The 288,358-nt window shown below is 44.3% G+C and overlaps 1 protein-coding gene and 2 long non-coding RNA genes across 4 annotated transcripts; 1 reads left to right on the top strand and 2 right to left on the bottom strand.

Annotated features, from left to right (window-relative positions):
- Nucleotides 1-76,248: 76,248 nt before the first annotated feature.
- Nucleotides 76,249-145,742, bottom strand: LOC139277993 (uncharacterized). 2 transcript variants are annotated; one of them, XR_011596194.1, is made up of 3 exons: nt 145,667-145,742; nt 135,522-135,707; nt 76,249-76,539 (listed from the first exon to the last, which is right to left on the bottom strand). It is a non-coding gene; the product is annotated as an uncharacterized lncRNA (long non-coding RNA). The 2 variants fall into 2 exon arrangements; XR_011596195.1 differs by having other exon boundaries at nt 135,615-135,707.
- LOC139277992 (nuclear apoptosis-inducing factor 1-like) lies at nt 144,651-145,599 on the bottom strand. The gene is made up of 3 exons (XM_070896638.1): nt 145,245-145,599; nt 144,971-145,133; nt 144,651-144,836 (listed from the first exon to the last, which is right to left on the bottom strand). Exons 1-3 carry the CDS (start codon nt 145,485-145,487, stop codon nt 144,667-144,669), a joined length of 576 nt encoding a protein of 191 aa, XP_070752739.1. The 5' UTR covers nt 145,488-145,599; the 3' UTR covers nt 144,651-144,666.
- A 124-nt stretch (nt 145,743-145,866) lies between the features above and the next one.
- On the top strand, nt 145,867-279,909 carry LOC139277991 (uncharacterized). Its single transcript, XR_011596193.1, has 3 exons — nt 145,867-145,928; nt 150,569-150,993; nt 279,835-279,909. It is a non-coding gene; the product is annotated as an uncharacterized lncRNA (long non-coding RNA).
- The last annotated feature ends 8,449 nt before the right edge of the window (nt 279,910-288,358 follow it).

The raw sequence follows: 288,358 nt of genomic DNA, 5'->3' as shown, positions 1-288,358 counted from the left end.
ACTAGACATTACTGCAATGGGTTGTATCTTGCTGGAGTGTGACATCACATGGCCTGCCCTGTTAGTTACATTGTTTCCTGCACCCTTCAACTCAAAGATTTTTGAGCCGTAACTTGCTGGAAATGCAAGCTGATAACGTAGTGGTGAGGACAACAGGGCATCGAGGACCTCAGTGAAAACTGGGACCAAGAGTGTATCTACTTAATCAATGAGATTTAAGGATTGAGAAATAAACAGAGGAATGACGGAGAAGGAAATAGAGTGAATTCTAGTCAAATCAGGTACAAAAAGAAGAGGGAAAGAAAGATTAGATTAAGAGAAAGAGAAAAGAGACATAAAGGAAAAGTAAGACAAAAATTAAAGAAGTGAAACAGAAAAGGCTCAAAAAGGGAAGTACAGAATTATTTCTGTGGGACCAGGATAAGCAATTGTATTCCTTTGGGCTCCATAAGAATGCCTTGACTGGTACCACACTGGACTTTGCCCCACCCTGCCACCCACCACCTGATTGGTCCACCTTTCCTGAAGCCCTGAACTGTTTGCATAGCAGAGTGAGGCTTCCTCCTTCAGGGAGTTTCACTCAAATGTCAGATCAGTTCCTGACTCTGAATTCAGGCTTCATTAACACTGTAATGTCAGTGCCAGTGTGAAGTAAAACTGGTTCACCCCGAGGCTGCAAGCATAGTGTAAATGTACTCTCAGTTACCCTTTGTATATACATTCCTGACATTGACAGCTATAGAGCCATTATGAAAACTCAGGGAGATTTTCCAGTCTGGTGCTGCTGGGATCGGCAGGGAGCGCATATCAGAAAATCGCACATGAATGTCCAGCATTAAAATGAATGGATGGAAAGCGCGGGCTGGAGGTGCAGTATTTCCTGATATGTGCGTTCCAAATGTGCCAGGAAAGCTGAAGGATAAAATCTCCCTCATTATTTCTGCTAGCTTCTTCGTTTGTCTCATATTTTCTCTGATATTTGTTTTTGTTTTAATTTTATTTGGTTTGTTGCAAGGGCCTGTTTGTTCATTTATGCTTAGTTCATTAATTCCAGTCCTCTGTTAATGATTTCTTTGTTTCTTTTCAATTGCAGCAGGGCGATTTCATCTTACAACAATCTTTATGACTGGTAACTTGAAATGACACTCTAAAAAATATAATAGGCACGGTAGTTTAGGACATTAACTCCAGAACTTGAGTTCAAATTAAGACAAGACAGATGGGTTGGAAGTCTTTTCCCTTTGATGGCGATTAAGGGTCTTCAGTGAAATTAATTTCCAGTCTCTACCCAGATCTCAGTGGATATTAGACTACTGAACAAAACTGCACAAAATTCAGTACTAATTGGCTCTAATTAGACTCTCTCACTCAGCGAGGCCAGAAGGACAGATGGTGTGGGAATTGGAGACATCAGGCTGGTATTGTTAGAGGTGAAGTTCTGAGGTTGGGTTGAAACTCATCGTTTGGGGCTAATTTTCTAGGTTCTTTTCAAACTTGTACCCTACCTGACCATAGAGTACCCAGTACTATCATAGAGTGAAAAGGAACAACTGATTGAGTCTTCAGTCTTCTCTTTAATAAACACCAAATCCACATACTTACACCCGACCACCTACCCAAAAACCAAACTCACTCACATACAAATCTTTATGAATGCTGGTGTGTATAACTACAGGGCTAAAGGCTATTCTACGGTAATCTAAAAATAGAAATGTATCCATCAATTTATATTTTCAATGATAAAGCATTGTTTAACTGCAGATGAAAAGAGAACATTGAAAATGTTGAAAATCTGAACCACATCTAGAAAGACAAAAGGTGGCTTAGAGTTTTGGGTCTAGACCCCTCTTTAGAACTGATATACCTGCTGTGTTTGTCCAGTACTTCATAGTTTTTATTTCTGAAGCCCATTAATTCTTCAAGCCAGAGGAATTGGGTAGTATCAGCAAACTCAGGAGGGAAGTTGCTGTGTATGCAATAACTCAATAGACTGAATACTGTAAACTCCGAACAGGTACAAACCTGGCTCTACTTTATTAGGGCCCAAAGTGATTACATTACAAGATGGCTTGTCTTTTATACCTGGGCTGCACACACGTGTGCACAGCCCAATGACCTCCGACAGTGGCGCCACCTGGTGGCTAGTAAATCCAAGCATACATACATGACAATATCCCCCTTTAAGATATTAGTAACGGTCTTTTTACAAATTGAGACAGTCCGTGTCTTTCCGCTCCTAAGTTGAACGCCTCAGTTCAACACCAACCTTGGGCGAGCATTCTGTTATGACTGGGGGCTGGGTAGCTGATCTGATGGGAATGGCAATGACCACGTCAGGGATTGAAAGTGCAGATTCATTGATGACAGCGGAGTCCTCTGATGACTGAGGGCAGGTTGGTTGGTCACTGATTGTGTCTTCCTCAGACTGTTCTGGTTCATCCATGTGCCGCAGCTTTATCTGATCAACATCTGATCAGGACATGATTCCTGCATGTCTGCCCATTCCTGAGCTTAACTATAAACATTCTGTTACCCTCCTTGGCTGTAACAGTACTGGCGATCCATTTGGGACCTTGACCATAATTCAGTACATACACAGGTACATTGATAGAAATGTCGCGTGACACAGTAGCATGATGATGATACCCTTACTGATTTTGACGTCTGTATTCGACACAAGAATTCAAGTCAGGGTTAACAAGAGAGAGCCTGGTCTTGAGATCTCTCTTCATTAATAGTTTAGCAGGGGAGACCCCCATAAGCATATGGGATCTTGCTAGTCAGAGTAAGAATAGCAGGATAGTTCAGATGAGGAATGGTGCAAGAGGGAGAGATTCAAATTCCTGGGACATTGGAACCAGTTCTGGGGGAGGTGGGACCAGTACAAACCAGATGGTCTGCACCTGGGCAGGACCGGAACTGATGTCCTGGGGGAGTGTTTGCTAGTGCTATGAGGGAGGATTTAAACTAATATGGCAGGGGGATGGGAATCTATGCAGGAAGACAGAGGGAAGTAAAATGGGGGAAGAAGCAAAAGGTAGAAAGAGTTAAGTAAAAATGGAGGGCAGAGAAATCAAAGGCAAAAATCAAAAAGGGCCATATTACAACATAATTCTAAAAAGACAAAGAGTGTTAAAAAAAACAAGCCTGAAGGGTCTGTGTCTCAATGCGAGGAGCATTCATAATAAGGTAGATGAATTAACTGTGCAGACAGCTGTTAACAGATATGATGTAATTGGGATTACGGAGACAAGGCTCCAGGGTGACCAAGGCCAGGAACTCAACATCCAGGGGTATTCAATATTCAGGATGGATAGACAGAAAGGAAAAGGAGGTGGGGTAGTGTTGCTGGTTAAAGAGGAGATTAACGCAATAGTAAGGAAGGACATTAGCTTGGATGATGTGGAATCTGTATGGGTAGAGCTGCGGAATATCAAAGGGCAGAAAACGCTAGTGGGAGTTGTGTACAGACCACCAAACAGTAGTAGTGAGGTTGGGGATGGCATCAAACAGGAAATTAGGAATGCGTGCAATAAAGGTACAGCAGTTATCATGGGTGACTTTAATCTACATATTGATTGGGCTCACCAAACTGGTAGCAATATGGTGGAGGAGGATTTCCTGGAGTGTATAAGGGATGGTTTTCTAGACCAATATGTCGAGGAACCCAACTAGAGAGCTGGCCATCCTAGACTGGGTGTTATGTAATGAGAGAGGATTAATTAGCAATCAAAAATTAGCCAGGACCCTTGGGAAAGAGTGACCATAATATGGTAGAATTCTTCATTATGATGGAGAGTGACACAGTTAATTCAAAGACTAGGGTCGTGAACTTCAAGAAAGGTAACTTCGCTAGTATAAGACGTGAATTGGCTAGGATAGACTGGCAAATGATACTTAAAGGGTTGACAGTGGATAGGCAATGGCAGACATTTAAAGATCACATGGATGATCTTCAACAATTGTACATCCCTGTCTGGCGTAAAAATAAACCGGGGAAGGTGGCTCAACCGTGGCTTAGAAGGGAAATTAGGGATATATTAAATCCAAAGAAGAGACATATAAATTGGCCAGAAAAAGCAGCAAACCTGAGGACTGGGAGAAATTTAGAATTCAGCAGAGGAGTACAAAGGGTTTAATTAGGAGGGGGAAAATAAAGTATGAGAATAAGCTTGCAGGGAACATAAAAACTGACTGCAAAAGCTTCCATAGATATGTGAAGAGGAAAAGATCAGTGAAGAAAAATGTAGGTCCCTTGCAGTCAGAATCAGGGGAATTTATAATGGGGAAGAAAGAAATGGCATACCAATTGAACAAATACTTTGGTTCTGTCTTCACTAAGGAAGACACAAATAACCTTCCGGAAATACTAGGGGACCAAGGATCTAGCGAGAAGGAGGAACTGAAGGAAATCCTTATTAATCAGGAAATTGTGTTAGGGAAAATGATAGGATTGAAGGCCGATAAATCCCCAGAGCCTGATAGTCTGCATCCCAGAGTACTTAAGGAAGTGGCCTTAGAAATAGTGGATGCATTGGTAGTCATTTTACAACATTCTATGGACTCTGGTTCAGTTCCTATGGATTGGAGGGTAGCTAATGAAACCCCACTTTTTAAAAAAGGAGGGAGAGAAAAACAGGGAATTATTGACTGGTTAGCCTGATAACGGTAGTGGGGAAAATGCTGGAAACAATTATTAAAGATGTAATAGCAGCGTATTTGGAAAGCAGTGACAGTATCGGTCCAAGTCAGCATCGATTTATGAAAGGGAAATCATGCTTGGCAAATCTTCTAGAATATTTTGAGGATGTAACTAGTAGAGTGGACAAGGGAGAACCAGTGGATGAGGTGTATTTGGACTTTCAAAAGGCTTTTGACGAGGTCCCACACAAGAGATTAGTGTGCAAAATTAAAGCACATGGTATTGGGGGTAATGTACTGACGTGGATAGAGAACTGGTTGGCAGACAGGAAGCAAAGAGTAGGAATAAACGGGTCCTTTTCAGAATGGCAGGCAGTGACTAGTGGGGTATCGCAAGGTGGTAAAAACAGAGAGATTTGGTGGTAAAAACAGAGAGACAGACTATTATCTGAATGGTGACAGATTAGGAAAAGGGAAGGTGCAACGAGACCTGGGTGTCATGGTACATCAGTCATTGAAGGTTAGCATGCAGGTACAGCAGGCGGTTAAGAAAGCAAATGGCATGTTGGCCTTCATAGCGAGGGGATTTGAATACAGGGGCAGGGAGGTGTTGCTACAGTTGTACAGGGCCTTGGTGAGGCCACACCTGGAGTATTGTGTACAGTTTTGGTCTCCTAACTTGAGGAAGGACATTCTTGCTATTGAGGGAGTGCAGCGAAGGTTCACCAGACTGATTCCCGGGATGGCGGGACTGACCTATCAAGAAAGATTGGATCAACTGGGCTTGTATTCACTGGAGTTCAGAAGAATGAGAGGGGACCTCATAGAAACGTTTAAAATTCTGACGGGTTTAGACAGGTTAGATGCAGATAGAATGTTCCCAATGTTGGGGAAGTCCAGAACCAGGGGTCACAGTCTGAGGATAAGGGGTAAGCCATTTAGGACCGAGATGAGGAGAAACTTCTTCACCCAGAGAGTGGTGAACCTGTGGAATTCTCTACCACAGAAAGTAGTTGAGGCCAATTCACTAAATATATTCAAAAGGGAGTTAGATGAAGTCCTTACTACTCGGGGGATCAAGGGTTATGGCGAGAAAGCAGGAAGGGGGTACTGAAGTTTCATGTTCAGCCATGAACTCATTGAATGGCGGTGCAGGCTAGAAGGGCTGAATGGCCTGCTCCTGCACCTATTTTCTATGTTTCTATGTTTCTATGTTCAGTGCTGGGACCCCAGCTATTTACAATATACATTAATGATTTAGAAGAAGGAATTAAATGTAATATCTCCAAGTTTGCAGATGACACTAAGCTGAGTGGCAGTGTGAGCTGTGAGGAGGATGCTAAGAGGCTGCAGGGTGACTTGGACAGGTTAGGTGAGTGGGAAAATGCATGGTATATGCAGTATAATGTAGATAAATGTGAGGTTATCCACTTTGGTGGCAAAAACAGGAAGGCAGAATATTATCTGAATGGTGACAGATTGGGAAAAGGGGCAGTGCAACGAGACCTGGGTGTCATGGTATATCAGTCATTGAAAGTTGACATGCAGGTACAGTAGGCGGTGAAGAAGGCAAATGGCACGTTGGCCTACATAGCGAGAGGAATTGAGTATAGGAACAGGGAGGTCTTGCTGCAGTTATATAGGGCCTGGTGAGGCCTCACCTTGAATATTGTATACAGTTTTAGTCTCCTAATCTGAGGAAGGACATTTTTGCTATTGAAGGAGTGCAGCGAAGATTCACCAGACTGATTCCCGGGATGGCAGGACTGACATTTGAAGAAAGACTGGATCGACTAGGCTTATATTCACAGGAATTTAGAAGAATGAGAGGGGATCTCATAGAAACATATAAAATTCTGACAGGATTGGACAGGTTCGATGCAGGAAGAATGTTCCCGATTTTGAGGAAGCCAGAACCAGGGGTCACAGTCTCGGGATAAGGGATAAGCCATTTAGGACCGAGATGAGGAGAAACTTCTTCACTCAGAGAGTTGTGAACCTGTGGAATTCTGTACCACAGAAAGTTGTTGAGGCCAGTTCGTTAGATATATTCAAAAGGGAGTTAGATGTGGCCCTTATGGCTAAATGGATCAAGGGGTATGGAGAGAAAGCAGGAATGGGGTACTGAAGTTGCATGATCAGCCATGATCATATTGAATGATGGTGCAGGCTCGAAGGGTGGAATGGCCTACTCCTGCACCTATTTTCTATGTTTCTATCGAGTCTTGTCCTGTAACTAAGCAATATACGTGACAAGTGAGTTTGCAGTGAACCTTGAGTGACACATTTCATTCTCTACTTGAAGGTTTGGACCGCATGCTCTACTTGTCCATTGGATGCGGGTTTGAATGGTGCTGACCTCACATGTTTGATACCATTGAGTTTCATGAACTCTTGAAACTCCATACTGGTGAAGCAAGATCCGAAGTCGCTTACAACGATGTCCAGCAGACCATGCTTAGCAAACATGACACGAAGGCTCTCAATGTTAGCTGTGGATGTGCTGGATGACATGATTGTACACTCTATCCACTTGGAATGAGCATCCACCACAAATAAGAACATCTTTATCAGGAAGGGACCTGCAAAGTCGATGTGGATCCTAGACCATGATTAGGTGGCCACGACCACAGACTCAGCGGCGATTCCGCTGGTGCTTTACTATACTGCATACAAGTGTTGCACTGATGCACACATAATTCCAGATCAGAGTCAATTCCAGGCCACCATTCATGAGACCTGGCAATGGCTTTCATCATGACAATACTGGGATGCGTGCTATCTAGATCATGCACAGATTTCTCTCTGCCTTTCTTGGGCATAACAACACGATTACTCCACAGTATACAATCTGATTGAATGGATAGTTCGTCTTTGCAACAGATGTAAGGTTTGGTATCCTCACACATTTGCTTGGGTATGGCAGACCAATCACCACTAAGGATACAATGTTTCACAACCGATAATATCGGATCCTGGCTGCTCCAGATCTTAACTTGTTGGGCCGTGACAAGGATTCCTTCACTTTCAAAAGCATCCATGACTAACAGTAGGTTTGCTGGTTGTAGCGTTTCCACCTCCGGTGTGGGCAACGGCAGACGGCTCAATGCATCGGCACAATTCTCAGTTCCAGGTCTATGGCGAATGATATAATCATAGGCAGATAATGTCAGCGCCCACCTCTAGATGCGGGACGATGCATTGGTATTGATACCTTTGTTTTCCGAAAACAATGAAATGAGTGGCTTGTGATCTGTTTCCAGTTCAAACCGAAAACCAAACAGGTACTTTTTAACCCAATACACACAAGCTAGTGCTTCTTTCTCGACAATGCTGTAGGCTTTTTCCACCTTTGACAAACTTTTTGAAGCATATGCAACAGGTTGTAATTTGCCCGACTCATTAGTTTGTTGGAGCACGCAACCAACTCCAGATGACGAAGCATCACAGGTCAATACTAGACGCTTACACGGGTCATAATGTATCAGCAGCTTGTTAGAGCAAAGCAGATTAGTAGCTTTCTCAAAAGCTCTATCTTGAGACGCACCCAAACCCAGTTGTCGCCTTTTCTTAGCAGCATGTGCAGTGGCTCTAATACAGTGCTCAATCTAGGTAAGAAGTTTCCGAAATAGTTGAGTAGACCAAGGAACGAACGCAGCTCCATCACATTCTGAGGCTTGGGTGCATTTTTGGTGGCCTTGGTTTTCGAGTCAGTAGGCCTGATGACGTCAGCAGCAATTTCCCTCCCCAGGAATTCGACTTCCGGTGCCATGAACATGCACTTCGAGCATTTCAGTCTGTGTCCCACTTTGTCCAGACGATGCAGAATCTCTTCCAGGTTGTTCAGATGTTCAGTGGAGTCACGACCTGTGACTAGTATGTCATCTTGGAACACGACAGTTCTGGGGACAGACTTCAGTAGACTCTCCATGTTCCTCTGAAAAATGGCTGCAGCCGAGGGAATTCCAAAAGGGCACCTGTTGTAGATAAACAGTCCTTTACGAGTGTTGATGCACATATGTTTCTTTGACGTGTCGACCAGCTCCTATGTCATGTAGGCCGACGCCAGATCCAGTTTTGTGAAGGACTCTCCCCCAGCTAGCGTTGCAAACAGGTCATCAGCCTTCGGTAACTGGTATTGATCCTGTTTCGAAACTTGGTTGATCGTAACCTTGTAGTCTCCACAAATCCTGACAGTGCCATCACTTTTCAACACGGGAACAATGGGGCTGGCCCATTCGTTAAATTCAACAAGTGATATGATCCCTTCACGCTGGAGTCTGTCCAGTTTGATTTCGACCTTCTCCCTCATCATGTACGGAACCGCTCGAGCTTTATGATGGACGGGTCTTGCATCTGAGTTCACGTGGATCTGTACCACCTTGGCTCCTGTGAAATTGCCCGTGCCTGGTTCAAACAACAAGGGGAACTTGCTCAGCACTTGAGCACATGGAGTATCCTCCTCCAACGACAATGCTTTGATCTCGTTCCAGATTTATTTGATTTTTTGCAACCAGTTCCTGTCCAACAGAATTGGACTATTGTCTGGAACATTCCACAATGGTAAATTGTGATCCACACCATCATACAACACCTTGATTACTGCACTGCCAATCACCGTTATGAGTTCTTTAGTGTACGTACGCAACTTGGCATTGATTGGACTCAGCTTAGGCCTCACAGCCTTAGTATCCCACAGCATGCCGAATGTCCTCTGGCTCATTATTGATTGACTCACACCCGTGGCCAATTCCATCGATACCGGCGCACTGTTAAGCTTTACATTAATCATTATCGGTTGGCTCTTTGTTAGGAACGAATACATACACTTCCTCCTCTGGTATCTTGGATTGCATATCCAGATCCGCACTAGAATGATCATCACCCTCCACATGGTGTGTCGCAGCACGCTTGCTCAGTAGCGGACACATGCGCTGGAGATGCCCCACTCTCAAATAGCCTTTACAAATATACTGTTTAAACTGACACTGATGATACCGATGATTTCCCCCACAACGCCAACACGTGATATCGGATTCATTCCCGTTGGCAGACTTTGAGCAGCCACAGGTTTCGCGTACGCAGTCTGGTAGGCCCTGCCATATGCAGCTCTGCCAAACGACGATACTATCTTGTTTACAGTACTTGCTGAGTTCCAATTTTTCAATGATATCTGCTTTAAGCTTTTGTCCGTCGTCATGCATGATTGGGCAATCGTGATGGCCTTGTTCAAATCCAGCGTCTCCGCCATCAGTAGCTTATGCAGGATCACCTTGTGGTTGATGCCGATTATAAAAAAAGTCCCGCATCATGTCTGCCAACGCAGTTTCGAACTTACACGGTCCAGCTAGACGACTTAGGTCGGCAACAAATTCCGACACATGCTGGCCCTCAGAATTAACGTGCGTATAGAATCGATATTGTGAGATGATGGTGCCTTCATCTGGTTTGAGATTGTCACGTACCAGAGCACACAATGTTTCATAGTCCTTGTCCATTGGATTTAAGGGCAAGAGGAGATTCTTTATGAGTTCATAGATTTTCGGACCACGAACCGTGAGGAGGACCGCCCGACGCCAAACTGCGTCTGCCTCTTTCTCCATTTTGTTGACCACGAAGTATTAGTTCAAGCGGGCTACAAAGTCGACCCAATCTTCTCCCTCCACAAATCGCTCCAGAATTCCAATTTTGCTCATTTTTGCATGCAAAGGTTCTTGTTACCTTGTCGCCAAATGTTGTGTATGCAATAACTCAATAGACTGAATACTGTAAACTCCGAACAGGTACAAACCTGGCTCTACTTTATTCAGACCCAAAGTGATTACATTACAAGATGGCTGGCCTTTTATACCTGGGCCGCACACACGTGCGCACAGCCCAATGACCTCCGACAGTGGCACCACCTGGTGGCTAGTAAACCCAAGCATACAAACATGACAGAAGTGGATAGTTTTTTTAGTAAAAGAACAATTTTGGTAAGAGAGATAAGAACTTGATTATATTGGGGTATTTTTGAACTTCAGGGTTCAATGGCTGGCTCACAATGGTCTTTTCCAGTTCTGTACATTCCTATGTCCTTAAGTCAATTAGCAGTAACAGTGAATACAGAAGTGTGTGGATAATAAAACATGGTGCACTATTAATGGTTAACAATATAATCTAAAACATACTCTACAGTTGAGTGCAGCACGATTTTATTCAAAGATTCATAGAGACATAGATTTTGTACAGTTTACATCAACAATATGAAAAAAAAAATTTACATTTTGCAAAATAATATAATTAAATCTAACTTTTGGTTATTTGATAGCAACCACTTTAAGCCCTAAATATTTGCAATCTCATTTTCTACCATCCTCTATGGTGTAACCATCATTTGTTCAAATCACCTCCACTTTTAATTTTATTTGGGAATTTATTCCTGTCAGGGAATCAGCAACATTTCCTTGATCCTTGCATTTCCTCTGTAAGAACTTTTGGTACATATCGGCAAACACCAGTCACATTAAATGTGCATGTTGACGTACTCTTTGGATTCAGTTTAGTTGTTTGTTCATTTACTTATAAGTGCTAAGAGAAACATTGAAGATGCGATATTAGTGTGCAACTTCCTCAACCTCCAACGTCAGAATACAATCTGCTTGATACAAAAGGTGACAAATATGTGGTGAATTCAGTAACAGGAACCATATCTTACAAAAATTTAATCTGACCATAAATATATGAAAATATAGTCATGCAGTTAGATAGTTAGAATCATAGAATCATAGAATGGTTACAGCACAGAAGGAGGACATTCGATCCGTCAAGCCTGTGCTGGCTCTCTGCAAGAGCACTTCAGCTATTCCCATTCCCCCGCTTTACCTGTAGTCCTACAAATTTTTTTCCTTCAGGTAGTTATCCAATTTCCTTTGAAAGCCATGTTTGAATCAGCCACCACCAACCTTTCAGGCAGTGCAATCCAGATTCTAACAAATTGCTGAGTAAAAATGTTTTCCTCATGTCGCCTTTGGTTCTTCTGCCAATCACCTGAAATCTGTGTCCTCTGGTTTTCGACCATTTCGCCAATGGGAACAGTTTCTCTCTATCCTCTCAACCTTCTCTGTTCTAAGGAGAACAGCTTCTCCAGTCTATCCACATAACTGATGTCCCTCATTCCTGGAGCCATTCTTGTAAATCTTTTCTTCACATCCTTCTTAAAGTGCGGTGCACAGAATTGGACACAATACACCAGTTGAGGCCGAACCAATGTTTTATACAGGTTCATCATAACTTCCTTGCTTTTGTACTCTATGCCTCTATTTATAAAGCCCAGGATCCCCTATGTTTTCTTAACCACTTTCTCAACCTGCCCGGCCACCTTCAACGATTGTTGCACATATACCCCTAATTCTCTCTGTTCCTGCACCCCCTCAGATCAGCCATGATCTTGTTGAATGGCGGAGCAGGCTCGAGGGGCTTTATGGCCTACTCCTGTTCCTAATTCTTATGTTCTTATGTTCTTATGTTTAGCATTGCACCCTTTAGTTTATATTGCCTCTCTTCGTTCTTCCTACCAAAATGTATCACTTCGCACTTTTCTGTGTTTAATTTCATCTGCCACATGTCCGCCCATTCCACCAGCCTGTCTATGCCCTCTTGAAGTCTACCGCTATCCTCCTCATTGTTCACTATACTTCCAAGTTTTGTGTCATCTGAAAATTTTGAAATTGTGCCCTGTACACTCAAGTCCATGGGCTGGAACCTCCACTTTTGAGCTTATCGCCCCAAAATGGACGTTATTTTCGGCATGGGCGGTAAAAAAGGATTTTCAAATCACCGGCTTCCTGTCCATTCTCAAAACACCTAGTTTACATTTTTGAAAATGGGCGTTACAGTGAGCGATATCAAATGGGCGGTAACGTTAAATTTTTTTGACCTTCTGCTGTAAAGTGTGGCTGTCCTTAGCGACGGCATGGCAATGCTCAATTCCCGCGATTCAGGAGGTCAAGAGTCATCATGACATGCGCAGAAGAGGAGACACAGAGAGAGGGAGCTCAGAGGCACTGAAAGCATGCGTGGCTGTGGTGGTGCTTATCTGGCTGTTGTGGGAGGCACGACGGAGATTCACCAGTAGCAAAAAGCCTACTAAGCACCAAGAACATATTTGGCACCAAGTTTTTGTCCAACAAATAAGATATAACATGGAAGGGATGGAAGAGGCCCTGGAGCTGGTAGCCAGGAACAGTGGTGACAGAGGGCTCCCAGTGGTCCCTGAGCATGGCACTCCAGCCCCAGGTTCTGCACCACCACTGCGAATGATAGATGAGAGCAAGGACCAAGATCCTGCTTCTGCATCAGAGAATGTTGCCCCCTTGGCATCCCCGCTCCTGTACCCGTGCAACCAATGCATCTGCCTTCATCCCCCCCCAATGAGGCACTGCCTGAGGAGTTCCTCGGCCAGGCACCGTGAAATGAGGAGGGGAAGGGATAGAGGTGAGGAGAAGAAAGAGAGGGGGGAAGGAAAGTGAGGTGCATGTGCACAGGTGATGGCTGTGTTATACCTCCATCTGGGTGTATGCAATTTGTTGCAATGTATGGGGGCTGGGGACCACACTCCTGCTTTGCCTTTGTATTCTGTGCTGCTGGACATGTTGACCATGTGATTTATGAAAAAGTGGGATGTGGGTGGGGGTTAGGTGTTATTGGCTGTGTTACTTATGATTTCAGACCAATGTTGGTATTAAACTTTTGTGGTTGAACATAACCTTGTTGCGTATTGTCTCAGTTAGCTGGACCGTTACACACTGGTGATTCCTTACCGAGAAAGGGTTAAATACAACTTTACATCAATCAACGTAAACTTTAACTGGCACCAAGATGATGGGCACCATCGATGTCTGAGCTGCACACACACAGCAGTGTGTCAGCGTTGTCACTCACATCAACGCTTTTTCAGGCAAATCTTTCCGATATCAACTCCTCACATAAGAGCGGGATTTAACAAATGCCAGCCACACCGCTGGTGTCCGTCCCGGTTAGTTCCACTTTTTGTGGTCGGTTTTTTGAGCTGCCGATATTTTGGCCGATTTGTGTGCGAGATGATGAAATTGACGGTGGGCGATCTCCATGGCTGCTAGTTTGGGTAAATATGCTCTTTACGACAAAAAACAGTCGCCGGGCGTTATTATTGAATCTCGGTGTTAAATCTGTGAGGAAAGTAGCACTGGGCGATAATATGGGTGTTGAAATTGCCCATTCTGCTGATACCGCCTAAAAAAAGTGGGCGGGCAGTAATATTTTTTCTCTGCATTAAGCACATTGGGAAAATTACGTTCGGTGACAAGTCTCCTAAAAAAACCCCATCAGTTTCCATTTTGTGCCAAAATGGGCGATATCTGAGGGTTTTACGTCATTTCAGCAGTTAAATGGGCGTTAAGTGGGCGTTAAGCAGGCAAAAAAAGTGCAGGTTCTAGCCCCAGGTCATAAATATATATCAAGAAAAGCAGTGGTCCTAGAACAGATCCCTGGAGATCACGACTGTATATCTTCCTCCAGTCTGATAAACAACCGTTCACTGGCAAGCCTATTATGTGGCACTTTATCGCACATCTTTGGAAATCCATGTACATCACGTCAACCACATTGCTCTCATCAACCCTCTCTGTTACCTCATCAAAAAACTCAATCAAGTTAATTAAACATGATTTACCTTTAACAAATCCGTGCTGGCTTTCCTTCGTTAATCCATACTTGTCCAAGTGACCATTAATTTTTCCCAGATTATTGTTTCTAAAAGCTTCCCTGCTATCGAGGTTAAACTGACTGGCCTGTAGTTACTGGGTTTATCCTTACTCACTTTTTTGAACAAGGGTGTAACATTTGAAATTGTCCGTCCTCTGGCACCAGCCCCATATCCAAGAAGAATTGGAAGATTATGGCCAGTACCTCCGCAATTTTCACCATTATTTCCCTCAGCATCCTAGGATGCATCCAATCCAGTCTTGATGACTTATCTACTTTAAGTACAGCCATCCTTTCTATTTCCTCTTCTTTATCAACTTTTATTCCATCCAGTATCTCAACTACCTCCTCTTTCACTATGACTTTGGCAGCATCTTCTTCCCTAGTAAAGACAGATGCAAAGTACTCATTTAGTACCTCAGCTATACCCTCTGCCTCCATGCGTAGGTCTCCATTTTGGTTCCTAATTGGCCCAACCCCTCCTCTTACTACCCATTTACTATTTAATGCCTATAGAAGACTTTTGGATTCCCTTTTATGTTAGCTGCCAGTCTATTCTCATACCCTCTCTTAGCCCCTCTTATTTCTTTTTTCACTTCCCCTCTGAACTTTCTATAGTCAGCCTGGTTCTCACTTGTATTCTCAACCTGACATCAGTCACACACACCCTTTTTCTGCTTCATCCTACTCTCTATCTCTTTCATCATCCAGGGAGCTCTGGCTTTGGTTGCCCTACCTGTCCCCCTCATGCGAATGTACCTCGATTGTACCCAAACCATCTCCTCTTTAAAGGCAGTCCATTGTTTGATTACAGTTTTGTCTGCCAATCTTTGATTCCAATTTACCCAGGCCAGATCCATTCTCAATCCACTGAAATTGACCTTCCTCCAATTAAATATTTTTACCCTAGATTGCTCCCTTCCCTGTCCTTTTCCATAGCTCGTCTAAACCTTACGATACTGTGATCACTGTTCCCTAAATGTTCCCACTCTGACACTTGCTCTACTTGACCTACCTCATTCCCCAAAACCAGATCCAGCAATGCCTCCTTCCTCATTAATTACCTAGTCAAGACCACACATTGAATTGATAGAACATTTAAAATCTACAAAGGAGGCTGTTTGTTATTTGGTTAAACTGTCAACAGAATATTACTTGTAGTTTATCAACCATTGTGTTTACTGACTCTGTGTATAACTAGGGCTTAAATATTCTCCATTTTGTTGTATTGTTCATCTATTGTCTGCTTGACTCTATAAACAATAACAAAATAGAGCACAGGCTAGTTAATTGGCTGAAACATTTTGCCTGACCTGAGAGGATCAAACACAAACTGAATATAGTTAGTGGCAATTCAGTGGGTTGCATTTGGCCTGTGAACTTCATAAAAATTGTCAGATTTACAGGGACTATATATTCAACAAGAAACCCTAGTGCAATAATGATAATGAAAGAACAACACACTTTAATTCTGCTATTTTATGGCCGCCTTTTCAATATAGCCATCAAGATATTGACCATTCATGATTGAAATTTCTCTCAGTTCCTCCTCCAGCAAGCACTGACTAGGAAGAGTGCAACATGAAGCAAGGCAAATGAAGCAAGTCAGAAAAGCACCGAACCAGAAAGAAAATGAGCATACATATACATTAAAATCATTCCTCTGTCTGCTGTAAATATTTAATACTGTAGATCATTTCAATTGTATTATGTTTTCTTAGTGTACATTTAAATTTATTCCTTACAGTTTGTTATAAAAATGACCTTTACCATAAAGGTGATTTTAATTTATAAAAGAGTACAGAATTGTGAATGCATTTCTTCAGTGCAAAGTAAATACATCATCATTTATCATTCTGAACTGCCATGGTTAATATTCTTTTCTGGATTAAGTATATAAACTAGCTAAACGTGTTCTAAACCATTGGCACAATATGTGAGTAAATTGCTTGTGTCACTTAATTGGAGATCAGGCGGTATCTTTGGTCAGCCATATTAAGGTCTTCCTTCTTTGGTTCTGATAAGGGGATCATCTCATTAATAGAATGACATAGAATTTACAGCATCTGAAAGATTACACATTTCTTCTTCTAAATGCTGGGAGGTTTGCTGTGAATGTCCAACATTTTCTATTATTGAAGCATGGTGCATTCATGTGTAATATGGATATGATATTTTTAATTGTTGTTCCCAAGATATGGGTGACGTTGGCAAGGCTGCTTTTCTTGCCGATCCCTAGTTGCTCTGAGCAGGAGGTGGAGAGCCTTATCCTTGAATTGCTGTATGATGGTGTGTGGTATAAAATTCCAAGATACTGACTCAGCAACAATGAAGAAACAGTGATAGATGTCTAAATCAGGATGGTAAATGGCTTGTAGAAGGACCGAGGGTGATAGTAAAACTAAAGCAAAATACTGTAAATACTAGAAATCTGAAATAAAAACAGAAATACTAGAAAGACCCAGCAGGTCAGGCAGAATCTGTGGAGAGAGAAACAGAGTTAATGTTTCAGGTGACCTGAACCTTTCATCAGGACTGGAAGATGTTCGAGATGAACAGCTTTTCAGCAAATACAGAGCCAGGGCAAAGGGGGGTAGGGAAAGAGCAAAAGGGAAAGGTCTGTGATAGGGTGGAGAGCAAGAGTGATTAAATGACAAAAGTGATGATAGTGCAAGGCAAAAGGGGTGATAATGGGACAAGGATAGAAACATAAGATGGGTCCAGCAGAGGTGTATTGGAGATTGCTGCAACATGTTACATTCCTAATGTAATAGAGAAGACAAAATGACAAATGTGATTTTGTGTAACAGATTCTGGTAATTATATAAATACAAGCTGTTGTTGCTGTTGTTGTTGTAATTAGGTATTCATGCATTAGGCTCATTTCTCATGTATGGACAAATAAACAACATTAAGAAAGGAACAAAATCAGCTGGGACACAAACCAAAAAAATGGTGACTTCCAATGAAATAGTTTTGGCTTTGCGACAGCAATTAAATTAAAGGCCCCAAATTTCCCCAGCCACTTAGAGCGGTGTATTTAGATGTAGTGCGCCGACTTCGTAGGGAACAAAACGCGCCGTTAACTTACTGGGATAACTTGGCCGTTCCTGGATCCCTGTGGGCCCATGGCATGGCGTTGAGAAACCTGCGGGGGAGCGGAGCTTGGGCCGCGCTTGTTCAGCGCAGCTGGCAGGGAGGCAGGGCTTGGGCAGGGGGACGCATGACCATTTGTGCACATGCGCAATGCGTGTTAAAGCGTGTGCGCATGCGCAATGGGGCAAAAACCTTGGCAATCGGCTATTTAAAGGGAGAGCGTCCTCAGTGCCTCAGCAGCATTGGCAGTGGGCCGTATTAGAAGGTAAGGTGTGAATTGTGATTTTTGGTTGGATGATGGAGTGGAAAGGAGTGCTGCATAGATGCATGAAAGGTGAGAACTGTGTGTTTTCAAGATCACCTGAGTGTAAATCAATGATGCAAGAGCGTGCAACAAGGACGAAGAACTTCTTGCATGAGGAGGTGGAGAAACTAGTCACTGTCATTGAGGTCAGATAGCAGGAGCTGGGTATCAGTAAGAGTGGCCCCACAAAAGTTCCACCCAAAGAAATGAGGAGACACTGGAGCCTAGTTGCAGAAGATTGTCCGTAGGGGTGAAGATCACAAGACTGGAAGCCAGTGTAAAGTAGGACATTGGTCAAGTAGTGAGTGTAAGTATTATCTTGAGTTTTAAATGGAATTGCAATTGTTACTGTGATCATATGTATATGTCCCATCCATCAGAAGCTCACCATGTGGCAAAAATTATATTTTCACCTTTGCAGAAAAAATTGGCCCACAACAAAAGGGAGAGAACTAGAACAGAAGGAGGGCTGCCAAATCTGCACCAACTATCATTACTGGAACAGAGGGTTGCTGCCTTGCTGAGTCGCATCTACAGAAAAAGAATCAGCTCTGCATAAGCTGGGCCCACCTGCGAGGGTGAGGGTCAATCATGAAAATGCATCATCGCCCTCCAAATCAACCTGCTGACTGGCCTGCTACGTGTGAGACGACTCATTCCACCTATCCTGCCCCCTCCTTTCCTGCTAACCATTTGACCGATCTGTTGTATTTTGCAGAACAAGAAGATAATCCTGAACATCCTGAAGATCAACAAGAAGATCCAGATGCGTCCGCTCCAGACCAAGGAGGATGGGGGGAGGAGGGGTCCATGGATCTGTGTTCACGGGAGAATACTGATCGTGATATGGATCAGTCCATGGTACAGGGCATCACTTTACCAGAAACCTCCATGAGCTCTGCCACGACATTCCTTGGTTTCACACTTTACGAGGTTGCGGGTCCCAGTGGCGGTGGTCGAATGCAGGTTGTAACATCCAGGGCCCCACCATCCCAGCCTGCAGCTTGCACTGGAGGGGTGCCGCTATGCAGATCCATGGTGAGGGGAAGGAGAAGCGGACCAGTCTCTCCTGAGATGCAGCCTTCATCAGATGTACATCAGATTATGTCATTGGGTGAGGAGACCAATGCTCTTACCCAATCACTCGTGGGCACCATCAGTGGGGTGCGTGATAAGGACACTGTTAGGAGAAATATCAGCATTGAGACAGGAACTGAGGGCAGGCATGTCAGAGGGAGTACAAATTATGACAGAGGCCATGACGGAGCTAGCTGCTGCAATAAGGGCACACAGGCCTGACAATCAAATGCCACTCCCACTGCAATCCCTACACCAGCCTCTGTTGAGACCCAAACTGGGCCCCCAGCACCCCCCCCCCCCACACCAGCACCATCACTGCCCCTATGAGGAAGTGCACATTCCCTAATTTGTGGGTGAGAAATGGGTGCAGCCTTTCTTTGTTGTTGTTGTTGTTGTTGTTGTTGAAGTGCATTGTAAACTTTCCAATAAAAGATTTTTTGCATTAAAACTGAATCATGTTCCATTATCACCACATAACATTTAGGAACAACTGTAAAAAAAAACATTCCTCACCCCTACAGTCATGTATGCCTGCTGCCCCTAGCTCTGGCGGGAGGGCTAGCCGGTACGTTCTGCAGTCGGCAAGGTAGGACTGCTCTATTTTCAGTAGCTGATTTATCTTTCATTTATTTTTGATGATGTCGTGAAGATGTTGTGCTGAAGTTGTTTTGATGTTGTGCTGATGCTGTGAAGATGTTTCGTGCTTTAGAATCCTCTAACTCACCTTCCCCCTCCCTATCTATGGCTACCTACGCTGATTTCTTAATTGTAGGTAAGATTTTTCTGTGCCGACAAAAGTGGCCACATACACTGGCCTAAGTTAGTTTGGAGTAACTTTTAGCTATTCAAATTTGCTTCCATGGCCAAAACAGGTGTAAGTGGCTGGTCACGTCCCCTTTTGGAGAAAAAGAACTAAACTAAATAAAACCTAACTAACTGACTTACACTGGAACAAGTTAACTGGGGAAATTTGTGATTTTTAAGTTACTCCAAAAAAGCTACTTCCTCCAAAAAAAGCGGGGCAACTCCTGGGGAAATTTGAGCCCATAGAAAGGCAGATGCAGTCCAGTATTTGGCACATCTGTCTATCTTTGGTTGTTTGAGTGGTGAAAGTTATTCAGCTTTCCACAACCCCAGGTGTGACAGATAGTTTCAGTTGTTAGCACAGTTATTTATTTTTGTGGAGAAGCTTAAATTTTGCGCAGCCAACCCATTATAGAGAATGTAAATTATTAATTCAACCTGATTTGAAATATATATATATTTCTCCATCCTTAATGTCTCCGAACACCAAGAAGGTTATCCAGCAAAATGGCCAGCAGGGTCCAAGACATATTGGGCTAGAGTTTTGTCCAGGACTATTTTCTAGCCCAGACTCGATGCCATGGAGGCACCAATCCCCCAAAGATGGAGACCCGAGGATCACTAGAAATTGGCCCTCATCTACATATTTGGGATAGGCTGTTGACTCCTGTCACGCCTCCACAGGCAGCCCCTCCATTTTGGGCCACTGGCCTTGTCGCATTAACAATGCATTAGAACAGTGCAAACATTACACTTAGTGCATTAAACATTGTGCACAGAAGGAATTACACTCCAAATGGAGAATTGTGGGTGCTCTGTGGCACACTATTAGATCATCCTACCATCTAAATTTACTGATACAATCTTTTTCAAATGGTTACTACCTTTCTAGTAATGGGGGTTACAGTGCCGGTACACGATTAAAGACTCAGGCTCCTTTATTCAGATTGTTAGGCACCAAAGGCACTTTCGGAAAGCTTGCAGCAGTAATCTTTTACAGTTACTGCCAACTTCATTGTGCCGCATTTTTAGTAGCAGTGATTTTAACTTACTCCCAATTGTAAGTTAAAAGATTGATGTGAGGTTAATTGCAGTTATTCTAATTTACTACCTTCACAGTTGGAAATGAGTCACTTGACCTTCAAATATATGACTTGTGAAGATGAAAATTGTAAAATTGCAATCAAGATAAAACATAGAGGACCTGTTATTTAATGACGACACAATACAAAAAAACAAAAGCAGGGATTCTTTTTGCAGGGAAACAACTTACTGATGGTACAAAAGGCCAATAGGGGCATGGGCCACCTCGACCAACAAATACATTCAATATTCAAGAGGGCATTGACTGTGAAGGAATGTCATAAGAAAATATATAATCTGAAAAGAGTTGCTGAAGTGAAACTACAACATAATAAAGAACAAAAATAATAATGCTCTAGAAAGTCAAAAGCCACTGAGAAAATATCTTTCACAATCATGGAAGATGATTGCAAAACTTTTCAATCTAAGAGATGAGGGCAGCTCATCATCAGCCTGCTGATAAATTTGGTAGATAATAAATCAGTGTTTGCTGCCCCTTGTCAATAAGTTAATTGGCGACTTTCTGTTCTTCAATTGTCTTATTGCACATATAACAACATTTCTTTCATAGTTTAAAATCTAATATTATAAACTGCTTCTTATAGTATACATTTCCACTTCCACAAAGGAATTCTTGTCACATCACTCTCTTCTTTATCTTTTGCCCTCCCAAAGCAATTTCAATTTTCCAAGACTCTTCGCTTTACCCATTACAGCAGTTCCAATATTTTGATGGAATAATATAGTCAGTATTAATAAGTCAATTCATTGTTCTTACAAAAGCAAAATACTGCCGATGCTGGAATCTGGAATAAAAACAGAAAATGTTGGAATTCTCAGCGGGTCAGGCAGCTTCTGTGGAGAGAAAGCAGAGTTAACGTTTCGAATCGACGACCCTTGCAATTTATTGTTCTTGCTCCCTTAGTTTCCAAGTATAATGAAATCCTTCTTTAAGTACAGGTATCTTTATCCAAGTTTTTCAAAAATACATCTACTTCCCTGTATGTATTAGTAACTTCAGCACACTTGCACTCCATGGCAAGGCACCACACCCAAAACGGGCATAGACTCGGGAAAGGGCTATGGCACAGTAATACAGATTCTCTGACTGCACTCAATTGAAGCACAGCTCCCTGCTCGGAGCTTGGGCAGGCTGAATTTACCCTGTAGTTTATGCATATCATCAATACAGTGTGCCTGCCTGACCATATCTTTAAAATATTTTCACATCATGCATTATTAGTAGTAACTATTGCTTCTTACATTTCTATAATAATTATGTATTTAACAAAATTGACAATTTAAAAAATCTCCTGAGGGAAGCAAAAACTATGTAAACCTGTTTAAACTGTTAGGATGGAAAATTGTTACATGTCTTAATGACTCCTGAGGGCAATGCAAGAAACTGCAGGAAACTTATATTTGCCAAGATAGAATTATACTGTAATTCTATAATTAAGAATGGCACTAAATATAAGTTATTTGATAAGAACCTGCTGTGCAATAGTAATGTAGCAATAGATAGAGAGAATTACTCACCTCTTTCTGCTTTCTCCTATAAGTTTCTACAAAGAACAGTTACTTCAGGCAATTGCTACTCTCTTTCTCGTATATTCTGACAGTGTCCTATCAATACTACCTTTGATAGTCATAAAAACATATTAATATACGAAAAGGTCGAGAATCAGATCCATCTATGCTTGCCTATCAGTTAGTGCATCTTTGAGCACCACTCATCCAGTTGCAATTAATGCTAACTGCTGGGGAAGGCAATAAAACATTGTGGGTATTTTCAGGGAAAAAACTTGGAAAATTCTTTCCCGACTGGCAAAATCCAATGTGCCTTTTTTTTTAATCATCACTGTCCATTTGACTGTCGATTTAAGGGTGTTTTCTACTAGAAACTTCAGAATGCTCTCATGTTGTTTCCTAAAGACTTTTTCCATTTATTTTGTACTTTCACTTGCTTCCCTTCCCAGATTATGTATTCATTTTTCTACATTAAACCACATTTCTTATTAATTTATCCAACCTCTCAACCTGTTCTGTTACTTCTATAACTTTCCTCTTGCCCACTGCTATTTAAGAACCGTCCAAATTTGGTATCAGTGATAAACATGAAGAGTTTTGTTACCATTCCTTCATTCAAATTGTTAATATGAATCAAAAAGAACAATTGCCCCAAAACGAATCCCTATGGTAGCCAGCCAATCACCTTTTTCTATGTTAGAAGCTGTTCTCTTAGAAATTAATCCTTGCCTCCCCTGACTTAGCTAGTTATTTAGTCAGTCGTGCACTCCTAAAATCTCCCCCTATCCTTGCCTTTCTCCTATTTGGTACTATCAACGACTTTTCCAAAATCTAGGTTCATTGGCCCGGAATTTGCAGTGGGTAATAACTGCGAACGAACAGCTGTTATTAACCCTTTGAAACTGACTGCAAGTTCAGGATATAGCACATGCGGATCCTAATGTGCAAATCCTGAAGTTGCGCTCAGTCATTCACTGCTCTGACACTGGCAATGCTGTGGAGACAGCCCCCCTCCCCCCACCCCCCCCAACATAGCCGGCAATCAGTGTAATCAGGGAAATCAGAGAAACTGATGAAAACACCGGCTTTTCCGTGCTAATATCGCTGTTAAAAAGTTAGACCTTGCTGAATGAAGTATAACTGGGGTTTAACAACATATTGATTGCTGAACAAATGTTATGGCATAAAAATGAATTTTAATTTTGTGGAGTGTCAAATTTATCCATTATAATACCAATTAAATTTTTTTTTTAATTTGTTCCTATTTATTTCAGGTTTACCTTTTTGCCCATGTGAGAGCTCCAATCTTGGTTTTGCTCTGTATAACATTTTTTAAAAGTCAGATTAAAAACAACTTGTTCACTTCCCGGGCCCCTGTCTCTGAGAATTCTGCATTGTGATTGGCTGCTTAGACAGCTTGTTTACATCACAGCAGGATCGCACGATGGAATTCCGCACTATACTGCCCTGATCTCAGATCGGAAAAGCTTCTCGCCACAGAGATATCGCGAGATCTTTGTGAGCAGCTTTCTTCCAGGCCAGTGGCGAATGCCTTTGCTTCACCGCCATTATGGGCCATTAATTCCACTGAGTTCCCCTTGTCAACTAACTCTGTTATATCCTCAAAGAACTCACGTAGCTTTGTGAATCTCGATATCCCACCTGTAAAGCCATGATGACTACTTCTTACCATGTTATGATTGCCACTATTATTGCCAACTTCACAAGTCTATAGATCTCTGGTTATTCTACAATTCATTTTTATGATTTAATACCCCATTCCGCTCTCTCTAGTGCCTTGGCACAATGTGTTTATTTAGTAATTTCCTTAAAATTGTTGTCAGGTGAACAATTTCATTTAGCATCTCCTTTAATATTCTGTTATGAAATCCATTGGGCCGGTTGATGAGTTCTCTTTTAATCTCCATAGTCTGTTTATATTCCCTTTTGTCGGTAATTTCTATGAAAATCGGTGGTTTTTTTTGTTCTTCTTGCCCTTAGCATTCTGAGCCTATATGGGGAAGGCAATCCTCTGATTTTTATGTAAACACTGACACAAAAAAATTATTAAGGACTGCCTTTCCTTGGTCATTTATTATTATGTTCCCGCCTGTAACTTATTCTATACCCATCCCTCTCTAATCGAACCTGCAGTTTTATATTTAAAGTAAACTCTTTGTGGAGCAAAATTGCCTCTTTTTATAGCCCCATTAGTGCATCCAAGGGGCGCTCACGGGGTACAAGACACTATTCGCCCGGGGTAGGGTGGGACTCTACCACCTCCTGGGTAAGTGCGGTTAGCGTCCCGGGCAGCCGCACAACTGGCGATGACATCTTCGCCATGCGCACGACCCCACAGCGACCCGTGCTGACCCCTTAAAGCTCCACGGGAAAATTGCCCCGCGGGTCTCAAGGCTGGCACGAGCGGATGGCGAAACTGGGGGATATCCGCTCTCGAGGCGCTCTATAAAGGGGAGGGCACCAGCTCCCCGGGCTGCCATCTGACAAAGGTTCATCGACCTGAAACAGTAACTCTTTGTTTCTCTCTCCACAGATGCTGCCTGACCTGCTGAATATTTCCAGCATTTTCTGTTTTTATTTCAGATCCCAGCATCCACAGTATTTTGCTTTAGTAATTTTTGTACTTATTTCCTTCACAGACACAAATCTAATTTTAAACTCCATCAAATTTTTGTCACTGTTCTCTTACTTTGATCATTTCCACCATTCCTTAGTTGTTGCATCTTAGCTCATCCAGTAGTGCTTCCCCTTTGTAGATTCTATGATATTTGAGTAACATAGCTGACCATAACCACGCCTAGATATAATAATTAACTGTTCTTATTCCCACAGTGCTCTCCCCAATTAATTCTAGGCAAATAGAAATCCCTCACCACAATTGTCTTAGGTTCACTGGGGGTAATGTTACCTTTTGGCCATGGTAAAACAGGCGATATCGGATCCACCTCCTGCTCTATACCCTGCCCGATTTTCCTTTCTATTGAAGTAAAGTCAGGCGTTGTGTATAATGGGCGGCCAATCTGATACCGCTTGTTGTACACTATCATTGAAAGTTAAGATTAACCTCATTGCATGTTTCCCTAGTTTAAGTTTAAAGTGCAAAATCACTGTCTAAATGTTTGGCCTACAATAAACTCCTCAAACTAATTTTTGTCTTTTTTCTCTTTCAGTCTAACTTACCAAATTTCCAGATCATCTATATCTGAGCCCAAGCTGTCCATTTCAGTTGCTTTTAAGTCAGCTTTAACATATGTAGCTACTGCACCTCTCGTTTTTTTCCTTTTGGAACAATCAATAACCTTTTAAATTTAGCCCCCAGTCGACATCAATACAACTCTCTGTAATTTCATATTATATCACAGATTTCTTCCTCAGCATTGACCTCCAGACCCCTACGTTCTTCCTCAGGCTGCTAACATTTGTGTATAGAACTCTGAGGCAATCACCTTTGCCTTCTTTTCCAATGATCTTATCATCTTTTTCTTTTTACAATTGCTGCCTGATGGTTCTTCCCTTCAGTTATTCTGCCTTCTTTCTTCTGTTAAAATTCCATCTTGTTGAAACTCCGCTAAATTCTCTAGAGGGCTAGATATTCACTAAAATAGCAGCTAACGCATTTCGCCAGCTGCTGGCGGGGCCCACGGCAGCTGCCGTTTTCATCCTTTGCACTGCAGGTAACTGGCAGCGCCGTGCTGGACAAAATGGCAACGTTGTGACATCAATCGGCATGCAATGCCGACATTACGTCACAAGCACGAACTTCGACCCTAGTGGGTCCTAAGCACAGCAGGTTAATCTGGCGTGAAAGCAGGCTGACAGTGGTGATGTCTGCATCTCTTAAAGAGACACACACATTGTTCAGGTAACTTCGGATTTTATCGGCAGGATTTTCGGGTGGTTTGTGACCGGGTTTTCGCCACGTTTTGACCCTCTGTGTCAAAAGCCCGGTCGGGATCCTCGGTTACCTGTTTGTGGCAGCGCTTGGAAGCACTGTCAGGGAGAACTGCGCCGGACGTGTAACGATTCGGATTGCGTTACTGTCCGAGTTTTGGCACTCCCCGACCCATATGCCATGCCCAGAAGTCCGCCAGGTCAAACCTAGCAGTGCAGCCCTGCCAGCAGTGGTAAGTTGGAAAACCTGAAAAAAGATAAGTTAATTATTTTTTTTTTTGGCAGCGATTTGTAAGGTAAGGGTCTTGGTAACAGTTTCTGAATGTTTTTTAAAATGTTTTTTTTCCCTTTCCCAAGGTTTGTCTTGCAGTGTTCCCGGTCCCGCACTAAAGTTGGTGAGTATCGTGTTTTTGTGCCCCGAATTATAGTGCCACGCCTCCCTTTGTGCCTGGCGCAGACCCCAAGTGCCGAAAGTTAGGCCTTAAGGGGGCTAGACTTTCCACTTTGCTGGCTATCGCCCAAAAAATGCCTTGCTCGATGTGTCAGCCTTACTAATCGCTGGAACATCGCCCAGTTTTTGGTCTGTGATTTTCGCCTCGGCTATAGGCCAGCGATGTGAAATGGATGAAGTTAAAGGCCAGTGATGTTACATGGCCCCAGCGATAGGCCAGCAATGTGGAAGGCAAAAGCTTCCTTAGCAACCGGCTTCTGCGCATGCGATTTTTTTTTCGGGGAACAGCTTTTCCCATATTTCGGGAGGTCAGGGGTCATCCACAAATGCGCAGAAGGCCGTTGCGGAGGGGGAGAGAGAGAGGAAGAGAGCGAAGAGAGGGAAAGGAGAAGAAGAAAGCATGTTCTAGAGAGAAGCAAATAGAGAAAAAAGAGATAGAAGAAGTTCGAGAGAGTGAGATATTGGAAGAAAATAGAGAAAAAAGAGATAAAAGCAGTTCAAGAAAGTGAGAGATTGTGAGAGATTTCGAGATAAAAGAGAAAAAGAGAAGAGAATAATGTCATCATCGGACAGTGTGGAGGAGGTTAGGAAGAGGGCAAAGCCCGTTTCCGACGAGGCCAATGAGGCCCTCGTCCAGGAAGTGCACTCGAGGTGGCAGTGGTAGTGCCAGAAGCGCTGGAACAGCCTTGTGGCGTCAGCAAGATTAAGTACAGATTTCATATTGTATTGATGAACATTGTAATTATAATTATAATAGTAAATCTCCTGGATTGAATTAAATGTTGTAAATTCTTACATACATACATATATATATATTCCCTGCTGAGGTCTGGACAGGGCTATGAACCTGTGCCCTTTTAAAGTCTGTCTGGCTGCTGCAGTATAGAGAGATATATGTGTCAAGCTTTAGCTCCTAAACAATAATCGGGCATCAACTGTTGATCCTATTTGCATGTAACATTTGAAACTGTTTTGTTTCCATGATACAATTAGCTAATGCCACGCTATTTTCACATTTGCAGAAGAAGATATCTAACAACTGCTCTGAGCAGAGTTGCACCAGAGGGGGCCCTGCTCAGTTGCAGCCACTGACCAACCTCGAGGAGCATGCAGCGGCACTTGTGGGGACCCACAGTTGCTCGGCCACCACCCGTGGTGTTGCAGAACCCTCCCATGTGTCACGTGAGTAATGTGTCAAGCATTGTTAAAGTAATGTAACGTCATTTAATTATAATGCAATATGCGAATTATGTCATGTCATTCATGCATGCAGCCTTTGTGCTACTCTCAGGTTGACAACATAAGAACATAAGCAATAAGAGCAGGGGAGGTCATCGGGCCATCTATCCCCTTCTCTGTACGCTCCCCATAAACTCTCACTCCCTTATTCTGTCCATCTGCGACTGATGTAACCGCGACAGCTTTTTGGGGCAGTGAAATCCACATGATGCATTGATATGTAACATCACTCGGTACCTTATGTTCTATTAAGCTAAATAAGCTCAAATGTACTTTGAAGGTCAACTAGAGTCTGCACCTACGGGTGGTGAAGTGGAACAGCAGGAGGAGGAGGAGGAGTACTGCACCACCACTGAATCAGAGGAGGAGGAGGAACAATTTATGGAGGGGGATGAACCTGTGGCCACCTTGGATTTCTCAATTGAGACAGAAGGGGATCCGGGACCGAGCGGCGTGCAGCCGGCAATGCCAAGGTGCATTATAGTGCGCACACCGAACCCACGGAGGTCGGGTCAGCAAGTTCAGTACACGCCTCCTAGAGACGATCAGTTGGAGGACTTGATCTCCCTATGCGAGGAGACAGTCGCAATACGTCGCGAGCATCTCCAGTCTTTTCACCAGTTCACACGGGACTTTGCACAGATGTCTGCTAAGCATATGGAGATAGTGAGGCAGACACTTGCAGAGTTGCGTGCACAGACTGCCGCCACCAATGCCTTGCGGCAGGTGCTGTTGGCTGCGCACGGCGCTGCACCCCAAGGTGTCGTACTCGGTCCGAGTACCAGCTTCTTCTGGAAGTGGACCAGCAGCCCCATCTGGCATTTGTTGTCCTCTCCTTAAAGCTAGGTTATGCAACATGCAACACACCACAATAAACTCAATGACCTGGTCAGGGTGGTACTGTAGGCTGCCACCAGAGTGGTCCAGGCATCTGAAGCGCTGCTTGAACACTCCAATTGTCTTTTCGACGATGTTGCATGTAGCTATGTGGCTTTTGTTGTATTGCTTCTCGGCTTCTGTCAGGGGATTACGCAGAGGGATCATGAGCCACCTGGCAAGGCCACATCCTTTATCCCCCAGCATTCAACCATGACCTTCTGGCTGATGGACCAACAAGTCAAGGATAGCACTCTCACGCAGGATGTTGCCTGGAAATGTAGCATTTACTGCCATGATTATTTGGTTGTGGTCGACAACGAGCTGCACATTCAAAGAGTGGAATCCCTTTCGGTTACGGAACATCTCCGGGTTCTGTAAAAGGGCTTTCAGAGCGATGTGCATGCAGTCTATTACTCCCTGCACCTTGGGGAAGTTTGCTATTCTTGAGAAACTCAAAGCTCTCCTGGTTTGTGCCTCTCTGGTCATAGGGAAGCTTATAAAGTCCATCCTGCGAGCGTAAAGGGCTTCAGTCACCTGTCAAATGGAGCAGTGTGTGGCATGCTGAGAGATACTACAGATGTCGTCAGCTGAAGCCTGAAAGAATCCAGATGCGTAGAAGAAAAGTGCCGGAGTAACCTTTACCTCAATGGGCAGTGCGGTCTTGATGGTGCTGGTAGGCTGCAGATCCCTATTGATGAGCTGGCATATCTCATCGATGACCTTCTCTGGAAGCGCAGCCTCCTAAGACATGTGTTTTCAGACAAGTTGTGATAAGATTGCTTTTCCCTGTATGTTCGTCAGCTGTACGCTCACCTCCTCTGTCTCCTCTGTCTCCGTATTACCCTGCCATGTCTTCGATTGACCCTTTCGGACGCCAGCGTGTGAGCAGTTACAAGTAATGGCAGAGAAGCTATAGGCCCTAATCACTATCACTATCACTAATATTATTATAGAAACATAGAAATATAGAAAATAGGTGCAGGAGTAGGCCATTCGGCCCTTCGAGACTGCACCACCATTCAATAAGATCATGGTTGATTATCCACCTCAGTACCTCTTTCCTGCTTTCTCTCCATACCCCTTGATCCTCTTAGCCGTAAGGGCTATATCTAACTCCCTCTTGAATATATCCAATGAACTGGAATCAACAACTCTCTGCGGTCGGAAATTCCACAGGTAACAGCTCTCTGAGTGAAGAAGTTTCTCCTCATCTCAGTCCTAAATGGCTTACCCCTTATCCTTAGACGATGTCTCCTGGTTCTGGACTTCCCCAACATCGGGAACATTCTTCCTGTATCTAACCTGTCCAGTCCCATCAGAATTTTATATGTTTCTATGAGATCCCTCCTCATCCTTCTAAACTCCAGTGAATACAGGCCCAGTCGATCCAGTCTCTCCTCATATGTCAGTCCAGCCATCCCGGGAATCAGTCTAGTGAACCTTCGCTACACTCCCTCAATAGCAAGAACGTCCTTCTTCAGATTAGGAGACCAAAATTGAACACAATATTCCAGGTGAGGCCTCACTAAGGCCCTGTACAACTGTAGTAAGACCTCCCTGCTCCTATACTGAAATCCCCTAGCTATGATGGCCAACATACCTTTTGCCTTCTTAACTGCCTGCTGTACCTGTATGCCAACTTTCAATGACTGATGAACCATGACACCCAGGTCTCGTTGCACTTACCCTTTTCCTAATCTGCCGCCATTCAGATAATATTCTGTCTTCGTGTTTTTGCCACCAAAGTGGATAACCTCACATTTATCCACATTATACTGCATCTGCCATGCCTTTGCCCACTCACCTAACCTGTCCAAGTCACCCTGCAGCCTCTCAGCATCCTCCTCACAGCTCACACTGCCACCCAGTTTAGTGTCGTCTGCAAACTTGGAGATATTACACTCAATTCCCTCATCCAAATCATTAATATATATTGTAAATTGCTGGGGATACAGCACTGAGCCCTGTGGCACCCCATTAGTCACTGTTTGCCATTCTGAAAAGGACACGTTTATCCCGACTCTCTGCTTCCTGTCTGCCAACCAGTTCTCTATCCATGTTAGTACATTACCCCCAATACCACGTGCTTTACTTTTGCACACCAATCTCTTGTATGGGACCTTGTAAAAAGCCTTTTGAAAGTCCAAATACACCACATTCACTAGTTCTCCTTTGTCCACTCTACCAGTTACATTGTCAAAAAATTCTAGAAGATTTGTCAAGCATGATTTCCCTTTCATAAATCCATGCTGACTTGGACCAATCCGCCACTGCTTTCCAAATGTGCTGCTATTTCATCTTTAATAATTGATTCCAACATTTTCCCCACTACTGATGTCAGGCTAACCGGTCTATAATTACCCGTTTTCTCTCCCCCCCTCCTTTCTTAAAAAGTGGTGTTACATTAGCTACCCTCCAATCGATAGGAACTGATCCAGAGTCGATAAATTGTTGGAAAATGATCACCAATGCATTCACTATTTCGAGGGCTACTTTCTTAATTACTCTGGGATGCAGGCTATCAGGCCATGGGGATTTATCGGCCTTCAATCCCATCAATTTCGCTAACACAATTTCCCGCTAATAAAGATTTCCTTCTGTTCCTCCTTCTCATTAGACCCTCGGTCCCCTAGTATGTCCGGAAGGTTATTCGTGTATTCCTTCGTGAAGACAGAACCAATGTATTTGTTTAACAGGTCCACTATTTCTTTGTTCCCCATTATAAATTCACCTGAATCTGACTGCAAGGGACCTACGTTTGTTTTCACTAATCTTTTTCTCTTCACATATCTACAGAAGCTTTTGCAGTCAGTTTTTATGTTGCCAACAACCTTCCCCTCATACTCTATTTTCCCCCTCCTAATTAAACCCTTTGTCCTCCTCTGCTTTATTACAAAATTCTCCCAGTCCTCAGGTTTGCTGCTTTTTTTGGCCAATTTATATGCCTCTTCCTTGGATTTAACACTATCCTTAATTTCCCTTGTTAGCCACGGTTGAGCCACCTTCCCCGTTTTATTTTTACTTGAGACAGGGATGTACAATTGTTGAAGTTCATCCATGTAATCTTTCAATGTTTGCCATTGCCTATCCACCATCAACCCTTTAAGTATCACTCGCCAGTCTATTCTAGACAATTCACGTCTCATAGCATCAAAGTTACCTTTCCTTAAGTTCAGGACCCTAGTCTCTGAATTAACTGTGTCACTCTCCATCTTAATAAAGAATTCTACCATCTTAATGTCATTCTTCCCCAAGGGGCCTCGCACAACAATATTGCTAATTAATCCTCTCTCATTACAGAACACCCAGTCTAGGTTGGTTCCTTGACATATTGGTCCAGAAAACCATCCCTTATACACTCTTGGAAATCCTCCTCCACCGTATTGCTACCAGTTTGGTTTGCCCAATCTATATGTAGATTAAAATCGCCCATGATAACTGCTGTACCTTTATTGCACGTATCCCTAATTTCTTGTTTGACGCTGTCCCCAACTTCACTACTACTATTTGGTGGTCTGTACACAACTCCCACTCATGTTTTCTGCCCTTTGGTATTCCACAGCTCTACCCATACAGATTCCACATCATCCAACATAATGTCCTTCCTTACTATTGCGTTAATTTCCTCTTTAACCAGCAACGCTATCCCACCTCTTTTTCCTTTCTGTCTATCCTTCCTGAATGTTGAATACCCCTGGATGTTGAGTTCCCAGCTTTGGTCACCCTGGAGCTATGTCTCCATGATACCAATTATATCATATTCATTAATTGCTGCCTGTGCAGTTAATTCATCCACCTTATTACGAATACTCCTCGCATTGAGGCACAGAGCCTTCAGGCTTGTCTTTTTAACACACTTTGCCCTTTTAGAATTTTGCTGCAATGTGGCCCTTTTTGATTTTTGCCTTGGGTTTCTCTGCTTTTACTTTTACTTTTCTTCTTTCTATCTTTTGCTTCTGCTCCCATTCTACTTCCCTTTGTCTCCATGCATAGGTTCCCATCCATCTGCCATATTAGTTTAACCCCTCCCCAACAGCACTAGCAAACACTCCCCTTAGGACATTGGTTCCGGTCCTGCCCAGGTGCAGACCGTCCAGTTTGTACTCGTCCTACCTCCCCCAGAACCGGTTCCAATGTCCCAGGAATTTGAATCCCTCCCTTTTGCATCACTCCTCAAGCCACGTATTCATCTGAGCTATACTGCGATTCCTACTCTGACTAGTACGTGGCACTGATAGCAATCCTGAGATTACTACATTTGAGGTCCTACTTTTTAATTTAACTCCTAGCTCCCTAAATTCAGCTTTTAGGACCTCATCCCATTTTTTACCTATATAGTTGGTACCTATATGCACCATGACAACTGGCGGTTCACCCTCCCCCTTCAAAATGTCTTGCAACCGCTCCAAGATATCATTGACCCTTTCACCAGGGAGGCAATATGCCATCCGGGAGTCTCGATTGTGGCTGTATAAACGTCTTTCTATTCCCCTTACAATAGAATCCCCTACCATATAACTCTCCCACTCTTCTTCCTGCCCTCCGGTGCAGCAGAGCCATCCACAGTGCCATGGACTTGGCAGCTGCTGCCCTGCCCTGATGAGTCATCCACCCAACAATACCCAAAGCGGTGTATCTGTTTTGGAAGGGGATGACTGCAAGGGACCTCTGCACCACCTTCCTTCCACTGCTCTTCCTGTTGGTCATCCATTCCCTGTCTGTCTGTGTAACCTTTACCTGCGGTAAGACCAACTCACTAAACGTGCTATTCACGGCATCCTCAGCATCGCGCATGCTCCAGAGTGAATCCACCCGCAGCTCCAGTGCCACAATGCAGTCTGTCAGGAGCTGGAGCATGGTACACTTCCCGCACATGTAGTCATCAGGGACACTGGAAGTGTCCCTGAGTTCCCACATAGCACAGGAGGAGCATGACACGTGTCCGAGCTCTCCTGCCATGACTTAACACTTAGATTAACTTAATTTGGCAACAACAATGATAAAGGTTACCTACCGATAGGGAAAAGAAAAAGAAAAACTACTCACCAATCACCAGCCAATCAGTTACCCCCTTGGCTGTGAGGTCACCTTTTGATTTCTTTCTGCTTCTTTGTTTACCTTCTGCCCTGCAGTTGCACCGGCTGGCCTCCTCGACTCCTGGGCCTTAAATAGGCCTCTCTGACGCTGCCCCGTTATCACTTGCTATAAATGCCCTTTTTAGTAATAAAATGCCTAATCTACTAAAATAAAATCTAATATTATCATAATTATTAAATATAAGTATTAATTTGAGTGGATCTATCTGTAAAAGACCCTTAAAAACTCACAAATTATAAACCCTCTCATTTTAGCAGCCTACTCCCTTCCTCCGACATTCAAAATGGTGTCCGTAGTGCCCAGTTCTGTGAGGATGGCCCAGGAAAAGCAACTATTCTCCAGCGATGTTCTCGGCGAGCTATCAGCCCAGTGATGTGCCGAAAGTTGGGCTGGGCAATGTGCGGGAGATCACTTCGATGATGTGAGCCGAAAGTTGCAGCGAAAATTTTCCAGTGATGTTCCAGCCGAACTTTACACTTTTCAGTCAAAATGAGTGATAGCTGACCACTTTGGGCGATATATGGGCACTAGGCCAGTGATGTGAAGTGAAAAGTCTAGCCCATCGTTCACGTCTCAAGTCGAGATGCTGCCAGACTAGTTGAGTATTTCCAGCATTTTATGCTGTCAGTTCGCAGAAGGAAGAGTAAAACACAGAAGAGGAGGAATCAGATGGAAGGATGCATCCAAGTCAGCCCCTTTGTGGTCGGCATATCCGGAATGGAATTATCCACATGCGGTCCTTGTCACCGCGACCCAAATTCGCCTTTCATCATTAGTCCCAGACCTTATCTTCCCTCTGTTACTGACCATCACAACGTCCTCTTGACCACGATGCTGAAATAAAAGCCACCACAAAGCAAACTTTCCAATCTATCTATACACATCTATCCATCCAATATGACATCAAGAAAGCATCTCATCACGCGCATGCATTCTCTTGGTGAGTGTCTTGTGTGTGCCTTTGTCTATCCTATTGATACCACACAGTGTTACCCCAGTGGCTGTAACATGGTTGGTGGAAGGCCGCTGACTTTCAGTGAGGAACACTGCAAATGTCCTTGTTCGTTGACCTTAAGGAGCTCGTGGCTGGGAGTGTCAAATCAATCATCTTCTGCTTGTTCTTCTTCATGCTTCTACCCCTCTTCTTGGTCACCCATTGACTGGGCAGGCTGGAGTTGTAGTGAGGGGAGGATGGGAAAGCAAGGTGTATGCTAGAAGGAAGATAACACATGAGGATACCAGCATCTTGTATCCTTTCAACGCTGCTTCTGGCCAAGGGCTTAGCCATGCGCCTGCCAAGAATTGGCTGCACCGCCTCCTCCAAGGGGGTGAGGTGAGGCTAGGATTGGGAGGTGTGCCTCATCATTGATAGATTGTTGTTGGTGAGTGATTGAAGGTGGGGTTTGTGCATTGAACAGTGTGTGAGGCTAGTGGTACAGTTGTTAGGAGCCGGCTTTTGAAGATGCATTCACTCACCCTGACCAGTGGTCTGAGGTCATGAAGCTTCTTTCGGCACTGGAGCTCGATGATGGGGGCGACACTGCTGGCAGAGATGACCTCAGTGATGTACTCCCACATTGCTCTTTCTGAAGGGCCTCCTGGCCCCTGTGGGTAGAGGGCCTGTCTTGCAGTATTGATCCCCTGCACAAAGCTGGAGTGCTGCATGCGAGACCCTGAGTTTCCGTTTCCCTGGCTTGCTGAGCCATTTGTGTTTCTGCCGAGGCATTGATCGCATTTTTTGAGGTTAGGAAGGGAATTCTTTTTAATGTTCAATATTTTTTAAAAGGCAGAAAGCGTGCATGGCCCCTTTAATTCTCAAACATCTTTATTGCCCAAAATTCCTCCACAGCCTTGCTTCCAGAGGCTGTGGGAAGCTGTAATGCCGCACCTGGACACGAACTTCACCTCGGATGCCTCCAGTAATGCCAGGACGGCTTTGCAAGCATTGCACGGAAAGTAAGCGCTGTGCCAACAATCTCCATTTTGCTCCATTAGTGTTGTGGCCATTAACTCCAGTTGCCGATGACACCACAATTATCTGCTGGATCTCCCTTTAGCTGCTGGGTTTCCCGAGCTCTGTGAAAGCCGGCCGGCCAGCGTTACATTTAACTGGCTGCAAAAATCTGAGGAACAGAGCCTCATTAACATATTATAATCACGGACCCGCCTCTCCAAAGGGGAATCTCACATGCGTCCAAACCCGCTAGTAGGCATGTTCGCGGCAGGATGTGGTCGATTTGCATACGTGTCAATTTAACCGCGACCCTACACCCTGACCCTCTCACAACCATCAGAAGAGATTTAAAATTGTCCCCCCAAACAATGACTCTTGTGCTGTTGGGACTTTGAAAATATCATCTTCACTCAGTTATCTTTTTATGTAAATGGGAAGTTAAAAAAAATGTAATTTACTTTCAAGTACGTTTTTAGGGAATGTACATTATTGTTAAAAGAAACACCATTGCTCATTATAGGTTTAGGAGCAAATTACTGCTTGGGATTGTGGCCATTAGTGAAAAGCTGATGAGTACCCCTCGGTTGTCCTCACCTGTGAGCAATGGCTGCTTGGTGAATGTCTATAGGGTCCTGGTGCCTGCGATTCCCATCCCCAGTGCCTTCAGGAGACCACAATGCTGGGAGAAAATTTATGAATGAAAATAATATGTTCAATTAGTCTAAGGACAAAGGGCATAGAAGGGCTGGGAAATAGAATTAGAACAGAGAGTGTCGACTGAATAGATAGATCTGCACAGGCATAATGAGCTGAAGGGCCGCCTTTTGTGTTGTATTTTCTATAATTCCATGTACTTTGTATCAATTTATTTTGATGTATGTTTTATTTTTACACTTTATCTAAAATGATGCATTAAAATGATTTTAGCATTGAAAACGGCGAATATAAACAACAACAATAACAAATGCTGCAAGCAGCACAAATTACACCATAACCTGAGGGGTTCTTTAGCAAGGAAAGAAATATATAAAAGGTTACTTTAGTAAAGAGAGTTCTTGCTTGATGTAAGCCTACAAGGTTTAATTTAAATGGAAGATGCCTCGGGCTATTTGAGAAAGACATTTATTAGTTCTCTGAGCTATATAAATAAGAAATCTATCATGCTGAAATATTGTACACATAAATCCACATTTCAAAAATGATTTTTCCAGCTAGTATGAGAACGCACTCAATGAAAGTCTTCTCATATTAAGGTTGCAATTTTGAATTGTTTGCAAGGACAAACTTACATGCTCATCACGTTTGTTCAGGTTTACTTGTATTTCATGCTGGTCTGTGTCACAATATACTTATCAAAACTATTCACACATCATCTGGAGAAGCATGATTCTTTTAGTAATAATATAAAAAAAATTTGTCTCCCAAGACAATCCTCACAGCGAGTCAGACTGTTTTTTTGTAACATGGACCCACAAAGCCCTGGCAGCAACCATCATTCCCAATCCTATGTGTAATGTATTTGCTTCATGGGTTCTTTGCTTAAGAATTCATAGCAACACATTGCTATTAAGAACTAGTTTGTTTATTAGCAAAGGTTTAACAATCAGACTACACATTACCAGTTCATCCACCAGGCTCACAACCATCTGCCTCATGGTGGATCCCCTGAACCCAACTGGCTGGGGTTTTATTGAGTCTTGTGAACATCACATGACTGACTAAGCCACTTGAATCGCAACAGCTGTAAATCAAATGCCCCCTTATTAAAGGGGTAAATTTGATGGCAGACTTTAATACAAATGCCCCTTTATTAAAGTGGGGGGGGGGGCACTAAAACCGACACAATAAACAAAGTAAGCTTATTTCAAATCAAAATTTGGTTGCCAGGGGAAGGCCGTGAGCGTACCAGTGGACACCGCGTGCTCCATCTCCAGGGACACCCTGGCTCAGATGTAACCGCGGAAGAGAGGCAGGCAGTCGGGCTGAACGATCCCCTCGACCGCCCGCTGCCTGGACCGGGTGATGGCCGCGCCCAGGAGTAGTCCTACGAGGAAGCATTCCGACCTGCCCATTCCCCTCCGCACAGGTTGCTCAACGATCAGGAGTGTGGGACTGAAGTGCAACCAGAATTTGAGGAGCAGCCCCTTTAAATATTGGCAGAGGGGCTGCAACCTCGCACATTCTAAGGGTTAAGTCATGGCAGGAGAGCTCGGTCGGGTGTTATGCTCCTCCTGTACCATGTGGGAACTCAGGGACAGTTCCGGTGTCCCTGACGACTACGTGTGCGGGAGGTGTATCCGCCTCGAGCTCCTGACAATCTGCATTGCGGAGTTGGAGCTGAGGGTGGATTCACTCTGGAGCATCCACAATGCTGAGAATGACGTGAGTAGCACGTGTAGCGAGTTGGTCTTACCGCAGGAGAAGGGTCCACAGCCAGCTAGGGAATGGAAGACCAGCAGGAAGAGCAGTGTAAGGAAGGTAATGCAGGGGTCCCCTGTGGTCATCCCCCTGCAAAACAGATACACCGCTTTGAGTACTGTTGGGGGGATGACTCATCAGGGGAGGGCAACAGCAGCCAAGTTCATGGCACCGTGGCTGGCTCTGCTGCACAGGAGAGCAGGAAAAAGAGTGGGAGTGTGATAGTGATAGGGGATTCAATTGTGAGGGGAATAGATAGGCGTTTCTGCGGCCGCAACCGAGACTCCAGGGTGGTATGTTGCCTCCCTGGTGCAAGGGTCAAGGATGTCTCGGAGCGGGTGCAGGACATTCTGAAAAGGGAGGGAGAACAGCCAGTTGTCGTGGTGCACATTGGTACCAACGACATAGGTAACAAAAGGGATGAGGTCCTACGAAACGAATTTAAGGAGCTAGGAGCTAAATTAAAAAGTAGGACCATAAAAGTAGTAATCTCGGGATTGCTACCAGTGCCACGTGCTAGTCAGAGTAGGAATCGCAGGATAGCACAGATGAATACGTGGCTTGAGCAGTGGTGCAGCACGGAGGGATTCAAATTCCTGGGGCATTGGAACCAGTTCTGGGGGAGGTGGGACCAGTACAAACTGGATGGTCTGCACCTGGGCAGGACCGGAACCAATGTCCTAGGGGGAGTGTTTGCTAGTGCTGTTGGGGAGGAGTTAAACTAATATGGCAGGGGGATGGGAACCAATGCAGGGAGACAGAGGGAGACAAAAAGAAGGCAAAAGCAAAAGATAGAAAGAAGAAAAGTAAAAGTGGAGGGCAGAGAAACCCAAGGCAAAGAACAAAAAGGGCCACTGTACAGCAAAATTCTAAAAGGACAAAGGGTGTTAAAAAAACAAGCCTGAAGGCTTTGTGTCTTAATGCAAGGAGTATCCGCAATAAGGTGGATGAATTAACTGTGCAAATAGATGTTAACAAATATGATGTGATTGGGATTACGGAGACGTGGCTCCAGGATGATCAGGGCTGGGAACTCAACATCCAGGGGTATTCAACATTCAGGAAGGATAGAATAAAAGGAAAAGGAGGTGGGGTAGCATTGCTGGTTAAAGAGGAGATTAATGCAATAGTTAGGAAAGACATTAGCTTGGATGATGTGGAATCTATATGGGTAGAGCTGCAGAACACCAAAGAGCAAAAAACGTTAGTGGGAGTTGTGTACAGACCTCCAAACAGTAGTAGTGATGTTGGGGAGGGCATCAAACAGGAAATTAGGGTTGCATGCAATAAAGGTGCAGCAGTTATAATGGGTGACTTTAATATGCACATAGATTGGGCTAGCCAAACTGGAAGCAATACGGTGGAGGAGGATTTCCTGGAGTGCATAAGGGATGGTTTTCTCGACCAATATGTCGAGGAACCAACTAGGGGGAGGCCATCTTAGACTGGGTGTTGTGTAATGAGAGAGGATTAATTAGCAATCTCATTGTGTGAGGCCCCTTGGGGAAGAGTGACCATAATATGGTGGAATTCTGCATTAGGATGGAGAATGAAACAGTAAATTCAGAGACCATGGTCCAGAACTTAAAGAAGGGTAACTTTGAAGGTATGAGGCGTGAATTGGCTAGGATAGATTGGCGAATGATACTTAAGGGGTTGACTGTGGATGGGCAATGGCAGACATTTAGAGACCGCATGGATGAACGACAACAATTGTACATTCCTGTCTGGCGTAAAAATAAAAAAGGGAAGGTGGCTCAACCGTGGCTATCAAGGGAAATCAGGGATAGTATTAAAGCCAAGGAAGTAGCATACAAATTGGCCAGAAATAGCAGCGAACCCGGGGACTGAGAGAAATTTAGAACTCAGCAGAGGAGGACAAAGGGTTTGATTAGGGCAGGGAAAATGGAGTACGAGAAGAAGCTTGCAGGGAACATTAAGGCGGATTGCAAAAGTTTCTATAGGTATGTAAAGAGAAAAAGGTTAGTAAAGACAAACGTAGGTCCCCTCTGCAGTCAGAATCAGGGGAAGTCATAACGGGGAACAAAGAAATGGCAGACCAATTGAACAAGTACTTTGGTTCGGTATTCACGAAGGAGGACACAAACAACCTTCCGGATATAAAAGGGGTCAGAGGGTCTAGTAAGGAGGAGGAACTGAGGGAAATCTTTATTAGTCAGGAAATTGTGTTGGGGAAATTGATGGGATTGAAGGCCGATAAATCCCCAGGGCCTGATGGACTGCATCCCAGAGTACTTAAGGAGGTGGCCTTGGAAATAGCGGATGCATTGACAGTCATTTTCCAACATTCCATTGACTCTGGATCAGTTCCTATCGAGTGGAGGGTAGCCAATGTAGCCCCACTTTTTAAAAAAGGAGGGAGAGAGAAAACAGGGAATTACAGACCGGTCAGCCTGACCTCAGTAGTGCGTAAAATTATGGAATCAATTATTAAGGATGTCATAGCAGCGCATTTGGAAAATGGTGACATGATAGGTCCAAGTCAGCATGGATTTGTGAAAGGGAAATCATGCTTGACAAATCTTCTGGAATTTTTTGAGGATGTTTCCAGTAAAGTGGACAAAGGAGAACCCGTTGATGTGGTATATTTGGACTTTCAGAAGGCTTTCGACAAGGTCCCACACAAGAGATTAATGTGCAAAGTTAAAGCACATGGGATTGGGGGTAGTGTGCTGACGTGGATTGAGAACTGGTTGTCAGACAGGAAGCAAAGAGTAGGAGTAAATGGGTACTTTTCAGAATGGCAGGCAGTGACTAGTGGGGTATCGCAAGGTTCTGTGCTGGGGCCCCAGCTGTTTACATTGTACATTAATGATTTAGATGAGGGGATTAAATATAGTATCTCCAAATTTGCGGATGACACTAAGTTGGGTGGCAGTGTGAGCTGCGAGGAGGATGCTATGAGGCTGCAGAGTGACTTGGATAGGTTAGGTGAGTGGGCAAATGCATGGCAGATGAAGTATAATGTGGATAAATGTGAGGTTATCCACTTTGGTGGTAAAAACAGAGAGACAGACTATTATCTGAATGGTGACAGATTAGGAAAAGGGGAGGTGCAACGAGACCTGGGTGTCATGGTACATCAGTCATTGAAGGTTGGCATGCAGGTACAGCAGGCGGTTAAGAAAGCAAATGGCATGTTGGCCTTCATAGCGAGGGGATTTGAGTACAGGGGCAGGGAGGTGTTGCCACAGTTGTACAGGGCCTTGGTGAGGCCACACCTGGAGTATTGTGTACAGTTTTGGTCTCCTAACTTGAGGAAGGACATTCTTGCTATTGAGGGAGTGCAGCGAAGATTCACCAGACTGATTCCCGGGATGGTGGGACTGACCTATCAAGAAAGACTGGATCAACTGGGCTTGTATTCACTGGAGTTCAGAAGAATGAGAGGGGACCTCATAGAAACGTTTAAAATTCTGATGGGTTCGGACAGGTTAGATGCAGGAAGAATGTTCCCAATGTTGGGGAAGTCCAGAACCAGGGGTCACATTCTAAGGATAAGGTGTAAGCCATTTAGGACCGAGATGAGGAGAAACTTCTTCACCCAGAGAGTGGTGAACCTGTGGAATTCTCTACCACAGAAAGTAGTTGAGGCCAATTCACTAAATATATTCAAAAGGGAGTTAGATGAAGTCCTTACTACTCGGGGGATCAAGGGGTATGGCGAGAAAGCAGGAAGGGGGTACTGAAGTTTAATGTTCAGCCATGAACTCATTGAATGGCGGTGCAGGCTAGAAGGGCAGAATGGCCTGCTCCTGCACCTATTTTCTATGTTTCTATGTTTCTATTCAACATACACATGGAACACGGACTCCTCTAGACCGCAGAAATTACAGGTGGCCTGGGAGCCCGTGAACCGACTTAAAAACTTATTGCATGGAACTGCTCCGTGCAACACCTTCCAGGCCAAGTCCCCAATAAATAGAGGGAGGACTCCCACGTAGCATGCACTCTATCGGGGACCCCTGCCTCCTCCGGACGGCAAGATGGTGCGCCATGGCGTGTATGGACGGCAGACAAGGATGGCGACGTGGAGAGTGTGCAGGAGCAGCCCGTACAGGAATCCCCTCTGCGCAAAACTGAAAGGTATGGAGGGGATTTCCCCAAGGCGGCTCAAGTTGTGAGGCGCCGGCTCCCGAGGGAGGTTTCGGGGCCTGGCACCGATGAGGAATTCCATCCGGATGGGGGTCAGTTTGGACAGGACCTCCCCACGTGCTTGAGCCTCCTCGACACATCTAACGGAGTCAGAGCCCAGCGCTGTTTTTAGCGACTCAATGGCATTGGCCGTGCGCAGGACATTGGCCCAGGATAGGCACCATGCCACCATGTCTGGCGCCATCCAGCCCGCTCTTCTGCCATTGCGCAGGTCCCTGACCTGGTCACCTCACCAGCCACAGCCGTCTCATTTGCCTGCCACCTAAAACCGCGGTCGTGGAGGTACGAATTCAACAGTTCTACAAACCTGTGAGCATACTAACAAGTGCATCCATTTCACCATGAGAGAGAGAGGCCTTCCATCTCCCTGGACCAGGATTCTTACGTCTAATTCTGCTGAAAGGTCATCAACTTGAAACGTTAACTCTGTTTCTCTCTCCACTGATGCTGCCTGACCTGCTGAGTATTTCCAGCATTTTCTGTTTCAGATTTTAATTTCAGATTTCCAGCATCCACAGTATTTTGTTCTTCTGTTTATCTCTTCCTCTACCTTTCCTGGTACCTCTGTCTCTCTCTTCCCACTCCATTTAACAGAGATTTTCAATCTTCTTCTCTACCCTTACCCCAGAACAAGATATTGATCTTTCTTTCTCCTCTCCCCATTCACTGTCCCACAACATTGTTAAAATGCATCAAGCCAGGAGTTTGTTCAATGAAATGATTGTATTGTTTTTCCTCACCTTTTCTTCCCCTTTCCTTGCCCTCCCCATTTTATTTATCTTTTCCTCACCCTCCCTTCCTTCATTTATCTCATTGCAATTTGTGGGTCCTTCAGCATAAATTCATTGCTGCATTTGCCTACGTACCCACAGTGACTGCACTTCAAAAATAATGAATTGTTTGTAAAGCACTTTGGAACATTCTGAGGATATGAAAGGTGAGATTTAAATCTAAGTTTTTTTTCTTCAACAGGTCTTCCTTCGGTGACCATTATTTTCAAAATTTAAATGAATCTGTCCCAGTTAAATGAAAATTGCACACTGCACAAATTGAGCAGGAACTCACAATATGCATCTCGACCCAATTTCGAGGCCATCACTTGCCCATTCCACACCGGCACCACTGGCCATGTAGAACGGGGAATGCACCACACGAAGAACGGTTCAAGTCCAGGTGGATGACAGGAGATTAGAGAGATCAGCGAGCTGTGTTACAAGAGTCAAAGTGGCTGTGCTTCTATTAACTACTCCAAAATCAATATAAATGAGCACTTGCATTTTGATTTCATTAATATGGTCCCCATTGTATATCTGCAGTGTCCAGAATAATTCTTCGAGTTTGAACCATGATTGGGAAATCCACGATTGTCCAATGATTAAGGCTCCTTGCTGGCAGCGCAAACACAACAAATTGCTTTCCAAAAGCTTTTTCTCTTTTATGTGCGCATGGATCATAATTTCACATTTTAGGCAAATAATGCACTTCACCTGTGTTACGCTCAAAATAAGGAGGAAACTGAGTACTGTATGCAATGAGTAAGTGTGACCTTAGTTCCTTTAATTAAACTCCAGAGTGTTGGTATAGCATAGGAGGCCTGCTTATATACAGTGCTCCCAAGGGATGCTGGGATCCCTTGGGACTCCAACAGGTAGGTCCTCTTGTGGTGGTGTGATACAGGTTGCCAAGGGTTACATACATAACATCACTCCCTCGTAAAGTCAATATTACACTTATTTACAGGGTGAGATGATCTAGAGCTTTTCGCTCCCTTGTCGATCATCTCGGTACAAATGCAGGTGCGGATGAGTTGGTTGGTTCTTCACTGGGTTGTGGGGTTGCTGGGCAGCTGGTCTTGCCGGGCTGCTGGGGATGGTGAGTTCGGCTTCATGGTCAACCGTGATGTAGGTTGCAACTTGTGTGTGTGTTGGAAGGTCGAAGTTGGTGGTGTCCTCTTCGAGTTGCTCGTGGCTGTAGGTGAACCGCAATTTGGTTTGGTCCAAATACTTTCTGCACGTTAGTCCTTTGGCCAATTTGACCTGAAACACTCTACTCCCTTCTTTGGCTATGACTGTGCCAGCAAACCATTTGAGACCATGTCCATAATTGAGTACAAACACAGGGTCATTGACCTCAATATCGCGTGACAAGTTTGTGCAATCATGGTACATGCTTTGTTAATGCCGCCTGCCCTCGACGTAATCATGGAGATCAGAGTGGACAAGAGAGAGCCTTGTTTTGAGCGCCCTTTTCATGAGCAGCTCGGCTGGGGAACCCTGGTGAGTGAGTGGGGTCTGGAGCGGTAGCTGAGTAGGGCACGGGACAGTCGGGTCTGCAGGGAGCCTTCCAACACGCGTTTCAAGCTTTACTTGATGGTTTGAACTGCCCGTTCTGCCTAGCTGTTGGATGCAGGCTTGAACGGAGCAGATGTGACGTGCTTGATCCCATTGCAGGTCATGAATTCCTTGAATTCAGCACTGGTGAAACACGGCCCATTGTCACTGACAAGGACATCAGGCAGGCCGTGTGTGGCAAACATGGCTCATAGGCTTTCGATGGTGGCGGTGGACATGCTTACAGACATTATTACACATTCAATCCATTTTGAATAAGCATCCACAACAACCAAGAACATTTTGCCTAGAAATGGGCCCGCAAAGTCAACGTGGATCCTAGACCACGGTTTGGAGGGCCATGACCAGAAACTTAGTGGTGCCGATTGCTCAGTTGAGAACAAGCGTTGTACTGGCGCATGCATGACTCTAAATCTGAGTCGATGCCGGGCCACCACACATGGGATCTGGCTATGGCTTTCATCATTTCAATGCCTGGGTGGGTGCTGTGTAGTTTGCGTAAGAACGTCTCTCTGCCTTTCTTGGGCAAGGCCACGCGATTACCCCACAGACAGTCCGCCTGTAAAGACATTTTGTTTTTGCGCCTGTGGAACGGCTTAATATCTTCCTACATCTCCGCTGGGACGCTGGACCAGCTCCCATGGAGGACATAGTTTATGACCAGGGACAGTAAAGGATCCTAGCTGCTCCAGGTCCTCATCTGACGAGCCGTAACGGGTGATTTTTCGTTTTCGAATGCATCCATCACCATGAGCAAGTCTGCAGGCTGTGCCATTTCCACCCCGGTGGTGGGCAATGGTAGCCGACTGAGAGCATTAGCGCAGTTCTCTGTGCCCGGTCTGTGGCGGATTACATAGTTGCGTGTCGACAGCGTGAGTGCCCATCTTTGGATGCGGGCAGAGGCATTGGTGTTAATCCCTTTGCTCTCTGAAAATAGCGATATTAGCGGCTTATGGTCGATTTCTAGCTCAAGCTTGAGACCAAACAAATACTGGTGCATTTTTTTCACCCTGTAAATGCACGCCAGAGCTTCTTTTTCAATCATGCTGTAGGCCCTTTCAGCCTTGGACAGTCTCCTGGATGCATAGGCGACCAGTTACAAAATCCCCAATTCGTTAGCCTGTTGTAACACACACTCGACCCCGTGTGATGACGAATCGAAGCACTAATTGTTTACATGGGTTAGACAGAACAAGCAGTTTGTTTGAACATAACAGATTTCTGGCTTTCTCAAAAGCAGCCTCTTGTGAATTCCCCCATACCCAGTTGTCTCCCTTGCGCAGTAGCACATGTAGGGATTCTTTCAAGGTGCTTAACCTGGGTAGGAAATTACTGAAATAATTGAGGAGTCCCAGGAATGAATGCAGCTCTGTCACGTTCTGTGGTCTTGGCGCATTCTTGATGGCCTCCGTCTTGGCGTCAGTGGGTCTGATGCCGTCTGCTGCGATTCTTCTTCCTAAGAACTCGACCTCTGGCACCAGAAAAACACACTTCGAGCATTTCATCCTGAGTCCCATGCAATCTAGCCTACTTAGAACTTCTTCCAGGTTCTTCAAGTGTTCGATGGTGTCCCGACCTATGACCAGTATGTCGTCCTGGAAAACCACGGTGTGTGGAACTGACTTTAGCAGGCTCTCCATGTTCCATTGGAAAATTGCCATGGCCGAACGAATCCCAAACAGGCATCTGTTATAGATGAACAGACCTTTGTGCGTGTTGATGCAGGTGAGGCCTTTCGAAGATTCCTCTAGCTCCTGCGTCATGTAGGCCAAGGTCAGGTCCAACTTGGTGAATGTCTTTTTTCACCAAGCCAGCTTCTGCCGAACAGTGTGGGGCCATCCCCTGGCATGATCCATAGTGGGAGTTCGTGCACTGCTCCATCATAGGAGACTTTTACTGCTGCGCTGCCAATTACAGGGATCAGCTCTTTGGTGTAAGTTCTTAGCTTGGTGTGAATGGGACTAAGCTTGGGCCTGTGTGCCTTGTTGCTCCACAGCCTGTCAAAGGCCTTTTTGCTCATTACAGACTGACTCGCACCTGTGTCCAGTTCCATGGATACTAGAATTCCGTTCAGTTCAACTTTTAACATAATCGATGGACATTTCGTGATGAAGGTGTGTACTCCGTACACTTCTGCCTCCTCGGTTCAAGTATCTAATTCAGCTTGATCCACCATGGACCAATCATCCTCTGCAACGTGGTGATTTGCAGGGTTTGCAGGGTTTGCAGCTCGCCTGCACATTCGCTGGATGTGTCCCATTGTTCTGCAACCTTTGCACGCAAAATATTTGAAGCAGCATTGATGGGCCCAATGATCACCTCCACAACGCCAACAGGGTGTTAACTGCCTCGCATTAATGATTGATGGCAGACCCTGGGTTATCTGAGGTCATGTAGCAACCGGAGTGTACGTTCTGCCATATGCATACCTGCTTGAAAACGACGTTACTTTGTGCACAGTACTTGCCGAAACCTCTTTTTGCTGCGAAATTTGTTTGGTGTTATCGTTGGTGAACATAAATGCCTGGGCTATCGTTATGGCTTTGCTCAGATTCGGTGTTTCAACAGTCAATAATTTGCGGAGGATAACCTCATGGCCAATGCTAAGCACAAAAAAGTCTCTCAGCATTTGTTCAAGGAATCCATCGAATTCGCAATGTCTTGCAAGGCGCCTTAGTTCGGCGACGTAGCTCGCCACTTCCTGGCCCTCCAACCGTTGACATGTGTAGAACCAATACCTCGCCATCAAAACGCTTTCCTTTGGATTTAGATGCTCCCGGACCCGCGTACACAATTCTTCATAGGATTTGGTTGTTGGTTTCACCGGAGCTAGGAGATTCTTCATGAGGCCATAGGTTGTTGCCCCACAGACGGTAAGGAGGATTGCCCTTTATTTGGCAGCATTCCAGTCCCCTTCCAGCTCGTTGGCCACGAAGTATCGGTCGAGTCTCTCCACGAAGGCCTCCCAATCGTCCCCTTCTGAGAATTTCTCCAGGATACCAACAGTTCTTTGCATTTTCGCACAGTTGTTCATTACCTCGTCGCCAATCATAATAAAGGATGAAACTGAGTATTGCATGCAAAGAGTAAGTATGACCTTAGCTCCTTTAATTAAATTCCAGAGTGCTGGTACAGCGTGGGAGGCCTGCTTATATACAGTGCTCCCAAGAGATGCTAGGATCCCTTGGGACTCCAACAGGTAGGCCCTCTGGTGGTGGCGTGATACAGGTTGCCAAGGGTTACATAACAACCTGCACAGATCCTTTTTTAACATAATAAATAAATTGTTTAATAACATTTGCAAAAGAGTCTTGTATCTTCAAATAATGCCCACTGGGAGTTGTATGACCACACAAAAGCAAAGGTGATATACTCTGTTAGCAAACAATGTACCAATTAGAAAAGAAAACACTACATAAATTACTTTTTGACAGGGTTACCTACATACACAGCCTGCTATCAGTACCACTTGCCGCATGCTTGATGCAGTATGATAATATCCTTGGAGACTTTAAAATTCTAACACTCCTCCTTAGTTTTGTTGACTGCCATGTGCAGCAAAGTATTCAGGGACTTGCTTTCAGCCAACTCCTAGCTGAGAAATTAGCTCTTTCTGGCACCTGATGTCCCCCAGAAGTCACTGGCTGGCAAATTGAAAGGCAGAACTTCCAAGTGTGCAGGGCGCTTGACTGAAACAATTGTTTGGTACCTTGACTATGCAAATCAGGGTCCTAATGCCAATTTTAAGAGCAGAATGCAAAATTGGTCATTCACTGGGCTGTGCATGGACACCGCCTGCTCTGTCCAGTTGCTTTGGGTTTTGAGCGGCCCAACCAGTGCTCCTTCAAGGGAAGTTCGTTTTTTTACAGCTTCATTTCAGGAGGGGCGGGTGTGTTCTACGGAAATACTGCAGGTTGCTGCCTGCCTGGGCTTCTCCCCCCAACTCCCACGCCCCCTCCTCCGGTTCGTCTCCCTCCCCCTCCCCCTGCAGGTCGGATCCGTGTTAGAGCTGGCCGAATTTCCTAAGGCCCCTACCGGCGAGTTGCATTGAAATGTCCAATTGGCATCTGCAGCCTTCTGGTAGAACTGGCGCTACCCAAATTTCTCCATTCTTGTCTCTCTTTTTGATCGATTCACTGAGCAGTCATTCACATCAGCCCCTAAGTATGATGGAGCATACAACCCTGAAGTTTGTTTCAACAATGACGTAGATTAGTCTCAATACAATTAGATAAAAATCAAATTGCAATGACTGACAAGGTTTCAAGAGCTTGGTAAAAGGCTTGCTTCTTGCAGATCTAGAAGACACATGCACAAATGTGGAAGCTTAATGAAAAAAGAGAAAGATAATAAGAGATGTTTTCTTGTTTGTCTCCTCAAACATAGCAGCCAGAAACCGTCTTGCTATAGATGAAGGGAAAATATTGTAATTATTAATAGAACTGGAAGAAAAAATAACCCCGGTTCCCTTTGTGATTGGAAATGCTCACAAGGTAGAAGGACTGAGATGTGACCTAACAGATGTCCAGCCAGTTTAGCACTTGGGTGCACCTGAGTTATGCCTGGAAATCAGGTGAAGCTGAGCAGAAAATCTATGGCACTGCTCCAAATCTTATCCATAAGTTTTGTTTATTCTGATCGTTCCACCCAACTTGTCAAATTTGATCTGCAGAGATTCAAGCAACTATAGACAGGGAGGCATCATCCACTCAACATGGAGGTGTTCTGAAGCTACTAACTGACAGTTAGAGAATGTCACCAGCTCACAATCAGCAAGCTCATAATACGCTTCAGCATGGAGAATCGCTGTTATAATCTCGAGAAAGAATAATGAGAAAGTACCTGGGGATATTTTGTTGTGGCATAAATAAAAGGAACATTTCTTATTTATATTCCTGTGTCCTCTATCCATCAGTCATTGTTTTGAAAAGTAAATTTCCATTTTAAAATGTTCTAATATGATAGAGAGGACAGCAAATTCAAACTTTATTCAGTTATGCATGTAATGCAACAAATGTAACCAAGATTTTTTTTAAATTGTCAAATGAACACATTCAGAAAATCCAATTATGTAAGGTTACTGAACTGCTTGATTGAGGGTGATGTGCACTCTCACTGCTCAAAGAAGGATTGATGGTATCAGAAGTAATTTGCTGAACATTTTGTCTTCTTTCCCTGGCAACCGATGTGATATATATGACCATGTAGTTCTCAACTGTCCTCAGTAATCAGTTATGAATGTTCACTCTTCTGCTGTTATGCAGCCTCACTTCACGGTGATTATTGCAGTACTACAGTGTGTTCAATTATTTATTGGCTGACCACTTTCAATTGGCATTCAGTAGCAAGATGGATATGAAGCCCACTAAATGATTCCAGCACTAATGTGAATCAAATCAAAGGGTCTTCACCTGAACTGACATGACGAGTCCCTGTGGTTATATATGCATATTTGAAAAGGACATTTTTTCTCACATTTCCAATTAAGTAGTTTTTAGGCAAGTTTGGAAGTTTTAATTTCCAATTAAGAATAAGTATAGAGCATTATAAGTACTTCCACTTAAAATATAATTATCCTTTAACTTCAGATTTCCATAAATTCTAAGCTAGTTCGCTTGAGCATTATTATTCTCAGAATGGGACTAATGCTGGCAAAGCCACAATTATTGCCCATCACTTGTAGCCCTGAGAAGATAATGGTGGGCCTTCTTCTTGAATCGCCTCAGTCCTCGTGGTGACAGTGCTCACAGAATGGTGTTAGAATTCTGCTTCGTGACTTGTGGAGATGGATCGAAGTGAATGCTTATCAGCGTTCTCTATTTTGAATCTGTGGAGAGTTGGTTGTGGAACATTCACCAGACCTGTATGTATTGCCCCTCTCAGGTACCCTCACATTTGGTAAGGAAAGCCAAACCAAGACTAGATGATCTGATTAAAAACAGTGCACCTTGACCAAGCATGACTTAATATTCAAAATGTTTACATTTTCCCCATTTGCCATAGGGAACAACCTATTCACTGAGGTGAGTTGAATAGCAGACATACATGAATGCATCTGCATCACTTTGCAGTCACTTTCAGTTGTGCACATAGTAAAAAAAAATGAGGCCTGAACACTGAAAATTTAATGTGAGACTAATTGACTCTTTTTGAGGCCGATAATGGCCTGCATTGAATTTTCCATTGACTAATTTCCAGGTTCTGATTGTTATTTTTGCAGACTATCAAACATTTAAGTTGTTTTTCTGTAACAAATGATCGTGACTTAAAAATAGTAATCCTGGAATATAAGTTGTATGATATTATTATGGAAATACCAAGATGCAATTATATTGTATTCATATTAAATTCCTATGTGTGCTATTTTAGCAGATTCATTACCCGTTTAAAATAAGAGGGAATTGATATGTTCATATGATAATATTCCACAGCACCTTTCCGGGCTATAAAGACTGATTGAATCTTTACCCTTCAGAGAGAAAAGATCACAGATAAACACACACACAGACAAATCTAGAAAGTTAAAAGTACACATTGACACACACAAGGTTGTATCGAGTGAGTTAAATTGAGAAGAAATGAGTGACGGTGAGAGTTAGAAATAGTAAGAGTTCCAGAATTGGAGACAGAAAAAAATACAGAGAGGGTGATTTTAACCCTACGTGCCCGGTAGTTAAAATTGCCCATCTTACTTACCTGAGAGGGGCAATACATACAGGTCAGGTGAATGTTCCACCACCAACTCCCCACAGATTAAAAGTGGAACCGCCGGGAGCCACCTGTTTGGAATTTTAACTTGCTCTACTGAGCAAATGGCAAGATTACCAGTGGGGTCCTTCGTCAGCGGGGACATCATCAGAACCCAACTGCAATTTTGAATGGGCAGGCTGAGCAGGAAGCCACTTGTGGTTTTCCTGCCAGGTGATCACAATGGGGGAAAACAGCTCGGACCAGAAGAGACCCAAGTAGGTAAGAATATTTTACTTTCGTTGTCGGTCAAGGAAGAACAGAAGTGATTCGCTCGGCTGCACAAGGAAAGCTAAGGCCTTCCTTGCAGAGGATTCTTGCCCCGCCCAAGTTTCCGAATGCGAGACCTCTGCCAAGACAGCCCCCCAAGTCAGTTCCGGCATGTACCTAGTGAGAGTGGGCAGCCACAGGGCCATGGCGATCTTCCACTGCTTCCTTCCGATCAGGTAGAAACCCACTGGCAGTTAAAATCTAGGCCAGAATACATGTGTGATCTGTGTTTCTGCATGCACATGCGTGCGGGTGAGAAAGATAACTGTCTGGATTGATCAAGCTATTTAAATGCCAACATTTTAATGATAGAGGTAAAACTGATTTAATTAGGTAGATTTTGATCTTTGATGGAATAGAAATCAGGCAGGTTCTATAATGGCCAAGTGGGAGATGATAACACATATCTGCTTTTGGTTTCCCCAACATTATCTCAACCATCTTTCACTATCATGTGCTAGGTAAGGAAGTGACTCCATAATGGTCTGGAGGCTATACCATCTTCCATTTTACCACTAGGTCTATTAGGGGGCAGTCTGTATCCTCATGCAACTTAATATGGTCACCAGGCGTGTTAGACCTCTTTCCTGCATCTTGCCTCTCATTAATCACCATCACTTCTGCCCCCTCATCACTGATGACTGATTCAAGTGTGGTTGGCGATGGAGATGCCAGGTTCAGTTCTGCAGTTCGGCTTTGAATGATGTGGAACAGAATACCAATAGGAGTGGCAGGTTCGAGAAAAGAGTCGGATGGAGAGTAATATTGGGTGGGGCGTAAATTCAGCATTTCACCGATCCCGTGGGTTTTCAGTTGGGAGGATTATCTTAAAATTACCCCCATTGTCTTTTGGAATTAATTTCAGATTTAGTAGTAATGTCCAGTGCCATTCTCAGCTCCATGTTAAGTTTTTTTTCATGAAAGTAAAAGTTAATCAGATATGATGACTAAATTCATGGGATTATAATTAGCTGATCTGAGTGACTGAACATCAGTAATTAAATGTCATTTCCCTTCAGCTCACTTAGCTCTGAACCTTTGCCTTAAAATGTCAAAATCATGCCATTCAACCATGTCTAAGAGGTTATTGCCTGGAAAAGGGATTTACCAGGAAATTCTAATTTGGGCCTGACAATAATTAGATACTTTGCATGCTCTGTATCGAACAATTTTACTTTGAAATTATAATTTGCAACTTTAAAAACAGAATTTTTTCAAATGTATCGCATGCATATGTTAGTCATAGATTACGATGTAGAACGTAACTCTTGCAATAAAATTTGAATCTACAATCTCTGATTTCTGTGTTCTCTTCTTGCTAAGCACATCATGATATTTGTTAACTCAATGATTAAAAACATGACTGATTGCTACTGATTGTGTAGGAATACACCAGATATATGAATGGGTACTATGGAACAGGAGAAACCATTTAGAACATACAGGCACATTTGTTTCTGATCCACTGTTTTTGGAGATTAATAAATAATTGCTGTACAACCTGGATGACAAGTTAACAAAGGGATTTGGGATTTGCTCACACCAACTATGTGCTGCGGACACCAGTAAATGTGATTCCTGTACTGTCCATCCGTAGTACTACTTTAAGATCCTATCAGAGCAATTGTGGAAATAAATCAGCCAGCGGTGTCCAATGGCCAAGAAATTGCAGTCGGAGGCGTACCTCCAGAGTATGCCTCCAACCCATGAAACATTTACAAAATTACCTCCTGGCGGCCCAGGTTGCGAAGAGTTCCAGTCTCAGACCTCCAGGCGTACGGCAGCGTAATGGCCCAAGCATCCCAGGGACGGAGGTGGTTCGGAAGTGTCCCTGGGATCAATCAGGAAAGGCGGAATTAAGGGAGAGACCAAGCACACCATTGAAGAGAAATGCTTTTAGCATGGTTTGAAGGCAGGAAGAAAGATAATGAGGGAAAGGGGTTTTGGGGAATGATTGAAAGATCAGCCTCCAATGGTGGGAGTTGAGGAAACAGAAAACATACAGCAATCCAAAATCAGAGGAGGGAAGTGCAGTCTGGGGCATATGTAATAGTACTGCTGGGAAATATGTAGAATGCTCTTATTGGTGAAAATGACATAAATACATTTATAATATCCACATTTCATTTGATTTATCTTGTGTGACTTGCCTCATCCCTTGATATGCCAACTTTCATGATTCCTTTCACTGCAGGTTTTTCTCAATTGACTGCGTTTTGCTCTTAATGCCAAGGTTCCACCTCTAAAATGATAACTCCGAGAGAGGAAAATGGTTCATTACAGCGGTTGATGATAATAATCACTTTTATTTATATAGCACCTTTAAAGTAGTAAAGTATCCCAAGATCTCCAATAGCTCCGGAGAACTATTATTGGTTCTATATTTATCAGTGGCTGTGGATTATTTAGGAATTAGTTAAAATTGGTGATCATTGCCCTGTGGCATGTGCAGTAAAACAGTGTTCATTTAAGTACACATATACAAACAAGACATTCAGGTATGTGGAACTTCAGCAGACATTCAGCTTGAAACAATGGTTGAACTTAAGATGTATTGTAATGTATAGATCATTAACTTAATTGAAGGCTTGTGCTGTATAGGGGTATTGTGGTCCTGTTGGTTTTGAAGCTAATTTCATGGCCATTGTGTCAGGACTGGTTGTTACATCTCTCCTGTTTGCTCCTTGTTCTGTTCTGTAGCAGAGGGGTGAAGTGGTGATGATGCTTGTTTCACTGGTTCTGGGTCTGCAGATATAAGAAAGGCAAGTAGGGAGATGATCTGTTGTTCCTCAGGAATAAAATTGTCAGTAGATTCTGAACCCTCAGCAGTTCATGCAGCCTGCTTGCTATTTTGATAAGCGTCTACTTCCTCTACTTCAAAAGTGTACTTTCATTCCTTTACTCTGCTTTAGAGTAGGTCTTCATACAGTAAGCAATCTATACCCTTATTTTTGAAGACATTATACTTTTTCAATATTAGCTGAGAGTGCTGAAATCAATGCTATTCACCGATGTGAGCTGGAGTTGCTACATCTTCTTTCAATTATTTTTGTTGCTTAGCATCGTATTCTGTAGGCCACAGCCTCAATGTTGCTAGTTTATAGCTCCAGTAGCTCATTTATTGCTCTATAATCTCATTTGCAGCCTTAGTAAACAATGCAAACATGTCTTTCTCAGATAGTACTGACCCAGGGAATAGGATATCAATAATGTATTATGATGCAGATGGAAAATGTGTTGACACATATGTTGTGCTTACATAAACAATAGTGTACAAAATTTAGATCTTCTCACTTTCTATTTGTCGATCCAAAAATTGATGTGTTTAGGAAGTATTTGTCTTCACTCAAACAAATTAAAATTGTGCTGTGTGATATTAGTAACAAACGCATTGAAGTACTTACACAAACTTACAATGCCAGCTAAACAAAATCAATAACTCATTTAAAATAAATAGCCTGGTTAAAATAGCAAAGGAATTTCACACTATCATATTCATATATTTGTTACTGATTTCGCACAACGTGATTCCAACCATAAAATGTCCCACTTGTCAGTTTACATGTTCATACTTCTCAAATCCAAGTACATGGTTAGGTTTCAGGCTAAACATATACAGGAAAATTTATTCATGCCACATTATGTCTTAATTAAATAAGGTTGCAACCACAAAGTGTAGAAATATTTAGATTGTTGTGCATTATATTAGCAGAGTTAAGATAATTTTGCAACTGTAGTGCATTAGCTCCCTTGAGCTTACTTATCCGTGAATAATAAATGATAGTCAGTCAACCGTAAGTAAATATTTTATAGATGCTGTTCATATCAGTCTCACTATAAAGGATCTGGTATGAAGTGATAGGCAGTGTACTTTGTCAAAAGTAATAATGCAACACAATATAAAATTGATAAAGTTCACACTAATCATAACAGTCCTATTAATTGGATCAACAGTATTAACAGTAAAACATACTAACAGTGATTCTATGTAAGATTTTTGCAATATCTGGGACGAAGAGCAGAATTTACAATCCAGCTTAGAGCTTTTTGCTTCAGGCACCAGAACTTTGGTGGGTCTGGATGCTGACTATCCCATGAAGTTGGTATTGCTCCTGGCAAATTTTCTGGGGCGGGCTAATTTAAATAATTTGGGGTGGTTTCCCTGCAGGAGAACTGCCGCTGATTCAGTGCAGCAGACTAAGGGCCGAAATTCAGTAGCGCCTCATTTGGGGCATTAACATTTAAAAGTTTGAAAAGTTAGCGTCAGGCGCAGACGATTGCTAACTTCAGCTACATTGGGCTTTAGATTACCTAGGCGGTAAATGTGTCGCTAATGACTTCAGTGGGGCGCTACCGCAGCGTTAATTGCAGAGTGCTACCTAATTTCAACTGACTTGTATTCAGCAATCATCCTTCAATCCTTCACACTGGTTGATTCAAGCTCTTAAAGGGTAGATAATATCAAGCTGCACATGCTCATTTTCAGCATTGCTGCACTTGAGTGAGACTTGTTATCTACTGAAAGAACTTTGTGGGATGGCTGCTGGAAATCCTGCTGGGAGGGAGAGGGCAAGGCGATTCAATGATGTGGCATTGGAAACATTTGTGGAGGCAGTGGAGAGAAGGAGGAATTTGCTGTTTCCCGCATCTGGAAGGAGGCCATCGCCACAGGTCTTCAGGACCATGTGGAGAGAAGTGGCGGAGAAGGTGGTTGATCGAACCCTGACACAGTGCCACAAGAAGCTCAACGATCTCAGTGGGTAGTCATGGTGAGTGTGTGCTTCCACGTCTCCAACATACCAGCCTCAGATCCTCTGTCTGTGCACACTGAACAAACCACCAGTCAACCACCAAACATGTACAGCTATTCAGACTGACATCCTTATCTCACGCTTTGCCTACATTCACAGCTATTTAACCATGGCAGGCATATCTCCCACATACATAGCTGGACTCTAACTCACACAAGTTCCTTTCTTTTGCAGGCCAAGGTGGCACATAATCGGAGGGAGTAACAGAGGACTGGTGGGGGTGAACCTCAACTGCAGGAGCTCACTGAGCTGGAGGAGCGAGTGCTGCGGCTCATTGGCCAGAGGTGATGGGCGCCGTGGCCAGCAGAGACATCGACCCTACTAGTGGCAACAATGGTATCTTTATCCCCTCGTTTTTTCATCCTGCTTCCCCCTCACACCAGAGGCTTTATCACTTTCCAGCTCCTCATTCTGTCTGTCTTCATTGTTCCATTGTCCCCTGCCCTCACCTTAACGTGACTATTGTGCCATTTATGCTTTGAGCTAATCAGCAAGCAGATGTGCAGCCTGTACCTGAGCCCCTCCCCCGCACCCCCCAGCATACTCATGAGAGAGAAGAGGAGGAGGAAGAGGAGGAGGACCCAAGCACTCACCTGCAGCCACCAGCTCAGAGACTGGCACTACGTGGTCCTTAGAGTCTAGCTTAGCAGAGGGGTCTGCACTGGATGATGGACTAGGGGCTAGTGGGCTGAAGCAAGGTCAAGTTGAAAGGGTACCTCGGGAGCCAGCTCCTGGGAGGGAGAGTTCGCGTACGAGTTCTGCTGATCAGGACTCCGATGAGAACCTCGATGGGAAGGCATTCACAAGAAGGGTGATGGCTATGCACTCCAACATGCTAGGTGCAATGGCAAGGGTACTCAAGAGCTTCTCCCCATTGTAAGGAGCGTGGAGCAGTCAGCCTCCAGCATTGCAGAGAGCTCTGCGCACACCATGCAGCCCATCGTTGCCAGTCTGCAGACGATGATGGACTCCCAGAGAGACTTTGCAGATCCAGACCTCATGACGCATGTCATGGGTGATGTGGCAGCTTCTTGCAGCACAACGTAAGAGCTTGGTGCTATAATGCAGACAATGGTTGGTGGTATCGAATCTCACACTTCTCTCGTGCAGTCTCAGCTGGATACCACGTGTAGTCTGACTGCTGACATGCAATCAACGACTGCTGGCATCAAGTCTCAGACTGCTCTCATGTTCCCCCGTTTCTCAGGTGTGTTGCTGCAGGAGCTGTGACTGGGGTGGGCTGGGGAGGAGGTCAACTAGAGGGGGGAGATGGCTTTGGCTGTTAGTGCCACTTCCATGATTCCTGCACAGCTACACAGTGTCACAAGAACTTTAATAAGCTGACTAAGTGAACCAAAGTAAGGAGATTCAAAAGCACCTTCCAAGAATGCACTTTCCGAAGCATGTATGCTTACAACCACTGTGCATTCGTACATCGCTAAGTGTTCCTGCTCTCCCTATCTTTGATACATAAGAACATAAGAACATAAGAAATAGGAGCAGGAGTAGGCCTTACGGCCCCTCGAGACTGCTCCGCCATTTAATATGATCATGGCTGATCCGATCATGGACTCAGGTCCACTTCCCTGCCCGCTCCCCATAACTCCTTATCCCCTTATCGGTTAAGAAACTGCCTATCTCTGTCTTAAATTTATTCAATGTTCCAGCTTCCACAGTTTTCTGAGGCAGCGAATTCCACAGATTTACAACCCTCAGAGAAGAAATTCCTCCTCATCTCAGTTTTAAATTGGCGGCCCCTTATTCTAAGATTATTCCCCCTAGTTCTAGTCTCCCCTATCAGTGGAAACATCCTCTCTGCAACCACCTTGTCAAACCCCCTCATAATCTTATACATTTCGATAAGATCACCTCTCATTCTTCTGAATTCCAATGAGTAGAGGCCCAACCTACTCAACCTTTTCTCATTAGTCAACCCCCTCATCTCCGGAATCAACCACTGTGAACTTTCTCTGAACTGCCTCCAAAGCAAGTATATCCTTTTTAAAATATGGAAACCAAAACTGTACGCAGTATTCGAGGTATGACCTCATCAATAGAAAGCAAATCTGTAAGACAGAGGAAACAGGGTTTAGTATGCAGTAAGCAAGGAGGTCTTCCTGTGCTGAATGGTATATACTTTAATGCAAGGAGTATAGCAAATAAGGCGGATGAGCGAAGGTAGATACTTGGGAGTATGACATTATAGCCATTACAGAAACATGGCTGAAAGAGGGGCAGGTTTGGTAGATCAATATTCCTGGCTACAGGATTTTTGACAAGATAGAGAGAGGGATAAAAAGGGGGGTGGGGGTTGCGGTACTGATTAAAAAAACTATTACAGCGGTGAGGAGGGATGATATGTTAGAGGGATCATCAAATGAGGCCATATGGGTCGAATTGAAAAATAAAAAAGGGGTGATCACACTGCTGGGCTTGGATTTAGTTTTGGGGAATGAAGCTGGGCAGATTGAAGGGATATAGTGGGAGAGCACTTGGGTGCCAGTGAGATTTTCCAGTCCTCTTTGGATCTGTGCATGGTGCCGGAGGATTGGAGGACTGCTAATGTAGTACCCTTGTTTAAAAAGGGAGAAAGGGATAGGCCGAGTAATTACAGGCCTGTCAGCCTAACCTCAGTGGTGGGAAAATTATTGGAAAAAATCCTGAAAGACAGTGGGAGGGAGATAGAGGAGCAAATATGTAGGCAAATTGCTGTGAAGTCCAAAAACCATAGGGTAGTAATAGTACGGAAGTTTAACTATCCAAATATTGATTGGGACAAATTTAGTGTGCAGGTTTTAGAGGGTGCGGAATTCTTGAAATGCATTCAAGAGAACTTTTTTAGTCAGTATGTAGCAAGACCAACATGAGAGGGGGCGGTCTTGGATTTAGTTTTGGGGAATGAAGCTGGGCAGATTGAAGGAGTATAGTGGGAGAGCACTTGGGTGCCAGTGAGATTCAGCCAGATTCAAGTTGGTTATGGATAAGGACAAGAATAGGCCTGTAATAAAAGTTCCGAATTGGGGAAAAGCCAATTTTGGTAAGTTAAGCAGTGATTTGGCCATAGTGGCCTGGAAACAGCTACTTGTGGGTAAATCAGTGTCGAAACAGTGGGAGGCATTCAAAGAGGAAATCTGTAAGTCTCAGGCCAAACATGTGCCCTTAAAGAAAAAGGCTCGGAAAAATTATTCTAGAGCCCCCTGGATGTCTAGGGACTTACGGGGAGGATTAAAAAAAAAAGAGACACATATGTCATATACCAATGGCTAAATATTTTAAATCTTTAGAGGAATATAGAAAATTAAAAAGGATATTAGGAATGCTAAGAGAGAGCACAAGAAATTCTTGGCCAGTAAAATTAAGGAAAACCCTAAGATGTTTTATACATATATTAAGAGTAAGAGGGTAACTAAAGAAAGGGTAGGGCCGATTAGAGACCATGAGGGTAATCTTTGTGTGGAGGCGGAAGATGTTGGGAGGGTTCTTAACGAATACTTTGCATCTGTTTTCACAAAGGAAAGGGGTAATGCAGATACTGCTATTGAGGAGGAGTGTGATATTCTGGATGAAATAAATATAGGGAGAGAGGAAGTATTAAGGGGGTTAGCAGTTTTGAAAGTAGAGAAGTCCCCAGGCCTGGATGAATTGCATCCCAGGCTGTTGAGCAAAGTAAAAGAGGAAATAGCAGAGGCCTTGACCATCATTTTCCAGTCCTCTTTGGATCTGTGCATGGTGTAGGAGGATTGGAGGACTGCTAATGTAGTACCCTTGTTTAAAAAGGGAGAAAGGGCTAGGCCGAGTAATTACAGGCCTGTCAGCCTAACCTCAGTGGTGGGAAAATTATTGGAAAAAATCCTGAAAGACAGGATAAATCTGCATTTGGAAAGGCAAGGATTAATTCGAGACAGTCAGCATGGATTTATTAAGGGAAGATTGTTTGACTAACCTGATTGAATTTTTTGAGGAGGTAACCAATAGGATTGATGAGGGTCGTGTGTATGATGTAGTATATATGGACTTTACCAAGGCTTTTGATAAGATCCCATATGGTAGACTAGTCATGAAGGTTAAAGCCCATGGGATACAGGACAAAGTGGCAAGTTGGATCCAAAATTGGCTTGGTGGTAGCAAGCAAAGGGTAATGATTGATGGATGTTTTTGTGACTGAAAGGATGTTTCCAGTGGGGTTCCGCAGGGCTCAGTACTGGGTCCCTTGCTTTTTGTGATATATATCAACGATTTAGGTTTGAATATAGGGAGTATGATTAAGAAGTTTGTAGATGATACTAAAATTGGCTGTGTGGTTGATAATGAAGAGGAAAGTCATGGGCTGCAGAAGGCTATCAATCTACTGGTCAGGTGGGCAGAGCAGTGGCAAATGGAATTTAATTCAGAGAAGTGTGAGGTGATGCACTTTGGAAGGTCTAATAAGGAAAGGGTATACACATTAAGCGGTAAGCCACTTAATAGTTTAGATGAACAAAGGGACCTTGGAGTGTTTGTCCACAGATCCCTGAAAGTAGCAGGCCAGGTGGATAAGGTGGTTAAGAAGGCTTGCCTTTATTGACTGAGGCATAGAATATAAGAGCGGGGAGGTTATGCTTAAATTGTATAATACTTTGGTTAGGACACAGCTGGAGTACTGCGTGCAGTTCTGGTCACCATATTATAGGAAGGACGTGATTGCACTGGTGAGGGTGCAGAGGAGATTTACTAGGATGCTGCCTGGAATGGAGAATCTTAGTTATGAGGACAGATTGGATAGGCTGGGTTTGTTCTCATTGGAACAGAGAAGGTTGAGAGAAGACATAGAAACAGAAACATAGAAAATAGGTGTAGGAGTAGGCCATTCGGCCCTTCGAGCCTGCATCACCATTCAATAAGATCATGGCTGATCATTCACCTCAGTACCCCTTTCTCTCCATACCCCTTGATCCCTTTAGCAATAAGGGCCATAGCTAACTCCCGCTTGAATATATCCAATGAACTGGCATCAACAATTCTCTGCGGTAGACCTCACTGAAGTGTACAAAATATTGAGGGGCTTGGACATAGTGGATAATAAGGGTCTATTTCCATTGGTGGAGGGGTCTATTATGAGGGGGCATAGTTTTAAGGTGGTTGGTGGAAGGTTTAGAGGGGATTTGAGGGGGGGGCTTCTTTACGCAGTGGGTTGTGGGGATCTGGAACTCGCTGCCTGGAAGAATGGTGGATGCTGAAACCCTCACTGCTTTTAAGAGATTGTTGGATGTGCACTTAAAGTACAGTAACCTGCAGGGTTACGGACCTAGAGCTGGTAATTGGGATGAGCCTGGATGACCTTTTGTTGGACGGCACTGATATAATGGTAATACTGCAGGGAATAGAATATGGCCAGGCTGATCTCCTGGACTAGTTTTGGTTGCCTGGATGGGTCGGAGAGGAATTTTCCCAGAATTTTTCTCCCTAATTTGGCCTGGGTTTTTATCTGTTTTTTGCCTCTCCTAGGAGATCACATGGCTCGAGTTGGGTGGAGGGTAGAATGTTTCAATGTAAGGGGTGTTGCAGTTGTGTGAGGCAGACTGGTTGGGCTGGGTGCTCTTTGCTTTTCCATCATTGTTCATAGGTTTATAGGTAACCTTTAGGGCGCAGACACGATGGGCCGAAATGGCCTCCTTCTGCGTTGTAAGTTTCTATGTTTCTATGTTAATACCCTGTATAACTGTAGCAAGACTGCCCTGCTTTTATACTCCATCCCCCTTGCAATAAAGGCCAAGATTCCATTGGCCTTCCAATTCACTGCTGTACCTGTATACTATCTTTTTGTGTTTCATGCACCAGGACCTCCAGGTCCTGCTATACTGCAGCACTTTGCAATATTTCTCCATTTAAATGATACCTGTCGATATATGGGATATAATATTTTTATTGAAGCACCTGTGCTCACTTTATTCTCCACTGCTTGCTTCATCTTGCTTAGAGGGCATTGCATTCTACACTCAGGCCAATTATACTGTCTGCAATGTTCTTGCAGGGAAAGACAATCAGCAATGAAAGGGACTGATTGATCCTGGGCGATGACCTCTGATCTTAGGCTTTTCATTTCCTATGAAGAGGAAGCTCTCGAACTGCTGGCCACTGCATTAATACCTCTTTGCCTTTACTTACAGTGCCTTACTGACAGTGCCGTACATCTTATAGATAACTCACAAATATCACACTCCTGCCACTTTATGAAACATGCTAGCAAATCATGGCAACAACACTCTTTGCACACAGCTTCAGTGCAACCAGATTTTTTAGCGGCAAATGGTGCTGTGTGTAACAGATGTGCTCATCACCATAGCTTTGTGCTTTGCCTAGGTGCTACCTCAGTGCAGGAGTGTGTGACACTGCCTGCTATGTGCGCATAGCAGCCTCTAGGGTTTGAGGTGACATTTGCACACCAGCATCTGAGTCCTGAGGTGAACCTGTTGCCGGCTCCAGTTTTGTTCCTTTCCCTCCTCCCCTGAAAGCCTTAGTTTCTTGTGGGCTGCCAATCAGTCCCAGTATCTTATCCAAGTGGTTGTAATTCATATGTGATCATGGTGAGTGAGTTAACCATAGACCATTCAGTCCTGTCTTCACCTTGTGTCCATAATTGTGGTGTGCAATATATACCCAATAATATTTAATCATAATTGATACTTTTTACACACACACATCATACAGCAACAAAGTGGAATCAAAAATCTTGCTGCCTCGCTACAATTGTGTAAAAGCTAACATTGATACAAGTATTATATACATTTTTATCTGGCCAATGATGGACAAGAAAATCAGTTTGATGGAAGAGTGGCATGTGTAAACTGTTAATAGATGCAGTTATTATCAGATGGAGATTATGGGGTGCTTCTATGATTCCACATTCCCAGTGGAGAGCTGCACTTGCAGAGAGTGTGGGTCAAAGAATCAGGATTACAATGCAGTAGCTCTATCTCTGACTCACGCTCCCATTGTCGAGAGATATAATAGCCACTCTATGTATTCTCCAGTATGCAACTTACAGTGATCAGGGCTTGTTAGGCCAGGATTGCATGAACTCAACTATGCCAGGGGATAAAGACACAGGCTTCAGTTTGTAGAAACCTTATCCTGCTTATGGAAACTGTCATCAAGCTGTTGTCACAAGGAAAGGATTTGGAGATAATTCCAAACTGCAACAGGAGCATCAACGCCTTTCTCCATCCTGTCCTCGTTCAATGTCAGTCAATATGCACTTCTGGCAGGGGTTGTGGATAATAATCAGGAACACTGGCTGATTTCCCTTCTCAGTCTCACACAGTGAGGTTAAGTGTAATTCTACTATTGCTATAACTGAGATCAATTAGCCCAGCACATATCAACGAAAAAGCCTGTGACATTCCTGGTGTGTACGAGCACTGCCTTCATCAGGCAGTGGCTTTATAGAATTATAGAATGATAGAATGATACAGTACAGAAGGAGGCCATTTGCCCCATCACACCTATGCCACCTCTGTAACTTTTTTTCCCTTCAAGAATTTATCCAAATCCCATTTGAAAGTTACTTTTGAATCTGCTTCCATAGCCCTTTCAAGCAGTGCATTCAATCACAACTCATTGCCTAAAAATATAATCCACATTTTGCCTCTAACTCTTTTGTCTAGCACCTTGAATCTGTGTCCTCTGGTTACAAACCCTTCTGCCACTGGAAACAGTTTCTCCTTATTTACTCTATCAAAAGCAGCCTTGGTGTATTGGGTTTAGTTACTCACTGCTTTAGCCAATTGAATGACCAGCGAGCCTTTTCTCTTCACTTCTATGTTTTATGATGGGGAAACATTAGTAATTGGTTTTCAATTAATGTTTTCCATCAGGAAAGCAAACACCAGAGTTTAATCCATTATTCCATCTCCTTATCTTATAGCCTGTGTGTGAGTTTAGGGTTGGGAAAATAGCAACCTTAATTTTACATACATGTCACATATTTTATACAAGAGATGCTTCAATGTTATGTGGTTGCTATATGTGTGATGTATGAGATAAATCAATATTGACTCTTCCATCACCAATATAACTTGCCCTATTCTCAGTTGTGCATGCAAATTCCCTGGTAGAGATACATCTATCTACTTACAGTACATATGTATGAGTAGTTTCTAAGCTTTGTATCAATTTTTATTTGGTGTATAGTATACAGGCGCACTGTAACCTAGGGATGTGGCATACTGAAAATAAGCCAGTAGTTGAAAGCAAGACAGGTTTTGTTGGTGATGGAGAAGTTGGTAAGGTACTCCTCCAGGTGAGCCTAGAGAATGATTATAACTGAATTATTCCTATTTTCATGACATTTCAAACAAATTTATTCTTAAACACTTCTCATAATTTTACATAAATATAAATGCAAAATGCTGGAAATACTCAGGCCTGACCTGCTCAGTATTTCCAGCATTTTCTGTTTATATTTCCGATTTCCAGCATCCACAGTATTTTGCCTTTTGTTTTCATAATTTTACCTTTTGTATACATTACGCTTGTTTTAAAACATTTGCAGCACCACAAAAAATTTATTTGTATCTATGCATAAATTATTTGTGGAAAGATATATATATATATATATATATAAATGTAAAATTTGCATCTAGCGCAGGTCTGCCACATTCAGTTTTCCAATGTAAAAAACTATTAACAAAAGAAAATGCAGTCATGATGCCATTTACAGGTTAATTTCTGTTAATGAAGGAAGGTGGCAGATTGACCTAGAGCTGGAAATTTGCAAGCAGCTGGTGAGACAAATTTCCCTCACTCACACCAGTTCACCTGAGATGGACCTCAGAGCCTATTAAGACCACTTTCCTGTATGGAGCACCTAAGGAATTGTGTTAAAAGTTAGCAGCTAAAAATCACAACTGTACCTCATACCCAGGCTGAGCAACATCACGGGAGATTAGCTAATAGTATTCAAAATGTCTTCAGCGTGAAACTAATCTCACTGCTTCGAAGTTTCTATTAACTTCTGGAAATGGTCTGGTGGGAGTGCCAAATTGAAATAAAACATTCATCAAAACTCATAAAAGTTTTTTCACTTTTATGCATTATGTCAAACAAAATTGTAAACTTTTAAGAATACAACTCAAAATTCAGACAGATGCCTTGTCCACTCTAGCTCAAATTCCAGAAATGGGTTCATTTTTATAATTAATTAATATAATTGCATGTGAAAAGCAACTGAACTGTAATATAAAAATGCTTTTTCAGTTTGATTTTAGAGTATTTCTTTATGTATCATAAAGGTAATTGCAGTTCCGATCAAAGTCAAACCAAAACATTTATATGCACTGGACCGGACATATTCCTTCAATTGTTTATACAACAAGAATGAAGATTCTGGTTTATTGCAAGTGGCAATATCATTGTTACTGAAGAGCAAAAATCATGTTCTTTTTTGTCATATTTTACACAAATGAACATTTTCTTAATGCTATGCCACAATGTAATCAAAAACAATTTGTACATTTTTATACAAAAGAAAAATACTGCTGGAATCTGAAATAAGAACAGAAAATGCTAGAAATTTCAGCGGGTCAGGCAGCACCTGTGGAGGGAAACAGCGTTAACGTTTCAGGTCGATGACCTTTCGTTAGAAGGGTCTGACGAAAGGTCATCGACCTGAAACATTAACTCCGTTTCTCTCCATAGATGCTGTCTTACCCGCTAAGATTTCCAGCATTTTCTGTTCTTATTGTACATTTTCATCTCTGGTTTACTGACTTTTGACCATTAGCTGTTAGCTTAGCTCTTCTGAAAAGAAACTCTGCATTCGAGGGAAAATTAAAGTGTCTTACTTTTACGCGGTGATTTGTTAGAAGCCATTGATACAGATCCTGCCATTGTGTTTCCCTGCTTCCATAAGTGATAACCTTGTGCTACATCTAAGTGCTGGATGGGAAATGTCAGGTTGCTGTTATTCAGTGAGGGTCATGAGGTGAAGGTGGCATCAGACCTCTGGGTGCTAGCTTATGCAATGGCTTCGCCATGCGTAAAAACAAACCAAACGATCGTACTGGGGAGAGTGTGACCCGCCGACAGGAATCTCTCAAGCTGATTCCCCAGCTTGTCCAATCTGGCATTGGCAGACCATTATCAGCTGGAGCCCGAGGTCTCAATAGTTGCAGTCGTAGCATTCCTGAGAGAAACTCGGGCCAATTTGAACTCCGTCTGCCGACTGAGCACTGGATGATAATGGCCCTAAAATTGTAGTTTCGTGTTTACTTCCCCATTCCTATGCTGATTCCACCTGGTGCCATTTTGTTCAGAGGCCTTTACAAGGGACCCAATTAAATTAGGTTGTTGTTATGTTCAGAATAAATCCACAGGACTATATCGCAAGCTCAAACGGTTGTGACCTTGGTCTCTTTATTCAGACTTCAGAGTGAGTAAGCAGCATGGTGAATCACCTTTTATACCTGCTTGCCCCAGGGTGCACAGGTGACCCTTAGGTCTCCCACAGCTATGCCCCCTGGTGGCAAGTCTTACATTTTGGTAAGGTTTACATACATACATAACATCACTCCCTCCCAAAGTCTTATGTGCAAGATATTTGCAAGTTGAGGCGATCTGGCGCCCTGCGTTCCCGGGTCGATCGCCTGGGTTGAAGTCCTGAGGTGGTGGGTTCATCCTCGTGGTTGACGGCGAAGTTGATTGTGTTAGTGGATCGCTGGGGGTCAGGTCCTTTCACAGTGGTCCCTGGTTATCTGTAGAAGCAGTTTGGTCTGGTCCAAATGCTTTACTCGTTAGCCCGGTACATGGTTTCACAATCAAACACTCCGTTTTCATCACATACACTCCATTCCCCCCCTTGACTAATGCGGTGCTAGCGGCCCAACTGGGGCCCTGAACATGGTCTACATCACTTATTCTGATGTCACGTGGAGGGGCCATGCAATTATGGTGCATTCTCTGCTGATGGCATATGGAAGGCTCGGTTCTGAGTGATTCTGTCTGGTGATGGCATAGCACCCAGGATAGCCGGGTCTGTAGGGAGTCTACCGTGACACGCGTGGTGCCAGGTTTAGTAATTTGGGCTACCTGTTCCAGGCTACTGTCGCTGACCCTGAGGTCTGGCAGGTCCAGGATGGCCGCAATGGCCTTGAGACTTTCGGTAGTGGCGGGAGGCCTAGTGGTCTCCGTGGACCTTGGCCCGTGATATGGGGGCTCCGGACCACTGACTGTGTGTAGCCGCCCTGCTTTACTTTGCAACATTACGATGGGTCTTTCATCTCTGCGACTGTAGGTTGCCACATCCCGTCTAGCAGTTCACCTTTGGCAGGTGGTAATGTGGGATCCTGGCTGGTCCAGGTTCTAAGCTGGGGGGCTGTTATGGTTGACCCCTTGCTTTCTAGCACTTCCACGGCCACGAGTGGGTCTGCAGGCTGCAACATTTCCACCCCGGTGGTGGGCAACTGTAGCCAACTGAGGGCATTAGTGCCGATCTCAGTGCCTGGCCCGCGGTGGATCATGTTACAGTGCACAGACAATGTTAGACATTCTCGAAACAACACATCGATAATGGTGCCTCTGCTCGCCCAAGCTTGTGGGATGGGCAGCTTGTCTGACTTGAGCACGTATTGGAACACTCTTTGGTATGTCTCTTTAGTCCTGTGAATACAGGCTGCTGCTTTGTTTAACTTATTGGATACATGTTCAATCGTTTGGGGCTCGCCCGCTACTTTTGCTTGCTGCACAACGCTCCCGACCCCATGCGGTAACATCTCACTTGCTATGAATACTTTGTTAGATACATATACAACTGGTTGGGGTTCGCCCGGTACTTTGGCTTGCTGCACAACACTCCCGACCCCGTGCGGTAACATCTCACTTGTTACAAGTACTTTGTCAGATAGATATACGACCGGTTCGCCTGCTACTTTGGCTTGTTGTAAGGTCCCCCCGACCCCATACAATGGTACATCATTGGCCGCAAAAGACCGCTCACAAGGGTTACATAGTGCACACAATTTACTGGAGCGTAGTGGGTTCCTGGCCTTCACAACGGCTGCCCCTTTACCTTTGCCCCAAACCCAGTCATCTTCCTTGCTGGACGACGCATTCCTCCGTTCCGTTGCGGCGACCTCCTGTGGTCTGGACGCTCTCTCGTCCCGTGGTCTGGATGCTCTCTTGTCTCGTGGTCTGGACGCACCTTTGTCCCGTGGTCTGGATGCCTTCTCACCCCGTGATCTGGACGCCTTCTCGTCTGTGTCCGTGATGCCAACTGCCGTGATCTTCCTCCCCAGGTATTTTGCCTCTGGCGTTGGGAAGACGCATTCGGATCATTTCAGCTGGAGTCCCACTCCGCATGGTCGACCTGGAGCCTCTTCCACCGTCGTGAAGAGGTCGTCGGCTTCGGGTGGTGGGTACCACGCCTGTACCACTGCTCGGTTGAACGTTACCTTCTCGTGGTTGTGATGAGCGGCCTGTGCCTCAGCGGTGGCGATATTCCAGAGAAACATTGAAAACTTACTGAAGTCGGTCCCGCACACCGTGGTCTTCCAGGACGGCATCTTGGTCACAGGTCAGAACACAGTCGAGCATCTGCAGCACCTGGAGGTGGTTCTTTGTCGACTCAACTGCATGGGGCTCAGGTTAAAACGCTCAAAGTGCATTTTCCTGGCACCTGAAGTGGAGTTTTTGGGAAGGAGGATTGCGGCGGACGGCATCAGGTCCACCAATGCTAAGACGGAGGCAATCGAGAATGCACTAAGGCCACAGAACGTGATGGAGCTGCGGTCGTTTCTGGGCTCCTGAACTACTTTGGTAATTTCTTACTGGGTCTTAGCCCACTGTTAGAACCAGTGCATGTCTTACTACGAAAAGGGGATGAATGGGTTTGGGGCAAAAACCAAGAAAATGCCTTTGTAAAAGCGAGAAAATTGTTATGCTCAAACAAATTGCTTGTGTTGTATGATCCATGTAAGCGTTTGGTACTAGCATGTGATGCGTCGTCATATGGTGTTGGGTGTGTATTGCAACAAGCTAATGATTTCGGGAAACTGCAACCGGTTGCTTATGCATCCAGGAGTCTGTCTAAGGTTGAGGGAGCCTGGCACTTGATTGAGAAAGAAACGTTAGCGTGTGTCTATGGGGTAAAGAAAATGCATCAATACCTGTTTGGGCTAAAATTCGAATTGGAAACTGATCATAAGCCACTTATATCCCTGTTTTCAAAGAGTAAAGAGATAAATACCAACGCATCGGCCCGCATCCAGAGATGGGCGCTCACGTTGTCCGCATACAACTATGTCATCCGCCACAGGCCAGGCACAGAAAACTGCGCCGATGCTCTCAGTAGGCTGCCATTGCCCACCACGGGGGTGGATATGGCGCAGCCTACAGATCTAGCCATGGTTATGGAAGCATTTGAGAATGAGCAATCACCCGTTACTGCCCGGCAGATCAAAACCTGGACAAGCCAGAACCCCTTATTATCTCTAGTCAAAAATTGTGTGCTTCACGGTCCAGTGTCCCAGTGGAAATGCAGGAAGAGATAAAGCCGTTCCAGTGGCGCAAAGATGAAATGTCTATACAAGCAGACTGCCTTCTGTGGGGCAATCGAGTAGTGGTCCCCAAGAAGGGCAGAGACACCTTCATCAATGACCTCCACAGTACCCACCCAGGCATCGTAATGATGAAAGCGATAGCCAGATCTCACATGTGGTGGCCCCGTATCGATGCGAACTTAGGGCCCTGCGTTCACAGATGTAATACATGCTTGCAGTTAAGCAATGTACCCAGGGAGGCACCACTAAGTTTATGATCTTGGCCCTCCAAATCGTAGTCTAGGGTACACGTTGACTATGCAGGCCCGTTCTTGGGTAAAATGTTCCTTGTGGTTGTAGACGCGTATTCCAAGTAGATTGAATGTGAGATAATGTCGGCTAGCACGTCCGCTGCCACTACTGAAAGCCCGCAGGCCATGTTTGTCACTCACAGCTTACCCGATGTCCTGGTGAGCGCCAACGGGCCATGTTTTACCAGTGCTGAGTTGAAAGAATTCATGACCCGTAACGGGATCAAACATGTCACATCTGCCCCGTTTAAACCAGCGTCCAATGGTCAGGCAGAGAGAGCAGTACAAACCATCAAGTAAGACTTGAAGAGGGTAACCGAAGGCTCGCTGCAGACTCGCCTATCCCAAGTCCTGCTTAGCTACCGCACAAGACCCCACTCGCTCACTGGGATCCCACCCGCTGAACTGCTCATGAAAAGAGCACTTAAGACAAGGCTCTCATTAGTTCACCCTGATCTACATGAACAGGTAGAGAGCAGGCGGCTTCAACAAAGTACATACCATGATAGCGCAAATGTGTCACGCGAAATTGAAATCAATGATCCTGTATTTGTATTGAATTATGGACAAGGTCCCAAGTGGCTTCCTGGCACTGTCGTGACCAAAGAGGGGAGCAGGATGTTTCGGGTCAAACTTTCAAATGGACTCATTCACCGGAAACACTTGGACCAAATCAAACTCAGATTTACGGACTATCCTGAGCAACCCACCTTGGACCCTACCTTTTTTGATCCCCCAACATACACACCAGTGGCAACCGGCACCACAGTTGACCATGAAGCAGAACCCATCATCCAAAACAACCCAGCAAGACCCAACACACCAGGCAGCCCAGCAAGGCCAGCTGCACAGCAGCCCAGCGAGGGCCCAACAAATGATTCAACAATACCAGCTTTCACACCGAGACGATCAATCAGGGCAAGAAGGGCCCCAGATCGACTCACATTTTAAATAGTTAGACTGTTGACTTTGCGGAGGGAGTGCTGTTATATACGTGAACTTGTATTTACTCTGTACAGCCACCAGAGGGCTCATCCCCTGGAGTCCCAAGGGATCCCATAATCCCTTGCAAGCACAGGTATTTAAGGAGGCCTCTCAGGTTGGAGAAGCACTCTGGAGACCTGCAATAAAAGACTAAGGTCACACTTTACTTTGAGCTCACAGTGTTCAGTCTGGCTCTTTCTCCATACATAACACCGAGATTTTTGACTTAATGGAGGGCCTTGTCATTCTTCCCACCAGTGTCAACCTGCTTCAGTGGCTTTCCCACTTAGACCCAGATTAAAACGCTATCAAGGTCCTAATGAATTTATAGGATCCCGATTTGCATAAATTCATGAGGCTTCCACTTGCTATAGACGGGCGCTTCATCCACCTGCAGATTGATATCGGAGGGACAGGAAAGGGTCGATATTTGAGCAGGTAAGTAACCTGCTTGTTTTTAATTGCCTACTGCCCAGTATTGGCCAGGAACCCTCAGCCTTGTATAAGCTGCAATTTTTCCCAGGTAAACATTGAGAAGACTGTACCCATCTTCTTTGGTCCCCGCCACAAACTCTGTACCCTTGCCACTGATTCTGTCCTCATCCCCACCCACTGTTTCATGTTAAACCAGACTGATCGTAATATTGGTTTGCCTATTCGACACTGGCTCCCAGTCCCCCAATGCTTCCAATATTAAATCCTCATTCTTGCATTTAAATCCTTTCATGTATTCACCCCTCTGTAACCGCCTAAAACTCCCTCCACCCCCCCAACCCCAGAGCCCTCCGTTTCTCTAGCTCAAGCCTTTTGTGTATCAACGCCTCTCTTTACCCCACTAGTGCAGGCTATGCCTCCTTTAGCTGTCTAGGCCTCATGCTTTGGAATTCCTTTCCTAAACCACTTCACCTGCTTCTCAAAACCCACCCCTTTGTCAAATCTTTTGGCACCCCTCCTTTTTGACCACATCTCTTCTTTGGCTTGGTGTTTAATGTTTCTCTTGGTCCTACAAAAATAAAAACTGAGAATTTCTTGGGCTGTTTTCTGAGCTGTCTCCTGTAGTCCCTTAAAGGATCACTGGTTAAGCTGCTCAATACCTGGTCCAACTCATCAGAGTGTGCGCCCACTTGGGGTCCTACAACTGGTGATTTGCATAATAAAGGACCTTAACGCCTGCTTCAGGTGGGTTCTCAGGACAAATATGAGTTGCCCGAACTAATATGACATCTGGCACGCTTCTGGTGCAGTTCGAATGTGGCAGATCACATGCGACAGAAATTCAGAGGTCTAATGCCAATTTTACACCCCCAAAAAACAGACAGTTGTGAGTTGAATGTCTCACTCAATGTCTGCTTCTTGGATCTGATACAGAAGCACTTCAGATCTGATTTATTCTGCAATAGCCGCAAAATACTTTAGAGGATAAGCAGTTTACAATGAGTGTGTTCCTGCCTGTTAAACTAGTTTCTTTGACTGCTGAGCAAACTTTGCAAAACTAGTCCCCTTTGCTGATGCTTTGCCATATGCCTATACATCAAAATCAGATGCCATTCCTATCTAGCAATGTCATGCACAGAGATGGAGCGATGCATCATTCAGACACACCGGTGAGTAGAAAATCCATTTATTTGGCATCTGATATGGGAGCACTGAAAAAGGCAGAATGCTACTAGTTAAGACCTGTAGGAGAATAGCATAGCATTTTCTGATCCTAAAACCAGCCAGATGGACCACAGTGGCCTTCTCCAGTTCTGCCTATTCCTATGTTCCTAATAATCATGCGGCAGAAATTCAGAGATCTGATGCCAATTTTACACCGCCAAAAACAGACTGTTGTGAGTTGAATGTCTCACCCAATGTATTTAGTCATTTTTTTTTTCAGTCAAAGCACATTAGCACTTAAAAAGATGGAATAAGAAAAGAATATTCAGACTATCAAATCTGCTCTTTACAGAGACAGTGTACAATCTACCTCATCATAGAGTCTGCTTCACCCATTTATTTTACTGAGAGAATATGCTCCCCTGCCAAATTTAAGTATTATAATACAAAAGCAAAATACTGCGAATGCTGGAATCTGAAATAAAAACAGAAAATGTTGGAAATCTCAGCAGGTCAGGCAGTGGAGCGAGAAACAGAGTTAACGTTTCAGGTCGATGACCCTTCAGGTTATACGTATTATAATACATTTACTTCAAGCCTAGCATGATTATCTGCTGGCTTAGGCCAGAATTAAGCTGTGTTCTCCCTTTGCCCACTTGGTGTGCGCCCAAAGATAGCTCCCTGAGTGGTGAAGCTCTTAAATGTTAAGGCTTTTTGAATTTGTGTTTGTTTTGGAGTGCATTTTTGGTACAGATACCTGCTAATCTCTTTTGCCATTCTTATGGAAATATTTTCATAATTTTCTGTTCTTTCTCCTAACAGTAGGGTAGGTTTTACAAAATTGCACTCTCAGTATGAAGTTTCCCACACCGGGAGTGTACATCAGAAATGAGTGTGCACAGTTCAGCAGAACCCACACGATTTCCCATTCCATCTCTTTAATTTTTGCATGTTATTTTCCGTCCCTCCTTTAGCGAGTTCCCAGCGCCAGGCTAGAAATGCGCTGGGAGCTCAGCATGAATAGTTAATTAGGTTTTGACCCTGGGAAATCCCTGTTACATTCGTTGTCTTGTGGGATTGTCGGATTTATTTGACTTGTGCAGATGTGACAATATGGAGAGTGGACAGCAAAGCTGCTATAGTGACAACAATCTTCAAACAAGATCAAACCAGAGCTTTTAACATTTGAAGCATTACACTTCGACTAATATTTGGATATGCTGAAGCTGCTGTGATTCTTGAGTCCTAAGTGACTATATGTAATTGGCTGATAACATAAGATCTGACAAAAATTGACAGAGTAAATAAAACATACTTGTTGTTCTCAGGCTTCTTATCGACAATTATGGTAAGTAAATCCCAGGCAGAAAAATGGACAAGAAAATCAAGCAAATTATGTCAAAACTGAAACTCATTAACATGTTTTTCTTCAAGGCCACTTATTCACTCGGTGAGCTACTTATTTTGTTCCTTCCATAGGTGCGCAGGGGCAGTGAAAGCAGCAGCAGAGATAACAAGCTCCTAGTTAATGATCACTGCTGATATTCAGTGAAAATAGGCCGCTTACTTTGCAATCATTCTATTTCTGGATAATGAAAACACTTGAATTTCAAGACTAATTGAAAGGATGGCACCATGGGAACATCAAACTTTCATTGATGAAAATGCAATATTTTTACCAGTCGTACCTTGGTGAAAGCACAATTGAACACAATGGATTTGATTCTCTAAGCAAGAATGTAAATTTTACTCTGAGGGATTTTCGCAGGAAAGAGTGTACATTAACAAATTGCATTATAATTAATGTCCTTTCCCGAGGTCAACAGTTTGAGCCTATCAGGTGGAAATGTTACTAAGACAATTGTTTTTTTTGTGGATGCTCTTGCATTTAAAGTTATTCAGCAGAAATAGGTTCTTTCAGTTCCAAAAATGACAACATTAGGAACAATGAAACTGCTAACATAATTTACAAGCGGGCTTTACTTGCTCGACGAATAATAGTTGATAAATTATTTTGCGTTCTAACATTGTTTAAAATAGTATGCTCTATTTCACTGGGGAAAGTGTTCATCCAGAAAAAAGTGAAATGTTTTCATGACTGCTATACTGCTGAGAATTATCAGTTCAAGATTAAGAAAAATAACTGTACAGAAGGAGGCCAACTTCTCTGGTGGGGAGAAAGAGACCATTGTAAAAGTGTAAATGTTAGTGAAACTTGTAAATTAAAATCCAGGTGGAAGATGGTCTTATAAGCATACTTAGACATCTGCAAGGCAGTGACAATTTATTTAGAAACACTACATGTTAAAGTTACCTAAAACAAAGGAAGCCTATTTAAAGGAATTTTTTAAGTGATATTCCATTATATCTATATTGTCCCTCTGGTGGATACAATGATCTAGCTGCACACATCCCTGTGGGGCAACTGATCTGGCTATCCATTGCAAAATATAGTTCCACCAACTTAAATTCTACCAGTGCTTCTTTTCTTCACACTAATCTGAAAACATCCTGACCCCTTGTGAATCCATCCACTTCCTTTCCATTCTTAACGGGTTTGGCAGGATAGATGGTGGGAGGATGTTTCCCCTGGCTAGGGTGTCTAGAAATAGGGGTCTCAGGATAAGGAGTCAGCTGTTTAGGACTGAAATGAGTAGAAATGTCGTCACTCAAAAGGTTGTGAATCTTTGGAATTCTCTATCCTAGAAAGCTGTGGATGCTCAGTTGTTGAGTATATTCAAGACTGAGATCGATAGATTTTTTGGATACTAGGGGAATTAAGGGATAGGGAGGGAAAGTGGAGTTGAGGTAAAACATCAGACATAATGTTATTGAATGGGGGAACAGGCTTGAAGGGCTAAATGGCCTACTTCTGCTCCTAATGTTCTTCCCACCATTGGTGGCTGTGCCTTCAACTACCTCGGTCCTAAGATCTGGAATTTCCTACCTAATCTCCACCCTCTCTCCACTTTCCAGTCCTCCTTCAAGAATCTCCTTGAATCCCACCTTTTCACCAAGCATTTGGTCACCCATCTTAATATCTCCATTGTGTTGGCTTCATTTTTTTAAATTATTTCTCTGTAAAGTGCTTTTGGGTGATTTTCTATGTTAAAGGCGCTATATAAATGCAAGTTGTTGTTGTGGTTGTTAAAAAGAACTCCTATTTTACTCAAATGAGATTTACCTCAGTGTGTCATTGAAAAATGAAGCATGTAGCCATTTCCATTTTTCACTTTATAACTTTGCAGCAATCTCAGAAATTATAACAACACTCCTGGTATGCACTAAATTCAAATCAAGTGGTTGGGCTGAATTTTCACCGACTTTGCGACTGGGTTTTCGCCGCGATTTGACCCTCCGCGGCGAAAACCTGATCAGCGGGATCTTCGGGCACCTTTTTGCGGTGGCGCTTCCATGTACCACCGGGGAGAGGGTGCGCCAACGTGCAACGCCGCGGATTGCCGTACCGTCATACTTTCGGCTCTCTCAGGACCCGTATTCTGCTCCCAGAATACCGACAGGGTCAAACCTGCTTTGTTGCCCTGCCAGCAGCGGTAAGTATGAAGACCTGTAAAAAAAGTAAGCTAACATTATTATTTTTAAATTCTTTTTCAGCGATTTAGTAGGTAAGGGTTTTGTGAATGCTCTTTGCTATTTTTTTTCCCCCCTCCCAACGCCTCTCTCGCAGCACTACTGGCCCCAGACTAAAGTTGCCGAAACTCGCAGTTTGCGCCGCGAATCCTCATGCAACATCAACTTTACCGTGCAGACATAAAGGCCCAAAGTTAGGCCTAAAAACGGATAGTGCAGTGAGAATGGTAATTTTGTCAAAAAACTATCGTTTTTGCCGAAATCCGAAAATCTAGCCCATAATCTGCTAATGCCTATAATACTGTACTCCAATGCGGAAGGTTTGAGTTTCATTCCAAGCCCCGACTGATTTTCAAACTAATTTACTATCACTGGCTAAGTTTTGCTAGTTCTTGATTGGACTGATAGATGGAGCACTTGTGCTGCCGAGGCAACAGAGAGATTAGGAGTGAAGGGAAGAAAGTAACTGTAATTTACAAAATAGAAAAAAAGTAATTAATTTTTTATTAATTTTGTTGATATTATCACATGGTTCTTCGTGAACTAGAAAACCTTAAAAACAATGTGCACTTGAAATTATGCAAGAATTATTACAGAGGTTATGTGGAAGATACTTTATCCATTTTCCTTGGATCAATCAAGGTGACCTCAGGTCAAATTGTAACCCTTTAAAGTATAACTATCCTTCTAATGACATAAAAAATGGAACAGAAAAAGGCCATTCAGACCACCAAAGCTCTTATTTCCACAGACCAATAAAAGTTGGCCTATCATGGACTCTATCTCATTTAAAAGTCTGAATATATCTCTCCAACACCTCCTCGTTACTTATTAATAATAAAAAAAACTCCAACGTATTTATCTTGCCGAGCACTTCTAATAATCAAACCTGAGCATTGCTTCCGACAAGTTACATTTCTACGGTCCAACCAGCACAGGATCATTGCCTTCCATGAAATATTGGATCTGACCCGTTTATACTTATCCAACACCCTTCAATCCCAATCCTGGTCCAGATTAGTTATTATCCATCTTATCTTTGAAGAAAACAAAACTTACCATCTTTAACCTTGCTTGAAACTTGTTGATTTTGTACTTGCAAGTTAAGCAGCTTACTTACGCATGCATGAATACACACTATATATTATATACACATCTGCCGTTATTTGAAAGATCAGAATGATGTTCCTTATTGATGTTCTTTAATCCAATAAAAATAAATTTGTCTCTCAGATTCATTCTTCATAATATGGAGCCCCAAATCCTGAATAACCACTGTTACTCTTGTCTGAACCTTCTCCAATATAATGATCATTTTGAAGGTAGGATACCATGGGGGTAAAATTGCCCCGCACCCCAATTGGGGCCAGTAACCTTCTGGGGCCGGGACATTCTGCACCTGGAGAATCCTTTGCGGAGCACAATCCTCAAGGAAGCACTACGCTGATACTCCATATAGCACAGACATGCTTCAATGCCCCTCTCCTTCAATTAAAGGGGAGGACCGCTGCACACTCTGCAAGGCCTCTGATGGCCTCCACTGGGCCTGCGCGATGGCGGCCCAGATCTCGCTAGGGCCACCATCATTGAGCCGCCCCGAGAATTGGCAGACAAAAAAAGATGGTGGCGTGAAGCGCTGGCGCCCTTCCCTTTAAGGAGCGCCCCGAGAGCGGATGTCCACCAGCTTCGCGACCTGCCTTTGTCACGTACATTAATTTTGTATTTCCTGCTCCAATGTGCATTACTTCATATTTAATTTGTTCAGATATATATGGGTTGGCTGCCACACAGATTATAATTATTCACTGCAGAACATATTGAGGGTTATTTTTATGTCCCGACCATTTTGTTTGTACCTAAAATTGGGGCGGTGGCGGGAACAAAATTTGTGGGAAAATGAAGTGCCAATTTACTGCTTGTTGGCCGCTTGTTCTGATTTTCGTGTCAATCTCGATCCTGGTGACTGGAGCTAATGTCAGAAACAGGTGAGAACGTCATGAATAAACACAAATTGAGATCGGATAACGTAATTCTGACCACTAAAGCCATTTTCGTCTCTGCTCGCATTGCTACTCCTGATTCCTGATTCTGCCCACCAAACATGAACAGTATGAGTCAGAAGGCAGTCATTTTGAGCTTACTTTAAATACGTTCTGAGCTGTCCCACTGGTGTTCTTGCTCTCGGATTGGTGAGCTGCTTCGAAGGAGCACGTTTTGTGAGATAACTCAATGGATTCATTGAAATAGCAAAATGGTTTGGGGTCTATGCTGACTCCATCGGGCAGGCAAAGCACATGCCCACCCACTGCACACCCCACCCACCACACACCCCACCCAACACACACCCCACCCACCTCACACCCCATCCATTGCACACCCCACCCACCGCATGTCCCACCCGACACACACCCCACCTGACACACACCCCACCCAACACACACCCCACCCACCTCACACCCCACCCCACCCGACACACACCCCACCCACCTCACACCCCACCCCACCTGACACACACCCCACCCACTGCACACCCCACCCACCTTACACCCTATCCATCGCACGTCCCACAAACACACACCCCACCCAACACACACCCCACCCACCTCACACCCCACCCCACCCGACACACACCCCACCCACCTCACACCCCACCCCACCTGACACACACCCCACCCACTGCACACCCCACCCACCTTACACCCTATCCATCGCACGTCCCACAAACACACACCCCACCCAACACACACCCCACCCACCTCACACCCCACCCACCCCACCCGACACACCCCACCTACTACACACCCCACCCACCTCACACCCCATCCACTGCACGCCCCACCCACCGCACACCCCACCCACCTCACATCCCACCCACCTCACCCGACACATCCCACCCACCACACACCCCATTCACCTCACACCCCACCCGACAAACACCTCACCCGACACACACCCCACCCACCACTCACCCCACCCACCTCACACCCCACCCACTGCATAGCCATCCACCTCACACCTCACCCGACACACACCCCACCCACCACACACCCCACCCACCTCACACCCAACCCACTGCATAGCCATCCACCTTACACCCCATTCACCTCACACCCCACCCGACACACCCCATCCACCACACGCCCACCAAACACCCATCTACCACATCCCCCACCCACTACATGCCCCAGGCACCGCACGCCCACCATAAAGTCCACCCACCATACGACCACAAAACACCCACCAGATTAACATCATATTCAAAAATTGATTCCATTGGACCATAACAGATGTTCTTCCCCAAATAATACTCATAGAAATGAATTTGACTATTGGTATTTTTTAATGATTTTGTTATCTGTAATCCATGATGATGTGATGGTATTGAGCTTCCAATCAGAGAATGTTGTTTATTTGATAGATTGCAATGCCCTTTTAATATTTAATCATCTGATGCAGTGCATGGCATTATTACAACATGCTGTATTGACAGTCCTTGATAAACCTTGTCCAGATTATGCATAATCAGATCAATCCATAGTTGTGGACAAAATGTAGTCTGGAACTACTTTATGACTGATGTGACCTTGTTCTGATTCTTAAAACGATAAAGAGAAGCCCACCCCCACAAACCCCCCCCCCCACCACCCACCCAAGTGGTGGTGTACTGTGCTGAAACAGCATTTCCAAACATGCACCTTTACAAGAATAGTTTATTTTACATTAAATGCAATGTTTTTGATGTTTACTTAGTTACATCATTTCAGTGTGTAGTGGCTTTTGGTAAATGAGCGGAGTAGATATATTTTTTATTGTGCTTGTTTTGGGTATGATGCATGTTTGGATGTTATACACAGGATAATGCTTATGCTACAGAAAACTACAAAACACCTCAAGAGTTCAAATTCTGCCCAAAAACCATAAATAAAACAGAAACACTTTTTTTTAGCATCAGCTGCTTATGCATTCGTGAGATACACCCAACTTTATTTGTGTATACAGTACAACAAATGCGGACTGGAAATTGTGAGGGTATTTTGATTTGCTCTGTTTCTTTTGACAACAACTGATGTTAAGACATGCAGTGGTTCAGTGGGTAATGTAAGGTTTCTGGGATCAAATCAAAGAAATTACTGAAACAAAAATGCTGTTAATTTATTTCACTACCTGCTATAGAAGATGACAAGCTCTAGATATTTCATTTATTATGTTGATAAAATATTAATAATTTCTCACACATGCTATTTATTATGGTTTTGGTCTTTCTGGTGTATTATATTTTGTCTTTCAGATGAGACGTTAATGTCATGTATCTTACATTATTATATATAACTGTATCCTAACATGCTATACATGACTGTAATAAGATATGACCTGTAACCACCAGCATACCTTACCACCAGGGGTGCACTTGCAAGAGACAGGTATATAAGGACAGGTCTCAGGCAAGTGCAGCATTCCAGAGCTGTGAAATAAAGGTGCAGGTCCAGAGTGACCTTGACTTCACTACATACCTCGTGTGAATCTGTACTGAGGGGACAGGACTTTACAGTTAAACCAAGGCCCTATCTGCTCTCTCAGGTACACGTAAAGGATTCCATGGCACTATTTCGAAGAAGAGCAGGGAAGTTATCCCCAGTGTCCTGGCCAATATTTATCCCTCAATCAACATCGTTAAAAAAAGATTATCTGGTCATTGTCACGTTGCTGTTTGTGGGAGCTTGTTTGTGCGCAAATTGGCTGCTGTGTTTCCTACATTACAACAGTGACTACAATCCAGAAGTACTTCATTGGCTCCTCAACCGTCTTCTCCCTGTGGCTGAGGAGCTCCTCCCGGAGTCACAGTGCAGATTTCGTCCCTTACTGGGCACAAGACAACTATCAATCGCGAGGGTCTATGGAGCGTCCTCCTCGGTTTCCGATGCCCCTAAAAGTTTGTCAACATTCTCTGCCTGCTCCACGACGACATGCAGGCCATGATCCTTACCAACGGATCCATTACAGACTCAATCCAAGTCTGGACTGGGGTCGAATAGGGCTGCATCATCACCCCAACCCTCTTCTCAATCTTCCTCGCTGTCATGTTCCACCTCACAGTCAACAAGCTCCCCGCTGGAGTGGAACTAAACTACAGAACCAGTGGGAACCTGTTCAAACTTCGCCGTCCCCAGGCCAAGTCCAAGATCACCCCAACCTCTGTCGTCGAGCTACAGTACGCGGACAACGCCTGCGTCTGCGCACATACAAACACTGAACTCCAGGGCATAGTCGATGTATTTACTGAGGTGTACAAAAGCATGGGCCTTACGCTAAACATCTGTAAGACAAAGGTCCTCCACCAGCCTGTCCTCGCCGCACAGCACAGCTCCCCAGCCATCAAGATCCACGGCACGGCCCTGAATAACATGGACCATTTCCCATACCTTGGGAGCCTCTTATCAACAAGAGCAGACATTGATGACGAGATTCAACACCGCCTCCAGTGCATCAATGTAGCCTTCGGCCTCCTGAGGAAAAGAGTGTTTGAAGACCAGGCCCTCATATCCACCACCAAGCTCATGGTCTACAGGGCTGTAGTAATACCCGCCCTCCTGTATGGCTCAGAGACATGGACCATGTACAGTAGACACCTCAAGTTGCTGGAGAAATACCACCAACGATGTCTCCGCAAAATCCTGCAAATCCCCTGGGAGGACAGACGCACCAACATTAGCATCCTCGATCAGCCAACATCCCCAGCATTGAAGCACTGACCACACTTGATCAACTCCGCTGGGCAGGCCACATAGTTCGCATGTCAGACCCAAGACTCCCAATGCAAGTGCTCGACTCAGAATTCCTTCATGGCAAACAAACCAAAGGTGGCAGAGGAAACGTTACAAGGACACCCTCAAAGCCTCCCTGATAAAAGTGCAACATCCCCACCGACACCTGGGAGTCCCTGCCAAAGACTGCCTTAAGTGGAGGAAGTGCATCCGGGAAGGCACATCGCTGATAGCATGCAGAAATCAAGCGCAGGCAGCGGAAAGAGCATGCGCCAAATCTGTCCCACCCTCCCTTACCCTCAATGACTATCTGTCCCACCTGTGACACGGAATGTGGCTCTTGTATTGGACTATTCAGCCACCTCAGAACTCATTTTAAGAGTGAAAGCAAGTCTTCCTCAATTCTGAGGGACTGCCTATGGTGATGACACTCCAAAAGTACTTCATTGTCTGTAAAGCGCTTTGGAATGGATGTCCTGAGATTCCAAAGGCACTATATAAATGCAAGTCTTTCTTAGTATATGTTTGAAATGTTGAATAAATTGTGTCTTTACAGCTTGTCTTTAGTTATCCACTAAAGTTGTCTGTTATTTAGATTTTCTGCAACAGGTACACTTCTTCATGCCTTCTCTGTATAATTGGCGAATGGTGTTAAGCTACAAGTATTGAACATTTATGGTACTTTAGTTCACTTTAAGTAGTAAAAAATACACTGAAAACCCAAACAATCAGAGAAAAGGCAGCTTGTATTTTATTATGTAAAATGTACTAAGTTTGGGTCACTGACATATGAAAACAACTGGAGGTAGAGATTCCATTGGGTCTCTCCTGATCTCCTGGCATCACTTCAGCGAAAACTCCAGAGAAACGGTGCAATGACTTTTCATCCCATTCCTCCAGTGTTTCCGCCACTCTTTCACTGAAGTAACTGCATGAGATCGCGAGAACCCCCATGGAAGTGTTATCTCTAAGTGTATCTTAACTTAATTTTCATGCAAATTGATTAAACAACTAAAGGGTTATACGAATGCCAATAATCAGAATACATGAATCATCATAATTGTAGTGTATGTAGGCACCTTTAGTAATGACTCCACGAGGCAGGGTATGGTTTTTAAACTGTGCAGACCTGCAGTCCTTTATTAGCAGCTCCTGAGTGCTGACAACAAGCTGTGTGTTCTTTTTTATACTGGGTTATCTGCTATGTGCAGGCAACCCCTGGGTCTCCAGCAACAGCACCCTCCAGTGTACCGGTAAGATGTGTACAGTACAAGGGTACATTCAATGTTGCATGACAGTGTTACAGACATCACACAGTGAACAGGCATACCTACACAACAATACTCCCCCCTGAGCATTTTTCATATTCTAGTTGTCATGACCAGGGGAGGTGATCAGTGGTGGGCTATGGGAGGTTGTGGTGAGGGTTGTGTGGTTGCCAGGTGTGACCCCTATGCTTGAGGCTGGCCTCGTATGTTCCCCCTCCCTCACACACAAACCAAGTGGGTGTCACTGTTGTAGGATCTCTCGGGGAGATAGCCACGGCAGCAGTGGGTGGTGTGTAAACACTGTGATATGGGTAGTTGTGGGGTGATGGGCAGGGCCACAAGACTGGGTGGGCTCCTTGTCCACCAATGGGGATGAGGGTCAGGTCATCCCAGGATTTGCCAGGGAAGCTGGAGGGTATTGGCCTCATGCTTCTGGTGTTGGCCCTGGTGGCCAGGGGCTCTCGGGCTGGTCTGGTGCCAGTTGCTATTGGTGGTGGCTGGGCTGTCCATTGACCACTGTCCCTGTAGTGGGTCTGCTCCCACTGCCTGTGTGTGTGTCCTGCAAGGGGCATCACATTTGTTCCAAAGGTCCAGGCTACATGGTCAGGTAGCCTGCTGGATCTGGGGGTCTCTCACAGGGGGATTCCATTGGCATTAGCATGGTTCCTGCAGGACCCAATGTCCTTTGGCAGTGTCCTACCGATATACATGACACCTTGGCTCTGATCACACATAGTCGAGCCTGCATTATACATTCTCGCACTTGCATCACTTTTGGGTGTCCTGGTTTCAACAGACATGGTTACATTAGGCATTTCACAATCATAATAAACTTGTTCTTAACCTTACTGACAGCTACATTCATCTCATTAGTCACATTAGTTAAATCAGCATCACAATTCATGTTTACATTGCATACATTTTCATACTTGCACACTTTAATTGCATCTTTAGCTTTAAAGTCCGTGTACACAAATAGTTGGAACTTCCCCTTTCAATATTTTTGCTTACTGGTCTCCTTTAAGGGAGCTTTCAAATCCGATTGGCCGCTCGATGTCACATGATGCTCCTCCATGTTGACTCGTGGCATGGAGGAGGCCATTTTGAATGCAGGTCTGCTGCTTGGTGTGCTGCAGCCATTTTGTGGTGCTCTTTTCTTCCACGTTCTTGTTGTGCTGCAGCCATTTTGTGGTCTTGTTGCAGGCAGGCCGTGGTGCTCTTTTCTTCCACATGCTTGTGGTGCTGCAGTCATTTTGTGGTCTTGCTGCAGGCAGGCTGTGGTGCTCTTTTCTTCCATAGCACCACTTTGCCTGATGTGGACCCGGTTCATCCAATTCCTGCCCAGTAGTGTGGGACCGTCACCAGCTACAATCCACAGGGGGAGTTTGTGCATCACGCCACCCTGGGAGACCTGGACGTCTACACTGGCAACGATTTGGATTTTACCTTTGGTATAGGTGAGCAGCTTTGCCTGGACAGGAGACAGTTTTGGTCAAGTGGCAGGATTCCTCCAAATTTTGCAAAGGTCCTTTGGCTCATCACAGACTGGCTCGCCCCTGTGTCGATCTCCATGGAGACTGGGACCACGTCGATGTCCACTTCCTTCATCCACAGAGAACTTCCGGTGGAGCAGGTAAAGATTCCATACTCCTCTCCCAGGGTTAGAGTAGCTTCATCTTCATCTGTGTCGGAACCCCGGTGATTAGCCAACTCATCAGAGACACAGTGAGTACAGCCTTTTCTGCACATTCTCTGAAGGTGCCGTTTTTCTTTGCAGCCTTTGCATGTATAGTCTTTGTAACGGTACTGGTGGGCCCTGTGGTTTCCTCCACAGCGCCAGCACGGGGCCATCCAGTTTGCCCCATGTGACGGACTCAGGGTTGCGCGACTCGCGGCAACATTTCTGCCTTTAGAAGTATCCATGTGATGCATTGCACTCATCGGTTTAGAGTCCTGGGTCAGTATTCGCCTGGAGTCGCTGGCTGAAACTATGTAGGCCTGGCTCATTTGAATTGCTTTCTGCAGGGTGACCGTGATGTCAGCTGAGAGCAATTTATGTAGGAGGCCTTCGTGGCTGATTCCGATGATAAATATGTCCCTTAGTGCTTCATTAAGGTGGTCGCAAAACTCACACGGTGCAGATAGTCTTCTTAAGTGTGCAGCATACTTAGCAATTTCTTGGCCCTCAGGTCGCCGGTAAGTGTAGAACCGGTGCCTGGCTGTGAGGATGCTCTCTGTCGATTTTAGTTGTTCCTGTATGATTGTTACAAGTTCCTCATAGCTCTTGGTGGTTGTCTTCTCCGGGGCTAGTAAGTCCCTGATGAGACCGTAGATGGTGGGCCCACAACTGCTAAGTAGGATGGACCTGCGTTTGTTCGGTAGTGTGGCCGGTGTGTCCCTGCCCAGGTCGTTGGCTATAAAGAAGTGTTCCAATCTTTCCACAAAAGCATCCCAATCTTCCCCCTCTGTAAATTGCTGAAAGTTGCTGAGGTTAGACATGTTGAGCGTGTAGTTCGTGATCCCGTATTCTCGTCGCCAGTTGTAGTGTGTGTAGGCACCTTTAGTAATGACTCCACGAGGCAGGGTATGATACTTAAACTGTGTAGACCTGCAGTCCTTTATTAGCAGCTCCTGAGTGCTGACAACAAGCTGTGTGTTCCTTTTTATACTGGGTTACCTGCCGTGTGCAGGCAACCCCTGGGTCTCCAGCATCAACAGCCTCTAGTGTACCAGTAAGGTGTGTACAGTACAAGGGTACATACAATGTTGCATGACAGTGTTACAGACATCACACAGTGAACAGGCATGCCTACACAACAAACATCTTAGGCAGTCCCTTGGAATCAAGAAAGACTTGCTTCCACTCGTGAAGTGATTTCTTTGGTGGCTGAATAGCCCAATGCAAGAGTGACAGACTCTGTCACAGGTGGGACAGATAGTCATTGAGGGAAGGGGTGGGTGGGACTGGTTTGCCGTACGCTCTTTCCACTGCCTGCGCTTGATTTCTGCATGCTCTCGGCGTTGAGACTCGAGATGCTCAGCGCCCTCTCGGAGACACTTCCTCCACTTAAGGCGGTCTTGGGCCAGGTACTCACAGGTGTCAGTGGGGATGTCGCACTTTATCAGGGAGGCTTTGAGGGTGTCCTTGTAGCATTTCCGCTGCCCACCTTTGACTCGTTTGCCGTGAAGGAGCTCCGAGTAGAGCACTTGCTTTGGGAGTCTCGTGTCTGGCATGAGAATGATGTGGCCTGCCCAGCAGAGCTGATCGCGTGTGGTCAGTGCTTCAATGCTGGGGATGTCAGCCTGGATGAGGACGCTGATGTAGGTGCGCCTGTCCTCCCAGGGGATTTGTAAGATCTTGCGGAGATATCGTTGGTGATATTTCTCCAGCAACTTGAGGTGTCTGCTGTACATGGTCCATGTCTCTGAGCCATACAGGAGGGTGGGTATTACTACAGCCCTGCAGACCATGAGCTTGGTGGCAGTTTTGAGGGCCTCGTTCTCAAACACTCTTTTCCTCAGGCAGCCGAAGGCTGCACTGGCGCACTGGAGGGGGTGTTGGATCTCGTCGTCATTGCCTGCTCTTGTTGATAGGAGGCTCCCGAGATATGGGAAGTGGTCCACGGAGTCCAGGGCCGCGCCGTGGATCTTGATGACTGGGGGGTATTGCTGTGCGGTGAGGACAGGCTGGTGGAGGACCTTTGTCTTATGGATGTTTAGCGTAAGGCCCATGATTTTGTACACCTCAGTAAATACGTCGACTATGTCCTGGAGGTCAGCCTCTGTATGTGCGCAGACACAGGTGTCATCCGTGTACTGTAGCTCGACGACAGAGGTTGGGGTGGTCTTGGATCTGGTCTGGAGACGGTGCAGGTTGAACAGGTTCCCACTGGTTCTGTAGTTTAGTTCCACTCCAGCAGAGAGCTTGTTGATTATACATGAATAAAGATAGAGCAGATAGCACTTTATTTTTCAGTGTCATTGGGATAGATCTTTGTCTTTACTGTGTCGGGATTAAGCATTGCCTGGGCAGAATGCTGTAATGTCTGTAAGCTTGTAATGTTTGTAGCGCCACAGTGTGGATGTGGGCGTATTGTGTACTGCAACTGCAGAGTTAATAATAAACAGAACCAGGCAGATTCCTGAGGCTTCCGAGAGAGCTGCCTTCTATGTAGGAAGCTGTTAGTGCTGTGCTCTGGAAATATATATCACATTTGGCAATGAGATAGGATTTTTTGAATGATTTAATGCTTAAATTTTGTTGGTAAAGGATTCAGCCAGCCGACAGAGAGACTTTGGAAGTTTCTGTCTTTGGAAAAAGCTACAAAAATCCGAGGTAAAATACAGCTCACAGTGTGAACAGTTAGAGATTTAAATGACAGGTGTAATCGGACATTTGGGGGAATATAGACATGACTGGGAACGTTTTAAAGTGTATGTGGATCGGCTAGAAATATATTTCATTGCAAATAACATAATCGAAGTTCCAGACAATGCAGTCCAGAACCGGGCTGTGTTGGAACGTAAGAAAGTGATCTTCTTATCGGAGGCGGGTCCAGCATTGTACGAAACCCTTGTAAATCTGCTTGTGCCTGACGAGCCAAAGGACACAACGCTTAAAGAGATTTTAACAAAACTGGAGCAGCACTATAACTCCAAACCATTAGAAATTGCTGAAAGCTATCGTTTTGGGATTTGGAATCAAAAGGATGATGAAAGTATCAGTGATTACATCGTAGCATTAAAAAAGGTATCGATGCACTGTAATTTTGGAAACTTTCAAAACCGAGCATTACGGGATCGTTTTGTTTGTGGGGTGAAAAATGATGCGATCAGAAGGAAGTTATTGACGATGGATGACTTGACTTTTGAGATTGCTTGTCAGACAGAGGTCGATGGGCATGGCCGAACAATATTCCCGAGAATTAAATAATGATTACAGTTGTCAGTCAATCGAGGTAAATCACCTGCAGGTTGTAAGTAAAAGATGGTGGGGGCCCAAAGTCTCAGAAACTGGAAATTCTAACAGAGCATCGAAGTCGTGTTGTAGGTGCCTGGAACAACACATTGCTCAAAGTTGTCCATACGTGAAGGCAGAGAGTTTCTTCTGCAGAAGACTGGGCATCTTGCAAAGGCATGCCGACTGAAGGGTAAACCAACTTCCAAAGCTATCAGTCCAGCATTCAAAGCTATGAGTAGAAATCCCAAGAGACTATATAGCATGGAAGAACAACAACAGACAAGGAGATGTTAGAGTTACACGTCATCAGGAGCATGAGGTTAACGGACAGCGATTCGGAAAGCATCAAAATCCACATAGATGTTGCGGGATTCAAGATACCAATGGAAATTGACATGGGTGCAGCCGTGAGTGTAGTATCGGAGTCGCTGTCCCTCGACAAATTGCGTGATTTCCAACTGGAGAAATCCAAGATAGAGCTGCGAGGCTACTCGGGAGAGAAGATTCCTGTGGTAGGTCATATCATCGTACCGGTGAAATATAAAGATCAATTTCAGAACATGCCTCTAACAGTAGTGAAAGGAGACAAGTCTGCCTTACCAGGAAGAAATTGGTTGAGCTCACTGAAGCTGGATTGGTGTAAGATTTTCTGTGTGGAAGCGAGATTTTCATCAACGGATGAGGTTATCAAGAAGTATCCGAAGGTGTTCTGCGAAATGGGCAGTCCAATCCAAGGCTTCAAGGCGAGTGTCAGGGTATAGAAGGACGCTAGATCAGTTTACTACAAGCCATGTTCCGTACCATATGCACTCAAGGAAAAAGTTGAGCAAGAACTCAAAAGACTAGAGACTGAGAACATCATTTGTAAGATAGATCAATGTAATTGGGCTACACCCATTGTTGTTGTACCTAAGTCTGATGGTAAGCTAAGATTGTGTGGTGATTATAAAGTAACCGTAAACCAGGTTCTAGAGGGTAATGTCCCCAATGCATTGCCAAATATAGAAGATTTGTTAACAACACTGACAGGTGGTCAGATCTTCTCAAAACTGGATCTTATGAATGCCTACTTACAGCTTGAACTAGATGAGGAGTCCAAATCATGTTTGACTATAAATACTCATCTAGGCCTATGTCAATTTAATAGGCGACCGTTTGGAGTGTCTCCCACCTCTGCCATATTCCAAGGGGTGATGAACCAGATTTTGCAAGGTATTGAAGGAGTAGTATGTTATTTGGATGACATATTAATTTCAGCACCAAATAGGCAAATTCATAATAACATATTGAATGAAGTCCTCAACAGCTCGAGAAGCACAGAGGCCAAGTGTCTGCTCGTAAGTCTGAGTTATTTCAAAACTCAGTGGAGTACTCAAAGATGGTTCACATCCAACCATGAAAAAATTGGATGCAATTAGAAATGCACCTACTCCCAGGAATATCACTGAACTTCGTTCATTCTTGGGTCTTTTGAACTATTATGGAAAGTTCCTACCAAATGTGGCTACAGTATTACATCCACTGAATGAACTATTGAAAAAACAGGTCCATTGGAAGTGGTCAAAAGAATGCGACACAACATTCAAGGAGTGTAAAAGCAAATTGGTAGAGAGCACCATGTTAGTTCACTATGACATATCTAAGGAGATTAAGCCAGCATGTGATGCCTCTCCATATGGAGTTGGGGCACTGATCTCTAATGTATCACGTAGTGGGGAGGAGAGACCAATTGCTTTTGCTTCACGCACTCTCAGTGCCAGTGAGAGTAATTATGCGCAAATTGAAAGGGAAGCTTTGGCATTAATTTTTGGGGTCAAGAAGTTTCACAAATACTTGTATGGTCATAAGTTTACCATCGTTACGGACCATAAGCCCCTAACAGCAATCCTCCATCCAAAGACCCCAGTTCCAACATTAGCTGCAGCCCGAATGCAGAGATGGGCTTTGATTTTGTCAGCATATACATATGACATTGAATACAGACGATCAGCTGATCACAGTAATGCTGATGCAATGTCTAGATTGCCTTCCCCATCACAAGTTACACCCGATAGGGAAAAAGTGTTTTATTTTTCATACATTGATGAACTGCCAGTCACAGCTGAAGAGATTGGTAGAGCAACCAAACATGACCCAGTGATGTCAAAGGTGTATGAGTATATTGCAAATGGATGGCCAAACCAGGTAACAGACAAAGATGCACATCCATTCTTCATTCATAGGAATGAATTATCAGTCGATAAAGATTGTATCTTGTGGGGTGCAAGAGTGGTTATACCAAATAAATTCAGGTCTAAATTATTAGGAGACCTCCATGACCAGCACCTGGGAATGTGCTTGACCAAGAGTTTTGTACGCAGTTATTTATGGTGACCAGGCCTTGATAAAGATATAGAGTACATCGTGAGTCAGTGTACGACATGTCAATCGGTAAGCAAGCAACCACCACCAGTACCATTACAGCCATGGAAATGGCCTCCCAGGGTGTGGCATATTGATTTTGCTGAGTTAGAAGGACAACAATTATTTATTGTGATTGATAGCCATTCGAAGTGGGTTGAGGTGTTTCCAATGTGGAAAATAACAACAATAAAACATTGGACACTTTACGAAAATTATTTTCTTCATTTGGCCTCCCTGAAGAAATTGTTTTGGATAATGGACCACAATTTTGTTCAGAAGAATTTGCACAATTCACGAGCAAAAATGGTGTGAAACATACCAAGGTTCCACCATACCATCCTGCTTCGAATGGTGCAACAGAGCGCACTGTACAAATTGTAAAACGTGCCCTCATAAATCAAATGTTAAATCTAAATCCAAGGAAACGACAGTTGTCATTGGATCACAAATTGACTAATTTTTTGATTACATATCGAAATACTCCTCATACAACTACTGGTAGAACACCAGCAGAGTTGTTTCTCAAACGACAGCCATGAACCAGATTCTCGTTGTTAAAACCAAATTTGGCATAGTCCGTAGAAGAGACACAATTAAGACAGAAAGAGAATCATGATAAAGGTAGAATAAAAGAGAGAAGTGTGAAATTAAACCAGAAGGTGAGAGTGAAGAACCATCACCATAAATGATTGAAGTGGTTACCAGGAAGAGTGGTGAAGATATGTGGTCCTCGCACATATTTGGCAAAGATGTTTGATAATGGACAAGTGGGGTTTATTCATATTGATCATATTTTACCTACAGACATGGGAGGAGTTGAAGGTGGGAATGATTCAATTATTTCTGACTCATCAGATAGTTTTGATACACCAGTAGCAAATCCTAAATCCAATGTACTGGAAACAAATCCAGGAGAGAATCAGAATGAAAGTCTGAATCCGAGTCAGGAAAACAAGGAGCCTGAAGTGAGAGTGAGTTCAAATGAAAATCAAGGAAATTCCGTGGAGGAAAACGTTCCTCAGGATGAGCCTCGAATGAGTTTAAATTCAACACCATGTTTGGAAGGTTCTGTTCGAGAGCGAAGGTATCCTCTTCGAAACAGAAAACAAGTGGCAAAGTTAAATTTGTAAATATGGAAAAAAGATAAGTTTATATCCTGTGTTATGTATAAACATGAAAGTTATGTATGATGTTTGTTATAATAACTTCTTCATTAAGGAGGGACAAATGTAACATCTGTAAGCTTGTAATGTTTGTAGCTCCACACTGTGGATGTGGACGTATTGTGTACTGCAACTGAGGAATTAATAATAAGCAGAACCAGGCAGATTCCGGAGGCTTCCGAGGGAGCTGCCTGCCATGTAGAAAGCTGTGTGTGCTTGCTCTGTGAATATATCACAAGTGCGTAAATGAATTTCTGGTGGAGAGGATCGCATGCTTGTAATAGAACCCGCCTAATTTTCCTTTCATTGCAATTAATGGATTCTGCAATAGACACATTTAATTGAAATAATGGCATGGAAATTCCGACGTCCCGGGCCCGTACAAAGTTTCTACGGACCCAGGAAGGCATCTGAAAAGCGCATTTTCAGCACGCAAAGCACATGCCAGAGCTTGACAGATCATCCGCAGATTGGGAGCGAGGACATTTGCACGGGCAAGATTGTAGGATTTACGCATATCTTGCCCAGCAGATGTCCTCAAAAGTCTTGCACCTGAAAAAGCAGGCACACAGTCTACTTTTGCAGGCGCAAGTGTTTAAAAACACACATATATGTAATAAAATTAAATAAAATAAACACATTGGCCCAGAAATTCCTCTCGAGGTCTTCCCGCGGGCAATTGCCTCCCGACCGGATAATTTTTACGAAAGTTACGAAGTGGTCTAGGAGGCGCCCTGGATTCCGTCGGGGAGGCCTTCTCTTCCCGCGCTGCGAAGTGCGCTTCCGTCCGCATGGTTCCCATGCAGAAGGTGCAGTCACATGTGACTGCTCAGCCAATCAGGTAGGTAGTTCACAGGTTTCCATTAATAGCACTGAGACTCACGTATCTACGAGTTCTCAGTGCTATTAATGGGGACAAAACCAAACACACAAAATAATAAAAAAAATAAAAAACAGACCACGCATATTTAAAATTAATTGAAATTAAAGTTATTATGTCTTATAAAAATAAAATATTTGCCCGATTTTTAAAAAAGTTTTTTAATTATGGTTAAAAATAAACTTACCGTAGTGGGGAGGATTTTTCATAATAAAATATGTGTTTATAATTTTATTTGATCATGTTTTTGTATGTCTTAAAACACTTGCGCCTGTAAAAGTAGGCTATGGGCCTGCTTTTATCAGGCGCAAGACTTTTGAGGACATTTGCTGGGCAAGATATACGTGAATACTGCAATCTTGCCCAAGCAAATGTCCTTGCTCCTGATATGCATGAGATCTGCCAAGCTCCAGCTTGACAGATCGGAAAAGCCGGTTTTCAGCGCATGTGTATTGCGCGTTGAAAACCGGCTTTTCCGATGCTTTCCCGTGTATGTAGAATCTCCGTACGGGCCCAGGACATCGGAATTTCTGGGCCATTGTATTGTTAAAAACTCTGCCCACTAAGGTAAGTTTATTTTTAACCGGAATTACAAAACTTTAAAAAAATCAGTAATATATATTTTTTTTCTAAGGCATTTAATTTCAATTAATTTTAATTATGTGAGGTCTGTTTTTTATTTTTTACTAGTGTGTGTTTGTTTTTTTTTCCCCCATTAATAGTACTGAGAACTCATAGATACGCAAGTCTCAGTGCTATTAATGGGAATCTGTGAACTACCTACCTGATTGGTTGAGCAGTGACACGTGATTGCATCTCCTGCGTGGGAACCCTCCGAATGGGAGTGCGCTTCGCAGCGCAGGAAGAGAAGGCCTCCCCAACGGAATCCAGAGCACCTCCTAGACCACCAGGTACTTTCGTAAAAAATCTCCGGTCGGAGGCAATTGCCTGCGGGAAGCCTCCAACCGGAATTTTCAGGCCAATGTATTTACACAATAAAGTAGGTAACACTCTCACCTCTGAGTCAGAAAATTGTGGGTTCAAGTCAAACTCAAGAGCACAAAAATCTAGGCTGAAACTCTAGTGTAGTGCTGAGGGAGTGCTGCACTGTTGGAGGTGCCACCTTTCAGATGAGGCATTAAGCCATGGCCCAATCTGCTCTCGCAGGTGGACATAAAAGATCTTATGGCATTATTTCTGGACAATATTTATCCTTCAATCAACAGAACAAAAACAGATTATCTGGTCATTATCACATTGCTGTTTGTTGGAGTACAAGTTGCTGTGTACAAATTGGCTGCTACGGTTCCTACATTACAACAGTGACTACATGTCACAAAGTACTTCATTGGCTGTAAAGCACTTTGGGATGTCCTGAGATCATGAAAGGCAGTATGTAAATGCAAGTCTTTCTTATTCTAGTGTCTGAGCATTAATTAGGACTGGAGTGAAACAGAGTTACAAAATAAAGCATTTCATATGTGTGCTTCCCTGTGCCGAAAGTAGACATAGCACCTTATCCAGGGTTATTGGGGATGGTAATTTAATCAGATCTCTTCTACACTCAATGCATCCTTCACATGCTTACATAATGAGATAGCCCTTTGCACATTAACATCCCGTTTATTTTAATTAGGTGTTCTGCAAATAATGTGCCCTCCTATATGCTTCAGAGACACGGACAACATACAGTAGACACCTAAAAGCACTGGAGATGTACAAATAACACTGCCTCTGCAAAATCCTGCCAATCCATTGGCAGGATAGGTGCACCAACATCAGTGTTCTCTCTCAGGCCAACATCCCCATCATTGAGGCATTGATCATGCTCAAATCAGCTCCAATGGACGGGTCACATTGTCCGCCTGCCTGATACAAGACTCCCGAAACAAGCACTCTACTCTGAGCTCCGACATGGCAAGCGAGTCCCAGGAGAGCAGAGAAAACACTTCAAGGGCACCCTCAAAATCTCCTTGAAAAATGTAACATCCCCACCAATTCTTGGGAATCCCTGGCCCAAGACCGCTCAAAGTGGACGAGTAGAATTCGAGAAGGCACCAAATACTTTGAGTTTCTTCGTCGGGAGCACACGGAAGCCAAGTGCAAACAGCGGAAGCAGCGTACAACAAACCAAGCACCCCACCCACCCGTCCCTTCAACCACCTGTGACAGAGCCTGTAGATCCCACATAGCACTCATTAGTCACCATAGAACTCATATATAAGTGTGGAAGCAAGTCATCCTCGACTCCGGGGGGTGGCCTAAGAAGAAAAAGGAGTCTGCAGCATCTGAACAACACCCCAAAGGCTCAGCAATCACTAGCAATTAATGGTTGTAAGTGCATGGAACTTTTTTCTCCTGGATGTTCATTCTCAAAATAGGACCACCCTTCTTTCCTAGCACTTGAGTTCCTTGGCCTCCAGAGGTTGATACAACATCAGGTCTGTTCTGGTCTTCGCCATTTTTCCACTGCAAAATGTACCTCATTTTTAAGTCAGTTAGCAGTCCTTTAATAGCTACTCACAGCTTAATCTGATCTGATATGCCAAACTCTGGGAGCTCCACAAAAACTAGTTAAATAAATGAGGTGATCTTGAATTTGGGCCCCATTGCATATCAAACAATATGTGAGGGACCCTAGTTTTTAACACTGTTTATACCATAGTAAGAAAGAACGAGGCCAACGCCATAACATATCATGGACAAAAATGTTTCATACTTGCTACAAAACTATTTCAGCTTTCCAATTACACTCAGTATTCGAAGACAGACTTTCGCCATATTTTTTACAGTAAATTTCCCAAACTAACAATAGAATTCATACAATCTGGCTACGCACGTCATTATAGGAGATGAAATAAGATAGAATTCTTCCAAAGAACAGTATGTTTCTGATTGTAGAGGTAGCTGTTGATGAAGAATGTGTTTGGTTCAGAGTTAAGGGATTAAGGGGTTATGGGGAGCGGGCAGGGAAGTGGACCCGAGTCCATGATCGGATCAGCCATGATCGTATTAAATAGCGGAGCAGGCTTGAGGAGCCATGTGGCCTACTCCTGCTCCTATTTCTTATGTTCTTATGTTCTTACGGAATAGAATGAAACATCTGAAGCAATGTGGATTCTAGATGCAACTCAGCAGACAGAATCAATTATGTAGAATTATACAGAGGTCTCACTTAACCTTGAGAAGTGAGAGAAAACTTTCATCCCATCCGTTTGTGCTGATTTCAATCTTATGTTCTGAGCATTAAAGCATTGTGCTCTTGCCAATTTGTTAAATATGCACTTATTTATTGAAGGGGGATAGCGGAAAGGCTTCTTTTTCCATGAGCGGACTCCCTGAGATAAGGGGTCGATACTCGTCCCAATCCATGTAGCAACCCTCGAAGTTAATAGACGGAGAAGGAAGGCAAGGTTCAATGATCTTTAATCACGAACAGTCCGGGAATAATTTCTCAACACAGCCACCTGTGAGTGGAAACGCTCTGCAAACAGAAATTCATACAGATTTTATACAATTTCAAAAACCCTTTTATTTCCCCAATACAACCTCCCACGACTCCTGATTGGTTACCTTATCAGTAATACCTTGGATTGACAGATCAATGTCTTAAGGCAGTTTCAGGCCTTCTCTAGGGTGACCTCATCTTGTTAGAATGTGCTGACCTGGCGACCTTCGGCTCGGGTTGGTTATTGGGGCTATTGAGCTCTGTTATAATTACAGGGTTAGGAATGAACCTCGGACATAGGCCTTTGTAATGGTCACTTTTATAAGAATGTGTAAAGGAAATAACATATCAGAATGATTAATTACAGGAGGCCCCATCACAAGCAACCCAGAGGGGCAGATAAACAGGGCAAGGGGTCAAAAGTGAAAATGGAAAAACTCCACCTGGTCAAGGCAAAAGAGATAAGATAACATTCTAATGTGCTAATAAACCGTTGAGACACAGTGAGGTTTATGGAGTGGATTTCAGCTATACACCTTTTCTGGCGAACTAACTTAAAACATTTCGTACATACCCCTAATGCCAAATCTATTTTTCCTCTTACAATTATAAAGCTTATTCTCCTCCTCTTTACATTCAATCTTTGCAGTATGCAGCATTTCCTGACCATGAGGGAAGACAACCTATTCATATATCACTGCTAATGTTGTTATTGAACCACTGTAATTCACAACAGTACAGATTGATTTGGTCACTTGATTTTGTTTCATTCCACTAATAACACATAACCAGACTGCCTTTCTGAAGTTGGTAATTTAATGTGCAGGGAAACAAGGGATTGCTTCAGACTACTGCACCATCGTGCACTAATGCATTCCACTGCTTCTATCTTTGTTTTACAATGTAAACTATTCTGCCAGCAGAAATAAATGCAAGCTTTATGTTCTAATTTATTTAAGAGAAAAAAAATCTTAATTAAAAGAAAATAATTCACACATATTGTTGAACTATCATCCTGGTTTAACACAACATGTAGAGTTTTTTTCGGTGGACCGGAAGTCGCTCAAAATGGGGGCGGCAGTGCAGCGGTGAGCACACTTGAGGGGTGGAAGTTGGGTGGTGTGTGTGGTGTCCACCACTGTCAGTCATCAGTGTAGCGCTGATGACATCATCACAGCACCACATCACCATGGCTCTCCCCTTCACTAAATGGGAGAGCCTGCGCGATTTTTAAAGTTCTGTCCACTGAGCCACCAGGGAGGGTTTCGGCCGGGTCAGCGAGAGAGAGACTGGGAGAGGGAGAGAGGCTGGGCGGGGAGAGAGAGAGAGAGAGAGAGACTGGGGGAGAGAGAGAGAGAAAAAGAGACTGGAGGGGGAGCAAGAGAGAGGCTGGAGGAGGGAGAGAGACACTGGGGGAGAGAGAGAGAGAGACGGGTGTGGGGCGGAGCGAGGGAACTCAGGGAAGACAGATCATGTTGTTCCAACCCCCTACAAGGAGTGGATGAAATCCAGAAGTCATGACACTGTCACTATTCACTTCATACCCAATAAACCTGTTAAGAATCTGTACACAATGCCCCATCTATGGTATGGTGGGGAGGGGGGTGCGGGTAAGGTCATGCACTTGCGCTGGTGTAAGAAGGGACTTTGGCTGGGTATAAGGCATGTTGGCTGGCCATTGCTGTCTTCTGGGGAGCTCTGTCCTCTGTCGCTTCAGGAAATCAAAGTAGATTGAGTTACAATTTGCAAAGCCAGTGAGACCTTGGGATGGATGGTTCCAGTTACACATTCCAGTGAAACTTCAGGGTGTGGCTTATCTTTCAAGGGGACCAATCATAGACAAAGGGTGGAGCATGCTGGCCATTTTGGCAGTACAAATAAGCGTGTCCTTATATTTATCAGGATATAGTAAAATCTCTATTTTTGGGGTCCTGCACCAAATTCTTTCCACCTTGATCATGTGCTGCAGATCACAAACTCCCAGGGGCAAAATTGTCCCTTATTATAGCCCCGTTAGCACCTTTGGGGGGCACTAACTGGGTGCAAGACACATTTCACCCAGGGGAGGGGGGGTCGCTACCACCTCCCAGGAAATTGCCTGGGAGTTTGCGGAGGTGCGCGGTTAGCACCCCGGGTCGCCGCGCATTTGGCGATGATGTAATCGCCGTGTGCAGAGACCCCTCATCTTTCCGCGTCGATCCCTTACGGCCCCACGGGGAAAATTTCCCCCCAGGCCGCAATGCTAGCACAAGCGGATGGCAACGCAAATAGTTCCCTGGTTACTGCCCCCAAAGGAAGTGGAGCATGGAGGATTGCGCACCGCTTCCTTTGAGGGGCAGTAATGGCAATTCCAGATGGTTACCACCCCCAATCGGGATGCGGAGCAATTTCGCCCCCATCACCGTATGTCGGACAGGTACGAATAGCTGGACAGCTCTCCAATTATTGGGAATGTCAATACAGGGAATGCTGAATATGTCCCAGCTGAAATTCCCAATCAAATTCCTCACCGCATTGCAGAGAATCATCTTGTCTCAACTCAGCACCTTCGCACTGAATGTTTGGCAGTTTTGTCCTGTAAACACATAACCACTGGGTTAAGACTATGATCAAGGTGGAAAGAATTTGGTGCAGGACCCCAAAAATAGGGTTAAGACTATAAATGCTCAAATCATATCAGATAAATAGAGAGAAAAGATTTTGATCCCTTTAATCTGGCTTGGATTCAAATGCAGGTCACAGAGTTGAAAACATGTCTATTTATTGCACTAACACGTCTCAGTTTAGTGGAGCTTTTGCTTATTTATTGTCAGCTTAAAGAAATAAAATAAATGGAACAGCGCTGTTTCCAAATAATTCACTGCAGCACTAATTCAGTAATCCTGTAGTGATTATATTGTGAATATAACCTTCCATCAATCTTCAGCTGATTGGAGTATTCAGGCTGTTGATGTCAACTTTGATAGCCAAGGTTGAAAATAAACTTAAAACCTTTCTCACAACAGTACACAGCATTTAATTATTATGGTTAACAACAATGCTATTGTATTATTGAAAATCAGTGGGTGTCTGAATTTAAAAGACAGCATTCTCATCCCAGCAGTTACAGTAAATTATTTTATTGCAATTATCCCAGACCTCAAATATTCTCCTTAGAATCCATATTTAATATATTGTTTGCTGCACAATAATTGGTAACCCTTCATTGCTTTAGACACAATAAATGGGGATAATATCAAATTAAACCTGAACATATTTATTTTGGGCTGATTTTCATCAAGGCCTCCGCCCGCCCAAGTGCCACCCGAAGTGCCGCGGATGGCCGTCAAGCTACCGGACGGTACTTTGGGCGGGATATTCATCGCCGAGATCCCTCATAGGTCGGCGGGTGGCAAATGGACGCGTACGCTGCCAATTTGAGCGGCAGTGGGTGGGAGCCGGCGGCAGCCGGCGGTGAGTTGATGAATTTCGGACCCCGTGGAGTTTGATGGAATAGTTTACATTACTAGTGAGAATGAAGGCCAAATAGCCAATGTATTAAGATTTACATACCACAGGTAAATATCAACTCAAAATGACCAATTTTGAAGTGATTTACAATAGATGTAAATATTGGACAGTAATTAAGATAATTAATTATTGGACAGTAATTAAGATAATTAGTTCAATCTATTTTGAAAAGAATAGCGACATTTTATTTTGTAGTCTCAGATATTTAGAGTGAATCGATTTACTTGAAATTGCACTGGTTATATTTCAAGTTTCCCCCAAAATGTATTTGCATATTCACAATTTTATATTGGTGCAGATTTATTAATACAGCTGAAAATGACTTTATCACAAAAAAATAAGCATTTTTAACAGAGTGTCTAACCCTCCACCTGTGAGTAACCTGATTTAAAATCATTGAAAATATTTTTTTTAACTATAATGAACCATTTACTAGTTTCTTTGGTGTACACTAGTCAGTTTCTTAGGCCACGATCATGCCGACCATGGCGGGACCGGGAGGCATGGGTCGGTGGTGGGTGGAAACCCCGCTCCTGGCTCCATCGCGCTCTGTGTGAAGAACCTTCCATTGATGGGGCTTGTTAAATGGTGGGTGGAGATCTCGCTGCTAGCTGCAGCCCACTCTATGAAATGATTTTAAGCTAATTGGGATTGTTAAGCCCGCCCAGCGCATTTCCTGGACCAAGTGAAGGAATCGGGTCTGATGACGCCATTTGATGACACATCTTCAGCTAGTTTCCTTAAAGGGACCATGTTCACATTGATTTTGACAGTTGTTCCATCAGTGTTCTGCAGCATTAAGGTGCTGCAAACCACTGACAAGCAGTGCAGCAAGGAGAACATCCATACCCAGGCTCTGCCATAAGCATATGGAGGGAGTCACAGCATGCAGAGAGTTTCTCTTCCCTTCCAATGGGCAGAAGAGACCTTCCTAGGAGACCAACACAGCCTGGTTCCACATTGCACAAGATGGCATAATCAGGGATGCCGTCAAGTGGACCTGGGACCTGGCTGTAGTGGCGCAAACCTTTCAATGATCTCAGTAGATCACAAAACGTTACTGCAAAACCACACTCAACCTTATCCTGCTCTGCCACTCATCACATCCCCATCACTCTGCCTTCCTTACTCTGCTCCTGCGCACCCTTACTCACACCAACTTACCTTGCACCTCCACCCATCTCTCTCTCTCTATCTATATTATCACATTCCCATCTCACTAACCACCCCTCACACTCACCCTCATCCTTGTCCAATCAGACCAACTAACAACACACAAGGATGCTTGGGTCGTATAGCCAATGTTCATGTGAGTTTCTGCAAATGTGTTGTCAAACATTTAAATCTTTATTTTCAACACTTCGTTTTCTTGGACAGATTTGTGTGCACCTATGGAAGTGGCTTAATGATTTGTAGTGAATGGTGAGTCATAAGGGTACCGCCCACAATGGTGATGACTGTGAAAGGAATGGCTTGGGCATTGCAGGGATGCTTTATGGTGCTGGTGTGGGGTGGTGCCAACCTGCTACATCATGTGGCAGCCAGGATGTACAGTGTCAAGTGAAGTAAATGTGGCCATGGTGAGGCCATCCCTGGTGTCCCAGGCAGCAATGTGGCCGGGTGCTGATGCCCTGTGTCTTGATGCGGTGATTGTGGAGATGTTTGGTGTTGTTGGTGCTGATGCTGGTGTGTTAAGTGATGTTAGTGTTGGGGCTGATCGTGGTGGGATTCTGAGGACCAAGTGAGATTTTTTCAAGGTAACCAAAGTTGATGGAATAGATGGCAGGTGAAGTTGAGATGACAGAAGCGATCTGTCAATGGTGAGAGAGGTTGCTCCAAGGAGGTGGCATTGGAAAGAGAGTTCACTGCAAAAACTTGCAAATGGTATACAGCTCAAAAGTGTCTTCTAAATCCTGAAGGCTTTAGCTTCAAAGATTGGAAAGTAAACAGCCGTGAAATGATAGCTTTTATACCACTTCTGCAGCTGTCAACTAGTCAAAGCGATGGAGAGTCATTGAGAATCAGACATACTTACCTGACGTGAAGCCTGAGCAATGGGAAGCTCCTGAAAAAGTTGGAAAAATGGTAAATAGCTGGTAAAATTATTTTTAAATACCTTTAAAGTATCTCTTGATGATGTTAATTGGCCGGCCCACCGCTTGGTGCTGAATCTGTGAACCGCAGCCAGACCCGGCACTTTGTAAACCGACAAGGATTCGGGTTCAGAGCGGGATCCTGCCCCCCTATCAATCACCGCCATTTTGACAGCAGACCCACTTTGCAATTGTAAAGTGCCTTTAACATTACCACTACATGGATAAGCACAAGGAAAACAGACGCTGAACCAGGAAGGGAGAGATTTAAGACCATAATCATAAATGGCAGTAATTTCGGTGACGGTTTTCTTGATCTCCGGCCGTAACTTTGGTGAGAGTTTGGGGAGCACCCGCAGAAATTATACCCCAAAATATTTACAGTTATGAGGCTTTAGTGACCACAGTAACTTAAGGTTCATTGGGCTAGACTTTCCAATTTTGTGCAGCTCGGCCAAAAGTGGGCATTATTTCCAGCACGGGTGGTAAAAATGGGTTTTGAGATTGCTGGAGTATCACCCATTTTCAAAACTCTAACTTTCCATTTTTGAAAATGGCCATTATCGCGAGCGATCTGAAATGGGCGTTTTCACCTTCTGCCATAAAGTGTTGCTGACCATAGCAACGGCATGGCAGTGCTCGTTTCCCGCGATTCAGGAGGTCAGGGGTCATCATTACATGCGCATAAGAGGAGACAGAGAGAGAAAGAGCAGAGAAGGACTAAACACGTGTGTGGGTGTGGTGTGTGCTTCTTTGGCTGTTGTGGGGGGCATGAGGGAGATTCACCAGCAGCAAAAAGCCTACTAAGCACAAAGAAGGTAGTTGGCACCGAGGTTTTGTGGAAAAAATAAAACTTAACATGAAAGGGTATAATTACGCTTAACTTCAATCAACTTAAATTTTAACTGTCATCAAGGTGATGTACACCATTGATGTACGTCCTGCACACCCAGCAGTGTTGCAGCTTTGTAAATAACAACAACGTTCTTTCAAGCAAAGCGCTCATTTATGAGCTCCTGACGCAAGAGTTTTGCAGCTATGTAGCCAACATGGGCCCTTTCCTGCGATCTAGAGGAGGGAGAGGGCTTAGGTTTAGTGTCAGCCTGATTGTCTAGCCCAAGGTCAGCGTCCACCTCCTCGTCCTCCTCTTCCTCTCTCTCCTGAGGTAGACCGGCAGTCCCTTCTGGCAATTCTTGTCCCTTCCTAATAGTCAATTTATGCGGCATTGAGCACACCACCACGAATTGAGCTACCTGCTCAGGGTAGTATTGGAGCTCTCCTCCTGAGTGGTCCAGGCATCTAAAGCGCTGCTTAGGCACTCCAATGGTTTTCTTTACGATACTGCAAGTGGCTCTGTGGCTCTCGTTGTATCGTTTCTTGGCTTTGGTGTGGGTGTCACGCAGGGGGGTCATCAGCCAGGCGGTGAGGCCATATCCTTTGTCACCAAGCATCCAGCATTGACCTTGTGGCTGACTGGTAAACATGTCAGATACAGCGCTCTCATGCAGGATGTGAGCATCATGGATGCTGCCCGGAAATTTGGCATTCACTGCCATAATAATTTGCTGGTGGCCGACAATGAGTTGGGCATTCAGGGAGTGGAATCCCTTGCAGTTCCTGAAAAGGTGCCAGCATCACAATGTGTGTACAGTCTATTGCTCCCTGCACGTTGGGGAAGTTAGCAATTTGGTAGAATCCTAAAGCCCTCTCAGTCTGAGCCTCCCTGGTCATGGGGAAGCTGATAAAGTCCACCCTGTATGCGTAAAGGGCTCCAGTGACCTATCCAATACAGCAATGTGTGGCATGCTGCGATTTAGTGCAAATGTCGCCAGCTGAGGCCTGACAGGAATCTGACGCGTAGAACGAAAGTGCCATGGTGACCTTGACCTCGACAGACAGTGCGGCCCTGATGGTGCTGGCAAGCTGCAGATCTATCCTGATGAGCTGGCATATCTCACTGATAGCCTCCTTGTGGAAGTGCAGTCTCCTAATGCAGATGTTATTGGACAAGTTGAGGTAAGACCACTTCTCCCTGTAAGTGCGGGGGGGTGTAAGGTCTGGTCCTCCTCATCAGTCTGGCACGTCTTAGACTGTGCACATAATGCTGTTGAATATACCTTCTGCCATCTCTAGTCTGCAGCATGTGCGTACTCATCAAGACAGGCTGCAAAATGACAGGCCCTATTCCAATAACTATCAGTATTACATCAATTGTTCACAAACAATAAAGATCCCCACTAAAACACCTAAATAAATTCCAATCGTCCACAGTATGATAAGATGTTTGTTCAGATGTTCACTTAAAAGACCTCTAGAGTACATCTAAATTCCCCCGAAGTTGAAGCAGAGCAGCCTTTTAAATGAAGCGACCTGAAATGTAGAAAATGCCATCCATATCGCTGTGATTAGTTCAGGTCAAGGCAACTTTTTCACAGCGTTTTTTTCGGCGAGTGATATTGTCGGTGAGATGTGTGCGAAGTGCCGAAAGTAACGCTGGGTGATTTTCTGGGCACTAGTTTTGGCAAATGTGATCTTTACAACAAGAAACAGTGGCCGGGCAGAATTATTAAATCTCGGCGTTAATTATGTGCCAAAAGTGACGCTGGGCGATATTATGGGTGTTGATTTCGCCCATTCTGATCTTTCCACCCAAAAAAAATGGGCGGGCGGTATTATTTTATATCGGCATTACGTACATGCTGAAAGTAATGCTCGGCGATAAGTGACCGAGAAATGGGCGTTACTTTCCAGTTTATGGCTAAATGGGCGATATATGGACGTTATACCTCATTTCAGCATTAAAATGGGCGTTAAGTGGGCGGTATGCATGCAAAAATAATGGAAAATCTAGCCCATTATCTTTGTCACAAAATGAAATTGTCAAGATTGCAAAGGAGGCATGAAAAAATTCAGCTTCTTGAGATAAGGAGATGTAAATAGGAGTGCTGTCCTCCAGTTACCTGGAGTGACGATGATATACTTCATCCTGTATTGTTAGCTTGAATAATATGGTTGTGCCTGATTCACATACTGATTTTAATATCTTCTGTGGATTATGCATTGCTAACTCTCCTCATGACTATTTTACAGGCTCGAGGGCTGTAGGGCTTACTCCTGCTCCTATTTCTTATGTTCTTAAAGGAAACCCTAACATTTTGAAGGACAGAGCATTATATTCCAATTGTTCAGGGCAATGTTAAGAGATCTTTGCAGTATTTTTAATAAACAACAATTTACTTGAAGTGTACACAGGTGATATCTAGCAGCATCTTAAAATTACTTGAACTAGGATAAGGACAGAGAGAGAAGGCAGCTGTCTTTCAGATGTGCTCGAAACATAAGGAAAATATCTATAACAGATGGAAAGTCTTGCATTGGATCTTGTCCAAACATTAGCACTGTGCAGCTTTTGCACCTGCACCAACAGTTACAAGGTTATCTTAGAGTGAAGCAACCATATGCCTCATGCTAACAAAAGTCTCAAAGCGTAAGTGTTTCATTACATAGAAATAATCAAATTTAGGGTTCTGTACAGGATACTGTTCTCTATTACAAGAATAGAAGTTGAGTCATAGACATGATTTATAACAAAAATGAGATACAGAGCAAGTAATTCGAGTCATTAATTGACAGCTTGTACATAGGAATCATTGAGTTTGTTGTGCATATGGCTGATAGGTAGCACACAAATATAATGGACAGAGTCATACATACTGTCACTGCTATAATACCTTCTGTGTAATTTGCACAGCTACACATTCCCCATTCAAGCTACTATGTTGATGGCATGCTCTCATCTCCAACTCCCATCCCAGTTTGTCCCTTTACTACGTTAGCACATAATTCTCCATCAGCCCTTGCCCTTAAGTTCCCAGTCATTTCCTTGCTCAAATCTCTTCTCAGTTTTCCTCATTTATCCTTTGCATTGTGACTCCTCATCCTCTGTGATTACCTTCTGTGTTAAATCTCCCCCAACACGTCAGACTTATATTGACCCTCTCTGAACCCAGTTCAACTACCTCTCCATGGCTCAATGCTTGCTGGCTTCATGAACTTCTTTCCTTTCTTCAGGCATTGTTTTCAGTCTTGAAAGCTGCTGGCATAACCTTTTCCTTTAAAAGCTTTGAACTTTCAACGACAGCCCCATTCCCCTCCACGCTATGGTCCTCAACACATCATGCCACCCAACTCCATGACTACCTTGTCCACTCTAATATATTTGCTTCATGGTTCTATGCTTAAGAATTCATAGCAACACATGGCTATTAAGAACTAGTTTGTTTATTAACAAAGATTTAACAATCATACTACACACTGCCAGTTCATCCACTAGGCTCATAACTGCATACCTCATCGTGGATGACCTAGACCCAACTGACTGCGGTTTTATTGAGTCTTCTGAACATCACATGACTGGCTAAGCCACTCTCAATGCAACAGCTCTACACTATTTTAAGCAGAACATAAAATCAAATGCCCCCTTTTGGCACTAGGACCCACAAATTTCAAAATAAAACTTTAACTGCAACTTAAATCAAATTAAAATTTGGTTGCTGGGGATGATGATGTACTTCAGTCCCTCTGGCGCCCGCCCACCTCTCATGGAAGGCCGCGAGCATACCAGTGGACACCACCTGCTCCATCTCCAGGGGTACCCTGGCACCAACATAACCGCGGAAGAGAGGCAGGCAGTCAGGCTGAATGACCCCCTCGACCGCCCACTGCCTGGGCTTAATGGCCATATTGGCCAGGCCCAGGAGCAGTCCTACAAGGAGGCCCTCCGACCTGCTCACTCCCCTCCACACAGGGTGCCCAAAGATCAGGAGTGTGGGACTGAAGTGCAACCAGAATAAAAACATGGAACACGGACTCCTCCAGACCGCAGAAACTGCAGGCGGCCTGGGTGTAAGATTCCAAAATTCGTGGAAACTCCCCAGTGTTTGGACTCACTGAAAAGGAAATTCGATTTGGGCCTATTAAACAGAACGTTTGGGATCCTAAAATGCATATGGAAGAAATCTACGTGTTTTAAGCAAGTTTGGGATTTTAAAAAGCATGTTTTGGCCTTTGGAGAAAAGCTGCAGGGACAGAGGGGTGGGATCAATCTTTACCTTTACAATTTGGATATTGTAGCTAATCAGTTTGTCTGGGCGAGCTGTTTAACCATAGTCAGGCTCCCAGAAAACATTAGCATTTAAACAATCGACCATGGAAGAAACATTATCCACTCCTCCCACAGGACCCAAATATCACATATATATTTCAACACCTTTTTCAACATGCTTGAAATATCTGGCTCAGCCCAGACTTCCCAAAGCCAAAGCAGTGCAATTACAATGGACAAGAGTTCATCAGCTCATAAATAAGGAGTATTGCGATCCCAAAGTCTATCAACGCCAGATTAAAACATTTAATCAAATTTCAGTTAGCTAGCCCGCCAAGTGGGAGGTGGGAGATATTTCTGTTGTATTTTTCCCCATTGTTTGGAACCTTTTTGTAACATTTTCCAGTTTTATTGGATAAAACCCAAAACCTTCTTTGTACAAGACAGTTGTCTGCTGCACTTTATCATACCCTGATTAATAAATCCAAGGTCGCGAACCAGGCAGTGGGAGCGACTCGCAACCACTCTGGACAGGAAGGCAAGCTGACAGACCCACTACCCGCTTCATGGGAGCCCATGAATCGACTTAAAATCTTATTGCATGGGACTGCTCCGTGCATCACCCTCCAGGCCCCAATAAATAGGGAGAGGACTCCCACATAGAGTGCACTCCATTGGGGATCCCCGCCCCCACGGATGGCAAGATGGTGCGCCATGGCGTGTCCGGACATCAGATGAGGATGGAAAAATGGAGAGTATGCAAGAACAGCCCGTACAGGAATCTCCACCACGCAGAAACAGCCCTACAATTCTTTTTGTAGAAAAACAATAAATAAATCAAGTGCGCTTTGATTAAAGGGGGGGGGCACACCAAACATTTTCAAACAAGTGCCCGTTGTTTTTTTTTTGTTTGTTTTTTCCGAAGGCACCGAGAGGCAAATTATACAAGTGCCCCCTGGCTAAAACCGGCAATTAAACAAATTAAACTTTAAACAAAGGTAATCAAATTAAAATTTGGTTGTCGCGGGTGATGATGCACTCCAGTCCCTCCGGCACCCACCTCTCGCAGAAGGCCGCGAGCGTACCGGTGGACACCGTGTGCTCCATCTCCAGAGACACCCTGGCTCAGATGTAACTGCGGAAGAGAGGCAGGCAGTCGGGCTGAACGACCCCCTCGACCGCCCGTTACCTGGACCAGCTGATGGCCCCCTTGGCCATGCCCAGGAGCAGTCCTACGAGGAGTCCCTCGGACCTACCCATTCCCCTCCGCACAGGGTGTCCAAAGATCAGGAATGTGGGACTGAAGTGCAACCAAAAGTTGAGGAGCAGCCCCTTCAAATAATGGAACAGGGGCTGTAACCTCGCACATTCCCTAAAAACGTGGAACACGGACTCCTCCAGAACGCAGATTGCAGGCGGCCTGGGAGCCCGTGAACCGACTTAAAAATTTATTGTACGGGATTGCTCCGTGCACCACCCTCCAGGCCAAGTCCCCGATAAATAGGGGGAGGATTCCCGCATAGAGTGCACTCCATTGGGGACCCCCGCCTCCTCCGGACAGCAAGATGGTGTGCCATGGCATGTCCAGACAGCAGACGAGGATGGCAAAATGGAGAGTGTGCAAGAGCAGCCCATAGAGGAATCCCCGCCGCGTAGCAACAGCTCTACAAACTTGTGAGCATACTCAGATGTGCATACATTAAACCCATCACACTCTGTTCAAATCCCTTCAGTTTGGTTTCTCTAACTGCTGGTAAACAATTTTGAAGGAGATTGTTTTCTTAGAGGCTGATAGTGTCTGACATATCAACAAAATAAGACAGCTGTTAGATACTGTAAAATTGTTTTTCACACAAATAAAGCACAGCAGTATAGAGGTTTAAGTAAACAAAAAAGAACATTCAGAATGTTAAAGCGTCTCCATGACTAGTTCCTTGCAGCAGTTCCCTGGTTCAATTAACCCCTGTCTCAGCAAGGAATTTCTAACCAGATATCAGAGCCGTTCCCTACCTTCAGTCTTACTTCCCTAGCTTGTGTGAAGCATCTTCATGTGATAATTAGTTTGACATTGCGCATTTCATAGAGATTTTAACTGAAAACACCAAAGGTAGTTGTAATGTTTTCAGTCTCAGTAGAGAATACAAACAGATCAGATAATGAAATGAATCAGAGCCAAAAACCTGCTGCAAAAAATAATTGCGAATATTAGAAGTCTGAAATAAAATCAGGAACCGCTGCAAACTTAGAGCAGAGCTGTCAGCACTTTTAACCAAATTACCTTTTGATGGCAATCTGCAGTGGCCCCTTTAAGGAGACTGTTAGGCCGCATGTCGGCCTGGTTTTCCTGAATGCAGCCTCAGGACAAACCAGTATTACAGAGGAGGCCTCGAAGAGGTGTTAGGCCTCTTTTTTGCATATGCGGAAGAACTAACGCCTGCTTCAGGCCCAGGCCCTGGACAGCTATTTTTCTGCTATGTCAATATGGCAGGCGGTGCACTTCCAAGTTCTAATAAGCGTGAACTTCCTGCCTGCCATATTGGAAGCTTAAGCACCCAGTTAGCAGCTGAAAAGTGTATGCAGCGCCATCAAACTTTTAGGCCTTTATATCTACATTTGTAACATCAATGCACAATAATTGATAGAAACATAGAAACATAGAAACTAGGTGCAGGAGCAGGCCATTCGACCCTTCGAGCCTGCACCGCCATTCAATAAGATCATGGCTGATCATTCACCCTCAGTAGCCCTTTCCTGCTTTCTCTTCATACCCCTTGATCCCTTTGGCCGTAAGGGTCATATCTAACTCCCTTTGAATATATCTAATGAACTGGCCTCAACAACTTTCGGCGGTAGAGAATTCCACAGGTTAACCACTCTCTGAGTGAAGAAGTTTCTCCTCATCTCGGTCCTAACTGGCTTACCTCTTATTATTAGACTGTGACCCCTGGTTCTGGAACTCCCCAGCAACGGGAACATTCTTCCTGCATCTAACCTGTCCAATCCCGTCAGAATTTTATATTTTTCTATGAGATCCCCTCTCATTCTTCTAAACTCCAGTGGATACAAGCCCAGTTGATCCAATCTCTCCTCATATGTCAGTCCTGTCATCCCGGAAATCAATCTGGTGAACCTTCGCTGTACTCCCTCAATAGCAAGAATGTCCTTCCTCAGATTAGGAGACCAAAACTGAACGCAATATTTCAGGTGTGGCCGCACCAAGGCTCTGCACAACTGCAGTAAGACCTCCTTGCTCCTATACTCAAATTCTCTAGCTATGAAGGCCAAAATGCTATTTGCCTTCTTCACCGCCTGCTGTACCTGCATGCCAAACTTCAAAGACTGATGGACCATGACACCCAGGTCTCGTTACACCTCCCCTTTTCCTAATCTGTCACCATACTGATAATATTCTGTCTTCCTGTTTTGCCACCAAAGTGGATAACCTCACATTTATCCACATTATACTGCATCTGCCATGCATTTGCCCACTCACCTAACCTGTCCAAGTCACCCTGCAGTCTCGTAGCATCCTACTCATAGCTCACACCACCACCTAGCTTAGTGTCATCTGAAAACTTGGAGATATTACATTCAATTCCTTCATCTAAATCATTGATGTATATTGCAAATAGCTGGGGTCCCAGCACTGAACCCTGCGACACCCCACTGGTCACTGTCTGCCATTCTGAAAAGGACCTGTTTATTCCAACTCTCTGCTTCCTGTCTGCCAACCAGTTCTCTATCCACATCAGTACATTACCCCCAATACATGTGCCTTAATTTTGCACACTAATCTCTTGTATGGCACCTTGTCAAAAGCCTTTTGAAAGTCTAAATGCACCACATCCACTGGTTCTCCCTTGTCCACTCTACTAGTCACATTCTGAAAAAATTCCAGAAGATTTGTCAAGCATGATTTTCCTTTCATAAATCCATGCTGACTTGGACCGATCCTGTCACTGCTGTCCAAATGCGCTGCTATTTCATCTTTAATAATTGATTCCAACATTTTCCCCACCACCGATGTCAGGCTAACCAGTCTATAATTCCCTGTTTTCTCTCTCCCTCCTTTTTTAAAAAGTGGTGTGGCATTAGCCACCCTCCAGTCCATAGGAACTGATCCAGAGTCAATAGAATGTTGGAAAATGATCACCATTCCATCCACTATTTCTCGGGCCACTTCCTTAAGTACTCTGGGATGCAGCCTATGAGGCCCTGGGGATTTATCGGCCTTCAATCTTATCAATTTCCCTAACACAATTTCCTGATTAATAAGGATTTCCTTCAGTTCCTCCTTTTCGCTAGATGGTACAATTTGTAGTGCATTTGTGATTTTATGATAGTTTTCAGCGTAATTTGTGTGTTCATGTGATCCAGAATATTCGGGGTGACTAACTTTTAAATTGTAAACTTGGAATATATCTGTACCATAACTTTGACAGCCTTTATGCTAACATTGGTGGTTTATACTGCAGCTTAAACTCAGTGTTTAGAAGCAACCTTGCAGATTACTGCACATTAGCAATCAAAATTAAGTTGCTTGCTAAGAACTATTAGTTGCCCAGTAATCTGCCTATTTTACGCAGAGGAGATGGACAGCCATTAATTGCGTATCTTTTGTGATTTTGTGGTGGTATTTCACATGAATGAAATACATTGGATCCTCATTTATATTTTTATGTAGGACTGCCAGCAAGGGGTTGACTCCTGGAAGCAACTCCTTAAACAGATCCTTGTGGTTTCAAAACAATGAAATTGCCCCACTCAATGTGAGGATGAGAACACATGAGTACCTACAACAGTGATGCACAATGTGCAGGTTACTCTTTGAATCTGACCCACCAATCATTTTAGAAGAATGTGCTACCAATATGCTTATCATTTTGACAAATAACATTGCATCTTGTATCATTTGCCATATATTTTCAGCACAGAAACAGACCATTTGGCCCAACAGGTCCATGCCCCACATGAGTCTCCTCCCATCCTTCTTCCTCTAACCTCATCAACATATCCTTCTCTTCCCTCTTCCATTCTCCCTCATGTGTTTATCTGGCATCTCCTTAAATGCATCTATGCTAAGTCGTCTTAACTAACCCTTGTGGTAGTGAGTTCCACATTCTAATGCCCCCTGAAGCTAACACTGACCCAGATTTTCCGTTCCTCATGAAGGCAACGCATAGCATACGCCATCGTAAGCCTTGTAAAAGCCCCCGCAAGTTACAGGTTTCTGCGTGCACTGCGCAAAAATCTGGAACTTGCGATCTGTCAAAGTTCGCCTTGACAGATTGACCACATCGACCCAAAAATCACTTTCGTGGGGCAGAGTTGCACTATTTGCCCAACTACTGCTCAGCAATTGCCCACTAAACCCTTTCCCTGGTAAAATCAGGCATAGGGCCTGTTTTCACCAGCGTAAAGGGTAATATAAATGTTAAATTAAAAAATTAAAAATAAGTAAAATCATACACAAATATTTAAAATTAGTTGATGTAAATTTTGGCCGAATTAAAAAGTTTAAAATTATTTTTCCAAAAGATTAAATTTTTATTTTAAATGAGTCATGAAAGGGATTTTTAATTACATTTGAAAATAGGAACATTTATTTTTATTTCAGTAGTGTAAATTATTTTAATTATTTGGGGATTCCTCATATGCTTTTGGGGAATCTGTTCATAAATGGAGTCCCTGTAAGCATATGAGGAATTCTGATAGTAGGACCTGGCCCATGTAATCCCAGGGACACATCCGAACTGCCTGCAAAGCACCAGCCTCGTGTGCCGTGGGGCAAATTTCCCGCAGTAAGGGGTCGGCACGCTGAAGGGATGTCGTGCATTAGTGCCACCCCACCCCCACCCCCCTCCCCACCTTGGATAAAAAGTCTCTTGTCGCCCGGAGGCATTAAGGGGCCTCTGAAGAAGAGGCATTTTCACCCTTAAGTACAGGTGCAAGGTCCCGAAACCGGAACTTCGAAAACCGGAATTTTCCAAAAAATGGACATTTTGCATGCAGCTGATGGAGTTGTCTAGAATCTAGAATTATTGTTGGAAAACTGGACATTTTTGAGGCAAAACCCAAAATCCAGCACGGATTCGGTCGAGGATTCCGATTTGAGACAAGAAAATCAAGTCTGAAATCCGGAATCCTCGACCGAATCCATGCCGGATTTTGGGTTTTGCCAGATTTCGGACCTCGGACCTTGGTGTCCCCACCTCCAAACTCCTCCGGGACTCCATCTACCATGACTCTATTTCCTCCATCAACTTGCTGTGTCAGCATTGGCTCAGTGGTAACACCATTGCCTCTTTTGGGTGCAACATTATACTGAAGCTCCATCTGCCCTTGCAGGTGGATGTCAACGTTCCCATGGTACTATCTGAACAACATGTTGCTGGCTAACATTTATTCCACAACCAATACCATTTAGCATCTGCTCATTGATCCCATTGCAAGGTTTGCTGTATGCAAGTTGGCCACTGCGTTTGCGCACATTACAAGAGTGCTGTGCTGTGCTGTTCTGGGAGGGACTTTCAGGATTTTGACCCAGCGACAATGAAGGAACGGCGATATATTTAAAAGTCAGAATGGTGTGTAACTTGGAGGGGAACTTGCAGGTGATGGTGCTCCCATGTACCTGCTGCCCTTGTCCTTATAGGTGGTAGAGTTCACGGGTTTGGGAGGTGCTGCCGAAGAAGCCATGGCAAGTTGCTGCAGTTAATTTTATCGATGGTACACATTGCAGCCACGGTGGGTTGCTGGTGGAGGGAGTGAATGCTGAAGGCGGGTGGATGGGGTGTCGATCAAGTGGGCTGCTTTGTTCTGGATGGTGTTGAGCTTCTTGAGTGTTGTTGAAGCTGCACTCATCCAGGCAAGTGGAGATTATTCCATCTTACTCCTGACTTGTGCCTTGTAGATGGTGGAAAGGCTTTGGGGAGTCAGGAGGTGAGACACTTGTCGCAGAATACCCAGCCTCTGACCCGCTCTTGTTGACATAGTATGTGGTCCAGTGAAGTTTTTGGTCAATGGGAACCCCAGGATGTTGATGGTGGGGGATTCAGTGATGGTAATGCCGTTGAATATCAAGGGGAGGTGGTTAGCTCTGGCTTGTTGGAGATGGTCATTGCCTAGCACTTATGGCACAAATGTAACTTACCACTTATCAGCCCAAACCTGAATGTCATCCAGGTCTTGCTGCATGCGAGCATGAACTGCTTCATTTTCTGAAGAGTTGTGAATGGAATTGAACACTGCGCAGTCATCAGTGAATGTCCCCACTTCTGACCTTATAATGGAGGGAAAGTCATTGATGAAGCAACTGAAGATGGTTGGGCCTAGGACACTGCCCTGAGAAACTCTTGCAGTGATGTACTGGAGCTGGAATGATTGACCTCCAACAATCACAACCATAACCATCTTCTTTTGTGCTAGGTATGACTCCAGCCAGTGTGGAGTTTTCCCCCTGATTCTCATCGACTTCTATTTTACTATGGCTCCTTGATGACACACTCGGTCAAATACTGCTTTGATGTCAAGGGCAGTCACTCTCACCTCACCTCTGTAATTCAGCTCTTTTGTCTATGTTGTCCAAGGCTGTAATGAGGTCTGGAGCCGAGTGGTCCTGGCAGAACCAAAACTGAACATCAGTGAGCAGGTTATTGGTGAGTAAGTGCTGTTTGATAGCACTGTCAATGACACCTTCCATCACTTTGTTCATGATTGAGAGCAGAGTGATGGGGCAATAATTGGCTGGATTGGATTTGTCCTGCTTTTTGTGGACAGGATATGCCTGGGCAATTTTCCACATTGTCAGGTAGAGGCCAGGGTTGTAACTGTACTGGAACAGCTTGGCTGGAGGGGCAGCTAGTTCTGGAGCACAAGTCATCAGCACAACTGCCGGGAACTTCTCATGGTCCAAAGCCTTTGCTGTATCCAGTGCACTCAGCTGCTTCCTGATGTCATGTTGAGTGAATCGAATTGGCTGAAGACTGGCTTCTGTGATGGTGGAGTCCTCAGGAGGACCCGAATATGGATCATCCACTCGGCACTTCTGGACGAAGAGAGGTAGGGACAATGATGCCAAAGAAGCTTTGGGGTAGATTTATCTCAGAGTGGAAGATAAACATAAAGGGATTGATGGTGATTAGACAGATGTGAATTGTGAATGAAATGATGAAATGTTTGGCAATAAGTTTGTTGATTATTTGAGGTGACATGACCTCATGATGGCAAGGTCAAGATTATGGCTATGTGTCTGATTGCAAACGTTGCAGCCTTGTCTTTTGCACGTGTGCTGGGCTCTGCCATCATTGAGGATGGGGATATTCATGGAGCCTTCTCCTCCTGTTAGTTGTTTAATGGTCCACCACAATTCATGACTGGATGTGACAGGACTACAGAGTGTTGATCTGATCCGTTGATTGTGGGATTACATAGCTCTGTTTATAACATGCTGCTTCTGCTGCTTAGCATGCATGTAGTTCTGTGTTGCAGCTTTCCCATGTTGGTACCTCATTTTTAGGTAGGCCTGGTGCTGCTCCTGACATGCTCTTCTGTATTCCTCATTGAACCAGGGCTGGTCCCCTGGCTTGACGGTAATGGTAGAGTGAAGGATATGCCAGGCCATGATGTTACAAATTGTGGTTGAATAGAATTCTGCTGCTGCAGATGGCCCACAGCGCCTCATGGATGGCCAGGTTTGAGCTGCTAGATTTGTTCGGAATCTATCCCATTTATCATGGTGGTAGTGCCACACAACACAATGGAGGGTGTCTTCAGTGTGATAACGGGATTTCCTCTCCACAATGACAGTGTGGTGATCACTGCTACCAATGCTGTCATGGACAGATGCATCTGTGACAGGTAGATTGGTGAGGACGAAGTCAAATAGGTTTTTCCCTCGTATTGGTTCTCTCACCACCTGGTGCAGGCCTAGTCTGGCAGCTGTATCCTTCAGGACTCAGCCAGCTCGGTTACTTGTGGTGCTACCGAGCCTCTCTTGGTGATGGACATTGAAGTCCCCACCCAGAGTACATTCTGTGCCCTTGCTACCCCTGTGCTTCTTCCAAGTGGTGTTTAACATGGAGGAGTTCTGATTCATGTGCTGAGGGAGGGCGGTTGGTGGCAATAAGCAGGAGGTAACCTTGCTCGTGCTTGACCTGAAGCCATGGACTTCATGGGATCTGGAGTCAATGTTGAAGACTCCCAGGGCTCTCTCTCTCGACGGTATACCACTATGCCACTACCTCGGGTAGCTCTGTCCTACCAGTGGGACAGGACGTACCCAGGGATTGTGATGGAAAAATAGAAACATAGAAAATAGGTGCAGGAGTAAGCCATTCGGCCCTTCGAGCCTGCACCACCATTCAATAAGATCATGGCTGATCATCCACCTCAGTACCCCTTTCCTGCCTTCTCTCCATACCCCTTGATCCCTTTAGCCGTAAGGGCCATATCCAACTCCCTTTTGAATATATCTAACGAACTGACATCAACAACTTTCTGTGATAGAGAATTCCAACGGTTCACAATTCTCTGAGTGAAGAAGTTTCTCCTCATTTCAGTCTAAATGACTTAACCCTTATCCTTAGACTGTGACCCCTGGTTCTGGACTCCATCAACATCGGGAACATTCTTCCTGCATCTAATCTGTCCAGTCCCATCAGAATATTATATGTTTCTATGAGATCCCCTCTCATTCTTCTAAATTCCAGTGAATACAGACCCAGTCGATCCAGTCTCTCCTCATATATCAGTCCTGCCATCCCAGGCATCAGTCTGGTGAACCTTCGCTGCACTCCCTCAATAGCAAGAATGTCCTTCCTCAGATTAGGAGATTAAACTGAACACAATATTCCAGGTGAGGCCTCACCAAGGCCCTGTACAGCTGCAGCAAGACCTCCCTGCTCTTATACTCAAATGCCCTAGCTATGAAGGCCAAGATGCCTTTTGCCTTCTTCACCGTCTGCTGCACCTGCATGCCAATCTTCAATGACTGATGTAGCATGACACCCAGGTCTCATTGCACCTCCCCTTTTCCTAATTTGCCGCCATTCAAGTAATATTCTGCCTTCATGTTTTTGCCCCCAAAGTGGATAACCTCACATTTATCCACATTATACTGCATCTGCCATGCATTTGCCCACTCACCTAACCTGTCCAAGTCACCCTGCAGCCTCTTAGCATCCTCCTCATAGCTCACACCACCACCCAGCTTAGTGTCATCTGCAAACTTGAAGATATTACATTCAATTCCTTCATTTAAATCATTGATGTATATTGTAAATAGCTGGGGTTCCAGCACTGAGCCCTGCGGCACCCCACTAGTCACTGCCTGCCATTCTGAAAAGGACCCATTTATCCCAACCCTCTGCTTCCTGTCTGCCGACCAGTACTCTATCCACGTCACTACATTATCCCCAATACCACGTGCTTTGATATTGCACACCAATCTCTTGTGTGGGACCTTGTCAAAAGCCTTTCAAAAGTCCAAATACACCACATCCACTGGTTCTCCCTTGTCCACTCTACTAGTTACATCCTCAAAAAATTCCAGAAGATTTGTCAAGCATGATTTCCCTTTCATAAATCCATGCTGACTTGGACCGATCCTGTCGCTGCTTTCCAAATGCGCTGCTATTTCATCTTTAATAATTGATTCCAACATTTTCCCCATTACTGATGTCAGGCTAACTGATCTATAATTTCCCATTTTAAAAAAGTGGTGTTACATTAGCTACCCTCCAGTCCATAGGAACTGATCCAGAGTCGATAGACTGTTGGAAAATGATCACCAATGCATCCACTATTTCTAGGGCCACTTCCTGAAGTACTCTGGGATGCAGACTATAAAGGCTCTGGGGATTTATCAGCCTTCAATCCATCAATTTCCTTAACACAATTTCCTGACTAATAAGGATTTCCTTCAGTTTCTCCTTCAAGATAGACCCTCGGTCCCCTAGTATTTCCAGAATGTTATTTGTCTCTTCTTTAGTGAAGACAGAATCAAAGCATTTGTTCAATTGGTCTGCCATTTCTTTCTTCCCCATTATAAAATCACCTGATTCTGACTGCACGGCACCTACATTTGTCTTCACTAATCTTTTCCTCCTCACATATCTATGGAAGCTTTTGCAGTCAGTTTTTATGTTCCCAGCAAGCTTCCTCTCATGCTCTATTTTCCCCCTTCTAAATAAACCCTTTGTTCTCCTCAGCTGAATCCTAAATATCTCCCAGTCCTCAGGTTTGCTGCTTTTTCTGGCCAATTTATATGCCTCTTCCTTGGATTTAACACTATTCCTTATTTCCCTTGTTAGCCATGGCTAAGCCACCTTCCCCAATTTATTTTTACTCCAGACAGAGATGTACAATTGTTGAAATTCATCGATGTGATCTTTAATTGTTTGCCATTGCCTAACCCTTTAAGTATCTTTCGCCAGTCTATTCTAGCGAATTGACGTCTCATACCATCAAAGATACCTTTCCTTAAGTTCAGGACCCTCACCTCTGAATTAACTGTGTCACTCTCCATCTTAATAAAGAATTCTACCATATTATGGTCGCTCTTCCCCAAGGTGCCTCGCACAACAAGATTGCTAATTAGTCCTTTCTCATTGCACATCACCCAATCTAGGATGGCCAGTCCTCTAGTTGGTTCCTTGACATACTGGTCTAGAAAACCATCCCTAATTCACTCCAGGAAATCCTCCTCCACCCGTACTGCTACCAGTTTGGTTAGCCCAATCTATATGTAGATTAAAGTCGCCCATGATAACTGCTGTACCTTTATTGCACGCTTCGCTAATTTCTTGTTTGATGCTGTCCCCAACCTCACTACTACTCTTTGGTGGTATGTACACAACTCCCACTAGCGTTTTCTGCCCTTTGGTATTCCGCAGCTCTACCCATACAGATTCCAGATCATCCAAGCTAATGTCCTTCCTTACTATTGTGTTAATTTCTTCTTTACCCAGCAACACTACCCCACCTCCTTTTCCTTTCTGTCTATCCTTCCTGAATATTGAATACCCCTGGATGTTGAGTTCCCAGCATTGGTTACTCTGGAGCCATGTCTCCGTAATCCAATTATATCATATTCGTTAATAGCTGCCTGCACAGTTAATTCGTTCACCATATTCCGAATACTCTCCGCAATGAGGCACAGAACCTTCAAGCTTGTCTTTTTAACACACTTTGTCCCTTTAGACTTTTGCTGTAATGTGACCCTTTTTGATTTTTGCCTTGGGTTTCTCTGCCCACCAATTTTACTTTTCTTCTTTCTATCTTTTGCTTCTGCCCCCATTTTACTTCCCTCTTTCTCCCTGCATAGGTTCCCATCCTCCTGCCATATTAGTTTAACCCCTCCCCAAAAGCAATAGCAAACACTCCCCCTAGGACATTGGTTCCAGTCCTGCCCAGGCGCAGACTGTCTGATTTGTACTGGTCCCACCTCCCCCAGAACCGGTTCCAATTTCCCAGGAATTTGAATCACTCCCTCCTGCACCACTCCTCAAGCCACGTATTCATCTTAGCTATCCTGCGATTCCTACTCTGACTAGTACGTGGCACTGGTAGCAATCCTGAGGTTACTGCCTTTGAGGTCCTGTTTTTTAATTTAACTCCTAACTCCCTAAATTCAGCTTATAGAACCTCATCCCACTTTTTACCTATATCGTTGGTACCTATATGCACCATGACAACTGGCTGTTCACCCACCCCCTCCAATATATCCTGCAGCTTCTCCGAGACATCCTTGACCCTTGCACCAGGAAGGCAATATACCATCCTGGAGTCTCGATTGCGGCCGCAGAAACGCCTATCTATTCCCTTTACAATAGAAGCCCCTACCACTATGGCTCTCCCACTCTGCCTCCTGCCCTCCTGTGCAGCAGAGTCACCCATGGTGCCATGAACTTGGCTGCTGCTGCCTTCCCCTGATGAGTCATCCCCCCCACCAGTACCCAAACCTTCTTCCACTGTTCTGCCTGATGGTCACTCATTCCTTATCTGCCTGAGTAAGCTTTGCCTGCGGTGTGACAAACTCACTAAATGTGCTATTCATGACATCCTCAGCATCGCGGATGCTCCAGAGTGAATCCACATAGCACAGGAGGAGCATGACACGTGTCTGGGCTCTCCTGCCATGACTTAACCCTTAGATTAACTTAATTTGGCAACAATGTCAAAGGTTACCTACTGATCAGGAAATAAAAAGAAGAATAAAAGAGCAAATACTCACCAACCAGCCAATCACTTAACCCTTGGCTGTAACGTCACCCTTCGATTTCTTTCTACTTCTTTGTTTATCTCCTGCCCCTGCCCCTGCACCAGCTGGCCTCCTCCGACTGCTGGGCCTTTATAGGCCGCGCGATTGCCCAAACTCCCACTCCTGTGGCCGCCTCCTCTGACTGCCGGGCCTTTATAGGCCGCTCGATTGCCCAAACTCCCGCTCCTGTGGCCACCTCCTTCGACTGCTGGGCCTTCATAGGCCGCTCGACTGCCCGAACCCCACTCCTGTGGCCGCCTCCTTCGATTGCTGGGCCTTTATAGACCGCTCGATTGCCCGAACTCCCACTCCTGTGGCCGCCTCCTTCGACTGCTGGGCCTTTATAGGCCGCTCGATTGCCCGAACTCCCGCTCCTGTGGCCGCCTCCTTCGACTGCTGGGCCTTTATAGGCCGCTCGACTCCCTGAATTTCCGCTCCTGTGGCCACCTCCTCCGACTGGAGGATTCTGGGACATTGGCTGGGACATTTGTTAGATATACCTCTTTGGTTTGACATTAATTACTACTCCCCGATGGGGCAGAATGTGTCTTTAACTGCCCAATATCTGGATAAATGTAGCGTGACACGAAGATTGAACAGAGAACCCTTGCAACTGTCTGGAATGTGCCACATGTCACCGTGTGATCTCCTTGTCTTTGGTAGGCGGGTGAATATTCACTCTCTCAGATTGAGGTTTTAGATATAAATCAACAGGCAAATTTACTTACCATTAACAGCTAAATGAACACTACATAGTGCAAACAGCAAACAGTATTTACAGTAAATTACAAATGTTACTATCTGTCTCAAATAAAAAGATAACAAAGGTGTTTCTGCTATGCTATCTCCTAACATAAAATCAATTCTTCAAACACAGTCACTCAATTCTTACTTAGCAAACAATCTTCCTACATTGTAAATTAAAGGGCACTGACATCGAAACAAGCTCACTTTAAAATGTGTAACACATCCAAGTACAAAGAATTTCTAAGTCCAAGACCAACTTATTGCCTGGACACCTTATTCTCCCACTATTCCATATTAAGGTTAATAATTTATTCTTAATAAATCTGACCCTTTGGTAAAGTTCAGACGCTTCAGTCTGCTTCAAATTTCGTGTTTCAAATTTATTAACTGGGTTTTGTTGCTTAATCTTATTGCCATCTAAATTTTCACCAGGTAATTTACATAAATCAAAGTAAATTAACACTAACCTTATTATCTTCTCAGTCAAGCTTCTGCATGAATATACTTTATGCACACTTTGTTCTACAGAAAGGCATGTTTTATTAATGAATGGCAACAGTAAGTATAAGTTTGGAAAGAAAAAAAAGATTCAATGTTCAACCCTTGAATACCAAACATTCTTTGTTGTCTTCTATAATATAAAACTTTGATTTTTCTTGTACATTTTTAACCATATTTAGGTTGTTGGAGTAAGAGAACTACATAGAGCCTAATAAAAGGTAAAAATGTAATCCGTTAGATTTAAGAAAATATATTATTATGCAGCAGCTCAGCAATTCTTGTATTCTCAGAGAATATTCAACAGTCAGCCAGCATATTAGTATTTCTGATAAAACATGCCCAGTTTTTGACCTCATTAGTTTATTGTTAATATTAAATGAATAGCTGTTTTTAATTAACATGTCCTGTTGCCTATAGTTCACTGCAGGGAGGACAGTGATATGATGGAGCATCTCAGGAGTTTACAGCTTTTCTTTCTCCCTTTTCCAGAGGGAAATAAGCATTCATTTTAATAGAGGGGAAAATCATGCAGCATGCTGACATTTCTGCCCACATACCTGATACATGCTTTTGCCATTTGAGGCTCTATACCATGAGTGCTAATTTGTAAAATCCCACTCCAAAAAGTCAAATCCCAGAAAGAAAGACTTGGATATATAGCGCTTTTCCCGACCACCGGACGTCTCAAAGCACTTTACAGCCAATGAAGTACTTTTGAAGTGTAGTCACTGTTGTAATGTAGGAGCAAATTTGCGCTCAGCAAGCTCCTACAAACAGTAATGTGATAATGACCAGGTAATCTGTTTTTGTTATGTCGATTGAGGGATAAATATTGGCCAGGATACTGGAGATAACTCCCCTGCTCTTCTTCGAAATAGTGCCATGGGATCTTTTCCGTTCACCTGAGATCTTTTAGGATGAGACGTTAAAGCTTTAACGTCTCATCCTAAAAGATCAGAATTTGTTTTAATCCGTCCACTGCAATTCAACTACTATTTCCACCCCCACCCCCACACACAGGGCGAGACTTTCCACTTCCCATCGCCCATATATCGCCCAAAACGGACTGCTATCGCCCATTTTGACCAAAAAGTGGAAACTGGGCCAGAAACATCGCCGGAAAATTAAGCCCCCAAGTTTCGGCTCACTTCGCCGAACTGATCGTTGTGGTGATCGCCCGCACATCGCCCATCCCAACTTTCAGCATATCGCCAGCACTTCGCCAGGCTGATCGCTCGCCGAGAACATCACTGGGTAATAGTTGCTTTTCCCGGGCTTTACTGAAGGAAATGGGCACTAAAGACGCCATTTTGAAGATTGGAGGAAGGGTGGAGGCAGCTAAAAAAAATCGTGCTTACAGAGTTGTGAGCTATTTAAGGGTCCTGTATAGATAGACCTACTCAGATTATTATTTATATTTAATTTTACTAATAGTAGCCGAGTGGATTAGGCATTTTTTTGTGAAAAGTGCATTTATACCAAGTGAAAATAATTATTGAATGTGATGGGGTCTAGTGTTAGACTGGGCCTGGAATAGAGAGAGTATTAGTCTGAGATTGGTATAGTGTTAGACTGGGGCTTTTATAGAGAGAGTAGTTTAATAGATTACATTTTTTAGTGAAAATGCATTTATAATAAGTGAAAATAATTATTGATAGTGATGGGGCCTATGCTTTCTGCGTCATTACTCGTAACTGCTCACAAGTTGGTTTCTGAAAGGATCAATCGAAGAGGTGGCAGAGTAATGTGTAGACAGAGACAGAGGAGACAGATGAGATGAGCTTACAGCCAATGAAGGTACAAAGAAACGCAAGGTTACCTCAACTTGTCTGAAAACGCATGTCTTAGGAGGCTGCGCTTACGGAAAGAGGTCATCGCTGAGATTTGCCAGCTCATCAAGGGAGATCTGCAGCCTTCTAGCACCATCAGAACCGCACTGTCCATTGAGGTGAAGGTTACTGCAGCCCTAGCCTTCTACGCTTCGGGATCCTTGACATCTGTCGTATCTCTCAGCACGTCACACACTGCTCCATTCAACAGGTGACTGAAGCCCTTTACACTCGCAGGATGGACTTTATAAGCTTCTCTATGACCAAGGAGGCACAGACCGGGAGGGCTTTGGGTTTCTCGAGAACAGCAGACTTCCCCAAGGTGCAGGGAGAAATAGACTGCACGCACATTGCCCTGAAAGTCCCTTTAAAGAACGCGGAGGTGTTTCGTAACAGAATGGGATTCCACTCCCTGAATGTACAGCTTGTTGTTGACCACAAGCAAATAATCATGACAGTAAATGCTACATTTCCTGGCAGCATCCATGATGGACACATCCTATGTGAGAGTGCTACCCGTGACCTGTTTGTCAATCAGCCAGAAGGTCACGGTTGGATGCTGGGGGATAAGGGATATGGTCTTGCCAGTTGGTTGATGACCCCACTGTGTAATCCCATCACTGAAGCAGAGAAGCATTGCAATGAAAGCCATACAGCGACACGTAACATCATCGAAAAGACAATTGGAGTCCTAAAGCAGCGCTTCAGATACCTGGACCATTCTGGTGGCAATCTACAGTACCACCCTGACCAGGTCACTGAGTTTACTGTGGTGTGTTGCATGCTGCATAACCTAGCTATAAGGAGAGGACAACTAATGCCAGATGGGGCTGCAGGTCCACCTCCAGAAGGAGGGGAGACGGAAGAGCCAGCCAGCGAGGAGCAAGAGGAGGAAGAGGCGAAAGAGGCAGCAGTGGAGGCTGGTGAGGATCTAAGGGAGGCCAATCAGCCTGGCGATGTAGCCATGGTCCCATCCTGCATCTCCCCCGCCCCCCCACCCCCCCCCACCGAAGACCAGTACCCAGTGACAGTTATGTGGCTGCTAAGCTGTTGTGTCAGCAATTCATTTATGAACACTTTTTATGAACTTACATTGGGGGTAGTCACATTTACATTTACAGTTACGATTAAACAAAAGTTGCATTTACATTGAGTTACACCTTTGCCTTGCCTGCACTGGCCTGGCATTTGCATTAATGCTTAACTTAAGTAAACTTTTGTTACAATAATAGAATGCACAACAAATGCAGAACAATTGTAAAAATGTCATGCTTAACGTAACTATAAGAGAATGCACAACAATTGTTAAACTCAATAAATGTTTTTATTTAACACAACCAATTTTTAAAATTATTTTATCAACACCCCCCACCGCCCCCCCCCCCCCGCCCCACCCCCGACCCCAAACAACAATGAACATAGAAACTTTAAAAAATGTAACATTTATATTGAAAAAACCACCCCACTCCCTACCTGCGGCCACATTTCCCTACAGGTCCTTTACCACCCAGTGTTTTAAAATCACCCGTCTGTTTTGGTCCCCGCAGACCGAGACGAAGTTGGCATGCAGCGGGCAACGGAAGACTTCTTGCTGTGGTGGAGGTGTCGGAGTGGAAGACGAATGATGCTGTTCGTCTTCCGAGTCAAGGGGAACTGTATCCTCCGTACTCGCTTGAGTGCTTGGGGTTGTACTTTGAACCAACACCACACCTTGGGGTGCAGCGCCGAAGGGCATTAGTTGCGGCGGTCTGCTCTCTGATCCCCTCCAAGGTCTGCTGTGCTAACTCCGTTGACACGACAGACCAGTTGGAGAGGTTCGTGGAGAGCTGGCTCAACATCGGGGAGAACTGATGGAACTCCTGGATAAGCTTGCGACCTATCGCGACCGTTTCTCTGCACGTGGAGATCAAGCACTCCGTCTGTGCCTCCGAGGTAGGTGATTGCTCACTTCGCTGGGGTCGGTGTGTGCAATATGACGCGCCTTGGCGCCGCTGACTGCACACTGCTTGGTCCCAGTGCCTCTGTATCCTCTCCCCTCTCCATGGAGATGACCGTAGGTTCATCACCCCCCACAACAATGAACGGCTCGTGCAGGACCTCCAGCTTGTCATCGTACCTCTCCTCCTCCTCGAGGTGAGGAAAGTGCTCCTGTTCCTCCTATTGCAACTGTTCCTCCTGCCCCTCTTCCGCCTCCGAGGGTGTCGGTGATACTGCTGGTGCCGGCTGGATGTGTACCAGCATATCAGGTTGACTTTAAAAACACATATGATGACATTTGTACAGAGCTTATTAGAACATAGCGGTGAACATTACCAAGGGACATTACATATCAATACTTTTCACTACCTCAGAAAGCTGCAGCAGCTGCAGCCCCTGTTTCTTATGCTCAAAGGGCTGCATACATGCATGCTGCATGACATAACATGACATCATTAGTATAGAAACATAGAAACATAGAAACTAGGTGCAGGAGTAGGCCATTCGGCCCTTCTAGCCTGCACCGCCATTCAATGTGTTCATGGCTGAACATGCAACTTCAGTACCCCATTGCTGCTTTCTCACCATACCCCTTGATCCCCCTAGTAGTAAGGACTTCATCTAACTCCTTTTTGAATATATTTAGTGAATTGGCCTCAACAACTTTCTGTGGTAGAGAATTCCACAGGTTCACCACTCTCTGGGTGAAGAAATTCCTCCTCATCTCGGTCCTAAATGGCTTCCCCCTTATCCTTAGACTGTGTCCCCTGGTTCTGGACTTCCCCAACATTGGGAACATTCTTCCTGCCTCTAACCTGTCTAACCCCGTCAGAATTTTAAACGTTTCTATGAGGTCCCCTCTCATTCTTCTGAACTCCAGTGAATACAAGCCCAGTTGATCCAGTCTTTCTTGATAGGTCAGTCCCGCCATCCCGGGAATCAGTCTGGTGAACCTTCGCTGCACTCCCTCAATAGCAAGAATGTCCTTCCTCAGGTTAGGAGACCAAAACTGTACACAATACTCCAAGTATATCATAAGTACATTACAAGTATATTGCATATTGCATTATAACTACAGGACATTAGGTCAGTTACTTATTTGAGTTTTTAATACTGTTTGACACGTTACACTTTACTCACGAGACGCATGTCTGGGTTCGACCAGCCCACGGGTGGTGGCCGAACGGCTCTCATAGCCAACCAGTGCGGCCGCATGTTCCTCAATTTCGATTAGTGGCTGCAGCTGAGCAGAGCCGCCCCCCTGTCTGTCTTTGCTCGGCACGGTTGTTAGATATCTTCTTCTGCAAATGAGAAAAGAGCATAGCATTGCATAAGCTAATTGACTAGGTCATATCCTGAGGTCACAACAGTTTAAAATGTTACATGCTGATAGTTCAGAGCACTCTCCGGATCTTAACATGGTTTACGGAATACATTTATGAATGACAAACTTAAATTCAATGCAGGAGATTCATTGTTCTAATAAAAATTTGCATGCATCAGTAAAATATAAAATATAAAATATAAAATATAAAATGCAACTTACTCGCTGCGGCGACCAAGCTATTCCATCTTTTTCTGCACTGGTCTGCCCCCCTCGCCTCATGGGAGGCAGACGAAACAACATCTGCAATCGCTCGCCATTTTCTTCGGTATGCACGGGGTGGAGGTTTCCCATGCACACCCCGAGTCACGACTGCCCTCCTGGACGGCACCTCGTTAAAGAGGCCTCATTGGCTTGGCCATTTTCCTCTCCGAATTGCCTTCTAATGATATTTTTGCTATTATTTTTAAGTTAGGTATTCCCTCTGATCTCATGCTTCCTCTTCTCTCTCTATCTCCTCTCTCTCTTTATCTCTCTGCCCCTCCCTGTGCCTTCTGCGCATGTGTGATGACCCCTGACCTCCCGAAACATGGGAAAGCGAGTTGGCCGAAGAAAAAAAAATTTCACACATGCGCAGAAGCCCGTTGCTAGGGAAGCTTTTTTCTCCCATGTTCGGTGGGCGAACGTGACATCGGCGAACTTTAAGATGGCCTATTCCACATCACCGGCCTAAGGCCGAGTGGAAAACCACCCCCCCAAAAATGGGCCATGTTCCAGCGATCACGAAGGCTGAGATGTCCTACATCGCTGAAACAAGGCCCATTTTTTGGGGCGATGGCCACCTGGTGGAAAGTCTAGTCCACAACCTTTTGCTCGGCCGCTAGCAGTTCCTTACAAAAGGGGCAAATAAAGGCTGATGCAGGAGAACAATTCCACAGGTGCGAGCAGCCCTCTTTTACTGCATCCTAGTGGGCTTCCTTAATATACGAGTCTAGACAGTGAGCAGCAACAAACTATTCAATACGGAAGGCAAACAGGACAGAACGAAACATTCCTCTCAGTGGCTCCAGTAGGCTATTACTCCAATTTTCTAGCACTATGGTATTTAATCAAACTCACAGCTATATCTTTTAACCAACATCCCAGAATCCTCTATCACCATAAAAGCAAAGTAATGCAGCTGCTGAAGATCTGAAACAAAAATAGAAAAAGCTAGAAAAGCACAGCTGGTCATTCAGCCTATTTGGAGAGAAGAGATACGTTTACATTTTGTGTAGTGTATGGAGAAAGAGTCAGACTGAACACTGTGAGCTCAAAATAAAGTTGACATTAGTCTTTCCTTGCAGGTGTCCAGAGTGCCTCTCCAACCTGTGAAGCCTTCTTAAATACCTGTGCTTCCAAGGGATTATGGGATCCCTTGGGACTCCGGGGAATGAGCCCTCTAGTGGTTGTACAGAGTAAATACAAGTCCACATATATAACAACAATCCCCCCCCCCCCAAAGTCAATAGTGTAACTATTTACAATGTGAATCGATCTGGGGCCCTTCTTGATCTGGTTGATCGTCTTGGTGTGAAAGCTGATGTTGAATCATTTGTTGGGCCCTCGCTGGGCTGCCGTGCAGCTGGTCTTGCTGGGATGCCTGGTGTGTTGGGCCCTGCAGGGCTGCTGTGGATGATGGGTTCTGCTTCGTGGTCAACCGTGGTGCCGGTTGTCACAGGTATGTGTGTTGGGGGATCAAAAAAGGTAGGGTCCAGGTGGGTTGCTCAGGATAGTCCATAACTCTGAGTTTGATTTGGTCCAAGTGTTTCCGGTGAATGAGTCCATTTGAAAGTTTGACCTGAAACACCCTGCTCCCCTCTTTGGCCATGACAGTGCCGGGAAGCCACATGGGACCTTGTCCATAATTTAATACAAATACAGGATCATTGACTTCAATCTCACATGACACATTTGCGCTATCATGGTATGTACTTTGTTGAAGCCGCCTGCTCTCTACCTGTTCATGTAGATCAGGGTGAACTAACGAGAGCCTTGTCTTAAGTGCTCTTTTCATGAGCAGTTCAGCAGGTGGGATCATAGTGAGTGAGTGGGGTCTCGTGCGGTAGCTAAGCAGGACTCAGGCTAGGCGAGTCTGCAGTCAGCCTTGAGTTACCCTCTTCAAGCCTTGCTTGATGGTTTGCACTGCTCTCTCTGGCTGACCATTGGACGCTGGTTTAAATGGGGCAGATGTGACATGTTTGATCCCATTACAGGTCATGAATTCTTTGAACTCAGCACTGATAAAACATGGCCCGTTGTCACTCACCAGGACATCGGGTAAGCTGTGAGTGGCAAACATGGCCCGCAGGCTTTCAGTAGTGGCAGCGGATGTGCCAGCCGACATTATCTCATATTCAATCCACTTGGAATATGCGTCTACAGCCACAAGGAACATTTTACCCAAGAACGGGCCTGCATAGTCGACGTGTACATTAGACCACGGTTTGGAGGGCCAAGACCATAAGCTTAGCGGTGCCTCCCTGGGTACATTGCTTAACTGCGAGCATGTATTACATCTGTGAATGCAGGACTGTAAGTCTGCATCGATACCGGGCCATCACACGTGGGATCTGGCTATCGCTTTCATTATTACGATGCCTGGGTGAGTATTGTGAAGGTCATTGATGAAGGTGTCTCTGCCCTTCTCGGGGACCACTACTTGATTGCCCCACAGAAGGCAGTCTGCCTGGATATACATTTCATCGTTGCGCTGCTGGAATGGCTTTATCTCTTCCTGCATTTTCACTGGGACATAGAAACATAGAAACTAGGTGCAGGAGTAGGCCATTCGGCCCTTCAAGCCTGCACCGCCATTCAATGAGTTCATGGCTGAACATGCAACTTCAGTGCCCCATTCCTGCTTTCTCGCCATATCCCTTGATCCCCCGAATAGTAAGAACTACATCTAACTCCTTTTTGAATATATTTAGTGAATTGGCCTCAACTGGACCAGCTCCCGTGAAGCACACAGCTTTTGACTAGAGATAATAAGGGGTTCTGGCTTGTCCAGGTTTTGATCTGCCGGGCAGTGACGGGTGATTGCTCACTCTCAAATGCTTCCATAACCATGGCTAGATCTGCGGGCAGCGCCATTTCCACCCCCGTGGTAGGCAATGGCAGCCTACTGAGAGCATCAGCGCAGTTTTCTGTGCCTGGTCGGTGGCGGATGGCGTAGTTGTATGCGGACAATGTGAGCGCTCATCTCTAGATGCGGGCCGATGCATTAGTATTTATCCCTTTACTCTTGCAAAACAGGGATATAAGTGGCTTATGGTCAGTTTGCAATTCGAATTTTAGCCCAAACAGGTATTGATGCATTTTCTTTACCTCATAGTCACACGCTAATGCTTTTTTTTCAATCATGCTGTAGGCTCTCTCAGCCTTTGACAGACTCCTGGATGCATAAACAACCGGTTGCAGCTTCCCGAAATCATTAGCTTTTGCAATACACACCTGACGCCATTTGACGATGCATCACATGCTAGTACCAAATGCTTACATGGATCATACAACACAAGCAATTTGTTTGAGCATAACAATTTTCTCGCTTTTACAAAGGCATTTTCTTGGCTTTTGCTCCAAACCCATTTGCCCCCTTTTGGTAGTAAGACATGTAGTGGTTCTAGCAGGGTGCTGAGACCAGGTAAGAAGTTACCAAAGTAGTTCAAGAGTTCCGGAAACGACCGCAGCTCTGTCACACTCTGTGACCTCGATGCGTTCTCGATTGCTTCCATCTTCGCGTTGGTGAGCCTGATGCCGTCCTTCCCAGGAACTCGACTTCAGGCGCCAGGAAAACACACTTTGAGCATTTTAACCTGAGCCCCACACAGTTGAGTCGACTAAGAACCTTCTCCAGCATCTGCAGATGCTCGACTGTGTTCCGACCTGTGACCAAGATGTCGTCCTGGAAGACCACGGTGTGCGGTACCGACTTCATTAAACTTTCCATGTTTCTTTGGAATATCGCTGTCGCTGATCGGATTCGAAACGGGCATCTATTATAAACAAAAAAGACCATTGTGCGTGTAAATGCAGGTGAGGGCCTTCGATGATTCCTCCAGTTCCTGCGTCATGCAGGCTGAAGTCAGATCCAGCTTTGTGAACATCTTTCCTCCTGCCAGCGTTGCAAAGAGGTCGTCAGCTTTTGGTAGTGGGTATTGGTCCTGCAGGGAAAAACGATTGATAGTTACTTTGTAATCATCACAGATTCTGACGGTGCTGTCTCTCTTGAGGACTGGGATAATAGGACTGGCCCACTCGCTGAACTTGATCTGTGAGACGATGCCCTCTCTTTGTAGCCAGTCTAGCTTGATCTCTACCCTTTCTCTCATCATGTACAGTACTGCTCTCGCCTTGTGATGGATGGGTCACGCCCCCGGAATTAGGTGGATCTGCACTTTTGCTCCTTGGACTTTCCCAATGCCTGGTTCAACAACGAAAGAAATTTGTTTAAGACCTGGGCACACGAAGTGTCGTCAGCGGGCGATAGCGCTCGTCCCAGTTCCAGTGTATCTTTCCCAGCCAGCTCCTGCCATGCAGCGTGGGACCATCGCCCGGTACCACCCAGAGTGGTAGCTTGTGCGCTGCTCCATCTTAGGAGACCTTTACGGTAGCACTGCCAATTACAGGAATCAGTTCTTTTGTGTACGTTCTTAGTTTCGTGCGAATTGAAGTTAAGACTGGCCTTGAGGCCTTGTTGCACCACAACCTTTCCAAAGTCTTTTTGCCCATGATGGACTGGCTTGCACCATGTCCAGCTCCATTGACACCGGGAGTCCATTTAGTTCAACATTCAACAATATCGGGGGACAATTCGTGGTGAATGTGTGTACACCATGTACCTCTGTCTCCTCTATCTGAGGCTCTGGTTCGTCGTGATCCTCCTCTGCAACATGGTGGTTTGCATGTTTAACAGGCTTAGCATCTCGCCTGCACACTCGTTGGAGGTGTCCCATTATTCCATAGCCCTTGCAAACGTGCCCTTTGAATCAGCATGAATGGAAACGATGATCACACCCGCAGCGCCAACAAGGTGTTAATGGCCTTGCATTCATCACCCTTGATGGTGGACTCTGAGGCATCTGCGGACATGCAGCTGCAGGTATGTGTGACCTGCCCTGTACGTTACGATTCGAAAACAACATCACTTTGTTCACAGTACTTTTAGCAGCACTTGTGTGCTGAGAGATTTGCTTCGTATTGTCACTGGTGACTATGAACGCCTGGGTTATCACTATGGCCTTACTCAAGGTTGGGGTCGCTACAGTCAAAAGTTTGCGAAGTATGGTTTTGTGGCCAATGTCAAGTACGAAAAAGTCTCTGAGCATGTGCTCCAAATGTCCTTCAAATTCGCAATGTCCTGCAAGGCGTCTTAGCTCGGCGACATAACTCGCCACTTCCTGGCCTTCAGATCTTTTGTAAGTGTCGAACCAGTACCTCGCCATCAGAACGCTTTCCTTCGGGTTCAAATGCTCTCGGACCAGTATGCATAAATCGTCATACAATTTCTCTGTGGGTTTCGCTGGAGTGAGCAGATTCTTCATGAGGCCATATGTTGGTGCCCCACAGACGGTGAGGAGGATCGCCCTTCGTTTGACAGCGCTTTCTTCCCCATCTAGCTCGTTGGCCACGAAGTATTGGTCGAATTGTTCCACAAAAGTTTTCCAATCATCTCCCTCTGAAAATTTCTCCAGGATGCCCACTGTTCTCTGCATCTTTGGGTTCGCTATCTGGATCTCGTCGCCAGTTGTAGTGTATGGAGAAAGAGTCAGACGGAACACTGTGAGCTCAAAGTAAAGTGTGACCTTAGTCTTTTATTGCAAGTCTCCAGAGTACCTCTCCAACCTGCCTTCTTAAATACCTGTTTCCCAAGGAATTATGGGATCCCTTGGGACTCCGGGGAATGAGCCCTCTGGTGGCTGTACAGAGTAAATACAAGTCCATATATATAACATTTTGGGCCAAAGTCGGGAAGGTTCTTTTTAGAATCCATCCCTTCCAAGGTTATTTTCAACTGGGTCCTTCAGCCTTCTGATCTCATCAACAGCCAAAAGGCCCCTTTGGGAAGGCCTGACACATGGCTGCAGGTCTAATGTGCTGGGGAGAGGGTGGATCAGGGATTTATATGACCCAAAAAGGGAATAACGACATTGTTGAGCCTGGACAGCTGTGCTGCTTCTGTCGAGTGTCGGGGCAGAGGAAGCCAACAACATTCGCTATTTAAATGATCACTCTCTCTCCTGACTCCCATGACTTCCAGGCTCAGCTTGCTGATTTCAGATCAAAGACAGTACAGCAGGATCAATATAGAGAAAGAGAAGCTACCGGAGCCAGAATTGAGGTTAGATGGGTAAGATCCATTTAAATATCACAACCTTGGAGGAGCAGAAGAAAAGATCAACTGATAAGAATTCTCCAGTTGAAATGAAAAAGAACAGAGAAAAAATGTATTCACGAACATGAAAGTGAAAGTTTTGATGGGCAGAAGGTTTGTATTGTTGAATTTCATTTTATACAAGGGTTTTTTGGGAGGTGGGTGGGGGTCGGATGGGGTGGAGGTGGGTGGGGTGGGGGTGAGTGGGGGTTGGGGTGAGTGAAGTGGGTGTGGGGTTGGTTGGGGGATGAGGTGGGGGATGGGTGGGCTGGGTGGATGTGGGGTGGGGGGTGGGTGGGGTGAACGTGGGGTGGGTGGGATTGAGTGAGGTGGGAGGGAGGTGGGTGTGGGGTGAGTGGTTTGGAGGTGGGTGGGTATGGGGGAAGTAGGGGATGTTGAGTGGAATTGGGGTGGATTGACTTATTGGTATACATGGTAACTTTTGAACTTTCCAGGCTCTCTGTATGAGATTGCCAATTTTATTTAATTTTTTGCCAAATTGTTTTTCAATTAAGTAAATCCATGAAAAAAAACATTTTCTTTTGAATTTACGGATACTTGTAACATTTGCACATAACATTAAATCAAACTGGTGGGTCTTTTGAAGAATACACGAATAGTAATACTGCTACTGAAAAATACCATTTTAAAAGCAGATCGATCTCTTTAAGTAATAACAACACAGCATGGTTTCTGATTTAACATTTTGAGAACACAGAATACTGTTTTGACACGGGAATAGCAAAAGACAAGTAAATTACATGCTAAATTAATGAGGGTCGATAGCAACACTTGAATTAATTCATTTCCACATTCTCTCTTGCTGCTCATCCCTCCTATTCTTCCCACCCCTTAGTTGCTAACTTCCTAATTCCCTTGTATCATTTACGTATTCCACATTGCTGTCATTTACACTTCTCTGCATCCCCATTGTAACACAAGCAGCCCCTGGCTCCCCTGGATATATTTCTACGGCAGTTTATCATTTTAAACATAATTTATACTGCTTCTTGAATAGTTGTAATACTGAAAATTAAAAATCAGACTTTTGTCATTCCATTATATATTTGCTGTTATCCAGCACAGAAATAGCATGACACAGATGAAAAGGTGCATTTCAGCAAAATTTAAGGAAGCATTCCTTAAATCAAAAGTATCGACAATATTCCTTGTTCTGTTTTGCATTTTCCTATATTGCAATCACACAAGGGTCTCGAGTAAAAAAAGACACCTACTAAATAAACTTGCTTAGAGCCTTGAGAAGAATTCTCAGGAGACAAATCCTGCTGTTGCTGCATATGTTTTTAGGTTTGACTGACAGATCAACGGCAAAATGTCTATTATATTTCTTCTAACAGAATGGCCAGGGAGCTTGTTACAGGCCATAACTTTGAATACTGTACTGTTTAGCTTGAGGGTTTTTCTGCTTCTGCTTATGGGTAGATATGATATGAGGAAGCTCATACATGCCATCTATGGCGCTGCCTGGCAATTTCACTGACCATTGGCTTGTAACTTTATTTAGTTGTCAACATGTCTGCAGTTGAAGTCCAGCTGTACAAAAACAGATGGTGTGATACTATGGAGCTCTTTCAGTGACTTCAAAGCCTTAAATTTGATTTTTGAATGAACTATCAATTAAGTTTTAAGGGCCTATTTTCCAAATGTCAGTCATGTTTATACCAACATAGTACTAGATTAAAAAAAAGCACTATTGGCAGTGTTAATGCTTACATGACATTTTTTTGGTGACTCAGTGACAAACAATTACCACCAATAGAACAAAAAGACCAATTGATCCCATTTTTGAAGGACATTATCTTAAGTAACGCTCAACTGGCTAAATTTTCAGGTGTTGCAGCAGTTGATTGAAATGTTCCACTGACAATGCATAGAATGGATCTTATTGCATAATGCGAAGCACACTCTTAGCATATTAGTGCTGGGTTCCCTAAACAAATAAGGTACCATATGGTGAATGTATTTGCTGCAATGATGGGGCATTCAAACACAGCAGCTGATTTGAGGAACTCGTATGTTACAGGGGAACTGACCAGCTTTTATCTAGAGTGCTCTGATTTTGGTTCCCCAGAACCCCCCACACCACACCCCTACTGCTTCAGCATCATTATCTGTAAAGTGAACAGAAGGAACATTTCTGAGTGCATTAGTACATTTAACCAATTCCCCACTGCCTTCATGGTGTGAAAACTCATTCAGCTCCACAAATCAGGAAAGGGTAGGAAGCTGTTGGATCATAACAACTGGTGGGCATCTCCTCCCACTTAGACAGGTATTGTTACTGTGCACTTACCGATGTAAGCCAGTATTTGCTCAAAGGCAGTAAGTGGCTTCATTGCTTTGCTACCTCCATCAATAAAACTGTAGACTTTCTTGTTTTAATTACCTTCCCCACAGACTTTCTGTGGGCTTGTGCACTGTGATTTGCAGTTATTAGATATCCATTTCAGCGACGCACCCTCTATCGGAGATCTGGGACCTATGTGAACAGGAAAAACAACAATGTGTCTCCTCAGCCAAATAGACTGAAGAATTCTTACTGAAATACGCAGGAGGCTAAATTGGGCTCTGTCCCGTCAGCTTTTGAGGTGCTAGGCATCCACCTAATGCTGAAATGGTGTCCAAGATCCGTATACACTTTCAACAGGAAGTGCGCAGGAAGCCATTTTGGTAAAGGGGTTTGTGCATGCGCCAACAACTGCCAGCAGTCATTTTATAACATCAATCAGTGTGCAATGCTGATTTGACACCAGCGCTACCATTTTCCAACTGCACAACACATTAAATGGAATGAAGGACCACTCACTAACACTACTTGAAGTGATTATGAACTACTTATAAGAAAATTGCTGCATTATTTATTTTTGCTGCTGGTACAATTATATATATTTTTGGAACTTTCCTATGCTTGGCTAATGTTTGAATAGTCTACAGAGAGTGGTCTGGCTGGTGCTGAAGTACACTTCTACTCATTTAAAAGCTTGTGCTGAAACAAGTTGCTTCGAGACATGGGTGGCCTGTTAAGCCTTCCTCTGGGAATTGATCATGACTGGGAGAGTGAAGAGATGCCACACAGAGCAGGACAAGCTGCTATCTGCCATATCTGCTGTGGATCTTTAGGGAGCAATTCTCTTACCTCAACATCAGCAAGAACCAATGCATGATACATCTTCGTTTCACAAAGGAGGTCATGACTGAAATCTGCCAACTGCTGCAGCCACAACTGCAACCTCAAAGCAGGGCAAGTACAGCATTGCCTGTGGAAGTCAAGGTGACCGTGGCTCTTAACTTTTATGTATCAGGCTCCTTCCAGTTTGTTGCTGGAGATACAAGTAATATCTCATAGCTTACAGTAACCTGCTGCATAAGGGATGTCACTCTATATACAGAGAGACAGTTTAATCTCATTCCCTCTTGCCAGAGACAAGCAGATAGAGTGAGCACAAAAGTAAAATACTGTGAATGCTGGAATCTGGAATAAAAACAGAAAATGCTGGAAATCTCAGCAGGTCAGGCAGCATCTGTGGAGAGGAAGCAGAGTTAACGGGGCTGAAATTGCGGTCGGAGGCTTCCCGCGGGAAATTGCCTCCGACCTGAAACATTTCTACGAAAGTACCTGGTGGTCCGGGAGGAGCGTGGGATTCCGGTAGGAAGACTTTCTCTTCCCGCGCTGCGAAGCGCGCTCCCGTCCTCCAGGTTCCAACGCAGAAGGTGCAGTCATGTGTGACTGCTCAGCCAATCAGGTACAGTATTCCACAGCTTTCTCATTAATTGCAATGAGAACTCCGTATCTATGAGTTCTCATTGCTATTAATGAAAAAAAAACAAAGACACTAAACACATGTAATAAAAAATAAAAAACACACCTGACATAATTAAAATTAATTGAAATTAAAGTTAATAAATATTTGAGAGAACATTTTTTTTGCCAAGTTTTTAAAAAGTTTTTTTAATTGTGGTTAAAAATAAATGTAACAAAGTGGGCAGGGTTTTTTAAAATAATATGTGTTTTTTAATTTAATTTAATTATGTTTGCAGGCGCAAGAATTTTGAGGACATTTGCTGGACAAGATATGGGTAAATACTGCAATCTTGCCTGTGCAAATGCCCTCGCTCCCGATCTGGGGATCATCTGTCAGCTTGAGCTTGACAGATTGGAAAAGCCGGTTTTCCGATGCCTTCCCGGATCCATAGAAACTTCATCCGAACCCGGGGAAGCCAGGATTTCTAGGAACATTTTGGATCGATAGAGTGAGCACAAGGGTTTACACAGATTACAGACTTCCTCATGGTGCAGGATGCCATTGACTGCACGCACATTGCCTTGCATGCGTCTCATGTGAACTCGGCCATTTTCATGAAACAAAAGGCATTTCTCTCGCTCAATGTGCAGCTGGTGTATGACCACAGGCAGCACAGGTAAATGCCCGTTACTTCCAGTAGTCATGATTCCTTCATTCTGTGGCAGTCCTCTGTGCCACCTGTATTTGACCCACCACAACAAATCAAAGGCTGGCTGCTGGGTGACAAGGTTTATCCACTCATGACATGACTCATGACTGGTCCGTAACCCACACACATGTGCACAGCACACCTACAATGAAAGCTATGCTGCCACAAGGAATGTTATCGAATACACCATCGGTGTCCTCAAACAACGCATCTGATGCCTGGGAGTACTCAGCTGAACAGGTATCAAAATTTGTAGTAGAATGCTGCATGATGCACAACCTGGCTATTCTGAGGGACTAGCACTTGGCAACACCTATCAGGTGAGAAGCTAAGGAACATGAGGAAGTGGAGAAAGAGGAAAGGCAACATGAAGTGGGGGAACAGGAAGAGGATGGGAGGCTACAACATAAACACCTCTTTTCTGCCCGGCTCTACATTATCAAATAATTCATGAGCAATATCAGTAACCTCAACCACAACTCCCCATTCACCAACAGTCCCATCTTCCTTACTGTTCCTCTATCATTGACCATTACATTGTTCTCTATCTGACAACACAAAAATAAAAACCACAAGAAAATTCACATTCCAATCCAATTTTATAAATTCAATCATTACAGAATACAGGTTGAACCTCCCTTATCCGGAACCCTCAGGGCCTGGCCTGTTCCAAATGAGGGATATTTCCAGATAAGGGAAGGTCACATGTTTTCAGTGGGTATGTGTGCGTGCCGATTGGCTGGAACGACTGTCAGTCAGACAGTCAGTCAGTCAGTCAGTGTGGTGTCGATGGGTTGTCGGGCCCCGAGGTGTCGGTGGGTTGTCGGGCCCCGAGGTGTCGGCGGGTTGTCGGGCCCCGAGGTGTCGGCAGGCCCCTAAGGTGTTGGTGGGCCAGCGGGCCCCGAGTGGTCGGCGGGCCAGCGGCCCCATGGTGTCGGTGGGCTGTCAGGCCCCGAGGTGTCTTAGCACTATCTCAGCCTGGGCTGCAGCAGTTTGGGATGGCTGTCTGACAGGCAACAACAAGAGCACTGACAGAGTGGCAGGGGTGAGAGCAGGAATGCTATCATCCTGAGAGAGGACAGCAGGTTCTTGTACCATGGAGCCACTGCCACTCTCCAGGGGTGGTGCTTGATGGGCTGCTGGGACACCATGGAAGCCCCTTTGAACAATGGTACCCAGAGCCATGATGGCAACAGTCTGAGCTGGCAAGGCAGTATCTGAGCTTCCAATACAGCACTCAGGACATTGATGGAGCTGCCTGTGCTGCAATGGAAGTCATTTGTGCTGTAATGCAAACTGTGACATCGGCCAACAGATGTTGCATCATGGTGGGTTCCACAAGTGTGCTGATGGAGGTGACCACGCATTCAATGTTGGAAAGGATGGGCTGGAAGTTCTGCGCAAAGCCGTGCCAAGTTGGTGCTGGAGTTCTCCATGTTTCTTGACATTGTGCGCAGGTCTTCTGGCAGATTATCCAGTGCACCAAGCATTTGGTTATGTATACCCGTCAGCCTTCTTCTGCAGTCTGGCCTATTGACGTCACCATCTGATTCCTCTACAGCAGAACTAGTGGGCGACCTCGCCCTCCAGCGGGCTGGCCCCTGCGCTACCCTTTCACCCCCCCCCCCACGCTGGCTCCTGTGTACTTCTGCCCCTTATCTCATCCTATGCAAATTCCTCCTCTATCCTAGCCTCTAAAATACACACAGTGTCAATCTCTGAGCTGGTGGCTGTGAGTGTAAGATCCATCAACAGTGTCTCTTCATCTTCATTGTCTTCTTCCTTTTCCTCCTCTGACTGGAAAAGAATATCAAAGGGTATGATGAGTGAGCAGGAGGGTGGGATTAGACACATTTGGTGGGCTCATTTTATGTAGAAATATTCTATAATTCTACACTAATTTCTGCAGTTCTTAATTTGGCCAACCTGGACCTGAAGTTGCTGTAGTGGACTCCACTCTGGTCTCAAATTTTGTTTTCATGCATACCAAAAGAAATGGTAAGATCTTGGTTGAAAAACCAAGATTTCGTACTGTTGTGAGCAGCTATTGTTTGTACATTCTGTGCTCCTTGGCTGTACTTATGGGCTGTTTGCCAGTGCTGGGATTAACCAGCTCGTTAACTGCCTGAAAATGATGAAAGTAAGCATCAGTGCAGAATGTGCTGATTAACCGATTTCTACTAGGTGAGATGATTGAATTTATGAGGCACAAATTCAACAGGAGGAAATCCAGGTGCACCTGCCAGTTTGATTGATAAAAGATGAGCATAATCAGAAACATAAAATAATTGTTTCTAAAGAAGGAAAATAAGGTCAAATGATCTTATCTGAACAAACATGTGTAGTTTGATTTGTGTTTTTATAATATGAATTATAAAACCAGACTGTATGTGACCTATTGTGCCTTTTCTTATTAGGCCATATGACTACTGATCTGTTGTTCACCAGAAAATTGACAGGTGCACTATAAAATTCATTTTTCTGTAGAAGTGTGCTCTCTTGACCATGTGTAACTCCAATCTGTTTAAGTGCAGTCTCTCTCCCTGAGCTTCTAAGAGCCCTAAAGGTCTTTCCATTTCAAATAGCCTCTTTGAACAGGTTCCAGTGCATCTGTTTTCAACAGTATAACTAGAACTGGATGAATGGACATATTGGCCCAGAATTTGCAGTCGGAGGCTTCCCACGGGGCCGATGCTTCCAAACGCAAAATTTTCTTCGAAGGTACCTGGTGGTCCCGGAGGTTTGGAGACTTGCGGTCCTGGGCCTCTACGTGAAGGCCTTCGTAGAGGCCCGCGTATCCCAGGAACATATGGGTTTCGTACGTATCACTGGGATCATGTGGGCTGACCCAACTTATCAGAGTAGGGGATCCTTATGGTAATTCATACTTATGGTAATTCCATCTATATGGAGCTGCCATAAGTATGAATGCGAATACCCCCCAAAACACAGAAACACTGAAAATAACTTTTTTTTTAAAACCATCATGTATTTCAAATGAATAAAAATGGAATTTAATTAATTATTTAAAACAAAAATGTAATTTTTTGAAAATAAATTTACATATTTTAAAGGGTCTAAAAATAAACTTACCTTATTTAACAGAATTTTAAATGTTTACATTATTTTTTTTAATGTATTTTTCTGTACTTTAAAAGTCTTCAGCTGATAAAAGCAGGCCTTATTCCAGCTTTCATCAGTCATAAGAATTTGAAGGACATTCACTGGGCAGGAGTTAGCCCAACTCTCTGCCCGCAGAGGCCCTTTAGTTTCAGATGCGGTGGATCTGTCAAGAGAATTCTTGACAAATCGCAAGTTCCGGGTTTAGGCGTATGGGATACCTAAACCCAGAATTTGCGGGGACCCCACGGGCGCGTGTGCACCTCATACCTGCCCGTGAAGCGCAAATTCAAGCCCAATGTAATTGACATATTTAAAAGAGGAAAGATTGAAGCAGCATTTTTGAAAGGCAGCCAACTTTAGCAGCCAACCACTATAACATCATCTAAAACATAACATTTTGATGCAACTTACATTACCAGATTTGCTAAGCACCACTGGCACTAATTCAAAACAAGGAACCTACCTTTAGGCATGAGTCCAGGATTCATGCACTCCAAGGTGAATGTTCCAGTCCTAAATAGATCTCCCACTCTTTGGGGTCAAGTTTCGGCCTGAGTTGCTCCTATTTTTTTGGAGCAACTGGTTGAGAATGGAGTATCTTAGAAATTGCAATTCTCGGCATTTAGTTTGCTCCAGTTCAAGTCAGTTAGAACAGTTACATTTTGGAACAGATTTTTCTTTTCAAAAGGGGGCGTGTCCGGCCACTTACGCCCATTTTGAAAATTTAGGCAGTGAAAACTTACTCCAAACTAACTTAGAATGGAGTAAGTGTAGATTTTTTTACGCTCAGAAAAACCTTGCCTACACTTCAGAAATCAGGCGTAGGTTACAAATCAGGCATAGGGAATGGTGGGGGGGCGGTGGGGAGGAGGGGAGGGGGGGGGGGAGGGAAGTAATTAAATTCTACAAGCATTCAACAGTCTTATGTATACAAATAAAGAGCCATCCTGAATAAAAAATTATAAACAAAGCAAATACAAAATATTGAATATTTCTACCTGTGTGAAGCAGCAAGCAGCCTTCAAGCTGCGGTGCTTCAGGCAGGCCTTCCTTCCACGTAGGTGACAGGGGCGGTGTCAGTGGCTCGACGGTGGCCGAAGACACAGCAAGCAGTCTTCGAGCTGCGAGGGAGGCTGAGGTCATTCAGCCACGGGATGGGGCGGTGGCAGTGGCTGACGGCAGCCAAAGACACAGCAAGCAGCCTTCGAGCTGTGGTGCTTCAGGCAGGCCTTCCTTCCACGTAGGTGACAGGGGCGGCGTCAGTGGCTCGACGGCAGCCGAAGAAACAGGAAGCAACCTTCGAGCTGCGAGGGAGGCTGAGGCCATTTGGCCAGGGACAGGGAGAGGCAGCTAGATAGCCAGTTTGAAACTTACATTTGTAATTGCAGAATGGGTGCTGCATTGTCAACACCACGGATTATGCAATGGTTCGCCAGCAATTCACTGCATAGGAGAGAATTGATTAGAGCTCACCACACCAGGAACGTCATAGCCCGTAGGCTGATAGGTAGGAGACCTTACCCACGTCGGCAATATTGAGCCAGGCGCTCGTATTTGGACATGAGCGAGGCTGATTGTGTCAAAAGGCTGCGTTTCCGCAGAGAAGTTGTCGTTGAGATCTGTGATATGCTGAGAGCAGATTTGCAGCCCAGAAGCAGAATGCCAACTGCCTTGTCTGTTGAAGTGAAGGTAACAGCTGCACTTGCCTTCTATGCCTCGGTATCATTTCAGGCTACAACTGGATATGTGTGCGCCATCTCTCAACGTGCAATACATGCCTGCGTTTACCAGGTCACGGCTGCACTGTATGCGCGGAGGAATGACTTCATCAATTTCCCAATGACCGCACAAGCGATCTATGAGAGGGCTGTGGGCTTCTTCAGGATTGCTGGCTTCCCAAAGGTACAGGGCTGCATTGATTGTACCCACATAGCCTTGCAAGCATCTGTGGAGGATTCCAAGCAGTACAGTAATAGAAAAGGTTTCCACTCCATCAGTGTGCAGCTCGTGTGTGGCGACAAGCAGCGTATCATATTAGTCGATGCGAGATACCCTGGCAGCACCCATGATGCGACTGCGTTATATCTGACATGTTTCAGCAGCAGCCAGAAGGGCAGAGCTGGCTACTGGGAGACAAAGGGTATGGCCTGACCACCTGGCTCATGACGCCCCTATGCGTGACACGGACGGAAGCTGACCGTCAATGGCGCACATTGCGACGCGCAGCATCATTGAGAGAACCATTGGCATATTGAAACAGCGTTTTCGATGCCTGGACCATTCCGGAGGCCACTTGCAATACTCTCCTCAGATTGTCGGTCACTTCACTGTTGTGTGCTGCATGCTCCATAATTTAGCCATCATGAGGCAGCAGGAGCTGGTAGTGGAACCAGAAGACCCCCGTGAGGGTCCAGTGCCTGATGATATTATTTTGGAAGAGCAGGATGAGGATGATGACGACGATCAGAAAAGCATGCAAGTGCCTGATGCCGGAGCACGAGGTTGGAGGAGGGCCGTCCATCGTGCTCCTTTAATGATTTCTCGAGCCCTGCGCCAGCAACTCATCCGTGAACGCTTCAATTACTGATGCCTGAGGGCTCTGCGACCACTGTTGCGCATGGACATGTTTATTCTTTGCAATTGTTCCTACGTTGTGTTGTGTTAATGGAACATGATTCAGTTTTAATGAAAAAATATTTTATTGAAAAGTTAACATCACTGTAAGAAAATATTTGTTGTATCAAACTTTACTTTTTAATATGACTCTTGAAGATCACTTATAAACTTGTAAAGTTAAAAACAATTTCATTGTGAAAAATCTTACACTCTTAAGATCACTTATACTTCAAAATCACTTTTTAGGTGCAAAATTAAATAAGTTACAAAAAGTGAGAGCATTTACACTATAAGATCACTTAAAAACCCTAAGATCACTTATAAATTGTAAAGTTACAAAAATTACAAAACAATTTCAATTTGAAAAACGCTACTACAGCTACATCAAGAACAAGAACAAAAGCAGCAAAGAAAGGCTGCAACCATCTCTCATCCACATCTCAGTGAATGTTCACTTCTTCCTGGCGGTGTCATTTGATTGGCCGGGCTGTGTGCCCTTATTGCAGCAGCTACCTCCATGAGGGCCTGTGCCGTCGCATGCATGCCCTCCCTCACGGCCTGTGCCGTCGATTGCACTCCCTCGGACATTCCCTCCCTAAGTTCCCGTGTCATTACTGCTATTTCTCCAGTCAGGACCTTCACCTCTTCACCCACTGCACTGACGCCACCGATGTGTGATCGGGTAAGCTCATTGGTCTCCATACCCAATGCCACAACCTGAGCCGCATCTGTTGCACGCAGCATCTCAGGAGAGCGTGTCTCCAATCTCCTTCTCCTTTGCTTGGGTCTGCCTCGGGGCACCACTACACTGGGAGGCACGGGCAGGGACGGTGGGACACTCAGTGTTCCAAATGGCACCACTACACAGGAAGGCGCGGGCTGGGACGGAGGGACGTTCGGTGTTGCAGATGGCAGTACTAGAGAGAGAGGCGCGGGCTGGGACGGTGGGGCACTCAGTCTTCCAGACAGCAGCACTCGACTGCGAGCTGTGGGCTGGGATGATGGGTGAATGGGTGTAAACTGCTCCATTATATCACCAGCACCACTGGGACCCACAACGTCGGAATCAAAACCATGGAAGGTGGAACCAGAACCTATGCGAGTGGGAGGCGCAGGCTCGGACGGTCGTGCACTGAGTGTAAACTGCTGCATTACACCAGCAGCACCACTGGGACCTGCAACATCAGAATCAAAACCATGGAAGGTGGAACCAGAACCTATGCAAGGGGTTGAAACTCTGATACCCCTTAATGGGGGCTCATAAACATTAATTTGGAAGCTCTCCCCGTAGACATTTCAGTCATCGCCGCCATCATCCAGTCTGGATCGTCCATATCTGGTTGTACTGGATCTTGTTCTGTATCTTCAGGATCCTCAGGGTTGGCAGCAGCAGCATCGTCATCATCATCATCATGTTCTGCAAAATACATCAGAACAGTCAAATGTTTAACAGCAAGGGAGGGGGCAGGATGGGTGGCATGAGTATTCTCACACATAGTAGACCAGGCAGCAAGTTGATTTGAAGTGCCACGATGCATTTTCAGGACTTACCCTCTTCCTCACGTGCGAGCCCAGCCTTTGCTGTACTGATTGCTTTTCTCCATGTACGACTCATCATAGCAGCTACCCTCTGTTCCAAGGGTGTCAGTGGATGCAGATTGGGCGTGCCTCCTCCTGTTCGAGTTGCTTCCGTTTTGTTGTGGGCCAATTTCTTCTGCAAAGAGTGAAATATAACTTTTTACAGAGTGCATCTTTCTGCAGGGTGGGACATACAGATAGTCACGTTACAATTACGATTACATTAAAAAATAAAAATATTACTTACACTAACTACTTGACCAAGATCGTGCCATTTCTTTTTACACTGGCTTCCAGATCTCATGGTATGCACCACTGCGCAGTAATCTTCTGCAACTTGGTTCCAGCGTTTCTTCATTTCTTTAGGTGGCACTTTTATGCGACCTCTGTTGCTGGTATCTAACTCCTGCCAACTCTGCTCAATGACATTGACTAATATCTCCACATCCTCATGCAAGAAATTTTTTGTTCTTGGTGGACGTTGTTTCATTGCTGTATTGAATTGACACTCTTATTTTTCAAAACACACAGTCCTTAATTTGCATGCACCTATGCAGCACCTGTTCTGGAAGTTTAGCACTCATTGATTTCAGCAGGTGATTTCTTCAACAGTGTTGCTAAAAGCACTCCTTCAGACACAAAAAAAATCACCAAAATTCAATCCCAAACCTTTCCAGAGGTCCACGATACAAATCAGCACTTTTCTTCAAGTTCCTTTAAAAATGGCCGAGTGCCAATGTTTATGGGCTACTGCGCATGTGCGCGCTCCAACACGCACGCGCAGGGCTGTCGGCACGACGTTCTCTCATCTGACTTAGCCCCGCCCGCCTGCGCTTGCAGAATCGGAGCGACTCTGTGGCTCCGCCCCCCGCTGATGTCTGCGCGCCACACCGAGCTCCGAGGGACCTACAGGGAGCCCAAGAATTGCAAGGTACATTTTTGTCGAGCTTTTAGGCGCCAAAAACGGGCGTCCATGTAAGGGCTGCGCTGTTCTAGGCGCGGCCCGAAACTTAACCCCATCGACTCTTTGACAACACTTCTTCCTTCTTCCAATAGCTCCTTTGATCAGACACCTTAATTTCTTCACAATACAAATCTATTTTAACCTCCACTACTCCATTTGGAAGATGATTCCAAGTATTAATCACTCTTCGCATGAAGAAATTCTTGCTAATATCAATCCTGAACTTCGCTTCTACTAGTTTATATCAATATCCACTGTCCTGCAGTCATGGTTTAATTTGAAATAGTGCATATGATTAATCTTTTCCATTGCACTTGGGATGAATTCCTGCAGGAGTTCTCTGACTTGTCCACCATAACTTCGGCAGAAAAGCCACGTAATTGTCATTTACGCTGGTATTCTGGGGTTTCCTCAGCACTTCCACTGAAGTTACGGCAGACGACAGGAACTCTCCTGTGGAAATTCACCCCCTTAGTATCTTGCATATATCAATAAAGCACCTTCTTATTTCCCTCCCTTTCAAGGTTAGAGTCTGAGTTGTTCTAAGCTTTCCTTATAACTCCATCCCATGACATTAAAGATTAACCTCAATGCTTTTCTTCACACTGCTTCCAGAGCTTGAATGTTTCCTTTGTGTCTTAAGGTGCTACCTGACCAGAGCACTACACAGCCTCATATGACTGGCTCAAACTTTTGCTCTACTGATTTGGCAAATAGTTCAGTATTCTGATTGCTTTATTTTTTGATGTTACAAGTCACTCTGCCAACTCTCTATTCGTGTTCACAGAAAAATGCAGTTTCCATAGACAGTCCCATGCCTCCAATCAAAAGTTGACTCCCTTCTGCATGCCATGAGTAGGATGGATTAACAATTATCCTTTTCCTGTACTGGAGGTTGGATGGGCTGCCCATTATGCACTCCTTTCTCTTCAAAAAGCAAAAGACCATATTGTTCAGACTAAAACTAATATCATTAATTTCTTGATTTATGTCTCTACTGTTGCAAAAGCGATATAGCAAAATAAGCAGCAATACAAGAACTTAACTTACATAATACTTTAAACTGTCGTAAAAAACCCCAGAATCCCAAATCTTAAAGTTCTTTCCAGAATCTATAACCAAGCCTTTAATAATTGTAATATGGGAATGTCACTGCTTTATGCAGTTCTGTCTCATGGCTACAATGTGCACATAAAGAGTTGAAACAAAGGGCAGACACCATCATTCTGGGTCTCCAGGGCAGATAGAATACAACACCAAATGAGTTTAGACCCACTCAGCAGGTCATTTGTTTAAAAAATCAATTTTCCTTTTCATTTTGGCAACTGAATTGCAGTCTTCAAACTCTGATGGATTTCATATTTCATTTTTATACCCAACTTGCATATCAAATAATTTGATCTCAAGAACAGCCTTTAGTGATTGTTATGCATCTGCAGTCTTTGCCTGCTACCCACGCTTCAAAAGCAGGAGAGAATCCCTGATGCAATTAATATGTAATCACTTCTCTTCAGGAGACTGGATAGGTAGAAAATCCCACAGAAATGTATATATCCTTACACAATATTAATATTGACTTAACTTACTTCTCCCTCCAAAAGGTCGACAGAATTTGTTTCAGAAGACAGCTAATAGAGTTTCACTTCAAATTTACAAAATACTGCCGAGCTACAATTTAATGTGAAAATGTCCTAATACTAGTCACATCTCTTGTGCCATTGCATAATTTGCAGAGTCAAGACCAAGTGCAATAATTCAGGTCAAGGGTTAGAAGGGGGATGGAATAATTGGACCCAGGTGAGGGAGGGGGAAGAAGGAGACATCAAATGGAAGGGGAGAGGGAGAGAGGGAAGGAAGGAAACTCTCTTTGGGCCTGGGGGCTTGTGATATGACTTTAATTCACTCTAGGGTCTTCATTTTAGTTAGGGGGGCATCCTGAGACACAAATTCTAGTCTCAGGATCGGTCCAAGTCAGCATGGATTTATGAAAGGGAAATCATGCTTGACAAATCTTCTAGATTTTTTGAGGATGTAAATAGTAGAGTGGATAAGGGAGAACCAGTGGATGTGGTGTATTTGGACTTTCAAAGGGCTTTTGACAAGGTCCCACACAAGAGATTAGTGTGCAAAATTAAGGCACATGGTATTGGGAGTAATGTATTGACGTGGATAGAGAACTGGTTGGCAGACAGGAAGCAAAGAGTGGGAATAAACGGATCCTTTTCAGAATGGCAGATAGTGACTAGTGGGGTGCCGCAAGGTTCAGTGCTGGGACCCCAGCTATTTACAATAAACATTAATAATTTAGACGAAGGAATTTAATGTAATATCTCCAAGTTTGCAGATGACACTAAGCTGGTTGGCAGTGCGAAATGCGAGGTGGATGCTAGGAGGCTGCAGGGGGACTTGGACAGGTTAGGTGAATGGGCAAATGCATGGCAGATGCAGTATAATGTGGATAAGTGTGAGTTTATCCACTTTGGTGGTAAAAACAGGAAGGTAGATTATTATCTGAATGGTGACAGATTAGTAAAAGGGAAGTGCAACATAAAAACATAGAAACATAAAAAATAGGTGCAGGAATAGGCCATTCGGCCCTTCGAGCCTGCACCACCATTCAATAAGATCATGGCTGATCATTCACCTCAGTACCCCTTGATCCCTTTAGCCATAACAGCCATATCTAACTCCCTCTTGAATATATCCAATGAACTGGCATCAACAACTCTCTGCGGTAGGGAATTCCACAGGTTAACAACTCTCTGAGTGAAGAAGTTTCTCCTCATCTCAGTCCTAAATGGCTTACTCCTTATACTTAGACTATGTCTCCTGGTTCTGGACTTCCCCAACATCAGGAACATTCTTCCTGCATCTATCCTGTCCAGTCCCGTCAGAATTTTATATGTTTCTATGAGATCCCCTCTCATCCTTCTAAACTCCAGTGAATACAGGCCCAGTCGATCCAGTCTCTCCTCTAATGTCAGTCCTGCCATCCCGGGAATCAGTCTGGTGAACCTTTGCCACACTCTCTCAATAGCAAGAATGTCCTTTCTCAGGTTAGGAGACCAAAACTGAACACGATATTCCAGCTGAGGCCTCACTAAGGCCCTGTACAACTGCAGTAAGACCTCCCTACTCCTGTAATCAAATCCTCTAGCTATAAAGGCCAACATACTGTGGTGTATGTAGGCACCTTTAGTAATGACCCCACGAGGCAGGGTATGATACTTAAACTGTGTAGACCTGTAGTCCTTTATTTGCAGCTCCTGAGTGAGGACAACAAGCTGTGAGTTCCTTTTTTTATACTGGGTTACCTGCAGTGTGCAGGTAACCCTTAGGTCTCCAGCAGCAGCACCCTCTGCTGTACAGGTAAGGTGTTTACCGTATAAGGGTACATTCAGTGTGGTATAACAGTGTTACAGACATCACACAGTAAACAGGCATGCATACACAACAATACTCCCCCTAAGCATTTTTCATATCCTTATTGTCATGACCAGGGGAGGTGATCAGGGGTGGGCAATGGGAGGTTGTGGTGAAGGTTGTGTGGTTGTCAGGTGTGACCCCTGTGCTTGAGGCTGGCCTCGTACGTTTCCCTTCCCTCACACACAGACCAAGTGGGTGTCACTGTTGTGGGATCCCTCGGGGGGGGGGGGTAGCCATGGCAGCAGTGGGTGGTGTGTATACACTGTGATGTGGGTAGTTGTGGGGTGGTGGGCAGGGGTGGTGGGCAGGGCCACAAGACTGGGTGGACTCCTTGTCCACCAATTGGGATGAGAGTCAGGTCATCCCAGGGTTTGCCAGAGAAGCTGGAGGGTATTGGCCTCATGCTCCTGGTGTTGGCCCTGGTGGCCAGAGGTTGTAGGGCTAGTGCAGGTTGCCATTGGTGGTGGCTGGGCTGCCCATTGACCACTATCCCTGTAGTGGGTCTGCTCCCACTGGCTGTGTGTGTCCTGCAAGTGGCATCACATTCATTCCAAAGGTCCAGGCTACATGGTCAGGTAGCCTGCTGGACCTGGGGGTTTCCCACAGAGGGATTCCATTCGCATCGGCATGGTCCCTGTAGGACCCAATGTCCTTTGGCAGTGTCCTACCGGTATACATGACACCTTGGCTCTGATCACACATAGTCGAGCCTGCATTATACATTCTAGCATTTGCATCACTTTTGGGTGTCCTGGTTTCAACAGACATAGTTACATTAGGCATTTCACATTCTCTATCACTATTGTTAAGCTCAATAAACTTTTTCCTAACCTTACTGACACCTGCATTCATCTCATTAGTCACATTAGTTAAACCAGCATCACAATTCATTGTTACATTGCATACATTTTCATACTTGCACCCTTTAATCGCATCTTTAGCTTTAAAGTTCGTGTACTCAAATAGTTGAAACTTCCCCTTTAAATTTCTTTGGCTACTGGTCTCCTTTAAGGGAGCCTTCAAATCCGATTGGCCGCTCGGTGTCACGTGATGCTCCTCCAATGCTCCTTGTGGCATGGCTGTGGCCATTTTGATTACAAGTGTTTCTCCTTATGATGCTGGTGCTGCAGCCATTTCCTGGCTTTCCTGCAGGTGAGCTGTGGTGATCTTTTCTTCCACAGCGCCACTTCGCCTGATTTGGATCAGGTTATCCAATTCCTACCCAGCAGCATGGGACTATCGCTGACTACAATCCACAGGGGGAGTTTGTTCAACATGCCGCCCTGGGAGACCTGGACGTTTACGCTGCCAACAATTTGGATTTTACCTTTGGTATAGGTGAGCAGCTTCACCTGGACAGGAGACAGTTTTGGTCGAGTGGCGGGAATAATCCAAATTCTTTCAAAGATCATTTGGCTCATCACAGACTGGCTCGCTCCTATGTCGATTTCCATGGAGACTGGGACCCCGTCGATGTCCACTTCCATCGTCCACGGAGAACTTTTGGTGGAGCAGATAAAGATTCCATACTCTTCTTCCAGGTTTTGAGTAACTTCCTCTTCATCTGTGTTGGAGCCCGGTGATCAGCCAGCTCATCAGAGACACGGTGAGTAAAGCGTTTTCTGCACATTCTCTGAAGGTGCCCTTTCTCTTTGCAGCCTTTGCATGTGTAGTCTTTGTAGCAGCACTGGTGGGCCCTGTGGTTTCCTCCACAGCGCCAGCACGGGGCCATCTGGTTTGACCCATGTGGTGGACTCAGGGTTGTGGGACTCGGGTAGAATTTCTGCCTTTGGAAGTATCCATGCGGTGCACTGCGCTCGCCGGTTTAGAGTCCTGGGTCAGTATTCGTCTGGTGTCGCCGGCTGAAACCATGTAGGCCTGGCTCACTTGAATTGTTTTCTGCAGGGTGACCGTGATGTCAGCCGAGAGCAATTTGTGTAGGAGGCCTTCGTGGCCGATTCCGATGACAAATATGTCCCTTAGTGCTTCATTGAGGTGGTCGCCAAAATCACACGGAGCAGCTCGTCTTCTTAAGTGTGCAGCATACTTAGCAATTTCTTGGCCCTCAGGTCGCCGGTAAGTGTAGAACCGGTGCCTGGCTGTGAGGATGCTTTCTTTCGGTTTTAGTTGTTCCTGTACGATTGTTACAAGTTGCTCATAGCTCTTGGTGGTTGTCTTCTCCGGGGCTAGTAAGTCCCTGATGAGGCAATAGATGGTGGACCCACAACTGCTAAGCAGGATGGCCCTGCATTTGTTCGGTAGTGTGGCCGGTGTGTCCCTGTCCAGGTCGCTGGCTATAAATAAGTGTTCCAATCTTTCCACAAAAGCATCCCAATCTTCCCCCTCTGTAAATTGCTGGAAGTTGCGGAGGTTAAACATGTTGAGCGTGTAGTTAGTGACCTCGTATTCCCGTCGCCAGTTGTGGTGTATGTTGGCACCTTTAGTAATGACTCCACGAGACAGGGTGTGATACTTAAACTGTGTAGACCTGCAGTCCTTTATTAGCAGCTCCTGAGTGGGGACAACAAGCTGTGAGTTCAAACAGTGTGCAGGTAACCCTTAGGTCTCCAGCAGCAGCACCCTCTGGTGTACAGGTAAGGTGTGTACAGTATAAGGGTACATTCAGTGTGGCATAACAATGTTACAGACATCACACAGTAAACAGGCATGCATACACAACACATACGCATACGATTTGCCTTCTTTGTCGCCTGCTGTACCTGCATGCCAACTTTCAATGACTGATGTACCATGACACCCAGGTCTCATTGCACCTCCCCTTTTCGTAATCTGCCACCATTCAGATAATATTCTGCCTTCGTGTTTTTGCCATCCAAGTGGATAACATCACATTTATCCACATTATACTGCATCTGCCATGCGTTTGCCCGCTCACCTAACCTGGCCTTAGCATCCTCCTCACAGTTCACACCACCACCCAGCTTAGTGTCATCTGCAAACCTGGAGATATTACACTTAATTCCTTCATCTAAATCACTAATGTATATTGTAAATAGCTGGGGTCCCAGCACTGAGCCCTGCGGCACCCCACTAGTCACTGTCTGCCATTCTGAAAAGGACCCGTTTATCCCGACTCTTTGCTTCCTGTTGGCCAACCAGTTCTCTATCCACGTCAGTACATTACCCCCAATACCATGTGCTTTAATTTTGCACAACAATCTCTTGTGCAGGACCTTGTCAAAAGCCTTTTGAAAGTCCAAATACACCACATCCACTGGTTCTCCCTTATCCACTCTACTAGTTACATCCTCAAAAAATTCTAGAACATTTGTCAAGTAGGATTTCCCTTTCATAAATCCATGCAGACTTGGACCGATCCTGTCACTGCTTTCCAAATGCGTTGCTATTTCATCTTTAATAATTGATTCCAACATTTTCCCCACTATTGATGTCAGGCTAACCGGTCTATAATTATCCGTTTTCTCTCTCCCTCCTTTCTTAAAAAGTGGTGTTACATTAGCCACCCTCCAGTACATAGGAACTGATCCAGAGTCGATAGACTGTTGGAAAATGATCACCAATGCATCCACTATTTCTAGGGCTACTTCCTTCAGTACTCTGGGATGGAGACTATCAGGCCCTGGGGATTTATTGGCCTTCAGTCCCATCAATTTCCATAACACAATTTCCTGCCTAATAAGGATTTCCTTCAGTTCCTCCTTCTCACTAGACCCTCGGTCCCCTAATATTTCCGGAAGATTACTTGTGTCTTCCTTTGTGAAGACAGAACAAAAGTATTTGTTTAACTGGTCTGCCATTTCTTTGTTCGCCATTATAAATTCACCTGAAATCTGACTGCAAGGGACCTACGTTTGTTTTCACTAATCTTTTTCTCTTCACACATCTATAGAAGATTTTGCAGTCAGTTTTTATGTTCCCAGCAAGCTTCCCCTCATACTCTATTTCCTCCCTCCTAATTAAACCCTTTGTCCTCCTCTGCTGTATTATAAAATTCTCCCAGTCCTCAGGTTTGCTGCTTTTCCTGGCAACGAGACCTGGGTGTCATGGTACATCAGTCATTGAAGGTAGGCATGCAAGTACAGCAGGCAGTAAAGAAAGCATAGCTAGGGGATTGGAGTATAGGAGCAGGGAGGTCTTACTGTAGTTGTACAAGGCCTTGGTGTGACTACACCTTGAGTATTGTGTGGCAGTTTTCGTCTCCTAATCTGGAGAAGGACATTCTTGCTATTGAGGGACTGCAGCAAAGGTTGATCAGACTGATTTCTGGGATGGCAGAACTGACATATGAAGAAAGACTGGATTAACTAGGCTTATATGCACTGGAATTCAGAAGAATGAGAGGGGATCTCATAGAAACACATAAAATTCTGACGGGATTGGACAGATTAGATGCAGGAAAAATGTTCCCGATGTTGGGGAAGTCCAGAACCAGGGGGTCACAGTCTAAGGATAAGGGGTAAGCCATTTAGGACCGAGATGAAGAGAAACTTCTTCACTCAGAGAATCGTGAACCTGTGGAATTCTCTACCACAGAATTGTTGAGGCCAGTTCGTTAGATATATTCAAAAGGGAGTTAGATGTGGCCCTTACGGCTAAAGTGATCAAGGGGTATGGAGAGAAAGCAGGAATGGGGTACTGAAGTTGCATGATCAGCCATGATCATATTGAATGGTGGTGTAGGCTTGAAGGGCAGAATAGCCTACTCCTGCACCTACTTTCTATGTTCTTTTCCTTATTGGCTCCAAATTCTGTATCAAAGTAGGATAAGGTGTGTTTTGTTAATCGGTCTTGCCCCACAGTTTCTAATTTAGTTCCATTTGGGGCAAGATCCACAAGGAGATATACAGCATAGTGAATGTTGGGGTGGAGGGGGAGGGTGGGGGGGCAGGGACTGGACACAAGAGCTGAATGGTGGTAGCGGGGGATGGTGCGGAGTTGTAGCAAGGCTATTGGACCAAGGTGCATCATAGATATCTACCAGAAATGTAATGGGGAGTTCTGGTCCTTGTACAACGTGGTCTTTGGGGAGGGGGGGGGGGGCATATGGCGGTACGAGGATGATAGGGGTGGGGAGAATGCAGCACAGGCATTGTTAAATGGAATGTTGTGAACCCCCCACTCAGCACTTTCAATGTAGAACAGATGAACCAGGATGGGTCTCTGCTCCAATTGCTGCACTGCAATCACTAGACATGATGGGACAATTTTCCTGTCCATAACACCCAGTGTGCAGCAGTTCCGAGAGCGTTGCAGACAGCAACAAGAAGCAACATGGCTTCATCTTTACCTCCAACGGACAGCAAATTCAACTTTTAGACTAAAGCAGTGATTTTACAAATTTTGCCGGTAATTGTTTATGGGTGGATGGGATTTTGCAGCTGACAGAAACAACAGTCACCAATGAAAAATTCAACTTCCTTTTTAAGCTGCTGCGCACAAATTCCAACCCCTTGTTTTAAGCCAGCGCTGACATTGTGTTGTTATTCTTAGCTGACATTTACCCTCTTATACTGGATTATTCTAGGGGGGTGTGGGGGACAACAGAAAATAAGCCATGGTAAGTTTAGAATCTCATATTATTCCCAGTCTCTCCCACAACCGGATCATCACCATTCATTATATAAGTATGTTGCCCATTTTTATTTCATTGTATTGCACCACAATGTGCCTGAAGGGATCAGTCCATGTGAGTCTGGACTGAATACAGCCATTATAGTCAAGTCAGAAAGATAAACGTGAGCTCTACTTTTTTCTCAAAAGCAGTGAAAAATAATGAAAATATTGAAATCAGAAATTAGCCAAAACAACAAAAAACTATCAAAGACACTGCAAACTGGAAAGACGAAGTAGATTGATAAAATATGGATTGCGCATTCTGTTAGTTGGATAAAACACATAAAAGATCTGACACCAATCATTAAGTCACCTACAAAGTTTCCTGCAGATGGCCTACTTGTTGATTATCGTGTACTTATCGTGCATACTTTTTTTCAAGCTGAACTGCTATTTTCTGCAGTCTTACTAGATTTCCATTGCATATGGAATCTAATCAATTTATGTATCTATTATATAAAAACAGTATGACTTTTTGTTCTGTCACACTGTCTGTATCTCATTTTGCTATTGCAGTTTTTGATTCACTCACACTTCATTTCTGGATTTTTGTTTCTCTCCGCACTGAGCATCACACTTTTTGATTTTTACAATATACATATTCAAAAAGAATCACTCTCAGTAGCTACAGAGTGTAACTGAAGTTGTTAAAGAAAGCAAAGTAGAACCTGAGCCAATCAAACCCAGTACTGCAAAGGACCAGAGGTGCACTGAACACCTGGTTGCAGTGAATATCAGAAAATAACGTGGGTTGTGGAGCGCATATTTGTAAAGGAACCCACTTAATTTTCCTTCCATTTAAACTAATAGGTGCAGGCGTGGAAAATCTCCCTCGCATGGTTTAACACTCATGTTGTTATGAAACAGCAATACTACCTTAGATCTGCTAACAGATACAGTAACAAATCAGAATACATTAGGTAGAGAATATATGAACACAATGTAAGCTAAGTGGTAAAAATATACAGATGAAGCATGACTGAACACATATGAAAGTATTGAGTTGATGTTAATTAGTAAGAAAAATGTAGCAGAACCAATCAGATTTCTCCACAAAATTTGTGAAGTTGATTTCAGCCACTATCTTCAATTTTGTATCACTTCAAAATTTACAGGTAAAACATATTTAGGATGTTAGTCGCCAGACCCCCCTCAAAATGAACCACCCTGCATAAGATACCTATTCCCACTTACAGGCCAGGATTTTGCCGGCGCTTGGAGGGTGGCTTTGGATATGGGTTCACTGTCAAAATCTAAAGGATTTACAGCGGGGTGATATCCCACTCGGCAACCGCCTCCATGTAAGTTTCTCAAGTGCCGACTCTGCCTGTGCTTTACAGACCCAACACTAAGCAATGGGTCAGGCAATTGAAATACTTAAGAAGAAGTTTAAAGGTATTTCAACAACATTTTACCAGCTACTATCCATTTTTCCAAATTTTTCAGGAGGTTCCCGTTGCTCAGGGATCACGTCAGGTAAGTACATCGGGTTTTCAGTGACTCCCCATTGCTTTGAATAGATGACGGCTGCAAAAGGGTTATAAAGCTACCATTTCACAGCTGTTCACTTTCCAAGGATTTGGAATACACTTTTCAGCTTTAGGAAGGGTGGAAGTATTTGGAGTATACTCTCTATCCACTGTCACCTCTTTGGAACAACCTGTTTAAACATTGGCAGATCGTTTCTGTCATCTCAACTTCAGCTGCCATCTATTCCAGCTGCACGGTGCCCTTGAAAAAATCTCACCTTGGTCCTCAGAATCCCACCCTGATCAGCCCCAACACCAACATCACCAGGCACACCAGCAACACCAAGAACAAGACCAACATTCTCCGCAATCACCTGATGCTACACAGGACACAGGGCATCAGCACCTGAGTACTTTGCAGCCCGGGAGGCCAGGAATGGCCTCACCATGACCAGGTTTACTTCACTTGACGCTGTACACATGATGCACCAGGTTGGCACCACCCCACACCAACATCATAAAGCATCCCTACACTGCCCAAGACGTGCCTTTCAGACTCATCACCATTATGGAGGGTATTGTTATGTCTCACCATTCACTACAACTAACCAAGCCATTTCCAAGGGAGCACATAAATCTGTCCAAGAAGGTAAAGTGTTGAAAATAAAGATTCCAATGTTTGACAACACTTGATCAGAAACTTTACATGAACATTGGCTAAAAGACCCAAGTGCCTACCCTTGTGTGTTGTTAGTTGGTATGATTGGACAAGGACGAGGGTGAGTATGAGGAGTGGCTAGTGAGATGGGGAAGTGATAATATAGATAGAGAGAGAGGGATGGGTGGAAGTGCAAAATAAGTTAGTGTGAGTAAGGATGTGCAGGAGTAGGGTAGGGAAGGCAGAGTAATGGGGATGTGATGAGTGACACAGAGGATGAAGTTGAGTGTGGCTTTGCAGTAACACTTTGTGATCTACTGAGATAATTGAAAGGTTTTCACCACTGTAGCCAGTTCCTCCTGACAACATCTCTGCATCTGTCCTCCTGTCCTCCTTTTGAATGATAAGGAAGTCAAGGGTTTTTAGGGAGTGAGCAGGGAAGTGGAGCTGAGGCCAGGATCAGATCAGCCATGATCTTATTGAATGGTGGAGCAGGTTTGAGAGGCCAAGTAGCCTACTCCTGCTCCTATTTCTTATGTTCTTATGTTCATAAGCATATGGAGGGAGTCATGGGAGGGCCTGGGTGCAGCCATGCACTTTTGTGCAGTGCTTGTCAGGTTTGCAGCACCTCAATGCTGTCGAACACTGACAGCACAATTGTCAAAATGAAAGTGGGCATGGTCTCTTTAAGGAAACCGACTGATGATGCTTCCTTTTAATTGGCCAGGAACCTCGCAGGGCGGGCTTAACATGCGGGTTTCCAATCTGCACCTGAAATCTCAGTTAAGGTTAGAGCTGGAATTATTGAATTGAGCTTTGCTGATATTTTTCTGTAAATGCCTTGGTTTCTCCTGATTAATAACTGCCTGTGTTTGTCATGGCAACCAACCCTTCCCCCTCCCCCTCCCTTTTTTTTTGGCACCGGGGCAGTCAGATGTAGCAGAACTTACTCTTTAATAGCCCCACACTGTTGCAATCCAGTGAAGAAATCTGAAAGCCAGATAGATAACTGATTTTGTTTTCTAAAAAGCTTGACATAAATTATGGAAGTTTAGACTTTTTTCTGAGTTCAATTATAAAAATAATTATATTTCAGGGTTATTTGTTTATGCAGCTTGTATTCATCATAAATGTCATGTGTATATCTTCTCTTCCTTATCCAGTACATTTATTCAAGTTAATGTACCATGCCAGCAGGGAGCAGAGGCAGCACTGTGCTGAATCTCCTTCACCAGAGGTTGATTGCAACTTGCAGGACAGCCTATGCAATATAATTAGACAGCAATTTGGAAAGCTCGCCTTTTTTTTTTACTTCAGATCTTTCTCTCATGTTTGTTCCCTAACTGAATATGAAGAAAATGTGGGGTTTTTTTTGGAATGAAGACTGGCATTGCTAACAGGTTTTAGTGATGCATAGTCGACGTATTTACTGAGGTGTACGAAAGCATGGGCCTTATGTTAAACATCAGCAAGACAAAGGTCCTCCACCAGCCTGTCCTTATCGCACAGCACTGTCCCCCATTCATCAAGACCCACGACGCAGACCTGGACCACTTCCCAAATCTCGGGAGCCTCCTATCAACAAGAGCAGGCATTGACAACGAGAACCAACACTGCCTCCAGTGCACCAGTGCAGCCTTCGGCCTCCTGAGGAAAAGAGTGTTTGAAGACCAGGCCCTCAAAACTGCCATCAAGCTCATGGTCTACAGGGCTGTAGTAATACCCGCCCTCCTGTATGGCTCAGAAACATGGACCATGGACAGTAGACACCTCAAGTCGTTGGAGAAATACCACCAACGATGTCTCTGCAAGATTCTACAAATCCCCTGGGAGGACAGACGCACCAACATTAGCGTCCTCGACCAGGCCAACATCCCCAGCATCGAAGCACTGACCACACTTGATCAACGCCACTGGGTAGGCCACATAGTTCACATGCTAGACACGAGACTCCCAAAGCATGTGCTCTACTCGGAACTCCTTCATGGCAAACGAGCCAAAGGTAGGCAGCAGAAACGTTACAAGGACACCTTCAAAGCCTCCCTGATAAAGTGCAACATCCCCATTGACACCTAGGAGACCCTGGCCAAAGACCGCCCTAAGTGGAGGAAGCGCATCCAGAAGGGTGCTGAGCACCTCAAGTCTCATCGCCGAGAGTATGCAGAAATCAAGTGCAGGTAGAGGAAAGAGTGTGTGACAATCCCACCCACCCCTTCCCTCAATGAATATCTGTCCCACCTGTGACAGAGACTGTAGTTCTCGTATTGGACTGTACAGCCACCTAAGAACTTGTGTTAAGAGTGGAAGCAAGTCTTCCTCAATTCTGAGGGACTGCCTATGATGATGAGTGATGCAACAAGAGGAATGTCTACCAGTATGGTAAAACTTGACTTTAAATGAGTACTTTGAGCGAGGGAGTTCTCCCGGTGTCCTGGACAACATTTATCCCTCCACAAACACCACAGAAACAGTTTAAAGGGTCATTTATCTCATGGCTGTTTGTGGAACCTTGCAATGTGCAAATTGGCTGCTGCATTTCTTTGCATTGCAACAGTGACTACACTTCAAAAGTAATTAATTGGCTGTGAAGCGCTTTAGGACATCCTGATGTCGTAAAAGGCACTATATAAATGTAAGGCCTTTTCTTCTTTCTTATCTGAATCAAGTTGTTTTGGTCAGTTGTATACAGTTTACTGAAAAATATCTAGCTACGTGATTTGTTGCGTTTGCTTGCTGGATTGAATTTGGTCCAGTTCTACTGAAGAATGTGCTTTTCTGTGTCTGCATAAGCTGCTTTTGTTTCATCCAACTCTGTCCTACATTCCTTGTGAACTCTACATTCCTTGTGAACTTGGTAATGAAAATGGGTTAGCACTTTCTGTGAGAGAGTCAGGCTAGATAGACTGTGATAGCTCCTGTTACATTTATATTAATAAAGTGTTTTCCAAGAGGTTAAAAAGTTCTGAAATTAGATTTTATAAAAATAAAATTGTATTCCAGCCTTTGACACCCTCTAATAGACCCATCAATTGAATTTTTATTCCTAAGGGCTTTGTTCCCTATACCATTCAGCTCATCTCGAAAATATTCTGCCTTCTATTGCCAAGTCTTCCTTCTCTAGACTGGAGCAGAGAGGTTTCTGCTAAATTGGTGGTTCTTTTTCTTCAATATTATTATGACTTTTTTCCACTTCACTAACTCTTTTTTCCATTGTACTGAATGTTGTTCTCAGTTCTACAGAAGTTTGATAAGATATATAAATGACTGCTTGAATGTCATTAACTCAGTTTCAAATTCATTTCTCATATTTTTTATTTGTTTTAAAGCTGGACCCCTTTTTGTGATCAACCAATTATTTATCCTACTGTTTGTGTATATTACTTTCTTATCTTTGATGGATTTGACGAAGGGCAGCGTTGGAATTTTAAGGGTTCCTCCTTGTTATGACTCACTCAAGTTACTCTGCTGATGTCTGGAATTACTATAAAATCTCTCATTAGAATTACTTATTATTAACAACAACTCTCATTTATATAAATTACAAGATGTCCCAAGGTGCTTTGCAGTGATATAATAAGAGGAATAAATGCTGAGCTACAGCAAAGCAGTTTGGGGAGGTTACTAAAAGCTAGGTCAAAATGTAAGTTTTAAGAAGATTTTAAAAGGAGGAGAGAGAAGCAGTGAGTGAGGCAGAGGAGTTTATGGAGGAAGGTGCAGAGAATAGAGGTCACTGCAAGCTATGCCATCAGTTTGGGGGGGGGGGGTGGCGAATGGAGTGGGGGGAAGCACAGAAGGCCAAAGTTGGAGAATCAATGTGTGTGGAAATGTATGAATGGAGAAAGTTACAGAGGGCCAGAGGTACAAGGCCAAGAATAGATTTAAAGAGAGGAAAAGGATTTTAAATTGGATGCGTTAATGGACAAGAAACCATTGTAGGCCAGTGAGGACAGGTGGGACAACTGCATTTTGGATAAGTTGTAGTTGAGAGAAGGTGGACAATGTTAAGGCCAGCAAGGAGACCACTGGAATAGTCAAGTCTGGCGGTGACAAAACCACGGAGAAGGGATTCGGCAACAGACAAGCTGAAGTAGGGATAAAGATAGGCAATGTTGCAGAGGTGGAAGTAAATGTCAGTGATGGAGAGGATGTGGGGTATCAAGCTCAGTTCAGGTTGAAAATGATGTCTGGACTGTACACAAGTCCTAAAATTCTCTCCTGGAGGCCAGTATTTACTAAGAGCTATCTAAAATATCTAGCAGCATGCAAACCTATTTATAGATTCATTGAAGGAAAATCGGACAGGCTCATTACAGATGTGCACTCAAACTGACCCAATTTAAAGAAATTGGCCAGAATTTGCTGTACTGGGGCATCTCGCGGCATGCAACATGAGTTAGAGTTTTATCTGTACCCTTCAACTCAAAATGTTTTTGCGTCTTACCTTGCTGGAAGTGCAAGCTGATAAAAGCATAGCAATGGGGCATCTAGGACCTCAGTAAATGATGGGACCAACAATGTATCTCCTTAACCAATGAGATTAAAGGTTGAGAAAGAAACAGAGGAACAACAGAGGATGGCAAATTGGAATGGGTGAGTCAAATCAGGTACAAAAAGAAAATAAAGAGAGGGAAAGAAAGATTGGATTAAGAAAGAAAGAACCAGACTCAGAAAAGAGAAGTAAGAAAAAAATTAAAACATTTAAAATTTTGACATTTTATAAATCTCCAAGAACAATTTACCACCTGAAGGAATGAGACTCCATGGTTTAAAGTGGTCAATTTCTGTGCCAGAAAGGTGGATTGATATTACACCAACAATTATCATGTCGCTAAAAAGGAACTTATGCTGCTAATTACCAGGCTTAATTTTCAGTGGTGAGTTGAAAGAGCAATTAACGTGTAAATCTAGCAGTTCTTTAAAGTAATGGCATGGAGGGAGGGGAGGGGGGCGGGGCCTCCTAAGGACGAGATGCCTTTTGTAACTTGACCAGCAAGTTCCGAAGATTTGCAACTCCGGCATTTCTCTTAATCCCTGGATGATTTGCATATTAATAACGCCATGTATCATTACCGTACCATTAATACACCATTTACTTTCCAGTAAGATCTGGTCTGACATCCCATGTGTCCAGGTGATCTAGTGCACCTGGGTGTCGACTCAAGAAAATCTCTTAGATGTTCAAGTGAACTTTGGATTCCTAATTTAAAATTAATTGCATCAATTGTATTTTTTTTTCTTGTGCTAAACTCTGAAGCCTTTGACAAGGCCCCGCTCCCAGGACACATGAATGGAAAGGCCTTGGTTTAAGTTTAGTACTGCCCAATATAAAATGTACTATCCAATGAGTGGTGGAGAATAAAACAGTTGATTAGCAAAGTAAACAGCTGAGGTTGGGCTCCCAGAAGACATATTTTTTAAATGATGAGGAACTGTCACAGTGCTGAAAGTTAGGCAGAAGTTGAAATTGTTAGCGTTAGTGTTTTCTTAGAAGAATCACTCAACACTCAGGGTCGGTTCCAATGCTGAAGCAGCTTTTATTACGCTCAGCGGGAAGGAAAAACTCAGGACCGTATCCAGGTTTCTCTTCACAGAACAAAGAGTTACATGTACCTTTATATGTTTCACAACAGTTACAAAACAGTTTACTACAGTTACACAGCCCATCACGGCTGGACACAAGCCAATCACAACGATTATAGATTACATATAGGTTCTTTTAACCCAATAGAATTCTCCTAGTATCCAGGGAACCATTGTCAACTTGGGCTGATCGATGACTTTATATGTTCTCTCCCTAGTTCTTTCATCTGGGAGAAATAATTGGTTTGTAGCCTTGTTTACAGGAGATGGTTTCCTTCTTATCTTTCTTCCTGGGGAATTAATTGGTTTATGGCCTTGTTCACAGGAGATGGTTTCCTTCTTATCTCTGTCTTCCCTCATCCCAGGCATTCCTACAGTGGGCCTCACAGGGTTATTGCTCGGTCAGTGAACGTTCAACAGTTCACAGTTTGACTACCTGGTTTCCCATCATGCCTGGGCAGCCATTTTATGTGTGTGTCCATTTAAGCTTATGTGAGTTTTAAATATCCAGCAGGTGCCTAATGCCTAAGTCTATATATATATATCTACTCTCTACAACAATTCCCCCTTTCGGTAAAGGGACTAGTCCTAGTCCCCTTTTAACCGAAATACTGCCTTTATCTGATATTTGTGCACGGCCCGGTATTCCTTGCCTCAACGTGCTGGCCAGTCACGCGGTTTCAGGAGTCCCGGTTGCTTAGATCAAATTAACAAAGGCTAGCTCCTCCCGTCCCCTTATCAAACAGGCTTGTTTAATATCCAGGGAACGGTGATTGGTCCGTTTCCGCCGTTTGTGGCGCCTGCATACCTGGCAGGCCATCACGCCCCATGTTATTGCTAAGATTAATTGTATTCCGACCAGTGTGTGTGAAATAATTTGGATCCATGGGTGGATGTTCACATTTATTCCCCAGTCCCAGACCTTTCTCCACCAACTCTGACTTTGTAAGTCTACCTCGGTATCTTCTTCCAGTTCTTTGATTTTAGTTTGTAGCTGGTGATAGAGTTTTACGGATTGCCCCACTCTGAGCCTTAACTCCCGTAATACCTCGGTTAGATGTGGGATAGGGACCTGCTCTGGCTCGTCATAATCCTGCAAATGATCATGGAGCTGATCAGTTACTTCAATAACTTCGGACTTCCGGCGCCTAACCTGGGTGATATGTGCTTGCCCGATCGCGACAGGTCGTAGTGGTGTAAAGCAAAAGTTTGGCTGCGGTATAGGGCACTGCAGGTCATTATACTGGTATGAACGCTCTGTGGTAGAGACGCAGTATCTTCCCCTCCCTCCGTAGCCTGCCCTCGCGAAGTGCATGTGTGCGGGCACTATTTCTAGTACACACCCGTTGGTTCGGTTAAACCCGCACTCGTCTAGTTCACCTCGGCCCACCGGGTGAGGGCATACTGTGATTTCCCCCCTTTGCTTGCAATCTGCTAGGGAAATCCCAGTAAGTATGTTGTTTCGACGAACGGCAGAGGTGGTGGTTAGGTAGTAGCGTATGGAGACATTTTCCCGTATTACTCCGATATTCTCTAGTTGGTATAAGGGGAACGGCCCTGAGTCCGGCGTGACTATAGGGATCATCAGGACTGTCCCTATCCCGGTAGTCCTACCCATCTGGCAATCTGGAATTGCGGGGTATACTCGGGTCAGTCCCTTCAGAGTACAATTATCCAGTGTCCCCCTTTGGTTCGCCAACTGAGCTAAATGTGAACTGTCTATCCAATCGGGTACTTCCCCGCGTTGGATCTGGTCGAGGTTGTGGCGGATCTGTCCCACCATCCACAGACCATAAGCATGACAGAGTTGCCCCTGTCTTTGCTTTATTGTATCTTCTTGTTCTCTATCAATGAGGTGATTGATGGTTTTGGCGTGAGCTTCCAGGACTGAGATGCCATCCAACTGGATTTCGACACCCTCCTTTCCTAGGTTGGCCTGGTCTTCCTGGTTTTGCTCCACCCTCTCCAATAACCCCTTCATCACCCCTTTAAGCTGTTCTACCCTCTCATTTAATTCTTGTATGTCTATGGAGTTCACTACGGAGGTCTCTGTATTGAAAACGGTAGCAACATCATTAACTATTTCCCTCTTCATCCTGGGGGCTAACCCCTGTCCCCGGAACTTACTGGCACCCATGGCATCGGCAGCCTGCTGCATTACAACTTTACTTAATACATTGTACATCTTCCTTGACTGTTCTGTACAGTATTCCGGCATCTGGATGCCTGAAATATTGATCAGAACAGGCACAATTTCATGTCTAACATTATCATACAACAGTTCCCCCTCGCTGTACATTACAATCCCATTCTCTGGTCCCTTCGTAGTTATGGGGCAAGGCAGTTCCTCGGGCAATGTAGTGATTCTTATGGGGCGCGGTGTCGGAGGGGGTGAGAAACATACATACAATGATATTGCAGCCGCCCCCACCTCCTCGTAATACCCACACAGCCCCATGCCCTTTTTGCGGATGACTGATTGCTGGGATTGTCCCGGAGGCGCACAAATTATGCCGAAAGTACATTCATCAGGCCCTTTGACATCCCTCCGTTTAATGCATCTGCTCCTTATACCCGTGGAGCACTGTACACATACTCTTATTCTTATTAGGATTCTTATTAGGATTCACTTGTAACCATGCATTAAAATAAGTCCTGTCCTTGCTCCAGTCCTTGGCTGCTGGAATGCACATTCCGTCCGTTAAATTAAACAAGACTCCATAGTTCATATAGTTGTTTATTTCCAGCGTGCTCTGCTGTCCGTCGGTGTTGCCCAGGGTACGTGCATGTCGCAGGGCTATCCATATTACGAGTAGCGCCGTTCGTATTCCCATTCCGGTAAGTATTATCTGTAATTTTAAACAGACGGCCTGGTCGTCACCAGGGGTTAAGTTTTTTTGCTCTACGAGTGTCCCTGTCACCCTGCAAAATCAGAAGCACAAGGTTATAATCGAACCATTTCGAGCTGAATCTGTAGGGCGTGCGCCCGTGTCTTTACCCACTTAAATATTACCCAAATTCCTATGACCAAGGCCAAAGCTATTCCTCCAAACATCGCTGTCTGCTTTACCGTTAGGTTGGGTTTGTGGACTACACCTACCCACCGTGGGGTACATTGGCTCTATTGCCAGAGGTGATGGTGCTATGGCTGCGCACTGCACTATCCGTCTAGTCCCGTTATCTCTTCCAGCCTGTTTATCTTAGCTTTTAACTCTTCAATTTGTTTTATTGAATATCTATTTCTTTATTGTATCAGGCAAGTATTATTACATAAGCTAGTTCTGTTTTTATTTTTGTTTCCTCTGTTAGGTGAGTCTTTTTTTTTCTATTAAGAAATCCAAATTAATAATGTTCAGTATAAAACGGCTGTCAATGGAAAGGGTTAACTCCTTTCCAGGTTTGTAAGAAGACCTGATGTCATTACGTGACTTCACGTAATCATCTGAAAAAAAAAAGTCTTTGTGCCTTCAAAACTGGCTTCGAAATTAGGAATCCGTTAAAAACAGCATAAATCATTAGAGTAAACTCCAATGTTTTCTTAACTTCTAATTCAAGTACTTGCCAAAGAATTTTTTTTTTTTATTGTTTTAAAACAAGACCACACATACAATAGCAATTTTGTTTACTGAAATTCAATTCTGTTTTTTTTTATTTCTCTCTTTCTCCTCGTTATCTTCAAAACCCTCCTGCTTGTTTAGACTGTTCGGGACATTTTTGATAAACACTGTCCATTTTGGAAATCTTTTCAAACTGCATTGAAACTTTTGAAAATTCGAATCCATGTAGAGTGTTTTTTACTTATTCCAATTTTTTTTTTTTTTCTCTTCTAATTAAACCAATATCTTTTTCACAGCAAACATCAACTAGTATTTAGTAAGTTATGTCTTTTTCCATTTAGTCCGTTACATCTTTTTTTCCTTTCTTCAAATTAGGTTTTGTATTTTACACGGAGGGTTCGTAACTCCATAAAGTTGTTAATTTAAAATCATTTGTTTACTTTCAAAGTGGCGTCTTTATCTTTTTCTTTTTCTCCATAACTGGAATGAAGTCCATCTTTGAGAGTTTGAGTGCTGCCTTTCGTTATCTCAAAATGCTCCAGTTTCAAAGTCGTTACTAAAGCTTGCTGTTTTTTAACATTTTCCAAAAGTTCCTTTTACACCTTCGCAGATAGCTCGCCACTTGCCCAGGAGTTTGACCTGATCAGATTTAATTTAATCTTTTTCTTTTTTTTTTAAAATCCACCTCAGTATTTCCTGTGCCTTCTCTGAATATTTAAAACTTTTTTTTTTTAGAAGCTCTTTTTTTTTAAAGCATTCTTTATCTCATTCCGAGACTAAATTTATGTCTTTCAACCCAATCAATCATTGCATGTTTTCTTTCGGCAAGTAAGTGAGCATGTCAAATAAATATTTTGCTCAACAAACCTATTCTTTATTTGTTTATTTTCCTAGCTCTGTAACTTATTATCCGAATAAATCCACACCTGCGTTTCTAACTTAAATGTCTTAAAACTTCCCACATACAGGACAACATTACAAAGGGTTTAAAAAAAGACTTTCACTCTGTTTCTAAAATAAACAGACACTTGCATTCCTCTTCCAACCAGGCTTTCGGAACATGAAAACATAAAAAAATTCATTCTGCAGTCAAAAATCACACAGACACTTCTCACTCAACGATCAGACATTTACAACAGTCTCTCTTCTTGTTTTGGCCGGCTCTATTTTTGGATCCATGACCTTTCAGGGAATTCGTAGTTTTATCTAAATAATTCCTCACATAACTAATTCCTGAGGATTCCACCCTGCTTTAATCATTTTTTCAATTAGCTTCTTTTGTTTTTCCGCCAGGTGGCGGGTAAGCGACCCTTCTGGTCCCCACTCGAGTTTACTTGTTTTCATGGCCATTCCTGGGTAGGACTACTACCGTTAGGAATCTACTCTCAGAGGTCCGCTTTCTTTCTAGCGCGACTTGTAGTAAACTGTCTCTTGGCTACTGTCAGGTCACAAGTTCTGCTGTTGCACAAACTTATACAATTCTTAAAAACGCGTTTAAGCAATTCCCGCAGTGCTCTACATATCCTTAACGACTACCTACCACCGCTCAGCCCGTTGGTCCGACCCTGTTCACAGGTTTGGATTCCGTTAGCCGCTGTACACCGCTTGGTTCTATCCCGGGGTATTTCAAATTACACTACTGGGTCCGGAAGATGTCTCTCGGTATCACGATCCCACGGTCTAAGTGTGTTCCCTACGCCTACTTGGTTCCTGGCCGTCACGTGGGACAAAAGTCCTCTTAATTCAGGCTCAGGCTAGGTGTTTGAGATATTAGACCGTCTCCTCATGTCGATCAACCAGCTTCCACCTTCCGCACCCTTTATACTTAAAAATTGTTTTTTATACTCACCCGGGTTTTTTCCAAGGGCGTCCAGCGACTCCGGGAAATTCCGTCGACTACGCCATTGTTAGCGTTAGTGTTTTCTTAGAAGAATCACTCAACACTCAGGGTCGGTTCCAATGCTGAAGCAGCTTTTATTACGCTCAGCGGGAAGGAAAAACTCAGGACCGTATCCAGGTTTCTCTTCACAGAACAAAGAGTTACATGTACCTTTATATGTTTCACAACAGTTACAAAACAGTTTACTACAGTTACACAGCCCATCACGGCTGGACACAAGCCAATCACAACGATTATAGATTACATATAGGTTCTTTTAACCCAATAGAATTCTCCTAGTATCCAGGGAACCATTGTCAACTTGGGCTGATCGATGACTTTATATGTTCTCTCCCTAGTTCTTTCATCTGGGAGAAATAATTGGTTTGTAGCCTTGTTTACAGGAGATGGTTTCCTTCTTATCTTTCTTCCTGGGGAATTAATTGGTTTATGGCCTTGTTCACAGGAGATGGTTTCCTTCTTATCTCTGTCTTCCCTCATCCCAGGCATTCCTACAGTGGGCCTCACAGGGTTATTGCTCGGTCAGTGAACGTTCAACAGTTCACAGTTTGACTACCTGGTTTCCCATCATGCCTGGGCAGCCATTTTATGTGTGTGTCCATTTAAGCTTATGTGAGTTTTAAATATCCAGCAGGTGCCTAATGCCTAAGTCTATATATATATATCTACTCTCTACAACAAAATCATCAAGGGTTGAAATATGCAATATCTAAGGAGTAAATTTACATGTGATTTGGAACTAGTTGCTAATTATAACGTAGCAATCAATTATATCAATTTTGGAACAAAATGCATCAGAAAGGCAATCAGCTGGGTATTGGTAAGCAAACAGTAGTATATAGTTTAACTAAATCCAGAGAGAGATAGAGACAGATATAGTAAAATCAAAGTCAATGGGCAGACAATGAAAGGTACTGGATACTAGTTAGAGAGGTCTGGAGAAGTTTTGCAACTTCAATACTCAGAACTTCAGCAAAGTGAAAACAGAACTAAAGATGAAAGAGAGTGACATTGGAAGGGGAACTTTGAGTTGACATGACCGTGAAAATTGGAAAATCCTAGACAGCACGCTTGTGATTTCTTCATATATTTACAGCAGTGCTAACTCGGAAAATTACACCTGATGCATAAAGTGAACATTTGTCCTGTTCTCTAACAGTGCTATTACCTTGCAATCTAACCTGATTCGTGCAATATCCCACCAATATTACCATCTCCCACTTTTTCAGCAGAGTGCCTTCCATCCGGCTATATAGCCTGATGCTCACAGAGGATGAGATCGCTGATGATGGGAAAACATCTCTGGTGCCCAGCCTTTCATGAACACTGTGCACTATTTCTCCCATAACAAGATTGAATTTTTCTTTAGAAAAGAGAAGCCTTAGAGGTAATCTGATAGAGGTCTTTAAAATTATGAATGGGCTAGACAGGGTAGATGTGTAGAGAATGTTTCCACTTGTGGGAGGATCCAAAACAAGGGGTCATAAATACAAGATCCTTACTAATAAATCCAATAGGGAAATAAAGACAAATTTATTTTCTCAGAGAGCGATTAGAATGTGTAACTCACTACCACAGGAAGTGGTTGGGGCAAATAGCTTAGATGCTTTCAAAAGGAAACTGGATAGATACATGGGAGAAAAGGGAATAGAAAGATATGCTGAAAGGTTGAGATGAGGCAGATGGAATGGGAGGAGACTCCATTTCATGTGGAGTATAAATACCAGCACAGAGTAGTTGGGCCGAATGGCTTGTTTCTGTGCTATATATTCTATGCAATGTAATTCTATGCAATTAAGTTCTTTAGGTGAAAGATTGCATTTGAGGGATATTTCTCAGGAGGCAGTAGACAGCTGGTGTAGCAGATCAGCAGGTATCACCCCGTTAAAGTGCAAGGGCTTTAAAGCTTCTGCAGTCAAGTAATTGCTGTGGCAATGGATACACATCCTACAAAATACAGAATGAGGGAAACCCTTTCTTTGTGGCCTCTGCCTGTTCCTCCACTCGGAGACATTCTTTAAAAATGCCACAAAATCCCACATGAGCCATCCATTAAAGCTATCTAATAGTTTAGTCTGTCTTTCAAACCATGTAATACTTATCTGCTGTCTGCCCAACCTGTTGCTGTAAACTTCAACCATTTGAAAGGATGCAATTGACACCCCACCCCACCACAGTACTATATTGCATGGGGATAGGCAATGCCAATGGATATGTAAATGAGTTGACCTTACAATTTCTGGTAAGTTCAATGCTGGAGTGGATTAACAAGTGAAAATCTTGGCTTAATAAAGCAACAGTGGGAGAAAACAGCCCTGTGGAATTTCAACTCTAAAGTGTCTTGTTACACTTTCACATAATTGGTTGCTGCCAAGTCATGCAAAATATTTCTGGTATCTAGAATCCATCTTCTATATTGTAAAAGTCAGTGACTTTTACTTCTCAAATGTAATATTTGTTGCTTAGAACGCTGATCCCAAATGGTGGTCCCGGTATAACGAAACTTTAACCTGACCACATGGATAAGCTAAAGAGTGCAAAATATTATTACTGGGATAGAATACTTGAAGGATCTGTAAGTCTTTAAAGTGTCTATAAACCCAAATGAAAATTGAAGTGCAGTAACAGTGTCTGAAGGTGTGCAGATGTTCAAAGACTTGCAACATAAAAGGACATGCTTTGAAGTGTATACTTGAAAGTGAAAAATTGATTTCTTTCCTTTCGCACTTTTAACAAGTTCAGCCATTTGCTAAATGGCTATTCGAAAGCACTAATGATTTCATTCTTCTAAACATTTGACATAGTTGAACATATGTATTATTTAGCCAATATTGTTAGTAGAATTGTCAATTATGAAAATAAAGGAACAATACAGTGTGTTAAAAAGTACTTTGTGTGCTCGAGATGAACACTCTATAAACAGTACATAAATACTAAAGTGACTTTAGCAATTATTTTCAGTCATAGTTACTTTTAGTTTGAGCAGCGAGGTAATATAATTTTCTGTTCCCCCATTAAAATAATGTAAATGTTCTTTTTTTGGAGGAGAAGGGAATACAACAATTAATTGAAGTTAATGGCCGGGAATTTGTGGTGCGTAATAACAGTGAATGAACAGCGGTCGCTGTTATTATACCTTTGAAACTGATTTCAACTTCAGGATGTAGTGCATGCGCATCATAAAGCGGAAATTTTGAAGTTGCGCTCAGTCATTCACTGCTCCCACACTGGCTGCGCTGTGGAAACCCCCCGTTAGCCGGCAATCAGTGAAACTGACAGAAACTTTTCCGCAATAATATCGCTGTTCAAAATTAGACCTTATTGGATTAGGTGTAACTACGGTTTTTAACAGCGCAATTGACTACTAAAGAAACATTATGGCCCTGAAAAACTCATTTTAATTTTGTGGAATGTCAAATTTCTCCATAATTATGAAAATTACAATTTTTAAGAAATACAAAAAAAATATATATTTTCAAAGTTTGTTCATATTTATTTCAAGTTTAACTTTTCCCCATGTGAGACCCGCAATCTTTGTTTTGCTCTCTATAACATTTTTTAAAAGTCAGAATAAAAGGAACTTCTTCACTTCCTGGATGCCTGCCAGTGAAAATTCTGCATTGTGATTGGCTGCTTAGACGACTTGTTGATGTCACTGCAGCTCTCGCGATGGAATTCCCATTAAATGGCGCTGATCTCAACTGCATGTCGAAAAAGCCAAACTTCTTGTCACAAAGATTGCAAGATCTTTGCAGGCAGCTTTCTTCAGGTCCGCCGGCGTGTGCCTTTGCTTCATTGCTGACTGCAAATTACAGGCCAATATTTCTATTGAATATGCTTTGCAAATTGTTGTCTTACTGTTCTATTCCTATAATGTTCACAAAGTGATCACTTTCACTAAAACCACAATTAAAATGGCTCAATTGAAACTGCTACTTTTACATTGGTTGAAATTTCTGTCACACAGGGGCTGATTTCAAACCGGAGCGGGTTTCGAGCAGAGGCGGGGGAGGGGGGTTCAATCAACATTTATGCATGAGGCTCCTGCCTGGGTCTGCCTCACCTACCAGAACATGCAGTGACGTTAAAATCGGAGATCAGTAGGAATGGAGCGAGAAATGGAGCCGCTCTCTCAGTCTATTCCTGCCCAGCGGAGAGACGTTAAATTCTCTCCTGAAGTGCTCAAGTCATCGGATGGACTGTCTTTGTATCTGTTTGAAGAGCAATGATGAGGGAAACAGTTGTTGGACTTGGCATCCAATCTTACAAATCCCTGATGCTTCATGTCTGTCCTCTGTCGAAGATGTGCATGGCTGCATCCTCCATTGAAGTGAGACCTGGTACCTCCCCCAGTTCTTTCCCTCTCCCTTCTGTTGCTCACCATCTCATCCTGCAGGAAGAATGGGAATGGGTTAGTGCAAGGCCTATGAATGGGTTATGCAGATGTGTGAGGCAGCTTCATATAGTGTGTGCAAAGTCCTTACTCTACAACATGAAACCACACGAGGCACATTCTGGGGACAAGGTCACTCTGTGACCTTAACTCTTTATTTACGGGACTCCAAAGACGATGACCCTGTGTGGGACCTCCCTTTTTATACCTGTGTGATCAGGTAAGGAGTGTCTCCCACAAGTTCACCCCTTGTGGTCAAGATGTGCATCTAGGTTGAGTGTATACAGTAATAAGTGGTGTTACATTGAGGTTACATACATGACAGTGTGCATGCTTAGAGGGAGAGGCAGCAGGTTGTGAGCAAGCTGGGGAGGTGGTTGTCTCAAGAAAGTGCATATAGTGTGGAATATGAAAGCAGTTAGCAGAATTGGAATGCATTTCCGGTCTAACCAGATTAAAGCAGATGGTGAGAGTGTGATTGTAAGCAGAAGAGACTGTGGTGCAGTGTTACATTTTGATTGGAGGAGAAGCATGTGCAGTCAGGGAGGGAAGGATTGGGAGTACTAACAGAAAGCATGATGTTTCAAAGCTTCATTTCGTGAAAAGGACAAATGAAGATAAAATTCTCACCTTAGTTCGCCTAGAAAGATTATTGAACTAATTCCTACACTGCAGCTATGTCCTGAGTGTAAGACAGCAGGTATTGACATGCTCTGCAACTTCTCTCCATGCATGCTAAATCATTTGCTTGGGCACTCATAGGAACAGGAGTAGGCCATTCAGCCCCTCAAGCCGGTTACACCATTCGTTTTGGTCACGGCTGATCTGTACCTGAACTCCATTTATGCTAACTGAGCAAAAATCTATCAATCAGGCTTAAATATATTAATTTGTGTAGCATTCGCAGCCTTTTGGGGAATTGAATTCAGATTTCCACTAACCTTTGCGTAAAAAAGTGTTTTCTGATTGATTTCATGCCTGAATGATCTGGATCTATGTTTAATATAATGGCCCCCTTGTTCTAGATTGCCCACTAGAGGAAATAGTTTCCATGAATCAATGCCATCAAATCCCTTTAATGTTTTAAAGACCTCTATTAGATCATCCCTCAAACTTCTAAACTCAAGGGAACACAAGAGAAGCTTATGCAGCCTATGCTCATAATGTAACCCTTCATGTCCTGGTATCATTCTGATGAATTTGTGCAGCACCCTCTCTAAGGGTACTGATCTTCATGATGTGGAATCTATATGGGTAGAGCTGCGAAACACCAAAGGGCAGAAAACATTAGTGGGAGTTGTGTACAGACCACCAAACAGTAGTAGGAGGTTGGGGATGGCATTAAACAGGAAATTAGGGACGCGTGCAGTAAGGGTACAGCAGTTATCATGGCTGACTTTAATCTGCATATTGATTGGGCTAACCAAACTGGTAGCAATACTGTGGAGGAGGATTTCCTGGATTGTATAAGGGATGGTTTCCTAGACCAATATATCGAGAAACCAACTAGAGAGCAGGACATCCGAGACTGGGTCTTATGTAACGAGATAGGATTAATTAGCAATCTTCCTTGGGGAAGAGTGACCATAATATGGTAGAATTCTTCATTAAGATGGAGAGTGACACAGTTAACTCAGAGACAAGGGTCATGAACTTAAAGAAAGGAAACTTCCATGGTATGAGACGTTAATTGGCTAGGATAGACTGGCGAATGATACTTAAAGGGTTGACGGTGGATAGGCAATGGCAGACATTTAAAGATCACATGGATGAATTACAACTATTGTACATCCCTGTCTGGCGTAAAAATAAAACAGGAAAGGTGGCTCAACCGTGGCTAACAAGGGAAATTAGGGATAGTGTTAAATCCAAGGAAGAGGCATATAAATTGGCCAGAAAAAGCAGCAAACCTGAGGACTGGAAGAAATTCAAATTCAGCAGAGAAGCATTAAGGATCTAATTAGGAGGGGGAAAATAGAGTATGAGCGTAAGCTCGTAGGGAACATAAAAACTGACTGCAAAAGCTTCTATAGATACGTGAAGAGAAAAACATTAGTGAAAATTAATGTAGGCCCCTTGCAGTCAGAATCAGGTGAATTCATAATGAGGAACAAGGAAATGGCAGACCAATTGAACAAATACTTTTGTTCTGTCTTCACTAAGGAAGACACAAATAAACTCCTGAAAATACTAGGTGACCAAGGGTCTAGCGGGAAGGAGGAACTGAGGGAAATCCTTATTAGTCAGGAAATGGTGTTAGGGAAACTAATGGGACTGAAGGCCAATAAATCCCCAGGGCCTAATAGTCTGCATCCCAGAGTACTTAAGGAAGTGGCCCTAGAAATAGTTGATGCATTGATGGTCATTTTCCAGAATTCCATGGACTCTGGATCAGTACCTATGGATTGGAGGGTAGCTAATGTAACCCCCCTTTTTAAAAAAGGAGGGAGAGAGAAAACAGGGAATTATAGACCGGTTGGCCTGACATCGGTGGTGTGGAAAATGCTGGAATCAATTATTAAAGATGTAATAGCAGCGCATTTGGAAAGCACTGACAGGATCGGTCCAAGTCAGCATGGATTTATGAAAGGGAAATCATGCTTGACAAATCTTCTTGAGTTTTTTGAGGATGTAAATAGTAGAGTGGATAAGGGAGAACCAGCGGATGTGGTGTATTTGGACTTTCAAAAAGCTTTTGACAAGGTCCCACACAAGTGCAAAATTAAGGCACATGGTATTGGGGCTAATGTATTGACATGGATAGAGAACTGGTTGGCAGACAGGAAGCAAAGAATGGGAACAAATGGGTCCTTTTCAGAATGGCAGGCAGTGACTAGTGGAGTGCCACAAGGTTCAGTGCTGGGACCCCAGCTATTTACAATATACATTAATGATTTAGACATAGGAATTGAAGGTAATATCTCCAAGTTTGCAGATGATACTAAGCTGGGTGACAGTGTGAGCTGTGAGGAGGATGCTAAGAGGCTGCAAGGTGACTTGGACAGGTTAGGTGAATGGGCAAATGCATGGAAGATGCAGTATAATGTGGATAAACTTTGAGATTATCCACTTTGGAGGCAAAAACAGGAAGGCAGAATATTATCTGAATGGTGATAGATTAGTAAAAGGGGAGGTGCAAAGAGACCTGGGTGTCATGGTACATCAGTCACTGAAGGTAGGCATGCAGGTACAGCAAGCAGTAAAGAAAGCAAATGGCATGCTGGCCTTCATAGCGAGAGGATTTGAGTATAGGAGCAGGGAGGTCTTACTGCAGTTGTACAGGGCCTTGGTGAGAACACACCTTGAGTATTGTGTGCAGTTTTGGTCTCCTAATCTGAGGAAGGACGTGCTTGCTATTGAGGGAGTGCAGTGAAAGTTCACCAGACTAATTCTCGGTATGGCAGGACTGACATTTGGAGAAAGACTGGATCGGCTAGGCTTATACTTACTGAAATTTAGAAGAATGAAAGGGGATCTCATAGAAATATATAAAATCATGAAAGGACTGGACAGGTTAGATGCAGGAAGAATGTTCCTGATGTTGGGGATGTTCAGAACCAGGGGTCACAGTCTAAGGATAAGGGGTAAGCCATATAAGACCGAGATGAGGAGAAACTTTTTCACCCAGAGAGTGGTGAACCTGTGGAATTCTCTATCACAGAAATTTATGGAGTCCAGTTCGTTGGATATATTCAAGAGGGAGTTAGATGTTGCCCTTACAGCTAAGGGGATCAGGGGGTATAGCAAGAAAGCGGGAGTGGGGTACTGAAGTTGCATGATCAGCCATGATCATATTGAATGGCGGTGCAGGTTCGAAGGGCCGAATGGCCTACTCCTGCACCTATTTTCTATATTTCTATGTTTCTAAGGCCAATATTTCTGACCAAAACTGAACACAGTAATATTGATGAGATCTGACAAAAGGTCTGCACATTTGTAGCATCGCTTTCTCACATTTGTATTCCAATCCACTTGAGATGAAGGCCAACATTCTATTGGCCTTTTTTGATTACTTTGTGTACCCGTGCATGAACTTTTAGTGATGTGCTGTACAGGATCATCTAAATCCCTTTGGTCTCTCAGCATAAAGAAAATATTACGATTGGACTTTCCTGGATCCAAAGTGGATAACCTCACATTTCCTCACATTGAACTGCTTCTGCCACAGTTCTGTTCACTAACTTAATCTGTCTATATTCCTTTGTAATTTCCTGCTCCCATCTACTCAACTCACAGTTGCTTCGTTTGCCACCCAGACTATAGAGATCCTCCATCCTGCCCTCACTTGCTTCAGTATCATCTCAACAGCAGCATCAGAAAAATGGGAAGTTCTGGCAATTGATGTTCTTATCAGTGTTCAAAAATCACACCTCACACAAGTGAAAAGACGCTTCCCCTTTATGAGGTATAAGCTTGCTTTAAATACAAGTCAGGGTGACCAGATTTCCCACCCTCCTAAACACAGAACGATCTACCAGCATTCAAATTATGTGATCAGCTCCACAATTAAATGTAAATGAAGCCCGACCATCAAAATGGTTTGTGCCTCTCACCTACATCAGTGAAGTTAATGGAAAGGAAAATCAGGCAGGGTGTAAAATGGGCAGCCGATCCACTACCACCAGGTTTATGCTCGGGCGAAAGTTAAAATCTACCCCTGCATTTCTGGCTAGTTTTGCATCAGTTCCTAACCACTCAAAGACTGAAGTCCATCAGCATCTGAAAAGAGAAGAGACAGATTATCATTTTGGCTGTACACTAAAAATCAGAAGGTAAACAAGTACTTTTATATACTGAACTAAAAAAAACAGGGGAGAGAACTGGTAAAAATCAAGAGCCATACATGCTGACTCGTCACAAAAAGGCAATTAATTATATTGATAAGCTGTCAACAAGGGCATATGTAAGAACTTTTGTCATTTTACTTCTACTTAATGTACTCTTGTATGTAGGCCAACTTGCTCTTTAATGCTTAATTATGTCATTTACATTAAGGTGTATGGAGAACATAGGTACCCTTATTCCTTTGCAATAAGGGCTAATCCCTATAGTCAGTATCAAGTCAATAATCATTAGTTAAAATATTGTTTTCAATACTTGTATACTTGACATGATAATCTGCATAATCATTTTATATATCGGAGTCACTATTGTAGTACTAATTCTTCGTAAGACATTTCAATTTGCTTTTTTCCAAACTCAACATTTCCTTCTTGTGCAAGCATTGAAAGATAATTGCAATAATTAATAACCAATTCAATTTTTATTAAATATCATAGTCAGATAGAATCCTTTTCAGATTAATTATAATTCAGATTATAATAAATCATAACATTCAGAACATCAATCACTGGAGATCATAGGTCAATTGTCTCAATGCATGATCTATTAATTTAGAGCTAATTATCTGTTTTAGCATTTTAATTAAAACTAACGAGAACATTACATCTTTGTTTTACCTTCTTTTTGCTGTAGTTTGTTTCAATTCTATTTTCTGGAATCATTTTTCAGGGTCTTTGTACTTTTAATTTGTCAACTGCCCTCTCTGATTTTTCCAGTTCTTTTATTAATTTTTCCCCATCCATCTCTTTGCTTACCCATCAGATTTCCCAGCTCTAGTTTGAATGTTGTGTCCATATGTCATTCTTAGTCAGAAGAAATATGCTAGTTTTGGTACAGCCACTAACAAATGGATGGCTCCATTAGCATTGGAGGTGAGCTAGAAGTAGGCTAAGCATTTATTTGCAATAAATCATAACATTAATGTTAACAAAAACTAAATTCAACCAGAAACAAATGCATTAGTAGCTTCCAGTCTGTCCAAATAATGGTGCATATCTGACTTCTTTATTTAGTAAGAACATAGATAAAGTCTATTTAGTTCTCCAGTTCTGCTTTCATCTGTAGCTGTGCTCAGACTGTATATATATATATATATGTTTTTAAACTCCGGTAAATGGGTAAATGGTGAAAAGAAACATGAAGAGAATATGACTGGATTTTTGGCTATATTAGTAGCTAGCAGGGAAAGTATTTTTTTGAGTCTTCTCTGTTGAGAGAATGACGATGGCTAGTGTTCAGCATTTACCTCAATCAAAACCAGGCTTTCCTTTACACCCCTGTGTGATCTAATATTATCAAGCAGTAAATATCTAATAACACGCAAGTGCATAGCAATAACAATGAAAGCATCTAATTCCAGACCCTATGCTGGTATCAAAACTATATTCCATGCAACAAGATGCAGTACTTTGCTTTGGAAGTACTTTCCTCCACAGTCATCTTTAATAAAGATTAAAAATTGATATTTCTCATTCCAACTTTTGAAAGCTCACCAGCCTTATCAACATCCAGTAACAATGAATTTTAATTGTACACTTCAGCAGAGAAGGCTTCAACTTTGTTCGAACCTTAGAATCCATGAATATCTAAGTAATTATTCATAACTGGTGCAGATGGAACTCTTGAAGTAATCAGGTCAAGATAATGTAAATTAAACATTAAAAAATATAAGACGTAGGAAATAGCCAGTCTCCCAAAGAGACCAGTAATTGACATGGATACCTCCGATCAAGAAGTATATAACATTCATGAATTCTTCCAATGAGAGTATTGATTCAAAATTCACTTTAGATGGGAATTGTGCCAGAACGGGATTTAATTGTTTTCAATTAGATCATCATCATAGGCGGTCCCTCGAATGAGGATGACTTGCTTCCACGAGAGTTCACAGATGTTTCAATGAAGGACCCAATGTTCCAGTCCTGAACTCCAATTGAGGGGGTGGAAGATGCCTGTGAATGGATTTTTTTTTAAACGTGTAGTGGCCATTGCAGATCAGCCACCACACGGGCTCGACAGAGCTAGGCCTTTATCCAGTGGCAAGGATTAACCAGGACGATTGTAGACCTACTCTGCTGCACGGACCTAGTGCGCACACATATCGCAGTGTGGGCAGGTCCGTGCTGCCCCTGGGCCCTCTGCTCTTCTGGGCCCTGTACACTCATTCGCCGCACCACAGCTGCGATGTTCCAGGGCCCGACGCTCTGGCTCTATTTATAGCCCCGACCTGCGGTGGTGTTCTCACACAGGTCGGGGCGGCCCACAATATGATTAGATAGGCCAACATGGTCAGTGCAAATTTAAATAAATGGACAGGGTTCAGTTTTTGCAGAGTAAGATTGTCACAGAGCATACATTTCACCAGAATTCAAAAAAAATCACAGAAAGTAGAATAATTGCTGATATTCATGTAGGGCTGATATCAATTCTGGGACATAGATTATTCTACCTGGTCACTTTGCTAAACATCATTATATCTGCACTAAGATCATAAGCCAGCAGTTAATTGCAGAGTGTGGCAGTATAAAAGACAGAACTCGATTTCGTAATGTATTCAGCTTCCGTCCACTTCATGAAGAACATAAATTATGTATACATTTCAATTCCACGTGGTGACACCTCCCAATCATGGGAATTATAAATTTCATTAATCTACAATACAATTTCTTTCAGCAAGTTTGCTAACTCTTTTGATTTGAGCAATAACTTTAACATTAAAGATGGAGAGTTATGATTGTATCTTAACTGAATTTTGGTTCTGTTGAATCAATCTGAATTATCTTGAATTTCGTGAAATACACAATGGGGTAATTTAACCCTCCAGGACAGGTGGGAGAAGGGCAAGGAGGTAGATTAAAATTTCAAGAATCCGAAACCCGATTCCCGCCTGCTTCAAACTTCTGGTTTTAACGAAGGAGGGTTGGAGGGCAGGGGACTACTAATCTCCTCTCGAGAGGTCGGTCATTTAAATATATTAATGAGACTGCATGCCTCAAATTTTAACAGCCGTTAAGATTTAACAACTGCGGAACAGGTTTCCCAGTGCTCGGGAAATCTGGCAGAAGGGAGGCGCGAAGGGCTGGATCAGGAAGGTAAGTGCCTATCCAGCACTGCTTGTGGGCCAGGAGGAGCAGGAATGCTTCTCCTGGCCCCAGCCCCTCAAGCAAAACCTACTTCCCTCCCTGCAATTTCACTGACCCTCTCACGATCCGAAGCCCCCCCGCAACTCACGATCTCTTCAAACTCCCCACAATCGCTTCCTGGCAGTAGCCTTCCAGTGCAGGTCATCCTCCTGACAACCAGTCAGCCTCTCAATTTGGCTGGCTGCCGGGTGTGCAAAGGAGAGAAAAAATTCAAATGCGGTCCTGCCGTTAAATTCAGCATAGTATGCCTTAACTATCTTAACTGAGTACTTTAGATTTGTTTGTTCAAAAAATAACATTTTCCAAATTAACTACTGGCATTATTACAATCTACAGTCAACTCCTGTTCATTTGAAGATGCTTCACTCAAATGACTGGATAATTCAAATTGAACCATCTTGTAGTGCTGGTTTATTCCAATTGCTTAATTTAGCCGACCCAAAAAATGATTTAACATTAACAGAAGTAGACAGCATTTCAAATTACAGATGAGAATTAGGAGGGACCATAACTACTTATTGTCTGGAGAAACATAGAAACATAGAAAATAGGTGCAGGAGTAGCCATTCAGTCCTTCGAGCCTGCATCACCATTCAATATGATCATGGCTGATCATGAAACTTCAGCACCCCTTTTCTGCTTTCTCTCCATACCCCTTGATCCTTTTAGCAGTAAGGGCCACATCTAACTCCCTTTTGAATATATCGAACGAACTGGCCTCAACAACTTTCTGTGGTAGAGAATTCCACAGGTTCACAATTCTCTGAGTGAAGAAGTTTCTCCTCAGCTCGGTCCTAAATGGCTTACCCCTTATTCTTAAACTGTGACCCCTGGTTCCGAACTTCCCCAACATCGGGAACATTCTTCCTGCATCTAACCTGTCCAATCCCGTCAGAATTTTATATGTTTCTATGAGATCCCCTCTCATTATTCTAAATTCTAGTGAATGTAAGCCTAGTCGATCCAGTCTTTCTTCATATGTCACTCCTGCCTTCCCGGGAATCAATCTGGTGAACCATGGCTGCACTCCCTCAATATCAAGAATGTTCTTCTTCAGATTAGGAGACCAAAACTGTACACAATATTCAAGGCATGGCCTCATCAAGGCCCTGTACAACTGCAGTAAGACCTCCCCGCTCCTATACTCAAATCCTCTCGCTATGAAGGCCAACATGCCATTTGCCTTCACCATCTATAAGCAACTGGCTGAATTTCATCTCAACTGTTAGAACTTTCAGATCTTTACTTAAATTTTGAAGGCACTCTCATTCAGGATGAATTACATATTAGCTGTGCTCAAAGAGACAGTCTGTCATTTGTCACAAGCGTTGGTCAACCGTAATATATCACAATCCATTCTCACTGATAATGGGGGAAATTTTTCCAAACTTATTATTTCTCATTTGGATTGGCCACTGACCATGTGCTTTTATCTAGTTGCCTCCCACAGAATTGTTCAATTAAACAAATTACTGATGATAAAATACAATATGAAAGTCTAGATAAATAAATTGTTCAATTTACTTCATTAGGATTTAATTAGCCAAAGCTGGATTTTGTCTGTTTAACGAGAGAGAGAGAGCGAGAGAGCGAGTGAGAGCAGTGGATTCTTTGGTCTCCAAATACAACCCCTGACTCTATGTAAGTTACAGAATTCTGCCCAGTGAAGCAATCTCATTAGAAAGTAAACTCGCCATGGAATTAGTTGAGAAGCAGTGTCAACACTGACAAAATTAAGTTTAGATCAGCTCACAGGACCTATTTGCTTTGCCATTTCCATTCCATTCAGCCCACTATCTATTTTGTCTGTCATTAATTATCCCAAATATATTGCTGCATATATTTGGCAACATGGAACTGATTGCTAATGAGGCCACTCACTCAATCCACTCATGTCAATTTGCCTGCTGAACCTGGATTCAGTCAATTTGACTAAATATAAGCAAACGTTTGCTGCTGTTTGCTACTTTATTCTTGGTGTTTATGCTTTTATTTTCACATTCACAAGCAGCATGGTGAAAGTGGTTCAAAACACACAAGCTACAAGGACGGGAAAAATATATTTAAAATCATAATTCAGTTTAACAGTCTGTAATTCTTCCATTGAGCAGAAAAGGAAGTGTCAGATGTCCAAATGAAAAATAAAGTGGTTACTTCCTGTGATGTCCTTCACTAGCACTGGTAGTGCTTGGCAGACAATTGTCAGATTTTGCGTCTCCTCTTGGATGGGTTTCAGCCCTCATCCACAACCTCTCAGGTTCAGCCTCATCCTCATCACACATTGCTTTTCTGCATGCCCAGGGATTTGCTTCTTGTGGGGTGTCTCTACTGCCCTTTGGGCGTACCTATTGCAAGTCATGTGCCTCTTATGTAAGCTGTGCTGCCAAATTTCCTTCTCATCCTGCATCACTGGTCTCCACCAATGCTACACCCATGTTCTCAAGTAGAAAAGTCCTTCGCGCTATTGATTTATTTTATTAATATGGAATGTTCCCCTTTGTTAACATATCTGCACAAGTCTGACCAAGAGTCAAATCCTCGCTTTTCAGTTTGTCTGACCAGCTAGAGAATGCCACATGAGTTCATCATTAATAAACAAAATAAAGATTTAACAAATGAAAATGGGCTTTTATCACATTTTTCATTAATGTTTATTCATCCATTTTTGGTGGGGCACGTTTTATCAAAAGAGAACTAAACATTGAAAATAGACCATTAACACCGTCTATAGAAATTGCATTTATTTTTATTCTTGTATTATTTAAAATGAGTGAAAACAAGAACGTGATCTGTTTAGTGCTAAAACATCCAATTCAAAATTGCGATACATTGCTATAAAATTGTTGTTCAACAGAAAGTCAAGTTTAATGTTTCCAAGATAAAAGTATCTTCCTTTATTGCTTTTAAACTGAAACCTACTTTCTAAAGTACTGTCATTATTTTGATATGTGAGATGGTTTGAGAACTACTGTGTTAACTTTCCTTTTCTGGTTACATTCAGAGTTCAGTTTTATGCTTTCCTGCATTTAACAAAAAGAAAGAAGCTCCATTTATATAGTGCCTTTCATGACTTCAGGACATCCCAAAGCACTTCACAGCCAATAAACTAGTTTTGAAGTGCTGTTATTGCTGTAATATAGAGAAACATGCAGCCAGTTTTGCACACAGCAAGGTCCCACAAACAGCAATGGGACAGAAAATCTCTTTTATGGTGGTATTGGATAAGGGATAACCATTGACCAGGACACCGAGGAGAACTCCCTTGATCTTCTTTGGATAGCGCCATGGGATCTTTTATGTCCACTTGAGAGAGCAGCCGCAGCCTTAGTTTTACATCTCATCAGAAAGATGCCAACTCTGACAGTGCAGCACTCGCTCAGTACTGCACTGGAAAGTCAGTCTAAATTATGTGTTGAAGTCTTGGAGTGGCACTTGAACTAACCACCTTCTGACTCAGAGCTGAGAATGCTACCACTGAGCTAAGGCTGACAGTTTTTACCATAAACAGGGAACTGATTCTATTAAATTTGTTCTTGTTGTCTCCCGAGTTGCAAGTACAGTATCATTTCACCGTAACGTGAATTTATTAATCTGTGTTGCAACTCTTTTCTAGCCATTACCTTTCTAGCTGGGATGGGCTACTGGTCAGGGAGTTCACTTATATAAGTCCAGAGAACATAGGTGCAGGTTGGCAGGGCCAAGGTTTAGGGACTGTCATGTATGCAACAACAACAACGTGGATCTATATAGCGCCTTTAATGTAGTAAAATGTCCCAAGGCGCTTCACAGGAATATTATAAGATAAAAAGTTTGACACTGAGCCACATAAGGAGAAATTAGGGCAGGTGACCAAAAGCTTGGTCAAAAAGGTACATTTTAAGGAACATTTTGAAGGAGGAAGGAGAGGTAGAGAGGCGGAGAGGTTTAGGCAGGGATGTTCAGAGCTTAGGGCCTAGGCAACAGAAGGCCCGGCTACCAATGGTTGAGCAATTTTAATCAGGGATGCTCAAGAGGGTAGAATTAGAGGAGTGCAGATATCTCGGTGGGGTTGTGGGGTTGAAGGAGATTACACAGATAGGTAGGGGCAAGGCCATGGAGGGATTTGAAAATAAGGATAGATTTATTTTATCCAATAAAATTTGACACTGAGCCACGTAAGGAGATAATAGGATAGGTGACCAAAAGCTGGATCAAAGAGGTAGTTTTTAAGGAGCATCTTAAAGAACGAGAGGGAGGTAAAGAGGCAGAGCAGTTTAGGGAGGGAATTCCAGAGATTAGGGCCTAGGCAGCTGAAGGCACGGCTGCCAATTGAGAAGCAATTAAAATTGGAGATGTGCAAGAGGCCAGAATTGGAGGAGCACAGAGACCTCTGAGGGTTGTAGGACTGTAGGTGGTTACAGAGATAGGGAGGGTGAAACCTTGGAGGGATTTGAAAACAAGGACGCCAATTTTAAAATTGAGGCATCAGGGTTCGTAGTGGAATTTAACTACCTAAAACTACATAGCCTACTACCAGAGTATTGGTAAGCTTATTGCTGCTTGCCCAGTTAAGACTCCCCTATTGGTTAGTATATTGGCTTGTAGAGTTAACTAAAAGACTAATGGAAATATCTCATCAACCAGTAAAAAGTCTATGCCTCTAGGTTCCATTAGTGAGCCAGGCTGGCTGGTCGATTCTCACTAGCATTGTGGACTCCATCACAGAGGGGTGACTTGGTTCCAGACTCGCAATGCAAAATGCGTGAGTTCATTCATAAAATCCTCCTAACCACAGGATGGACACACACACTGAAATTGCGGTTTCATTATTTGGAGATGCAAATCTTCACCAGCAGCTACTTGTATCTCTGCAACCCAATTAAAGTAGACCCTGAACCTCAGATATATGAGTGAGTGATCTCATTCATAGCCTGTAAGTAACATCTTCCAACAGCTGTTGCTACAAGTCTCAAAATTTCCTTATAAGCTGTACGATGGACATCTTCATCAAAACTGATAGAAGGACTTATACAGGTCAGTTTGCGATGTGCCAGCCATATTTTTGGTCTGGATGTCGAAATCCAGTATTCTATACCAGATTTGTTTAATCCAGATCTGAGAGGCTTTGGAAAAGAGGTATGTCCACTGTGAGGTTGACTCTCTCTCCAATGCACTCAGTGATAGGAAACTTTCCTAAACGCCAAAAAATGCAACAAAGCTAATCCAGCTTGCAAACTCCATCTAAAGAAATTGGTTTCCCAAAGGCCAGAAGATGTCTTACCATCATTGCTTGTTTTACATTGATGAACTGAGCTCAGAAAGCCTTTCAAATGAGAAAAGCATAAAATCTTACCATGAGGTTTTTTTTCATTTGAATAATTTTTAGAATCTTAATGAGTGGTGGATCTTTTTATGGGGGGTGGTCTGCTGGGGGTGGGTTCCGATCCCAGGAAAGGAGGCAAGCTTGGGTGTTGCACGGGAAGCACTCCTCCTCCTCCTCCTGGCCCACAGGCAGTGCTATAAAGGCACTTACCTTCTCCATGAAGCATTCCTCGCCTGTCTTGAGCTGCCAGGTTTCCTCCCGGGAAACCTGGCTGGCTAGGATTAAACCTGCAAGGCAGGTGAAATCTGAGGCTACCAGCCTCATTAAAATATTTAAATTGACAACCCACCTCCTGGGAGAAGATTGGCTGCCTGCCTCCTGTCCTGCCTCTGTTAACCCAGAAAATGGGTGGATTGGAGTTGGGTTAAGAACTTAAGAACTAGGTGCAAGAGTAGGCTATTTGGCCCTTTGAGCCTGCTCTGCCATTCAATATGATCATGGCTGAACTTCTACCTCAACTCCACCTTCTTGCACTATCTCCAAATCCCTTGATTCCCATAGTATTCAAAAATCTATCAACCTCTGTCTTGAATATACTCAATGACTGAGCAGCCATAGCCCTCTGGGGTAGGGAATTCCAAAGATTCACAACCGTTTGAGTGAAGAAATGTCTCCTCATCTCCTAAATGGCCGACCCCTTATTCTGAGACCGTGACCCCTAGTTCTAGGTAGCCCAGCATCTACCCAGTCAAGTTCCTTAAACACTTTATACATTTCAATGATATCATCTCTCATTCTTCTAAACTCTAGTGCATATAGGCCGAGTCTACTCAATCTCCCTCATAGGACAATTCCTCCAACCTAGAATCAGTCGAGTGAACTTCTGTTGCACTTCCTCTAAAGCAAGTATATCGATCCTTTGAGGGATTGAGATTTTTAAAATTTTAACATCTCACCTGACCCCAACCCACCTATTTCTGAGGATTAAATTCGCCTTTTTTTTAGTTTGTAAGGACCTCTGGATCTGTCAGAGGCTTGTGGAGCCAACAGATTCCAATACAATGCAGATAAGGCTAAACTTTAGCTCATCTGAAGTTAGGAATGGAGGCTTAACTGATAGCTTTTTTTTTAATGAGCAGAGACACCTGCTTGACAAGTCTTTCAATTGCATTGTCTTTCAAAGTAAGGTTGGAGCTGTTCTTTTCTTTTGGTATCTGCAGTAAGCCAGTATGAGAAAGCTTAGCTATCAGCATGACAGCACTTTTTAAAGATAAACCTTTAGAGAAATTACTATAGCAAGAAATTCAGCGATTTTGCGACCGGGTTTTTGGTGATATTTCACCCTTTTTGACAAAACCTGGTCGGCGGGAAATTCGGTGACTTTTTGTGGCGGCGCTTTCCACGTACTGTCAGGGAGAGGAGCGCCGCTGTCCAACACTCGAAACAGCATTTTCGCCCAAAATTTGTCTCTCTCCGCACCCGTAATCTGCGCTCGGAATACCGACAGGGTAAAATCTGCCATGCAGCCCTGCCAGCAGCGGTCAGTATGAAGAGCTGCAAAAAAGGTAAGTTAAAGTTTATATTTTTTAATTCTTTTTCAGCAATTCGATAGGTAAGTGTCTTGTCAATGTTTTGTGAATTTTTTTTTCCAATTTGTTTTGGTGTTTTTCCTCGTTCCTAAGGCCTCTCTCGCAGTGTTAGATCGCGAATCCTCGTGCAATGCCGATTTTCACCGCTGCGCAATTTAAAAGTTGATTTTCCGGCCTACTAGCAGTAGCAAAGCGAAAACGGTGATGTTGGCAAAAAAATACTGTTTTCACTAAAAACCAAATTTCTAGCCCTATATATTGTAATTCAAATCAGTTATGCTCAGTATTTTCTTTTTCATTATCTCCTTGAGCTAGTTTAGGTTGTTTGAAAAATATTTCTGCTGTATATTCAGCTATATTGCAGTTTATTTCCTTGAAGGATTCAACTGGAGGACACTTGAGAACTCATTTTTTGGCCATTCAAGGAGATGATTTTTATCTTCTGGGTGAGGAACATTGTTTGTGAGGTGATTTCAACTCAAATGACAAAATTAGCTTCTGCTATTTATTCCAGCCATTGTCTTCCAGCCTTGGCCTGCAATGATGACCTAATTTTGGTTAATTACAGGAGTAATGATTGCCTTCATTCTGTTGAATGGTATGTCCGTTCTTAGTTTCTTATTGGAATTACTTTCACCTAACGATGAGATTCTATGGGCTAGAACCTCCACCTTTTTTGCATGCTTAACGCCCACTTAATGCCCCCTTTACCGCTGAAATGACGTATAACGCCCATATATCATCCATTTTGGCACAAAATGGAAATTGGCGGGCATTTTTCGGAAACTTATCGCCGAGTGTTACTTTCCCCAGGTGCTTAATGACGAGAAAAAATATTACTGCCCGCCCACTTTTTTGGGCGGAATCATCAGAATGCGCGAAATCAACGCCCATTACTTTCCGCACAGAATTAACGCCAAGATTCAATATTAACACCCACCCAATGTTTTTTGTCGTAAAGAGCATATTTACCTAAATTTACATTGCACACATATCGCCCACAATAACGCACGCCCAAAAAAACGTCCACAAAAAGTGGAACTAACGGAACGAATTACAGCGTTATGGACACATTGTTCTGGATCACATGTCGCGACCTTTAAAAGGCTGCTGTGCTTTAACCTCGGTGGAGTTCGGATGTACTCTACAGGTCGTTGGAGTTGATGTGAACATCTGTAAAAACATCTTGACCATTCTGTGACCGATTCGAATTAAAGAGGTGCCTTCATCGGGATATTCCTTGTTTGTGACCAATCAGTGGAAAACAGAGGTACTGCAATGGGGCCTGTCCTTTCTCACCCTCTTTTGATGACCAATTACATGCAGAAGACTTGAGATCGGCGAAGGTACGCGCCACAGCATTATGTGCCCAATGTAAGAAGTGACAGACAGATGAGGAGGACCAGACATTACATCCCCGCAAGTACAAGGAGAAGCATTCTTACCTCGAATTGCCCGACACCACCTGCCTTCAGAGACTGCGCTTCCACAAAGAGGTTATCACTGAGGTATGCCAGCTCATAAGGGCAGATCTGCAGCCTGCCAGCACCATCAGTACTGCACTGTCCATCGAGGTCAAAGTCACCACGGCACTGTCGTTCTTCATCTCGGGTTCTTTTCAGGCCACAGCTGGAGACATTTGCCGACTTTCTCAGCATGCCACACATTGTTGCATTAGACAGGTCACTGAAGCCCTGTATGCACACAGGAGGGACTTGACCAGCTTCCCTATGACCAGGGAGGCACAGAGTGAGAGGGCTCCAGGGTTCTCCAGAATTGTTAACTTCCCCAAGGTGCAGGGAGCAATAGACTGTACGCACATTGCGATGCGGGCACCTTTTCAGGATGCTGAGGTTTTCAGGAACCACAAGGGATTCCACTCCCTGAATGTGCAACTCGTTGGCGACCATCAGCAAATTATACTGGCAGTGAATACTAAATTTCCGGGCGGCATCCATGATGCTCATCCTGCATGAAAGCACTGTATCTGACTTGTTTAACAATCAGCCACAAGGTCATTGCTGGATGCTTGGTGACAAAGGATAAGGCCTCGCCACCTGGCTGATGACCCCCCTGCATGACACCCACACCGAGGCCGAGAAGTGATTCAATGAGAGCCACAGAGCAACTCACAATATCGTGTAGAAAACCATTGGAGTGCTGAAGCAGCGCTTTAGCTGGACCACTCAGGAGATGAGCTCCAATACCACCCTGAGCAGCTAGCTCAATTCATAGTGGTGTGCTCCATGCTACACAACTTGGCTATCAGGAGGAGACAAGAATTGCCTGATGAGTCTGAAAGTCCACCTCATCTTCTCAACTACTTCGGTAATTTCTTATCTAAATTGAGCACATTATTAGAGCCACTGCACATGCTGCTCAGAAAAGGCAACAGCTGGGTTTGGGGTGTATCTCAAGACAGAGCCTTTGAGAAGGCTAAAAATCTGCTTTATTCAAACAAATTGCTGGTACATTATGACCCGTGCAAGCAGTTAGTATTGGCTTGTGACGCTTCATCACATGGGGTTGGTTGCGTGCTCCAACAATCCAATGAGTCGGGTAAACTACAACCCATTGCGTATGCGTCGTGAAGCATATCTAATGCGGAAAGAGCCTACAGCATGGTAGAGAAAGAAGCTTTAGGGTTAAAAAGATGCACCAGTATCTGTTTGGGCTTCGTTTCGAGTTTGAACCCATCATCACAAGCCGCACATATCTTTGTTTTCAGAGCATAGAACTATTAATACCAACGCATCGTCCCACATCCAGAGGTGGGCGCTGACATTATCTGCCTACGATTATGTCATTCGCCATAGACCTGGCACCGAGAATTGTGCGGATGCAGTGAGCCGTTTACCGTTGCCTATGCCGGAAGTGGAAACGCCACAGCCCGCAGACCTATTGTTGGTCATGAATGTCTTTGAGAGTGAAGGGTCGCCTGTCACTGCTCAACAAGTTAGGACCTGGACCAGCCAGAATCCGATCTTATCGGTTAGAAAACGTTGTGTCCTTAGTGGTGATCGGTCAACCATTCACAGGGAAGTGTGTGATGAGACCAAACTTTACAACCATCACAAAGACGAACTATCCATTCAATCTGATTGGATTGGACAAAGGCATGAGCGGCTTGTGATCGGTTTCAAGCTAGAAACGAAGCCCAAACAGATACTGGTGCATTTTTTAACCCCAGACCATGTCATGCTCCTCCTGTGTTATGTGGGAAGTCAGAGGTGTCTCTGATAACTACATGTGCAGGAAATGTATCCAGCTGCAGCTCCTGACAGACTGCATTACGACACTGGAGCTGCGGATGGATTCACTGTGGAGCATCCGAGATGCTGAACATGTCGTGAATAGCAAGTTTAGTGAGTTGGTCACACTGCAGGTAAAGGTTACACAGCCAAATAGGGAATGGGTGACCATCAGCCAGAGCAGTGGAAGGAAGGTAGTGCAGGGGTCCACTGCAATCATCTCCCTCCAAAACAGGTACACCACCTTGGGTACTGTTGGGGCAATGGCTCATCAGGGGAAGGCAGCAGCAGCCAAGTCCATGGCACCAGGTGTGGCTCTGCTGCACAGGAGGGCAGGAAAAAGAGTGGGAGAGCTATAGTGATAGGGGATTCTATTGTAAGGGGAATAGATCGGCATTTCTGCGGCCGCAAATGAGACTCCAGGATGGTATGTTGCCTCCCTGGTGCAAGGGTCAAGGATGTCTCAGAACAGCTGCAGTGCATTCTGGAGGGGGAGGGTGAACAGCCAGCTGCTGTGGTATATATAGCAACCAACATTATAGGTAAACAACGGGATGAGGTCCTACAAGCTGAATTTAGGGAGCTAGGAGTTAAATTAAAAAGTAGGACCTCAAAGGTAGTAATCTCAGGATTGCTACCAGTGCCACATGCTAGTCAGAGTAGGAATTGTAGGATAGCTCAGATGAATACGTGGCTTAAGGAATGGTGCAAGAGGGAGGGATTTAAATTCCTGGGACATTGGAACCGGTTCTGGGGGAGGTGGGACCAGTACAAACCAGACGGTCTGTACCTGGGCAGGACCGGAACCAATGTCCGAGGCGGAGTGCTTGCTAGTGCTTTTGGGGAGGGTTTAAACTAAAAAGGCAGGGGGATGGGAATGTATGCAGGGAGGCAGAGGGAAGTAAAAAGGGGGCAGAAGCAAAAGGTAGGAAGGAGAACAGCAAGAGTGGAGAGCAGAGAAATCAAGGGCAAAATTCAAAAAGGACAACATTACACATAATTCGAAAACGACAAAGAGTGTTAAAAAAACAAGCCTCAAGGCTCTGAGTTTCAATGCGAGGAGCATTCGTAATAAGGTGGATGAATTAACGGCGCAGATAACTGTTAACGAGTATGATGTAATTGGGATTATGGAGTCATGGCTCCAGAGTAACCAAGGCTGGGAAATCAACATCCAGGGGTATTCAATATTCAGAAAGGACAGACAGGAAGGACAAGGAGGTAGCGTTACTGGTTAAAGAGGAGATTAACACAATAGCAAGGAAGGACATTAGCGTGAATGATGTGGAATCGATATGGGTAGACCTGCGAAACACCAAAGGGCAGAAAAAGTTAGTGGAAGTTGTATACAGACCACCAAACAGTAGTAGGGAGGTTGGGTGGCATCAAACAGGAAATTAGGGACGCGTGCAATAAGGGTACAGCAGTTATCATGGTGACTTTAATCTACATATTCATTGGGCTAACCAAACTGGTAGCAATACTGTGGAGAAGGATTTCCTGGATTGCACAAGGGACGGTTTTCTAGACCAATATGTCGAGGAACCAACTAAAGAGCAGGCCATCCTAGATGGGGTCTTGTGTAACAAGAGAGGATTAATTAGCAATCTGGTCATGCAGGGCCCCTTGGGGAAAAGTGACCATAATATAATAGAATTCTTCATTAAGATGGAGAGTGACACAATTAATACAAAGACTGGGGTCCTGAACTTAAAGAAAGGAAACTATGATGGTATGAGACGTTAATTGGCTAGGATAGACTGGAGAATGATACTTAAAAGGTTGACGGTGGACAGGCAATGGCGGACAATTAAAGATCACATGGATGAACTACAACAATTGTACACCCCTGTGTGGCGTAAGAATAAACAAGGGAAATTAGGGAAAGTGTTAAATCCAAGGAAGAGGCATAAAATTGTCTAGAAAAAGCAGCAAACCTGAGGACTGGGAGAAATTTAGAATTCAGCAGAGGAGGACTAAGGATTTAATTAGGAGGGGGAAAATAGAGTATGAGAGTAAGCTCGCAGGGAACATAAAAATTGATCGCAAAAGCTTCTGCAGATTTGTGAAGAGAAAAAGATTAGTGAAAACTAATGTAGGTCCCTTGCAGTCAGAATCAGGTGAATTTATAATGGGGAATAAGGAAATGGCAGACAAATTGAAACAATACTTTGGTTCTGTCTTCACTAAGGAAGACACGAATAAACTCACGAACATACTAGGGAACCGAGGGTTTAGCGAGAAGGAGGAACTGAGGGAAATCCTTATCAGTCAGGAAATGGCGTTAGGAAAATTGAAAGGACTGAAGGCCGATAAATCCCCAGGGCCTGGGTAATCTGCATCCCAGAGTACTTAAAGTAGTGGCCCTAGAAATAATGGATGCATTGGTGGTCATTTTCCAACATTCCATGGACTCTGGATCAGTTACTATGGATTGGAGGGAAGCTAATGTAACCCCACTTTTTAAAAAAGGGGGGAGAGAGAAAACAGGGAATTATAGACCGGTTAGCCTGACATCGGTGGTGGGGAAAATGCTAGAATCAATTGTTTTAGATGTAATAGCAGCGCATCTGGAAAGCAGTGACAGGATCAGTCCAAGTCGGCATGGATTTATGAAAGGGAAATCATGCTTGACAAATCTTCTAGAGTTTTTTGAGGATGTAACTAATAGAATGGATAAGGGAGAACCAGTGGATGTGGTGTATTTGGACTTTCAAAAGGCTTTTGACAAGGTCCCACATAAGAGATTAGTGTGCAAAATTAAGGCACATGGTATTGGGGGTAATGTATTGACGTGGATAGAGAACTGGTTGGCAGACAGGAAGCAAAGAATGGGAATAAATGGGTTCTTTTCAGATTGGCAGATAGTGACTAGTGGGGTGCCGCAGGGTTCAGTGCTGGGACCCCAGCTATTTACAATATACATTAATGATTTAGACAAAGGAATTGAAGGTAATATCTCCAAGTTTGCAGATGATACTAAGCTGGGTGGCAGTGTGAGCTGTGAGGAGGTTGCTAAGAGGCTGCAGGGGGACGTGGACAGGTTAGGTGAATGGGCAAATGCATGGCAGATGCAGTATAATGTGGATAAATGTGAGGTTATCCACTTTGATGGCAAAAACAGGAAGGCAGATTGTTATCTGAATGGTGACAGTTTTGTAAAAGGGGAGGTGCAAAAAGACCTGGGTGTCATGGTACATCAGTCATTGAAGGTAGGCATGCAGGTACAGCAGGCAGTAAAGAAAGCAAATGGCATGTTGGCCTTCATAACGAGGGGATTTGAGTATCGGAGCAGGAAGACCTTACTGCAGTTGTACAGGGCCTTGGTGAGACTACAACTTGAGTATTGTGTGCAGTTTTGGTCTCCTAATCTGAGGAAGGATGTGCTTGCTATTGAGGGAGTGCAGCGAAGGTTCACCAGACTGATTCCCAGGATGGCAGGACTAACATATGCGGAAAGACTGGATTGGCTAGGCTTATATTCACTGGAATTTAGAAGAATGAGAGGGGATCTCATCGAAACTTATAAAATTCTGACGGGACTGGACAGGTTAGATGCAGGTAGAATGTCCCAATGTTGGGGAAGTTCAGAACCAGGGGTCACAGTCTAAAAATAAGGTGTAAGCCGTATAGGACCAAGATGAGGAGAAATTTTTTCACTCAGAGAGTTGTGAACCTGTGGAATTCTCTGCCACAGAAAGTTGTTGATTCCAGTTCGTTGGACATATTCAAAAGGGAGTTAGATGTGGCCCTTACGGCTAAGGGGATCAGGGGCTAAGGAGAGAAGGCAGGGGTGGGATACTAAGGTTGCATGATCAGCCATGATCATATTGAATGGCGGTGCAGGTTCGAAGCTCCTGCACCTATTTTCCATGTTTCTATGTCTCTATATTTCAGGAACCACAAGGGATTCCTCTCCCTGAATGTCCAACTGGTTGTCGACCACCAACAAATTATACTGGCAGTGAATGCTCAATCTCCGGGCAGTCTCCATGATGTTCCATCCTGTGTGAGAGCACTGTATCTGAATTGTTTAACAATCAGCCACAAGGTCAATGCTGGATACTTGGTGATAAAGGATATGGCCTCGCCACCTGGCTGATGCCTCCCGTGCATGACACCCACACCGAGGCCAAGAGGCGATACAACGAGAGCCACAGAGCAACTCACACTATCGTGGAGAACATCATTGGAGTGCTGAAGCAACGCTTTAGATGCCTGGATCACTCAGGAGATGAGCTCCAATACCTCCCTGAGCAGGTAGCTCAATTTGCAGTGGGGTGTGTTCCATGCTACACAACTTGGCTATCAGGAGGGGACAAGAATTGCCTGATGAGTCTGACAGTCCACCTCACCAGAGAGAGGAAGAGGAGGATGAGGAAGTGGATGCTGACATCGGCCCAGACAATCAGGCTGACGTGGAAGCCATGCCCCCACCCCCCTGTAGACCGCATGAAGGGGCTTATGGTGGCATGATAGTTGCAAGAGCCTTACATCAGGAGCTCATTAATGATCGCTTTGCCTGAAAAAACATTGGTGTTACTTACAAGGCTAACACACTGCTGGGTGTGCAGGTCATACATCAATGGTGGGCATCACCTTGGTGACAGTTAAAGTTTAAGTTGATTGAAGTTAAATGAAATTATACCCTTTGATGTTAAAGATTCACCAGCGTGTAATGTTGCAGCCAACTGAGCCAATGTGCTACAAAGTCTTGTTAAATAAAAAACATTTAAACCGAACATTAGTCTGAAATCATCAGTATTTCTGTGCAAACCAACCCTTCCCCCCCCCACCCTCCACCCCTCCCCCCCGCTGCTTCTCCTCCCCACCTCTATCCCTTCCCTTTCCCCTCCTGACTCCAAGCCGCCTGGCCGAGGAGCTCCCCAGGCGATGCTTCATTGGGGGGAGGAGGGCGGTGGTGATGGCCGAAGCACTGCTTGGATGGATACAGGAGAGGACAGTCCCGAGGTGGGAGCGTGCTCCGAGCCAGAAGCAAGATGTTGCTGCTGGCTCTCATGTGAGGTTGGCAATAGGGGTGCGGCACCTTTGGGTGCAGTGCGGTGCTCCGGGACCACTGGGAGCCCTCTGCCACCAGTGTTCCTGGCTACCTGCTCCAGGGCCTCCTCCATCCCTTCCATGTTATATATTATTTGTTGGACAAAAACTTGGTATCAACTATGTTCTTGGTGCTTAGTAGGCTTTTTGCTACTGGTGAATCGCCGTCGTGTCTCCGACAACAGCCAGACAAGCACACACCACAACCACACACACTTTCAGTGGCTCTGAGCTCCCTCGCTCTCTGTCTCCTCTTCTGCGCATGTCATGATAACCCTTGATCTCCTGAATCACGGGAATTGAGCGTTGCCATGCCGTTGCTAAGGTTGGCCACACTTTACGGCAGAAGGTCAAAAAAATTTAACGCTACCGCCCATTTGATATCGCTCGCGGTAACGCCCATTTTTAAAAATGGAAACTAGGTGTTTTGAAAATGGGCGAGAAGCCGACGATCTGAAAAACTTTTTTTAACGCCCACGCCGGAAATTACGCCCATTTTTGGGCGAAAAGCACAAAAGTGGAGGTTCTAGCCCTATGTGATTGACACAAGTATTTATCCTTTGATGGGCATGCTACTATTAGGTCTATTTAGATGTACTAAAAGGTGTTTTGCTTTTTTGTATCTTATTTAAGTATATCTATGTACTTATTTTTAATTATTTTGTTCCTCAAAGTATATCTGATTCTTATTGTCAACTTTTATCGTGGCGCCAATTTCATATGTCACAGATTTAGTTTTAACGTATCACACCAAAAAAAACTAGAGCAGTAGGAAGATCACGTTTTAAAATATCAACAATCTCCTCATTTTCTTTTTTACAGGTTACAGAATATGCAATCTATTAATTCCATCTCTTGGAGTTCCTCTCGTGCATGTGCAAAGTTCTGTGCTGGACAGTAGGGTTCCAGTTGGAACCAAGTAGTATAACTGTGACGCCGTCTCACTGGAAGTGATGCTGCAGCTAGTGGTCTCAGAAAAGTGAATCCACCCTTTAAATTCTTCTGACCTGGAAAAAAATGATCTAGAGTTGGATTTTCGGCTGATTTGCATCCCATTTAGTGCCTCGGCGGGACACAAAAATGATTTTTTGACATGAAATGAGGTGCACAAAATTTTGCACCCAGGTGAAACTTTCGGCAATGGTTTTGCGGTGGCGCTAAAACTTACTGCTTCGCAGCTGTTTCGACCGTTTGAATGACGTAAATCGTCGTACATCCATCGCTGTGCTAGCGCCCACGCGGAACATTCTAGCATTTTGCCCGATTTAGCGTCCGCCCGAGAGCCCTCCCAGAGGAAACAGACAGACCCAGGGCGTACTAGGCGCTAACCGCGGCATGTTGAAAGCGGAGGGGAAAGTCCCAGTTGTGAGTGATTAAAAGGATTGGGAGAAGAATGCTGCATTACTGCATACTTTTCATTGTGAAGTTTGTGTGAGTTTCTAGTTTGTTTTATAAAGGACATTTAAGGACATTTTAAAAGATGGGGGGCCATGCTAGGTCAGGTGCCAGTAATCTTGGATGCTATATTCATACGGCTCCAAGCTGGAAGAAAACTTATTGTTGATCATTTGCAACACAGTCGAAGAGATCGCAGACAAATGGGAAGTTGGCCTTACCTCCCATGAGTTTACAGAGAACAGCGCTCATACCTGCAGCTGTCTGAGGCACAGTGCGTTAGAAGGCTGCGCTTCTGAAAAGAGGTGGTCACAGAGATATGCCAGCTCCTACAGGCAGACCGACAGCCTGCCAGCGGCAACAGGACTGCACTGCCCGTCAAAGTGAAGGTGACTATGGCACTTGCCTTCTATACCGCTGGCTCCTTTCAGGCATCAGCGGGGGACATATGCTCTATCTCGCAGCATGCTACACATCGCAGCATTCACCAGATGACTAATGCACTTTACACATGCCGATGGACTTCATAAACTTCCTAATGACCAGGGAGACCTAAAATGAGTGGGCTGTAGGTTTTGGATGATTTGCTGGCTTTCCCAAGGTTCAGGGTGCACTTGACTGTACGTATATTGCCTTGCGAGCACCTTTACAGAATGCAGAGGTTTTCCAAAACCGAAAGCGATTCCACTCCATGAACATACAGATCGCCTGTGACCATACTCAGCGCATCATGGCAGTCAATGCCCAATATCCAGGGAGCATCCATGATGCTTTCATCTTGCATGAGAACAGTGTCTCACGCATGTTCCAGCGTCAACCACAAGGCCAGAGCTGGATGCTCGGGGACAAAGGTTACGGCCTCACCACCTGGCTCATGAACCCCCTCCGAAACCCTCAGGTAGAAGCCGAGCATCGCTATAATGAGAGCCATGCAGCCACAAGCAACATCGTCGAACAGACAATTGGAGTGCTCAAGCAGCGCTTCCGATGCCTGGACCACTCTGGAGACTGCCTGCAATACTCCCCTCAGCAGGTCTCTGAATTCATTGTGGTGTGCTGCATACAACACCACTTAGCCATCGTGAGGGAACAGGAATTGCCAATAGGTGTTGCATGAGAAAGGGGGGTGGGGCGGTGGTGGGAGGAGGAGGAGGAGGAAGACAAGGAAGAGGATCCTAGCGAGGAACCCATACCACCACCACCACCATAACCACAACCACAGGGGAGGCATCATGGAGATTTCGCCGCTGCGAAAGCCTTATGTTGGCAGCTCATAATTGAACACTTTGCTTGAAGAGTCTTTGATCATTGCCTAGCCACTCTATCCCACTATGTTGACAATTCTCTCTCTTATTCTGCAAATGAGACACTACACAGGAGTGGTTAAGGTGAACAAAAACATTTATTAAACATTGTAAACTTTGTAACCTTTATCGTGAGACTTAAATAAAATAGAATGAGCTGCATCCAGCAGTGCGATAATTCAACAACATTATCAACAATATAATCCAGTGTGATACTGAAACACAATCTATAATGTAATAATACTGTAACATAAAACATACTAAGCATCCAGCATCAACAACATAATGCAGCAACATCATATTCTGCCCCACTATTTTTGCCCCCCTTCCCCTTATCACCCTCCCTTGCCTGCTGCTCCTTCTCAAAGTGACACCAAGATGGCGTGCAGAAAGGGTACCCAAGTGCTGCTGTGTTGCGGGGAGAGACAATGGAGACGCCGTCTGGGGAGACACTGGAACAGCTCGTGGTGTGAAATGCCTGGCTTCTGACTGGCTAGCCTCTTCATCGGTGTTGCCAATCACAGGTGGTTTAGATGTGACAGTGGGGAACGCAGAGACTATGGCGGCAGGCATGGACTACATCACTTGCCCAAGCTCAAGCAGAGCTTGTGCCTGTGATGCGCCATATTCTACAATGGTTCATGCCACACTCTCCGGGACTCCACTGTCACTGCTGGAGGCCAGCCTCGTGTGGACAGTGATGGCTCACTGGTTTCACGGCTCACACTGACAATCTGCGAACCTACCTCCGTAACGGTCGCTTTCAGACTGTCACTGCTCGTGGGAATCCTACCCAAGACGTCAAGGAGCTGATGAGTGAGCTAGATACTCTCCCTGGACATTCCCACCATGCCCAGTTCCACATCTGCCTGTCTGTCAACAGACCGACTTTGCCAACTCACCCTCCAGAGAGATGGCATGTGGGATTCAACCCCAGCACTGCGTTGATGCATACCACTGGTCCCAGGAGTTTCTATTTCCTCGACCCCCGAGAATGTCACATCGTCCTCAGAGGAGCTGAGTGCCGGTGGTGGAACAGGGCTGGATTGATGCTGCGCCGGAGTCGGCTCATCTGTATCCACCTCCTCTTCCTCCTCCACCAGATGATGGCCTGACGCGGAGTGGTCCCTTGAGGGATGCGGCGCCTGTGTCTGGTCATCTGGAAGTAGAAAGCAACAGATGAGTGGTTAGCAGCAGGGGAGGGGGCAGGGTGACATGAGGAAGGTCGCATAGCACAGGCTCATTTGAAAGACCGCCGCGACTCCATTATATCTAGTCCAGAGACACTGCAGGACATTGCCCCAACCCTAGTCCAGAGACACTGCATGACATTGCCCCAACCATAGTCCAGAGACACTGCAGGACATTGCCCCAACCCTAGTCCAGAGACACTGCATGACATTGCCCCAACCTATCCCAGGGAGTGTGCAGGACTTACCCTCAGTATCCTAATGGGGGTCTGCGCCACTTGTGACACTGATGAGGCCTGCCACTCTGTCCTCAATGTCAGTGAGTGGCTGGGTCTGAGGAGGACTGCCGCCTGTCCACACCTGCTCGCAGCGATTATGAGATTTCTTGGCCTGCAAAAATGGAAATGGGAATGGTTACAAGAGGGTCCATCTGCTCTTGTGGCACAGATAACCACCAATGCACTTATACCATACTGTCTGACTGTAATAGAGCCCCTTGTTTAATGGTCTTGGAAGATGCATGTGGTTCATCAGGAGGACATCGAAGTGGGGAGCAGTCTGATGAGATCTCAGAAAGCAAGCTTAATAATGTGTAAAGATCATTCATGACAAATAGGGTGCAGAACTAAGCCTACCTATGTGTCATGTATTTTAGGAGGCAACCCACAGAGTGCTGAGAGGCACCAACAGCATGAGAACAAATAGTGTGTCAGATTTATAATTGAAGTAATGAAGGGGTGCATGAATTAAAATTGTATTTATTCTGACGACACTTGTCAGACCATTAAACTTCTTTTGGCACTGTGTGCCAGTTCTGACCACAGAAGACCTCATCAGCGATTTCCTCAAAATCCTTTGAAATATCGATGGCACTGGTCTAGATCCACCCTGAAAATGCAACACCTGCCATCTTCTTTCCACAGTCCCCACTAGAGCTTCATTAGCCTCGTGGCTGAATTGCCTGGCAAGCTGTCTAGAATTGTCATCCTCCACCAGGATCAAAATCCAAATGTAAAATAACTGATACAGCCCCGGTTGTACTGTGCATGCGCACGGTCACACCCTACATTAGCGTTTGCGACTGGAGACCAGACCAGAAGCACGGGAAGAAAAAATAATTTGCGCATGCACAGAACGGGCGATTTTTTTCAGCGCTGGTACTTTCGGCTCCGGCGCACAAAGTGTGTGGTGCAATGTCGGAGTTAACGCTAATGCTCCTCGTGAACTTTCATTCGGCAAAGATTGCGAGCTCTGGCGCTAATGTTAATCCAGCGCTAAATTTTTGGCTCCACCGTGAATTGCGCCCGAAAACAGGCGAAAATGCAAAAAGCCGAAAATCCAGTCCTACAATCCTATCGCTAAGGAATGTATAGAGAGTATGAAAAATGCCAAAGTGGAAAAGCAAAAGTCAAGACTTTTTCTACAATTAGAAAATCTTTTTTCTTACAAAATATCACAATATCACAAAATGTATTCATGCAAGGATGGCAGATCTATTCTTCTAGAAACAAAAAAACATTGCATTGTAATGTTTTGCTTTAGGGGGTCATTCAAGTTAGCCATTTGGAATTATCCAAATAATAGCAGTGTCAATTTGAAGAAAAGTTTTCTTCATATATTCGTCATATGAACATAATCTATGCCTCTAGCTAGCCTCTGTTCCAGTGATGAACAGAACAAGAATTGCAAGATATCCAGCTACACACTGGCTAATAACTTCTTGCTGTGTCAGGATTTTTTTTGACCATTGATCCACAGAAAGGATTTGGAATTAATTATTTTTTTAAATGTAAAATAAGACTGAGATGAAAGGTGTTTACAATTCTAGTTTTCTCAGACTGTGAGCAAATTGTTACTCCATCTCAGTAATTCATAAACACCTCATTCTCATTATGTTGGGAATATGAAGACGGAGCCCACACATGAGTGCAAAAGGCATGGCTGAAGCATTTGCGACCATCTTCAGCCAGAAATGCCGAGTGGATGATCCATATCGGCTTCCTCCTGAGGTCCCCACCATCACAGAAACCAGTCTTCAGCCAATTTGATTCACTCCAGGTGAAATCAAGAAACGTCTGAATGCACTGGATACAGCAAAGTCTATGGGCCCTGACACCATCCCGGCTGTCATGCTGAAGACTTGTGCTCCAGAACTAGCTGCGCCTCTAGCCAAGCTGTTCCAGTTCAGCTGCAACACTGGCATCTGCCCGACAATGTAGAAAACTGCCCAAGCATGTTCTGTCCACAAAAACCAGGACAAATCCAATCCAGCCAATTACCGCTCCATCAGTCCATTCTCAATCATCAGAAAAGTGATGGAAGGTGTCATTGAAAGGGCAATCAAGTGGCACTTAGTCACTAATAACCTGCTTACTGATGCTCAGTTGGGTTCCGCCACTCAGTTGCAGACCTCATTACAGCTTGGTCTTTGTTCTTAGGCGGTCCCTCGTATCGAGGATAACTTGCTTCCACACTAAAAAGGGATGAGTTGACTGGTGTTTCACTGAAGGACCTGACATTCCAGGTCCCGAACTACATATTGAAAGGTGGAAGATGCCTGTGCATGGAATTTTTAAACGTGTGGTGGCCGTTGCACACCAGCCACCACACAGGCTTGACAGAGCTAGATCTTGATCCAGTGGCAAGGATTAACCAAGACGCCTGGAGATGTTAGACAACACTTGGAGTACTGCATGCAGTTCTGGTCGCTATATCATAAAAGTTGATGTAGAGGCACTGGTGAGGGTGCAGAGAAGATTTACAAGGATGATAGCAGATGGTCCAAGCATGGACAAAGGAGCTGAATTCCAGAGGTGAGGTGAGATGACTGCCCTTGACACTAAGACAGCATTTGACCGAGTGTGGCATCGAGAAGCCCAAGTAAATAGGAAGTTAATGGGAATCAGGGAGAAATGCTGCACTGGCTGGAGTCATACTGAGCACAAAGGAAGATGGGTGTGGTTGTTGGAGATCAATCATCTCAGCCCCAGGACATCGCTGCATTCAGCAACTTCATCAATGACCTTCCCGCCATCATAAGGTCAGAAGTGAGAATGTTCACTGATGATAAAACAGTGTTCAGTTTCATTCATGACTCCTTAGATAATGAAGCAGTCCATGCCCGAATACAGCACAACCTGGATGACATTCAGACTTGGGTTGATAAAGTGTCAGGCAATGACTATCTCCAACAAGCGAGAGTCTAACCACTGCACCTTGACATTCAATAGCATTACCATCATCAAATCCCCCACGATGAACATCCTGGGGGTCAGCATTGACCAGAAACTTAATTGGACCAGCCACATAAATAATGTGGCAACAAGAGCGGGTCAGAGGCTGGGCGTTCTGCAGTGAGTATCACTACTCCTGATTCCCCAAAGCCTTTCCACCATCTACAAGGCACAAGTCAGGAGTGTGACGGAATACATTCCACTTGCCTGGATGAGTGCAGCTCCAACAACACTCAAGAAGCTCGACACCATCCAGGACATAGCAACCCGCTTGATTGGCGCCCCATCCACCACCTTAAACATTCACTCCCTGCAACACTGGAACACCATGGCTGCAGTGTGTACCGTTTACAAGATGCACGACAGCAACTCACCAGTCTTCTTCAGCAGCACCTCCCAAAGGACAAGGAAAAGGGCAGCAGGCACATGGGAACACCATCACCTGCAAGTTCCACTCTAAGTTACACACCATACTGACTTGGAAATATATTGCAGTTCCTTCATCGTCGCTGGGTCAAAATCCTGGAACTCCTTCCCTAACAGCACCGTGTGAGTATCTTCACCACATGGACTGCAGCAGTTCAAGAAAGTGGCTCACCACCACCTTCTCGAGGGCAATTAGGGATGGGAAATAAATGCTGGCCTTGCCAGCGATGTTCACCTCCCAGGAACTAATTTTTTTTTAACGTCTCTGGTGCTTGGCAGTGGGGTCTGGTAGGCCTTACTTTCTGGCTATGAACAGATGTGGGTAAAGACAGAGAACAAGACATGGGGCTAGATTTTACACTTTGTGCAGATCGCCCAAAAATGGGCGGTATTTAGAGTGTGGGCAGTAAAAATAGGTTTTCAGATCGCCGGCTTGTCACTCATTCTCAAAGCCACTCGACTCCACTTTAAAAATTGGGCATTACCACGAGCGATCTGAAATGGGCTTTAGTATTAAGTCTCACTGACCTTCTGCCATAAAGTGTCACTGTACTTAGCAACGGCTTGGCAACGCTCATTTCCCGCGATTCAGGAGGTCAGGGGTCATCATTACATGCGCAGAAAAGGAGACAGAGAGAGAGAGGGAGCAGAGAGGGACTGAAAGCGTGTGTGGGCGTGATGTGTGCTTGCTTGGCTGTTGTGGGAGGCATGAGGGAGATTCACCAGCAAAAAAAGCCTACTAAACACCCAGAACATAGTTGGCACTGAGTTTTTGTCCAACAAATAATATATAACATGGAAGGGATGTTGGAAGCCCTGGAGCTGGAAGCCAGGAACACTGGTGGCAGAGGGATCCCAGTGGTCCCAGAGTGCGACACTGCACCCCAAGGTGCCGCACCTCCATTGCCAACCACACATGAGAGCCAGGAGCAACATCTTGCTTCTGGTTTGGAGCACGTTCCCACCTCGGGACCGTCCTCTCCCGTATCCGTCCAAGCAGCGATTCAGCCGTCAACCACCCCCCTGCAATGAAGCAGCACCTGAGAAACTACTCGGCCAGGCGACTTGGTGTCAGGAGGGGAAGGGGAGGGGTAGAGGTGGGGATGAGAAGGGGCGGGGGGGGAAGGATTGTTTTTTACAGATATATTTATGATTGCCCAATCCAAAGAAAGGGGGAGTGAAAACGTGGGACCAATTGGACCGCTTAAGAAATATATATCAACTTCATCCCTGGGACGGAGTGCAAATTTTGACCATAACAGTGCCAAAAACACAGGGAAGAAAATTGCACGACAAGGTAGAAGAAGCTTTGGGACAGGATGAGCAAGAATGAGACGCAGGATGGGAGGCGATTAAACACTGGCTGCAAGCCTTCAGTCCAGCTAAGACAGACTGGGGAAAAATTGCAGCCTGCCAACAGAAAGGAACAGAGGAGGTCCTGGAGTATGACGAGCGGTTTAGATGCACGTGGCTAGAACATTCGGGGATGAACAAGTGTTTGGAACCCTGAATGCAGCTTTTGTGGCAGGTCTAAAGCCAGAACCGTCCAAAATGCTTAAGGTAGTGTTACCGGACTGGGAAGGTAGAGGAACTACCTTTGCAGCATTGGTGGATCGATGTAACCAATTAGATCGGCATATGGGAGCTAAAGTCCAAGCTGTACAGGCTATGGGATGGAAATCCCAGGATTCCGATAAACAGTCATGAAGAAAATTACCCGGAAAATGTCATTATTGTGGGAAAGAAGGTCACTGGGCCAAGACGTGCAGGGCAAAACAGAAAGGTCAAGGCTGGGAAAGAGGACTCAGCCAGGGATACAATTCAGCCAACAAACCAGGCTTGTCACAAGATAACGACCTCATAGAAGCATTTAAGCGACTGACAATACAACAACAGAAGGAGTTACTTGGGATAGCAAAAAACGGTTAGAGCCCACCCTGGCCCCCCTCCTCGCACTAATACAACAGAGGGGAGATGTGCTATATATAACTGTGAGGGTGGGCGATAAGGATGTGGACTGTCTTTTAGACACAGGGGCGGAATTAACATGCTTACCCCTACAATATGGAGACTTTTTGCCGTTGGATGGTAGGGCACGTACGGCCTATGGAGTTGGGGGCCATAAAATGGAAATTAAAAGGACAACACCGGTACTTATAGGGCTGGGTCCACATGAACTAACCACGCCGGTCTGGATAGGCCCAGTAGCTCAACTCCTTTTGGGAATGGACGTTCTAATCCAAATAGATTCATCGTTGCATTTCGAGGATGGTCGGGTGACATGGTCAATTAGAACTTTGAAGAAAGAAGAATTGAAGGAACACCCGATATGGGCTAAAGATAAGAACGATTGTGGCCTACTCCAGATGGAGCCTGCGTCATTTACCGGGACCAAGCCTCCATGCACTAAACAATATCCCATCAGTCCAACTGCCATCGCGGGAATCTTACCGGTTATTCAGCAATTGGAGAAAAAAGGGGTGCTTATTAAAACGCAATAGCCCCGTGTGGCCGGTACAGAAATCTAATGAGACTTGGCGTTTGACTGTTGATTATAGGAAAGCTAACCAGTGTATTGATCAAAAAGCTCCTTTGGTCGCAGATCCCTCCACCATAGATATGGCCAACGGATTTTGGTCGGTGCCTCTGGCACCGGAGGTTCGACAGTGGTTTGCTTTCACGGTCCAAGAACAACAGTATACTTGGACCCGGTTACCGCAGGGTTTCCACAACAGCCCTACGGTATTCCACATGGCTTTACAAAGCCATTTGCGAGAATTACCTCCCCTGTCATCCACAGTCATCCAATATGTAGACGATATCTTGCTAGCTTCAAACACAGAAGAACAACACGAACAAGATTTACAAGCTTTGCTGGACCACCTTCGGCTGAAAGGACATAAAGCCAGCATCGACAAAGCACAAATATCCCAAGAGGTTGTATACCTGGGCCAAAAATTTTAAAGGAAAGAGAGAACTTACCCAGGATAGAACTGCAGCCATTCGAGCTGCTAAAAAACCCACCACTATTCAGGAACTAAGGTCTTTTTTGGGATTGTGTAACTTTAACAGAAATTGGATTGACTCCTTCACACAGCTTGCTCAGCCACTGAATGATATTTTAAAGGGGAAAACGTGCCTCTAAAGAAGTCATCACCCTCACTAAGGAACAGCAAGAGGCCTTCCTGAGTTTGAAAAAGGCTTTGTGTTCGGCACCGGCTCTGGGAATCCCCGACAGTGGCAAGCCATTTACCCTGTTTGTCCATGAGAAAGAAGGATATATGACAGCTATACTGACACAAGAACATGGGGATTGGCAAAGACCTATTGGCTATTATTCGGCAAAACTGGATGCGGTAGCCCTCGGATGGGGAAGTTGTCTAAGGGTCATGGAAGCTACATGTCGAGCGGTAATGATCACTGCGGGTCTAGTCCTCGACCAAAAGCTGATTGTCAAGTGTCCCCACACCGTATACGCTTTGCTGTCTATGAATAGAATGTCTCAGGTGACAGCAGCTAGATGGACCCGCTGGACAGCAGTTTTGGAAGCTCCTAATCTCCATATCGTCCGGGCCAGCCCGGTTAATCCCGCAACAATGCTCCCGATATCAGAATCAAGGGAGCAAGATGGGGGAGAATGTGAAGAGCATGACTGCGTGGAGATTTTAAAAGAAACAGAAGAAGCAGCCTTAGCAGCAGAGGAGCCTATGCACAACCCAGACCTCATCCTGTTTACAGATGGTTCCTCCTTTGTTGACAATGGTATCAGAAAAGCAGGATGGGCAGTTACAACCTTATATGAGGTAGTGGCAAAAGAACGTTTACCCTCAGGAACGTCAGCACAACAGGCCGAGTTACGAGCCCTGTCAGAAGCATGTCGAATAGCAGAAGGACAGACAGCTAATGTCTACACAGATTCGCGTTATGCTTTTGGAGTCGCTCACGACTTTGGTCTGTTATGGCGGAAAAGAGGATTCCTCACTGCTGCTAGTACACCTATCCGAAATGGAAAAGAAGTCCGAGACTTACTGGAGGCCATACAATTACCTCAGGAAGTGTCCATCCTGGAGTGTAAGGCCCATACCAAGGAAAATACCACAGAAGCACAGGGAAATGCCCTAGCCGACCAGGCAGCTAAAGATGCCGCCTCACAGGGCGTTCCCCCAGAAGAACCAACACAGATGTGCAGATTGCAAGCACTCAGGACTCTGACACGAGACCTTCAAACAATGCAAGGCGAGTGCTCCCGAGAGGAAAAATGGACATGGATTGAGGCAGGAATTAAGCTATGCGAAGATGGTGTCTGGAGACAAAGAGTTACCGACAAGCCAGTCGCGCCACAAGCGCTTATGCCTTTTTAGCCCAACAGATCCACTCGTGGGGACACTTGGCTTCACAACAGATGACGGCACGGTTCCAGAAAAGCTGGTGGGGTCGGGGATTTAAAAAACATGCCCAGCTGGTAGCAGACCGCTGTGTGGTCTGCCAGAAAAATAATTCTGGACCCATCACGGTAATGCCCCAACTGAGGCCCCCTGCTCCTGTCGGACCATTCCAGCATCTGCAGGTTGATTATATATCTCTTCCTTCATGCCAAGGATACACTAACATTCTTGTCATGGTCGACAGATTCTCTAGATGGGTAGAAGCTGTCCCAACTAAAAGAGCCACAGCCAATCACACTGCAAAGGTCTTGTGTAAGGATTACATTCCCAGATGGGGAGTCCCGAGTAGCATTGACTCAGATCAGGGAACACACTTCACAGGTGCTGTCTGCCAAGAAGTCTGTAGGTTACTGAACATTACGTGGGATTTACACTGTCCTTATCATCCACAATCATCAGGACAAGTAGAACAAATGTTTCAGAGTTCGATTCAACGGCTTGCTAAATATCACCAAGAAGGAACACCATAGCCCCAGGCACTACCAATAGTGCTTTGTAGCATTAGGGCAACCCCAAACAGAACTACAGGTCTAAGCCCATTTGAAATTATAACAGGAAGACCCATGTCGCTGCCAGGAACTAGCGATTTATGGAAAGCTGATGTTTACTTAATGAGTGACACTTTGTTATCATACTGTCAGAACTTAACCAATGCTATTAGTTCTGTTTCCCGACAGGTATCGGCAGCTTGGGGTAATCCACCCGAAGGAGGACACGACATCATCCCGGGAGTCTGGGTGTATGTGAAAAAGTTGCATAAAGAACCTTTGGGTGCCAAGTGGGAGGGACCTTATCAAGTGTTATTGACCACTCAGGCAGCTGTTAAAGTCCAAGGAAAGAAAGCCTGGATCCACGTTTCACACGTTAAACGAGCACCCGTAACTGAAGCTGAAATCTAATAAGGACAATTACTTTTGCGGATTGCTACCATTTCTGCATTGATTTTAACTGAGGTATCATTGGCTACCCGTTCTCCAATGGATGCCATGTTAATGGATTCCCTTGCCAGTCTGGCGGTCCCATACCTGGGGATCAGAATGGCAAAGAACCTCTCTGTTTCTGTGATAGCTCTCTTCGGACGGTGTAACCTGCTGACTTCCATTTACATGCCCAGTGTTCCGTATCCTGAAATGCATTGCCTGTTTTGATTACATCCTGGCTGAAAAGAGAGGTACTTGCACCCTACTCGGAACTGAGTGTTGCACATATATCCCAGATAGCTCCGAAGAAATTACCCACTTATCGCAGCATATCCAAAAGGAAGTAGAAAAACTTAAGCAACCCCCATCGTTCACTTTGTCAAGAGGAGCCACTGAATGGCTAGGTTCAATAGCAAAAATGTATAAATTTACTGTATTATTGATTGTAGGTATTCTAGGCATAGGCCTACTTCTTACTAGCCAACCCTCTGCACCAAAGGGAAATAGTAGGGTAGCAAGAGAATTGCATGTAAATACCTTTTTATATATGTCATACATTCATGCCAAACAAGGTAACATTTCTAGTTGTTGGGTGTGTGCGCATATTCCTATTCACTCAAAGGGAGGGATTCCTTTGAGGCCAGTTCCCTTGAATATCTTGGAAATGGCTGAGTGGATAATTAATCAAAACAAAACAGGCAATGCGTTTCAGGATACGGAAAACTGGGCACGTAAATGGAAGTCAGCAGGTTACACCGTCCTAAGAGAGCTATCACAGAAACAGAGAGGTTCTTTGCCATTCTGATCCCCAGGTATGGGACCACCAGACTGGCAAGGGAATCCATTAACATGGCATCTGTTGTGGAACGGGTAGCCAATGATACCTCAGAGGCCCTAGTTAAAATCAATGCAGAAATGGTAGCAATCCGCACAGTAGCCCTACAGAATAGACTGGCCCTTGATTACATCCTGGCTGAAAAGGGAGGTACTTGCACCCTACTCGGAACTGAGTGTTGCACATATATCCCAGATAGCTCCGAAGAAATTACCCACTTATCGGAGCATATCCAAAAGGAGGTAGAAAAACTTAAGCAACCCCCATCATTCACTTTGTCGAGTGGAGCCACTGAATGGCTAGGTTCAATAGGAACTTCATTGGTGGAAGGTTTAATTCTATTTGTTGTAATTATTTTACTTTTATATTGTTTGTTTATGTTGATTAAATGTTGTTGCGACCAGGCAGCTGTAGCTGCTGTCCCACATGTGAGACACCTTGCAGGTCCCAGCAGACCATCTGTACGTGGCACAGGGGTATGTTATGCTTAAGGGAAGGTTGTTTACTGGTTGAATTAAGATATTGATTTGGATTAAATTGGAATAAGGTTAATTAACCTACTAAAACCAGACTTCCATTATGGCCACAATGGAACTCGGGTTGGTGTAAATTTTTGTGTAAGCTACGAGTCCGGACATGTGGCGAAACACATCAACAAATTTTAGAAGGACATGTATGAAATTATTTTGTCGAATGTTTAACCAGTGACACCTGATGTTTTATGATTCAGTTTGTGAAAGAATCAAAGGGGGGATTGATAGAGAATTCAAACAGGCTGCATTTAGACAGGCTGTGAAAATTCACAGACAACAAGTCAGAGATGCTACGCGAGTGGGAGCATGTTGCATTAAGTCATCAATCAACTTGACATTTTAGGACCCTTGGGTAGCGAGCCAATTAAAAGGTTAAAAGATTATTAATTGCGCCAATAAGGTCAAAGAAGGCGAGATCTTTTCTGTAAATTGATCCAGGTATAAGTACAGCTATTTTGACCATGTGGTCTCAGAAGGACAAAGACCTGGCTTAAAGCCAAGAACTTCTTACAGCTGCCAGAAATAAAGTGACATTAAAACTACAATCGGAGTTCGTATTTCATTGGAAATTAAGAGATCTAACAGTACTCCAAAGGTTTTCTCCATGATATTGCGAGTGGCTCTGTGGCTCCCATTGTATCACTTCTTGGCTTTGGTGTGGGTGTCATGTGGGGGTCATCAGCCAGGTGACGAGGCCATATCCTTTGTCACCAAGCATCCAGCATTGACCTTGTGGCTGATTGTTAAACAAGTCAGATACAGTGCTCTCACACAGGATGTGAGCATCATGGATGCTGCCCGGAAATTTAGCATTCACTGCCATAATAATGTGCTGGTGGTCGACAACGAGTTGGACATTCAGGAATTGGAATCCCTTGCAGTTCCTGAAAACCTCTGCAGCTTGAAAAGGTGCCCGCATTGTGATGTGCATACAGTCTATTGCTCCCTGCACCTTGGGGAAGTTTGCAATTCGGATGAATCCTAGAGCCCTCTCAGTCTGAGCCTCCCTGGTCATAGGCAAGCTGATCAAGTCCCTCCTGCATGTGTACAGGGCTTCAGTGACTTGTCTAATGCAGCAATGTGTGGCATGCTGAGACATACCGCAAATGTCGCCAGCTGAGGCCTGAAAAGAACGCGTCGCGTAGAATGACAGTGCCGCGGTGACTTTGACCTCGATGGACAGTGCAGTCTTGATGGCGCTGGCAGGCTGCAGATCTGCCCTTATGAGCTGGCATATCTCAGCGATAACCTCTTTGTGGAAGCACAATCTCCGAAGACAGGTGGTGTCGGGCAAGCTGGGGTAAGACCGCTTCTCCCTGTACTTGCGGGGGTGTAACGTCTGGTCCTCCTCATCAGTCTGTCACGTCTTACATTGGGCACATGATGCTGTTGAGCATACCTTCTCCCATCTCGAGTCTGTAACATGTAAGTGGTCATCAAGAGAGAAGAGAAAGGACAGGCCCCATTCCAATAGCTATCTGTTTTTCACCGATTGGTCACAAAGAATGAATGTCCCGATGAAGCCACCTATTAAATTCCAATCGTCCACAGTGTATAAGGATGTTTGTTCAGATGTTCACATCACCTCCAAAGAGCTCCAGAGTACATCCGAACTCCCCAGAGATTGAAGCAGAGCAGCCTTTTAAATGATGCGACATGTGATTTAGAACATGGCGTCCATAATGCTGTGATTAGTTTCGGTTAGTTCCACTTTTTCCCGGTGATTTTTTGGGTGAGCGATATTGTGGGCGAGGTATGTGTGTGAGGTGGTGAAAGTGACACTGGGCGATCTCCTGGGCATTAGTTTTGGCAAATATAATCTTTACGACAAAATAAAGTGGGTGGTCGGTATTATTGAATCTCGGCGTTAATTACGTGTGAAAAGTAACGCTGGCCGATATTATGGGCATTGGTTTCACCCATTCTGATGATTCTGCCCAAAAAAAGTGGGCGGGCGCTATTATTTTTTCCCGGCATTACGTACATGGGGAAAGTAACCTACATATCGATTGGTCAAATCAAATCGCACGGGGTAGCCTGGAGCAGGAATTCATAGAATGCATACGGGATTTTATCTTAGAACAGTATGTTACAGAACCTACAAGGGAGCAAGCTATCTTAGATCTGGTCCTGTGTAATGAGACAGGAATAATAAATGATCTCATAAAAGATCCTCTTGGAATGAGTGATCACAGTATGGTTGAATTTGTAATACAGATTGAGGATGAGGAAGTAGTGTCTCAAACGAGCGTACTATGTTTAAACAAAGGGGACTAGAGTGGGATGAGGACAGAGTTGGCTAAAGTAGACTGGAAACACAGACTAAATGGTGGCACAATTGAGGAACAGTGGAGGACTTTTAAGGAGCTCTTTCATAGTGCTCAACAAAAATATATTCCAGTGAAAAAGAAGGGCAGTAAGAGAAGGGATAACCAGCCGTGGATAACCAAGGAAATAAAGGAGAGTATCAAATTAAAAACCAATGCGTATAAGGTGGCCAAGGATAGTGGGAAAATAGAAAATTGGGAAAATTTTAAACGACAACAAAGAATGACTAAGAAAGCAATAAAGAAAAGAAAGATAGATTACGAAGGTAAACTTGCGCAAAACATAAAAACGGATAGTCAAAGCTTTTACAGATAAATAAAACGGAAAAGAGTGACTAAAGTAAATGTTGGTCCCTTAGAAGATGAGAAGGGGGATTTAATAATGGGAAATGTGGAAATGGCTGAGACCTTAAACAATTATTTTGCTTCGGTCTTCAGAGTGGAAGACACAAAAACCATGCCAAAAATTGCTGGTCACAGGAATGTGGGAAGGGAGGACCTTGAGACAATCACTATCACTAGGGGGGTAGTGCTGGATAGGCTAATGGGACTCAAGGTAGACAAGTCCCCTGGTCCTGATGAAATGCATCCCATAAAAGAGATGGCGGAAGTTATAGCAGATGCATTCGTTATAATCTACCAAAATTATCTGGACTCTGGGGAGGTACCAGCAGATTGGAAAGCAGCGAATGTAACGCCTCTGTTTAAAAAAGGGGACAGACAAAAGGCAGGTAACTATAGGCCGGTTAGTTTAATATCTGTAGTGGGGAAAATGCTTGAAACTATCATTAAGGAAGAAATAGCGGGACATCTAGATAGGAATAGTGCAATCAAGCAGACGCAGCATGGATTCATGAAGGGGAAATCATGTTTAACTAATTTACTGGAATTCTTTAAGGATATAATGAGCATGGTGGATAGAGATGTACCGATGGATGTGGTGTATTTAGATTTTCAAAGGGCATTCGATAAGGTGCCACACAAAAGGTTACTGCAGAAGATAAAGGTATGCGGAGTCAGAGGAAATGTATTTGCATGGATCGGGAATTGGCTGGCGAACAGAAAGCAGAGTCGGGATAAATGGGTCCTTTTCGGGTTGGAAATCGGTGGTTAGTGGTATGCCACAGGGATCGGTGCTGGGACACAACTGTTTACAATATACATAGATGACCTGGAAGAGGGGACAGAGTGTAGTGTAACAACATTTGCAGATGACACAAAGATTAGTGGGAAAGCGGGTTGTGTAGAGGACACAGAAAGGCTGCAAAGAAATTTAGATAGGTTAAGCGAATGGGCTAAGGTTTGGCAGATGGAATACAATGTCGGAAAGTGTGAGGTCATCTACCTTGGGAAAAAAAACAGTAAAAGGGAATATTATTTGAATGGAGATAAATTACAACATGCTGCGGTGCAGAGGGACCTGGGGTTCGCATGAATCCCAAAAAGTTAGTTTGCAGGTGCAGCAGGTAATCAGGAAGGCGAATGGAATGTTGGCCTTCATTGCGAGAGGGATGGAGTACAAAAGCAGGGAGATCCTGCTGCAACTATATAGGGTATTGGTGAGGCCGCACCTGGAGTACTGCGTGCAGTTTTGGTCACCTTACTTAAGGAAGGATATACTAGCTTTGGAGGGGGTACAGAGACGATTCACGAGGCTGATTCCGGAGATGAGGGGGTTACCTTATGATGATAGATTGAATAGACTGGGTCTTTACTCGTTGGAGTTCAGAAGGATGAGGGGTGATCTTATAGAAACATTTAAAATAATGAAAGGGATAGACAAGATAGAGGCAGAGAGGTTGTTTCCACTGGTCAGGGAGACTAGAACTAGGGGGCACAGCCTCAAAATATGGGAGAGCCAATTTAAAACCGATTTGAGAAGGAATTTCTTCTCCCAGAGGGTTGTGAATCTGTGGAATTCTCTGCCCAAGGAAGCAGTTGAGACTAGCTCATTGAATGTATTCAAATCACAGATAGATAGATTTTTAACCAATAAGGGAATTAAGGGTTACAGGGAGCGGGCGGGTAAGTGGAGCTGAGTCCACGACCAGATCAGCCATGATCTTGTTAAATGGCGGAGCAGGCTCGAGGGGCTAGATGGCCTACTCCTGTTCCTAATTCTTATGTTCTTATGTTCTTATGTAACGCTCGGCGATAAGTATCCGAAAAATGGGCGTTAGGTTCCATTTTGTGGCAAAATGGGCGATATCTGGGCATTATACTTCCATTCAGCGGTAAAATGGACGTTAAGTGGGCGTTATGCATGCAAAAAAAGTGTTTATATTCACTGAAATTTAGAAGAATGAGAGGGAATCTCAGAAACATATAAAATTCTGACGGGATTGGACAGGTTAAATGCAGGAAGAATGTTCCCCATGTTGGGGAAGTCCAGAACCAGGGGTCACAGTCTAAGGATAAGGGGTAAGCCATTTAGGACCAAGGTGAGGAGAAACTTCTTCACTCAGAGAGTTGTGAACCTGTGGAATTCTCTACCACAGAAAGTTGTTGAGGCCAGTTCGTTAGATATATTCGAAGAGGAGTTTGATGTGGCCCTTACGGCTAAAGGGATCAAGGGGTATGGAGAAAAAGCAGGAATGGGGTACTAAAGTTGCATGATCAGCCATGATCATATTGAATGGTGGTGCAAGCTCGAAGGACTGAATGGCCTACTCCTGCACCTATTTTCTATGTTTCTATGTTTCTGTGTAAAATCTAGCCCATGGGCAGTGATATCCAACAAAGGCTGCAAATTAGGTCAGGATTTTAAAATAGAAAGCTGCAAGCTTTCATCAGGCTTAGAAGTTTAGCATGTGGAAGGATAGTCGGGAATTAACTTGCTTGAGGGAAGTAAGATGGTCCATTGGTATGGGGAAGTGTCGCATGTTCATTTATTTTGTATTGCACGAAGATAAGTTGTACTGATTGAACTAAGTGAGTCTGATCAAAACTGTTCTGTATGTTCACTTGCTGTGAAATTAAGCAGCTTAACAATTTCTCCGCTTTCCTTTGAAGAAATTGAAAAAGCACGCAAATGAAAGAGGTGAGTATCTGGTTCAGATGACGAAGGTTACTGTTATTTATAACTACTGAGTTATACTAGCGTCACAGTCGGGCAGTATGGGCAAAAATCTAAAACTAAAATGCTCAGTCTGCTTACCTGATTACCACTGCTGTAACCGAAAATGTAAGAACATAAGAAATAGGAGCAGGAGTCGGCCATTTGGCCCCTCGAGCCTGCTCTGCCATTCAATAAGATCATAGCTGATCTGATCATGGATTCAGTTCCACTTACCTGTCCACTCCCCATAATCCTTTACTCCCTTATCGCTCAAAAATCTGCCTGTCTCCACCTTAAATATATTCAATAAGCCAGCCTCCACAGCTCTCCCGGGCAGAGAATTCCACAGATTTACAACTGTCTGAGAGAAGAAATTTCTCCTCATCTCAGTTTAAAATGGGTGGCCCCTGATTCTGAGACTATGTCCCCTAGTTTTAGTTTCCCCTATGAGTGGAAATATCCTCTCTGCAACCACCTGGTCAAGTCTCCTCATTATCTTATAAGTTTCAGTAAGATCACCTCTCATTCTTCTGAACTCCAATGTGTATAGGCGCAACCTACTCAACGTATCCTCATAAGTCAACCCCTTCATCTCCGGAATCAACCTAGTGAACCTGCTCTGAACAGCCTCCAATGCAGGTATATCCTTCCTTAAATACGGAGACCAAAACTGTACGCACCAATACCCTGTACAGTTGTAGCAGGACTTCTCTGCTTTTATACTTTATCCTCCTTGCAATAAAGGCCAACATTCCATTTGCCTTCCTGATTATTTACTGTACCTGCATACTAACTTTTTGTGTTTCATGCACAAAGACCCCTAGGTCTCTCTGTATTGCAGCACTTTGCAATTTTTCTCAATTTAAATTATAATTTGCTTTTCTATCATTTCTGCCAAAGTGGATAACCTCACATTTTCCCACATTATACTCCATCTGCCAAATTTTTGCCCGCTCACTTAGCCTGTCTGTATCCCTTTGCAGATTTTTTGTGCCCTCCTCAAAATTTACTCTCCCACCCATCTTTGTATCATCAACAAACGTGGCTACATTATACTCGGTCCCTTCATCCAAGTCATTAATATAGATTGCAAATAGTTGAGGACCCAGTACCGATCCCTGCGGCACCCCACTAGTCACTGTTTGCCAACCGGAAAATTACCCATTTATCCCGTCTCTATGTTCTCTGTTAGTTAGCCAATCCTCTATTCATGCTAATATATTACCCTCAACCCCGTGAGCTTTTATCTTGTGCAGTAACCTTTTATGTGGCATCTTATCGAACTCCTTCTCGAAATCCAAATACACCACATCCACTGATTCCCTCTTATCCACCCTGCTCGTTACATTCTCAAACAATTCCAGCAAATTTGTCAATCATGATTTTCTAATGTCTAAGGCAAGACCCTAAATGTCCACTACCATAGCTTTTGGGAAGTTACTATGTTGGCCTTTGAATTCCTTAATTTAAATGCTTGTAGTCTTGAAGCAATTATACCCTCTTTATGTCAGTCTGAGAGCACTTCTTAATTGTTGAAATGGGAATTTAAGCAATTGGTCAAATTTCACATACACAAATCTTTGAAGATGGCAAAAAAGTTAAGAAGGCTGTTTTTTTTTAAAAAAGCATATGGGATCCTGCAGACTACAAAAGCAAGGAATTATGCTGAATCTTTATAAAACACTTGTCAGGCCTCAGCTGGAGTATTGTGTCCAGTTCTGGGCGCCAAGTTCTCGAGCTCAATTTTCCCCAGAGATTTGCACTGTTTTTTTGGAGCAGGCTGCTTTTTTTGGCCTAAGTTTTAAAAAAAAACAACAGTTTCCCCGATTAATTTGTATCAGCGTAACTCAGTTAGTTACAATTTTTTTAGTTAAGTTGTTTTTTCAGCCAAAGTGGGTGTAACCTGCCACACACACCAATTCCGGCCATTTAGGAAAGTTGCTGAGAGTTACTCCAGTTCTCCTTAGGCCAGCGTATGTGGCCTCTGCAGAAAAACCTTCTGGAGAGTTAAATAAATCATGCAGGTAAGGAAATCGACGCAGGTAAGTGCAGCAGATGCCTGGACAGCAGCAGCAGGAGAGGCAAGAGAGAGGGGGAGAGAGTGGGAGAGAGGAGGGGATGGGAAGCCTTTCTGGTATAGTTCGGTGCAGGTACCAGGATGGAGGAAGCCATTTGGCGTGGGATAGGGGCAGGGGAGTGGACCGGGAGGCCACTCGGCTTGGGCTATGGGCAGGGGAGCGGACCGGGAGGCCACTCGGGGCTAGGGGCGGGGGAGCGGGACCGGCAAGATACTCGGGGCTAGGGGCAGGCAGGGGAGCGCAAGTGGACCAGGAGGCCCTGCGGCCTGGGCTAGGGGCGGTGGAGCAGACTGGCAGGTCATTTGGTGGGGCGGGGTGGGGAGTGGACTGGCAGGTCACTTGGTTGGGGGTGGGGGAGAGCAGACCGGCAGATCATTTGGTTGGGGGAGCGGACCAGCAGGTCACTCAGCCAGGGCTGGGGCGGGGTAGCAGACTGGGTGGCCCTTTGGTCTGGGATTGGGGCGGGGATCGGCACCGGCATCGGGAGGGCGGTGGTGGGGGGAGGGAACTTTAATAATTGGAGGTAAGTTGCTGCAATGTATTTTAATGTGTTGCAAGCTGACTGTATGTTTCACTTTGCAGCCTCAGCTCGCATCGTGTCCCTGGTTACCGTGGCAATTCAATCATTTTGGCCCAGATCAAGGTTCCACCCCCAAAACTAAAGGACTGGTTGAACTGCGCCAAAAATGAAGAAATCAAACAGGGAAACTTAGAGCATTTTTTTTTGGCGTACTTGGGGCCCCCAGAAAATGGGCGTAACTCTTCAAGTATGTCAAAAAAAATGCTTTGTGGAAAATTGAGCCCTTCGGAAGGATGGCAATGTCTTGAGAAGATTTGCTGGGATGGTACCATGGATGAGGGACTTTGGTTATGTGGAGAGACTAGAGAAGCTTGGATTGTTCTCTAAGAGCAGAGAAGGTTAACGGGAGATTTAATAGAGGTGTTCAAGATTATGAAAGTTTTTGGATATATACTTAAGGAAAAGATTTCAGAGTTTGCGGGAAGAGCAGAGAAGTGGGACGAATTGGATAGCTCTTTCAAATGGCCTCCTTCTGTGCTATACGCATCTATGAAGTTGTTTTTTTCAAGGTATTCAAGAGCCTATTTAATTATATTGCATTTGTAGGTCAAATGTACCGTATGCTGCACTAGCTGAATGCAGTGTTTTCTAATCACTTAAAATACTAAATACTACAAAATCAAATAATGCTTGAACTGTATATAATTCAGAAAGTCCCATATCTTAAAACACAGCTATTCCCCAAAATGAAAGTGCAACTTTTAAATATGAAGTTATTAGACAATGTTACCAAGTAAGATGCTATATCAGTTCCCCTATCTCCCTCCGCTCCAGAGCAGCCAATAATTGAAAAATTAATTCAGAGTAATTGTCAACACTAATTTTGATATCAACATGCAAAGTTAGAAATTTAACATTGGCCTACATAGGAACAGGATTAGGCCATTCAGCCCGTTGAACCTGTTCCGCCATTCAATTGGATCATGGATAATCTCCATCTTAACTCCATTTACAGCCTTGGTTCCTTATCCTTTATGGATAAAAGTAAATAAAACATTGGAAGTTATTAATGTTTTAAATTATGAAAAAATATAATAAAGAAAGAAATACTTGGATTTATATAGCGCCTTTCATGACCACTGGACATCTCAAAGTGCTTTACAGCCAATGAAGTACTTTTAAAATGCAGTCACTGTTGTAATAATAGGGAACAGAATGCAGTAAAATTATCTTCATCATTAAAATGAAGACTTCGATCATTGTAATTTAAACCACCAGTGCTTCAATTGGGATAATTTGACAGACCCGTCTGAGATGTGCAAGAATATGAAATTTATTTAAAGGCTTTTGAGATAGAACAGATAAGCTACCTCAAATACCATATGCAATTGATTTAGATAGTGCTGGATTATTGAATGTACTCAGATCATGGTTTATTCTTTTGATGTGGAATATTTTTATTCACGATCTATTCAATATAAAAATAATTAGTCTGAAGCCTAGACATTACAGTGCGTAAGCACACTTAAAGCATTCATATCAAATCCCTCTCTGCTATTTTAAAAGGCATTCAATCATTTAAAATAAAAGGGTTAATGCTTGGAGAGGAATTTGATACAAGTGCATAGTGTCCTGTGATAGCACTACCCAGTAATTTGAAGATGATGCTATTTGCCTTTTTTTAATGTTGTTATCCCTTTTGGTGGTTAATTAAAAAGGAAGAAATACTTGCATTTATATAGTGCCTTTCACGACCATCAGACGTCTCAAAGCGCTTTACAGCCAATTAAGCATTATTGTTCTCTTCAGGAAATAAATGTAACCAGCCATTTATTCATAGCTCTAAGTAAAGCATTTAATCAACACCATTAACAAATGAATAAATATATAACACTAAAGTTGTCTGAACTTTATGGCACCTGGAATGTTGTTGTTCATCGGTGCAAGTAAAATATTAACTTTTTTTGTTCAAAAATAAAACTTCTATCATACATCATACTCTAAAAATATTTTTGTGACATATTTGAAAAATAATTGTCCTATGGACATTTTTAAACCGTAACTTCTTAGTTGTCAGTGTGACCACTGTATACGAACAATGACCGAAAGGTAAAGACCCTCTGGTCCATCGAGCTTGTCCCACACAATTGTGATACCTTGTGTATCACAATATATACACTCCACCCCACCCAAAACATGTGATCTCCTGGGAGAGGCAAAAAAACAGATTAAAAATTCAGGCCAATTTGGGGGAAAAAATCTGGGAAATTCCTCTCCGACCCATCTAGGCAATCAAAACTAGTCCAATAAATTCCCTGCAGTACCTACCTTCTGTAAGAGTTAATCTCTGCCACAGCCAGAAACAAATCCAGCTCTTGCTTGAAGGAATTCAGTGAGTCTGTATCCACCACATGAGAAGGCAGCTTGTTCCAGAGGTCTACTTTTCTCTGTGAAATGTACCGTATGCTGCACCAGCTGAGTGCAGTGTTTTCTAATCACTTAAAATACTATGTATTGCAAAATCAAATAATGCTTGAACTGTATATAATTCAGAAAGTCCCATATCTTATAAACACAGCTATTCCCCAAAATGAAAGTGCAACTTTTAATTATGAAGTTATTAGACAATGTTACCAAGTAAGATGCTATATCAGTTCCCCTATCTCCCTCCGCTCCAGAGCAGCCAATAATTGAAAAATTAATTCAGAGTAATTTTCAACACTAATTTTGATATCAACATACAAAGTTAGAAATTTAACATTGGCCTACATAGGAACAGGATTAGGCCATTCAGCCCCTCCTGACATCTAACCTAGATTTGGGGACCGAAATTCAGGGTCCGGAAAAGATCCATTATTGCCTTTTTGCAGCGGCCATGCAGAGGAATCCAATGGCTGCCAATTTCTGGTCAAGCGGCTGCCTCAAGCTAAATTAAGTAGGGTTTTTTTCTGGCAGTCCCCACTCCTGTCCTGCCACTGCCGAGCAGCCGTAAGTGCGTCATCAGTGCGCGCACCGCTGGGACCTCCTACCTCCATCTATATTCAGCCCGAAAAATCGAATCCCCGCTGAGCAGTGCCACTGACAGCTTTCTCTGTCGGCGCACCTTCTATTATGACTGTGAACCCTGGCCAATAAAGGCGAGGGCCCACTATCGCGGCCACCATTTTATTTTTTTTGCCGGCCGACTTCCATGTCGGCCAGACAATTGTACCCCCGGGTTTGGCCAGGTCGCCAACAGGCGGCCTGGCACCGGCCCAGCCGAAACACTCCCTGGTGGCCCGGTGGGTGATCCTAAATATTCGCCGATTATTTCACTTTTGAAGCAGGGGACAAACATGGTGACGCCGAAGCACAATGACATCACCACCGCTCTGCCGTTAAGTGACAGCGGCGGAGAATCTGTCCCGCCTCCAATTCCGTCCCTCACCAGCACTTACTGCCACACTTCCACCCCCATTATGACCGGCTTCCGGTCCGCTCTGAAAAAAAAAACGACAAACGGATGAAAATCGATTGAAAACCCGCCTCATCGGACCCGACTGTAAAAACGTTTTAAAAACGGAATGTGCGCCAGCTTTCTGGCGGCCATGAATTTATGAATTTTGGCCCCCTCGCCTTATACAACTTAAATTTGTGCCCCTTGGTTCTGCCTAACCTATTTAATTGAAATAAACGGTCAGCTGGAACACTGTCTATTCCCTTCATTATCTTATAAATCTCGAATCATAGCCCCCTAAGTCTACGCTGCCGTAAGGTAAAGAGTCCCAAGTCTTTGAACCTACCTTGATAACTAAGATGCTTTTGAGTTGGAAATAGGCTAATGGCCCTCTTCTATACCCTTTCCAGAGCCTCAATATCATCCACCATGTGAGGAGACCAAAACTGGACACAGTATTTCAAGTGCGGCCTGACTAAGGCTTGTACAAGGACAAAACAGTATGCCTCGTCTTACACTCACTAATTGTCCTATAGATACACCCCAACACCTTATTTGCTCTAGCTATCGCTGCACGGCATTGCTCGTGTACCTTTAAGGATGTATGCACTAGAATGCCCAAATCTCTTTCTATCTCCACCATCTTTAATGCCTTTCCCAGGAGGGTGTATGAATGTTCAACATTTGCCTTGCCCAAATGCATAACACTGCACTTATCTAAGTATGGAGTATGGGAAGGAGAACATGAGTGGTCGAATTTGGCGGTGACAAAGGCATTGATGACTGTTTCAGCAGCAGATAAGCTAATGCAGGGGAGAAGGTAGGTGATGTAATGGAAGTGGAAGTAGGCAGTCTTTCTGATGGAGAGACCCATCATCATCATAGGCAGTCCCTCGAAACGAGGATGACTTGCTTCCACGCCAAAAAGGGATGAGTTCACAGGTGTTTCAATGAAGGACCTAATATTCCAGGTCTCGAACTACATATTGAAGGTTGAAGATGCCTGTGTGTGGATTTTCTTTAACGTGTGGTGGCCGTTGCATACCAGCCACCACACGGGCTTGACAGAGCTAGGTTTTGGTCCAATAGCAAAATAGTAGAATTACAAGACCGTCAGATTACGTTGGGTTTCAGAATCTGCCCTCGAGTCTGAAGAGAATGAGAACCAGTGAAAATCAGATGCATGCTCCTCAGCTATACAGACATGGAAATCCAATATTCCCCACAGATTGCTGCAAAATCTGACATTCATTTTTCCCCAGACCACCAGGAAACCAGGACAGATGAGAAAGCTACTTGATTCATTACCCTCTGCCTATGAGCTGCTGAAATGACATCAACAAATGTGACAAAATGAAACTTAGGCACCCCATTGAAAATTGAATCTTAAATGTGTAAACACAACCTGACTGAAATAATGGCCTCGATATTAAGCCCTTCCCTCACCGACGGGCTGGAGAACGTTAAATACAGGGAACACAACCCCAACACGCATCCACCGCTTTTTTTTATGGCTTTTAATATCGTGGCATCTGAGTGTCCTGCCGGGGAGAGGGGAGACACCTCATTAACAGTGGAAGTGGAAGTCGGCAGTCTTTCTGATGGAGAGAACCATCATCATCATAAGCAGTCCCTCGAAACGAGGATGACTTGCTTCCACACCAAAAAGGGATGAGTTCACAGGTATTTCAATATTCCAGTCCCGAACTGCATATTGAAGGTTGAAGATGGCTGTGCGTGGATTTTTTTAATGTGTGGTGGCCGTTGCACCTCAGTCACCACACGGGCTTGACAGAGCTTGGTCTTGGTCCAGTGGCAAGGATTAACCAAGACAACCGGAACTAATGCGCACACATATCGCAGTGTGGACTGGCCCGTGCTGCCCCTGGGCCCTCGCGTCTTCTGGACCCCGATCACATCCCTCTACCGACTCTTGCTGCTCTTTCACCCCGACCTCACCACTCCTGCTGTACCTGCCCGCACTGGAAAGAGCAAAACAAGTGAAAGACATAAAGCTGTGTTGGATCCCGCTGAATGCTATAATAGGGGCAAGCAAAGTTGGCCTGTGGAGAATATAATGAGTACTGCCACATTAATTGGTGTGATAGCTTATGTGTTCAACATAACCCTTTCCTCAAATTCAATTAGAAGATACAGCATCAGAGTCAGTTTATTTATTACACATTCATTGCATTTGGTTTGCAGATGATTTTTGTCTATACATAATAAAAAATACTGATTAGCAAATTACAGAAATATATTCTTTCTGAAAATGTGAATCTAAAAGCTGGCAACTGGCTACACATTGTCAGGAAGAAGATTCTTCTCCAATTTAGACTTTCACCAGAGTGACAGAACTCTGTTTGCAACTCCATCAGGTGTTACATGAAGGCAGAGGCCTCACCTCCTCTGAAGTGAGATCCATTCAGTGTTATCTGGAAACTGGGATATCACTTTCTATATGTCACTGTTCAATTGTTAAGTTCATTGAATCGGAGTTTGACCTCAATCTTGCCTCACCAGTGTGAAATTTTCCATTTCCCACATCAGCAATCCCTATGGATTCTCTGAATGAGATTGCCAATTTAGTACCAATTTGTGCTGTATTGTGGAGTGTTTTGCATGAAGAACTGGATTGAGATTGGCCAAGTATGAGTCATACCTGGACCAATTTAGCTGACAGAAAAAATTCTCATTCCAGCTGGCTCGGATAGTTTTGAACCCAAATCTTAGATGCAAAAAGTCAGTGTTCTAATACAATTTACTGGCTGAAAAATCTACTTTATACATTCTTTGAGTTCAAGTTTATTGTATTCATAGACATTCTAGTAAAGGGAACAAAACTTTTTTATATGGGGGCTGAAATTGCCCTCCGCCCCATTTGGGGCGGATAATCAGAATTATTTGCTGAATTACCTCCCCAATCGATGGGACAGGGAATAGAGGAAAATTTCCGTCTTTTCTTCTGAAAAATCATTGGGGTGGTGTTTGGGATGGCAGAGGGACAGAAGTGAGGTGGGAGCAGGGCAGAAGGTGGGCGGTGCCATCAACGGCGCGCTGAGCACATCAGTGCCACGCTGATGATGTCAGCATGACGCGAACATGCCACATCCGCTTAGCAACATCCCCCCCCTTCACTTAAAGGGGAAGAATGTTGCAAGGCCTACTTGTCGCCCACTGGGCCACCAGGAAGAGTTTCGGCCAAACCTGTGGCCACCATTGTCGGGCTGATTGTAAAGTCGGCCGACATTTAAAATAAAATGACAGCCGCAATGCTGCGCCATCCACTTTAAAGGCGATCGTGGCACCCAGCCTTTGGCAGGTTTCCACTGCGTAAAACTATTAAGGGCACCGACAAGCGGCTAATCGATTATTTGAGGGCAATGTCGCTTCCGGGCGGGGACCAGGCGGTTCGCGCTCTAATAACGTCACTACCGCTGTTCGCACAGGAGCAGGCCGGATACCCTCTCTGCTTCAAAAAATCAAGATGGCAATGTCCCGATCGTCGGTGAGAAACTAATTTCCGCCCTGTTACCGCCTATTTAAAAAAAGGTGCAATTTCGGCCCCATAATGTCTTATCACATCCTTCGGACTTTCAAAGGTACTTTACAGCCAGCAGGTGTTTTTTCATTTGAAGGGAAATCACTGGTATATTGGCAAATGGCGCAGTTAATTTGAGCACACAAGGTCCCAAAACCAACAATCCAAAAGAAGCTTAAGTATGTTCTGTAGATCCATGTAGTAGGCCAAGGTTTTGTTATCCTTCTCCAATAAGTTTACACTCTGAGTAACAATAAAGTGAAGAGTTTAGAGCTCTTTCCCAATCTATATTCACATTGCCTCTCGCACTTTGTGTATAGTGATTTACTATACTTTGTTAGTATATGAAATCTGTTCAATCTATTTGTGACTTTGTTATTCAAAAACAAAATCACCACTGGTGGCTACCCTCCATTTTCCTCTCTTTTAGGGCTGATGTTTCTTGGCCAATGCACCAGGGAATACTCGGTTCCCAGTGTAAAGGAGAGGAAAAGGGTGCAAAGATCTATGATTTCAGTTAACTTCATGCCTTCGAATTTCTGGAGTTTTTCTTGGGGTGGGTGGAGAAAGAGACTGATAGCGTCTACATAGTAATGAGGCAGGAGGAGCCCTATTTTCCTCTTCCCTTACTCTCCCCATCCCTGCACCCATCCAGAAGCTGGAAGGGGGATCAATTTTGAGGGGTACCTATGTGAAGTTGGCCTTGTGGCCTGTGCTCACCTGCTCTCCAATTGAAGGATCAAAGAGGGGCAAATGGCAAAGACCAGAGCACTGTAGGGCCTCAGTAGATGTTGTACAGGGGTTGGTGCTGGAGGCCTTCTAGCCTGCTATTTGCTTTTGGGCAGTAGCCAGCAGCCATTGCTCCTCTCAGTCCTGAGCACAGGTTATATTCACATACCCCTTTTCCAGTTGCGAGTGCAACTATATTTCCACTTATTTTTGTTCGGCAAGCATATTAAGGGTTACGGAACCAAGGTGGGTAGATTGAGTTAAGATACAGATCAGCCGAGATCTAATTGAATGGCAGCACAGGCTCGAGGGGCTGAATGGCCTATTCCTGTTGCTGTGTTTGTAACTGCTTTTGCACCATGAGAGGAATGAATGAAATGCCGCACATATAAAGAGACTGCATTGAAAAGTCAGAGGAAGCAGGCAGTTCACAGTGGCTATTCTTGCAAGGTCATTACATTTCTGCCTACGCAGCAATTGATTCCGAGGTTTGGGGAAATGGTATTCACTGCCACAGCCTAGGTGGGATTGTGAGTTGTGAAAAACTAGGTGGGATTGTGAGTTGTGAGGATGATGCAAAGACATTGCAAGGCAACTTAGATAGGTTGAGTGAGTGGAAAAACACATGGCAGATGCAGTATAACGTGGATAAATGTGAGGTTATCCACTTTGGTAGGAAAAACATAAGGACAAAGTATTATTTAAATGGTGATGGCTTGGGAAGTGTTGATGTACAGAGGGACCTGGGTATCCTTGTACGCCAGTCATTGAAAGCAAACATGCAGGTGCAGCAAGCAGTTAGGAAGGCAAACGGTATGTTGGCCTTCATTACAAGAGGATTTGAGTATAGGAGCAAGGATGTCTTACTATAGTTGTGCAGGACCTTGGTGAGACCACACCTGGAATATTGTGTGCAGTTTTGGTCTCCTTACCGAAGAAAGGATATACCTGCCATAGAGGGAGTGTAGCGAAGGTTCACTAGATTGATTCCTGGGATGGCAGGACTATTGTATGAGGAGAGATTGAGTCGACTAGGTCTGTATTCACTAGAGTTTAGAAGAATGAGAGGGGATTTCATTGAAATGTATAAAATTCTGACTGGGTTGGATAGACTGGATGCAGGGAGGATGTTTCCCCTAGCTGGGAAGTCTAGAATAAGGGGTCACAGTCTCAGGATACGCGGTAGGAAATTTAGGACCGAGATGAGGAAAAAAAAATTTCACTCAGAGGGTGGTGAACCTGTGGAATTCTTTACCACAGAAGGCTATGGAGGCCAAATCACTGAATATATTTAAGAGGGAGATAAATAGATTTCTCGAAACAAAAGACATCAAGGGGTAAAAGGGGAAAAAGCAGGAATATGGTGTTGAGCTAGAGGATTAGCCATGATCATATTAAATGGCGGTGCAGACTCGAAGGGCTGAATGGCCTACTACTGCTCCTATTTGCTATGTTTCTATCCCTTTACAGGATACAATTCTTGACCCTTCTTCTGCCTCCTTATCTCAATTGGGAAGACATTCAGATCCGGATCCGTGAAGTTTGCCGCTCATTTCTTCAACATTGCTGCCATCCTTGTAGTCCAAGATGGCTGCTCTCTTCAGTGCTGCAGTTGTCTCTTTTTAAGTAGCAGTGGCTTTTATATTTTGCACCAGGTCTCTGCTTCTCCTCCAACTATCTCTTGTTTCTTCCACCCACTAGTCATTCAGGGCTCATTTGGAGCCCAACTGCCAAATCGTGCAAGGTTTTCAGCTCCCCTCCTCTTGGTGTATCTGAAGCACTACAGGCTGGAATTAGATGGCCCGAACACGTGTGTACATAGAAACTAAACTATCATTCAATTTAAATCCAGGTCAGCACCCCTCACAGGAGACGGAAGTCCTGCTCCACATCACTTCCAATGGCATCATTGAAATTTTGGGCCGAGGATTATGATGCCAGCTGCATCCAACATTCCGTGTTCAGCCTCGCTTGGTAAAAATGTTTCAAAGATTTCAGTTTACTTTAGGGTGGAGATGAGCTACACCATTCAAACAAAATTATACCATTACACCATGTGATTTTGTTGAGTTATTTGTATGACTGGCAGGCAGTTATTCAAATCCAAGAAGCTTTAGGAACTAGGAATATTTAAGTAGCTGGGTCTGTTCAAATCCAAGAACTTTTTCAAGAGACTAATCAGCAATGTTCCCTCTAAGCCGCGCAGCTGTGCAGTAATGGGAAAGGTGCTGTGTAGGCCGCTCACCAGCTCTTACACTGTAAATACCGCGCATGCACAGAAATTTAAATAGACTGCACATTAAAAGAAACAGGCTGCGCAGAACAAAGTACAGTCTACAGAGAACATTACTAGTCAGTTAGGTTAGTCTCATAGTTGGCAAGACTAAGCGAATAACAACTCGTACGATAAGTGGTTCACATCTATAGTAAACTAATATTATTTATCTTTAATATTAAAGACTTTATGAGCCATTTATTATTCCTAATTGAGAAGCCAGTATATTCTAACATTTTCTGTAAATATATTGGTTATTGCTTATTCATCTATTCAGGTAATTAATTTAACAGTTTTTAAAGGGCTAGAAATTTGTTTTTTGGTGAAAGCGGTATTTTTTCGCCAAAAAAACCACTTTCACTCCGCTACCGCTACGAGGCAGAAAATTCAGGCTTCAATTTGCGCAGCGGTAAAAATCGGCGTTGCATGAGGATTCGTGGCACAAACCACAAATTTTCTGCAACTTTACTCCGAAGTCGATACCGCAGCGAGAGAGGCCTTGGGAGGAGGGGAAAACACCCCCAAAAAATTGCAAAAAACAAAAAAATAAAACATCACAAAACATTCACAAGACACTTAAGTATCGAATCGCTAAAAAAGAATTAAAAAATAAAAACTTTAGCTGACCTTTTTTGCAGGTCTTCATACCTACCGCTGTTCCAAGGGCTGCAACACAGGTTTTTTCCTGGCGGTTTTTTTCGCGCAGAATACGGGTGTGCGCTGAGCCAAAGTTTTGGCGAAAGTGCTATTTTGAGTCTTGCACGACGGCGGTCCTCTACCCAGCGGAATTTAAAAACCGCCGCCGCAAGGCTTCTATGAATTTTCCGCTGCACCATTTTCCGCCAAAAACAGAGAAATATCGGCAAAAAAACAGGCGCAAGGTTGGCGAATTTTTAGCCCAAAGCCTTTAAGTGAGTTCTGTGGTTAATGTTGCTCTGCTGCTATCAAACAGTGCATCCTTGTAGTGGCATAGGATCTAAAAGCAAATGACAAATGTTCTTTGCAACATATACAATGTTATTGTTCAACTTTAATAAAAGTAAGCAACTTCCATTTTGATTTGGCTTTTATACTTCAGAAATGAATCATTTATTTTAATACTCTTTGTTATGTATGTAATAACTCAATAGACTGAATACTGTAAACTAACACAGATCCAAGCCTGGCTCTGTTTTATTAGGGCCCAAAGTGATCACATTCCATGATGGCTTGCCTTTTATACCTGGGCCGCACACACGTGCGTACAGCCCAATGACCTCCGACAGTGGCACCACCTGGTGGCAAGTAACCCCAAGCATTCATACATGATACCCTAAACCTTAAACTTGGTACAATGAAGGCAAATAGGATTGTTAAATCACGTGCAAACAAGCATCGCCTGATAAAGTGGATGTATATTTTGGAATGTAATGAAAGATGACATCTAGTTAGAACATATGCCTGTGATACAGATTGTCTAAAGCTGCATAACATTGCAATTTCTACAAGGATAAATGTATTTACCAAAGGTGAAAATTTAATTTTGTGCTGTTGATATTATGTTAAATGTTATTATGACCACTACTTTATAAGAAATTTAAATTGGTTATTTGTAACTAAATACATTGAATAGTGTAACTAAATAAATTGAATGCCGTTTTTTTGGTAAAGTAATCAGAAAATAATCATTGGTCCAGATTTTGCTGGAGTGGGCTATCTCACAGCATGTCCCATTAGACTTTTCCCCTCACCCTTCAGCTCATGGGACAGAAATTGCCCCTCTCCTTAAGGCATTACAACCGCAAATTGGCAGCCATGCTGCGGAATGGAGTGGCCACCGACTTTTCGTGGAATGGCTGCTAACAGCTCAATTGCCTTCCTGAGGTTTCCCGGCAGTGCCCCAACGCCACCCACCCACCCGCCCTTACCAATTCGCTGCTGCCGATCCATGGTAAGCGCATCATCATTGTGCACATCGCCAATCTACCCCCCCCGACGGCAACATTCCCCTCTGAAACTCTTCGGCCTGCCCGGCAGTGCCAAAACCTGTGTATTCCCAGTGGTCCAATGAGGCTGTGGCCTTCTGCAATGGTGGTGCGGCTTCCCTTAAAGGGGAGGGTGCACTGCCGCTACCACCATTTTATTTTAATTGTCAGCCGACTCCGAAGTCGGCCCAACAATGCCGACCATGGGTTCGGCCGGACCACCGAAACGCAGCACATCATCCCTCTTGGCTGGCCCGGCCGGAACCCTCCCTGGTGGCCCAGTGGGCACTACTGCAGTTAATGCAGAGCTCATAGTGGCCCTCTCCTTTAACTGAAGGGGAGGGACATTGTGACGCATCAGTGCGACGTAGGATATCCGCGTTGCGCTGATGTCATCAACACAGTGCTGATGGCACATACTGGCATCCGACCCGCTCCACACACATTTCCACCCCGCAGCTGACCCAAACACTGTCTGGAAATGAAAATGTTTTAAAAGTCCTCACTATCACTCTACTCTGGATTGGGAAGGAAAAAAATCTTCAGAAACGGTAGATGCACCTACTTTCGATCAGGAGGTAATTTCAGCCTCTATATCTCTTGACCAAAGAGATTTAAGGATTGAGAAAGAAATGGAGGAATGACGGAAAAGGAAATATGGTGTTAAATCAGGTATTGAAAGAGAAATAAAAAGTAGGGAAAGAAAGATTGGATTATGGGAAAAAGAAAATAGTGACAGAAAGGGAAAGTAAGAAAAAAAATTAAAATGTAATATTTAAAAATATCTAACAATAAGAAATGGTATTTATATAGCCCCTCCAGTGTAATAAAATGTTCCAAAGCGCTTCACACAAAATTTGCCACCAAAGCATATAGAGATATTAGGTCAGGTAACCGAAAGCTTGGTCAAAGAGGTGGGTTTTAAGGAGCATCTTAAAGGAGGAGAGAGGGGTCGAGATTTAAGGAGGGAATGAGGTCGAGGCAGCTAAAGACAAGGCCACCAATGGTGGAGTAAAGAAAATCAGGATGCGCAAAACACCAGAATTGGAGGAGCACAGAGATCTCAGAGGATTGTCATGCTGGAGGAGATTATAGAGATGGGAAGGGGTAAGGCCATGGAAGGATTTGTAACCAAAGATGAGAATTTTAAAATTGAGGAGTTGCTAGACAGAGAACTTATGTAGGTCAGCGAGCACATGGGTGAATGGGACTTGGTACTAGTTAGGATACGGGCAGAAGAGTTTTGGACAAGCTCAAATTTAGAGGGTGCAAGGTGGGAGACCATCCAGCTGAGCATTGGAATAGTCGAGTCTAGAGTAAACAACAATTTATTACCTGTAGAAGTGAGTCTCCACAGATTCAGTTGTTCCCTTTCTGGGTCGGAGAGGTTGAGTGGCATAACATTCCTCATTAGAAGGGTTCTTGCACTGTTAAGTAACAGCTCTAACTTTCTGCAGACATTTTAATTGGCAATTGCGCAAATACAGCACTTTCATGAAGCTTGCAGGGAGGTTGAGGGTGAGCTGACATTTTACTCGGCTAATGATGGAACGGCACATATCCTGCACCAATTGTGGTGATTCTCAATTCACGAGGTGTCTCTTCCTCGCCACAAGTTACTGGACAATTTACACATTAATAACGGCAAGCGCATTAAATTCACCGTTATTTTGGCAGCTAACTTGACCGCAGAAGAATTTATTGCAAGATGATAACACTATCAGGTAATGGGATACTTTTCAGCGTTCACAAATTCGAATCCATTTTCAATGGTGCAAAATGTACACTTTACCATTCCGTTACCTTTATTATGAAGTATGAGTGAAAAATATAAAAATAAACTATTCCTGTACCTGATATTACCATGTGTTTATATATATTTTTTAAACAGAATCATTAAACTCCTATACTGTTAACCTAACCAAATCACATTGAGTGCTCAAACATAATAGTCCGGCTACCCATAACTACATAATGCTTTCTATTGTGTATCAAGCTTATCTTCGAATGCCCAACTTCCAACCATCATTAGTTTTAGTCTCGGTCTCCATTTCCTTTTCATGGCCTTTTCCAGTTCCTGACTCCCACCCATGTTCAATCCATTACTGACTCCCATTATCACTTTAGTTTATCACTAACATTTCTAGTCTGACCCAATCCCTGACTATTCCCTCTGGCCATTACCAATACACACTATTGTCAACAGCTCATTCCGCAGGTGCAGTCTATACCTTGTTCCAATTTGAGTCTTGTCTGCGGGCAATCTCAGTGCTTCACTGCAATTGAAAGCCAGTCCCAGTGCCCAAATCTCATATTGCCTGTTCTGGTCCATGACTCTAATCTGAAATTACCTGCTACTTCACTTCCCATCTTTACAATATCCCCCTGATATTGTCGTCCCTTAAGATTTATGCAAGTATGTTGTGTAGATGACTTCATTTCACAAGATAAGGTGAAATCCTCAGAGAACAATTCTGTTTTTCTATTGAAAATGGCAACATTTTGTATGAATATCTCTTTTAAAAGTGTACAATCCACCTTTTAATCCCAAAAATTATGGGCCCCGTTTGTATTTGAATCTCAACATTAATATTTACAACATTTAATGCTCTAATATCCATGTTAGCTGCACAATATGCACTTAAAACAACAAAACTGTCTCATCTGTATAGTATTCTACCTTGCAATTGTCGCATAAAATATTTGTGTTATTTCAAGGTTCAGATGTAGCTATAACAACAGTGTAATTTTTATGTTTTCCTACACAAGGGTCAGCAATGAAACTGCACTTTAACCTCATGATACAAATGTAATACCTAAGTACTGAAGTCAAAGTACTGAAGTCAAATTACAGAAAGATATTTATTTTTACTTTTATTTTCCTATAAGATGTCAGACAGGCAAATCATATGGTAGCCTAATTTGCTGCAATTTGACTTTAGCATGGGTGTTTTTCTAGGGTTTACTATGTGCAGTTGAGGAAGAATTTTCCATTTTTCAACAGACTGGTTCCTTTCTCACCTTGTTTGCATTGAATTTACTGTTAGCAATGTTAGTGGACGAATGTAGAGCACTTTTTGTTGTCGCTTTATCTACGATTTTAGTGGGAGGGTTAACGCACTTGACGTAAATTCTGGAACAAGAATAAACATAATTGGGTCATTTTCAGCTCTTTTAGAAACAATATTGACAATTGGACAATTCAGGTTGTAAACAAATCCAAAAGGCACGGTGCATTAACACCTTAGTGTAGAGTTTCTGCTTTGGGCAAAATTGCGTCCAAAATGCACTTGAAATTGTGCTGGTCAGGTTATATTTTCAGGTTTCTGCAAAAATTAATTTGCATAATTACTAATGTAAAATCTTACATGAACCAGAGCAATCGGGCAGCATAATAGAACATAATCATTTCTTTTTTGTTTTGTTTCCATTTTAAAAAGGTTTTCTTGATAAATTTAAGAGTGGTAACCAAGTGCAGTTTTATTATTACAGCTGGAAATGTGTTTATCACCAATAGTAAGTGTGAGTAACCTAATTTAAAATTACTTACAAAAACGTATACTGAACTATTCAACAGTTTTATTGGTGTACATTAGTCAGTTTCTTAGTAAATTAAACATTTCTTCATGAGAAACTATTAAAACGTGCCTACTGGTGCCTGTACACCTATGAGAATGAGTGCAACTTGAAGAACCTTCCTGAGCCAGTGCAGTCAGTGGAATCTAGTAATTTTGCTCTGGATACGTGGCCAGTTGGTAGACGGGGTCTAATTTGAGTGTATTCAGGCAAGTATAAAGTATAATTTTATTTTGGAGGCAGGTAGGGAGTGGGGGGTGGTTTTTTTTGGGGGAGGCACCTGTAATGTGGTCGAGAAACCAGGAGAACAAATATAATGGCGGGGCCTAATTAACATTTAGCATCTCTGTTCCCCGCACACAGCCAACCAGATAGAGAGGCTAGCTGGCTGTCAAACGGGTAGAGCTGTGGCACTCAGCCACAGAGAGGAGGGAGGGAGGGATCAGGGTGGAGGGGGTTGAAGGATGGAGATTGTGGAGGGGCTTGGAAGGCTGGAGTTGGAGGGGGCACGGAATGGGGTTCGAATGCCAGAGGGGGGAATCGGGGATCGGAAGGCTGGAGTCAAATTGGAGATTGGAAGCCTCGGGTGGCGGGGGTGCGGGGGAGGGGATGTGATTGGAGGTCTTGGGGGAGAGGTATGTGGCAGATCAGAAGGGTCAGGGAAGGGGGTGTCCGATCGTGGGGGTTGGTGAGGGAGCAACGCTGGATCCACCAGGTAAGTGTAAAGGCACTTGCCTCTTGAATCCAGCAGTCCTCACCTTCCTTTAGTCGGCGGGTTCCCCGAGGCCAGGGAACCCGCCCCCGGCACCCGACAATGTTTCCTGTCAGCTGCGTGGCCGGACTGCAAGACACCAAAAAAAATAAAGGGAACATTTCGCCCACCCAGAGTTCAATTTAAAATGGAGTTTCTAAAGGAGGCACGGCGTCTCATTATTACATGTAATGTGCCTACCTGCCCACTGCGAGTGCGTTGGCTGCCCGCCCCTTGTCCCACCATTCACTCCCATGTTATTTTACTCATTCTTTTATAAAGATAGCAGAATGGTAATTATTCACAGATCTGTCTATATTACAAAAGCAAAATATTATGGATGAAGCAAATTTGAAAAAAGAAACTGAAAATTTTGAACACACTCAGCAGATCAGGTAGCAAATTTAATGTTTCAAGTCCATGACCTTTCAGCAGAAGTGTTCATCCCTTCTTCCATAGGTAAATTATTTCCACCATCATCCTAAATTATTCGTTAACCATTTTTCACCTTGTTCCAGTGTCTTGGTTTGTCTTGATCCAGCTGGATTTGGATTTGAATTCTCTCTACTATTTCATCATCACAGGTGATTCCTTGAATGAGGATGACTTATTTCCACAAGTGTTCACAGATATTTCAATGAAGGACCAAATGTTCCAGTCCTGAACTCCAATTGAGGAGGTGGAAGATGCCTGTGCGTGGATTTTTTTAACGTGTGGTATCGTTGCACATCAGCCACCACACAGGCTCGACAGAGCTAGGCCTTTATCCAGTGGCAAGGATTGAACCAGGATGACTGGAGACCTGCTCTGCTGCACGGACCTAGTGCACACACATATCGCAGTGTGAGCAGGCCCGTGCTGCCTCTGTGCCCTCGGCTCTTCTGGGCCCCGTATCCTCATTCGCTGCACCTTCACCACGATGTTCCAGGGCCTAGTGCTCCAGCTCGATTTATATTTAGTACCTTCCAAACTGCTATCTAATTTTCAAAGTTTAAAAAGCTCCAATATTTTCTTTAACTCAATTGTTTTGACACCAGTGATCAATTTGTGATTATTTTATGCATTGCCTCCATGACTTGAATTTTTGTTTGTTTTGATGACCAAAACTGAACAGTCTGTAGCATTGCACAGTTTTAGCATGGCATCACTCTGAACATGGCTAGAACTTCAAGGATTTAATGAAGCATCAGAGACGAGGAGAAATTCACTGAAGGATTGGAGATGGGTACTTGACATTCCAGGTGTATGATGTTGGGATCAATTGGCATTACCAAGTCAAGATAAATACTACATCTTGTAGTTTCCATAATACACTGAATTATGAACTCATTATGAAGAAATTTACCAGTTTTGGTCACTTGAACATTTCCAAATTATTTGCTTAAAATATTAAGAAAATGATATTGGCGATTTATCTCTTTCACTTAATATAGTATCCTGTCCTCTGCTTTTTGTGCTGGCATTCTGTAATGAAATCTTTACTGTTATAATAGTTCTCCTTGCAAGTAATTTGCTGGGTAACTTTTCCTTTTCAACATAATCTACTTCTTTTACCTGCCAAGTATCTCTGATATTTAGAGTGAAACCCTTTTATTTTATTTTTATTCTATTTTGGGGAGAAATTACAACATGCTGCGGTGGAGAGGGACCTGGCGGTCCTTGTGCATGAGTCCCAAAAAGTTAGTTTGCAGGTGCAGCAGGTAATCAGGAAGGCGAATGGAATGTTGGTCTTCATTTCGAGAGGGATGGAGTACAAAAGCAGGGAGGTCCTGCTGCAACTGTACAGGGTATTGGTGAGACCGCACCTGGAGTGCTGCATGCAGTTTTGGTCACCTTACTTAAGGAAGGATATACTAGCTTTGGAGGGGGTACAGAGACGATTCAACTAGGCTGATTCCGGAGATGAGGGGGTTACCTTATGATGATAGATTGAGTAGACTGGGTCTTTACTCGTTGGAGTTCAGAAGGATGAGGGGTGATCTTATAGAAACATTTAAAATAATGAAAGAGATAGACAAGATAGAGGCAGAGAGGTTGTTTCCACTGGTCGGGGAGATTAGAACTAGGGGGCACAGCCTCAAAATACGGGGGAGCCAATTTAAAACCAAGTTGAGAAGGAATTTCTTCTCCCAGAGGGTTGTGAATCTGTGGAATTCTCTGCCCAGGGAAGCAGTTGAGGCTAGCTCATTGAATGTATTCAAATCACAGATAGATAGATTTTTAACCAATAAGGGAATTAAGGATTATGGGGAGCGGGTGGGTAAGTGGAGCTGAGTCCACGGCCAGATCAGCCATGATCTTGTTGAGTGGCGGAGCAGGCTCGAGGGGCTAGATGGCCTACTCCTGTCCCTAATTCTTATGTTCTTATTTTCTTATGTTCCTAAACATTCTGTACATTCCCATCTCTTGAAGCTTTTGATACTCCTATAATGTTTTTTTTTATTGCCACAACAGTGTCTCATTCATGCAATTTGTTCAATGTGCTTCCAGTACCTATGCAGATGTACCTCAATAAAGATTGCATTCATCTCTTTCTTAAATTCATCTGAAAATCTTGACGTTTCAAATAAGGAATCTCTTTGAATTCTAGGCTTTGAGAGACATAGCACTACTAGTCGAGAAAACTTCACCAGATGGCCGGACCAATTGTATTTCCTGTGCTAGTAAGCTGGAAATTGTCTTTAAAAGCTAAGGGGAAATGTTTAGCCTCAGTTTAAGATGTCATGTTCTGATGAGAATGTTGACATAGCACATGGTTACATTTACTCCAGTGAGCCGGTTACTGGAAATATGAAAATGTTAATCTTTGGATGCTTTAAATCATAAGAGGCAAACTCTGCTTACAGGAACTGCTGATGAATCGTGATGGGGAAACGGTTCCATAAAAATCCCAAATTGTAGCCGAGTCTGGTAGTCCTGTCATGGCTTAAAGGAAATAAATAGAGATAAATGACAAATGAAGTGACTCAAAACATAGGAAGGGGACAGATAGGTCATGATGCAGTTCTGATAACAGAACATCCATCACTATATTGTCTTGCTGTGACAACTAGGTTACATTAAAAGGATGGTCACTTACGTACGGAATCACTGGCTGACTTTTGTATCGTAGGACTGTGTCAGACAACATAAATTGGACTTGCTTTTAAATTAATTCATTTGACAATATCCATCACTTGACAAAATCCATCATGAGAATGTCCTTCAAATTCAGAAAACTAACAACTGAAAAAATTTTAAAAAAAAATAAAATCAGAGGCCCATTGTACACTGAAATCTCTCGAGGTATGTCAGAGGAAATAGAAACCAAAGCCAGAGTTATAGTTGAAGGGCACCGCACTCAGTCTTGATCAGGACATATTTTGTTTTGTTTTCCAACCCAGAACCAGTAGTTCTATAATAAATACTGATAATCCTCTGGTTAAAAGATCATCCTCATTGTATCTGATATCCCAATAAGGCTGACCTGATTTCCATTGATTTTCTGGAAATAAAATAGCAAACAACATCTGTTTTATTAAGTCTCCAATTGATCAATATTTCTTTTTCTAGTAGCTGATGTCCTGTGTGGTTTTCTCTGAGAAAAGGGAGTACTAAATGCCTGGGGGAATATATTGTAGTACTTCAGTGCATCCCCTTGTTGAGAAAGCTGTAGTTACTTTATGAAGGTGCGTGCAAGACAGATTGTCCTGGACGGGTTGCACCTCAACAGAGCCGGGACCAATATCATCGCCAGGGGTGGGGGTTTGCTAGTGCTGTCGGGAAGGGTTTATACTCGCTTGGCAGGGAGATGGGAACCTGAAAATAGATTCTGTAGGGAGGGGAGTAAAGCTGGAATTAGAAAGCAAAAATAAAGAAAATGAGTTTGAAGAAGAGAGGAAACAAGCAGGAAAAAGGGATAAAAAAAAAAATTTAAAGGCTCTTTGTCTAAATCACGTAGCATTTGTAACAAAATAGATGAGTTGATGGCACAAATAGATTCAAATGGGTATGATCTGATAGCCATTACAGAGACGTGGTTGCAAGGTGACCAGGACTGAGAACTAAATATTCAGGGGTATTTGACAATCCGGAAGGACAGACAGAAAGGAAAGGGAGGTGGGGTAGCTCTGTTGATAAAGGATGGAATCACTGCAATAGTGAGAAATGATATTGGCTCAAATGATCAGGATGTTGAAACAGTTTGGGTGGAGTTCAGGAATAATAAGGGGAAAAAGACACGGTGGGCATAGTCTATAGGCCCCCTAACAGTAGCAACTCTGTTGGTCGGAATATAAACCAGGAAATAGTGGGGGCTTGTAAAAAGGGAACAACAATAATCATGGGTGATTTTAACCTCCATATTGATTGGACAAATCAAATTGGTCTGGGTACCTTGAGGAAGAGTTCATAGAGTGCATAAGGGATGGGTTTCTTGAGTAGTATGTAACGGAACCAACCAGGAGGCAGGCAATCTTAGATCTAGTCTTGTGTAATGAGACAGGAATAATAAACAGTCTCCTGGTAAAGGATCCCCTTGGAATGAATGATCATAGCATGGTGGAATTTCAAATTCAGATGCAGGGTGGGAAGTTGGATCTCAAACCAGTGTACTCAGCTTAAATAAAGGAGACTACAAAGGTATGAGGGCAGAGTTGGCTAAGGTGGACTGGGAAAATAGATTAAAGTGTAGGACGGTTGATGAACAGTGTTAAGAAGATATTTCACAACTCTCAAGAAAAATATATTCCAGTGAGGAGGAAAGGGTGTAAAAGAAAAGATAGCCAACTGTGATTAACTAAAGAAATAAAGAATGATATCCAATTAAAAACAAGGGCATACAAAGTGGCCAAAACTAGTGAGAGGACAGAAGGTTGGGAAGCTTTTAAAAGCCAGCAAAGAAAGACTAAAAAAATGATTAAAATAGGGACGATAGCTAAACTAAACTAGCATCAAATATAAAAACAGATAGCAAGAGTTTCTATCGGTATACAAAAAGGAAAAGAGTGGCTAAAGTAAATGTTGGTCCCTTAGAGGACGAGACCGGGGAATTAGTAATGGGGAACATGGAGATGGCAGAAACTCTGAACAAATATTTTGTATCAGTCTTTATGGTAGAGGACACTAACAATATTCCAACAGTGGATACACAAGGAGCTATAGGGGGGAGGAACTTAACACAATCACAATCACTAAGGAGGTGGTACTCAGTAAGATAATGGGACTAAAGGTGGGTAAATCCCCTGGACCTGATGGCTTGCATCCTTGGGTCTTAAGAGAAGTAGCGGCAGGGATAGTGGATGCATTGGTTGTAATTTACCAAAATTCCCTGGCTTCTGGGGAGGTCCCAGCAGATTGAAAAACTGCAAATGTAACGCCCCTGTTTAAAAAAGGAGGCGGACAAAAAGCAGAAAACTATAGACCAGTTAGCCTAATATCTGTGGCTGGGAAAACGTTGGAGTCTATTAGTAAAGAAGCAGTAGCAGGACATGTGGAAAAACATAATTCAGTCAGGCAGAGTCAGCATGGATTTATGAAAGGGAAGTCATGTTTGACAAATTTGCTGGAGTTCTTTGAGGATGTAACAAATAGGGTGAATAAAGGGGAACCAGTGGATGTGGTGTATTTGGACTTCCAGAAGGCATTTGACAAGGTAGCGCATAAAAGGTTACTGCACAAGATAAAAGTTCACGGGGTTGGGGGTAATGTATTAGCATGGATAGAGGATTGGGTAACTAACAGAAAACAGAGAGTTGGGATAAATGGTTCATTCTCAGATTGACAATCAGTAACTAGTGGGGTGCCGCAGGGATCACTGCTGGGATCCCAACTATTTACAATCTATATTAATGTTTGGAAGAAGGGACCGAGTGTAACGTAGCCAAGTTTGCTGACGATACAAAGATGGGAGGAAAAGCAATGTGTGAGGAGGGCACACAAAATCTGCAAAAGGACATAGACAGGCTAAGTGAGTGGGCAAAAATTTGGCAGATGGAGTATAATGTTGGAAAGTGTGAGGTCATGCACTTTGGCAGAAAAAAATCAAAGAGCAAGTTATTATTTAAATGGAGAAAGATTGCAAAGTGCCGCAGTACAGCGGGACCTTGGGGTACTTGTGCATGAAACACAAAAGGTTAGGATTCAGCTACAGCAAGTGATCAAAAAGGCCAATGGAATCTTGGTCTTTATTGCAAAAGGGATGGAGTATAAAAGCCGGGAAGTCTTGCTACAGTTATATAGGGTATTGGTGAGACCACACCTGGCGTACAGTTTAGGTTTCCATATTTAAGAAAGGATATACTTGTTTTGGAGGCAGTTCAGCATAGCTTCACTCGGTTGATTCCAGAGATAAGGAGGTTGACTTATGAGGAAAGGTTGAGTACGTTGGGCCTCTACTCATTGGAATTCAGAAGAATGAGAGGTGATCTTATTGAGGTGTGTAAGATTATGAGGGGGATTGACAAGGTGGAGGCAGAGAGGATGTTTCAACTGATAGGAGGCATAATCTTAGAATAAGGGGCCGCCCATTTAAAACCGAGATGAGGAGAAATGTCTTCTTTCAGAGGGTTGTAAATCTGTGGACTTCGCTGCCTCAGAGAGCTGTGGAATCTGGGTCATTGAATAAATTTAAGACAGATAAGGGAATAAGGGGTTATGGGGAACGGGCAGGGAAGTGGACCGGAGTCCATGATTGGATCAGCCATGATCTGTTAAATGGCGGAGCAGGCTCGAGGGGCCGTATGGTCTACTCCTACTCCTATCTCTTATGTGCTTATGTTCTTATGTTCTTATGTCCTTATTGAATAGGTCAGCATCTGTGCGTGAATAGGGGAAGGGGCAGAGGAGTGTGTGAGGCGGAAGGGAAAATTGCAATGAAAAATAAAAGTAGACTAGTTCCCATGTCCAAACACATGAGCACTTTGGCTGCCGCTTGGGACCTGAGCCATTCAATACTTATTCCACTTTTCCCCCTCTTTCCTTTTTCTCTATCCTTCCCTGACCGTTCTCTCCTGTTGTCATGCCCCTTTCATCTCTCCTCTCTCAGATACTTTGCCCTCCCAAATCCCTACCGCAATCTTCATACTCTCCTGCCGTCGTCCCAGACTTGACTCCCTCCTAGATAAGCCCACAGCTTCCCTCTGTGCCTTTCTTGGCATCCTATGAAAGGCCCATCGAAGCAATCGTCACTTTCACCTTACGAGCAAAAACCCCAATTGGCCCATCCTACTCTCTCACTGACCTTCGACCTAACGTGCACACTTGGGGCTATTCTTGCCAATCTCGTCCACATCCAACTTAACCCACCCCCCAGCACTGACCCAGTGGACGCTGACAGTGGGGTAACCATCACCGACCCTCTCTGCTTCTCCCTCCAGTACGTCTGTTCACTTTCGAACAAAGCTCTTCCCATCCATGAGCTTATTGTGGATGAATGCATCGACATCATGGCCCTGACGGAAGCCTGGTTGAGGGGTAAAGACACCAATATCCTTAAATGAAGCCTCCCTGCCTAGCTATACCTTCTACCACTTGCCCCGCTCAGACCACCGTGGTGGCGGTGTGGCTCTCATCAGCAAATCACACCTTGGTCTGTCCACCGACTCCTCCAGCACTTTCTTCTCCTTAGAGCATCTCACCTTATTCTGCTCCTCTCACCTCTCATTTAAAATTCTCGTTCCCTACTGCCCACCTAAGTATCATAAAAATTCAATTACTAAGGTATCTTCACTACGTTCCTCCCTCTGCACTGAATGACTTCTCATCCTCGGTGATTTCAACTTCCATCTCAATTCATCATTCTCTCGCTCCTCTGAGTTCACTAGCTTCTAAAGGGAAAATGCTTGAAACTATCATTGAGGAAGAAATCGTGGGACATCTAGATAGGAATAGTGCAATCAAGCAGATGCAACATGGATTCATGAAGGGGAAATCATGTTTAACTAATTTACTGGAATTCTTTGAGGATATAACGAGCATGGTGCCGATGGATGTGGTGTATTTAGATTTCCAAAAGGCATTCGATAAGGTGCCACACAAAAGGTTACTGCAGAAGATAAAGATTCGCGGAGTCAGAGGAAATGTATTAGCATGGATCGAGAATTGGCTGGCTAACAGAAAGCAGAGAGTCGGGACAAATGGGTCCTTTTCGGGTTGGAAATCAGTGGTTAGTGGTGTGCCACAGGATCGGTGCTGGGACCACAACTGTTTACAATATTCATAGATGACCTGGAAGAAGGGATGAAGTGTAGTGCAACAAAATTTGCAGATGACACAAAGATTAGTGGGAAAGCGGGTTGTGTAGAGGACACAGAGAGGCTGCAAAGAGATTTAGATAGGTTAAGCAAATGGGCTAAGGTTTGGCAGATGGAATACAATGTTGGAAAGTGTGAGGTCATCCACCTTGGGAAAAAAAACAGTAAAAGGGAATATTATTTGAATTGGGAGAAATTACAACATGCTGCGGTGCAGAGGGACCTGGGGGTCCTTGTGCATGAATCCCAAAAAGTTAGTTTGCAGGTGCAGCAGGTAATCAGGAAGGCGAATGGAATGTTGGCCTTCATTGCGAGAGGGATGGAGTACAAAAGCAGGGAGATCCTGCTGCAACTATATAGGGTATTGGTGAGGCCGCACCTGGAGTACTGTGTGCAGTTTTGGTCACCTTACTTAAGGAAGGATATACTAGCTTTGGAGGGGGTACAGAGACGATTCACTAGACTGATTCCGGAGATGAGGGGGTTACCTTATGATGATAGATTGAATAGACTGGGTCTTTACTCGTTGGAGTTCAGAAGGATGAGGGGTGATCTTATAGAAACATTTAAAATAATGAAAGGGATAGACAAGATAGAGGCAGAGAGGTTGTTTCCACTGGTCGGGGAGACCAGAACTAGGGGGCACAGCCTCAAAATACGGGGAAGCCAATTTAAAACCGAGTTGAGAAGGAATTTCTTCTCCCAGAGAGTTGTGAATCTGTGGAATTCTCTGCCCAAGGAAGCAGTTGAGGCTAGCTCATTGAATGTATTCAAGTCACGGATAGATAGATTTTTAACCAATAAGGGAATTAAGGGTTACGGGGAGCGGGCGGGTAAGTGGAGCTGAGTCCACGGCCAGATCAGCCATGATCTTGTTGAATGGCAGAGCAGGCTCGAGGGGCTAGATGGCCTACTCCTGTTCCTAATTCTTATGTTCTTATGTTATTATGTTATGTTCCTATCCTCCCTTATTATCTCTCCATGTAAACTCCCCAACCCATATTCACGGCCACCCCCTCGACCGTGCCATCCCTTATGGTCTTGCCACTCTCCTCTCTGATCACTTCCTCGTATCGCTCTCCACCCACATCCTCCTTCGACCCCCCCACCCCGCCAACAACTCTCAACTGTCTAGTCTTTGACCCTCCAATCACCATGACATCTCTGCAGCTATTGATCTGCTCAATCACTCCCTCACTACCACCTTTGATGCCCTAGTCCCTGTTAAAACAATAACTCTCTCTCACGCTGGCCATTTCCCCTGGTACAGTCCTGATCTTCGCTCACTTAAGTCCAAGGGATGTAGACTTGACCAGATATGGCGGACTACTTGTTTGGCCATTCACCTCCAAATCTGGCTGGACCACATAAACACAATTGGGTCCTGCTGTTGTCTGCCAAAATCACTCACTATTCCAGAATCATTATGGAATGTAAAGATAAACCCTGGCTTCTATTCTCCACTGCTAACTGTCTTTTAAAACACTTCTCCCCAGTCTCCACCCTCACCTCTGACAATGTGTGAGGAGTTCATGGACCTCTTTATCTCTAAGATTGAGACCATCCATTTGGCCCCTTCCTTTCCCTAGCCCACTGGGCCAAATTTCCTCGAAGGCAGCCCCCTGCCCCAAGCCCTGACCTCACATCTTTCTCCACTTTCTCTCTGATTTCCCCTCATGACCTCTTGAACTCAGCTTGTCCATGAGACCCACTTCCTGCTCCCTTGACTCTATTTCCACTAAACTGCTGACCACCCAACTTCCTTTTCTGGCTCCCATGTTAGCTGACATTGTTAACAGTTCGATCTCCTCAGGTACTGTTCCCCTCTCCCTCAAATCTACCTTCATCACCCCTCTCCTCAAAAAACCAACCTGCGATCGTTCCATCCTAGAAAACTACAGCCCCATCTCCAACCTCCCTTTCCTCTCCAAATCCTTGAATGTGTTGTCACCTCCCAAATCCGTGCCCATCTTTCTCTCAATTCCATGTTTGAATTCCTCCAATCCTGTTTCCGCACCTGCCACAATACCGAAATGGCTCTCATCAAAGTCACAAATGATATCCTTTGTGACTGTGACAAAGGTAAACTAGCCCTCCTCATCTTCTTGACTTGTCTGCAGCCTTTGACATAGAAACATAGAAAATAGGTGCAGGAGTAGGCCATTCGGCCCTTCTAGCCTGCACCGCCATTCAATGAGTTCATGGCTGAACATGCAACTTCAGTACCCCCTTCCTGCTTTCTCGCCATACCCCTTGATCCCCCGAGTAGTAAGGACTACATCTAACTCCTTTTTGAATACATTTAGTGAATTGGCCTCAACAACTTTTTGTGGTAGAGAATTCCACAGGTTCACCACTCTCTGGGTGAAGAAGTTTCTCCTCATCTCGGTCCTAAATGGCTTACCCCTTATCCTTAGACTGTGACCCCTGGTTCTGGACTTCCCCAACATTGAGAACATTCTTCCTGCATCTAACCTGTCTAAACCCATCAGAATTTTAAATGTTTCTATGAGATCCCCTCTCATTCTTCTGAACTCCAGTGAATACAAGCCCAGTTGATCCAGTCTTTCTTGATCTGTCAGTCCCGCCATCCCGGGAATCAGTCTGGTGAACCTTCGCTGCACTCCCTCAATAGCAAGAATGTCCTTCCTCAAGTTAGGAGACCAAAACTGTACACAATACTCCAGGTGTGGCCTCACCAAGGCCCTGCACAACTGTAGTAACACCTCCTTGCCCCTGTACTCAAATCCCCTCGCTATGAAGGCCAACATGCCATTTGCTTTCTTAACCGCCTGCTGTACCTGCATGCCAACCTTCAGTGACTGATGTACCATGACACCCAGGTCTCGTTGCACCTCCCCTTTTCCTAATGTCACCATTCAGATAATAGTCTGTCTCTCTGTTTTTACCACCGACGTGGATAACCTCTCATTTATCCACATTATCCTTCATCTGCCATGCATTTGCCCACTCACCTAACCTATCCAAGTCACTCTGCAGCCTCATAGCATCTTCCTCGCAGCTCACACTGCCACCCAACTTAGTGTCATCCGCAAACTCGGAGATACTACATTTAATCCCCTCGTCTAAATCATTAATGTACAATGTAAACAGCTGGGGCCCCAGCACAGAACCTTGCGGTACCCCACTAGTCACTGCCTGCCATTCTGAAAAGTATCCATTTACTCCTACTCTTTGCTTCCTGTCTGCCAACCAGTTCTCAATCCATGTCAGTACACTACCCTCAATCCCATGTGCTTTAACTTTGCACATTAATCTCTTGTGTGGGACCTTGTCGAAAGTCTTCTGAAAGTCCAAATACACCACATCAACTGGTTCTCCCTTGTCCACTCTACTGGAAACATCCTCAAAAAATTCCAGAAGATTTGTCAAGCATTATTTTCCTTTCACAAATCCATGCTGACTTGGACCTATCATGTCACCTCTTTCCAAATGCGCTGCTATGATATCCTTAATAATTGATTCTATCATTTTACCCACTACCGATGTCAGGCTGACCAGCCTATAATTCCCTGTTTTCTCTCTCCCTCCTTTTTTAAAAGTGGCATTACATTGGCTACCCTCCACTCCATAGGAACTGATCCAGAGTCTATGGAATGTTGGAAAATAACTGTCAATGCACGGTTGACCATTCCTTCTCCAATGCCTCTCCACCATCATCCAGCTGGGTAGGACTGCACTTGGCTGGTTCCATTCTTATCTATTTATTCATAGCCAGAGAATCACCTACAACAGCTTCTCTTCCCACCCCTGCAACGTTACCTCTGGTGTCCCCTAAGGATCTATCCTTAGTCCCCTCCTATTTCTCATCTATACATTGCCCCTTGGCGATATCATGCAAAAACACAGTGTCAATTTCCACATATACGCTGATGATACCCAGCTCTACCTCACTACCACTTCTCTTGACCCCTCCACCAACTCTAAATTGTCAGATTGCTTGTCCGACATCCAGTTCTGGATGAGCAGAAATTTTCTCCAGTTGAATATTGGGAAGACCAAAGCCATTGTTTTCGCTCCCTGCCACAAACTCCGTTCCCTAGCCACTGACTCCAACCCTCTTCCCAACTTCTGTCTGAGGTTGAACCACACTGTTTGCAACCTTGGTGTCATACTTAACCCTGAAATGAGCTTTCGACCACATATCTGCAGCATAACTAAGACAGCCTATTTCCAGCTCCATAACTTTACCCATCACTGCCCTTGCCTCAGCTCATTCGCTGCCAAAGCCCTCATCCATTCCTTTGTTACCTCTAGACTTGACTATTCCAATGCATTCCTGGCTAGCCTTCCACATTCTACTTTACGTAAATAGAGGTGATCCAAAACTTGGCTGCCCATGTCCTAACTCACTAATCCCCCTATGCTCGCTGATCTACATTGGCTTCCAGTTAATCAACACCTCAATTTCAAAATTCACATGCTTATTTTCAAATCCCTCCATGCCCTCACCCCTCTCTATCTCTGTAATCCCCTCCAGCCCCACAAGTTGTCTGAGCTCCTCTAATTCTGCCCTCTTGGGCACCCCTGATTACAATCGCTCAACCATTGGTGGCCGTACCCTCTGTTGCCCTCTGTTGCTTCAGTCCCAAGCTCTGGAAGTCCCTGCCTAAACCTCTCCACCTCTCTACCTCTCTTTCCTCCTTCAAGACACTCTTTAAAACATACCTCTTTGATCAAGCTTTTGGTCACCTGCACTAATTTCTACTTATGTGGTTCGGTGTCAAATTTTCATCTCATAATATTTTTGTGAAGCACCTTGGGACGTTTCATTACGTTAAAGGCACTATATAAATACAGGTTGTTGTTGTTAATGACTTTGTGGTTAAATGCACAATGGTGCCAAGCTATGTAGACCTGAAACATTTTGGCTTCAGCATCCCTGGTCTAAGGAAGGAAATCAGCTAGAGTTCATGCTTCTGATTGTTAACTAATGGCCCTGGTGCAAAATATGTGTAAGGACACTGGATGAGAATCAGGTTTGGTAGTGTTCCCTCTGTGGTCACATAGATTGCAAACATTTATTATACAGGTTCAAATAAAGAACGGTCACTTGAGTGAGATATCAGAGAACTGCTGGCACATGTGGGACGATATCCGAGTTCAAGGGAGTGCCTTCAGGAGAAGATGAGCGAAAAGGGGAAAAAAACTAGAAAAAAAATGAGCTGTATTGATCTTATTGTGTGGCTGATAAATTGCTTAAGCAAATAATATGGGGTAACTCATCAAGGCCACAAAACATATTCAAATGATTGTGAATTAACTGTGGTGTCGTTTTCTGGATATTTTGTTGTCAGTAATGTGACTTTTAAAAAATTAGTTCCTGGGATGTGGGCGTCGCTGGCAAGACCAGCAGTTATTGCCCATTCCTAATTGCCCTTGAGAAGATGGTGGTGAGCTGCCTTCTTGAACCGCTGCAATTTGTGTGATGAAGGTATCGTGCTGACTTTGTCGTAGCGGTTTGGTATAACTGAATGTCTCACTAGGCCATTTCGGAGGGCAGTTAAGAGTCAACCACATTGCTGTGGGTCTGGAGTGACGCATAATCCAGACTGAGTATGGACGGCAGATTTCCTTCCCTAAAGGCCATTAGTGAACCAGTTGGGTTTTTACAACAATCCAGTAGTTTCATGGTCACCATTACTGATACCAGCTTTTTAATTCCAGATTTATTTAATAAATTGAATTTAATTTCCCCAGTTGCCCGTGGTGGTATTTGAACTCATGTCCTTATTAGTCTCATGTCCTTAAAGAAGCTAAAGATAGATATGACTTCTTTAAAATCAAAGGAATTAATGTGGATATAGTGAATTACCTTCTGCAAAACCAAATTAAGAGAAATGCATTTTTCAGATGAAGGAGCAACAAGCTAATTTTCAGTTTATTCACAGCTACAGCTATTGATTTAGAGAACCATCTGTTGTCAATTGCAGGAAATACAGCTTTTAAATCATTGAGAAGGGACATTGAATCAGTTCCTGACATGGTAGATGATTGCAGGATCTGGACATAAGGTAGCACAAAATAATAGTCACATCAGATGCTGAAAGTGGAACTGAGTTGAAGGTTTGTTCATGAGGTGAAAGTTTTTTTTTCTCATTCTTATCGACAAGTTTCTACACTTACAATTGTTAACATCATCATTGCTAAGATTGGTGAAAGGTACATGTTTGCATGACCTTCATACATAAGGTGATTGGCAAAAGAACCAAAGGCGACATGAGGAAAAACTTTTTTACGCAGTGAGTGGTTGGGATCTGGATTGCACTGTCTGAAAGGGTGGTGGAGGTAGACTAAATTGCGTCTTTCAAAAGAGAATTGGATAAATATCTGAAAGAAAAAAAATTGCAGGGCTACAGGGAAAAGGTGGGGGAGTGGGACTGGCTGAAGTGTTCTTGCAGAGAGCCGGCACGGGTTCGACGGGTTGAATGGCCTCCTTCTGTGCTGTAACAATTCTATGATTCTAAGGATTGTGAAAGTAGGAGCAATGACTAAGGATGTGAATATTTGCAAACTTTATGCTGGAGCTACTTTTACATCAAAGGAATTAATGTGGAAGAAGGCAATGTGAGAAAAAACAAAATTTCCCAGTTTCATCCGACTCTTGTAATGCCATATTCTCCAGCAGACAAGGGATGATTTTTATGTCACTTTTTATCAGTATCGCGTTAGCACTGGTTCCCTTTGACATCAATGTGCATTTAACACCTGATTTAACCAGGTCGGTAGCAAGCAGAAAGAAATCAAAAGTATGGTGAAGTGTTTGATTATATGCTTTTCATCTCAGCTCAGTTGTGGTTTCCATTGATCTCAAGTCTCCTTTGTTGGTGTCAGTTGCTTTCCCGACCTTGATGGAAGATCAATGCCGTGTAAAGCACAGTGGTTTACTGCAGTCTGAGACACTGCAGAATCAAGGGGTCAGACTTCATTTTGCAAGAAATGTTTTAAGTTGCTGCACACAAGCAAGATTTAGTAAAATCATCTTGAGCTATTAAAATAAGGATGCAGGCAAATTAAATCTTCAGCCAATATAGAAGTTTAAGTAAACAAGTTTGCAGGTTCCCAAAGGTTTGGGGGTCATTTTAATCCCCCCCCGAGAGTGGAGGGTACAAAATCAAAAAAACTGCAAACCCCGGGGATGATTGTAACCATATTCATTCAGCAGAAACCTGGCGGCCAGGCAGTTAAAATCGCCCTGGCTCTTACCCAGTCTGAAAACCACCATGATCGCAACATCTGCAATTTAAAGCTGCTCTCCTGAGTAGGCAGCAAGGACACGAGCCTGGAGCCAACAGGGTCTTCTTTACATATGCATGTTGCAGCTCGATGACATCATTGAGACCCGACTGTAAATTTAACTCAGGCCTGGGCAGGGAATCCACTTGGCGTGAGAATTGGGGCCCTCGTCTCCAACCCGCCCACTTCCAGTTTTAACAGGGACAGGTTGGGGAGGTGGGCAAGCAACCCACTGTGGAAGGCGGACCGGTCACTAAAATCTTTTAAAGAAGGCTGCATGCCTCCATTTTAACTTCCGTTTTATTTTTAACACCTGCAGGCTGGGATTCCCAGCAGATGAAAGGAGGCGAGGAGGGCCAGATCCATGAGGCAAGTGTCTTTATTGCACTGCTTGTGGGTCAGGAGGAGCAGGAATGCGACCCTCACCCACCTCCCCCTCCCCAAAGCTTCCCTTTTAAACACCCCATGATGGGAACCCCGTGATCGACCGGCCCCTCCCAATGTTTGACTCCCCGCACCACCACCTCATGATCTCCGACTATGCCCATCATCCAACCACACTCCCACCATGTCGCACTTGCTTGAGACCAGCTACTTTCCAGCCCCACAAAGAGCGAGCCTTTCAATCAGGCTGGCTGTCGGGCGGGAAACCTGCTTTTAAAAAAATAATGTGAAACTGGTCCTGCCATTAAATCCAGCAGAACCTGTGGGAAACACATACTTCGGATTTACCCGTCCAATAAATCTTCCTAACGCTCTTTTCCTGGCTCTCTTTGTTATTATTGGGCCCCTGGTATCTGGACCCCTGCGTTGGTCCCTGACATAACTTATCAAGGGTAATTTTTAAAATGTGTGCTCCCAGTGTGGAGTTTCGCCCACCAACGTCCACGCTCAAATTCCAAACTGCACGTTCCCGGCAGGCGAAGTACCACGATATTTAAGCCAAAAGTCAAAAAATCTTAGTTCCCCATCACCGCTGCTCCAAGGTGGGCTGGGCTGGACGGACTGCAGAAAGAAAATCTTTAATGCCAAATGATTACATTTTGATTTCAAATACATTAAGGGCAGATGATTTTTTCTAGGGGGGTGGTGCTGGTTTTGCAGGCAGAAGCAACGTGGAGGCCGGAATTTGGGAGGTAGCCAAGTACTCCAGAGCTGCACCTGGTCTAAATGATATGCTAAATTTTGGTACAATTGCCTGCTGGCAGAGATGCCTCTCTCCAAAGTGGAGTCCTTGTGCAAATATCAGGATAATGAAGCACCTGATTTAACTTAAGCCTACAGAAAAAGGGCGTAAGTCAACTGCATGACATGTCAAACCAGGGTGTGACTGAGTTTGCAATCTTTGTCTGAAATGCCAGTTGTGACTGGAGTGATTTGGAAAATCTGTTCTTGCTGCTCAGAAATGATGGGAGCTGAAAACTGCAAGTGGGATTGCCCTTTCCCGCTCCAAGGCACTATCCCCCATGGGTTAGTATTGCAGCATACTTGTGATGAAATGGAGTTACCTTTCAGCCCAGAACTGACGTTGCTCTCACTTAGTGCTATGTGGTGGCTGCACGTTTCCTTGCAGCAAATGGCAAAACAGTTGCCCATGGTCATTGCTAGCTGTGTTTGCAAGGACCTGCAGACATGGTTGGTATATTGCCAGGTGCAATCAGCAAAAGCTGGTTGTTGATCACCCTGGAATATCTTCTTTCATGTAGTGTCACTGAGAGCAGAACAGACTGTGAGCAGATGCTTCTGAGGAATCATAGAATCATAGAAGTTTACAGCACGGAAGGAGGCCATTTCGGCCCATCGTGTCCGTGCCGGTCAACAAGAGGCTATCCAGCCTAATCCCACTTTCCAGCTCTAGGTCTGTAACCCTGCAGGTTACAGGGCTTCAAGTGCACATCCAAGTACTTTTAAATGTGGTGAGGGTTCCTGCCTCTACTACCCTTTCAAGCAGTGAGTTTCAGACCTCAACAACTCTCTGCGTGAAGAAATTTCCCCTCAAATCCCCTCTAAACCTTCTACCAATTACTTTAAATTTATGCCCGCTGATTGTTGACCCCTCTGCTAAGGGAAATAGGCCCTTTCTATCCACTATATCTTAGCCCCTCATAATTTTATACACCTCAATGAGGTCTCCCTCAGCCTCCTCTGTTCCAAGGAAAACAAATTCAGCTTATCCAATCTGTCCTCATAGCTAAGATTTCCCATTCCCGGCATCATCCTCGTAAATCTCCTCTGTATCCTCCCCAGTGCAATCACATCCTTCCTTAATGCGGTGAACAGAACTGCACGCAGTACTCCAGCTTATCTACCAGGCCTGCTACTTTCAGGGATCTACGGACATGCACTCCAAGGTCCCTTTATTCCTCTACACTTCTCAGTGTCCTACCATTTAATTTGTATTCCCTTTCCTTGTTAGCCCTCTCCAAATGCATTACCTCACATGTCTCTGGATTAAATTCCATTTGCCACTGTTCTGCCCACCTGATTGATAGCTTCCTGCAGTCTGTAGCATTCTTCTTCATTATCAACCTCACAGCCGATTTTAGTATCATCTGCAAACTCCTAAATCATACCTCCTATTTTCAAGTCTAGATCATTGATGTATATCACCAAGAGCAAGGGACCTAATACTGAGCCCTGCGGAACCCCACTGGAAACATCCTTCCAGTCACAAAAACACCCATCAATCATTACCCTTTATTTCCTGCTTCTGAGCCAATTTTGGATTCAACTTGTTATTTTGCCCATGGGCTTTTACTTTTGTGACCAGTCTGCCATGTGGGACCTTATCAAAAGCTTTGCTAAAATCCATATGCACTACATCAAACGCTTTGCCCTCATCGACCCTCCTGGTTAACTGCTCGAAAATTTCAATCATGTTAGTCAGACACGACCTTCTCTTAACAAATCCGTGCTGACCTTGATTAATCCATGTCTTTCTAAGTGAAGATTTATCCTGTCCTTCAGGATTTTTTCCAATAATTTTCCCACCACTGAGGTTAGGCTGACTGGCCTGTAATTACTCAGTCTATCTCTTTCTCCCTTCTTAAACAAAAGTACCACATGAGCAGTCCTCCAGTCCTTTGGCACCACACCTGAAGTCAGAGAGGATTGGGAAATGATGGTCAAAGCCTCTGCTATTTCCTCTTTTGCTTTGCTTAATAGCCTGGGATACATTTCATCCGGGCCTGGGGACTTATCCACTTTTAAAGTTGCTACACCTCTTAATACCTCCTCTCTCACTATGTTTATTTCATCGAATATTTCACACTCCTCCTCCTCGATGTCATGTATTTCACCATCTTGCAATGACAATAGTTATGTCACTGTAACTCATGCACACTGTACCTGTACCCTTGAAATTCACACCCTGAACACAGGGGGTGAGCTTGCAGGAGACACTCCTCACCTGGGTTTCCAGGTATAAAAGGGGAGGTCCCACTCAGGGTCAGCACTCCTTGGTCCTGGGAATAAAGTGAAGGTCACAGAGTGACCGTGCCTGATATATACATGCGTCGTGTGAGTTTGTAACAAGGTGCAGAGACACTCCATCTGGCGACGAGAAACGGGAATCACCGAACCACGAGCATGGCCACCGGTGGCACAGAGGAACGCTACTGTGTGGGTGAGGACTGGGACGACTTTGTGGAAAGACTCCAGCAGAGCTTTGTCACAAAGGACTGGCTGGAAGAGACAGCGGCTGACAAGCAGAGGGCGCATCTACTGACCAACTGTGGTCCACAGACGTATGCGCTGATGAAAGACCTGCTCGCACCCCAAAAGCCAGCGGAAAAGTCCTTCGAAGAGCTCAGCCAGCTGATCAGTGAGCATCTCAAGCCGGCAAGTAGCGTACACATGGCCCGGCACCGGTTCTACTCTCTCCAGCCTTGGGAGGGTCAAAACGTCTCGGACTTCGTGGCGGAACTGCGGCGTTTGGCCAGTCTCTAATTTTTCCAATGCCTGCAGCGGGGAGATGTTAAGGAACTTTTTCATCGAGGGCATTAATCATGCCGGCATTTTTAGGAAGCTCATAAAGACCAAGGACCTGACTTTAGAAGGGGCGGCGTTGATAGCTCAGACCTTTATGGCAGGGGAAGAGGAGAACTAGCTAATTTATGCACACAGCCCTGGTTTTAACGTTGCGATGAACCAGGGAGTTAATGTTGTAAAAGTGATACAGAACCCTGCAGGCAGGCAAGGGCAATTCAACACCACCCCAGACAGGCAGGCAAGAGCAATTCGAAACTGCCCAGGCAGCAACAGGGACAATGGAAAGGGGATCAGCAATTCATGCCATTACGAAGAACAATGCATTTCGTGATGGGACCATTAACACCCTGCATCAGAGTGCTTAGAAACTGCCAAACGGGCCATCAGAGAGGAATGCCTGGGAATAGTCCTTTTGTTAACAGCACTCTCAGCTCATGTTGGAGGTGTGGGGGTAGACACACTGCCAATAGCTGCAGGTTCCAGCTTTATACCTGTAGGATTTGTAATGTCAGTAGCGAGGCTAGTCTGTGAGACAGAGGAACCAGACGAGGGGTCTGTAATGCAGGATGAGGCCTGGGAAATAACCATGGATGCTGAAGTTCAGAGAGTTCATGTGGCTAACGTCCACAGCTCATACACTAAAACGCCACCCATGATGATGAAAGTCTTACTGAATGGCATCCCGGTGCACATGGAGCTGGATACCGGAGCTAGCCAGTCACTCATGAGCACCCAACAATTTGAGAGACTATGGCCACACAGAGCTAGCAGGCCCAAACTGGAGCACATTGAGGCGCAGCTACGTACGTACACCAAAGAGATCATCCCAGTGCTGGGCAGTGCAAATTTGGTGGTAACGCATAATGGATTATAGAACCGGCTGCCACTCTGGATTGTTCCGGGAAATGGCCCCGCGCTTTTGGGGAGGAGTTGGCTAGCTGAGATGAATTGGAAGTGGGGGGGATGTGCACGCCATTTCATCTGTGGGGCGAAGTTCATGCTCGCAGGTATTGCAAAAATTCGAGTCACTCTTTCAACCCGGTGTTGGAATGTTCAAGGGCACTAAAGTAGTGATACGCATCACTCCGGACGCCAGACCAGTGCACCACAAAGCCAGAGTGGTGCCGTACGTGATGCGTGAGAAAATTGAAAGTGAACTGGACAGGCTGCTCAGAGAGGGCATAATTTCGGCCGTTGAATTCAGCGACTGGGCAAGTCCCGTCGTTCCCGTCCTCAAAGCAGATGGCTCGGTTAGGATTTGTGGCGACTACAAAGCCACCATCAACCGGGTGTCTCTGCAAGACCAATACCCGCTTCCAAGAGCGGAGGACCTCTTTGCCACGCTGCAGGTGGAAAACTGTTCATGAAGCTGGACCTCACTTCGGCCTACATGACTCAGGAACTGGCGGAAGATTCCAAGCTTCTGACCACATCACGACGCACAAAGGATTATTTGTTTACAACAGGTGCCCGTTTGGCATTCATTCGGCAGCGGCTATCTTCCAGCGAAACATGGAAAGCTTGCTCAAGTCAATCCCTGGAATGGTCGTATTCAAAGACGACATCCTTATAACGGGTCGAGACACCGAGGAACACCTCCGCAACCTGGAGGAGGTGCTACACCGACTGGATCGGGTAGGCCTGCGGCTGAAAACGGCCAAGTGCATGTTTTTGGCCCCAGAGGTCGAGTTCCTGGGCAGGAGGGTTGCCGCAGACGGGATCCGACCCACTGAATCAAAAACTGAGGCGATTCGTCGGGCGCCCAAGCCCGGCAATACGTTGGAGTTGTGATCATTCCTGGGACTTTTGAACTATTTTGGGAACTTTCTGCCGAACTTAAGCACATTGTTGGAGCCGTTATACATGCTCCTCCGTAAAGGTTGTGAATGGTTTTGGGGGGATTGTCAAGAACGGGCTTTCAGTAAGGCGAGGAACCTGCTGTGTTCCAACAAACTGTTGACTTTGTATGATCCCTGTAAAAAACTGGTTTTAACATGCAATGCGTCATCCTACGGGGTTGGGTGTGTGTTGCAGCAGGGTAACGATGACAACCGACTCCAACCGGTGGCTTACGCCTCCAGGTCGCTCTCCCAGGCAGAGCGTGGATATGGCATGGTCGACTTGTGTGTGTATGGTATGAAAAAGATGCACCAGTACCTTTTCGGTAGACAGTTCGAGCTAGACTCGGACCACAAGCCGTTAACATCCCTGTTGTCCGACAGCAAGGCTGTCAATGCTAATGCGTCAGCTCGCATACAGTGATGGGCCCTCACGCTGGCTGCATATGACTACACCATACGGCACCGGCCAGGCACCGAAAGTTGCGCTGACGCACTCAGCAGGCTCCCACTGGCCACCACCGAGGGGGCGTCGGAGCAGAGCGCCGAGATAGTCATGGCCGTTGAGGCTTTTGACACTGCGGGCTCCCCCATCACAGCCCAACAGATCAAACTCTGGACTGACAGGGACCCCCTCCTATCCATGATAAAGAAATGTGTCTTGACTGGGAAGTCAGGCCGTTTCAGAGACGGATGGATGAACTCTCCATCCAAGCCTGCCTGTTATGAGGCAGCTGGGTAGCCATGCCCCAGAAAGGAAGGGAAGCGTTCATCAGGGAACTCCACAGCGAGCACCCTGGCATTGTATTAATGAAGGCCATTGCCCGGTCACATGTATGGTGGCCAGGAATTGACTCAGACCTGGAACACTGGGTTCGCAGGTGCACGACGTGTGCCCAGCTGGGCAATGCCCCCAGGGAGACTCCACTCAGCCCGTGGCCCTGGCCCACCAGGCCATGGTCACGTATTCACGTAGACTATGCGGCCCGTTCATGGGGAAAATGTTCCTGATCGTAGTCGATGCATACTCGAAGTGGATCGAGTGCATCATATTGAACTCGTGCACGACATCCATCACAGTGGAGAGTTTGCGTACGGTTTTCGCGACCCACGGCTTGCCGGACATCCTGGTCAGCGACAATGGCCCGTGTTTTACCAGCCATGAATTCCAGGAGTTTATGTCGGGCAATGGGATCAAGCACGTCCGGACAGTGCCATTCAAGCCTGCTTCCAACGGCCAGGCAGAACGGGCGGTCCAAGTCATAAAGTTGGGCACGCTACGCATCTAAAGACCCTCCCTTCAGTCCCGCTTATCGCGCTTCCTGCTAGCCTACAGGTCCCGGCCGCACTCGCTCACGGGAGTCCCGCCAGCGGAACTCCTCATGAAACGCATGCTCAAAACGCGGCTGTCCCTCATTCACCCAGACCTGGCAGACATTGTTGAGGGCAAGCGCCAGTCCCAAACTGAGCTCCATGATTGAGGCTCAAGGGGGAGGTGTATAGAAATAGATGACCCGGTATTTGTTCTTAACCATGCTTTGGGACCCAAATGGCTTGAGGGCACCGTAATTGGCAAAGAAGGAAACAGGGTCATGGTGGTCAGACTAAACAATGGGCAGATATGCCGCAAACACTTGGAGTAAAGACAAGGTTCAGCATAGACACAGAGGAACTGGAAGAAGAGCATGATGAGATAGCACCCACACCACTGCCAGCGTACGAGCAACAAAGACAGCTCTCAGCCTGCACAGTCCCTGCGGCCAGCCTGGACAGGCCGGAATCACCTCAAGTGACAGAGATGCGTGCTGAGGCTCAGCCAACAGAGCCACAACTGCGGCGCTCCACGAGAGAACGCCGACCACCCGATAGACTTAACCTCTTGAAACTAAAAGACTCAAGGTGATGTCATGTATTTCACCATCTTGCAATGACAATAGTTACGTAACTGTAACTCATGCACATTGTACCTGTACCCTTGAAATGCACACCCTGATCACAGGGGGTGAGCTTGTGGGAGACACTCCTCACCTGAGTTTCCAGGTATAAAAGGGGAGGTCCCACCCAGGGTCAGCACTCCTTGGTCCTGGGAATAAAGTGAAGGTCACAGAATGACTATGTCTGATATATACATGCCTCGTGTGAGTTTGTAACAAGGTGCAGAGACACTACACTTGAGAGCAGTGTCTGCATCGCCCCTCTTGTTTGTGAAAACAGACGCAAAGTATTCATTAAGAACCATACCCACATCTACCACCTCCACACACAGATTACTCTCATGGGGGCCGAAATTCAGTGCAGCCAGAGAGCTGCTGGTGTTAAGGCCTTTTTTCCCCGATTTGTGCCGCAAAGTTTGCGGCAGCCATTGGATCCAAATTCAGCTTTTTGACCACAAAAATGTGTTCCAGTCTCATTAGCCCTTCAAATCTGAAAGTTTGGAGCCATAATTGGGGCAGTATTCCCACGGGAAATTCACCCTTAGGGTGAGGTGGCAGCTGCCATTGCAGCACAGGCATGAGCGAACGAGCGTATCGGTGCAGCTTTGGCGAGGATGGCCATGGCTCGGCAAGAGTCGACGGAGCGTCTAAGTGCTGTCATATCTGGTGGTTTTCAGACTGTGGCTGCTTGCATGCAGTCTCAGCTGGATGCCCCCCGAGACCTCAGTGTTGCTTTCGCGGCTGGGTCCACCACGGGATATGGGGGACCCTCAGATTGGTGGTGGTGGTATTGTGCCACCCCTGGTGAGTTATTCAGGCTCTTCGAGCCAGGATACAGATGATGCGCTCCCTCCGGATCGCAGCATTCCTGGCCCCAGACCTGTCGCTCCGCCAGTGCCTCCATGCCTGGCCTCGTCTGAGCCAAGTTAGACTTAACCCTCCCACGAGGGTGTTTACCAGTCTCCAGCCAATCCTTGCAGGCCCAATGCTGCTCAAGGGCATCCTCGAAAGACATATGCAGCTTCCATGCAGGGAATGAAGCAGCCTTCCCAGACCCATGAGGCAGCCACAGGGGAGACACTGAGACGAAGTCGCAGGTTAGGCACGTGTCAGATCATCATAGACAGTTCCTCAAAGTCTAGGATGACTTGCTTCTACTCTAAAAGTGAGTTCTCAGGTGGCTGAACAGTCCAACTTGAATCTCTGTCACAGGTGGGACAGACAGTGGTTGAAGGAAAGGGTGGGTGGGGAGCCTAGGTTGTCGCACGCTCCTTCCGCTGTCTGCGCTTGGTTTCTGCTTGTTCTTGGCGACGAGACGCGAGGTGCTCAGCGCCCTCCCGGATGCTCTTCCTCCACTTTGGGCGGTCTTGGGCCAGGGATTCCTAGGTGCCGGTGGGGATGTTGCACTTTATCAAGGAGGTTTTGAGGGTGTCCTTGAAGCGGTTCCTCTGCCCACCTGGGGATCGTTTGCCGTGTCGAGGCTCCGAGAAGAGCGCTTGCTTTGGGAGTCTTGTGTCAGGCATGTGGATGATGTGACCCGCCCAGCAGAGCTGATCGAGCGTGGTCAGTGCTTCTATGCTGGGGATGTTGGCCTGAGCGAGAACACTGACGGTGGTGCGTCTGTCCTGCCAATGGATTTGCAGGATCTTGCGGAGGCAGCTTTGTTGGGACTTCTCCAGTGCTTTGAGGTGTCTGCTGGAAAAAATCCATGTCTCTGAGTCATATAGGAGGGCGGGTATCACTACTGCCCTGTTGACCATAAGCTTGGTGCCAGATTTGAGGTCCTGGTCTTCAAATACACTCTTCCTCAGGCGATCGAAGGCTGTGCTGGTACACTCAAGGCGCTGTTGGACGTCGTCATCGATGTTTGCCCTTGTTGACAGTAGGCTCCCGAGGTATGGAAAATGATCCTTGTTGTCCCAGGCCTCACTGTGGATTTTGATAACCGGGGGGGTGGGGTCAGGTTGGTGGAGGACCTCTGTCTTACGGATGTTTAGTGTAATGCCCATGCTTCCGTATGCCTCGGTGAAGGTGTTGACGATGGCTTGGAGTTTAGCCTCTGAGTGTGCACAGATGCAAGCGTCGTCTGCATACTGTAGTTCGATGACAGAGGATGGGATGACCTTGGATCTACCCTGGAGGCAGCGGAGGTGGAACAGATTCCCATTTGTTACCGCTCGGAATGCTGAGCTGGGGCAACATTTCCAGTCTGAGCCCCTGGATTGAGATTTCAGTTTTCTCTTCTGTGAATCTCAGGATCTCTATTTCTCTCTCTGTCTAGTTTTTTTCCCCTTTTCTCTTTCTCTATTCCTATTTCTCTGTTTCTCTCTCTCCCAATCAAATTTTCTCATTCTGTTTCACATTCCCTTTCCTCGCTTCTATCTCTTTCTCTTTTCTCTTTTGCTCCCTTCCCTCTCTCTCTCTTCCTCTCTCTCGCACCCTCTTTCTCTTTCTCTTTCCCTCTCCCTCTCTACCTCCCCCTCTCTCTCTCTCTCTGACCCTCTTTCTTTCCCTCTCTCCCTCCCTCTCTCCCTCCTTCTCTCTCACCTTCTCTCTTTTCCTCTCCCTCTCTCCCCTTGACTGCGGATTCTGTGCTGAACATCCTCAGGTTTGGATCTTACCTTCTTATGTCTCTCTCTCCACTCCCACGACTCTGAGATCTCTGCACCAGCCCTAAAAGCTGGCGGGGGCACTGTCGGCTAAAGGGCCGGGTTTTTCACGCTGAAAATGGATCCGGGGTTGGAGCGGCAGCAGTTGCGCATTTTTAGCGCTTCACTACTGCCGCAATTTACTACTGCCGCAAGCCCCACACCGCCACGAGAGTTGGCGGTGGCCCACACCGCTGCAAGATCTCCCAGGCCAAAAACTACGTTGAGCCCAGAGTAGCAGCCATTCAATTTTGACAACTGACCGCCGCAAACGGGCAGAAACGGTCCTTCCCAGGGCCGTGAATTTCGGGGCCATGGTCTTTAATTGGCCCAACCTCTTCTTTAGTTATCCTCTTGCTTTTAACATATTTATAAAACATCTTTGGGTTTTCCTTGATTTTACTTGCCAAGAATTTTTCATGCTCTCTCTTTGCTTTCCTACTATCCTTTTTAATTTCAACCCTGGACTTTCTATACTCCTCTAGAGATTCTGCAATATTTAGCCCTCGGTATCTGTCATAAGCCTTCCTTTTTTTCTTTATCCTACTCTGTATGTCCCTCGACATCCAGCGGGCTCTAGATTTATTAGTCCCACCCTTTTTCTTTAAGGATACATATTTGGCCTGAACCCTCTGGATCTCCTCCTTGAATGCTTCCCAATGATCTGACACTGATTTACCTTCAAATAGCTGTTTCCAGTCCACTATGGCCAAATCACCTCTCAGCTTAGCAAAATTGGCTTTTCCCCAATTCAGAACTTTCATTCCTGGTCTATCCTGGTCCTTTTCCATAACGACCTTAAATCTAACTAGCACCTAAATGCTCTCCCACTGATACCCCTGCCACCTGCCCAGCTTCATTCCCTAAAACTAAATCCAGAACCGGCCCATCCCATGTTGGGCTTATTACCTATTGGCTAAAAAAGTTCTCTTGAATGTATTTTAGAAATTCTGCACCTTCTATACCCTTTACACTAATTTTGTCCCAGTTAATATTAAGATCATTGAAATCCCATAATATTACTGCCCTATAGTTTTGCACCTCAGAAATGTGCTTTCATATTTGCTCTTCTATCTCCCTCTCACTGTTTGGGGGTCCATAGTACACTCCCAGCAGTGTGATCGCCCCTTTTTTGCTTTTCAGTTCAACCCATATGGCCTTGTTTGATGATCCCTCTAACATATCCTCCCTCCTCACAGCTGCATTAGTTTCTTTAATCAATACTGCAACCCCTCCTCCCTTTTTTTTGTCCAACCATACTAAATTTTGCCATCACATCTGCTACCTCGATTTTCTTTGCAGTAATTCTTCATCTCTCTCTGTAGTTGCAGGTACCAGTGGGTACAGATCACTTCTTGTGAACCTGACCAACCTTGTTGATCATTCTTCTCTTCCAAACATCTCACAACTCTTTCAGTTGAAAAACAAAATAAACAGTTAGGTCACGTGCCCCCCAATCTGGGGGACACTCCAAACATTTTTCCAGGCCCTTTTTTTATTTTGGGGTTTTTTTTTGTATTTTTTGTAGTTTTTTTGGGGGCACTAAAACCATAATTTACAAGTTCCCCCTATAAAATGGGATGGGGACACTAAAACCCAGCAATTAAAACAAATTAAACTTTAAAACATATAAAATCAAATTAAAATTTGGTTGCCGGGGTTGACGATACACTCCAGTCCCTCCGGCGCCCACCTCTCGCGGAAGGCCGCGAGCGTACCGGTGGACACCGCATGCTCCATCTCCAAGGACACCAAACACCTCACATAAAGGGATTCCTATTCGGAAACCCACCAGTGCGAGTAATACTTCAATATTTTATTAACCAGCTATTATCTGTGTTGATTGAAGAATGGAATTTTAGCATGGATTGTCTGCCTGAAATGGTGATGGAAGCCCACAGAATTAAGGACAAATTACTGACCTGATTACAAAATTGTCTGATAATGGATATGTACTCAAATTGGCAGGAGGTGATTGGTGGTGTCCCGCAGGGATCTGTGTTGGGTCCTCGACTATTCACAATATTTATTAACGACTTTGATGATGGCATAGAACGTCATATATCCAAATTTGCCAATGACACAAAGATAGGTGGAATTATAGGCAGTATAGATGAAAGCATAAAGTTACAAAGGGATATTGATAGATTAAGTGAATGGGAAAAACTGAGGCAAATGGATTTCAATGTAGGCAAATGTGAGGTCATCCACTTTAGCCCAAAATGATAGAACAGGGTACTTTCTAAATGGTGAAAAGTTAAAAACAGTGGAGGTCCAAAGAGATTTGGGGGTCCAGGTACATAGATCATTAAAATGTTATGAACAGGTACAGAAAATAATTAAAAAGGCTAAGGGGATGCTGGCCTTTATATCTAGAGGATTAGAATACAAGGGAGTAGAAGTTATGCTGCAGCTATACAAAGCCCTGGTTAGACCACAACTGGAGCACTGTGAGCAGTTCTGGGCACCACACCTTCGGAAGAATATATTGACCATGGAGGGAGTGCAGCATAGGTTTACCAGAATGATACCCAGACTTCAAGGGTTAAGTTACGAGGAGAGATTACACAAATGAGTGTTGTATGCCCAAGAATTTAGATGGTTAAGGGGTAATCTGCTCAAAGTTTTCAAGATATTAAGGGGAAAAGATAGAGTAGATAGAGAAAAACAATTGCCACTGGTTGGGGATTCTAGGACTAGGGGACATAGTCTAAAAATTAGAGCAAAACCTTTCAGGAGTGAAATTAGGAAACACTTCTACACACAAAGGGTGGTAGAAGTTTAGCCCTCTCTTCCACAAAGGGCTATTGATGCTAGATCAATTGTTAACTTTAAATCATAGATTGAAAGCTTTCTGTTAATTAAAGTATTAAGGGATATGGGCGGGTATATGGAGTTAGGTCGCAGATCAGCCATGATCTCATTGAATGGCGGAGCAGGCTCGAGGGGCTGAATGGCCTGTGTTCCTCTGCTATGAGGAAAGATGGGGGAGGGGGACTAATTGCATATGCTTTCAAAGAGCATGCATGATGGGTAGAATGGGCTCCTTTTGTGCAGTTAAGATTCTGTGATACATGTTTTAAAATTGCATTGTTATGTATGATTCATTTTGGTGCTGACGTCTACTTGCTAAATATGTTTCATTATGTTTTCATCAGTTTTTTCCATATTACCATTTATATATCGAGAGGGACTGCTGGGTGATTATAAAATTGCACCTCAACAGTTTTTTCTCAAGTGTGCTGTTATCCGGAAAACAGTCAAACACCCTTCAAGTTATTGACATGTTTCAATCTCGTTTCCATTTCATGAGATGCATCAGGAGATACCACATTACACTTTGTGTGCACAATCCGTTGTTCTCCAGACATTTTACCAATGCCACTGAGATAGATGTCAAATTATTTTTTCCACAATTCTAAAAATAACCAACACCTCTCAAAATAAAAAAAATATCTTTTAAGATAAGTGACATGTACAGGTTCTAAATTTAAATCCATATTAATCATAGTCATACAGTTAGTCCCACCATTCTATGTGATATATGAACTAGCCTGGGAAGTTGAGTGGGTAATCATTATGCTGTGAGTTTGCTACATAGCTATGCAGACAAAATGATTTAGGTTAGCTGAACATATGAGATTAATTTCAGTGTAAGTTATAATGGATAACTTTGGGCTTTGTTAGTTCATTATTACAACACAGGGGCAAACCATATTTCACAGCTGGATGACAATATTCTCTGTGGTCTTCCCTGTATCTCCTTGCTGTGCATCTTACAGAACCACTGTCAAAATAGCAGGTAATGATTATCTGTTTAAAATCTTGGTCTAGTCAACAATCAGTTAATTTCCTTATCAGTTGACAGTATGTTTTGCCAAAATGCAATTTTTCTTTTTTTTTTTGAAAAATCGCAAATTGCCTTAACATTAAAGGAATAAGAATCATGATAATTTAATGACCATCTTTCATGAGGTGTGAATTTATATTAAAGACATGAAATTTTCACAAAAGTGGACCACTTATTTCTATTCAAAATGGGTCTAATTCTATTTCAGAAAGTTAATCTGATCAAATCGAAGCAGTTAGCCTGTGTAATCAGTAGTCAGAGAATTTACATTGAGGATTTAATATAAATGAAAATCAAATCCATCAGCCTGACAATTATTGACACTTTAAAAACCATAAAAATATCTCACGGACAGTGTTCAAGTACAGGATATAAGCATGAAGGGACGTGCCAAGCGCTGACAAAGAATCACAATGAAACGCAAGTACCTAATGGGAAAAATGTTTTGAAAGTATAAAATTCTCATGTTTATAGATCAAGTAGTATTGCTGTTCTGGTTTATGGACTTGCAATAAATCAAGTCATTTCCATATTTTAACCAGGTAATATCTGATTTCCAAGGATTTTGAAACGTTATTGCTTCTGTTTCGCATTACATTTGGTAAGGAAATTGAAAGGAACAAGAGCACAGATATATTGTAAATTTAAATCCTGAACATTATTTATTAAAGCTAATGTAATCAGGCAGTGGTGAATGAGCAAATTGTATTTATTGTGAGTTTTGCATATAATTTAAGCACAAACCAAAGTCAAGTATAAAAATGCTGACTTGTGTTAGAAGCTACATTACCACATAACTTCAGACTCACTGTGCCTGTTCTACTGTACTTTTGTGGGCCATAATTTGTGGTGGCAGGGTATCTGCCATTGGTTAGACTCGACCTTGCACATTTAGGTTTTTTAATTTTTTGTGTGGTAATTTGCTGAAAGTGCAAGCGAATAATGTCGCAGGGAGGGAAACGGGGCACCTGGGACCCGAGTGAACAGGGCAAGCAACTGTACATCTCCTTAACCACTTAGATTGAAGGATTGTGAAATTAACATGGCAAGGACTAAGAAGGAAATGTAAATTAAAGTGGGTGAATTCAATGCCAAATCAGGAAAAATAAAGAAAGGGAAAGAAAAAATCAGACAGAAAGGAAAAGTAAAGCATGTTTTTAAATTTTAAATTTGACATTTTAAAATTCTTCAACAACAATTAAAACCTGAAGGAATGAGACTCCACACTTATAATAATTTTCTGTGCTAGAGTGGTTATTTGGCAGCAATGAACACTTATCACATCATTAAAAAGGTATGTAGACTGAAATGAACAAGATTGGCGCGTTTAGTTCGTATTTACTGTGGCAAAAAGCGAGGTGCCATTTTCTCATAGCTAATGACGGAATGACACAACTCGGTCAGTAACTTTTGGATATTTGATTTGTACGACAATACCATATGTGCATAAATAATGGCCATTAGCCTCACCATTATTTTGACAGCAAATTATGGCCGAATGAAATCACCACTAATACTGGAGAATGTTGATTTCTCTCTCCCCCGGCCCCGGCCCCCAAGGTATGTGAATCAAAAGCAAGTGCTGCTGGCAGGCACCATTTAGATTTAGCACCAGAGATACTTTGTCCATGCAACTTGCCTTTAAACTCAGTAGTTCCTGCTACAGATGACACATTGACCTGCCTCCCAAGTATTATTCAGATTAGGGAAGAGATTATGTGTGAATCTAGGGATAAGGATGGGATCGGGTGAAAGTGTGGAACTTCTGGTGGTTGGAGGGGATGAACAAAATGCCATTAGTCTTGTCGATGTTGTAAAATTCTGGCCCATCTGCAGTTTAATCTTGGACATGCATGGCGATTAATTCTAGAATGTAGAGGTAATATAAATAAATATATATTAATGAAAGCAGATCATGCAGCCACTAAGAAATGACACTGAGGAGCAACATATAGGAGAGAGCCAAGGATGGAACCTTGGGGTATACCATTTTGACAATGTATATACAGTAGGGGAAGCCATTGCAGGAGATGTGCTGGCAATGTTGGAATAGACGTGAACAAAACTAGGAAAGGGCAGTACCATGAAAGTGGATCACCGCGTCGAGGCAATGGCGGAAGACGATATGGTTTGCTGCATCAAAAATGTAGAGAAGTCAAGGATAAGAAGGGATCATGCACCATGATCACAGTCACACAATGTTGGTGGCTTTGACTAAGGTGGTGTCAGTGCTGTAGGTGCAACCAAAGCTGAAGCCAGAAACCCTAACTGAGTGATGACCCACTTTCTTGCATCACAATAAATTCCTTTCACTTTTTCACAGTTTAGTTTACCATGTATGTGCCTCATATGAACAATAACAGAAGAAAATTGTACAATGCTGCAGACTAGAGACACACTGGAGGATCAGTCATTTGTTGCTACAATCCTATAAATACTTCAGTAAGTTCCTTGTTTTCTAAATCAAGGACTGAAGCAGTGAAACTTAAAAATGTAATTTCCCCTTTTTTAGCTTCTAGTTAAATTCAAATGTAATCACAGTTTAATACTGGTGAGTGTAGTTGTATCTGTGTGATGAGATAGTGCCACCAACATTTACAGCAGTGTGTAAGGGAGGCCATAAAATGGCCAAAAAAAACAACAAGGTTGGTGATGCAGTGGTCCTGCTGAGCTTAACGGCACGACCTTATTATCAATTTTTTTGCTACATTTCCTACCTGGCAGATAACCAAATTGATAGCGTGCCTGGCAGCCGGGAGGGAAAACCAATGGCAGGAGGCATTAGAGACAGTCTCCGGCAATCGTGAGGCAGAAAGGTCGCCGATCGGGGCTTGGGAGGGAGAGTGAGGCCCACGGAGCTGGAACGAGAGAAAGGCCCACAGGGTTGGAGGGAGAATGAGGCTTATGGAGCTGGAACGAGAGAAAGGCCCACAGGGTTGGAGGGAGAATGAGGCTTATGGAGCTGGAACGAGACAAAGGCCCACAGGGTTGGAGGGAGAGAAAGGCCCACAGGGTTGGAACGAGCAAGAGGCCTGCGGCCCTTAAGGGATAGTGAGACCTGCGTGGCTGGAGTGAGCGAGGGGCCTGTGGGGCTGGAGGGGAGAAAGAGGCTGAGATCAGCAGAGGGGGCAGGCCGAAGGTTTCCTTGAGGGGCCGGGGGGAGCACACCTCCTGGCCCACAAGGTGTGCTGAGAAAGGCACTTACCGTCTGGAGCCAGTGCTTCCTGCCTCCCATTCACTGTTGGGCTTTCCAAACCCGAGGAAACCCACGCAGCAGCAGTCAATTGTAAATTGGGCTCCCAATTACACTGTGGGAGCCTGATTTAAATTGTTAATGAAGTGTCTCACCTCTCCCCGGCGAGACACTCAGATGCCACGATATTAAATGCCATAAAAAAAGCGGTGGATGCATGTTGGGGACGTGTTCCCCGTAATTAACACTCTCCCACCCGTCAGTGGGAGGAGGGGTTAATATCGAGGCCATTATTTCAGTCAGGTTGTGTTTACACATTTAAGATTCAATTTTCAATGGGGTGCCTAAGTTTAATTTTGTCACATTTGTTGATGCCATTTCAGCAGCACATAGGCAGAGGGTAATGAATCAAGTAGCTTTCTTATCTGTCCTGGTTTCCTGGTGGTCTGGAGAAAAATGAATGTCAGATTTTGCGGCAATCTGTGGGGAATATTGGAGTTCCCTGTCTGTATAGTTGAGGAGCATGCATCTGATTTTTACTGGTTCTCATTCTCTTCAGACTCGAGGGCAGATTCTGAAACCCAATGTAATCTGACGGTCTTGTAATTCTACTATTTTGCCACTGGACCAAGACCTAGCTCTGTCAAGCCCGTGTGGTGGCTGGTGTGCAACAGCCACCACACGTTAAAAAAAATCCATGCACAGGCATCTTCCACCCTTCAATATGCAGTTCGGGACCTGGAATATTAGGTCCTTCATTGAAACACCTGTGAACTCATCCCTTTTTGGCGTGGAAGCAAGTCATCCTCAATACGAGGGACTGCCTATGATGATGATGATGATGACAATTTGAGAAGGTTGATTAGATAAATAATGTATACTTTTAGGAAAGAGGGTACTAAAGATCAGGCTAATTTGACCAATTTTAAAGAATCAGGTTAATTTGGTATTTGGCTGATAATGTTACAGTTCGTGTTGAGAAATCTGCTGTCACAGCCACCCAAGGCAAGTGGGTATGTTAATCACCTATTTACAGGCGAACCTCAAAATGTCATCAGATGGGCTTTGGGCATCTAGTGAGCAGCCAAGGTGCCCCCTAATCCTGATTTTTCAACTGCCCATTTTATAGACCAAATAAATCGGCGCTAAGCAGTTAAAAATTGCCTCCAACTTGTCGTAAATTATTTTTATTCATCTCTGCTCTATCGAAAGAATCCATATCTATAACCAGCAAGACATATGGGCATCATGTTCAAGAAAGAAGAAAGACTTGCATTTATAAAGTGCCTTTCATGACCACCGGATGTCTCACAGCACTTTATAGCCAATTAAGTACATTTGGCGTGTAGTCACTGTTGCAATGTGGGAAGCTCCCACAAACAGCAATGTGATAATGACCAGATAATCTGTTTTTGTTATTTTGATTGAGGGATAAATATTGGCCAGGACACCAGGGACAATTCCCCTGCTCTTCTTTGAAATCGTGCCATGGGATCGAGCAGATGGGGCCTCGGTTTAACATCTCATCCGAAAGAGGGCAACTCCAACAGTGCAGCATTCTCTCAGTACTACACTGGAGTATCAGCCTAGATTTATGTGCTTAAATCCCTGGAGTGGGACTTGAACCCACAATCTTCTAACTCAGAGGCGAGTGTGCTAGCCACTGAGCCACAGCTGACACTATTAGTCTGATTCCAATCTACTGGTCATCAGCATCATCATTATAGGCAGTCCCTCGGAATCGAGGAAGACTTGCTTCCACTCTTAACATGAGTTCTTAGGTGGCTGTACAGTCCAATGTGAGAACCACAGTCTCTGTCACAGGTGGGACAGATAGTCGTTGAGGGGAAGGGTCATCATAGGCAGTCCCTCAGAATCGAGGAAGACTTGCTTCCACTCCCTAAGTAAGTTCTTTGATGGCTGAACAGTCCAATACAAGAGCCACAGACCCTGTTACAGGTGGGGCAGACATTTGTCGAGGGAAGGGATCGGTGGGGCTGGTTTGCCGCGCGCTCCTTCCGCTGCCTGCGCTTGTCCTCTTCACGCTCTTTGCGTTGAGACTCGAAGTGCTCCCGGATGCACTTTCTCCACCTCGGGCGGTCTTCGGCCAGGGTCTCCCAGGTGTCAGTGGTGATGTCGCACTTTTCCAGGGAGGCTTTGAGGGTGTCCTTATAATGTTTCTGCTATCCTCCTTTGGCTCGTTTACCACGAAGGAGCTCCGCATAAAGCATTTGCTTAGGGAGTCTCGTATCTGGCATGTGAACTATGTGGCCTGCTCAGCGAAGCTGATTGAGTGTGGTCAGTGCTTCAAGACTGGGGATGTTAGCCTGGTCGAGGACACTGATGTTGGTCCCCCTGTCCTCCCAGGGGATTTGTAGGATCTTGCAGAGACATTGTTGGTGACTTGAGGTGCCTTCTATATATCGCCCATGCCTCAGATCCATACAGGAGGGCGGGTATTACTACAGCCCTGTAGACCATGAGCTTGGTGGTAGATTTGAGGGCCTGGTCTTCAAACACTCTTTTCCTCAGACGGCTGAAGGCTGCATTGGCACACTGGAGGCGATGTTGAATCTCCGCATCAATGTCTGCCTTTGTTGATAAGAGGGTACCAAGATATGGGAAATGGTCCACATTGTCGAGGGCCACGCCGTGAATCTTGATGATTGGAGGGCAGTGCTGTGCGGCGGTGACAGGCTGGTGGAGGACCTTTGTCTTACGGATGTTAAGCGTAAGGCCCATGCTTTCATATGTCTCAGTGAATACATTGATTATATCCTGGAGTTCAGCATCTGAATGTGCGCATACGCAGGCATCTTCCGCATACTGCAGCTCAACGACAGATGTTGGGGTGATCTTGGACCTGGCCTGGAGGCGGCACAGGTTAAACAGTTTCCCGCTGGTTCTGTAGTTTAGTTCTACTCCAGGGGGGAACTTGTTGATTGTGAGGTGGAGCATGGAGGTGAGGAAGATTGAGAAGAGGGTTGGAGCGATGACACAGCCCTGTTTGACCCCGTTCCGGACATGAATTTGGTCTGTAATGGATCCGTTGGTAAGGATCACGTCCTGCATGTCATCGTGAAGCAGGCGAAGGATGTTGACAAACTTTTGAGGGCATCTGAAACAGAAGAGGACGCTCCATAGACCGTCATGGTTGACAGTGTCAAAGGCCTTTGTAAGATCGAAAAAGGCCATGTATAAGGGCTGGCGCTGCTCCCTGCAATTTTCTGGCAGCTGTCGTGCTGCAAAGATCATGTCTGTTGTGCCCCATAGGGGACAAAATCCGGATTGTGATTCCGGGAGGAGCTCCTCGGCCACAGGGAGAAGACGATTGAGGAGAACGCTCGCGACAACTTTCCCAGTGGCTGATAGCAGGGAGATTCCCTGTAGTTGCCACAGTCGGACTTGTCCCCATTTTAAAAAATGGTCACAATCACTGCGTCTCTGAGATCTCCCGGCATGCTCTCCTCCCTCCAGATGAGAGAGATGAGGTCATGTATCCGCGCCAACAGTGCCTCTCCGCCATACTTTAGCGCCTCAGCAGGGAGTCCATCCACACCCGTAGCCTTGTTATTCTTCAGCTGTTTTATGGCTTTGCCTACCTCGTGCAATGCTGGAGTTTCACTGAGTTGGTGGCGAGTCGCATGCTGCGGGATGGTGTCGAGAACACTTTGAGTCAAAGGCAGAGTCTCAATTGAGGAGATCTTCAAAGTGCTCCTTCCAGCGGGCCCTGACAGCCTCAGTGTCCTTGATGAGTGTGTCCCTGTTCTTGGCCAGGAGTGGGGTGGGGCCTTGGAAGTTTAGACCGTAGGCGGCCTTGACTGCAGTGAAGAATCCTCGCATATCGTGGCTGTCGGCCAGTTGTTGTATCTCCTGTGCTTTCTCCATCCACCACTTGTTCTTTACGTCCCGGGTTTTTTGTTGGACCTGAGCCTTGAGCCGTCTGTAATGTTGTTTTGCAGCTCCCGAATTGGGTTGTTGCTTGAGGCTTAGAAATGCTTAGCGCTTGCAATCTATTAGTTCTTCTAACTTCTGATCATTTTCATCAAACCAGTCCTGATGTTTTCTGGTTGTGTGACAAGTGTCTCTTATAGAGGACTGGAGGGCAGACCAAGCACTGTGGGCATTCAGCATCTCAGGGTCATCAAGGCATGCCAGATTGGCTGTGAGGTGCTGGCTGTATAGGGCTCTCTTAGCTGGATCTCTAAGTGCCCCGGGTGGGTGGGACTGGTTTACCGCACACTCTTTCCGCTGCCTGCGTTTGATTTCTGCATGCTCTCGGCGATGAGACTCAAGGTGCTTAGCGCCCTCCAGGATGCACTTCCTCCACTTAGTGCGGTCTTTGGCCAGGGACTCCCAGGTGTTGGTGAGGATTTTGTACTTTATCAGGGAGGCTTTGAGGGTGTCCTTGTAACTTTTCCGCTGCCCACCTTTGGCTCGTTTGCCATGAAGGAATTCCAAGTAGAGCACTTGCTTTGGGAGTCTCGTGTCTGGCATACAAACAATGTGGCTTGCCCAGTGGAGCTGATCAAGTGTGGTACTATCAATCTACTGGTACCTCCCTGCTGTCCAGCGATTTCCTCCGAATGATTGTCAATGTTTCACAAATCCTTTCTCTCTAGTCTCTCTCAGCAATTTGGCATAAATTCCAACTATCTCTGGGGATTTATTCATTTTATGCGACTTTAGCCATAAATATAAGATAGTCACCAAAAAATCCAACAGGGAATTCAGGAGAAACTTCTTTACTCAAAGAGTGGTTAGAATGTGGAACTCACTAAATTAACAAATGAAAAGTGACTTCCATTTTGTTTATATTAAAATTGTTAATTTTGCTTTAGTTATTTCTGCTTGGGGAGGGTTAGCCCTAGTGAATAGTTAAAGGAAGTAATCCTTCAGAATTTTTATTATTTTATGCTGATCCTCAGCTTTGAACCCATTTTCTGAAGTGTGTTTACTGTTATGTTTTACTTCTACAGCGCTATTTTTTTTCTGGGTCTCTCTGTGGCCCTCTGATCATTCTTTTAAATTGCTTCTGCAAGTTCTTATAATCAGCAGTGAACCTCTTCCTCCTTCCCCTTTCTCCCTGCAGGTTTTGTAGGTGGCATTTTCCCTCTTTAATGCACTTTTCATTGGTTACTTTAGCAAGTTCCACATTCTAACCATTCTTTGAGTAAAGAAGTGTCTCCTGAATTCCCTGTTGGATTTTTTTGTGACTATCTTATATTTATGGCCCTTACTTTTGGTCTCCCCACAAGTTGAAACATCTTCACTATGTCTACCCAATCAAACCCCTTTACAATTTTTAAAACTCTGTTAGGTTATCGCTCAGTCTTAGCTTTTCCAGAGAAAAGTGCCCCAACCTGTTCAGCCTTTCCAAATAGGTATATCCTCTCCATTCTCCTTGTGCATCTTTTTGCACCTTCTCCAGTGCCACTATATTCTTTTTATAATATGGAGACCAGAACTGTGCACAGTTTGGTTGATTTGAAGTCTCCCATCAAAATAACTTTTCTCTTCTTGCATATCCTTTTATATAACCATAGTGCAATTTATACTTTGCTTGATATTGACTTGGTGATCTGTGCCATAACCCCTGTGTTTAAATGTCTACTTCTCCAACAACACTCAAGAAGCTTATTATTTTCCAGGACAAAGCAGCCCACTTGATTGGCACCTTGTACACCACCTTAAACATTCATTTACTTCATCACCTGCACACGGTGGCTTCAGTATATACCATCTACAAGATGGACTGTAGCAACTTGCCAAGGCTTCTTCGGCAGCACCTCCCAACCCGCAACCTCTAGAAGGACAAGGGCAGCAGGCGAATGGGAACACCATCACCTGCAAATTCTCTTCCAAGTCACATACCATCGTGCCTTGAAAATATATCACCATTTCTTCATCGTCGCTGGGTCAAAATCCTGGAACTCCCTCCCTAATGGTACTGTGTGAGCTCCTTCACCACACGGACTGCAGTGGTTAAAGAAGACAGCTCACCACCACCTTCTCAATGGCAATTAGGCATGGGCAATAAATGGTGGTCTTGTCAGTGACACACACATCCCAAGAACAAATTAAAAATAATGTATCTCCCAACTGCCCCTGTATTACAGGTCTAAACTATCTCCTCTTCTATCCATTCAGCCCATAAATCCTCTATTAATTTCTATCCTCTGGATTTAGCAATGTTTTGTATATTCAAACATCATCATAGTTCATGGCCGCTACAGCAGTCTCTAGTTATGGCATCTTATTTTTAATTCTTCTAGCATTCATGAATGTACATCTCATTGTAGATGTTCTTCCTTTGATGACATCTATTGTTTAAAGAAAACAAACGACCTAGTGGATTGGTTCGGTTGAGTTAGTATTGGTGTGCTAACTGAGCTTCTTGATACTAAATGATTCTGTCTTCTCATTGTTTGACATTAGCTGCTTCTGCAACAATTGATGCAGTAGTTGAATGGATATTAAGGCAGATTGTTACTCTCACTGAATGTTGAAGAGGAATATGTCATGGATTCTTCATCTGTATAATAGAAATAGATTTTTTTCAGTTAGAATGCAACATTCAGGTTACAATTGATCTTCCAAATTAAAAAGAGTAAGCAATAAATACCAAGTCAGAACAAGTTTCCTAGCGATATATAAAGGCCAGTTCTGTAGTCCAGCCAAAAAGTACCCCATACCCCTGGTCCTAATGCGCAATCACACTAATTGAGTGGCAGCCTGACTCAACTGAACTCAGTGGGATTGGGTCATTTACCTAATTTAGCTAATCTGTGTGATAGCCCCGCATTTCCCGCTTCCCCCCCCCCCCCCTCCGCCCCTGCAGAGCAGATCCTCCTACCCTCCTGTTTCTGCTAAGTATACCTTCCTGCCGGTTAGCTCCACGTCATGTTGTGTGAGTTCAGCACATGGCGCGAGAAGCCCTGGGGCATTTGAAAATTAAAAACGGGTCCAGCAAGAAGCGAAAGATCCCATTTGTATAAATTATTCTGCCCTTTAAATGTTCCCAACGTGCGTTCCTGCCGCCAGCACATCTACCTTATCCAATATGGCGGGTGACGCACTTCCAGCCAGAAATATACGCTCACTTCCCACCATATTCGGCTCTCAATAGGTCAGTTAGCTCCAAATTTCTAGACCCTTAAATCAAAACTTGGGAATTAGCATCCAGCACCTCCTAAAAACTGATCATGTTTTATTTCAAACTACCCTTCATTATTTATCTGTAAGGCATGGCTTAAATTGGGAATGTCCCAGGACTGAAATCCAGTGATTTTAGTCAGCAGCATTTTATGGCTGATTCTGTCAAAGGCCATGTACAGGTAAATAAAGATTGAACTAACCACTAAACTGCAATCAAGGGCCGAGAATATGTTCGGTGCATTGTGTTAATGCTGCCAGTTTAGGTATGAATCTGAATTGATTTGTGTTTAATCAGCCAATTTTGATTAACAAAGTTAAACATTTACTGGAATGCCAGTTAGTTCTTTTTTCAATTACTTGTGATGGGAGTATTGAAATAGGGCCATTTTATTGCTCTCTGTGAGGATATGGTGCACTTTGGCAAGCTCCCAATCATCTGAAACATTTACCAGCCTCCACTGCAGATTTATTTCATGGGTCAAGGGAATTTATTTAACTGAAAATACAGTACACTAAATAGCAACTGCAGCTAAGCAGTGATAGAAAACTTAATGTCAGCTAATGATTTCTGTTCTACAGAGTATTATGCTCAAAGTTTGAACATACATGTTGGAAACTACCTGAGAGTACAGCTTTCCACAGATTGCTTAAGAACAGTCAGGATGCGAAAAAGCAATTTGGCCTATTCGAACTAATCTTGTACCTTTACTGTCCCAAACCTGCATCCAGTTACCTTTAGAATGTCTTGAATACTTTTGTCTCTTATTTCCTTACCCAGCAGATTATTCCAAATGGTTATTGCCTTTTCTGATTAAATATATTTTTAAATTTACATTTCATAAATTGAAAATTATATTCTTGCTTCTGCTACTCTGACTTACCATTAATGCTAATCTTTTATCATTACCAATTTTAGAGTAATGTTCGGGATCCACACCTTTCACACATAATATACAAAAGAAGTTGGATAACTGAATTCATTTCTATTGGCATCAAAGTCAAAGAAACAATGTTGTTGTATAATTGAATACACAAGGCTATAAATTATGTCTTAAAAACTATTTAAGTTTTATTCCAATAGTTTAAATAACCTGCCAGTAACATTTAACCAATTCAACTTTCATTGGCAAGCTCATTAAATCATGAGAATATAGAGTGAATGGATTATGGAGAAGCGATGGGTATCCTACAGCTCAGAGCTATGGGGTGAATTTTAATCTGATGAGGATGCGCTTCCCTCGGAGATCACAGTCAGTGCAACGTTTACACAGAGCATGGTGGTGAGTCTCTGAGTTTTCAGCGGCAGATAGACATAACAGTGCAGCTTGAAAACAAGTGATTTTGAAAACTTTAATGGGTGCATTATTATGCCGCGCCTTTAAAACTCGGCTGGTGCCGGGGTCTGACTCGGCGTTTCGCGCATGTGCAATGGGTCCACCAAATTTACCGACCAAACTTTCTTTATCGCCTGTCCCCCCCACATCTGCCCCCCAACACTGGTGTGCAATGAATGATTTAGCGTCCCTGTCAGCTCCTCGCCTGATTCTGATGAATTTCTGGGTGGAGGGCGCAAACTTTTTCAAGGCACTTAAATTACCATTCCGCCTGAGTTACCATCTCAAATGAGGAGCGACCGAATTTCTCCCTCGCTGTACTTATTGGATTTTCTTACCAATTTGTCTGTGTTTATTCCAGCCATAAACTAACCTGTACTCCAGAGATACCTTATTCATCAATTGTTTGTTCTGGTTGCTCATCACGTGTCATCGCTTGGTCAATTCTGTTTAATCGCCGAATATTGGAGAGGTGCCCGGGGACTGGAAGAAGGCAGATGTTGCTCCTATTTTTAAAAAAGGTGGCAAAAGTGGCCAGTGATCTACACACCAGTCAGTTTGATGTCCATTGTGGGTAAAGTTATGAAAACCTTTATTAAAGATAAGATCGTGGAGCATTTGCATAGGAATAAAATCGTAAAATATGGGTTCATGAAGGGGAGAACTCGTCAATCTAATTTACTAGTTTTGTTTGAGGATGCGACAAAGGAGGTTGTTGGAAGTAAGGCAGTGGATCTGGTATACTTAGATTTCAGTAAGGTTTTTGATATAGTTCCTTCGGAAAAGCTGGTATTGAAAATTTTTAAAAAGCGAGTTTCTTCAGTGGCTAAATTTGCAGATGATGCAAAGCTAATGAAGATGGTCAACTTCAAAGCTGAACAGGATAAGTTACAGAAGGATTTGAATATACCTGGGAATTGGGTAGGCCTGTGGCAGATAAAATTCAATGTAGAGAAATCCTTCACATGGGAACACAAAATCTTGTTAGGGATTATTACTGAAATGGAAAGGAAATAATGTGCATGGAAAATGATGTGGGGGTCCTAATTGGTAATAAATTGAAACTATCGCAACAGTGCTCGATGGCAGTGAGTAAAGCAAATCGAATATTGCTGTTTTTATGATGCTAAAGGGATAAATAATGTAGATCGCGACGAGCTGTTTCACCTTCTTGAGAACAATCGAACCAGAGGACACGGCCTGCGCTTGATGTGGATGGTAAATTCAAAATGCATCTGTGGAAACAGTGGCCTTGATATTAACCCCCTCATGACAGGAAGGGTTTCACCCTAAAATAGACAGGGTACGTGACAGTTGCCATTTGTACATCAGAGGCTTTCGAGTCATGTGAGTGTGAGTGAGTAGTAAATCTATGGAATAGGCTCCCTAGGAGACGGTGGAAGCAGATAGTGTTGATTCATTCAAAAGCAAAAGGGATTCAGTATATGAGTAATTTTGAGTCATAACATATGTGTAGCCTGTTTGAGAGGAACAGGTAACTTTGGACCTATGGTTCCCAAAGCTTTCTACCATTGGTAGTTTCTTTGTCTCATGTCTGGGTCTGTTGTCGGCTAAGTGATCGAGATTGATTGCCATGATTTGTCAACAACTCCATTATCATTGTATCACACGACTACTAGGATGGTAGACGGCAAAATAGATGGATCTTGGTCTTTTCTCATGTAGCAAGTCCTATGTTTCTACTTGACGTATTGTTTTTAAGTAAGTATCTTACTGATCATTCTTTTTGGCATTTAATAAGAGTGGAATTTAAAACCTGCATAGAAATTAAAGGCTAAGATTAGTGATAGCTACACTTTTTGAGTTTGGCACTTTTGCTCCATTGTCACTGATCTTGTTTATATTCTAAATCCTTTATTTTCTGTGCAGAAAAAAAGATGAGAAATGAAGTCCTACCATTGATTGTATTATCACATTGTCTCATATAAAAATGTAAGATTTTCTTTATCCCCTTTTCTCCTGAAGGCAGTGATTCATGGCTGGGTATTGTTCCACAGAATGTTTGTATTGAAATCTAGCTGAAGGGCTAAGACACATAGTTCAGGGCACCACTGTGTAGCAGAGAAGACAAGACAAATCAAGGAACGGTTATCTGCTGCTTTGCATGGGCTTTAAAAGTGTATGCAGAATCCAATAGGAAGGGAAGATCCTAACAGGTAAAGGGAAGGAAAGAGTAGGAGACTGCATCATGCTTGTAGCCCTCTGATACCCCACCCAAAACTATCCTTTTCATTGTCAGGACTGGCAGAAGTTTCAGGGGGCGAAATTGCCCCGCACCCCGATTAGGGGTGGTAACCTTCCGGGGCCTGGAACTTTAGCGCCCGGCAAGCAAGTCCCGCCCCACCGCTGATTTTGGCATACCGCTCCTCAATGGAAGCGGGGCGCAATCTCCCATGTTCCACTTCGTTAGGGGACGGTAACCGGGGCGCTACTGGAGGGGGGAGTCGAGTGCTATGCGAATGCTCCACGTAGCGCTGACACACTTCAACGCCCCTCTCCTTCGCTTAAAGGGGAGGGCCGCTGCACACTCTGCATGGCCTCTGATGGCCTCCTCTGGGTCACCAAGGCAGTGTGCGACCGGGCCAGCAGGCCATCACCCAAGATGGAGTGCCGGGCTGCACAATGGCGGCCCGGAGCACACAAGGGCTGCCATCATCGAGCCGACCTACGAGTCTGCCAAAAAAAGATGGTGGCCCGTGGCGCTGGCGCCCTCCCCTTTAAGTAACGCCCCAAGAGTGGATGCCAGCCAACTTCGCAACCCGCAAAGCTGGTGTTGACATCCGCTCGTGCCAGCCTCGCGGCCCACGGGGCAATTTCCGCCGTGGCATGTTAAGGGGTTGGCACGGGAAATGAGGGCTCGCCGTGCACGCGATTACATCATCGCCGGTTGTGCGGTGGCCCGGAGTACTAACCGTGGGGCGCGGCAATTTCCCGGCAAGTGGTAGCGCACCTTCCCCCCCACCCCGGGGGAGGGGGAATAGCTGACAGATGTCATAAACAAACTGTTGTCATTCACTATTTCAATTCAGTAATATCCTATTTAAATAAGTATAAGAATTATTTTTAAAATTGACTGTTTCCTGGAATCGATATGAAATAATCTATCGATATAGCTTAATTTTAATTGTACTGTGCTAACTTTAGAAAATCATGCTTCATAAAGTAATAGTTGAGTATTAATTACGTTTATTACTGAATTGTGGTTAACCATAGGCAACCAATACATCTAAAGAACAAAAGAAACCTTGCAAAACTAGAACATCAAGGACAGAGTTTCTTTCCATTGTTTTATATAGTCAGGCACCTATCAATAACTACATGATTTGTTATTTAGGTGAATGAAGGGACGCCACTATGTTTGTGTTAAGGAGAAAAATGGAAGTGTCAAGGCAACTTTAAATCACGGCAATAGTAAATGTCTGTGCTCTTTGGGTGGGGTCATCATATATGTTAAGAGAAACAATAAAATTAAGCTCCCATTTTTTAATGCAGGTTTGGAGTTCACATTTGTAATGTATTTGCTTCAAATGTTCTTTGTTTAAGAATTCATAGCAACACGTTGCTGTTCAGAACTAGTTGGTTTATTAACAAAGGTTTAACAATCACACTACACATTACCAGTTCATCCACCAGGCTCACAACTGCATACCAATCGACTGGGGTTTTATTGAGTCTTGTAAACATCACATGACTGGCTAAGCCACTCACAATGGAACAGCTCGACAAACCTGTGAGCATACTCTGAGGGGGCTGGACAGGGTAGATGCAGAGAGGATGTTTCCCCTCGTGGGGGAATCTAGAACAAGGGGCCATAGTTTCAGAATAAGGGGTCACCCATTTAAAATGGGGATGAGGAGGAATTTCTTCTCTCAGCGGGTCGTGAATCTCTGGAATTCTTTATCCCAGAGAGCTGTGGAGAGTTGGGTCGTTGAATATATTTAAGGTGGAAATAGACAGATTTTTGAATGATAAGGGAGTCAAGGGTTATGGGGAGCGGGCAGGAAAGTGAAGCCAGGATCAGATCAGCCATGAACTTATTGAATGGTGGTGCAGGCTCGAGGGGCCAAATGGGCTACTCCTGCTCCTATTTCTTATGTTCTTATATCTTATGTACTCATAGGTGCATACATTACAACCTTGTTGGAAGAATTAAAGATCGATGGAGGTAAGGAATTCCACAATTTTGGAGCGGATATTTTGATTATTTTTGTTCAGAAAATATTTGGGAGTTATTTCTGTGATTTTATTTTGAAAAGAGATTAGACATTTACAGAACTGTTGCTTGGTCAGTAGTGGCGTTAGCAGACCTGACCTGGGTGAGCAGGAGAGGAGCAGGAGCCAGCCACCGCAGGGAGCAGCGTGAGCCAGCCCGAGAGTGCGATGAAGGCAAAGTGGGCAACAAATCAGACGTCACGGCATCCCAGGTAGCATATGGCATCTCTTGGTGCGAGGTCGAGCCCAGTGGCAGCTTCGGGGCCCAGAAGCAGTTGGAGGATAACGGGAGGTCGGAGAGCAGCGGGAAGTCGGAGAGCAGCCAGAGCCCAGAGTTCGGAAGACAGTGGGAGATCGGAGGAGGGCGGGAGGTCGGAGAGCAGCCGGAGCCCAGAGGTCGGAGGACAGCGGGAGGTCGGAGAGCAGCAGGAAGCCTGGAGGTCAGAGGATAGCAGGAGGCCCGGAGGTTGGAGAGCAGCAGGAGGTCTCGCGTTCAACGAGGTCCAGAGGTCGGAAGCGACGAGCAGCGAGGTATTGGCCCAGGAGCAGCGCAGCACGGGCCAACAGCAAGTTTGTGAGGGCGCTATTGTGTCGTGAGAAACCCAGGGAGAGAGGTCGTGTGGGAAGTAGTGAAGAAGGACAGTAGGAGTATGCATGTGTGTATGAACTCGGTCTATACAGCAGAGCCTGGTCTCCAATCTTCTTGGATCCCCTTGCCACTGGACCAAGACCGTGCTCTGTCAAGCCCGTGTGGTAGCTGGTGTGCAACGGCCACCCCACGTTAAAAGAATTCACACACAGGCATCTTCCACACTTTAAGATGAAATTTGGGACCTGGAATGTCAGGGCCCTCATGGACAACCCCAACAGCAACAGACCAGAACGCTGCACCACTATCGTTGCCCGGGAACTCAGGCACTCCGATGTAGACATCACCGCCCTAAGCGAGACCCGGCGGGCAGGGGAAGGCCAGCTCAAAGAACAAGGTGGTGGCTACACCTTCTTCTGGAAAGGCAAACCAGAAGCAGAACACCGCCTCCATGGGGTTGGCTTTGCCGTAATAAACTAACTAGTGGGCCATCTTAGAGACTCTCCCAGCAGGATAATCGAATGCCTCATGACTCTTCAGCACACCCTAGCCCAGAAACAGTGCGGTATGGTCTTCAGCGCATATGCCACAACACTGGAAACTACAGACGAGACCAAAGAGAAATTCTACTCCAGCCTTGAACAATCCCTGTTCCGAGTTCCAACGGGCAACAAGCTGATCCACCTTGGCGATTTCAACGCCAGAGTTGGAAAGGAACTGATCTCTAGGGAAGTGTGATCGGCAGAGAGGGGATAGGGAAAACCAACTCCAACGGTACCCTCCTCCTGACGAAATGCTTAGAACACAGCCTCGTCATAACCAATCTCGTGTTCTGTCAGAAGGACAAATATAAAGCCTCATGGCAACACCCTCACTCCAAGCATTGGCATCTGCTAGACTATGTCATTGTCCGAGCGAGGAACCACAAAGACGTGCACATCACCCACTCCATGACAGGAGCTGATGACCGCTGGACGGACCACCGCCTAATTCATTCTGTTATCACCATCAACATTGCCCCAAACCAGCGACGGCAACAGAAACAATGCCACAGGAAAATCAACGCCGGAGCAGTCAAAGATCCAGCTAAGAAAGCTCTTTTCAGCACCTCGCTACAAACATGATGACTCTCAGTGACCCAGAGATTCAGAGTGTCCACAGTGCCTGGTCTGCCCTCAAGGCCTCCATAATTAGCACCTGCGAAGAGACGGTCGGTCACTCAACCAGGAAACAGTAAGACTGGTTTGATGAGAATGACCAGGAGATCCAGGAGCTAATGTGCCACAAACACAAGTTATTATTGGACTAGAAGCAGCAACACAACTCAAGGTCAAGACAGCAGCTCTACAGACGTCTGAAGGCCGAGGTCCAACAGAAAACCTAAAGAATAGATGAGTGGAGAAAAAACAAGAAATCCAACAGCTAGCCGACAACCACGGCGTGTGAGGCTTCTTCAATGCAGTCAAGGTGATCTACGGCCCAAGCACCCAAGGCCGCTACCCCACTGCTGGCCAAGAACGGAGAGATGCTCATCAGGACAGAGAGGCAGTCAGTGCTTGCTGGAAGGAGCACTTCGAGGATCACCTTAACCGAGACTCTGTCTTCAAAGTGAGTGTCCTCGACTCCATCCCACAGCATGCCACCCACCACCATCTCAGCACAACCCCAGCCTGGCACGAGGTTGAAAAGGCTATCCGACAACTGAAGAACAACAAGTTATCGGAGGCAGATGGAATCACCGCTGAAGCACTAAAATATGGCGGAGAAGCACTACTGGTGCAGATCCATGACCTCATCTCTCTTATCGGGAAGGAGGAGATCATGCCAGGAGATCTCAGAGATGCTGTAATCGTGACATCTTCAAGAAAGATGACAAGTCCGATTGCGATAATTACAGAGGGATCTCCCTGCTATCAACCACCGGGAAAGTCATCGCAAGAATCCTCCTCAATCGCCTTCTCCGTGTGGCTGAGGAGCTCCTCCCAGAGTCGCAATCCGGATTCCGCCCACTAAGGGGCACAATGGACGCGAACTTCACCGCACGGAAGATTCAAGAGAAATTCAGGGAACAGCACGAACCCTTGTACATGGCGTTATTTGACCTCACAAAAGCCTTCGACACTGTCAACAGTGAGGGATTATGGAGCGTCCTCCTCAGATTTGGTGCTCTCAAAAGTTTGTCATCATCCTCCGCCTGCTCCACGATGGCATGCAAGCCGTGATCCTAACCAACAGATCCATCGCAGATCCATTCCACATTAGGACCGGGGTCAAGCAAGGCTGTATCATCGCACCAACGCTGTTCTCGGTCCTCCTTGCTGCAATGTTCCATCTCACCCTCAGCAAGCTGGAGTGGAGCTAAATTACAGGACAAATGAGAATCTGTTCAACATCCGATGCCTCCAGGCCAGACCCAAGGTCGTCCCATTCTCCGTCATCAAATTACAGTCTGTGCACACTCGGAGAACAAACTCCAAGCCATCGTCAACACCTTCACCGAGGCATACAAGAGCATGGGCCTCACACTAAACATCCATAAGATAAAGATCCTCTAGCAACCTGCCCCCACCGCACAGCACTGCCCCCAGTTATCAAAATCCATGACGAGGCCTTAGATAACGTGGACCATTTTCCATACCTGGGAGCCTACTCTCAACTAGAGCAAACATCAATGACGAGGCCCAACACTGCGTTCAGAGTGCCAGTTCAGCCTTCGGTCGCCTGAGGCAGAGTGTTTGAAGACCAGGACCTCAAATCTGGCACCAAGCTCATGGTCTACAGAGCAGTGGTGCTACCCGCCCTCCTATATGGCTCAGAGATATGGACTATGGGCAGCAGGCACCTCAAAACACGGAGAAGTACCACCAATGTTGCCACCGCAAGATCCTGCAAATCCATTGGCAGGATAGACGCACCAACATCAGTATTCTCGCTCAGGCCAACATCCCCAGCATCGAAGCATTGACCGCGCTCGATCAGTTCCACTGGATGGGCCACATCGTCCGCATGCCTGACACGAGACTCCCAAAACAAACGCACTACTCGGAGCTCCAACACGGCAAGGGAGCCCCAGGTGGGCAGAGGAAACACTTCAAGGACACCCTTCAAGCCTCCTTGAAAAAGTGCAACATCCCCACCGACAATTGGAAATGCCTAACCCAAGACTGCTCAAAATGGGTTATGGGGAACGGGTAGGGAAGTGGAGCTAATCCATGATCAGATCAACCATCATCATCATCATCATAGGCAGAGCAACCATGATTTTATCGAATGTCGGAGCAGGCTCGAGGGGCCAAATGACCTACTCCTGCTCCTATTTCTTATGTTCTTATGTAAAATGGAGGAAAAGCATCCGGGAAGGCGCTGAACACCTCGAGTCTCTTCATCGAGAGCAAGCTGAAGCCAAGCGTCGACAGCGGATGGAGCACATGACAACTCAGGCCCCCCACCCATCCGTTCCTTCAACCACCATCTGCCACACCTGTGAAAGAGACCGTAGGTCCCGCATTGGACTCTTCAGGCACCTGAGAACTCATTTTTAGTGTGGGAAGCAAGTCATCCTCGACTCCGAGGGACTGTCTATGATAATGATGCTTGGTCAGCAAATTTTAGAGATCGCTTCATTATACGTTTACGCATTGAAGGATTGCAGATGAATGTTTACTCCTGCAGAATTTTGCAGTGTCTATTTTCCCTCATGTCCCAGCTATTTTCCACAACACATCTGCAAACTGTAAATATTCTACAATTTTTAGGACTGCAGAAGATCATTTGGTATCCATCTAGGACAGGGCACATGGACTGTAATGCTTTTTCCGGACATGAAGGTTCCAATATTCTTTTGTGATCTATATGAAACCAAGCTGATGATGAGCACCTTGATGAGTGAGTGAGTAAACACACTGGGCAGTGTGATACTAAGCACTACAGACCAGGAAGTTGCCAAGTTTAATCCCTCACCAGATTAAGTTAACAGATCTCTGCAAGTGTGCTACAATTAGTCTCAATGTCCTAGCTGAGGGTATTGATTGGGGCATGGGTGGAAGAAATCCCTCACTTAGGATACATCCTGCCAGGGTTTCTATTCCAGATTACTATCCATGGCTATCTGCTATAAGAGGCATATTTGTTAATTTTAGTTCAAGACCAGATCAGACATGGCTGCAATCAGCCCCCAATGGTGGAGCAGCCTCCTGACACTGTGTAGGTTACTTGTACAGGTGTGCTTGGACAAGTATAAAAGGCAAGCCACCAGGTCTGATCCTCACTCTGGAGTTAACAACTAAAGGGCTAAGGACACTACAGTCCAAGTACAACACATTGCCTCGTGGACATTATTAGAGCATCCAAGGACACATCAATTGGCGACGAGATTACGGACTTTCACGCGAAAATGGCTATCCTTGGTACGTTGTAGCAGTTCGCCGATGGTGATGATTAGGATGCCTTTGTAGAGAGGCTCGACCATTTCTTCACAGCAAATGACCTGGCAGGAGATGATCCGGCCACACTGGCTGATAAGCGCAGAGCTTTCCTCCTAACCAGTTGTGGGCCCACCGTCTATGGCCTCGTCAGAGACTTGCTGGCACCAGCGAAGACAACGACCAAGACGTACGAGGAGCTCATAACACTGATCCAAGAGCAACTCAAGCCCAAGGAGAACATCCTCACAGCCAGACATCGGTTCTACACCCACCGACGGCCCGAAGGCTAGGAAATCACGAAATACGCCGCAGACCTCAGGAGGCTGGCGGCACCGTGTGATTTCGACGACCACCTCACCGAAGTGCTGCGGGACATTTTTGTCATTGGAATCGGTCATGAGGGCCTTCTTCAAAAGCTACTGTCAGCGGATACCACAGTCACACTGCAGAAGGCCATCTCTGTGAGCCAGGCATTCAGGACCTTGACCTGCGCCTCTAGGCAGATGACTCACCCTCAGGACTCAAACCCAGCAGGTACTGTGCACCAAGTGGTGCCTTTTAGAGGCTGGACTGTAGAACACGAACCCTCTCAGGGAAGAGAGAACAGGCCCCCGAGTCCCTTAACTCAGAGTCCGCCGAGGGGGGTTAATCGAGTAGCTCCATGCTGGCATTGTGGAGGGAATCACAGGGCTCACCAGTGCCGCTTTAAAGACTATGGGCTAGACTTTCCACTTCACATCACCCATCTATGTTCCATATATGGCCCAATCGGACCTCTATCGCCCATTTTGAGCAAAAAATGGAAACTAGGCCCAAAATATCACCCGAAAAAAAGGTGCCTAAGTTTCCACTTCAATCGCCGAGAAGATCGCCGAAATTATAGCCCACACAAGGCCCGTCCCAAGTTTCAGCACCTCGCATGCACTTCGCTGAGCCGATATAAGGCCCAAAAGAGTGCTGAGAAATAGTTGCTTTTTCTAGGCCTAAATGGGCACACCGGACACCATTTTGACTTCAGAGGAAGGGTGGAGCATTAGTTGTGAGTTATTTAGAGAGTTAGTTGTACTCAGCGTATTGGTACAGGGAATATAAATAGGTATTACGTTATTTTTGGTAAATATTGAATTCATTAAATAGCTTTTACATCGTGAAGTTGTTACTAAAGTACTTGTATATTAAAAGAATGAACAGATATGGATTATCAACTTTATAGTTGATAACTAATATAACTAAGAGAGAAGACACACACAATTTATTGAATCAAAGATAATTTTTTTTATTAACAAATATGAGAAAAAAATTTGATAAACTATCCCTCCAACCCCTTCCCCCCACCTCCGCACCAACCCACCCTTCCCTCAAACACACAAAATCTTAATAATTAACAATGAACAATTAACAAATAACAACTAACAAAACAAGAACAAGAACGATTGAACAAGTGAATAAACTTTGTGAAAAAACTCCCCGCCTCCCTATCTGCGGCCACGTTTCCCTCCAGGTCCAGTCCCACGCCATGTTCGTACCCCACCTGCCCGTTTTGGTCTACGCATGTGGATATCTGAACGGAATATATGGAATTAAGGACAGTAAAGTAAACGGGATATATGAAAATGTATAAGCCATGGAAGAATAGCTGGGAGAATGTCAGATTGCAAATAGTGCAACATCAGCATAGCTAACAGTCTGTCTCAAGGTTTCAAGTCACTAATCCTGCCAATAATATATAATTGTAACATGAAATACATCTGCAGAATTGTAAGGTCTCAGTTAATAGTCACACCATTAGATTGAAACATTTAGAGGCAATACTTGAGCTTTCAAGAAGAACATCTCATATAGATTGACTAATGAGTGGCTGAGTTAGACTGTCAATCCATTTGTATTTTGTTATCTGATTTCAAAACTGTATAACTGTTAACGCTTTATGATGTAACTTCACCTATCCGTAGGGAGTGTGTACGCTCTATCCAGAGAGTATATCTTCTGTCTGATAGGTCTTACTGGCCGGTAATAAAGACTGCTTTGTTCAAAGCACAAGAGGTATTCGACTCAGTAATTTTACTGAACCAGATTGAAGTAAAAGAATCCAGGAATTAACACGCATACCGACATCAAGACGTTGTGCAGAGTGGGCCAGCAAGACTTCCTGCCGTGGTGGAGGTGACGGAGCGGAAGCAGAAGCCTGAAGCTCCACTTCTGAGTCAGGAGGAACTGTGTCCTTCGTACTCGCTTGCGTGCTCGGGGTCTCGCTGCGAGCAGACACGACACCTTGGGGTGCAGCACCATGTCCAGCCAGCAACGCATGCCGTAGGGTATTGGTTGCGGCTGTCTGCTGCCGAATGGCCTCCAGTTTCCCCCATTGCAGTCTGTGCTTGCTCGGAAGACCAGTTGGAAAAGTTCATGCAGAACTCACTCTAGGATGCTGGAAATTGGCTCCAGTTCGCAGAGAACTGGCTCCACTTCGCAGAGAATCCCGTGAAACTCTGGATAAAGTCGCACCAATCGCGACCCTCTCCCTGCACAGGGATATTAAGCTCTCTGTTTGGCCCTCCATGGTAGGCAATTGCTCACCCCGCTGAACGGACCTCCATGGGGTCGTGTTTGCAAAATGACGCGCCTTGGCGCCGCCACCTGCACACCGCTTGGTCCGGGTGCCTCTTCCATCTCAATCGAGATGGCTGCAGGTTGTTCCCCCCCACAAAAACAATCTCATTCTCCTCCTCCTAGAACTAGGGAACACAGCCTCAAAATACGGGGGAGCCAATTTAAAACCGAGTTGAGGAGGAATTTCTTCTTCCAGAGGGTTGTGAATCTGTGGAATTCTCTGCCCAAGGAAGCAGTTGAGGCTAGCTCATTGAATGTATTCAAATCACAGATAGATAGATTTTTAACCAATAAGGTAATTAAGGGTAGAGGGCGGGTAAGTGGAGCTGAGTGCACGGCCAGATCAGCCATGATCTTATTGAATGGCAGAGCAGGCTCGAGGGGCTAGATGGCCTACTCCTGTTCCTAATTCTTATTATGTTCTTATGTTATGTTCTCCTCCTCCTCCTGCTCCACCTCAAATTGACTGACGGAGAGTGTTGTTACGTCCTCCTCCTCCTCTATCTCTTCCTCCTGCGAGCTGTTGGAGGGCTCGATATATGCGGATGTCTCCGTTACTTCGCAATGCTCCACCTTAGAAAGATGAATGAAATTTCTAAACAACTCATAATAATACATATCAATATATATCAATATTTCAATATCAATATCAATATTTCAATAACCCAAAATCTTGCAATACTTTTCAAAACCGCATATGCACAAGGGTTCATCAGGGTTAACATGGCCTCATTCATAGATCAAGACGACATCGAAATTATTGAATTATAATTGCATAACATTACATGTGTAACTACGATATTTTTTGTATG

The sequence above is a fragment of the Pristiophorus japonicus genome, chromosome 13, assembly GCF_044704955.1.
Source record: "Pristiophorus japonicus isolate sPriJap1 chromosome 13, sPriJap1.hap1, whole genome shotgun sequence".
Lineage (NCBI taxonomy): Eukaryota > Metazoa > Chordata > Chondrichthyes > Pristiophoridae > Pristiophorus > Pristiophorus japonicus.
This window is presented reverse-complemented; position numbering and strand designations above follow the sequence as displayed.

Coding starts and splice junctions, on each gene's coding strand:
- LOC139277992 (XM_070896638.1), bottom strand. CDS start 145,487: ATGAAACAACGTCCACCAAGAACAAAAAATTTCTTGCATGAGGATGTG. Junction 145,134..145,244: donor ATCTTGGTCAAGTAGTTAGT/GTAAGTAATATT, acceptor CACTCTTTGCAG/AAGAAATTGGCCCACAACAA. Junction 144,837..144,970: donor GCTCGCACGTGAGGAAGAGG/GTAAGTCCTGAA, acceptor TGTATTTTGCAG/AACATGATGATGATGATGAC.